We start from the raw sequence: 288358 nt of genomic DNA on the forward strand, positions 1-288358 counted from the left end.
ATGATGTCCTCCTTTAGTGACTGATCCTGCGTGATGACGTACCCAAAGCAAGCACATTGGACAATGTTCTGTTGTAATCCATAAGGTTTTCATTGGCTAATTTTTGGAAGGAGAACTCCAGGCCTTTCTTCCCAGTCTGTCTTAGTCTGGAAACTCTGCTGAAACCTCTCCAGTATGGGTGATCCGGCTGGTATTTGAGATAACGATGGCATAACTTCCAATAACACAGCAACATGAAAGCCACAACAAACGGTATGACAAACTGAAATGTGGGTGGTAGATTTTAGCCTTAGTGATCAGTTACATTGTAAATTTTTCTGGAAGAGGAAACATATTTAGATTTTATAACAAATTTCTCTATTCCTAGGAATGTGTGTGTGTGTGTTTTTTCTTCTTAATTAGTACAAGGTAAAAATGATATAACTATAAAAATATAAAGGATAAAAAGTGATTTTAGTAGACATTAACTGGATAATAGTTTACTTCTGTAAGATATTATCTAAAGATTGCATGTTTCTAAACATCATATTTGTATAATGTACAAAATTGAACCAGTATATATTTTCATTTTTCTATGTGACATAGTTGTGAATAATATCCAAAATGCTATAACAAATTTTAACAGCAAAGATGAGAGACAAGAGACCAGTAAATTATTTTATACTCATTCTTAGTGGACCCTTCCTCTCATCTGATTTTTATTTATGGGATAAAAACCATTTAAACAATAGTTCTCAGATGATTACTTTCTCTGTGATAACTTGGAGAACTTTAACCTACCCCCACCCCAATATTTTTTAAAAGTGCAGAAATAGTGTGTACTTGGTCTCTCCACTGAGACATTTCTTACTACTCTTTGCCAACACCAGTCTTTTTTCACGCAAAGTAGTCTAACCAATTTCAAAATGCTACATTTAATTCCTAGACTTCAGGTTGAAATTTGGAGCCAAGAAACCAACTCATTCAATTCAGTTAACATTATTGGTTGCAGAGTGTTAGGTCCCAGCAGAAGATAGAGATTTCTGACCCAGCCAGAATCCTGCCTCTGAAGTTTCCCAAGCTAGAGGGGAACCAGATTCATACAATCAAAGGTAAAGGCAATCTGTGCCAGAGGTTCAAACAGAGCTGGGGAGACATCAGTTTAAAAAACAAAAAAAGACAATCTTCAATGTTGGAAGAGACTGGCCAAATAGTGGCTCAGCTTAGCCATCATATACCCGATGAATGATTTCTAGATAGAAGACTCAGCAGCTGACCCAACATTACACTTGCTCTTGGCAAATAGTCAGTAAAGAGTTCTATTTTTCTGTACACCTAGTGTCTTGGGTTGCCTTAGTACCAGCACCCCCATCTCCACCACAAGCTGGGTATAGGATAAGGCAAGTGAAGCACTTGGGAGAGCCCAAAAACTCTGCATTCAAGGTAAATATCTTAATGCAATTAAAAAAAAAAAAAAGCATGAAAACATCCACAACAAACAAAACGTCAAAATTTAAATTAAGACAGGATCAATAGTACTGATCTTTTTTTTCCTTTTGCCCCAGACTCCAACATAGCTCCGCATGGCACCACTCCACCCCCTTCCTCTACATGTGGCTTGTGGGTATCAATGACACATCTAATTTTCAGAATATCTGAAATTCTGAGTATCAGAAAAAACTTATATTCAGAGCTCAAATCAATAAAATAATTCTTACAAGATGACTGCAGTGGGCTCTCTGACCCACTCTGGGTCAGTGGCACAGCTAACTAGCCTCTCTCTCCCCCCGCCCCGGGCATCCACTGCGCGCATCATACCGCTCAGGGAAAACACGAGTGTGTCGTAGGTACAGCACAATGGGTGCTTCTGGACCACAGGCACAAACGTCACAGAAGTCAGAGTTTGGCTGCACATCCTCCTTAACTTGGATTGGCTTTTAGTCCATGGGGGAGCGGTAACTGTTAGTAACAGCGAGAACAATGGGCCCTGGGCCAGGCCTGACGGGCTGTTGGTACCTCTGGCCGCCCGCGAGTCTCAGTGATCTGCGACCCCAACGCCCAGACCCGCGCCCTCGGAGACGTAAGCCTGGCCAAGGCGCCCTTGTCAGCGCTGGAGAGCAGCCGTCAGGTAAGCAGGGCCCCCTTTCTCCAGACTGCTAGCCCTTCCTGCCTCCTGCCCTAATGCCAAGCCAGCGGCTGCCTCAGAGGTTCCGGTTGAAGGGAACTGACAAAGGCAGACCCCAGCCAGACACTCCTCCTGGGCCAGGGAGGAAACCAAGGTCGATAATCGCTGGGTTAGTACTTGGGGCTGCTTCTGTGGCACAGTGGTTAAGTGCTTAGCTGCTAACTAAAAGGTTGGCGGTTTGAATCCACCAGCTCCTTGGAAACCTATGGGGCAGTTCTACTCTGTTTTACAGGGTCACTAGGAGTCGGAATGGACTCAATGGCAGTGGGTTTTTTTGGTCTGTTCCACACTAATAGACTTATTGACTTTTTCCCAGTAAACATCTGGTGCGTATGTTATTGTGGTGGTTTAGATGTTAGGTAATAGGCCATAAATTTGGAGTCCTGAATTAGAATTTCCAAAGTGTTTAACAGCATCTCCGGAAGATATATATATTGAAAAGGAAATGTTCTTTGATGAACAATACCAACAAAGAGTTAAGGGCGGTTAAGACAATGGCTAAGGAAAATTGGGTAGGGGGAAAAAGATCTCAAAATTGTGGGACATAGGAACTAGCACAGTGTTCTAGAGTTCTCAGAACTTGTCTGAAAAAGGCTTGGATCATTAGGATTAAACAAGGCAGAGTGTTCTGTGGAATTAAAGCTATACACAGTATGTTCTAACATGTGTGACATGAAGTACAGGAATTTAGCTCTCATTACAGTATGTAAATCATTAGAAAAAATATTTTCTTTCTTCTACAGTTTTTTTATACAGATTTAGCTTATATAGAATTTAGTAATCCCACAATTTTCAGACATCTATTTTATCCAGAGCCTAAGGAACTGGGGAGGGGGCAGGGAGCACGGTGAGACTACTACTACCCTTCTCTGTACTACAACTGCCCATCCAATTCTGTGTCATAGTGTTTTTTATTTACCTGTTATATTAACCTATTAACTTGCATCATGGTATAATGATTTGAAAGCTGACTTTTCCTCCTCATCAGGCAACTAAGATTGCACTCTGAACTCAATACCTTTTCTGAGTAACACCCCCTACTCTGCTGTGGATTCAAATTCTACCTTCTTGAAATTCCTGCTCTTGGCTCCCATAGTCTCCTATTGTTCCCCCTACCCCAACTTTATAACCATCCCTCCTCTGTCTTCTTATCCAACTTGAATCCCTTTTCCTCTCTCTAAATGTAGACACTTCGTAATGATCTTACCTTGGTTCTACTTTCTTCTCTGTACTGACATGTCTCACCAGAACTCCATATCCACCCTAACGTCTCTGGTGAGCTCTGCTTTCACACTTACAGCTTTCTGGTGAGCCTTTTGACCCATAATTTCCATCAGAGCCTCAAATTCAGCATTCCTCACCTAAATTCTTCTTCCCTCCAAGCCTCCATTCTCGTCACCACATCATTACATTATCATCACCTCTGACTTCCTTTGCGTTTGTTCTCTGCCTCCAGTTACTTGCCAGTTCCTATCAATTCTCTCTACACACCCTGTCATATCTGTTCACTGCACGCTCCCACTTGCCACTATCCTGCGTCAGGCTTGTAAGTTCTTGACTTGGTTTTCCAGATATGGTCTTATTCTACAGTGTCTCTCTCCATCCAAAACCCACTGTCATCAAGTTGCATCGAGTAGTGACCCTAAAGAACAGAGTAGAACTGCCCCATGGGGTTTCCAAGGCTTCAAATCTTTTAGAAAGCAGACTGCCATATCTTTCTCCCACTCTCTGTACCCTAAACCCATAAAAACCAAACCCAGTGCCATCGAGTAGATTCCAACTCATAGCGACCGTATAGGATAGAGTAGAACTGCCCTATTTCCGAAACTCTGTACCCTAGGCCATCTAAAATTATCTTCCTGAGGCCCAGCCTTGTTACTCCTTTTTTCTAGTTCAAAACCTTGCGATACCTCCCTGTTGTTGTTGCTAGGTGCCATAGAGTCGATTCTGACTCATAGTGACCCCATGTGACAGAGTAGAACTGTCCCATCGGATTTCCTAGGCTACAGTCTTTACAGGAGCAAATCACTGGACCTTTCTCTGGTGGAGCTGCTAGGTGGATTCGAACCATAAACCTTTCGGTTAACAGCTTAACTATCATGCCACCAGAGCTCCTTATTGCTCCAGGATTGAGTCCAATGCTGAATTACCCGATAGCTAATTAGGCCCATGCTTTTAGGATACCAACAAAGCAGAAAAAGCACCAAAAAAGGAAAAAAAGAGAAAAAATGCTTTTCAAATAACTTTATATTGGATATACTTTAAAAACATTGATGTGGTTGCCATGGGAAAAATCAGAACTTTGTTGAACTTTCTTACACTGGTTTCATCATGTAGTTAGTATATATATTTCATATATATGTTGTTATATATTATATATAAAATTAAATTAGTTTTAAGATACAGAATATATAAAATATGTAATTTTAAATTAGAGTTCTCAGAGCCTTTAAAAGTTTTCCCTGGGCACTAATTAAATGTGTACCTCTGAACCTAAATTTCATGGTTAACATAAATAATGTGGCCATCATCCACCTTTCTTAGGTTATTTCTCACTATGCCTTTCACTGCAGCCAAAGGCTATGCAGCCCTACATGCCTCCCACTTTCTTCCCCCACTTCTCTTTTGAGTATTGACTTTTCTCTGCCTCTAAAGTCCTTCCCTCAGCAGACATCCTGTTTCCATTTCTCTTCAAGGCCCAACTGTCCGTCCTGCCCTGAAATCTTCTCAGATTGCCCAGGCTGACAGACACTTCTTCCTCTGAATTCACCAGAACAAGTTTTTCTTTGCTGGTGGCATTTAACACTTGCAACCCTCTTTATAGCATTGTTTGTCCCCATCTTCCTCTACTAAAAGGTCTGCTCATAGAGGGCAGCACTTACCTAATTCATTGCTACATTGACCAAAACAGATAGTCACAGACCCTTGCCTGTACCAGACACAAAGTAGTTTTTTGATTCAATAAATGGCTGAGTGAATCTGCTTGAACATGCTATTTAAAAAATGTTCATCTTAAAGAATGCTTGTTGTGCTTCTTTAAATGAGAGGAATATGCTGTTGGTGAAGCTGTGTGTTGGTTGGTAACTGGAATGGCTCCTCCAGGGATCTACTGAAACTTTAAACTTCTTGGCACATTTTCGTGTTTCTTGGCACTTTGACATCAATACTTGTTACCAGATTCACATGAAGTTATTGGTTGGAAAGAAACATACCATGGTAAAAAGCTGTGTAAATAAATAATTAATGATGCCAGAAATTTACATATTATACTGATATTTTCCATTTCTCCCTTCTCTTATTTTTCAAAATATGATTTAAATCCTTAAACACTTATCCCATGGCTATAATTCTCAAGACATGTATTACTTTCTGATTACCAAATCAATATATGCCTAAGAAATATTTAAACATTATAAAAATTACATTGCTTAGAAGTAAACATCTGTGATCTCAAGTGGTGACTTTTGTTAACAATTAGGTGTGCATGCATTTTGTATGCAAGTATCAACATATGAATGTTATTTTAACAAAAGAAGTTCCAAAACCCAAACCCACTGCCATCGAGTCGATTCCGACTCATAGCGACCCAAGATAAAATATTTATAAATATTTTAGCTAAAATACGGTAACCTTTCTACACATTACACTGCCATTTGCTTTTTTATTTAAAATGTTTTACATATCTTTATATGTCTAGATACCCTTCTGTCTCTGTATTTTTAAGTACCTTGAAGTACTCCATTGTGAGCTTATATCTTATTTTAACTGCAATTAATGGGGGATATTTTACATGAATGGGAGATACTTCACAACTATAGACAATATAAATGAGATTAGTAATGGTATTCACTTTTTGCGTGTGGTTTTAGTTCCCTAGTGCTGCTGTAACAAAAATACCACAAAGTTGGTGGCTTTAAAGAACGAATTTATTTTCTCTCAGATCTGGAGGCTAAAATTTAGAATTCAGAGCATTGGGAGAGCTATGCTTTCTCTCTCCTAGCTTCTGGTGGCTGCTGGCAATCCTTGGCGTTCATTTGCTGCTTATAGGATACATCTGCCTCCATCGTCACATGGCATTTCTCCCTTTTTATAAGACAAACTCAAAAGAAATTAGGACTACTACCCACCCTGCTTCAATGTGATCTCGACTGACCCAAATGACAGCAAAAGAAAAGCCCTGTTTCTCAAAACAAACTCAAATTCACAGTACAGGGGTTACGATTTCAACATATCTTTTAGGGGGACAATTTTCAGTCCATAACTTGTGTATTTCTGAGTCCCAGAAGTGGAGTGGCTGGGTCAAGTTAAGAGTATATTTGAAATTTTAGTAGATTTAATAGAATCTATTTTGGTTGACCTTAACATCTCAAACACTTTGCAAAGTTTTGATTTGCTGTGGAAAGTAGGTGCTGCCATTTAGATTTTTTTTTTTAATTCTTAGCGAACCTTTATTATTTTATTTTGTTTGTATTGCTGTGGAGCATATACACAGCAGAACATGCACCAATTCAACAGTTTCTACTTGTACAATTCAGTGACACTGATTATATTCTCCTAATTGTGCAACCACTCTTACCCTCTTTTTCTGCATTGTTCCTCCTCCATTAACAAAAATTCATTGTTTCCTAAGTTTCCTAGCTAATCTTTCTAGTTGCTGTTGTCAGTTTGACTCCATATAGATAGATCTTAGAAGAGCACAAGTCTCAAGACAGACATCCTTTTCTAGTTTCGTTTTAAGGAGAACTTGGGTGATATTTTTGGTTTAAGGTTTAAAGATTATCTCTGGCCAGTAGTTTCAAAGGTTTGTCCAGCCTCCATTACTCCAAAAAATCTGGATTCCATGAACATTTGAAATTCTGTTTTGTATTTCCTCCTTTTGATCAATGTTCTTTTGTAGAATCTTTGGTCAAAATGTCCAGCAATTGTAGCCTGGCACCATCCAGTTCTTCCGGTGTCATGGCAAAGGAGGCATTTCGTTCATGGAGAAATCAGCCACACATTCCGTTTCCTCCTCCTATTCCTGACTCTCCTTTTTCCTCTGTTGCTCCAGGCTAATAGACACCAATTGTTGTGCCTCCGATGGCAGTTTGTAAGCTTTTAAGACCCCAGGAACTATGCAGTGTAATAGGAGGTAGAACAGAAGCACCAAGCACAAGATTAGGCAAATTGACTGGGATAGCCCATGAAGCCATGACCCTAAACCCCCAAATCAAGAACCAAATCCCATAAGGTATTTTGTTGTACACATGCAGCCTCATCAACTACCTTTTTTGTTGTTGTAAATATATCTGTTATGGACTGAACTGTGTCCCTAAAAAATATGTGTTGCAAATTCTCACCTCTATGCCTGTGGTTATAATTCCATTCTGGAATGGGTTGTCTTTTTTATGTTAATGAGAGAGGATAAGTGTAGGGTGTGTCTTAAATCAATCTCTCTTGAGATACAAAAGAGATTAAACAAGTGAAAGCAGCAAAGATGGGGAAGAGATATGCTAAGCCACATGAAGATTACCCAGGAGCAGAATCTCAAAGATTCAAGGACTTTCCTCTGGAGCAGAGAGAGAGAAAGCCTTCCGCTAGAACCGACACCCTGAATTCAGACTTCTAGCCTCCTGAACTGTGAGAAAATAAACTTCTGTTTGTTAAATCCACTGATTTGTGGTATTTCTGTTACAGCAGCACTAGATAACTAAGACAATATCTATCACAGAACTTTTACCAGTTCAACTTTTTGCAGATGTACAACTTATTGACAGCAGTTGCATTAATTGGGTGTGCAACCCTACCCTTAGTGTGATTTTTCCATCACTGTAAATCAAAAGTCAGTACTCCATGAGCAATAATCCCCCCTTCCTCCTTCCCTCCCACCCCTGGTAACCATTAATAAACTTTGGTCTCTATATATTTGCCTCTTCTTCCGTTTTATATAACTGAGGTCATACAATATTTATCTTTTTGTGGTTGACTTATTTCACTTGGTATGTCTTTAAGCTCCATCTAAATTGTAGCATATATCAAGACTTCATTTCTCTTTGTCATTGAGATGCTTGAGTTAAAATACTCAGATGCAAATGCCTAAGCTTGATGCAATGGGTTTGCCAAGCCACAGATTTAGTGTGCTTATCAGGGTAACAAAATACCCTAATGGGAGTGCCTAAGCCTGGTCCTATGAGATCCCCAAGTCCCCAGATTCCACTTGCTTAACAGGGTAACAAAGGAAGTTTGGGCTGTAAGTTAGCTAGCTGTAGCTGCTCTCCATCCTTAGGATATCTATCATCCTTACATCTTTAGACGTTTGTTCATCTCTCTAAACTTTATCTCCTCTTAAAGTCCTCTTGGATGGACTTGAACATGCTGGCAGTTGTGAAGATGATGCAGGACCAGGCAACATTTTGTTCTGTTGTACATAAGGTCATTATGAGTTGGAATCAAATCATTGGCAGCTAACAACAAAGCTCTCTTCTAAATAACAAAACCATCATCAAAATTTCACAAATTACTTACCAACTTTGCAACCTCACCACCCACAACATCCCAGCTGAAATTTGGTGATTGTTTTGACTCTGATAATTATAATGTTTATCAAATTCCAGAAGTGCAACAGTTATACTTTTTGCTTTTGTTGCGTCTTGTTAGCTCTACTCTTTTCATAGCAAATTATAGATGGGTTTTAATTTTTCCATACCATCTTAGGCTATGTGGCCTATAAATGCTATTTTGTAATTTAGCAAAGGATCTGAAGAAAAAGCAAAGCACTTAAAAAGCTATTATTGAATCTTTATTTTCAAAACAAAACCTGTGGGAATAAATGTTGCTTCTTCTCCACCAAGAATTCCCACAATGCAAGCATGCTAGTAATCAATGAAAAAAGATGCTATTCCTTGTAAAGCAAGAGGGAAATACATATATTCATTTATTCAGAGAAAAATGACATTTATTCACTCATTCATTCATTTGTTGAGAACCTGTTGGATGCCAGACATGGTGTGCTTGGCACATAAAATAATCTTCCATGATAGCATCTATCATATTCTACTGCCCCTGATACTTAGTGTCTTCTGTAAATATAGGAAACCTACCAAATACTGATTCTTTGTGTTCAAAGTAACATTTAAGAATAATTATTTAAAGGTGAAATTACTGTGACTCACAGGTAATCACAAACTCGTTTTTAGTGTAGACATATACATACACATTTTTTCTGTCCAATTAAAAATTATTTACACATCTGTGTCCAGGATTAAGGATAATGAAATTCAACCACAAAAATGAGTAAATAATATATAATTGTAGGGTTGGAATTTATCGGTTTAGAGTGGTTGTCTTCATATTCGCCTTTCTTTTGATCTTCTTGTAGACATTATTGTTATTGACTGCAAATGCCTCAGTATTTTTGTTCATTGGAATGTGATTTGACAGATTAATTATATGTTACCAGGCAGTTGAAGACCAGCTAAAGATAAGCGGACACAAGAGGGATGTTGATGTCTTGGAGCTGTTCCTTTCTCAAAAGTAAGTTTACCTGATACATGAAATAGAGGAATACCATTTTATGTTTCACGGATTCAAATGCTCTTTTCCATTTTTTTTCCCTCAACAACTGGGTAGGCAGGTACCACATTCTAACTACTTCACACCTCATTGGAGTCAATAATCTCTATTGGAGAGGCAAACTATTGAAATGAATAAAAACAAAGATACAGAGTTAGGCTGAGTTTGAATCCTAATTCTGTCTCTTCCAGCTGGGTGACACTGGGCATGTCATGTAACCTAGTAGGGTTGCCAGATTTAGCAAATAAAAATATAGGCCTCCAGTTAAATTTGAATTTTAGAGAAACAATGAAACATTTTTTTGTAGAAATATATCTCACTTAATACTTGGGACATTTGTTTTTCTCTGAAATTCAGATGTAATTGGGCATCCTGTATTTTATCTGGCAAACAAACTCACTGTGTATAATAACACTACCTTCTTTACAGGGTTGTTGTAAAGATTGGTTGAGTTAGTAAAAATTAGGTGAAGGCCTGATACACTGTAAGAACACAATGAGTGTTATTTGTAGGGAAAAACATCACAAAGTTTAGTAAAGCAAAGAGAAAGTTCTGTTCGGCCTATATTCAAAAAGGCAAAAGTGGGAAATGGACAAGCATGCTGCCACAGCCATGCCTGCCCAAGTCCAAGGAAATACTACAGAACAGAGAAAAGTGGGAAAACGGACAAGCATGCTGCTAGAGCCATATCTACAGAGGCCAAGGAATATTACAGAATAGACAAGAATGGGAAAATGGACAAGCATGTTGCCACAGCCACGTCTGCCTGAGTCTAGAGAATATTACAGAGTAAGCAAAAGTGGGAAAATGAACAAGCATGCTGTTACAGCCATATCTGCCTGAGTCCAAAGAACATTACTGAACCATCACTATATATTAACATTACAAATGGGCAAAACTATTGAAAGATTTGCCATTTTATGGATTGGCTAGAAGCTGTGATCCTACATTTTGAATAATAATATTAGAGAATAATGACTTACTAACTCCCACACTAATTTTATTGGTAAATGAGAAAAGTTCTTAATAACTCCCCTTGGTTTTACTCAAACATCCTAAAGTGGTAGGTGGCAGAGGTCAGTTCTACAGAGCAGTGGTTTTTTCTACATTCTGAGATAGAAGCCAGATGGAGGAACAGGAAGCATCACGGGTAGATTTGGACTCTGACTCCACAGTTGTCACTGGCCAATAAATAATACCATCTGGAGCCATGGTTTGTATTTTAATAACAATGACCCTACCAGGGCTTCAGTCCAGTTCAAGCCGGCTCAGTTATGGTCAGATGAAGCGAAACCGGAACAGACCCGAATTTTTAAAATCTCGGTTATCCAGAACCATAACTGAAGCAGGAGAAATTACAGGTTGGAGCCCTGGAATGGGATACTCGGAAAAGGCATAGTGAGTTCCTTCAGGAGCCTAAGGTGTGAGATTGTGTTATTGCTAGGACTGAGGAGAGCAACACATTCAAAGCAGCGTGATTGGCCACGATCTTTGAGTGGGTCGTCGCTGTTTCCAACTCTGCAAAATCCTATGGTCAAGGGGATTTGGTTTCTATGCAAGGTGTACGCTGCCCATGATTTCTAAGAGGGAGATTAAGTTTCTAGCAGGGCTTCGACCTGTAATTTTTCCCATCCCGGTTATGGTTCCCGTTCACCCAAACCTTAAAAATTTGGGTTTGTTGCAACGTCACTTCCTCTGCCGTGATTGAACCGGGAAGAACCAGTTGGAAGCCCCGCCCTATTCCTACTCTTCTTTCCCTAATTCTTGCTTTTTAATCCCTGTGAATTCTCTGTATTGTTTTAAAATAGGTTGGACAGAAATTTTAATTATATGTGATCTTTGGACATTAGCTATTTTCTAAAGAAAATACTATTTTATTAATTAAACTACTTTATCAGTTAAGTGCATCATTTTTATCTCTAGTTATTTGAAGAAATCCCTTATTAATAAACAAGTCTTTGGTTATGCATAAATATTAACTTTTAATTTATTAGTACAGAGAACAATATTTATGTTTGTAATAACCTTGAATCTCTTGGCTAGTAAGAAAATAAATACCTGGCCAATTTGAGATATTTAAATATTTATATATTTTATAATGGAACAGGTACAATACAGAATTCTGACACATTCTTTGAGTCTTTCTATAGATGGATTAGTTTTACAATAATGACAAATGTTTTATGTGGTTAAAAGCCTGCATCTCTAAGCCTGCCCAATTTTTACAGCCATACACTATTGATTGTGAGGTAAGTAGATACAAGTAAGACTAGCCTTAAAATACTAGGACAAAATTAGAAATATTGATTCTCTAACATTGGGACCTTCTTATGTGGAGGAAAATACATTTTATATCCTAAGGATACTAAACTAGCATTTAATCCAGCTGGTGACAAAAAATGGAAAGCATCTTACCAATGTCTCCTTGAGTAATCACAGAGTGATGACAGAACATATACTGAAACAATAGTGCTGACTGACATATTATGGTCAATATAAGTTCATTGCCATCATTAATAGTAGGATTAGCCTCATCCTAAAATATAACAGCCCATTATTAATTTAGAACAGGTTTATGAGCAGAACAAACCTTCTAACTAGAAAGAATTAAATTACCCTTTAAAAGTGAACTGCTTTATTGCATTATCTACTAGCCAAAAATTCAGCACCAATATTATTAATACAAGAAAATTAATGGCATTAATTTGACACAATTAGTACTTTAAAGTATTTATGTATTTGTATTCACTCCCTGAGGCTCCATTACCACCCTGGTGGCTTAAAACAACAGAAATGTGTTCTTTCAGAGTTCTGGAGAATTTGAAATTCAAAAATTTGAAATCCACAAATTTGAAATCAACTTGTGAGTAGTATTGTTTCCTTTAGGAGGCTCTGAGAAAGAATTCATTCCACGCCTCTCCCCCAGCTTCTGGTGGCTATTGGCAATCCCTGGTACTCCTTGGCTTGTAAATATATCGCCCCAATATCTGCCTCTGGCTTCACATGGCTTTCATCTCTGAGCCTGTATGTCCCAGATCTTCCTCTTCTCTCTCTTATAAGGATACCAGTCATTGGGTTTGGTAATTATCCTAAAGCCAGGAAAATCTCATCTCAAGATCCTTGTAGTGCAGCAAATTGTTTTTATATGGCCTTTCTAACCATAGTCTTCTAACTCTCCCAAAATGATTGACTGGGCCACAATCTTGAAAGAGATTGGTCAGTTTATTATACAAATTGAGTGACTTATGGTCCACCAATGAGACTGATCAGTTTACTATGCAAATTGAGTGATTTGTGGTCTACTGAGGGGATTGGTCATTTCGTGGTCCTGCTGGAAGGACCATGCTTTGAAATTGACAAGAAGTAGGCTTATATAAAGGCCACTCCCACAAAGATTCAAGGGGAACTCACTACCATCAAGAAGAGTCTGAAGCAGAGTATGTCCTTTGGGCCTGAGAACCTCCTAGACCCAGAAGAGAGATTGTAACACTGAAGACAGCTTGAGAAGATGAGAGACAGTGGTGGTGGGCTTGCTGGCCCATGAAGCAAAGTGGCTGTGGTGGGCTTGCTGGCCCACAGAGCAAGAGCTGAGTTGCTTCAGGCAGGAGCTAAAAGAGCTGTAACATTTGCCAGCGCAGGGCAGAGGCCTGAGTTCGCCCTGTGCAAGGGTTACCTCAGAGGATCCTGTGCAAGGGTCTTCTTACAGCAGGGTGGAGCCAAGCACCTCTGGGCACACTTGATTGTGCAGGGCAGGAGAAGCCTGAGTGTGCCCCCCTGCATGCCCCCATCCGCCAGTGGTCCAGGTAGAAAGGCAGCAAGAGAGCCCCACAGGCTTGAGTAGCATGGTGGGAACCAGCAGCAGAGGCCTCAGGAGCTGTGCAGAACCCCCCAAGCAGTGTAATGTGAACATAGTATATGACCTGAACCACAGCATGCCTGCCCAGTGACATAGAATGGACATGGGTAATTTGGTGTTTCCCCTTTGAAACAGTTGTTATTGTTTGCTGTTTGCTTTCTATAAATAATAATGATGGCTTTCAATTTGCCAACTCTGTGTAAGTGTCTTGTTTGTCCAGCTCAATCACAGTTGAATGTAGCACCCATAGAATGGCTGATGCCTGTGGGTGTATGTGTCTCATCCTTAGCAGTCTAATGGTTGCCTGGAAGTTTGAGGCACAGTCTGTCTGCATGTGCAATGTAGATAGACAGACAGGTACATACAGCGAGCAGGGTGTGATCGAAGCTGGAACATGACATTTTGAAAGCATAAAAGCAATACTCTTTTAAGATAGCCTGATTCCAGGAGTTGGTGAGTCATTAGCTGGGCCTAAGGAAGTAGTGGGGTCATCTTGTCTAGAGTTGGAGGAGATTGTGTAGACTCCCTAGCTTGTGGCTGAAGCAGGGGGAGATCATACAGACTCCCTAGCGTGCAACTGGCACCTGCTGACCTAGCCCAGGGTGAGAGAAAGGGCTGTATGTAGCAGCTGAGGTCTGAAGAAATAGGATCCAATGCAACAACCCCTGAAAATCATGGGGTTTTAAGGATAAAAGGGTAAATGGGCAAGAAATTCTGAATGGGTAATAATAACATTTTTCACCTTGTCAACACTGTGTAAATGTCCTGTGTGTCCGGCTCGATCACAGATGAAAGTAACACCCATGGAATGATTGATGTCAGTTAGAATGCTCCTCATTTCTAGCGGTCTTATGCCTGGCTGTAAGTTTGAGGCAATGCAGATAGACTGCAGAGCACACAATCCTTAACTTAATTACATCTGCAAAGACCGTATTTCCAAATAAGGTCACATTCATAGGTCCTGGGGAGTTAGGACTCTAACATATCTTTTAGGGGGATAGAATTTAACCCACTACACTATTAAACTAAGTTTTATGGCCAATCCTTGGGGAAACCCCCAAAATAGGGCCTGAGGTCCTCTGATACTACCATACAATGACAACTTTTCTCATGGGAGTAGCTGAAACTAATAGTCATTATTGCCCATGGAAAGTTAAAATGTACCAAAGGTCCAAGTGCTATTTCCCAGAAATAAGCTACATATCTACAGTGAGAGAGGGGAATAAATTATATGTGGAAATCTCCTGCTAACCATTGCTTTGAGGGATCCTGGAACATTTTGTTGTGCCAGAAAACAGAGAAGTGCTCCAAGACTAATGGGGCATGTCAAAAGGACACAGGAGCCTGCTTGTGAGACTCCTTCCATTTAGATAATTTAAGAATCAGAAGAAATACCAATAAAAGATTAAGCAAAATTTGGGGGACAGTGGTAGAGAGATTGAGAGATATAAGGGGAAGATGTTCTTTATAGAAGAATGCCATTTAATAATTGTAAAAAGAATGAGAGCATTAGAAAACCACTATTTTATAATCCCAAATAAATTACCAAGTTTTATGCAAATAACACACTTCTTCTGCGTTTGTTTGCCGGCCACTCCCTCCCCTCGAAAGGCACCCTCACAAATGCCACCATGACAATCCTCTTCCACATGTTACCATAAAAAATTAGCATAGCGCACTTATGAAAATACATGGCAAGGGTAGGGCACGGTCGGCAAAAACAGAAGGTGCACATAATTTGTGTAAAAATAAGCTAGCTGATTTGTTTAAGTATCATCAATCAGAGCTGAAGATGTTGAGTAAATAGTTGTTGGGAAACACGATATACATGTGGTTTCAGAGTTTTGCCCCACGTATTTTTAATTATGAAATTTGTACTTTTACAATGGAGAGACCTGGCAGATACCACTTTAACCAAATGAATGAAGTTAGCTTTCCCAAGAGTTGGACAAGCCTCCTGATGTGCTGCAATAAGGAGTACACAACACACACTTACGCTCCTTGCTGCATTATTCACTATAGCAAAAAATGAAAACAATGTAAGTGCTCATCAACAGATGAATGGATTAACAAACTGTGGTACATACTATACAACTATGAAGAATAATGAGGAGTCCATGAAACATCTTTTAACATGGATAAATCTGGAGGACATTATGCTGACAGAAATAAGTCAATCACAAAAAAGACAAATATTGTATGGTCTCACTATTCTCAAGAATAGTTGTACACACAGAAAGCAAAGTTCTTTGATGGCTACCAGGAACAGAGATAGTGGACACTTGATACTTTAAGTAGGTGATGTTAAAGATAAGACCAAATATGAGTAAAGTCAGCACAACTTGACCAAGGTAAATAAAAACGCTAAGAAGTACATGAGAAAAAGGACAATTTCAGTAAATGCTATAACATATACAATTTTTCAACAACAATAAAAACAACCAAAAAATATGTGTGTGGTTATGTGGGTAGATATGGATACATATATGTGTATAGAAAGGAATATACAAGTAAATGCATGTGAATGTGTAAGTGTATCTGTAGGCATATGTATATACACATTTGTGTGTGCTGCATATATACCCACGTAAATAACAAATCACATAGTGAGCACAGTTACAGAGGCTTCCCAGACATATTCAAACAACTCTTGACATTGGTGTACTGGGTTAGAAGGCTTGGGACTGTAGTCTCAGGGGACAACTTAGTCAACTGGCATAACATAGTTCACTAAGATAGTGTTCTGCATCCTAGATTGGTGAGTAGCATCTGGGGTCTTAAAAGCTTGCAAGGCGCCATCAAAGATATAACTATTGGTCTCTACTCATATGGAGCAAAAGAGAATGAAGGAAATCAAAGACTCAAAGAAGACACTAGTCCATGGGACTAATAAAAACCAAACTAAACACATTGTTGTTGAGTTGATTTAGACTCATAACAACCCTATAGGACAGAGTAAAACTGCCCCCATAGAGTTTCCAAGGAGTGGGTGGTGGTTTTGAACTACCAACCTTTTGGTTAGCAGGTGAGCTCTTAACCACTGTGCCACAAGGGCCCATGAGACTAATAGCCCACACGAATCACAGCCCTCTTCTGAGACCAGAAGAATTCGATGGTGCCCAGCTACCACTTACGAGGCTACCACTACTGTCCAGGGACACAATAGAAGGTCTCAGACAGGCTGGGAAAGAAATGTAGAACAAAACTCAAATTCCTAAAAAAGGCCAGACCTACTGGACTGACAGAGACTAGATAAACCCCGAGACTCTTGTCCCAAGATAATCTTTGAACTTGGATTTGAAGCTATTTCTGCAGGTCACTTTCAGCCAAATAATAGATTGGCTTATAAAATAAACGATAGCACCTAGGACTAATGTACTCCCTTAAACATTAACTATATAAGACCAAACGGTCAACATTTACCCAAAAGCAAAGATGAGAAGGCAAGGAGGGGAAAGAAAGCTGGATTAATGGAAACAGAATAGAAATAATGAGAATGCTGACGCATTGTAAATATTCTAACCAATGGCATGGAATAACTTGTATAAAAATTGTTAAATGAAAACCTAATTTTCCATGTAAACTTTCACCTAAAACACAACAAAATATTATTATATAAAAAATAGAAGTACACAACACCATCTATGTACTTGAAAACTGGTCTACTTTTACCTTAATCATGAGAAAGCAGCCAGACAAATCAAGAACATGGAAACTTTGATCAGGCAACTGTCCTGGACTCTGAGATGTCAATGTTAAGGGAAAAAAAGATACAGGGTGATTATTCTAAATTCAAAAAGACTAAAGTGTTACAACCCAACTGAAAATGTAATATATAAATTTTGATGGGATTCTGAGTTTTAAAAAAGATACAATAAATTATAAAAGAAATGTAGGGACCACAGAGAACATTTGAATATGAATAGCACATCAGATATTATGGAATTAAATTTAATTTTCTTAGGTGTGATAATGGCATTATAGCTATGCAGGGGAATGTCCTGATGTGGGAAATATGCATGCATAAAAAATCTGCATAAAAATTACTAAAATATTAGTCCTCCTGTACCCCAAGGTTAAAAATAATTGTGAGTGGATATTACCACAAATGAGTGAATATATATAGTATTAATTAACATTAATTAAAATGCTTAGAAAAGTGTGTGGCACACTTGATAAACAGACGCATATATGTATACATGCCTGGGCCTCACGATTTTTGCCCCGAAGAGAGAAATTAGAGACCTGAATGCTCCAGCACACATGGGCCAAATGCCCGCCTGTCCTCAGTGTATATGTACCTGTGTATTTCTGACAGCTACCTGCCCTAACTCACCCTGTGTCTGCCCCTCTGCTGAGTGAACTGCTCCAGCTCAGACCCCCAGGACCACTTGGACACCTAGAGTCCCATACAGTTCAAGAAGGGTGGGTAGTGTTTTGACCTTATAATTAATAAATAATTAAAAGAGAATAAACCCTTTACCTGGACTCTGACGCTTGGTATCCTGCAATTTCTATCCAATTTGACCAAGATGGGGATCAGCCTCAAAATAAGACCCCTGCAGGAAACATTGCAGCAAGTGTTGAGTTTTGCACATTTATTTTCAAAGTCCAGTATTTTCTGTGCTTAACTTTTCTTCTGCCCTGTCCCCGACAAACTCATAATGAGGTATAAATTTCTGCTAATGTTGGTGACATACTCTCTTTTAAATATTGGCTTTAACTTGTCAACAAAATCTTAATCAAAAGAATGGAATTAATGATGGCATCTCAGAAATTAGCAGAGAAGTGGGTCAAAATTTTTTGAAGGACAATGAGAGTGGTCTTTCTAGTCACTGCCAAATCATATCACTAATCTGATTAGTCTGACTTAGCAGTGAATTAATAGTTACTAATGTTCACATTATTCTTTTCTTCCCAGGGAACTCACTGAAGTAATTGATCTTTCTAGATTTAAAAAACTGAAATACTTATGGCTTCATCATAACAAGGTAACATATTTTATCTTTAAATGACTGTTTAATTAAATTAAACCCATTGCCATTAAGTCAATTCTGACTCATAGCAACCCTATAAGACAGAGTCGATTTGCTCCATAGATTTCCAAGGCTGTAAGTTTTTACAGAAGCAGATTGCCACATCTTTCTTCCATGGAGCAGCTGGTGGGTTCGAACCACTGACCTTTCAGTTAGCAACCTGGTGCTTAACCACTTTGTCACCAGGGCTCCTTGTTAATTAAATTGCTATTCTTAATTTCATGTTAGTAATAGACCTAGTCTTTAAAAAGTATATTTTTCTATATTACTAACTTAAATTTAGATAAGAAACTAATAGTATATCTATAAGTGGTGTATTGAATAAGCACCGTTTGTGAGCTGTGACCAGACTACAAATTTTACTTTTGTCTCTAAAGTCCTTTTGAAACTTCTTAGTGGGAGCTATTTCTTCCAAAGCTCCTGGAAGCAAACTTGGGCAATCTCATGGTTTTGCTCATCTCACTTAGGTAATACAAAACCATATGGTCCATTTAAGTCATAATTGTGTCCCAGTTCAAAATTCAGAATGCCCAAAAAGTAGCAGCAATGTGGGATTAAGGAGCACAGTTTGACCAAAGTAAACAATGCCTCTAAGAAGTGCACGAGAGAAAAAGGATGTTTGCGCTAAAGAATATGACATATATAATTTTGTGACAATAACCAATGAACTAGTGTATGGTCACATATATATGTGTATAGGCCTATATGTGTATGGGTAGGTACACATGTATACATATGTGTGCACAAATTGTTGTTTTTAGGTGCCATAGAGTCAGTTTAGACTCGTAATGACCCTGTGTACAACAGAATGAAACACTGCCCAGTCCTGCGTCATTCTTACACAATCATTTCTATGTTTGAGCTCATTTTTGCAGCCACTATGTCAATTCATCTCATTGAGGGGCTTCCTCTTGTTGAGGGTTTTCCTCTTTTTCACTGACCCTCTACTTTACCAAGCATGATGTCCTTCTCCAGGGACTGGTTCCTCCTGATAACGTGTCCAAAGTACATGAGACAAAGTTTTACATTGTCACTTCTAATGAGCATTCTGTCCTTCTTCCAAGACAGATTTGTTCATTCTTGTGGTAGTATCTGCGTGTATGTGTAAGTACAGATATTTGTGTGCACACGTATGTATTCATAGAGGACACAGTTACAGATACTCAGACATAACGAACACCTTTCGAGATTGGTTTTCTGGCTTGGAAGGTTTAGGACCTTAGTCTTATGGGACAACTCAGTCAACTGGCATAATATAGTTCACAAAGTTTGTGCATCTTAGTGAGGTGAGTGGCATCTAGGGTCGTAAAAGCTTACAAGCAGCCATCAAAGATACAACCATTAATCTCTACTATTCAGGAGCAAAAGAGAAAGAAGGAAACCAAAATCTCAGAGAAGAAAATAGTCTACAAGGCTGATAGCCTACACAAGCCATGGCTTCATCTATCTTGAGACCACAAGAACTAGATGGTGCCCAGGTACCACTATCAAACATTCTAACAGGGCCACAATAGATGGACCCTACTAGAACAGGAGAAAAATGCAGAACAGAATGCAAATTCTTAAAACGTCCAGACTTACTGGACCAGTTGAGACCGGAGGGTTCCCTGAGAATATCAGCCAGAGATACTCTTTAAACCCTGAACTGAAACTATCAGGTCACCTTTTAGTGAAATAACAGATTGGTACACAAAATAAAGGATATTACCTGTGAATACGGTGCTCCACTAAAAAACCACCTATATGAGACCAAAAGGTAAACAATTATTCTAAAGCAAAGATGATAAGATAAAGTGTTAGGAAAACTAGAGTACTAGAGTCGGAACAACCAGACGCAATTTAGAGAATGTTGACACATTGTGAACAATTTGTGTAGACATTGTCAAATGGGAACCTAATTTGCTGTATGAACTTTCACCAAATACACAATGAAATATTATTTAAAAACAAAACAAAATAACAACAAAAAAAAGTGAAAAAAACAAGAATGCCCAGGAGAATATATTAATTAACTTCCAATCTTTATTCACAAAAAAGATACAGTACCCCTTATCCAGCTAGGGCTGGCTATAAATGGTTCCATTTAGGTAGGGAAGGTGTGGTTAGCTATTTTGCATCAAAAAAAAAAAAAAAAATTTTTTTTTTTTTTCTTACCTCCACTCCAGCATTCTCAAGGGTTGGTTTGGAACTAGAAGGATGTGGGGAGTAGAGGAAAGGCAAGGAGGAAGCAAAAGTTTTTTCTTGATTTGTAACCTCTGGTACTAACAAGAAGCCCTGGTGGTGCACTGGTTAAGATCTCCGCTATTAGCCAAAAATGGTCAGCAGTTCAAATCTACGAGCCACTCCTTGGAAACCCTGTGGGGCAGCTCTGCTCTGTCCTGTGGGGTCGCTGTAAGTTGGAATCAGCTTGACAGCGACGGGTTTGGTTTTTTAGATTGGGCACTAACAAATGTTCGCAACTGTGCCTTTTGTTTTTATGGGCCATATAGAGGCTCCCTCACTAAGCTCCTCCAACTCTTAAGTCCTCTCACTGGCCACTCTTCACCATTTACCACAGTGGTACTTACAACTGAGGATCCCTGGCCTTGGCAAACTACTCTCTTAGGCAGGATCCCTTGTAAAATGCTCCAGACCAACATTCCTAGAGCAGCCCCACATCCCTTTCCGAGGACTCACATACCTTTGACCTGCTGTAGGGGGCTGAGTGGCTACCTGAGACAATTATCTTTCTCAGAGGGTATTAGGCACCAGATCACAGTGTCCTCAACTACAAGGAACACTCCTGAAGCTCATGAAGTATAAGGCCCTTGAGTTTTCTTTTAGGAAGCTAGGATTCAGGAGGCAGTACCCTCCCACCCTCTCTCCCTTAGTGGGAGCCTGGGTAGGCTCTAGGCTCTCTCCAAATTGAAAAATAAGACTGAACTGAAATTCAAACAAAAATAATCATCACAGTTCACCCATCAGTAGGTGATTCTCAACTTGCAGACATTTGAATTTCCAACAGCTTTGTACTGTGTGCATTATAAATTGAGCCCAATCTTAACATTTCAAATTTAGACTTTCAAACAACAGCTAATAAAAAAAAAAAATTGAGTTTTCATCAGTAGTCTCCCTACCAAGCAGTAGTTCAGCTTTTCAGCCTTGAATCTTTAAATAGCCACATTTATGAAAATATTCAATATTTCATTGCATTTTTATCTTTTTTTTAACCAACTGAGTGGAAAATGAAAGTGCTTCTAGTATTAAGTGTAAGAATAAATCCCATAAGCTTGAAATAACTTCTAGCAGAGCAAACACAAATAGCTTCGAGGCTTAGGCGGCTAACAACTGAAATGGAAAGTTAACGCAGCACTTAAGAGCATTCAAGTTCAAATATCTTTTAAACACCCTGCCAAAAATATCCTTGGTCACAATTTGTGATTAGAAAAAGATGCAAATCACAGGGCATGGCAAAAGTGACCGATCTTTGTTTTTAGTGCGTGCTCCTTGGACTTAAACTGGTTATCTGGCATTCTGCTGTGGAGGAAAGAATATGCACAAATGTTGGAAACATGTCTAAAGGGAGAGGTATAATGAGGATTTTGGCATTCTGGCAATGGACACCTTCCCAGCTCCAACACTAATTGATTTTTCACACAGTTGACTTGCAGAGTGTTATGTACATAGGAAGTGTCTCCGTGGCTGTCAGCTATTTTTCTTTTGCTTTTGGAGGGGTTAGAAGGGAAGACAAGGCTGACTTCTTGTGTTTAGTTATTTATGTTCAGTTAACTAATTATAGTATTTCCAAAAATCTCCATCAATTACTTCGTTCTTTCAGAAACAGACTTAAGCAGCCCTTATAACCGAAAGGACTTAGTTGTACCAGAAATGGGTTTTAAATGGTCATGGGAAAAGTGAATCAGCTAGCATTAGTTTTCCTACTGACTGAGAATTGACTGGGTGTTAAGTTGTCTGAGTGTTCGCACTCCATCAAAAATTAAAGTCATATTCAGGACCCAAAACTCTAGTAGGCGGCGTAAGAGCTGTGATAGCACCTTATGAAAATTCATCTGTAAAAATCTAATTATGAGTTTAGATTACACTAGGTTGGTCACTAAGAAGTTACTGTGCCAGCAAAGAAATATGAATATAAATATTTAGAATGGCAATGTTTTGATAAGAATGATCTGAATTTGTGACCAGGATTGTTCTTAAATTAATGAATATCTTAGGCTACCTACTGTTTAGGAACAAATAAGTCACACACCAATAAAATAAAGTGAGGACATTCTTTTCTTTGTTTATTCTTTTATTCAGTCAACAATATTTATTGTGGCCTATGTACTGGGCAGTATTGGTTGTCCACTCAACATTCAATCTCTTCTTTTGCCTGCCCAGTAGAATCCGCGTTTGGGTTTTAGTACATACCCCTCCTCCATTTTACTCAGGTAGGTGGCTCCATCTCTAGTTTCAGGGGTGAATGCTGAACTATCTAAACCAGGGTAATCCCATCATCCTTGTGAGTGGTTAGTCAAGGAACAGGCATACAATCCAGCTTTGGTCATGGAGGCATAAGGGGACATCTGCTGGGAGGTTTCTGGAAGATTTCCTTACTCCTAAAAAAGAGCACTACAAGAGAGGTCCCTTGTTTCCTCTAGATGTCGTCTTGCCTAAATGTGAAGCTACCAACTTGAGAATGAAATAAATATTCAGAGAAAGGTGGAGTGCAAATAGAGATGTGAAGACTGAGGTTCATTACCTGAAAATTTTCTTGTACTGATTTTTAATAATGAGCTCTGCATTCATAACAGTGCTGCCACAACCTCTGGACTTCCTGTTATGGGAGATGATAATGTTCTTGTTTTATGTGCCAGTTTAAGAAGAGCTTAGAAGCTACTTGGAGCCAAAAGCATCCTATTTGATCTGGCCTATTCTGTACTTTGAAACCCTGGTGGTGTAGTGGTTAAGAGCTACAGCTGTTAACCAAAAGATCAGCAGTTCAAATCCACCAGGCATGCCTTGGAAACCCCCTGGGGAAATTCTACTCTGTCCTGTAGGGTCCTATGGGGTCCTATAGGGTCCCTATGAGTCGGAATCAGCTGGACAGCAACGGGTATTCTGTACTTACATTAGGTTGCTGACAGGATATAACAATAAATGATGGTCCTTGCTCCAGTGATAAAATTAAGAGGGGTAGAGAGAGTGGCAGTGCCCCTGATGAAGGCATTGCATTTGCAAACTACCTGCCTGGCATGAGAGAAGACAATGGCGTTTGAAGGTAATGAATACAGTTCAGTGTGTTTGTAACCTAGTATTCAAGGGTGGGCATTCTTCCAGTAATTATCTAATGGATGATAAAGCTTGAGTTCTAGTCTGATCCTGGACAAGCTAATAATATAGGTATCACTTTGTTTCTAAGGATCTCCAATACCCAGACTTTACTAAATTTGTTTGTGCAACTCTGGTTCTTTCATTATACTGACTGGGGGCTTGTTTCCTCCTTATACTGCATGGATATTCATTAGTTCTGTATCTTCCTCCTTTCTGGGCCATCTTTTTCCAATTATCCCTGATAGAGGCAGCTGCCCATAGATGCATATTAACTGAGGCCTTCTAAAAACTCCTTTCCCTGACTTATCCAGGGCTTTGTTTCTGGGTTCAAATCCCTGCTGAGAATTCGCATTTCTAACAAGTTCCCTGATGAGAATTTGCACTTCCACCCCAAATACACTGAATCAGCATCTATATTTGAACAAGACTCCCTGGTTATTCTTGTGTATACCTTCCTAGGAAGTTAGGAGAAATGCAAATTCTCAGCAGGAGTTCGAACTGGGATAAATTTGTTCAAAACCTTGGTCTAACCCCTAACAAGTCCCACCAAGGGAATTTTAGGTCCATAGGTTGGTTCATCCTTGGACCTTTCCTGATATGTTGAGTCTGACTCAAGCAAATTATTTCAGTGGTTTTCCTTTTATACTGCAATTTAGTATGGCACATACATGTGATCTCTTTGTCCTTGGCTCACTACCTGAAAATTTTCTTTACGGAATTTTAATAATGACCTCTGCATTTATAATATTGCTGCCACAAAATTACTGTCCTCCACTCTCTGGTAGCACTAGTGATACTTTGTTATGTCTTATTTCATCTCAGGTTAGAATAAGCATTTGGTGGAGAAACTGTAAAATGCTTTACTAAGCACCTGTCCAGCATGAAATCTGGGTTTCTGCTGTGCAGCAAAAACAAACAAATTTTGCAAACCGAATTTAATTGAAAAGACCTATTTTGGCAATGTCATTCTTTTAAAAAATAATTGAAATTCTTCTTTATAATAACATTGCCCACAGTAACTGATAATGTTTTCTCATTTCCTGGGAGTGATTCAGAAGATACCACTTGATCCTCCTTAACTGAGAAACAGTTCCTCTTTTGCATTTCAAAAAGTTTTCTTCAAATTTAAACATTTTGTCTTTGGTTGTGCCCTTATATAGAATATTTTATTATGAAGTGTTGATGAAATGAACACTTTCTTTATAAGGAAAAGAAAGTCATAATCTGTACTTAGGAAAAGAGTGCTACCTAGTATAGTCAAATTCACAGTGTTTTATTCACTTTGATTCTAGCATATTGTGAATAATGATTTCCAAAGAATGATCAGCTAAGAATAAACAAAATTGCTTTAAGAAACATGCTAGGCTCATTCTTCTATGCTTTTAAGATGTTATTGTTTCCTATCTCCTGGACAGTCAGCCTATAATAAGAATTTGGTAAACAGCACAAATTTAAATATTTTAGGAAGGAATATTGATGTATAAAATGAGCAAAGTACAATTTGAAGATTGAAATAATTTTTTTTTAATTCACTGATACATATTTGATGAAGGATTATTTAAATGACAGCACTTTTAATCAGGTAGTTTTATAACATGTTTTTCATCATGGAATTTTTGTTGGCATCTTCAATCAGATTTATTTGTGTATTAAGTTTGGGTATATATCCATTTATTATACCATATCTTGTTCCAAAAAACGATTTAGAGCAGCACAGCCCCATGGAAGAGTGTGAGAGCTATTAAAAAATGAAATGAACTAGCCTGCGTTCCATATAATTTGGGCTCTTACGTGCTTCTGTCGCCTCGGCAACATGAATTATATCCCTTATGTCAACTTTGTTGAAAGATTTATATTTTGCCAAATATTTAAGACTGCCTCAAAAAAGTAAACCAACATAAATAACATAAACCAGGCTTTGCTGTATGTCTGTGATTAAACTAAGCTACAAATGAATGCATTGTTTCAATTTATTGAACAGGAGCACCATAATTAACTTGGGAATCCCGGAAATATATTGAAATTTGCTTTTTTTTTTTTTTTTCTTATGTAATTCAGTGTGTATTATTAAAATTCTCCCCAGCTAAAAAAAAATTTTTTTAATGCTTAGAGTTCTATGTAAGTTGTGAAGTATTGTGATTTCAATGTTCAAACATACAATAATATACCCTTTTAAATCATACATAATCACAGAATTTTTCAGAGTTTCACCATGTTTTTTAATCACTGGTCTATGTGTCTTTGCCCCCAGGGTCTCTCTATCTTGGCACCACTGATTTTTTAAACCAGATAATTCTTGGTTCTGGGGGCTGTTCTGTGCAGGATGTTTTGTGGCACCCCTGACCTCTACCCACTGGATGCCAGGAGATCTCCCCCCAGGAGTGACAACAAAAATACTTCCAGACTTGTCAAATGCAAAATCATTTGGGGCAAAATCATCCCTGTTGGGCAAAATCATCCCTGATTAAGAACCATTCAATACAACAGCAAAGCGATCTGTGGAAACCTAAGTCAAAACATGTCACTCCTCTGCTTAAAACCTCCAATGGTTCTCTATTGCTTTCAGCCAAAATCCTTACTAAACCTACACAAGTGGTCCCTGGTTACCTTTCTGACCTCATCACCTACCATCTCTCCCTCCCTCACTCTGATCTAGTCATACCAGACACCATATTGTCTCAGAACCTATACATTGTTTCATCACCGTGAGCTCCTCTTATAGATATCCCAGTGGCTCACTCCTTCCACTTCATCAAGAGTTTGGTCAATTATTACCTCCTCCCCAAGACCTAACCTGACCAATCCATTTAAACTGTAATACCACCTCTCTGTGGTCATGCCATATGTTATTTTTTCCCCACAGCACTTAACTTATACCGTAATATGTAATTTACTACTTATTGTATGCATTTATTTTTTTTTTTTCCTACTTGAAGAAAGACAGGGGTTTTTGTCTTTGTTCACTACTATACTTCCTATGGAACCCTGGTGGTGCAGTGGCTAAGAACTCAGCTGCTAACCAAAAGTTTGGCAGTTGGAATCCACCAGCCACCCCTTGGAAACTCTATGGGGCACTTCTACTCTATAAGTCAGAATCAACTTGATGGCAATGGGTTTTTTTCTTTTTTTTATATAACACTTAGAACAGTGTCTGGTACATAGTAGCTGCTCAGCAAGTATTTGTTGAATGGAAGAATGAGTAAAGACCCTAATATTTTCTTATAAATAAAATATTTCACAAATGACTTATAATAGACCATCAATTTAAAATTTGAGGAAGGTAAATTAAAAATATTTTGCCAACTTTTACCTTTCTGTTTATTTGAAAATGTCAGTTTCTGCACATTTAACATCTTAGCTAAGTCTGCCAAGTTGAACTTTGCTTGGATAATAGTTAAGGTACGAGAAGTTCACTTAAAAGATGTCCACTTTGACTGATTGAAGCAGAAAAATAATTTATTGAAAAGGTACTGGTTAAAAAGAAAAGAACCACATGATCCTATCAATTGACACAGAAAAGGCATTTGACAAAGTCCAAGACACATTCATGATAAAAATTCTCAGCAAAATAGGAATAGAAGGAAAATCCCTCAACATAATAAAGGGCATTTATACAAAGGCAACAGCCAACATCACCCTAAACGGAGAGAGCCTGAAAACATTCCCACTGAGATCGGGAAACAGACAAGGATGCCCTTTATCACCACTCTTATTCAACATTGTGTTGGAGGTCTTAGCCAGAGCAAAAAGGCTAGAAAAAGAAATAAAGGGCATCCACATTGGTAAGGAAGAAGTAAAAGTATCTCTATCTGCAGATGATATGATCTTATACACAGAAAACCCCAAAGAATCCACAAGAAAACTACTGGAACTAATAAAAGATTTCAGCAAAGTATATGGATACCACATAAACATACAAAAATGAGTTGGATTCTTCTACACCAACAAAGAGAACTTCCAAGAAGAAATCACCAAATCAGTACCATTTACAATAACCCCCAAGGAAATAAAATACTTAGGAATAAATCTAACCAGAGACGTAAAAGACCTATACAAAGAAAACTATAAGACACTACTGCAAGAAACCAGAAGAAAACTACCAAAGCGGAAAAGCGTACCTTGCTCATGGATAGGAAGACTTAACATTGTGAAAATTTCTACTTTACCCAAAGCGATCTACAGATACAATGCAATCCCAATCCAAACTCCAAAGACACTTTTTAATGAGATGAAGAAACAAATCACCAACTTCATATAGAAAGAGAAGAGGCCCTGGATAAGTAAAGCATTACTGAAAAAGAAGAACAGTCAGAGACCTCGCACTACCTAATTTTAGAACCTATTATATAGCCACAGTAGTCAAAATAGCCTGGTACTGGTAGAACAACAGATACACAGACAAATGGAATGGAATTGAGAATCCAGACATAAATCCATCCACCTATGAGCAGCTGATATTTGACAAAGGCCCAAAGTCCATTAAATGGGGAAAAGACGCTTTCTTTCACAAATGGTGCTGGTATAACTGGATATCCATCTGCAAAAAAAATGAAACAAGACCCATACCTCGCACCATGCACAAAAACTAACTCAAAATGAATCAAAGACCTAAATATAAAATCTAAAAAGATAAAGATCGTGGGACAACGCTAAGAGCCCTAATACATGGCATAAACAGTATATAAAACATTACTAACAATGCACAAACACCAAAAGAGAAACTATATAACTGGGAGCTCCTAAAAATCAAACATCTATGCTCATTCAAAGACTTCACCAAAAGAGTAAAAAGATTACCTACAGACTGGAAAAATTTTTTTGGCTACGATAAATCCAATCAGTGTCTAATCTCTAAAATCTACAAGATACTGCAAAACCTCAACAACAAAAAGACAAGTAACCCAATTTAAAAATGGGCAAAGGATATGAACAGGCACTTCACCAAAGAAGACATTCAGGTGGCTAACAGATACATGAGGAAATGCTCACGATCATTAGCCATTAGAGAAATGCAAGTCAATACACTGAGATAACATCTCATCCCAACAAGGCTGCCATTAATTCAAAATACACAAAATAAATGTTGGAGAGGTTGTGTGGAGACTAGAACACTTATATAGTTGCTGCTGGGAATGTAAAATGGTACAACCACTTTGGAAACAGATTTGGTGCTTCCTTAGAAAGTTAGAAATAGAATTACCATATGAACTAGCAATCCCATTCCTTGGCATATGTCCTAGAGAAATAAGAGCCTTCATACAAATAGATATACACACACCATGTTCATTGCAGCAATGTTCACAATAGGAAAAAGGTGGAAACAACCAAGGTGCCCATCTTGGATGAATGGATAAACAAATTATGGTATATTCACACAATGGAATGGTATACAACAATAAAGAACAATGATGAATCTGTGAAACATAACATGGAAGAATCTGGAAGGCATTATGCTGAATGAAATCAGTCACAAAGGGATAAATATTGTATAAGACCACTATTATGAGAACTCGAGAAAATGTTTAAACACAGAAGAAGACATTCTTTGATGGTTATGAGGGTGGAAAGGGAGGGAGGGAAAGGGTTATTCACTAATAAGACAGTAGAAAAGAATTATTTTAGGTGAAGGGAAGGACAACACAATGCAGGAGAAGTCACCAAAACTGGACTAATCCAAAATTAGAAGTTTCCAACTTAAGAAGTTTCTTTATTACAACCAAATACTTTGAGGGGCAGAGTAGCAGGGGCAGAGGTCTAGGGACCATGGTTTCAGGGGGCACCTAGGTCAACTGGCCTAACAAAGTGTATTAAGAAAACATTCTGCGTCCCACTTTGGTGAGTGGTGGCTGGCGGCTTAAACTCTAGCGAGCAGCCATCTAAGATACATCAATTTGTCTCAACCCACCTGGACCAAAGGAGAATGAAGAACACCAAACATGCAAGGAAAATAACCAGCCCAAGAGACAGAAATGGCCACATAAACCAGAGGCTCCATCAGCCTGAGACCAGGAGAACTAGATGGTGCCCGGCTACCACCAGTGACTGCCCTGTAGGGACAAAACAGAGAATTCATGATGGGGCAGGAGAACAGTGGGATGTGGATCTCAGATTCTAGTAAAAAGATCAGACTTAATAGTCTGACTGAGACTGGAGGGACCCCAGAGGTCATAGCTCCTGGACTGTCTGTTATCCCAAAACTAAAACAATTCTCAAAGCCAACTCTTCAGACAAAGATTAGACTGGACTATAAGACACAAAATGATCCTGGTGAGAAGTGTGTTTCTTAGCTCAAATAACATATGAGACTATGCGAGCAGTTCCTGTCTGGAAGTGAGATGAGAAGGCAGAGCAGAGGGGGACAGGAGCTGGTTGAATGGACACGGGAAATACAGGGTGGAGAGAAGGAGTGTGCTGTCACATTGTAGGGAAAGTAACTAGGTTTACATAACAATGTGTGTATAAGTTTTTGTGTGAGAAACTGACTTGAATTGTAAACTTTCACTTAAAGCACAAGAAAATAAAAACAAAAGAAAAGCTACTGGTTAGATATTGGGTCGCTTAAGAATTAAGCTCAGAAAATTTTCAGGATCAAAAAGAATCACAATCAAAACCCCATCACAGAACTGGTTTCCACAAACACTGTTGGCTTGCCAATCAGTCATGGAAGCCCTGGCTTGCTCTGTTACTGCCTCTGTCACCAGCACCAGCAGCAGGACACCTCCACTGGCACCACTGTGCAAAATGAGTATTGCCTCCTCCATCTCTGCCACCACCAGAATTAATTCTCAACTGTCCCCCCTTCTCTGCATTACTAGTTCTTGATTCAGAGCTCAGAGTATATGCATCCGATTGGTTTAGCCTAAGTCCTGTGTCCACACTCTAGCTACCAGGAAGTCTGGGAACGCAAATAACATGCCTTCTGAGGAGAAGCTTTGAGACTTATAAGATTGGGAATTCTTTGAATTGTGGAGAGGAGGTTCAGATGCTGGGCAGACACATTTCAACGTTTAGACCAAAAAGCCATTGCTGTTGAGTCGACTCTGACTCGTTGCAACCCCATGTGTTACAGAGTAAAATTGCTTTATAGAGTTTTCTTGGCTGTAATCCTTATGGAAGCAGACCACCAAGCTTTTCTTCCACGGTGCCACTGGGTGAGTTTGAACTCCCAACCTTTAGATTAGCAGCCTAGAGCAAGCTGTTTGCACCACCCGGGAGACCTAGATAATGTTTAAATAAAAAAAAAAAAAAAAATTTTTTTTTTTTTTTTTTTTAAGAAAGATGTAAATCCAATAATAGTTCCAATATCTGCATTAATGATTCCTGGCAGAGGCCCTGGCACGGAGCATATAATAAATGGGTGTCAAACTGAGAGATCAGGGACAGATACGGTCATGTCAGTAACCATCTCATATTTAGCAAACCACATAGCCTCTCTTCTGTAATACGGGGGTATTTATTCTTCATGACAACTACTTCAAGGTTTGTCTTGAAACAAATGAGGTGGCATATGTGAAGCACTGGTCACAGAGACTTGCACGCATTAGACACAGAATAAATGTTAAGGTCCCATCTCCCACTCTTCTTTTTAAGAATTGTTTTTGTTTATGTCAGAGTATATAATAATAGTTTAAAGAATTACCTAGATCTAAAAAAAAAAAGTTAGCCCCAGTCCCTCACACCCCACTCCTGTTTGACATTCCCCAGATGCAACAATTTTACACGACCTTTTGTTATTTATCAGTATATTTCTAAATCACCTGTTGGTATTGCTGCAGCCAGTACTTGATTTTCTCTTTTAGGCAATACGGATTGAGTTTCCGCTAACAGAGAAGATTTGGCTCTTTCTCTTTCCCCCTCCAACATGCATGCCTTCCATTCCCACAATGCATGTTGTGTTGTAATTTTTGTTACATCAATATTCACTGTTTACATGTTATGACAATTTATGCCACTCGTAACTATGCCATGTATTAAATTCTATTTTTCTTTTCTTATACTTCTTCCACTTCCCTGTACTTAATGTCTATTTGATTTTTTAGTTTGCTTTCTATTTGCTATTTTCACTTATTCAAACTGAACTCTTTGCCAGTTGATCATATCTTTTCAAAGCATTTGTTCAATTACTTTCATTTTCTTGAAGAAGTATGCCCACGACCTTATGACTTGCTCCAATCTGGACTGCTTGCCCTGTATATCTGTGCACATCTTCAATCTCCCTTTGCCACCATCCTGTGGATTCCCTTTACCTCTCTTGTTTCCTGTATCAAGTGTTTTTTTTTTTCAAACTATTCCCTTGCTATGTTGAAGTATATTCTCCAGGGGCTTCCCGAGAAAGAGGTGTGGGTCGTAAATATATTAAGACTGTGCATGCCTCCAATTGTGTTCATTCAATTTTCATATTTGGACCAATATTGTGGTTTATTTGGCTGATAGAATTCTAGGTTGGAGATAAGGCAACTCTCCATTTTCTTCTAGTTTTCAGTGGCTAACTGTTGAGAAGTGTAAAGCCATTTTGAGTCCTGATCACCTTTGTATATGGCATGTGTGTGTGTGTGTGTGTGTGTGTGTGTGTGTGTGTGTTCCCTGTTTAGAAGCCTGTAGGCTATTCTTTGTCCTTGGTGTTCAGACATTTCACAATGATATGCCTTGGTCTGAGTCTATTTTCATCTATTTGCTGATCTTGGGGCAATTTCAATCTAGAAACTCAAGGCCTTTCAGTTTGGGGGAATTTTCTTGAAGTATTTTGTTGATTTTTTTCCCTTTTCATGTTCACTATTCTTCCTGGAACTTCAAATGTGCAAATGTTGAACTACTGAACTGGTCTTACAATTTTCCTACATTTTCTGTCTTATTTTCTACTTTTTGAGAGATTTCCTCAACTTTCCCTCCAACCTTCTTATTACGTTTTTAATGTCTGTTTTAGTGATTTTTCAATTCCAAGGCCTCTTTTTTCTTCTCTCAATGTTTATTTTTATGTTACCTTTTTTTGTTTGTTGGTTTTAAGGATAAAACATCTTATCTAATCTTTCCAAACAGTATTGATAGTGGTGGTGGTGTTTTTTGTTGTTGCTGCTGCTGCTGTTGTTTGCATAGTATCTGTTTTCTCTAAATTGATCTTGCTTCCATTTTCTTCTTTGAATCTCTATTTTTCATGTCAGAACTTTTTTTCCTCAGATATCCTTGACTGTCTTCTCATATTTCAGATGGGAGTCTAAAATGTCCATTGGAAGTACTGTGTGGGTGTGGCTTGTCACTCGTGAGCTTCACCGTGGGATTATCTGGCAGGGCAGTTTTGGGAAAAATCCTGACAGCAATATTTTTAGTTGTCTCCTGTTGGGCTGGTCAGATTCCCCAGAAAAGCCTTTTCCAATTTTTTACCCAATGAGTAAAGACCTTGCTACCAACACCCTTGAGTGCCAAGCTGGGAAAAAAGGGTTGGGAGTTCTCAACATTTCATGTGACTGCATTCCATTAATCTTCCTGTTTCAGTATGAACCCTCTATCTGCAACTCTGTCTTGCATCTAGCTGTTCAGGAACTCTGTTATTGTCTCTGGAGAACAAACCTTCAGCTTTTTGATGTGGTAAAAGAGGCTCAGTTTCCTAGCAGGTAGATAGGGGGATGAAGGCATCTTCTAGGAATAGGGTCGCTTCTTAAATAGCTTTCAATAATCCTTTTTTAACCCTCTTCCTTTTACCATCACTTCTTGTTACTGAGTCTTTTAAAAATATAATGCTGTGTATCAGGTTGGTTTCTGGTTTTAGAATTTGGCTTTCTTATTTCTGTTCATTTTATTACCACTTGACCATATGCTTTCCAGGTTCCGTATTTGTATTACTGTTGTCTAATTTCCTGTTCTCTTTGTTCTTGTAGACATACATCTTTTAAAACATTCTACTACTGCCATTTTAGATGACTTTTTGGGTGGAGCAAAAGTAGGTGTGTGTGTATAATCTACATATCCAGAAGCCATTTTTCTCTTCTACACAAGCTCATGTGTATAATTTTTAAGTTCCTTTCCACATATAAAGTTCTGTGGTCTTGTTTTACGATATTAGAAACTTTCCAGAGTCATACTTTGTATTCACGACATCATTTGGGTTTAATGAACATAGTCCCCAAAGTTGATTTTACAAGCTAATATCTTAGGGAGTTGTTATAGGGCATAACTTGGGGGACACTGGGAAATTTTCCCAGAACACAAATGGGCCTGAGAGTCAGCAATCTGAGTCACTGAACAGAATTCTCTAATTTAAAAGAAATACCCCTGGGATGGCTAATATCTATAAGCCTAATCAGCAACAAAAACACCAGCAATATAATAATTTACCTCTATGGTACTATAGAAACAGGACTGTAGGACGTGTTGAAAGAGGATGAAGTGGGAAGAAAAAAGAAATAATGGAATGATCAGGAGCAGGAGGGTGCCAGCAGGAGAGAGAGGAATACTGAAAAGCAAGGTTGAAGGAACCAAGAGCAAGTATACTTGTTTGCATATGATGTAGTTTAGCATTAGTGTCATTTAGCAGGAAGCATCAAAAGAAGATGGAAGGAATACACAGAGTCACTATACTAAAAAGAATTGGTCGACATTCAACCATTTCAGGAGGTAGCGTATGATCAGGAACCGATAGTACTGAAGGAAGAAGTCCAAGTTGCACTGAAGGCACTGGGGAAGAACAAGCCTTCAGGAATTGATGGAATATCAATTGAAGTGTTTCAACAAATGGTTGCAGTGCTGGAAGTGCCCACTCTTCTATGCCAAGAAATTTAGAAGAGAGCTACCTGGCCAACTGACTGGAAGAGATCCATATTTATGCCTATTCCCAAGAAAGGTGATCCAACCGAATGCAGAAATTATCAAACAATATCATTAATATCACACGCAAGCAAAATTTTGCTGAAGATCATTCAAAAGTGGTTGCAGCAGTACATCGACAGAGAACTGTCAGAAATTCAAACCAGATTCAGAAGGGAATGTGGAACCAGGGATATCTTTGCTGATGTCAGACACATCCTGGCTGAAAACAGAGAATACCAGAAAGGTGTTTACCTGTGTTTTATTGACTATGCAAAGGCATTCAACTGTGTGGATCATAACAAATTATGGATAATATTGCAAAGAATGGGAATTCCAGGACACTTAATTGTGCTCATGAGGAAGCTGTACTTAGATAAAGAGGCAGTCATTTGAACTGAACAAGGGGATATTGTGTGGCTTAAAGTCAGGAAAGGTGTGTGTCAGGGTTATATCTTTTCACAGTATTGAATCGGAATCAACTCGACGGCACTGGGTTGTTTTTTTTTTTTTCTTTTTTTTAATAATCTGTATGCTGAGCAAATAATTTGAGAAGCTGTACTCTATGAAGAAGAATGGGGCATCAAGGTTGGAGGAAGACTCAGTAACAGCCTGCGTTTGCAGATGACACAACCTGGCTTGCTGAAAGTGAAGAGGACTTGAAGCATTTACTGATGAAGATCAAAGACCACAGCCTTCAGTGTGGATTCCACCGCAACATAAAGAAAACAAAAATCCTCACAAATGGACCAACAAACAACATCATGATAAATGGAGAAAAGCTTGAAGTTGGCAAGGCCTTTATTTTACCAGGATCCACAATCAATACCCAGCAGTCAAGAAATCAAAAGACACATTACATTGGGCAAATCTGCTACAAAACACCTCTTTCAAGTGTTGAAAAGCAAAGATGTCACCTTGAAGACTAAGGTGTGCCTAACCCAAGCCATGGTGTTTTCAGCTGCCTCATATACATGAAAAAGCTGGATGATGAATAAGGAAGACCAAAGAAGAATTGATGCCTTTGAGTTGTGGTGGTGCCGAAGAATATTGAATATACCATGGACTGCCAAAAGAACGAACAAGACTGCCATGGAAGAAGTACATCGGAATGTTCCTCAGAAGCAAGACTGGCTAGACTACGTCTCGCATACTTTGGACACGTTATCAGAGGGGATCAGTCCCTGGAGAAGGACATCATGCTTGGTAAAGTAGAAGGGTCAGCAGAAAAGAGGAAGACCCTCAACAAGATGGATTGACACAGGGGCTGCAACAATGGGGTCAGGCATAACAGTGATTGAGGATGGCACAGGACCAGGCAATGTTTCGTTCTGTTGTACATAGGATCACTATGAGTTGAAACTGACTCGATGGCACCTAACAACAACAACAAAGCGTTAGAGTGAGGTAGTTCTTTTAGTTTGGATTGATTGGTAACCATATGCATTTGCCGAGGTTCTGCCGATAGGTCTGTGACATACATGAGAACATGTCCTATGGGATATAAGCAGGATAGAATAGCGTCTTGGAACCAAAGCCAGCCTGAGGTAGGGAGCTAGTGGTGAGAAGAATCAATATTACCTGAGAAGTCAAGATTAGATCAGATAGACCGAGCAAGTCAAGCCAGTGGCTCACACTAAGTCTGATAGTTCAGCTTCCTGCTCTGGATGTTAGTAAGTGTCGTGGTTTTCAGGAGGGACCGTGGAGACTGGGCCAAACCTCTGTTCTGCCATATACTCACTGAGTAATCTTGGCAAGTTGTTTAACCTCTCTGTGCTTTGAGCTCCTCATAATAGTACTCCTACCACGTTAGTTGCTTGAAGATTAAATACATTGCCTGGCATGTAGTACATTCTGTTTATTTGTATGTGTCTAAAAAAGTGTTTATTATATTTCTTTTCTATTTATTTTCCATTTCAGATCAAATGTTTTGGGTTCTTTTTACATATGTTTTTGGGATCTTAGGGTTATTGCTTAAATATTAGAAAAAAAATTTATGGAATATTTTCCATTATTAAATCTAATGAAATAATTTATCTCAAGGTGTTTTCCAAATAACGTATTTTGGGTGGCTTATGTGAAAGTCTCTCAAAATTAAAGAGTTCAGTTATGATTTAATATATGCCAGTCATTGGCTTGGGAACCAAACAGACTGGGATTTGAGTCTTTACTCTGCTACTTATGATATCTGGACCTTGAGAAACTTATTTAACTTCTCTGAGCCTTCGTTCCCTATTAAGTAAACTGGAATACTTTGCACTTATAATATACATATTAATATAAAGTGCTATACATAAGATTGCTATGAGTTGGAACCAACTCAATGGCAACTAACGGCAATAACAACAAACTGGAGATAAAATAATTTGCGTCTCTTATACGGATCATGTTAGATAATGTCTGTGAAAACATCTAGCTCAGTGCCTGGCTCAAAAAAAGCACTAAATAAATGTGACTTTCTCTCTTTCCTTGTCTCAGCTGGGGACAATTTTGCCACCAGGGGGCTTTTGCCAAGGTCTGGAGACATTATTGGTTGTCAAGACATGGGGGGAGGGACTTTCTATGAACATCTAGTGAATAGAGACCACAGATGCTGCTAAACATCTTACAATGCACGGGACAGCTCCCTTCCACTCCAACAAGGAATTATCTGCTTCAAAATGTCAGTAGTGCCAAGGTTGGCACACCCTGACATTGAGTTGATTCTGACTATGACAACCTCATGTCATTCAGAATAGCTCTGTGCTCCACAGAGTTTTTCAATTGCTAGTTTTTTCACAAGTAGATTACCAGACCTTTTTTCTGAGGCACCTCTCACTGGACTCTTACCTCCAACCTTTTGGCTAGCTGCTGAGCATGTTAACCATTTGCACACACCTCCTTAATTTTAATCTTGTGCTGGTGTACATTTTCCCCCAGTAGTACCTCAGTGATTGCCTGTAAGTGCTGTATATTAAATGTAAGAGCTCCTAAAAAAAAAAAAAGAGCTCCTAGCAGTATAAAAATAATAATGGTTATAATAATAAATAATAATAGCTACCATTTATTGAGCACTTGCTATGTGACAAGCCTCAAGTTAAGATACGTGATTGCAAAAGGCCACACTAAGTATCAACATTAGGGCAATCCTTATTATCAATAGTATAGGTTTTTTTAAATGCAAAGTATAATAAAATTTTACTTTAATAATGGCTTAAATATCAGGACAATCAGCATGTCTTCCAATTCCTATTGCTAGATCTTTAACAATTTGCTATATTGCAATTTGTCTTTGGAGTCTATGAATTCTACCTTAGAACTGTTTTTCCATTCCCTCTACTTCATTCTTCCCCTATGGTCATTACTCTACTCTGGGCCGTCATCATATTCTCCGGAATCAGGCTAACACCCTCCTTATTCGTCTCTCACCATTACACTTGCTATCTCCTCTAATCTACTTTCTACCATGCCATTTTATTTGTAAAATAAAATTGGGCAATAACATTCTCCGGCACAACATCTTTCAATAGCTCACCAAGGTTCCCATGAGGTAACTGTCTCTTGCCACCCTATCTTCCCACCCTAACAAAAAATGCAATCTTATAATCCCAGTAATTTTGGTCCAAGGATGTTAATGCTCTTAAGAAAACAATGATTTTAAAATCAAGATGAAACTGTTGGATTTGTTAAAATTTCCTTCTTATGCTAATGAGTAATACAAGAGAAATTAAAGCCCCAACTAATCAGTAATGTTCAGTTGATGTGTGGTTAGTTGGCAACTGGAAAAAGAGAGAAGAAAAAGTCACGATTTCGGCTGGTGTTCTTTTCCTATGCTGATGTCAGAAGTGGCTTTATTAGAGTAGGGAGTGGCAAGAAGAAGAATGGAATTCAGCGAGTTGATGCCAAAAGTCATGTAGGGAAAGTGTAAAGGAATGAAAAGCCAACTGTGACCCACCTTCCTGCCTTGAATGGCTTCTCCCACCTGTGGGAAATATGGCTCCTTTCCTGACTTAACAAGAGCTGTGGCAAAATTATTGGTGGTCCTCCTGCATGAGTATCGTGACATAATTTGGTGGAGATGCGTCTGAAAGAATGAGATGAACGGCACAGGTACCTTTTATAGCTTCATAATTTGTGAATATTGCAAAGATTTTAAAAAATTAAAGAAACTTCATAAAGAAACAAGTTTTTCAACTTTGGATACAAATTTCAAACAGCTTTTCTGTGTTGTAGGAGGAATGCTCACTCGGTCAGATGGGTTGGCTGAAATCTATTAATGAAAGGCCAAAAGAGTTCTATTTAACTGGTAACAACAGTTCTTGTGATAAGTTTTAATAAACATATAAGACTAAATTACAATCAAGATTGTATTTTTTTGTATATATAAAATACTAAACAATCAATAACTGTTTCATGAGGATCTCGTCTCTGTTACACCCTGCATTCAGTAGAAAAGTATCGTTCTTACAATAACTACTGCTTTTAAAGCCTTGGGGCCCTGGTGGTGCAGTGGTTAAGCATTTGGCTGCTAATCAAAAGGTCGTCAGTTTGAATCCAACTGCTCCTTGGAAACCCTATGGGGCAGTTCTGCTCTGTCCTATAGGGTTGCTATGAGTCAGAATTGACTTGATGGCAATGGGTTGGGTTTTGTTTCTTGAAACCTATTTGTCCCTCCACTGGGTCTCTCCCATGTTTCATCCTCACAACTCCAACAAACCTTTTAACTTATAATAAGGTTATAGAGTATTTTTTAAAATGAGTGTTTTTATTCAGGGTAGCAGAAACATTTTGACGTACTGTCTATATTTGAATACCCCATATCATGTATACAATACTTAATGCTTCATTTGAGGAATTTTCAAGAGTACTTTTGACTATTTTCAATTTTCATGAGCACTGAATTTAGAATTTAACCTTAATGGTAAGATGCACCTCCACCATATTGTCAGGAAAGTGGGGAGGTGGGAAAGACAAGAGAAAGAGGGTTTCTTTCCTCAAGGAAGATACAAAACTCTAGTAATCAAGTGATTAATGTACAAATCGAACTAAGTGTTGGAGATTCATCAGCCTGGGTCTTGTTCGGAAAGGTCATGTTAAAAAAGATGAGCATGTAAAGTAACAATATTGTGTTGTGCCTTGCCCTCCAGTTGGGTGAGGTGGTGGCTGGTTGTGAACTGTTAGTGCTGGGACTGACCTGGCAGAGTTGCCTCATGAATCCGTTCAGATTACAGAGTCCTCAGCTAAGGTGAAATCTGCTTACCAGAAGAGCATTGAGCCAGGGAAGAAAAGATGGCTTTTAGATTGGGGAGTAAAGTAAAATGGTATAAAATTAGACTATCATTCAAGAGATTGGATTCAAAGAGCTGGAGAAGTGCAAGTTTAAGAAAACAAAAAGTAGGTCAAAATGGAGCAAGAAGACAGTAGTGAGAGACATAAGGAGACCAAAGGATAGTTTCAACAAACTTTTAGAACAGAGAAAACCTACCATAGTGGTATGAGCGTGCATGGTTTGGTATGCCTTGCTTTCCTGGGACTGGTCCTTAAGAATGGTCCGAAATGTACCAAGAAAACAAGACATGCAGGTTAAGGGCAATCATGACTCATGCACAGATGCAAAAACGGTCTCAGCTTTCATTATCTGAGGAGAGAGCCCCTGGCACGTAAGAAATCAAAAAACCAAACCTGTTGCTGTTGAGTCAATTCTGAGTCATAGGGGCCCTCTAGGACAGAGCAGAACTGCCCCATAGGGTTTCCAAGGCTATCATCTTTAAGGAAGCAGACTGCCACATCTTTCTTCTACAGAGCGGCTGATGGGTTCAAACTGACGACCTTTCGGTTAGCAGCTGAGCGTCTACCCACTGTGCCACCAGGTCTGCTTTGGCATAGAATAGGCGCTTAATAATATTTGATGGCAAATTAATATCTGGAACCAGATACCTGGAGAACATATAAAGCAGAATGGGGACAACTATGGTTAGAACAAAAGGGCTAGGCTCGGTTTGAGAATCTTTGGAAAGCTTGTAAGGGAGTTTGGCCTAGATGTGGTTAAGAGTTTAAGGTAGCCAAAAACATCCTTTTCATCACATTGTCTTCAAGAACAGTCCTGATGTATTTTATAGCCCAGGCCAAAAGATGAAAAATGTTTAATTATAGCAGCAAAGGTCAGACTTCTATGGTTTTATTACAAATATATTTTTATATACGCACATATATATGTAAATTATTTTACAAAGCATATTTTTCTCTCTCATTTTCAGCTCCACGGGATAGCATTTCTAACTAGAAACTACTGCTTGACAGAACTATATCTAAACAACAATGCAATATTTGAGATAGCAGGTATGTCTTAAATTTTCTCTCAATTGAATACAGTTGAGAGGAAGTAACTAACAACCTTCGACTATGATATTGCTAATGACATGCAGAAATCTGTTTAAATATTTCTGTTGAAAATATGTGATGGAAGCTTTACTTCGTAATATTATTTGTATTTCATTTTAAGATGTGTGCTGTTACATTACAGTTCCAATTCAATATTTTCATGTGTCCTATTCAAAATGTAAAAGAATCTTTTTTTTTAATATAGGACTTTTGCTATTCCATTGCACAGTTGGAGACAGACTTGATATTGTGGAATCATATCTTAGCAATATTTGACAGCATTAATATAGCAGCTTAATAAATAATTTTTCAAGTTTTTACTGGCTATAATTTTATCAGCTAAATTCCTGTTCCCACTCTGAGTAAATTTTATATGAACAACTATCCCTTAGCTGACAATTTCAAGCCAGTTATAAAAATAGGTAACATACAATGATCATGAAACACAAAGAAGTGTAATACAAAAACTTTCTTTAATATCATACAGCATAGAATCATAGAATCAAAATATAATTTTTAAGGCCCACCATGGTTTTGTGCACTATTAAGAAAGAAAAATCTTTCTTCGACTATAACATGGCTATCACACAAGCACATTCCACTTTTGTTTATGTTAAAAATGTTGGAAATGTGCATTTTAGAATCAACAAAAATGTTATGACCGTTTGAATTCCTATTGTGCAAAGAAGACACTTATTTGAGCAATTTGAACGAAGGCACTCCATTGGGTGAGTAATTATTCTCTCAATTCATGTTACAAATCTAAGTAATGTTGGCTAAAAAAAGAAAAAGAAGAAAATAACCCTCCACAGCCAAACAAACAAATTACTATTTCAGACAAACAAACGTAAAACAATAACAGTGGAAAGAAATGGACTCTATACTCCCATATTGCAATAGGTTATTTGAATTCTTATGCTTTATTGTGTTCTTATAGTTCAAAACATTATAATCATTCCTTCTTTTACCAGCTGTAATGTATTCTTTACTTTTGTTACTTGTTTAGCTAGCATTAAAAATGTTTAAAATCTTATGAAAATGTTTGTTTTGTTTTTTGTAGGCCTGCATAATTTGCGTTCTTTGCATATCCTCATGCTACACCACAATGAACTAACAAACATTGATGCGACAGTGAAGGAATTAAAGGGAATGCTGAATCTGAAGACCCTAAGTATCGATTTGACCTTTTACATGTTCATAAGTTCAAATCACAATAATGCAAGGAATTTTTCAATCTTTCAAACTTAAAAAAAAAAGCTTAAAGTTAGAAGTGCAATATTTGTATCTAAAATACTTAGATATTCCTGAAAATGAGACGAGATCCTATTCTTTTTTAAGACATGCTTTTGAAAGAACAATGGGTAGAAAAAAAATTTGCAAAATGATGCAGGATGTCAAACAAAAATGAAAAAAGTAACAAAAGATGATTTACATGTTAAATCTGTATTTTTGTTTTACCTCAAAAGTAAGTTTTAAACACGTTAGATGAGTCCATTAATATGAAATATTCAGAATAGGCATTTCTGCAAAGTAGCTGTTGGCCCCATCTTTAAATGAATTATTAGTGTTGGCCTGTGACTGGAGGTGACAGCTAATGGGTATGGGGTACAGAGTTTCTTTTTTGGGGTGATGAAGGTGTTCTAAAATTGTGATGCTTTCAGAACTCTGTGAATATACTAAAAACCGCAGAATTGTACACTTTAAATGGGTGAATTGTGTGGTACGTGAATTATATCAGTAAAGCTGATACCAACAAGAACAACAAAAGTGTTTCAAGCCTTCAATTCGCTGAGCAGCAAACTTTATTCACGTATATGTTGAATCATACCCAGCAAGAAACTGGCTGAGCATTGGAAGGAAGTGAGAGAAGCTTCCTTCTCTTCTGTGGAAGTATCGGAATTTACCTGCGTATGTGAATTATCTGGACCTTCTATGCTGAACAAATACTTTTTATGATGTAAATAATATATAGTCCTTACTCTCAGCACTCAGCTGCTCACCAAAGTTCAGCAATTCGAACCCACCAGCTTCTCCACAGGAGAAAGATGTAGCAGCCTGCTTCCATGAAGATTTACAGCCTTGGAAACTCTATGGGGCAGTCCTACTCTGTCCCATAGCGTCGCTATGAGTCATAATCAACTGGACGGCAACATGTTTACTCTCAATAAGCTGCATAAATGTACACACAACCATAATATAAGACAAAGGGTTCTAAGTGTGTCAAAGCAAAAAACCCTCAGAGCAGTGAGTGGGTTTTCAAACCTGCTTTTGGACACTTATGTAATATCTTGAGATAGAGATTGTTTCCCATTAACTTTCTATTCATTTCTCAGATTTGCATGAGATGCTATTTTGTATACACACAAACTGATTTCCATGGAGGGGGCTCTGAGCAGGTCAATATATATAAACAGTAACTAGAGTTTTCATGTATTTTTCATTGCTATCAATTACATCTATTGGACTGAGGAGAATTGACTCATGTACTTATAGATAGATTCTTTAAACCCACATATTAAAACCACATCGTGTATGGCAATTCCGTGCTTAGTTCAGAGACATGATGAGGCCACCTACTACTAGAAATCACTCACAACTTTCTTGTTTTCTGAGAGAGAATCAGCATCGGCCTGCACATTTGAATTTTCTGGCCATTCTGTGCTGAACAAGCACTTTTATGATTAAAGAACTGGCTATGCTAGATCCAGAACTCTCTCTTATCCTCTTTTTTCTAAAATGGGGCTAATAGCTACCTCTTAGGGTTGCTTTGAACATTAATATAGCTCACCAAAACACTTTTTAAAAAAGTGTTTCTCACTGTTCACATTATTTTGAAGCAGCAACAAAAACAGAGATTGTTTTATTGCGGATTATGTAAGTTATATCATGAATTAAGATACATAAAAAAATAAATAAATTCTCCTAAGAAGTGAACAGACTCAAAAAATATAGCTGACATTTTAGATAATAATTGTAATATTGTGTCTTTTTTCTTATATGTTTGAATGCTTGAATGTCTTTCTTGTAGAGAAGACTTCTTGTAGGGAAAATTATATCTAAAATACTTAGATAGTCCTGAAAATGAAACTAGATCTTATTATTTTTTAAGACATACTTTTGAAAGAACCTTACCATATTCTCATTTAAATCTTCACAGCAATTATATTATGAAGCTGGACTTATTCACTCTTTAATGGTAGAAATACAAGGCTTAGAGATTTAGCCAAATTACCAAGTTTGAAACTAAGTTGAAACTTAAACCCATGACTTATCATTTATTGAGTAAGTGGATATTTTATTGACTATACCACTCAACAAGATAATGGGAATACGAAGGTGAACAAGATCCTGTCTGGACCTTTATGGAGCTTGCAGTTTTATAACTCTCAACTTAAATCTGGCTTATAAAAATGGACCAGTTTGCTGAGAAACTACTTTGTACAGTTTGCTAAATGTAAAAACTCAGTAATTTATGCATATTTGTTTTACAAAAGATCATCTTAATAGTAGTATACAGGGTTGTGGCAGTAACAAAGGTGCCCAACCCAGAGTGAGTGAAGTCTGAAATTCAACCCCACTCAGACTTGTTGCCGAGCACAGAATGTCATCCTGAGGTACAGTGGGGAGGGTGCCTTTTTTAGTTCTTTCAGAGGCTTCTGGGCCTGTGGCAGCCTGATAAATATAGTGTCCACATCCTTACCTGTCAACCTTAAATGCTAATCTTACTAAGTAACCTTGGCCTAGAACCAGTGTAAGTTACCTCTACTCAAAATCTTAGTGACGAAACTCAAGTTATATAATTGTTTCAACTTAGAATAGAATGGAAAAAATGCTGTCCCCAATTACAAAAATGAATTTTCTGAATACTCTTTGTAGTAAGTCTTGGTTATCAATATTATACGGAAGAAAATGCATTTGTGCGGTTACGTCCTCAGATTAGGTTTCTATGTGTCTGATGCAATCACAGATTAGATTTAGGTCACTAACTAAAAGGAAAAATCCATGTATTTTCAAATGTCATAATTTGTGTCTTTTCAAGTTGTAAAACCATATAAGAAATTTAAGGCAGTATTATTATTCCACTTCAATTACAAGTTCTTCAAAGGGTGAGAAAATCGCCTGGAGGGTAAACCTCAAATTCATTTCATCATTGCATCCTCTACTGGAGTTTAAGAGGAGAATTGCCAAGCAATTGCCCAGGAGACACATGCTGGGAGTTCAGGCGGGCCTAACACTAGCTGCAGAGTGTGAGGTCCTGGTAACTGGAATTCCTGACTTCCAGGCTGAGTCAGGAGGGCCCCACCTCTTCTCCCCAGGAGGTCTACCTTTCCACGCCCTCCCTCTGTAGCTCTTTTTCCCTTTCCTTCCCCTCTTCTGGAGCCCTGGTAGCACAGTGGTTAAGAGTTTAGCTGCTTTGGTTAGCAGTTTGAATCCACCAACCACTCCTTGGAAACTCTATGTGGCAGTTCCACTCTGTCCCATAGGGTTGCTATGAGTCAAAATCGACTTGACAAAAAAATGACTAGACAGCAATGGGTTTTTCCTCCCTTCATCTTCCTTCTAAATCAGAAGACCCTCTTAGTGGCCAGTGAATTTCACAAACCTTTAGTTTCCTCACCTCTTTCCCACCACTTAGAGAGGAAAAAAAAAACATTACCAACAGCAGCAACAACAAAAAAACACATTCTCTTGTTCTAAATCTTTAGCCTCCTAATTTCTCCCGGGTTTTCTCTGTTTTATTAAGCTACACTGTTGAAAAGTATACCTAGACCCTACCATTCCATATTTTTTAAAACCACCTTCCTAGCAGAACTTGGAAGTAGGAAATCCCACTTTCAAGAGAGGGTCAGATCTTGAGGTACAGCTCTTAAGCACGTTCTACCTTTCCTCATCGGACCTCAGTCCATTGCTGATGGCAAGCACAGCCAGGGACTTAAGAGGGTTACGGGGATACCAGGATGGGATTATGATCTTAAGGGTCTCTTCATTTGAGTCTCTTTACTTGTAATGCTCCTCAAGGTGAGACCATCTCCCTTGAACACAAAATAATCTACCAAACAAATCAACAAACAAAAAGCCAGCTGGGTCTTTCGCTGCTATTTGTCCCAAATAAGAAAATGCTCTGACCCTCCACCCTCCTCATCTCCTGCTTTATCCCATCTTACCTCTTAAAAATCAGAGTTCATTTTCATATTCCATAAAAGCATGTGGTATGTGGCAGCCCACAGATTTTGTTTAGTTAAAATAGGATGGTGATGGCAATGGAGATGCTGACCTTACTAAGTAACTTTGACCGAGATTCTTGAAATCTTGGTGTCCGATCATGGACAGTTGAAGTTCCACAGGCTATTCTGTATAGGCACAGGATGTAACTGCTTTTCCTCTCTCTATATCATTTTCCCTATCTACTAAAAAGGGCATGTTGGTATCTCATTAACTGCATCACCTTTCTTCAAAGGTGACCTTAAAAGCCGTTGGGTTCATTTAAAAGGTGCTTTTTAATTCTGCTTTAAAAGTTTAAAAAAGTTAACTGAAGCCAATAATTTAAATGACTTTATTTTTTATTTTTCTTTTCTGTCTCAATAATAAGTAGCTTCATACATGTAACTCATTTAAATCAAGCTTAGGCAGTAAGGTAGTAGAGACATTTTGATATATTATTGCATAAATGTAAATTGCTTAGACTCAGAATCCTAAATTAAGATAAGCAAGACAGTGCTGGCGCCACTGAGGTGTACTCAATAAGTAGCCTAGAGGGAAGGTGGATTAAATAGTATTAACCTATTGAAAGTGAAAGTGTAAGCAATTTTACTTCATAGTTTCTAAAGGAATGTACCCATACATCATAGGAGGCTTTCAGAACTTTTCAGACACAGGAAACCGATTTCATATCTTAGAAATTTCATTTATGGCAATTTTAGTAGCATCAATCCAAAACTCATAAATCCAAAATGTTACATGTTTAATGGTACAGGGGGAAAAAAAAGTTGAAAATAAGATTACTTCCTATGAAAATCTAAGAGCTAGAAAAAAAGTGAAGAATAAATAAAGATGAAACGCCTTTCAAATTATTTAGTTCTATTTTTTTAAGTTAATTTAGACGGAGGCTGGGCTAACAGCCCAGTTTTCTGACTTGCTGTCACTCAGATTTCATTTTATGATGCGTTGAATGGTGAATTGCCACAAGCACATTGAGTTTTTAATATTGAGACACCTTCTTAATTGGTAATGGAAGAGCAGTGAATCCAAGTTGTGTGTTTTGTTTAGCTGAAATGTGAGTTTTTAAGTTAAAACACGAAAAATTACTTAACTAAGGACTAGGCGAGAAAAAAAGAGAAAATAAATGAATACATTTTTTCAGAGAGAAAGAGAATGTGAATGGTATAACCTAAAAAACTCAAATCCATTGCCATAGAGTCTGATTCATAGTAACCCTATAAGACAGACTATAACTGCCTCATAGTGTTTCCAAGGCTGTATTCTTTATGACCACTACTAGTCTGTTTGTCTTACTGTGGTCGCTTGTGTGTTGCTGTGATGCTGGAAGCTATTCTATTTCAAATACCAGGGGGGTCACCCATGGTGGATGTGATTTAGCAGAGCTTCCAGACTAAGTGTGACTAGAAGGATGACCTGTTGATCTAGTTCTAAAAAACCTGGCCAGTGAAAATCTTATGAATAGCAGCAGAACACTGTCTGATATATCGCTGGAAGATGAACCCCTCAGGTTGGAAGGCACTCAAAATATGACTGGGCAAGAGTTGCCTCCTCAAAGTAGAGTTGACCTTAATGTTGTGGATGGAGTCAGGCTTTCGGGACATTTGCTGGCTGAGGTGTCACGATTCAAAATGAGAAGAAACAGCTGCAAACATCCATTAATAATCGGAAGGTAGAATGTACGAAGCATGAATCTAGAAAATTTGGAAGTCAACAAAAACGAAATGGAATGCTTGAAGATCTATATCGTAGGCATTAGTGAGTTGAAATGGACTGGTATTGGCCATTTTGAACCTGACAATCATATGGTCTACTATGTCGAGAATGACATATTAAAGAGGAACCATGCCCCATTCATGGTCAAAAAGAACATTTCAAGATCTATCCCTACAGTACAACTCTGCCAGTGATAGGATAATATCCATATACCTACAAGGAAGGCATATAGCTATTATTCAAATTTACTTGCTAACCACTAAGGCCAAAGATGAAGATATTGAAGATTTTTACCAACTTCTCCAGTCTGAAATTGATCAGACATGCAATCAAGATGCATTGATAATTATTGGTGATTGGAATGCAAAAGTTGGAAACAAAGGAGAAGGATCAGCAGTTGGAAAATATGCCCTTGGTGATAGAAACAACGCCAGAGATCACACAATAGAATTTTGCAAGACCAAAGACTTCTTCACAGCAAATACTTTTTTTCAATAATATAAACGGCAAATATACATGTGGACCTCACCGTATGGAATACACAGAAATCAGGTTGACTACATCTGTGGGAAGAGACTATGAAGAAGCTCAGTATCATCAGTCTGAACAAGGCCAGGGGCCAAATGCGGAATAGACAATCAATTGTTCACATGCAGTTCAAGTTGAAGCTAAAGAAAATTAAAACAAGTCGAGAGTCGAGAGAGCAAAAATATAACCTCAAGTATATCCCACCTGAATTTAGAGATCATCTTAAGAATAGATTTGATACATTGAACACTACTATATGAAAACCAGACGAGTTGTAGAATGACATCAAGGGCATCATACATGAAGAAAGCAAGTCATTAAAAAGACAGGAAAGAAAGAAGAGACCAAGGGATGTCAGAAGAGACTCTTAAATTTGCTTTTGAACATGAAGTAGCTAAAATAAATGGAAGAAATAATGAAGTAAAAGAACTGAACAGAAGACTTCAAAAGGCGGCTTGAGAAGACAAAGTGTAATGACACATGAAAAGACCTGGAGTTAGAAAACCAAAAGGAAAGAACACCCTAGGCATTTCTCAAGCCGAAAGAACTGAAGAAAAAATTCAAGCCTTGAGTTGCAATATTGAAGGATTCTACAGGGAAAATATTGAATGATGCAGGAAGCATCAAAAGAAGGTGGAAGGAATACACAGAGTCATTGTATCAAAAAGAGTTGGTCGAAGTTTAATCATTTCAGGAGGCAGCATATGATGGATTGACATGGTGGCTGCAACAATGGGTTCAAATATAGCAACAGTTGTGAGGATGGCGCAGCACTGGGCACTGTTTCATTCTGTTGTGCATGGGGTCCCTATGAGTCGGAACCAACTAGACAGCACCTGACAACACCACCATATGATCAAGAACCAATAGTATTGAAAGGAAAAGTCCAAGCTGCACTGAAGGCATTGTTAAAAAACAAGGCTCCAGGAATTGACAAAATACCTGTTGAAATGTTTCAACGAATGGATGCAACACTGAAAGCACTTGCTAGTCTATGCCAAGAAATTTGGAAGACAGCTAGCTGACCAACCACCTGGAAGAGATCCATATTTGTACCCATTCCAAAGAAAGGTGATCCAACAGAATGCAGAAATTATCAAACAATATCATTAGTATCACACACAAGTAACATTTGGGTGAAGATTGTTCAAAAGTGGTTGTGGTACAAAAAAAAGCCCTGGCCCAGACGGCTTCACTGCAGAGTTCTACCAAACTTTCAGAGAAGAGTTAACACCACTACTACTGAAGGTATTTCAAAGCATAGAAAATGATGGAATACTACCCAACTCATTCTATGAAGCCACCATCTCCCTGATACCAAAACCAGGTAAAGACATTACAAAAAAAGAAAATTACAGACCTATATCCCTCATGAACATAGATGCAAAAATCCTCAACAAAATTCTAGCCAATAGAATTCAACAACATATCAAAAAAATAATTCACCACGATGAAGTGGGATTTATATCACGTATGCAAGGCTGGTTTAATATCAGAAAAACCATAAATGTAATCCATCACATAAATAAAACAAAAGACAAAAAACACATGATCTTATCAATTGATGCAGAAAAGGCATTTGACAAAGTCCAACACCCATTTATGATAAAAACTCTCACCAAAATAGGAATTGAAGGAAAATTCCTCAACATAATAAAGGGCATCTATGCAAAGCCAACAGCCACCATCACTCTAAATGGAGAGAACCTGAAAGCATTTCCCTTGAGAACGGGAACCAGACAAGGATGCCCTTTATCACCGCTCTTATTCAACATCGTGCTGGAAGTCCTAGCCAGGGCAATTAGGCTAGACAAAGAAATAAAAGGTATCCGGATTGGCAAGGAGGAAGTAAAATTATCTCTATTTGCAGATGACATGATCTTATGCACAGAAAACCCTAAGGAATCCTCCAGAAAACTACTGAAACTAATAGAAGAGTTTGGCAGAGTCTCAGGTTATAAAATAAACATACAAAAATCACTTGGATTCCTCTACATCAACAAAAAGAACACCGAAGAGGAAATAACCAAATCAATACCATTCACAGTAGCCCCCAAGAAGATAAAATACTTAGGAATAAATCTTACAAAGGATGTAAAAGACCTATGCAAAGAAAACTACAAAGCTCTACTACAAGAAATTCAAAAGGACATACTTAAGTGGAAAAACATACCTTGCTCATGGATAGGAAGACTTAACATAGTAAAAATGTCTATTCTACCAAAAGCCATCTATACATATAACACACTTCCTATCCAAATTCCAATGTCATTTTTTAAGGTGATAGGGAAACAAATTCATATGGAAGGGAAAGAAGCCTTGGATAAGCAAAGCATTACTGAAAAAGAAGAAGAAAGTGGGAGGCCTCACTCTACCTGACTTCAGAAGCTATTATACAGCCACAGTAGTCAAAACAGCCTGGTACTGGTACCACAACAGGCACATAGACCAATGGAACAGAATTGAGAACCCAGATATAAATACATCCACGTATGAGCAGCTGATATTTGACAAAGGACCAATGTCAGTTAATTGGGGAAAAGATAGTCTTTTTAACAAATGGTGCTGGCATAACTGGATATCCATTTGCAAAAAAATGAAACAGGACCCATACCTCACACCATGCACAAAAACTAACTCCAAGTGGATCAAAGACCTAAACATAAAGACTAAAACGATAAAGATCATGGAAGAAAAAATAGGGACAACCCTAGGAGCCCTAATACAAGGCATAAACAGAATACAAAACATTACCAAAAATAACGAAGAGAAACCCGATAACTGGGAGCTCCTAAAAATCAAACACCTATGCTCATCTAAAGACTTCACCAAAAGAGTAAAAAGACCACCTACAGACTGGGAAAGAATTTTCAGCTATGACATCTCCGACCAGGGCCTGATCTCTAAAATCTACATGATTCTGTCAAAACTCAACCACAAAAAGACAAACAACCCAATCAAGAAGTGGGCAAAGGATATGAACACACACTTCACTAAAGAAGACAGTCAGGCAGCTAACAGATACATGAGAAAATGCTCTCAATCATTAGCCATTAGAGAAATGCAAATTAAAACTACGATGAGATTCCATCTCACTCCAACAAGGCTGGCATTAATCCAAAAAACACAAAATAATTAATGTTGGAGAGGCTGCGGAGAGATTGGAACTCTTATACACTGCTGGTGGGAATGTAAAATGGTACAACCACTTTGGAAATCTATCTGGCGTTATCTTAAACAGTTAGAAATAGAACTACCATACAACCCAGAAATCCCACTCCTCGGAATATACCCTAGAGATACAAGAGCCTTCACACAAACATATATGCACACCCATGTTTATTGCAGCTCTGTTTACAATAGCAAAAAGCTGGAAGCAACCAAGGTGTCCATCAACGGATGAATGGGTAAATAAATTGTGGTATATTCACAAAATGGAATACTACGCATCGATAAAGAACAGTGACGAATCTGTGAAACATTTCATAACATGGAGGAACCTGGAAGGCATTATGCTGAGCGAAATTAGTCAGAGGCAAAAGGACAAATATTGTATAAGACCACTATTATAAGATCTTGAGAAATAGTAAAAACTGAGAAGAGCACATACTTTTGTGGTTACGAGGGGGGGAGGGAGGGAGGGAGGGAGAGGGTTTTTTATTGATTAATTAGTAGATAAGAACTGCTTTAGGTGAAGGGAAGGACAACACTCAGTACATGGAAGGTCAGCTCAGTTGGACTGGACCAAAAGCAAAGAAGTTTCTGGGATAAAATGAATGCTTCAAAGGTCTGCAGAGCAAGGGCGGGGGTTTGGGGACCATGGTTTAAGGGGACTTCTAAGTCAATTGGCAAAATAATTCTATTATGAAAACATTCTGCATCCCACTTTGAAATGTGGCGTCTGGGGTCTTAAATGCTAACAAGCAGCCATCTAAGATGCATCAATTGGTCTCAACCCACCTGGAGCAAAGGAGAATGAAGAACACCAAGGTCACACGACAACTAAGAACCCAAGAGACAGAAAGGGCCACATGAACCAGAGACCTACATTATCCTGAGACCAGAAGAACTAGTTGGTGCCCGGCCACAATCGATGACTGCCCTGACAGGGAGCACAACAGAGAACCCCTGAGGGAGCAGGAGATCAGTGGGATGCAGACCCCAAATTCTCATAAAAAGACCATACTTAATGGCCTGACTGAGACTAGAGGAATCCCGGCGGCCATGGTCCCCAGACCTTCTGTTGGCACAGGACAGGAACCATCCCCGAAGACAACTCATCAGACATGAAAGGGACTGGACAGTGGGTGGGAGAGAGATGCTGATGAAGAGTGAGCTAATTATATCAGGTGGACACTTGAGATTGTGTTGGCATCTCCCGTCTGGAGGGGGGATGGGAGGATAGAGAGAGTGGGAAGCTGGCAAAATTGTCATAAAAGGAGAGACTGGAAGAGCTGACTCATTAGGGGGAGAGCAAGTGGGAGTACGGAGTAAGATGTATGTAAACTTATATGTGACAGACTGACTGGATTTGTAAACGTTCACTTGAAGCTCAATAAAAGTTAAAAAAATTAATTAATTAATTAAAAAAAAAAAAAGTGGTTGTGGTAGTACATTGACAGGGAACTGCCAGAAATTCAAGCCAGATTCAGAAGAGGACGTGGAATAAGGAATATCATTGTTGATGTCAGGCGGATATTGGCGGAAAGTAGAGAATACCAGAAAGATGTTTACCTGTGTTTTATTGACTATGCAAAGGCATTTGACTGTGTGGATAGTAGCAAATTATGGATAACATTGCGAAGAATACGAATTTCAGAACACTTAATTGTGCTCATGTGGAACCTGTACATAGACCAAGAGGCAGCCATTTGAAAATCGAGAAACGTGTGCATCAGGGTTGTATTCTTTCATCATAATTATTCAACCTGTATACTGAGCAAATAATCCAAGAAGCTGGACTATATGAAGAAGAACACAGCATCAGGATTGGAGGAGGACTAATTAACAGCCTGCGATATATAGGTGACACAACCCTTCTTGATAAAAGTGAAGAGAACTTGAAGCACTTACTGCTGAAGATCAAAGACTATAGCCTTCAGTATTGACTACACCTAAACATAACGATAACAAAAATCCTCATGACTGGACCAATGAGTGACATCATGATAAATAGAAAATACTGAAGTTGTTAAGAATTTCATTTTACTTGGATCCACAATCAGTACCCATGCAAGCAGCAGTCAAGAAATCAAAATGACATAATGCATTTGGCAAATCTGCTGCAAAATACCTCGTTAAAGTGTGAAAAAGCAAAGTGTCACCTTGAGTACTAAGGTGTGACTGACCCACGCAGTGGCATTTTCAACCACCTCATATGCATGCGGAAGATGGACAATAAATAAGGAAGGCTGAAGAAGAATTGATGAGTTTGAATTATGGTGTTGGCAATGAATATTGAATATACTGTGAACTTCCAGAAGAATGAACAAATCCCTCTTAGAAGAAGTCCAGCCAGAATGCTCCTTGCACCTATTATCATAACTTTGCACATGTTATCAGGAGGGACCAGTCCCTGGAGAAGGACATCCTGCTTGGTAAAGCAGAGGGTCAGCAAAAAAGAGGAAGACCCTCAATAAGATGGATTGACACAGTGGCTACAACAAAGGGCTCAAACATAGCAAAGACTGTGAGAATGGCGCAGGACATTGGGCCGTGTTTTGTTCTGTTGAACACAGATAGCAATGAGTCAGATCTGACTCAACAGCACCTTATAACAGAAACAATCTTTACGGAAGCAGACTGCCACATCTTTTTCCCACGGAGTGACTGGTGGGTTCAAACCGCCAGCCTTTCTGTTAGCAGCCTAGCACTAAACCAGGGCTTCTTTGAAGGGTATACCATCAGGAAATGTCGTTGAAAGATGTCGGTACATTTTCCATTAACATCAGATGCACAGGCAGACTCTACTTCCAGCTGCTACAATGTATTACAGGGTTATAAGGTGTCAGATGTGATCCCCAAGACAGTAACCACAGACTAGACTTCTGCACTAAAGCCTTTGTGAATTTTTCTTCTTCCTAAACTCTCATTAAAAACAATTGTCTTTTGCTTTCATGTTCTTGAAGAGTATTCTTTTCTCTACTTTCTCTAATTCAAACTATAATATGTGATCCCTTTGTTTTTTTAAGTCTGTCCTTATTATTGGTTTAATATATTTTAGTTCTAAATAATTCTCTAGTTATAATTATTTGTGACCATTTTAAATTCCTTCTTTTTCAAGATTAAAATTTAAACCATTTTTTGTCAGTTAAGAAATCCTGAAAAATTCTCATTTGATTCTGCCTCTCATTTCCCCCATACATACATATTTCCTCTTAAGTTTCTTTGTTGATCCTTGCTCTACATTTTCTTTTATGCTTTTCCTCACTCTTAAAATTGCAGTTTATTTTGCACCAGGTGTCTTCCATTGCCTGTTTTAAGTGTCTCTAAAGCTCAGGCTTTCCATGGGGAATAGCTATATATAACGATTTTATTAGCCAGAAGAGTTTGTGTTTATATGACAAATATCAGAATGTTTTATTACCTACAGAGAAAGCATCCAGGTGATTAACTTTTTTCAGTTTTTATTTAAATAGTTTGTCTTCTAAGCACGCACCCTCTCATCCCATGCCCATCTTCCTTATGTTGCAAACTGTTCTTTATAAATACTAATCAGTTATTTTCTGGGCTTTTAATGATTGATATTTTCATCCCTTTACCAAAACTCATTATATTTTATAAATACCCAAATGCTACAGCAGTAGTCTTAAATTTGACATGTACACTAAAGGAGCCTCATTTTTGTGAAAGAGTGATGTTTGTGTAGTAGCTGGAGCTCTTTCTGCTACTGCCATCTAGTGGTTTTTCTCAATATAATTATTTTCCAGAAATTGTATGTAGGCTGAATCCAAATAGCTAAGGATGCCCAACTATAGGACAGAGTAGTACTGCCCCACAGGGTTTCCAAGATACATTTTCCATTAATAAAATAAATTTTATTGCACACAGTATTGAAATAACACCATCAGGGATTCCTGATTAATATTAAAAGATTAATGTTATCTTAAGGATAAATTGGGAAAATGCTTTCTGTTAATAAAAACTTCACTTCTAGTTGAAGAATTTGAAAAACCTATCAACATGATGATTCTTTGAGGGGTGTCACCTCAGAAATGCCAGGAGTTCTTTTCCTGCACCTACTTGCCTCTCATCTCCAGCCACTGTATTAGAATGTATGGTCCATCACTTATCCTAGCGTGAGGACCTTCAAGCAGCACGAGTCTGGCAAAGATAGACAAGATGGGAGGCCCACATCTGCTAAGCTCTGCTCTTGCTGAGATCTGAAGCTGCTGTTGGCATTTACAAATTTTGAACTATGTGCATTACTGTGGAGAGTGAGGAAGAAATTCATAGTAGAACAAGGTACACCACACCTCTGCACCCATCTCCACACGGGGCACCTTTGTGACTTTTGAAACTAGAAAAGAGAACCAAATGTACAAATACTTTAATAAAGAGCAGCATCAAGACTATGATAGAGACATCTCAGTTAATTGGCCTAATGACCTGTTTAGTGCGTCTGTTCTCTGGGATCTTAAAAGCTTGCAAGTGGCCATCCAATGCATGACAATTTATCTTTATTTGCCTACAGCAGCAGAAGAAGGAGAGTCAGGAATAGGAGGATATGGAGTGTGTGACTAATTGCCTGCATGAACAGCTGCCTCCTTTGCCATGAGACCAGAAGAACTGGGTGGTGCCCAGCCACCGTTACTGAATATTTGGATCAAAGAGTCTATAGAAGAATCCTGATCCAAAGGGGAAAAATGCAGAACAGAATTTCAAATATTCATGGACTCCAGACTTTCTGGAGCCAACAGGGCTGGATGATCTCCTGAATCTATTGCCCTGAAGTCTTCTTAAAACTAAATAATTTAGCTTGACTAGTAAAAAATGTCTCCCTTGAGCATTATGCCCTTTTAAGAACTGTCTATATGGAATCAAAGTGACAACAGCAACTGAAAAGATTAGACAGGAACCTTAGGGGGCAGTGAGTTTATGTTAATGGAAGAGGGACAACTCAGGAAAGGAGGGTGAGAATGATTGCACAACTCAAAGAATGTAATCAATGTCACTGAATTATGCATGTAGAAGTGATTGAATTCGTGTATACTTTGCTGTAAATATTCTTTTTTTTTAGCGTGCTTTAGATGAGTGCTTACAGCTGAAGTTAATTTCTCATACAAAAGTTTATACACATATTGTTATGTGACACTAATTGCAATCCCTATAATGTGACAGAACACTCCCCCTTTCCACCCTGGGTTTCCCATGTCCATCCAACCAGCTCCTGTCCCTTCCTATCTTCTCATCTTGTCTCCCAACAGGAGCCACCCATTTTGGTCTCATGTATTTGCCTGAACTAAGAATTACACTCTTCATGAGAATTATTTTATGTTTTATAGTCCAGTCTAAACTTTGTGCTGTGAATATTCTTAACAACAACAACAAAAACAAAAAAGACTCCCATGGAGCTGATGACGTGTTCTTTCTTTACTGTTTTACTTATGGCCAAGTTAATATTTTCCTCATTTGTGGCAGGTTTGGATCAACAATATGTCGTCAGCAAAGAACTCAGTAAATATTTGTAGAATCAGTAAATTCAACAGATAAGAAAATTAAAGGCTGCTCAGAATAAGTGTTGTGAGGTCATTGATTTGTTCTATGAAGGAGAGCTTTGCATGTCCTTATGTTTTATATTAATCCTGCAATTTCCATATTTTATCAAGTGATAAATGAAACTAATTTGCAAATCTGGTGTCTTAATTTGGATTCTTCATTTGCAGGTCTCTACCAAAACCCATTGTGCCAATATAACCTGTATCGTTTATACATAATCTACCACCTTCCAGGAGTGAAATTTCTTGACCGAAATCGTAAGGACACTTCTTTCTTGCAAAGAAATATCTGAGAGCAGTCTTATAACTCAGTGGACTAAAAATGTAGAATGCTTTTGAGAAGAATTGTCCTTGTAAATAAAAAATTTTCCATTATTTATTTTTGAAATTTTTGCCATCTGCAATTTGTCCCAGTTTAGGAATTCATGTCTCTTGACCACTTTATTGAAAAGACCATCTAACAGAGTGAGAAAAGATCTTTTTTTTGTCCTGGTTTTGATATCAACATGTTGGATGTCAATCATTTACTCCTGGCACTTTAGTTTCTTATCTCTAAAATGAGAGAATTAGATTAAATCTTTTAAGGCCTATTTAAGTTCTAAAAGTCATCTTCTGTGAAATTCTGTAAATAGATCTTAAAAGTGGTATCAATAATACTTTCGTTACGAATACATCTTTAGACATCGTGTATGAATTAATACGTCTGATTTACACAAATCACAAAAAAAACTACCTCAATGTATTCCATTGTATATTTTTAGAGAACTATTTTACTTCCCAAGTGCCTTATTACCCTTCTATCTACTTACCTTTCAATCTCACAGATTTGAACATTTTCAGTAATTCCTTACTGAGTACCTATGTCTATGATGATATTAAGACCTTGTATGGCTCTTCTTTGTTATAGCTGTAAGGAAATGAGGGGATATGTCTTACCCACTGTTCCAATCGTTTTGATGATGTGTTACAAAGTACCTGGAATGCATTAGACTGCAGGGTTGATCTGAGCCTTCGTACATGAACATTTGTAAGATTATGAAAATAACTGTGATAGCTCCTTTACAAATTAGTTTTGACAGGATGAACACATATAACCTAGTTCAGAGAAATAAATTTTTCAAAGTGTCCAATACTTTTTTGATTCTCTGCATATTTATCCACAGTGCTATGCAGTAACATTACTTTTTGCATTTCTCAGAAGTTACAGAAAAAGAAAGAAGATCAATGATTACCATTTTTAACCATGAAAAAGCACATATTCTCCAATCAATTGCATTTGGAGGAAAAGTAGATGCCTCATGGAATCCTACATCACCATTTAAACCAAAGCCAAGCAAGAGAGTGCCCTCAGGTATATTGGGGGCGGGGGGAGGGGAATTAAAACTACTCAGACTTCTGGGTGACCTGATCATCATCATGAAAATTGGAATTACAATAAGCTAAGCATATAGTGAAGTGCATCATCTCTAATTAATACATTTGTTAGTCTAATTAGAGTGAATATGCAATTTTAATCTTCATTCAGGTATATTAAATGAATTGAGGTAATATGATAATAATGAGATTACCCAGTGAAACCTTTACCCCAGTACCTAGCACAGTGTAAAGGGCTAAGTAAATAAACAAAAATTGTTATTGTTATCACTCTCACAGGACAATTTCACCAATTAAGAATACAATTTTAGGAAAATATAGAAAAAATATTAGAAGAAATAATGATCATTTGCAATTCTGCCACCCAAGAAATAAGCACTGTTAACATTTTGGTTGTACTCACATACACAGTCTTGATATGCACGTATAACCTGAATATCTTCAGCGATATTTCATCAGTTAGAATTGCATTCTGTTTATGTAACAGGAACCCAACTAAAGTGGCTTAAACAAATAGGGATTTATTTTTCTCACATAACCAAGAGTACAAAAGTAGAGTGTCCCAGTTTAGTGTACAAACTCCATGAATACATCTGTCTTTTTATTCTGTCACTTCTAGTGTGATTTATGGTTATAAAGCGGCTTCAGCACCACCAAGCATCACATTGCCATTCCAGGCAGGAAGAAGGATGGATGAAAACAGTGCAAAGACAAATGTCTTTGTTCCTCATGACATTTTGCCAAAGAGATGACATATGTTTGGGAAAAGAGCGAATTAAATTTTCTATACATTAAGAAAAAATAATTAAATTAGAAAGCAGCTTTGAGGAAATAACCCAGAATGCAACATAGAAAAATAAAAAATAGAAGGTACAAATTAGATGTTGAGACAAGAGGCAGAAAGAGAAGGTCCAAAATAAGTTTAGTAAGAAATCTTGAATGAAAACAAAAGAAAGAAATTGGGGAGAAGGGTGATATTTGAAGTGACAATGGCTGGTAATTTTCCAAATTTGATAAATGATATGAACTCTTAGAGTCATCAGAAAAAAGAATCCAAAGAAATATATGTTACAAAAATTCCACACCGAAGGCAAAAAGAAAATCTTAAAGCAATCAGAAAGAAAATACAGATTACCTCCAAAAGAACAACAAAGATTAACAACAAACTTCTCAACTGTAATCATGGAAGTCACAAGACAATAATCTAATGCCTTAAAAATGTTGAAGGAAAGTAATGGCCAAACAGGAATTCTATAACGGGATAAATTATTATTCCAAATGAAGAGGAAGGAAGAAAAAGAAGAATGAGGAAAAATACTCTTCCCTTGACTTCTTATTGTGAACATCTTCTCACACAGAAAAAGTTGAAAGAATAGTACAATAAATGCCTACAGGAGCCTGTACATATTTATTTATTTATTTTTTTAATATTCCACCACATTTACCCCCCTCCATATATGAGGCTTTGCCTCTTTATTTAGAAAGGACAGGCCTCCCCAGAAACTTTTACTTATATCTCATTGGTTGTCCCTAATTACAAAGTAAGCCAGAAATTCTAATATATTGCTGAACCATTTAAATGTTTCAGTAGCTGTCATCATGACATTTCACTCCCAAATAATTTAGCTGGAAAGGTTAACCAAAAGGGCATATGTCTATATAACCACAATGCTGTCATCACAGCTAGGAAAAACAATAAATTAGTATATATTATCTAAAGTGTAATCCATATTCAAATTTCTCAATTGTCTAAAATGCCTTCAATAGCTGTTTTGTTCAAGCCAAGATAAAAATGAGGGAGATCAACAGTACAACTCAGATATGATTGGTGGGAGTGTAAACTGGTTCAACTTTCTTGGAAGATCATGACAGTATTTATCAACATACAAAAGGTGCAAACAAGTTGACAGCAGCAATTCGATTTGAAATCTCTCTCCTAAAGAAGTACTTGCATACATGGACCAAGATGTGTATAAGGCATCTCATCACAACATTTTTTCTCAGTAGCAAAAATAATGAAAACAATTTAAGTTTTAAATTTAACTTCATATGGGAAATGTTAAATAAATTATGGCACATTCATACAATATGAACTATTCCACTTTAGAACTATCCCATGATGTATTTTGAGTATTAAAAACACATTGCAGAATAATGTCATGCAGAGTAATGGCAAAAATGGAATTTTTGTCAGCAAATCTGTGTGTATGTATGTATGTGAGTACACAGGTGGAAGTGTACACACAAAACTCTTAATATTGGCACGTCTGCTAAGAGGACTTGGAGGTGGAAAGCTGGAAGGGAGATTTCGCTTTTTACTATTTCCTTTATTGTTTATATTCACAATAAGGAAAATGTTTGCTTTTTGTCATTAAAAAATGTAGAAAAGGAAAGAGTCTGGGGTGATCAAGAAGGACATGGGAAGACTTGAGTCAGCATCTGTGAAGGGAATGATGCCAGAGGCTGCGTGTGTGCTTTCTACCCTGGCCTAATGCTCTCCGCTGCTTGTGGATTGGCAGGAGCCCATAGTGTGGGCTTTGGTGGCCCAACAGGTGCTGGTAATTTCCATCTCTAGTCTGGCATGAGGCCTTCTAGAGAGAAATAAACAAAGCAATGACAGTCTCTGGAAGATACCACAAGAAATCCAGGCTTTGAGGACTAGCCTTTGAGCTCTAAAGCTAGGGAAGAGATAGATTCTTGTGATCTAGGATTTATTTATTCCATTTCTTTGAAGTTAATGCCAAGAATTCAAATGGTTTAAAGGGCCCTAAATACTTCTCATTTGGTCTATTAGTCCATTTATAGAGACATGTGCCTATCTGAAAAAAAGGATTAATTTCTGCATGTGGACTTCAATAACTTCATTATAAAATTCCCATTTGGATTCCATTGGTAACTAAACTGATCGAGCATTCTGTTCTTAGGGTTTTGAGATTTGCATTTTATTAAAGAATTCACCCCAATATCTAAGGCAAAAACAACCATAACGAAGAGATTTCATTTTTGGATTCGGTATCAGGGGTAGAATGATCTATGTATCTAAATGATTGATCAAAAACAGAATACCATACTTTTCCTTTATAGCATTGTTGCATTGTGTTTAATTACTGAATAAACATTTGAAAAATACTAATTTAGAAATGCATTTTTTTCAGATTTTGCATTTGCAAATAATGTAGACAAGTAAGTGATATTTTTATTTTCACTTACTATTTCATAACTGTGTTGATCCCTTAAATTATCCCCTTTTCCCAAAATAGATTTTAATGAATTAAAAAATTACCAGCTCTTCCGTAGATGAGAAAAATTGCTATGTCTATCTGTGATAAATGAGTTCAGGCTGCACATTCATGTTGACATTTAGGTTTTAATATTACAACCCAAAATAAATGAAAGGGTGATTTGAATACATTAAATAAAACTTGTTAAGAATTATAAGAGGCTTTACCTTCCCTATTTTATTTCCTTTGACTATGTTTAGTGAGAGCAATTATCATACAGAATAATATTTTACTATCACTGGAATTTACATTTTCAAAAGAAAATACTTCATTAATACTATGAAAGATTTCAAATTCATGAATAACAGTCAACTTAAAATTATCATTCCTTTTTATTTTTCCACTTAGGAATTTTTTTCTTTGGATTGAGTGTTGAAAATAGTATCCCCAAGCACGTTTACTGTATTCTATGCAAATAACTCAACCCTTCTGTTTGTTTGCCAACCATGCCTTCTTCACCCAAGGTATTTTCATAAGTCCACTATACTAATTTTTTTTTTCACATGCTGCTGTCAAAAAAAACCAGCATAGCATAACTACAAAAATACCTTGAAGGGAGAAGGTGCGGTTGACAAACAAATGTAGAAGGCTCCTGTGATTTGCATTAAAATCAGTGTAAAATATAGCATAACGCGTAGGGAAATACTAACTTTATAATATGTACTTAAGATATTAATATGTACATGCTATGTATAAATACTTTAATCATCTCATTTGACACTGGTTTTAAAACACAAATGCTTGAATGTGTGGGGTCTAAAATGTAAGAGCGGGTCCCCAAATATGTCCACATACTCTATTTTTAAAATAATACATAAAAAAAAAAATTTTTTTTTTTTTTGAAAGCCTTTCACAGCCCCAAAATTATTTGTTAGGGGTACCAAACTAAAAATAACAGAAAAATATGGCATTTATTTATTTAAATAAAAGATTCATCTTGGTTGGTCTAATTTATTTCATTTTTTCTGATGTGATTACTTTTCTTCCAGAACTGTGTTTACTGACCTGGAAGACGCTGTTTTTGTAAGATCCATGAAGAGATCAGTGATGGCTATTACCTCTATGAACTGGGACACAGTCCCAACACGAGATGAAAAATATCTTGAAGAGAAAGGCACAGAATCTGCTCAAATGCTCACAATTACGCTGAGATAACTCCTGGTGTTTCTAGAAATCATAATGGTTCTCAGTGGTATATTAAACTTCTCTTGTGATTTAGCATATTGTATTATTTCAAACACTTAAATGGAAATGGAAACACTAATGACAATTCCTACATTTTATTTTTTAATGTAGTTTCTGTTGAAGTAAAACCTGTGTACAAAAATGTACACAAATCATAAGTGTTCAGCTAACAAATTTTAAAAAACTGAACATGCCTATGTAACCAGCAACCCAGATCAAGAAGCAGAGTACCATCAGCCCCCAAGAAGCCCCTCATTCGTGTCAACAGTCATTACCTACTCTTCAAAAGTAATCACTGTCCTGATTTCAAGACCATAAATCCTGTTCATTTTCCAAAGGTATTTAAATGGAATCATAGAAGCTCTTGTGTCTGACTTCTTGCAAATGACATTGTAAGATCCATCCATGTTGTTGCTGGCAGCAATAATTCTGTCATTCTCATTGTTATATATTATTCCATTGTACGAATATACCACAATTTTTTTTTTTTTTTTTTTTTAAAGCCAGTCTACTGTGTTTTTATTCTCGCCTCTACAGGCATTTGCCAATTCTGAGTGTGGGCTAATGATCTGGGCTTGATCCAGCCAAAAGCCTGCTGCTAGGGGAAAGAGAAACCAGAAAAGCTTTTAGCAGTTGCCTGGCGCTGAGTGACAAAATTGGTCATTTAAGGTAACTCAAAGGCCTGGCTGGTTTTCCCAGAAGACATTTGCTGAATTCTGAAGCTGGGTAGGAGGCTAATGAGCTAGATCAAAAGTGTATGAAAGGCAGAGTGACTTTTCCCTCTATATGGTGGTGCTTAGGAAAACAGGCGAGAGATGAAAGCCCTACAGGGAGTAGTGAATTGACACTGAGAACCTGGAGGCACTTACAGACCCAGGGAATATCCACTACAGCCAATAAAACAATGGCTTTCTTTGGAGGCCTGTTATTTTATAGCTGCAAAATTACTACATAAAAATGAACATATTCAATGTTAATACTAACATATTAAGACTGTACTGAGTAGTAGTTAAGACTGCAGTCTATATTGAGTCCTAGCTCTGCCCTTTTGGGCAAGTTAGGCAACCTCTTTAGCTTTCAACTTTATCCTCATCTGTGTTGTTATTGTGTTATTGCTAATTGCTGCCAATTAGACTCTGACTCATGGTGCCCCTGTGTTTGCACCGAACTGCTCTAAAGGGTTTTCAAGGCTGTGACCTTTTGGAAGCAGATCCCCAGGCTTCTCTTCCAAGATATCTCTGGGTGGATTGAATCCACCAACCTTTCGGCTAGTAGTCAAGTGCTTATTATCTGTTTGTACCACCCAGGGACTTCTCATCTGTGTTACTGGGCTAAAAACAAAGACCGATTCATAAGGCTGTTGTGACTATTAATCAAGACAGTGTCAGGGATCTAGTAACTTTCAGTGTTAGCTATTATTACCTATTGAATCAAGAAGCAGCCCTGGTGGCACAATGGTTAAGCACTCAGCTGCTAACTGAAATAGTGGTTTGAACCTACACAGGATTCCGAGAGAGAAAGACCTGGTGATCTGCTTCCATAAATATTAAAGCCAAGATAACCCTATGGGGCAGTTCTACTCTGTCACAGAGTGTCACTATGAGCCAGAATCAATTTGACGGTACCTAACAACTAAATCAAAAAAAGCAAGTCCAATTGCTTATAAAGCCCACTGGCCAACTGAATATTTACTATCAGCTCTATGTACAAGAATTACTATAATTTTAAGAATATTTTAACCTTTAGGTCCTATTTTTTTGTTGTTGAGAATTACACAGCAGAATATACACCAATTCAGCTATTTCTACGTATACAATTCAGTGACATTGATTACATTCTTCAAGTTGTACAGTCATTCTTACCCTCTGAAGTTCCTCCCCTGTTAACCTAAACTCACTACCCCTCAAGTTTTCTATCTAATCCTTTGAGTTACTGTTGTGAGTTTGATCATATATAAAAGATAGTTCTTAAAAGAACACAATGCTCAAGGCAGATATTCTTTACTAATTAAGCTAAACTTGGTTTCAAGAAGACTTCAGGGGATGTTTTTAGTTTAATGTTTAAAGATTATCTCAAGACAGTAGTTTTGGGGGTTCATCTAGTCTCAATGGCTCCAGAAAGCATGGATTCCGTAATAATTTTAAATTTGGTTCTGCATTTCCCACCTTTTGATCAGGATTCTTCCATAGAATGTTTGATCAAAATGTTCAGTAACTGTAGCTGGGCACCATCCAGTTCTTCTGGCTTCATGGCAAAGGAGGCAGTTGTTCATGGAGGCAATTATCCTACATTCCAGTTCCTCCTCCTATTCCTGAGTCTCCTTCTTCCTCTGTTGCTCCAGGCAAATAGAGACCAATTGTTGTACCTTGGATGGCTGCTTTCAGCAGCTGGTTTTTAGTAATATAAAGTTTCCTTCTAAAAATCTATTTTAATTAAAAGTGTGGCTTAATTTGAAGAAAAATAATAATAAAGGTAGCACAAAAAAAACCAAAACAAAATCCACTGCCGACAAGTCGATTCTGACTCATAGCGACCCTATAGGACAGAGTAGAACCACCCCATAGAGTTTCCAAGGAGCGCTTGGTGGATTCGAACTGCCAACCTCTTGGTTAGCAGCCGTGCCACTTAACCAATAAGCCACCAGGGTTTCCAAAGGTAGTGCAAGAATATGTCAAAAACTGTGTGTTTGACTGAGGCTTGGTAAACACAGATAGCTTAACCTGCTTTAATTAGGAGGAATGGGTGGAAAACAGGCTCCAGTTAAGGAAGGGATTTATCCATGGATCATGGGTTCAGTTCAGGTTCCTTGGTTGCAAACAACAGAAACCGACTCTGATAATTTATCCAAAAGAAGTAGTTACCAGTGGATTGCAGAGCTAAGCACCACACTGACCAATCAGGCCTCTGGATGGGCAGTTTCAGGAGCTGGAGTTGGTGGCAGTCTGTTTAGGCCTTATTTTTTGATTAAGTTTCTTGACAGCATATTGAAAATATGTTAACACAGTTTTAAAAAAAAAAAGCACGACCACCTGTTTTAATGGTATTGTAGTAGAAAGAGTCCATTTTAGGTTATCTGAAGAGGGGTTATAATCAGAATCAACCCATTTTCTCTTAAACCCCATTTCCTGATGGTCTCTGAGGACAATTTTTTTTTTTTAATTGTACTTTAGATGGTTTATAGAACAAACTAGTTTCTCATTAAAGAGTATACTTATTGTTTTATGACTTTTTTTTTTTTTGGCTAACAACCCCATGAAATGTCAACACTCTCCGTTCTCAACCTTGGGTTCCCTATTACCAGCTTTCCTGTCCTCTCCTGCCTTCCAGTCCTTGCCCCTGGGCTGGTGTGCCCCTTTAGTCTCATTTTGTTTTATGGGCCTGTCTAATCTTTGGCTGAAGGGTGAACCTTAGGAGTGACTTCATTACTGAGCTAAAAGGGTGTCCAGGGGTCATACACTCAGGGCTTCTCTAGCCTCTGTCAGGCCAGTAAGTCTGGTTTTTTTTTTTTTTTTTTTGAGTTAGAATTTTGTTCTACATTTTTCTCCAGCTCTGTCCAAGGCCCCCTATTGTAATCCCTGTCAGGGCCGACAGTGGTGGTAGCTGGGCACCATCTAGCTACACTGGGTTCAGTCTGGTGGAGGCCATGGTAGATGTGGTCCATTAGTCCTTTGGACTAATCTTTCCCTTGTATGTTTAGTTTTCTTCATTCTGCCTTGCTCCCTAAGGGGTAAGATCAGTGGAGTATCTTAGATGGTCATTCACAGGCTTTTAAAACCCCAGAAGCTAATCACCAAAATAGACAAGGACAATTCTGATATTGACATGGCTAATGCCTGAAGTCCTCTTTGTCCACTTTTAAAGTTTCTATTTATGCCAGCTACCACTGTGTTAGGAAACCTGGTGGTGTGGTGGTTAAGCGCTTGGCTGCTAACTGAAAAGTTGGCAGTTTGAACCCACCCAGCAGCCCCATGGAGAAAAGACCTGGCAATCTGCTTCCGTAAAAACTACAGCCTAGGAAACCCTATGGGGCAGTTCTACTCCATCGCTTTGGGTCCCTAAGAGTTGGGATCAACTCGACAGCACACAGCATCACTGTGTTAGGGTTCCTATCCATATTAGCAATTCATCTCAATGAAGGAAAAAATCACCTCTACATTTACACACATCTTGATTTCTCCTATTTCCTTCTGCTTTTTCACAGTCATCTATGGTATCCAAAACAGGGACCATGCCCTTTTGCCAGAGCCCAGCATAGTATCTAACAGAGTGAGGTGACAAAAAGGCTGAGAATGACAACACAACAAAATAATTAAAAAAAAAAACAAAAACAGGGAACTCTGGTAAAAAGCATGTTTGTGGAAGACGGAAGCTTAGGACTATTTTACTACTTAAAGATGAATGCTAATCCGCGTAAAGATGAGTTACCTTGATGATAAATGACAGAATTTTCCAAGAAAGGCATGTCATGATTGACAAGTTCAGACAAAATTTGCCTGCTAAATTCCTACCCAGTTAATCCTTACCATCTACCCTACTTACATGAAGTCTTCCTGAAACAGTGTGGTTGGTATAGGGCGTGGTGTGTTAGAAGGCGTACGTGTTAGGGCAAGGAAAATCTGGAAGAAGAGTAATTGAGTGCGAGGAAGAGGAAAACTAGCAAGATCAAGCAATTTGATCAGTGAAGTGAGGTAAGAATTCTAGATTTTGATCTATAATTATACGTATTAATTATTAAAATGACTAGGAAATTTGCTAAATTCCCTAATATTTGTCAGTTTCTCTAATATTTGCCCCCTCCCATAGACGGTCATAAACCATGAAACAAAATGTGTTATTTATAATAGGAGGCACAATTTATTTTACAATCAATACAAGAAACTTTGAAACAGCACTATCTTCAGATTACATACACTCTCACTCTGTTTAAATATTACATACACTAAAAACTAATGCCAGGGCTTTCCATAAATGATAGTTGTAAATCACAGTTTCTGGACAGGAAAAACTTATAGGAAGATAATGGTCCGCCTTCCAGGTAAGAGTATGGCACATAAATTAGTTTGACAATAATTTTATGTCTGGCAGGTATTTAATCAAAAATGCGACGAATCTTCTTTCTTAACACACATGCTGAGATATTCTAGCTATGCCTTAGTTCCTTCTGAGGGATTTGACATTTCTGAAGGTATAAATTCTATGGATAAAAAGTCACTACAGGAACTACCTAAAGTTTAGACTGTTCAGGATAATTTCTATAAAAATACTACCATCAGCTGAACTATGGCACATATCTTTTAACAAAGTTTTTCTTTAGTATATTGCATCTTAGTAGAAGTTCACTATTGCAAATGCTATTTGTATGCATTTTATTCACATATGAGTAATGATTGTTTTCATTACCCTTCTCTGTGGCTATAACATTTTTCTTTCTTGAAGATCACCTCTCTCTCACGCCTGTTCTACTTGCTCCTTGGCTCCCCGGAGCCTGTATTTCTTCTTTAAGGGGGTTTATTTTCCATTGAGAGCAATTGCTGAAAAGCAGTCCTCAAAAAGGGAATGGAAATGGTATATCCTATATTTTGAAAACTTTTTTTTTTCCATAGGAATATTCATCCAATTCCAGACCAGAAATCAATAGGAAACTAGGGCGAAGAAGACAGAGCTTTGCTTGGAAGCATCTATTCTAGGAAGTGGGGGACCCTGCCATAGTGGCATGCAGGTGTCGCAAGGCAGTGAGGACATGGTCACGTGAGAAGCATCAGCCGGCATTTGCTGTCTTTTACTCCTCAGACACCTGTGGCCCTGCAGGACCGCCCTGCACGCCTTCCAACTCAGCATCACTCTGGAGAGACTCTTTCTCCCCTTCCACAGAACCTTTAGGGTTAGAACCCTCTTGATTAGAATCCTCTTGGGAGGTACCCGTTTCAGCATCTGGCTGCTCTTCATTAACGCAGTTAGCATTGACATCGAGTTTGCCATCTGATAAAAGGGGGGGAAAAAGTTATTTTGCTCCTAACACGTGCCAGACACTTTTTAAGTGCTTTACACACATTAGTCCATTTAATCCACATTGTATCTGCAGGAGGTAAACACATTATTATTTCCATTTTACATATGAGGAAACTGAGAACAGAGGTTTAAAATGCTTGCTCAAGGTTGTACAGCTGATAAGCAGAAGATGCAGGATTTGAACTCCGGCCTCTGGCTCCAAAGCCAGATCTCTTAATCATGATAGGTGTTTGGGATCTGACAAAATCTGTGTTTGAAACCAGCATTGCCATTAATTAACTTTATGTTTGAGGGTAGGTAATTGCCTCTACGAGGTTCATCCCTTATCTATAAAGTGTGGCTAATAAAGCCTATCCCATATTTGTTAAGAATAACGGTGTCTATAACACTTCAAATGTGTGTGACACACAGCTGATGATTAACAACTGGAAGCTCCCATTCTGACAGTTCTATTCTTTCATGCTGGCCTACTTAGTATATGAACAGTGTTATTCTCTGTCCATAGCACACAGGGTAAAAAGTTTGGTCCAGAAAACAGAAGGCATGGCAGTCAGAAAGCCTGACTTACTCTCTTAATACTATTAAATGATTTAATTTTGTACAAATCATTCAGTTCCACTAGCACAATGTTTCTCAACCAAGTGGTAAAGGGAGCATGGTCCCTTGAGGGATGGAGGTGGAAATGTCTAGTGTCAGATCACCTGAGCAACTTTTTCAAATTACACATATTCCCCCCAGCACATGTGATACTTTCTCTGGGGCTGTGGTCGGGGTGGGAAGGGCTCCTCTTCCTCCTCCTCAACATGAGTCACTGCTGATGCAACTCACTGTCTCCAGTGAAAATGAATCATACAGCTCACGAAGAATGGAGAGGAATATAACATGGAACTAACTTGCTGCTCTGATACTTGCAGAAATCTAATACGCACATCAGATGTGCAATGTAATCTGGAATTTCTAAATTTACTCTGTAATTTCACCTACAGCTCTGAAATTTAAAAAGTTTAAAGGCTTCCAACCTTAAAATCTTTTGGTAGGCATTAGGGGAAATTAAATTTTCTTATCCAAAGGCCTTAAAATCCTTCAGGAGCAGAATATAGGGAAATACTCACTGGAGTCCCATTGTCCCTGGGCAGTCTCATGTGCCAGAAAGGAGAATGTGGAAGAAATTACATTCCTCAGTTTGTCTCCTTGTTTTCCAGTGGGATCCAGGCTGACCACTTCTATGCATTATTCCAAAGACTCAAAACAGGGACACACTGAGTTTCAGTGTGACCCTTATGTTGGTCACGTCCAAGCCTCCTTGGCCCCCAAAGAAGAATCAGTTCCTGTGTGCCCTGCCTTAATACCATCTACCACTCCTCTCCCCACCGAGGCATGGCATGAGCTCAGTTTTTATATACATACCAGTCTCCTCTTGACTCTTTTCTTTGGCAGCTTTCAATTGTTGCTTCTCATAAATGTCCTTCAGATTCTTACAGACTTTTTTATGTGCAAACCAGTGTGTTTTCTGGCAGGTTTGATCACAATATATTACCTGAAAGCAATTGTACATTTATTTTCATTTCAAGAGCTGTGACTGCACGGTTTTCCAAATACACCATTAAACCAAGAAATATGTTGTAAAATGTTGCTTTCTATACTTTATTTTAAAACCATGATGTGTGACTATACATCCTGGTTTAGACTTGTAATTTTTAGCTTACACTTTTAAAAAATCATAGATACATAAGAAAGTCTACAGAACATTCTACCAACAAATGGTTTGCTAAGAACCCATTCTTTGTGAAAACATAATGACAAAGAAAATACAGTTGTCCCAGGGGAATCTACGGTTATAGAGAAACCATAAGACGGGGTAGGATGGAGGGAGGGAGACACCGAAAGGATTATAATAAAGGGTGGGAAGTAAAAGCAATAGGAGCACAGAGGAAGCAGTGACTCACTCTGGCTGCAGGGAGTCAGCATAGACAGACAAATGGGAAAGACGCATTCCTGGTAAAGGGAATACTTGAACAAATATGCAGAAATGGGCAGATGGATTACCTGTTCAAGGACAGCAGGAAATTTTATGTCAATAGAGTTTAGATGTTTGCAAGTGAGACAGTAAAGAGATGGGAATGAACCTCATTGAACATTTACATGCTGAGCACTGTGCTAGGCCCTTGTGTAGAAATGGTGTTGTAAACTACAGTATTGACCCCAATTGTTCATTCTTCCCTGCATCTATGCCCTTTCTTATGTGATTTCAAAGTTCTTTTTACTACAAGGGAAGAGCTTTGATTATAGATTTTTATCATGCAACTTGTTTGGCCAAAACAATGAGACAGCATGGCAATTTAGAGGTTAGGTCCCAAGAGAGCTTGTATGTTTCACTTGTGTCTCTGCCATTGCACAGAATATGCTCAGGTCAGCCTACTGGTGCAAAGAGGTGAGCGACATGTGGAGCTGAGCTGCTGTAGATAAGCCCAGCCAACCACACACAGAAGAAAAACAGTAAATGATTGTTGTTTTAAGTGCTGAGTTTTTTTAAGTGTTTTTTTATTTTTTTTAAATGCAGTAATAGTTAACCAATAAAGATTCAAGTCACAACTCCGGCCCAATTTCACATATAACGAAGCTAAAGTACAGAGAAGTAAGTAAGTAAAGGACATGACACTGGGGAAGTAGGTTATGGTAGACTGTGATGGGTTTTACATAATACACTAAAGAAAAAGAAAACCAACCTTCAAATCAACAGGAAATTAGCATTACCTATTTATTTATTTATTTTTTTATGGAGTCAAGTAGAGCTCTGGTGGCACAGTGATAAAGCATTTGGCAGATAAACAAAAGATCGGCAGTTCGAATCCACCAGCCGCTCTTTGGAAACCCTGTGGGGCAGTTCTACCCTGTCCTACAGGGTCACCATGAGTAGGAATCGACTCAACAGCAATGAGTTTGGTTTGGTTTTATGTAGTCAAATGTGTGTACAGATACATGCATGTCTGTAGTATGTGTGTGTGAGAAAAACATGATCAGATATGCCATTTATAAACATAGCTCTGGCAGAGGTAGGGAGTACAGTCCAAAGGGGGTAAAGATTGGTGACTGTCAAGAAGGAGCTGCAGTTTTACAAGAAAGAGTTAATGAAGATATTGTAGTTAAAGTCAATATCATAAGGATTAACTGTATAAGAATTATCCTGTTGTGGGTTCCCGTATCTATACTAGCCTCAGTACCATTGCTCTACATATAATGTTTTTATGTTTTATTTTCTCATTCACATTTTTTTCTCTCTTGGGGTGTTCAGCTTAGAAGCTAAGGCAGTCTGGGAGTTTGACAAAGGACAGATACGGTACAGAACTACATCTATACTATAGGTCTCCCCCCAAATTACTTAAGTATTAAATATAATACTTAGAGCCTTAAAGCAAAGGTGAAAATGTAAAGGGAAAGGGAAACTAGAGTCCTGGAAATGGTACAAGAACAGAATGAATGGAAATAATTACACATTGTGAAAATTGTAACCAATATTACTGAATAATTTGTGTAGAAATTGTTAAACATGAACCTAATTTGCTGTGTCATCTTTCACCTTAAACACAAGAAAATTAAAAAAAAACAAAAAAATACTTTAAAGCTATATAAAAAAACTAATATACTAGACAAGTCAACGCTTATATTTATAGAACATCAAAATCCAGTATCAGCTTGGAAGGAAATCCAAACCAGGTGTCAATGAACTTGAGAGAACTTCATTCTTACCATTTTACATACTGAACATCTTTTACTTGCTCCTTTTTCTCCACACGTTGTGCAAAATTCAACATCTATAAAACCCACCTGACCAGTGATGGCTTGGTTCAGTACAGAGAATGCAGTGGGATCAGAACCCTAGAGTAGATATAAAAAGAAGAAAAAGAATTCTGAAATAACCATGGAAAGACTACAGAGATACCATTCATAAACAATGGTGTCTAGAAATAGAGACACAAAGAAGAAATCATTAAGGCTAAAGAGTACACAAAAGGAGCCCTGGTGGTACAGTGGTTAAGTGCTCAGTTGCTAATCAAAAGATCCGGGGTTACAACCCACCAGAAAGAAAAGATGTGGCAGTCTGCACAGACTTTATGACAAAATGACACACATCCTACTCTTTAGCACATACCTCTTTCTACACAAAGTACACAATTGAAAGGTAAGTCATGGATCTCAATAATTAAAGAGAATAAAACGGCTCTTCTCAAAAAAAAAAGGTATTTTTCAATTAGGATTATTCAATAAGGCTACACTGATTTCAAACATAGGAAAATAAACTAGCGGGATTTTCTTCTGAGAATTGACATCATGACAATTTATATATCCTGCGGGACTATTCATAAGTTACATCACAAATGTTCAACTATTTTAGTTCTTAAAAAATTGGTGCAATTTAAAGGGCTTTAAAGATTTGATACATTAAAAACTACTTGATGTGGGTTTCAATTCAAATAGTTAAATTATCATCTTTGTCTTCAGAATTTTCCAAACTCTTCAATTAAAGTGGCATACACGCAATTTCATCTGGGTATTTAAAAAAAAAAAGTTTGAATATTTGTACTATAGGGTTATTGAAAAAAGTAGGATGGGTTGCTAAAGAAGATTGGTGAAATTTTTTTTAATGTAGAAAAATTTAAGGGTAAATATCTATCTGGAATGATGTTAATAAGACCTAATCAGAGCAAGAAAAAATAGAGCATCTAGCTATCTTACTTGCTCCTAGCAGTTCATAAAATTCAAAACCAAACCCATTGCTGTAGAATCAATTTCGACTCTTAGCAACATTATGGGACAGAGTAAAACTGCTCCACAGGGTTTCCAAGGCTGTAAATCTTTACGAAAGTAGACTGCCACATCTTTCTCCTGTGAGTGGCTGGTGGGTTCGAACTGCTGACCTTTCAGTTAGTAGCCAAGTGCGTAACTACTGCACCACCAACACTCCTTAGCTGTTCATAGTTCCAAGTTTTTCAGATTTTTCTCCTTTATCTGTACCCAAAATTCTGCCACTTTTCATAATTTGAATTTCCATTTAAGTATATTTGCTGATTACTTTTGAGAATATCTAACTTGATGATATTTTACCAACTCTACATAATAGAATTTTAAAATATCACCTGGGAACAATGTTCTACACTCTCAAGATATTCAAAAAAATTAAGAAGTATTTTAAATGTGGCACTCATTTTGAAGCTGTCATTCTCCTCTGAATACAAATAATAATGATTGGGTTTACTCCCTTGCTAAGTGCTAACAATAAGCTTTTGGAATGAAGATAGTGTAATGGTGGGAAAAAAATTAGGAAAATGAAATCTTAGATATTAGATGCTTAAGTTTATAATGTACTAAGGAAAGAAAGCCTATGACAGTGTGCTTAAATGTTGGTGTGCATCAGAGAACTTGTTAAAATTTCAGATACCTGGCACCATTCTATACCTTCTAAATTAGAATCTCTAAGGGTGTGGTCCAAGTTGTTACCAACATCCCTAGGTAATTCTGAGGCATGTTAAATTCTGAGAATTACTACTATTTAATACTATGCTTAACACTTATAAAGATGTATAACTCTTTTGCCTCAAGAGTAGAGTACTAAACCAGATAGAAGTCTGGTCCACAAACAAACGGAATATGATATATTCAACAAACTTAAAAATTACACTTCTATGTGTAAACATTTTTTTAAAGACGTGCCTGAGATGTCATCAAAATCTCTCCCAATATGGGACTTTTGTGTCAGACCACAAGCTAACAGTCACAGACGTAAGTAAAGTTAAAATTAAAGATTTTGCTAGAAGCCTGACTGTTAATGTGAGCTACTGCTTCTAAAAAATCAATGATGTTACAACTGAAGAGCCACACAGAATCTTTCTTGTGACTCTTATGAAACAAGAACTCTTTCTTGTCATACCAAATCTTGTCATCTACTTTGTTAAATAAGTTTGGGCATCAGAATTTCTTCCACAGAAAGATATTCTGTCTAAAACAAAACGGATGCTTCATTCAATGTATGCTATAAAATCAGAGACATTAGCTAGCTTTCCAGAAGTTAAAACATACACTTGTCAATTGATAAAGTGAAACATCTTCCACAGTATCATCCCTGTTACAATGCTGGAGCAACATTTCTTAAATGTAGTCATGCCTCACACTTCCTGCGGAGCTTTTTAACATGCAGAAACCAGAGTACCACACTGAATCAAAGCTGCAGAGTGAATCAAAACAGCTGCAAGAGGGCCCAGGCATCAGCACCATTAAACGGCACCATAGCTTATTCTCGTGGTAGCCAGGGCTGAGAACCACTGTTATAGGGTAAGGGCAGCATTGCTTCAGGGGCTTACCAACTTGCAGCGTAACAACAGCCAATAAGTAAACACTGACTGTCTAAAACACACAGCCACAGGCATTCTGGATGACTAAGCATTTCCAGAGAGCAGGGTATAAGAACAAAAAATTTTAAAAGAAAGAAATCTTCCTCAAATACATTAATACTATTTTATCTTTATTAATAAACCTTTTCTTGACAGCTCAGATCACCAGCATAAACATTATTACACTCTATAATTGTTGTTCTTGGCTGCTGTCGAGTCCTTTTTGATACACAGCAACCCCATGTGACAGAGCAGAACTGCCCCACAGGTTTTCCAGGCTGTGATCTTTACAGGAACTGATAACCAGGTCTCTCTTCTGCAGAGTCCTTGGGTGAGTTCGAACTTTCAACAGTTTGGTTAGCAGCCGCATGCTTAACCATTGCGCTACTAGGGCTCCTTACTCTATAATTACATTATATTTTTTCTATGATACGAGGCCAAGATGAACTGTTGATCCCTACACTGACCTGCAATGATTTTTTTAAGTGCTCTGAGCTGCTATTTTGGTTTTTCTGTTTTCCCCATTGAAAGTGGAATGTCCACTACCACTTGTTAATGCTGTGAATATTCCACAGCCAGCATTGCCAGTTGCCGCTCTGATATGGATTCCCCCAACTTCCTTACTAACAGAAGCCTAACTCTGTTCAGAGCAGCAGTCTAAACCAGCCCCAAATCCTCATTTCTCCAGATTCCTGTGCAGATAAGAGTGGCCATGTGACATGAGAAAGCATTTCTGGCCAGATTCCTGTGCAGATAAGAGTGGCCATGTGACATGAGAAAGCATTTCTGGGAGAGCTGGGATACAGGCACCTTTCTTCTTCTCGGCTGAGGCAGGAGGAGGAGCTTCAGACAGCTTGTAACCATGAGGTCATAAGCATGAGGATGAGAAGCTGCACAACTAAGGTTGGGTGGAAAGATGGAAAGCGTTTGGGTCCCCAGTCCATTTTTGAGCCTTTGTGCCAAGCCTAGTTTGCCTACCTCTGGGCTTCTGAGTATATATGAAAAAATAAACCCTTATCTATTTAATTCATAGTTGGTTGGCATTTGATATGTGCAAACATCCATAATTGATGAATCACCCTCATAATATGCTAACTTTGATTTTAATTTTAAAGCTTAAATACCAAATGACCAGGTGTATTTAAAAGTAACAGTAAAGAATGTGTGAAAGTATGGACGTTCTCGTGAATAAATGAATGTATGAGCTTTATGAGATTATCTTGCCTGCTCAGGTCTTGTTTATTTCAAGGTTCTGAATAGGTGAGCTCTTAATATATAAAGGAACAAGTGAAATCTGTTTCTAGTCTTGATTTTCCACCCTGAGAATGATATAACCGCCTAGAGAAGGCACAGAGAAAGGGACTGAAACTGCCAGAAGGAAGGGGGAAGCCATGGATGGGACCGGTCTCAGGATCAGTTTCTACACTGATAGACAAAGGCTGATAAGGATTCAACTGAAATGTATGAAAGCATGAATGGTATAGATACAGTGACCAGAAACCTATTCAAGATAAAGAAGACAGGAAGTATCTTTTAAAATACTACTGAAATATATACATAACAAACGGGAAGTAAGTAATTTACAGATCAGGTAATAAAGTTAACAAAACTTATTTCCCATGGCTGGAAAGTATGGAAATTTATCGTCAGAGGCATTAAATAGACTATAAGAAGCTGGGATATACTTCTGAGAGTGTAATCAGGGAATATATGGCCCATCCCTCTGCATCCCACTGACCTGAGACCATCACATTAGAAGATCAATTTCTATGTTCATCTAGTGTGGAGCTTTGTACTGTCATTTCACATGTACATGTGTGCATCTGGGTTACACAGTGGATGTATACCTACTTTTACAGATTTCATAAAGGCATTAAAATGCAACCGCTATAACCAGCTACAAAATGATATAGGGAAATACTACTTATTAAAATACTACCAGTAATAAAAAATATAAGAAGATCATGGGAGGGGAAATGGATAAAAAGAAACAGGTTTGACAGGCAAACTTACCTCCGCCTTTGTTCCCGGAAATTTTCTAAAATAATAAAAGTAAATACTAAAACGGACTTGCCCTTAACTGTTCAAGATGCAGTGATTAGGTTTTACTGACACAGCTAACTGAGCTAAAGAGCAGCCTTACAATTTCAACAGGAGCAATGCTTCGCACCAGTTGCTGGAGGAGTGTAGCTTCACAGTAAGGAAATTTTCTGATACTTTCTCTAATGATCTTTTCTTGGTATGTTGGAAAGCCATCAGTAGCTCGACCTTTTAACAAGCTGAAAGATAATTTTTAAAAAGTCACTGGAGTTCAATCACGAAGCATTCCCTCCCAACTAAACTCAGGAACCTTTGGTAATTTCTTTTTTGCTACCTAAGATTTTCATTATCTCTTCAAGTCATGACCATGGACGCAATTCAAAGTAATTGCTGGTTTACCTGTACTTTAGCTAGGTCTTATCAGGCTTAGAGGCCCTGAGATATATACACAAAGTTGACCCCCGCCATAAAACACATTCAACACTGTTATCTGATTATTTATTACAGTGTCAGTTTTCTGTACAATGAACTAAAATCTCCATCGAGTTACAACCTCCTAACTTAGTTCCCTTTTCTCAGAAAAACTGTGGGAGAATTCAATCCCTGGTGGTCAGAGAACAAGGATAACACACAAGTTTTCAAAGGTACTGTAACAGGCATACACTGTGCACCACTGTGAATCCAAGGCAGCAAACTGCAGCCTAACAAACCTATTCTCAAATGTGGATTTTGGCTGCTTTTTAGCTGTATGATCTTACACACATTATTTAACCTTTCCAAACCTCATCTGTAAATTGGGGTTAACAATTCTTATAGCTTACAGCATTATCATAGAAAGCTTAGAACTGAATAACCACTAAGACTAAAATAAGTATAAAAATCTGAGTATAAAATCTAAGTACAATTTCTCACAGCATAAATATGATTCCCAATAACAAAATAATAACAACATAACACAATAAATAACAACTGCTGTTAAAAGGCTTGATTTTAAGACCCATAGAGGCTTCACATAATACAACTCACTTGAGTGTACTTTGGACATGACATAGTAAAAACAGTACCTTTTGATCAGAGTGTCCAGTTTATTGTCTCCATCTTTTAAGAAGTTAATGCATTTCTGAAAGATACAGCTAATGTAGTGCATTTTCATAGCCAATACTTCATTCATGTCTCTTTGCTTCATACATTTCTCACAAATCAAATCCATCACCTTGTAGCATTTATTCAGGGCTGCTTCTTCCGCCAGGAGAGGATTCTCATTTACAAGCATCACAATCTAGAAGAAATTCCAGTTAGCTTAGAAATACCATGAGAGATTTTCCAGGTACACATTATGTAATCAATTTTTGGTTGATTTCAAAATATATCTACATATATGGTCATCTATTTATTATGTTAACTCAAATTAGAAATTAGAATGCAAATTGCCACTGTTCAAAGCTATTAACTCTAATACAGACTGCCCTGACATCCTGGAATTTCTTGAACTGGCTATGCCAACTTTACAATGTAATCTGCCATCTAGCTGAGCCAGGGTATTAGCATGCTATTCACAGTACACGGTTTTACTACCTCTATTAAAAGCACTTTTCCTAAACATAAACATGGCATATTTGTGCCTGTATCTTTATATCTAGAATCAAATCATTCATAACTACTTCTTTAGTTAATATTACCTAGCCCTAGAATTCATGGCTGGGAGAACTATAATTCTCATTAATTATAGAGAAACAAAACTTTTCCAGAAAGAATCCACAAAATGAAATATGTTTTACTTTCCAATTTGCTACATTTCTCCACGGAAATTTGCCTAAGGATGCTTCAAGTCACCTATGGTAATAAGAGTAGGGCAAAGGGGAAACCATAAGTAGCTTTAAAGGAGGAAGTTTTAGAGTTATCAACTCTTATCCATTAGGAGTTCCACAATTTCTCATATATCACAGATTAAGCTCAAATACAGAGTAATGAGGAGTATTTTTCATTGGCTCTGTTTTAGGGTGTATCACTTAAAGTCGTCTGTACGGGATAGCCACAAAAATTCTCAGTGGTGTAACGGTACTGTAAACACGTGTGTAACATGTGCCTGATAGTATACCTAGATCCAAGAGCCAGTCAGTACTTAACATATAACAGCTAAATACGAGCAGATTTAATGAATTAAATTCTTCTCATTAGGCACGAAGAAAAATCTTTTGTCATTTTAAGTAAAACCCCATATCTAGCCTCTTACTTGGATACCGAACACATATTTACAGTCTCTGTGAAATTAAAAGAAGATTTTCATTTATTTTTCACACTACTATACTTATATATGGAAACCCTGGTAGTGTACTGGTTAGGGCTATGGCTGCTAACCAAATGGGTGGCAGTTCAAATCCACCAAGTGCTCCTTGGAAACTCTATGGGGCAATTCTACTCTGTCCTATAGGGTTGCCATGAGTCAGAATCAACTCGACAGCAACAGGTCTGGTTTTTTTTCTTATATATAATCTAGCATTTTACTTAAAATCTAGCACTTAATGGTAAATTATGAGACTTAATGAAGCAAGTATAAACAGAATCTTTATTGATACATTTTCTGATAACTTCCCGTTTATACTCCTGCTGTAAACTGCAATTATTTGAAGCTGGTTGATCAAGATTTTTATATACAGCATTATAATCAAATTATAAAATCTTAAACTTACAAAGTGGAAACTGTTGTAAAAAAAATCTCAAATAGAACCCAGATTAATGATTTTTTTTCCTGTTTATAGACATTAGATCTTATTTCTTTTTCAAAATACAGCAATATACACAAAGAAAAATGATAAGCACAGTTTTACCACAAGCTTTCTGAATCATTTACTTAGGGGTACACAAAAGAATACTTGAACTAGTTTTCCTTCCTTTAATCTCTGCTGCATTACAAATAGGTTATTAAGGAAATCCTCATTATGAATTAATGAGGAAAAAAACCAGAAAACTAAACCCACTGCCGCAGAGTCGATTCCAACTCACAGCAACCCTAGAGGACAGAGTAGAACTGTCCCATAGGGTTTCCCAGGAGCACCTGGTAGATTCAAACTGCTGACCTTTTGGTTAGCAGCCAAACTCTTAACCACTACGCCATTAATGAAGAGAAGTAAATAAATTCCTGTTGGCATAAAAACCAGGTGTACCTTATCTCCCAAAAGACTGCTACCTAAGAATGAGTTTATACACTGCCATTTTGAATTCTTTTTTTTTTTTAAATCAATTTTTGTGGTTTCTTTTAAATTGGTAAATCAGAAATTCCAGGCCTGGAAATCATGTTAATGATCAAAGGCAACATCACTTTGTGTACCCCTGCCTCCTGTCTGCTTACAGACCCTGCTCATCTCTGTTACCATTTTTTCTCCGATTCTGTTTTTCTCCTTCATAACCTCTGTACTCAGCACAATTCCCCAAGTCCCTTTTGCAAACAAAAACGTCCTTGTTACCATAGCAGCCACTTAGCCTAAATGCAGAAGTGACTGTGTTAGGTGAGCTATAACGAAAAGGCAAGGTGTGTATCTGGGAGGATTTCTGTGTTTATTTAAAATGCTTTTAACTTCATACAAGGTTGCTGTTCATTGCTTTTTTTATAACACTCCACACCAAGAACCATGCTAGTTTGAAAAGGTGTAAAGCAGTGACAATAGGCCACACCACAAGAGGAGCCAGGCAGTTTTTATCTAAAGTATGGATAAAAGAAAGCAGGTTGTCAAGTGAATAGGTCTTTTATACCTACAAAAAAGAAGAGATCTGGTCTGAAGGAAGGTGCCATAGTAATAGAAAAGTCTCTTTTATAAGACTAAGTACTCCCAAAAATTATTACATAGCCTGTTCTAGATTGTTTACATTTCCAATTTGCTGCCTGTAATTTACTCAGAATACATGTCCATAATCTAATTTACTCAAAATAGATACCTTTAAATATAATGGAAGGTACAGTAATTCTTGGACATTTAATCCTGGGAGACTAGAGTTCATGTAAATATCAGAAATTATTCCACAGACCCTTACTGTAACTTGAAAAGGTATAAAATTAGATACAAAAGAATCAGAAAAACAGGGAATTTCTTCAAATCAATTCTGAACCAGAATATCTTGGTAAAACTCTGGCAGAGGGGGAACAACCAGGGGCTTTGTAAAAACCACACATTCTCTACATTGAGAAATACTGTTCCCTAGGAAAGCCTGTCTCCCCACCCATCCCTAAAATGTGCCATGGAGAGGGAGTACCTGTCACTCATGGGAGTGCTCTCTTTCCGAAAAGTGCTAGGAGGGAGACAACCACCGACACAGAAGAAGTGAAATATTTTTTTAAAGGTTAAATTCTAAGTCCCATATATCCTCCACTAGGAACACAATTATGTGATTCATAGCTAAATTCCTTTTTTGCCCACTTAGAGCCACATGTTGCCTCTTGCCAGTCTTTCAGAATGTTAAGAAAAACCCTGAGTTTTTCTTATGCAGAAGGTATCAGCTAGTTTTATTATCTCTCTCAAAGACCCAGAAAATTAATTCGGGTGTAGGGCCACATGATATGATAGGTATCGTTTATTTGTTTCTTTTTTACTTGAGCCTCAAAGACTGCCTGCACAGGGATACATCAATAAAGTAAAAAGAATGCATACATTTTGTAACTCAAATCTTCAAAAGAATGTTAGTCTTTCTTTAAAAAAGTTACTTTATGAGAAGTGGCCACTTATTTTAGTGGAGCTTCATACATTTCAGAGATTCTTTTTTTGTAGTAAACTTCTAAGAAAATCTATTTCATTATAGTATAGTAATTCCTTGTGTTAAGAGAAAACCTCAATTTTTTTATTCAACTCATTAAACTGTCATATGAACTGTCTTTGGGCATGTTATCAGGAGGAACCAGGCCCTGGAGAAAGGCACCATGCTCTGTAAAGTGGAGCATCAGTGAAAAACAGGAAGGCCCTCAGTGAGATGGATTGACACAGTGGCTGCAACAATGGGCTTAAGCATAACGATTATGAGGATGGTGTAGGACAGGGCACTGTTTCGTTCTGTTGTGCATGGTTCACTATGAGTCGGAATGGACTTGACAGCACCTAAGAACAACAACAACATATGAATACATAGACAGGCTCTACATAAAATCTGAAGAAAACTGTAGTGGTAATTCAGAATGGCTCTTCCAGTTTCCCCAGTTAAACCATTTTTGTGCTGGTCTACAAAGTTTGAATATCTGTTCAACTTTGACTAATTATGGGATGAATGTTGTTACTTAAAGGAATCAAATAGCAACTTGCATTAAAAATGTGCTCATGATTGCATTTCAGAACATTTCATGGAAGGTTCATTATTGCAGTAGATACTGTTGGTGTCCCATCCAGATCCTTTTACCAGGCCAGTGCACATCCCCCAGCTGCTGGGAGTATTGGCTGCTAAGGGCCCAGAGTAGCCTCCTTCTTCAGAGAATTGCCCTTGCCAAAGGGAGCCACCTCACTTGGCACTATCTGGGAGGCTATTCTTTCCCTCAGAGACAGCCCCCAGGCAATGAGTCACTGACTGGCCAAAAGCCTTGCCTCTGTGAAGCTATTCACACTCCAGAGTACCCCATGGGATGAGATGGAAGCCAGACTTCTGCTGAACCCACCTCCCTGCCTAGATGTATCTCCTGCTTTCTTCTGTTGCCCTCTATCGCTTCCAGGTTTCGACCAAGAGCACTCCACCGATGCACAAAATGAACAAGACAGTCCATCGCAGGCTCTATGCCCACAAACCCAACCTAAGACAATTAGGATAATATAATAAACTCTGAACCAATACCTTGACAGGATGAAGATTTGTGGTGGTGATAATTTTGTGCAGTGGGCCTGCCAACTTTGGAGGCAGTTTTGGCTCTTTATCCAGTCCCTGGGGTTTAGTGTAATAATCCAGTCTCTCTCGGGGAAAGAAATTGTTGATTATAGTCACACAATCATGTTGCCCTTTTAAAAGAAAAATACAAAGCTTGTTATTTTATTATCAAAAATAAGGCTTTTTTAAGATTTTTATTAGGTTGCTCTGTTTTCTTGTGAGGTAAACATGCATCGCTACCTTTAATTTTCAGAAAAGGAGGTGAGAGGAAAAGGAGAGGTAAAATGTTTTAGAGAACATTTACAAGTTTGCCTTATAAAGAGCTGAAATAATTTTATTTTCAAGATAACAGAATCCACCATACATATGAAGATTGTGTGGATTACAAAAATATAGTGTTCAATTTAAATATTTTACAAAAGTTGCTTGTAATTTAAATGTCTCGTCTTCCACCCCTACACACACAATGGTCATGCTTCCCTAATCATATCTGGCTTTATTTAAACAAAATTTTAATCTAGCCTATATAAAGGTTGATGATTATTATTAAGCTAATTCCTCCTACCCCCCTGAATTTGAGAAAAGTCTGGCCTCTTGTGAAATGAATTAGAGAAAAAGATTTTGCTTCCCAAAGCTTGCAATCCACGTAATGGCTCCTCATAGATCCCTAAGCCACTTCTCTAAGCCACCTCTGGAATTGGAAATGGTTCTATGAGAGCAAAACCTTCCCTGGAGAAAGCTGGTAGCCTGGATGTGCAGTGCTGTTGCCTCCCCCTCCCCAGCTCCTTCTCAACTACCTCTCTGAAGCAAGAAAGTGGACTCTGGGCAAGCAGGCAGAACCAGCAGGGCACAGTGGAGGGCGCAGACTCTTCCAGGATCTCTGGAGGAGAGACTTTTTCCTCTTCTCTGCTAACAAGGGCCAAGGGACTGGTGGCAGAGAGGGCCCAGATGCCATGGCTCCTGCAGAGTGGTCTGCCCTGGGTGACCTGTATATCTCCAGCCCAGTTCTGCATGGGCCTGGGAGTGTCTGCTTGATTCTGCTGACAACAGATGACCTGCAGGGGGACTGCACTGTGGACCGGATGGACGTTGGTACTTGAGGCTGGCACAAAGCTCTGCTTGCCCCTGGAAGTTCTGGGAGAACCTGGGAGGGAAGTAGTTTCCTCCTGGTGCCTCTGCGGAGGACTAAATGTCTGCTGGTTTCCAGACCCCAGGTACACAGGTATAAAGACTGCAGCACCTCCTACCATTGCTAGCTGGACACTGCTCCATGACCCTATCAGCTTTACCTAACTGCCTAGGAGATAAGCAGCAGCCAAGGAGACTCAGCAACTTGGAAGGCTATGCAAGGCCTCCAACAAATGGATTCTTCAGTTAGAAGCCTACAGACAGCATTAACCATGATAACAGCAACAACAAACACAAGCAACACTAAGTGCATTTAAATTAAGTAGATTCAATTAGAGCATGTAAACTGACATTCTAGAACCAAAGAAAGATTCAAATTTTAAAAACTAATTGGCATGCCGAAAGACGTAATCTCTGAAAACTAACAGTAACGTAGAAGATGAAGTAGATGAAATATCTCCAAACAGAAAAATTCAGAGACAAAAATCTTTATGGGAGACATAAAAGAGCTGGAGGAAATATCCAAGCTATCTAATAGTGAAAAATAAGAGGAATTTCAGAAGAAAAAAAAGGAATGGACGGAGAAGTAATCACTACTGCAATCACCAGGTTTCAATCTTCTAGGTTGAAAGAGCGTTCTAACTCCTAGGCAGGATTAATAGGAAAATGCACACACACTCGCACATAAACTGTAAGCGTTTTGAATTCCAAAGATAAATTGAAAAACCAAACAATCTCCAGAATGAAAATGAGAAGTTTACAAAGGAAAAGGAATCAAATTCTCACTTGCCAAGTAGATTTAGAAGACTGTGGGTTTGGAAGTTCTACATGGAACTGAGAAGAAAGAATACTGATTCTGTGATACAAGAATCATGAAGCTAGCCAAGATGTGACTCACCTTTCAGAGAGAAAGATAGTTTTGGTTATGAGGGGTTTTAAAGAATATACCACCGATACAAGCCTTCTGAGAAAGGTCTATAACCAAAACTTAAATGAGAACAGAAATCTCAAGAGGGAAAGTGATTTGAACTTACATTAAAATTAAAAATATAAGTATTCTTTGTCTCAGCAATTTCACTTCTGGGAATTTGTTTTACGGAAGTTAAAAGCACTAATGTGAAAATATAAGCAACAATGATCATTATGTTGTTTACAGTGGAGTGGTTAAAAAGATTACAAAATCCATCAGTAGGGGAGAGCTGAATGAATGGTGCTACAAGTGTATCATGGAATATTATGTAGCAATTAAAACGACTGAATTCATTTATACCTACTGAGATGGGAAGGAACTCCTATGGTGTACTGTTAAGTGACGAAAACAAGTGATAAGGAATTTATATTATTTCTAAAAAAATGACAAAAATCTTGTACATATGTATATATGTGTGTATATACGGATTAGCTTGTGAGGAACAAAAGGGAAGAGCATGTTTGAAAAAGACTATATGCAAAATATATGCCAATTGAAAGGGTGTAAGGTAATTTGTCTATCAAATTATTTTAAATAGATTAAAATGGAATGAAAACATCACTGATTTTAGGATGAGATTTTGGACAATTTCTCCTTTAGATTTTTTTAAAAATATAGTAGTATTAATAAAAAGGAAAGAAAAGAAAAGGATATCTTGTATTGGGTTGAAACAACAGGCTCCTCTATCTCCAGCCATGTGATCTTGGGAAAGCTACTTACTTTCTACAAGCATGTGACCTCTCTTTTGTTATGCCATGGGCAGAAAGAAAAATTTGTAGAGTTAAACAGAAATTCAGAGGTCATTTAATTCCCTTTTTTTATGGTACAGATCAGAAATCTGAAGCCTGTAGAGGTGAAGGGACTTGGCCCAAATCCCATAACTAATTAGCAGGAGACCCAGTGTTCTTTTCTACCTAAACTAACACCCTCAAAATTAGCTTAGAGGTGAACTGAATTGAGGGCAACCACTGGGCCCCAAACTGCCGGAGATAAAACATTTCTCTGAAGCTTGCATAGGAAGGCCATACCTTTCTCAAATCCTCCTGAAATTGAGTTAAAGTAATGTAAGAATATTTGCTCACACAGCTGTCATAAAATGACTCACTGAATGTCTCCCTTAAGAACTGGTAAGCCACTATTAGTAGTTTTAAGATAATTTCATAATAAAATGTAAAACAATATATATAGTTACCATCCCCCATACCTGACTAATTCTCACATGTGTCTTAGTTTAAATTTAATTTCTCTCAAAATACCCTTGTAATGGGATAGAAGAGTCTTCTATGTATCTCTGCGGAACCCTTAAATTCTCTTTTGGAGTATATTTTTCCACTGTCTACTATTGCTATTAGCCTCTAAGTGCCATGAAGGCATGGACAACATCTGTCTTGTTCACCCACTGTAATCAATGCACCTTCAATGACGTGTGGTATATAGGTGGTGACATTCAGTATTTGTTTAATGAATTATTACGCCCCAATAGGACACTTACTGGACTCCCAAAACATACAGCTTTTTTTTTCTCTCTGCCTTTCTACCAATGGACCTTTTTAACTGTCAACTCAGTGGGCCTATAATACCAATGACCAAGTATTCACTCCCACTCTTCTCTAAGCCCTTGCATTAAGTCAAGTACCAAGTTTAGCATGACGAGAATTATTGTACACACAAAATAAATGGTTGTGGGTGATCATGATGATAATGAAAACACCTGTATATTGTATTAATCTTAAGACTCTTTCCTAAGGAAGAATTGCATTGTTTTAGTTATAATTATCAACAGTAGCTGTTACCATTTATTTAGTGCTACATGTAAGTTCTTTAAGTCTATCATTTCATTTAATCCTTGCAATACCACATAACCATTTACAATGAGGAAACTGAAAGTCAGAATCATTAAATAACTTGCTATGAAGTTGCACAGCTAGAATTTCAACCCAGGATTGCAGCTTCCACAGTCAACAACTGTATAGATTCCTAATGACTCTATATTAGGTTAAATTAATTCCCTTACACAGCTAAAATATACTTGTTCAAAGAATCTGACTACAACTGAAATGGCCTCCCAATCTTTGTATCTTACAAAGTGGAAATTCAAAGGAGCTTGTTCATTTTCTCCAAAGAGTCATTAAGTGTTCCATTAAACTAGACAAAGCCTAACATTATGATTTTTTAAAAAATAATAAGATGGTATTTGCATTCTGAAAAGCAAAGTGATATTTTTGCACAATGAAAAACTGGGGCATAAACTAATGTAAAACTGCAGTAAAAACTTACCCACGAAGGCTGCCATTTGAGCTGCTGTTCTTCCTACAGAATTGACAATGTCTGTCTCAGCACCAGCCTCCAAAATTACCCACACGATGTCTTTATTACCTGGAGTTATTAACATGTGTTATCATTACAGAACGCATAAACGAAACACTCTCCCTTCAAAATTATCTGTAGCTTTTTTTTTCCCCATTTAGTTTTATGTTTCCATTGTGGATATTTTCATCTTTTCTAAAATATGAATCATGGTTATAGTAAAGGGTAAAATATTATAGAATTCACATAGAAATGAGCTTTATGTCCTTGAAAATACATTGGGCAATAAAAAATGGTATGAAATTGAATATCTTTTTTTAAACAAAATGAAATACGTTTCTTTTTTCTAATGATAATGCTTAGTATAAAATCAAAACAAAAAAGAAAATAACAAAAACAAAGAAGAGATAAAATGGATAGACGTTGTCCTTTAGTATCTACCAACTCACTCCATCTCTTACACGTACAGATACTGAAATAACTATTCTTAACAGTTGGTTATCTTTGCAGACTTTTTTGTCTATCTAAACACACCTAGTTATTCTATTCACACTCTTTCATTAATGGAATCACTACAAATATTTTGCTGTCATAAACTAGACTTAGTGAACAGCATTTTCCACTTATCCATTTACGTTTACATTCCACATAACCATTTACAATGCAAACTTCAACTATGATTTCCTTAGGAACACTTCTTGGAAAACATTTGCTGACTCAAAGGTTATGCATATCTTAACTTCATTTTGCCAGGCTGCCTTCCAGCAAGCCTGTACTGATGTCACTCCCCAAAACAGCACAAAGAAGTTCCTGATCCAATCCTGACTATTACCACTCTTTTTTAACCTTTGCTAATACAAGTGAAAAATGATTGTATAATGTTCTGGTTTGCATTTCACTGATTATTGGTGAGAATATTTCATATGTTTATCAGCCAGTTGTGTTTCTTTGGTCAACAATTTATGTTCTCTGCTGCCTAATTTTCATTTGTAGTAGTTGTCTTTTTCTAACTGACTTATAAGAAGTCTTCATATATAAAAATATAAAGGCTTTAAGATATGCCATGAATATTTCCCTCAGTTTTTCATTTGTATTTTAACTCTATTTATGGTATATCCCATAGACGAAAATGTTAATATTTTATGTTATCAAATTGGTCAATGTTGTCCTTTTTGAATTCTATGTTTTAGTTCATGTTAAGAAATGCTTTCTCATTCCAGGATTATAGAAATATAGACTATTGCTTTTAAAGATGAGAATATTATGTCTTTATCTTCTTTAAAAAAAAAAAAAAAAAAGACCTGCAACAATTACACACATCCACACTTAATTTTAGATGATGTTACAATTGTCTTTATGCAGCAAATCGTAAGGGACATGAGTTAGAGTAAGTTTCTAAATGGGTTACGCATGATATTTAGCAGATAAATGCTAGTGAAGCAAACAGATAACTCTGTCAGAACAGCTGTTAAGAGAACAACAAAGAAGTTTTTACATTGTTTAAAAATATAACAACACATAGAAAAACAAAGGGGCAAAGTTGAAAGAATAATATATCCAGCTTCTCAACTCTTCATAGAATGTATCGTTAATATAAGGAAGCAACTGATTTAAACAACTAAAGAAACAGATCACCAAACTAACTACATAACATATTTCACATATTATAGGTTTCCAGAAACCAATTCCCATCATTTCTTCCCATAAAACTTGACTTTAAAATTATTAAAATAAAAATGCATTTAATTTATAAATACACACACACACTTTTAACAAAGTCACACAGATAACTAATATGAGTAAGTAGATTAAATACTAAAACATCACCAGAAAGTGCAGCAAACATGAGGGCTGTATATCCATGTTCATGTTGATGACAATTTACATCAGCTCCATGTCGCAAAAGTAATTTACACATATCAAGCTTTCCTTTATATGCAGCATGCATTAGAGGAGTCATTCCATTCTTTAATAGAAAGGAAAAAAAAAAAGTATTAATCTTACTTATTTACCTTTTCCCCTACCTATACTAAAATATAAAAATGAATTAATAAAAGTCTTCATAATCTGTATAATATTGCTATATTCACTTCACCACTTGGATCGTTCATCAACAGTTTTAATACGTGAATTTCTTTACAAACCAACAAACAGATTCAGAAAGACTTGCTAACCTCACATGACTAGTACATGACCAGGACAGGGATCAGAACCTAGATTTTCTAGGATTCTCTTTACCAAGCACACTTAGCTCCTAGGGAAAAAAAATGGATAAGCAAATATAGATACACAAGAGAAAAAAATGCCTCAAAACAAACAGAATGTCTATCAAGGGGAAATTTGAATAAAACATGACATATAATTACATGGACTATTATGAAGCTATTAAGTAAATGAATTCATCTATATCTACTGAATTGGAGGAATTACTACCAATAAGAAAAACAAGGCTTGGGAAATGTATATTACAATGGTCTCATTTTTTAAAAAAACAACGACCTCAAAAAATCACACATGCATGGGGTTGGCAACCAATGTCACAAAACAATGTGTATGAATTATTTAATGAGAAACTAGTTTCATCTAGAGTACAATTTGAAAAAATCACATATGTAGGATACGTATTATATGTGTGTGTGTGCATACACATATTACAAAATTATATATACGTATACATGCACATAAAATTACATAATATGATTGTATAAACATAGAAAAAACTTTTGTAGTATGTACATCAGGCTGCTAACATTGTTTGGTCTCCTTATGCTTTACGCATATTCAACGGAACATCTACTTTTATATGCAATGGGTACCTAATCCTATTTGTTAGATAAAGGAGTGAGCTGTTTCTTGCAAACAAATTTTCTCAGTAACCCAGGTTAAACTCTGTAAGTGCCAGAATGTCAAATTGATTTTGGATGAAAACACCTCTAAAACATGTAATCCCTTACTTAGTAAGTCTTGATGTCTCCAGACAATTATTGTGAACATAAGCCATCAGATTGTGACATAGTGCTGTAACACTCGCAAAGGATTAAACCCAACCCAGTGCTGTCAAGTCGATCCCGACTCATAGCGACCCTATAGGACAGAGTAGAACTGCTCCATAGAGTTTCCAAGGAGCGCCTGGCAGATTTGAACTGCCGACCTTTTATAAAACCAAAAAAAAACCAAACCCACTGCCATCAAGTAGATTCCGACTTAGAGCGACCCTATAGTCAGAGTAGAATTGCCCCATAGGGTTTCCAAGGAGTAGCTGGTAGATTCGAACTGCTGACCTTTTGGTTAGCAGCCGTAGCTCTTAACCACTGTACCACCAGGGGGAGGCTATATTTTAGGCTGTTGTATAAGAGGCAAAAAAAAAAAAAAATTTTTTTTTTTTTTTTTAACTATAAGAGGCAACTTAAGGGAGAAGTCCAAGTTTCTTGTGAATAGTAATGAAAAAAAGATAAGCAGATTGTAACTTCGAGACTACATGGATGGGGTGTTCTTTTTTGGGGGGTGTGGGTGGGTGTGGGTAATCATTTAAGTGTACAGAGGTTGCCAATGAAGTGCTTTAAGAAAGCAGGAATGGACTATGTATCGCCTTTGAGTATCCAGAGTTGGAGAGCAAAAACGTATTCAGAGCACGACCAGTGTGAAAGCTCCTAATCGATAACCTGTAGATAAGAGGCAAGCATGTAGGTTGTGGGGAAAGGACATAGCACCTTCAGAAGGGCTGCCCCAAAGAAGCAAACAACTATTTTCTGTTACAAATTTTTAGGACCTAGACCTCAGCCCAGGAGTTCAGCACTTTCTATTAATCCAGAACAGGTGGGCTGTCAATCAGCCAACAATCCCACCCAACAACTAGAAGTTATCTAGCTCTGTGAGTGAATAATCTGGAGACTGAAAAACTGCCCTCTGGGTAAAAAGCTTTCAGCACAATGACAATATGCTTAAGAACAAAGGAGCTGTGCAAAGCTTCTGGATCTTACATTGCAAACTCTCCTCATTTTCTTACACCTGCTTGTGTTTCAACTGTCACCTGCATTAATCACTTCTGCTCATTTACCTGTCTGGCCACCTCTGCTTCCCGCTACTTCCTTTCCTCTTTTTTTTCCCTTACTTTTTTCCAGACAATTATTGTGAACATAAGCCATCAGATTGTGACATATATAATCTCTATTAATCCAGAACAGGTGGGCTGTCAATCAGCCAACAATCCCACCCAACAACTAGAAGTTATCTAGCTCTGTGAGTGAATAATCTGGAGTGAATAATCTATGTCATAATAGATTGTGACATATATAGACTTTATATATAATTCTCGTATGGAATAAAACACTTTATGAAACTTTTTAAAAATTTTACCTCATCTAAACAGTTAACACGAACATTCTTGTTGGCTAATAGTGTTCCAGCTTCTTGGACGGTACCTTCCAAAAAAAAAAAGATAAAAATTAAGGTCATTTATCATTAGAATAGGTTAAAAAAATATGTCAAAAAATAAACTTTTGTAAGGGAGGGACAATACTCAATACAGGGAAGGTCAGTTCAACTGGACTGGACCAAAGGTAAAGAAGTTTCCAGGATAAACTGAATGCTTCGAAGGTCAGCGGAGCAAGGGCGGGGCTTTGGGGACTATGGCTTAAGGGGACTTCTAAGTCAATTGGCAAAATAATTCTATTATGAAAACATTCTGCATCCCACTTTGAAATGTGGCATCTGGGGTCTTAAGTGCTAACAAGCGGCCATCTAAGATGCATCAACTGGTCTCAACCCACCTGGATCAAAGGAGAATGAAGAACACCAAGGTCACATGATAACTATGAGCCCAAGAAAGAGAAAGGGCCACATGAACCAGAGACTTACATCATCCTGAGACCAGAAGAACTAGTTGGTGCCCGGCCACAACTGATGACTGCCCTGACAGGGAGCACAACAGAGAACCCCTGAAGGAGCAGGAGATCAGTGGGATGCAGACCTCAAATTCTCATAAAAAGACTAGACTTAATGGTCTGACTGAGACTAGAAGAATCCCAGCGGTCATGGTCCCCAAACCTTCTGTTGGCCCAGGACAGGAACCATTCCCGAAGATAACTCATCAGACATGGAAGGGACTGGACAATGGGTAGGAGAGAGATGCTGATGAACAGTGAGCTACTTGTATCAGGTGGACACTTGAAACTGTGTTGGCATCTCCTGTCTGGAGGGGAGATGGGAGGGTAGAGAGGGTTAGAAACTGGCAAAACGGTCACGAAAGGACAGACTGGAGGGAGGGAGCGGGCTGACTCATTAGGGGGAGAGTAAATGGGAGTATGTAGTAAGGTGTATATAGGCTTATGTGTGACAGATTGACTTGATTTGTAAACTTTCACTTAAAGCACAATAAAAATTATTTAAAAAAAAAAAAACTTTATAAAGGTTTATCCTAAGACTACTCAGGTTAGGTCACTGAGAAATAAAGCATCCAATTCCATGCTATTTATTCCACAAATTACCCAAAAGAACAGATTTACAGAAATTAAAATAGCTCCACTTCCACTGACCTTAGTGTTGGAGCCCTGCTGGAATACTGCTTAAGAGCTGACCAAAAGGTCAGCAGTTCAATTCCACCAGCCACTCCTTGGAAACCCTATGGGGCAGTTCTACTCTGTTCTATAGGGTCACTATGAGTCAGAGTCAACTCAATGACGATGGTCTCTGACCTTAGAATATATTAAATTGGCTACATTTTCCTTTTGGCAGTCATGCAATAACCACAAAGCCTAAAGGGCATCTAGTCCATCTAAAGCTTAAATTCTTGGCAGTATAATAATTTGAGTTCAAAATAGTCATTATTTATATAATTTGTCACCATGAGGCCTTGTGAATTGATAGCATGCTTATAATAGAATGCTCAGCCTGGTAATTGCTTAATCTGAAGCATAGCTCTAAAGCCTGGAATATACAAATGTGCCATACACTCAGTATCCAGACTACCACACTCAAATTGCAAACCTGAACGTATGAGTCGGAATCAACTCGACGGCAGTGGGTTTGGTTTTGGTTTGAACGTAAGTTGTCTGTAAATTTAGAAATAAGCTGTAATTGGGCCACAACTGTCAGGTTTTTCCAGTCTTCCGTAAGGAAACAAGTTGTTGCAGGGGAGAATGCTGCCATTATCATCATTCATAAAAGCCAGCCACATGTTCTGCCAAAAATTTTCTGACTCGACAGGCAAAGGAACGATGAAATTGCATGTTCTCATGTAGAAAGGATGAGATAAGCCTCTCTTCTAAAAGGACATAAAAGAACCGAGCATCCCCCAACCAGGAGTTCATTCTTCTCTAAATTTAGAATTACATTTCAAGACTGTACTCAATTCTGCTAGTCTTCTAGAGCTAAAGGTGGGATAGAGAATACAGATCAGTATGTCCCCTCCCTCCCTGACCCCTCTTCTTAGGGAAAGGCAACCCTGGTGGTGTAGTAGTTAACAGTTATGGCTGCTAACCAAAAGGTCGGCAGTTCAAATCCACGAAGCACTCCTTGGAAACCCTATGGGGCAGCTCTACTCTATCCAGCAGCTATGAGTCGGAACTGACTCGACGGCAATGGGTTTGGTTTTTGCTTTTTTATACCAAAAAAGGAGAGAGAAATGTCTCGCAGAGAAACGGCTTTGTCAGGAAAATGTGAAGTGAATGATCCGCAATCCCCTGGATTTTGGCAGCAACTATTTTTTACAAATAATGCATTTTTCTGAAACTGTCTCCACCTAAGGGCGGTGGGTGTCACTAGCTAGATGGCTAAAGAAGGAGAGGGAAATGCTTTCGAACATGTAAGCAAGTTCTAGAAAAAAGCTTATTCATACCTGCGGCTTCTCATCAGTGACTTTCTCAAACACCTTTAGAGACGAATTAAAAGAGGATAAAAACTCCCACACCCCAATTTCACATGAGGAAGATGCTTCAGCTGAATCCCATTATACACTGAGGAATAACTGAAGTTAATTTCTATCTAGCCAGGAGATGTTTGTGCCGTAAAGGGAGAACACTACAGAGATTGTAAGCATGTCAAAGCCCGGTGTGTTAGGGGGGAGGTGGGACTTTAGGATCATAAACATCTGGCTCGCATGGAGAAAAGGGTGTCGATGATTCCATAAAATGTTTAGCCCGATGGTCAACAATTTAAGTTAAATCTATCAGGGAGCAATTAAAAAAAAAGAGAGAGAGGTGTATGCACATGCACGTACATATACCACTCAATAGATTAAGGTTCACCTTTTGAAAAATTACCTGTAGTGGTTTCTGGTTCCAGAAAATGAAAGCAGATTCTGGAAAACAGAGGAGCAAAATGTCCATGGAGGCAAAACTTGTGATGATTTCTAATTTGGAATTCTCAATTTAATGACATCAGTAAGGACCTAGAGGTCAAGGACAGCAGGGAAATGTGAACCACATGGCTCATACAGAAGGATTCTTATGCTTTGTCATTCCTTACTACTCTCAAACAATATTTTGCAGTTAAGTTGGAAAGACTAATGATTTTGGGAAACAAAACTGTTAAATCTGATTTAACAAAGGAGAGGATGTGTAATGAACCTACATTTGTCTTCACTGGAGACAAAAATTAATAGAGCTATACTGACGAAAGAAATAGTTAATGTGTTTCCCTTTTAAGAATGTCTCCAGGCTGCTCATGTCAAAGAAAACACAACAGAACCTACCTTATTAGGGTAAGCTTGAACAACTTAAATGGATAAAGCAGCATTTTAGCAAAGAGGTGATGCTAGAAGAGTGATTGATGGTCTCACTGTAAGACACTCACTCTCTTCTACCACACTACAGCCCCTTCCAAACTAAGAAGCTACACAAAACCTGTAAAAGCCCCATCTATGAAACAAAGGTAAGAGCATCCATCCCATAGAGTTCTGAGAAGGACTAAGGACTTGTCCTCACATGGGGCACATAGCAAGCCCTCAGTGCATATTACGTGGCTCTAGTAACTCTACAGTCAGGGCAGCACAATAAAATTCACTGTGACATTACTGGTATCTACACTGAAATCACGGGTTCCCTATGAAGACAAGCAGATGTGCCAAAATAAACAAAAAAAGAACAAAACAAATGTGTGATCTTTTTTTCCCAGAAATCTATCAGATATCCAGGAGACGTGGATATCCATGGGTTTAAATCATTACTTAGTAGTATCCCCAAAAAGGGATGTTTTAAAGGATCTCTATCAAAGTTAAGTATTAAAAATTTTTTGACTTGTTATTATAATTTTTATGTGCAGTGCAGGAAATTACTTAACATGGCCCCTCTAGCCATAGTCTTTGTGACTCCCACACAACGATTAAGTGGGACTATGCAAATAAGGTGTATGGAACCTGTCCTAGTTAAGGGTATGTGTCAACTTAGATAGGCCATGATTTTCAGTGGTTTGGCAGTTATGTAATGATGTAGTTTGGCAGTTGTATAATGATGCAGTTATCCTCCATTTTGTGATGTGTTGTAAATCTTAGCCTCTATGCCTGTGGTTATGGACCCATTTGGGAGCGAGTTGTCCATTATGTTAATGATATAGGATTAGGGTGGGATATATGTTGAGTTACTGCCTTACTAGAGGGTGTGACTCAAGTCACCACCCTTACCCCAGTCAGAACTGTTACCACCCTTATTTAAGTCATGCCCTTACTTGAGTTGTACCTTTTATCTTATAAGAGATAAAAGGAGAGAGAAGCAAGTTGGCGGGGGGGGGGGGGGGGGGGCGGATCCACTACCACCAAGAAGAGCTAGAAGTAGAATGTGTCCTTTGGATCCAGGATCACTGTGCTGAGAACCTCCTAGACCCAGGAGACAGAGAGCTGTAACACTGGAGACAGTGCATGACAGCAAGAAGGGGTAGCAAGTACAGCAGAGAACTGGCAGCAGCAGAACCAGGAGACCAGTGTGAGATGTTGTAGTGGGCTTCCCGGACCAAGGATTGAGGCAGCTACGGTGGAGGTGGCTACAGGAGCAAGAGAGCTGAATGCCTCCGGGCTGAGACTTACTGGCAGAGTGGGGTGTCCCTGGGCATTTATTGGCAGAGCTAAAGAGATTTGTAACGCTTGCTCGAACAGGGCAGAGGCTGGGCCGAGGGGCCAATAGCTGGAGAGAGAGACCTACCTGTGGGCACAGCAAAAAGAGGTTGTCCTGATCAAAGAACTGTATCCTGAGTCATTTCTGATCCTGAACTGTAACCTGCTACTTCCCTAATAAACCCCATAATTGTATTGTCTTTGAGTTGTACGTTGTCACGGCAACAAATTATTAAACCCAGCAGAGAAGTAGAGAATGCTGTGGGAGGGACAGTTGGTGTTAGCACTGCTAAAAAGGTTGGAGAGAGGAGGTATGTCAGACCCCCACCTCGTAGGAATCACCCTTGGGCTGCTGATGCTGACACTGATTCTCTCTCCGCCTCGTGAAGTTAGACAAGGAGGTCTGACGCTGTTGCCACGCCATAAAATATGTAAAAGGTCTAAATTTTAAAAGAACAATATAGGTATACAGATTTAGCTATAATTATAAATATATTTTTAAAATAGACACTTCTAATAACATTTTGAAATAGTTTGTGTGAAGTTTCTAAAAGCTCTACTACTCTACTTGTATCTATTTTTAGACATTGTAATAAAACGTTCTGAAGCTGTGATTAGGACGCACTATATTAAAATTAAAGTATGTAAAAGAGAAGTTGTTTTATAAATGAAGAAAATAAAGTCCATACCCACTGCTGTCAAGTCGTTCCGACTCATAGTGACCCTACAGGACAGGGTAGAGCTGCCTCATAGGGTTTACAAGGCTGCAAACCTTTATGAAAACAGACTGCCACAACTTTCTCCAACAGAGTGGTGGTGGGTTCGAATCGCTGACCTTTCAGTTAGCAGCCAAGTGCTTTAACCACTGTGCCACCAGAGCTCCTTAATAAAGTCCATAGAGGCTGCATAACCTGCCCAGTCATACAATTAACAGTAACCACATATTTTAAGTTAAAATTTTCTTTGAACTCTGTTCTAAAATTGATTAATTAGCAAACCTGAATCTTTCTAAACCACAAGAACATTAGATGTAAAGTTATTAACTATGTAGAACTTTACGGCAGGATTTTAATAGCCCAAAATTAGAAACAAATGTCCATCGACATGAAAGGATAAGCATATCGTGGTATATCTATACAAAAGAAGCTACTTGTTGCTACACATAACATGGATGAACCTCAAAATCATGCTGCTGGGTAAATGGAGACATGCTGGAAAAAAAAAAAAAGTACATATTGTATGATTCCATTTGTATAAAATTCTGGAATAGAGAAATCCAATTAATAGTGGCAGAAGCCTATCAGTGGTTGCCTGGAGATGGAGGTGAAGTGAAAAACAGATTGCAAAGGGACATGAAGAATCTTTTGGGGTGATGGAACTGTTTATTATGTTGATTGTAGTGATGATTTCATGATGCATCCTCATGTCAAAACTAATAAAATATATATACTTTAAATATGTCATTTTTACTGTACTTGAATTATACCTCAGTTAAGTTGGTGGAAAATATCTTACTGATCAAGCCTGTTTTAAGGTGCCCTTTACACAAATAATTAAAAAAGAGAATATTAGCAAGTATATTACTTTCATATTAAATCAGAAATAATGATCCCAGGAATTTCAGGTACTAAACAAGCTAAGTAATAGGATAATCTCCTGGTTTATACCTTTAAAGAAGGTTTACTGTATTGTAGTATCGTGTTTCCTCAGTGCTTACTGAAAAAGATATCAGCATTTAGAAGAGTGGGTCAATCTACAAGTAATATAGGTCAGTTAGACGTGCTTTAGTATTTTAATTTTCTTTTCTTAATGTTTGAAATGAATGCTGTATTAACTATGACTTAAATGGGCATGTAGGAAACAGCTTAGTTTTATCTGAGACACCTTGGCATTCCAACAAATAAATATACAATCTGTAGAATATGTCACATGCAAACTCACTCAGAACAAGAAATAATGATAAGAGTGTCCAAAAGCAATGTGCAGGGGGTCCCCGATTTACGAATGGGTTCCATTCCTACAACTCCGTCATAAATTGGCTCTGATTAAAGTTGAATACCTCTTTTTTTTTTTAGTTTTCATTATTATTGCCACTTATCATCAGGATCTTTATAAATATGGCAGTGTTTTAAACAGTTAATCATAAAACCGAACATGCGTGAGTGAACATCTGAGAATGATAACATCAGCAAATTACAGGCTGCAACACTATGTAGTACACATTACTGATGATAAGGACGGTTGTAAGTGCACTTCGTTTTAACTCAGATGCATCCCTAAGTCAGGGTCTACTTGTGTAGTATTCTTCTATGAACTATAAACCTCACTTACAGCCTGCTAGTTTCTGGACCCTAGTGCCTGGCAGAGGGGAGGCACTCAAATACTCTATTTGCCAGGTTTACTTCAGACTGGCTAAGACGACAGGTCAGACTTTGCTGAAAATTTACTCTTACAAGTACTAGAACTATCTGTCTATAGCTTCTTAAAGCTGAGAAACGTACCAGAGGGGAAAAAATTAAGGACCCCTCCCTACTCACTAAATAAAAATAATTCTTCTTATGTGCACAAATACAAAATTTTGCTACTTTGCTTATGACCTTTATTTAACTACAAAACAAAAATTAATTTACAAATCAAATACACGAAACTACAAAATCACTAACATTTAAAATTGAAATTACTTTTACTTCACAGGTGATAACATTCTATTGAAATTAAAATGCCTTTCAAAGTGAATATGGTATTTATGCTTTGGTGCTGGTTTTGTTTTTTGTTTAGTTTGTTTTTAAGTCCAACATATTTATATGACCCTGGTCATAAGATACTTGTGCTCTGCCACTTATTACCTGGGTGACATTGGGCAAGTTAACTAACCTCTCAAGCCCTCAGTTTCCTCACCTATAAAGTAGCCATTACCATATTTGCCATAATAATAGATAACAAAAACAAGTATTTTAAATGCTTTATCTATCCTAACTCATTTCACTTTCACAGCAAGGTTATTAAATGGGTACTATTTTTATTATTACTCTCATTTTTCAGTTGGAAAACATCAGAAAAAATAACTTACTCAAGGCCACATCACCAATAAGTATGACTGAGGTAGGATTCCAAGCCAGATCTTCATGGTTAACCACCACCACATGGTGTCTCTCATAATATTATAGCCTAAAAATAAGTCCTAGCTCATCAAGATTAAATACATTGATACATGCCAAGTTCTTAGAATTACGTCTGGCTCATAATAACATTTAACAAATAGTGGCTACAGTTGTTACTTTCTCATATCTCCCCTCACTTTTTGAGAGTGCAGTGATGTCACGTGCGTCTTCACTTGACAAGAATGCATCAGATACCAAGCCTACATCAGTTCTTTTCTCATCAGTCTGGGCCAATGAAGTGGTGAAACAGAGTCTGCATACTCATATACCAGCTTGCTAGAGCAGATGTGGGCCCAGGGATATCCCCAGAATAAATTCATATTAATTCTATTTTATGTAACATTCAAAATTAAAACACTGGTGGACACCTAAGAATACACTGAAAGGTCTTCCCCACACCCTTCAAAGACCCAAATTATAGAGCTGTTCACTTGTTTACACTTTTGAAAGGACATGTGAGACAGCCCAGTGGCTACTTTAAAAACAATTTTTTTTTTTTTTGCCCAGCACAGTACCTGGCACACAGTTGGGACTCACATGTTTGCTGAATTGAATTCCCCAGCCAACAAAGGCAGGGAGAAATTACCCAGAGACAGGCAGAAGGGAAAGACTGCAAAGCCAAATGCGTCAGCGGGAGCCACGCAGTACAAACAATAAAAACACCAGATCAAATTAGGCAAAGGACACTTGTCATGATAACTATAGCTGTGACTGACTTAGCTAGAACTGAGATCAGATGGGGTGGGCCCAGCTCATCAACACCTCTCGAGTTCAAATCCAATTTTTTTTTTCTCCTTTATATTTAGGATTTCTTTGTAGGTATTAAAAATAAATCTGCCTTACTTTCTAAACCAAACCAAACCCAGTGCTGTCGAGTCGATTCCGACTCAAAGCGACCCCATAGGACAGAGCAGAACTGCCCCACAGAGTTTCCAAGGAGCGCCTGGTAGATTTGAACTGCTGACCCTTTGGTTAGCAGCCGTAGCACTTAACCACTACGCCACCAGGGCTTCCTTACCTTCTACGGTCCACAATTGATCCTGGCCGCTTAACTACAACATAAAAACAAGCCTGGGAATCGGGAAGCCTTATGAGGCGGTGACTGGCTTCTGTGCCATTCTAGGGCAGATGTGTCCATCTCTTCGACTTTTAAACAACCAATTAACTATCCCCGCAGTCTCATGCATCCCCATCCCATCGCCGTGATGGTGCAGAAATCACGTAGCCACGCTGATGTCACCTGTCAGGTAACGGGTCTCCAAGGGACTCTTCTGGGATGTCCACTCGGGTGCTGCGGAGAGAACATGGCTTCCGGCTTCTAACTAGCAGGCTGGTCTGAGTTCACTAGTCCCCAGGGCCTGCGACTCCCTCCCTAGGATCTGGAGCCGAGGGATTGGGACATGCGTTGGGAGGATGTAAGGGAAAGCTCAGACGAGCTCAGTTAGAAGATCGCAACGGTGCTACGTGGGCGGAGGAATGAGGAGGCCTAGCTGCCCCTTTTTGCTTCTGCGGCAGCCGGCAGCCGGGATCATCTGGAAAGAAGCCAGGGATGCCCTAGAAGAGGAAGCCTCAATGAGGCCAATTACAGGCCTTGTTCTGTGCCTTATAAAGAAACCCTCTCTAGGCGAGCTCCCTCCACTCCCAAGCGGGAGCGGGGACCCGCAGGGATCGAGATCTTTCTACCACCGGAAGTCTAAATGGCCCCTTACACACCCGCCTAAGAACCTGAAACTACGAGGCTACTGCTGCCAAGAAGGACCTTAGTCAAAATCACCTGAGGAGTTTTGAAAAATGCACACCCTGGGACCCAGACTCTTGGTACGTTCATTATAATCTGAGGTGGAGCCCGAAAATCTGCTGGTTTCCCGAGCCTTGGCAATCCCCGCTTGGCCCCAGCGAAGCTTCTCCCCTTCCACCTCTCCGCCCACGCATCCCCTTCCAGACCGATCCTAGAAACGCTATTTCCTAGGACTAGGCTGTCAACCTCGGAGAACAGCATCCAAGGGTCCACCGGGCCGGGGCGCCTCCTGGGCACCGCCACGCCCCCCGGCCAGGCTGGAGGCGCCCCCGTCGCAGCCTAGCACCCATACCTTGCCTGATCACTTCCAGCAGCTCCTTTTCCTCCTGGGTCAGCTCGCCTTTCTTTATGTGAACCATTGCTTCCGCCAGCTTGAAAGTTATTCTGTTTCTTTGGGAGTATTAAAAAGAAACGATGTGTCTGTGTTAGGAACGTCGGCAGCGAAGGGGCAACCTGAGACCAGGACCCAGGGTAGCAGACCGCGGAAGAGCTGGAATTCCCGCCCTCCTCCTGCAGGCAGCGTTCGGCGGGCGAACTCCGGCGAGCCGGGCGGGCAGTCTCTGCAGGCCCGGGGTGGTCACCGCCCCTCGAGCGCCATTGGCCAGAGCGGGAGGAGGAGCTGCAGGAGGCGGCAGCAAGAGGCTCCCATTGGACCAACCTTGGTAGGAAAAACCAAATAGGAAAATTGGAGGGGGGAGGCTTAAATTCCTTTTACGCGTTCCCTACATGCATCCCAACCGCTTTAGATATTTGCGACAACTAAATATTTAAAGTTCTCTTTCTGTTAGCTTTTTGTTAGGCGATGGCTTCTTGGTTCGGACAGGGGCCCCCCAGGCCTCGCGACAACCCCCCCGATGATCCCCAGGAATGACCTGGCCGGGGCTGGGGGCGGGCTGGGAGGCGGGGGCGGTGCGGGAGGCGGGGCTGCGTCGGGCTCAGTGTGTCGGTGTCAATGTGTCTGTCCTTCACTCCTCCATTGTCTGCCGCCGCCACTGCCGCCTCCTCCGCTGCCGGAATCGTCGCAGCCTCCAGCCTCGCGCGTCGCCGCTACCTCCTCGGACAGGTAAGAGCGACTCAGGTGGGCCAGAGGGAGTGGCAAGGGCTGCTGGAGCCGCGGCTGCCGCCCCTCTGGGGGCTTCCACCGGGGCTGGAGGTGGCCGGGAGGAAGCATGTGCCTACCGTGACGCCTCCTGCGGCTCTCCGCGGGGAAACTTACCCTCGACCGTCGCCACCGCGTATACCGTTCGTCAGTGCCCCAGGGTGGAGACCTTCCACTCGCCACGTTTGGCCGCCCCGGGAGACCCTGGGACCTCGAGCTGACGGGGGCCAGCCATGCGGTGGGAAGTGGCGAGTGTGCTTCGTCTTGTGCATGGCACCGCCAGATGCGGCTCCCGGGGAGGCCGGGAGTGGGGCTCTGGGCTAGGGGTAAGAAGGAGAGCTCCCCGTTAGGAGCGAGGTGAGCGCAGGAGGGTAGACTCGGGAGAGTGTACTTCTCTTTTGGCAAGACTCGCCCTCCGCACTACTTGTCATCTCCTCTCTGGCTTTTCTGGGAGCTGTAGAAGAAAACCTGATCTCGTTGCCCGATAGTGCCTGTTAAGGCTGTTTGGAAGCAATTTACACTTGCACTAATACATCGTTAATGAGAGACAGTCTTGGAGAGGAGGAAGGAAGGGCCTCTTCGCTTTGCCTAGAGTTCCCAGCGTCTTTGTAACTCAGATCTTGAGATTTATGGAAATAGGGGGAGGGGGGAAGGAGGGTGGGGATCAAACTAGTGTTGCTGTCTATATATAGCCTCAGATTAGCCTTTTAATCCAACCTTCATTCAAGTGTGATATGCAGCTTCGAGCTTCAACCATAGGTAAGAAGAATGGGGGTAAATACAAGTGTGTACCCTCCTGTGGCTCAGAAACAAGGTTTGTTTGCTACATTATGAAGTCAGTCATTCCTCCAGAGCGTGCATCAGTTACATATTTACAGCAATAATGAAAGCTTTTTTTAGAAATTAATGTTTACATTTTACTGTTGTTTCTCTACAGACTAGTATTGATGTTTCTCTCAAGACCCATCTGCTTCAATGAGAAATATCTGAATAATTATGTCAATGGGTTTTTGTTAAGCATCCCCAGGACACTCTTTCTCCCCATAGTGCCATATATGAAGTGAAATGAATTTTCCTCTGGCCTTATGCCTTCATTTTGCTTGAAGCATTTACTAACACTTCTGAAAATCTGGGAAGATGCTCATCTTTATTTCCTGCCTTTAATAAAAATCTTTCCTAATCTCCAGCTGTTCTCTAAGACTCATTTTTAGAGGGTGGGGCAGATCTGAGTGGGGACATCACACTTGAAAATTGCCTGATATCATTCATCATCATGTATAACAAAGAAACTTTTGTCCATGTTTAAATGATGTGGCTGTTTAAACAACAACAAGTAGTAAGGCTGTGGAGAGTGGTATTTTATAACACTTAAAATGCTGTTATTGCCACAGTTACAATTGGTTTATGGCATAGTGTCATGTAGGGGAACCCACAAACCTAAGTAAATACTTTAGAGTAACCTCCCCCAGCATGTGACTTGACATTTTACCAGTGGATACATGGGCAAAATTAGGTACTTCATTGCCAGTATTTCCATCTCTTATGCCAAATTTTGGCTTTGATTACTTGAAGGTCACACCTGTTTGTCTCACTAGCATTGCCATTTCCTCGAGGAAAGCAACTTATTTTTTTGGTGCCTCCTGCTACCTAGCTGGAATTTAGTGATCTGTGAATACATGCCCTCAGTAAATTTACATGCAATGCCATTTAAAGAGAAGGAAAAACTAACACCTACCTGCAACTGCAGATACATCGTATGTTCAGTTTAAATTTCTAGAAACAGATATGTAATGGATAGTGCTCATCAGATGGATAACATTAGTCATTTTGTACAATGTAAATATTTAATTAAGACTAAATTTTTTTTTTTTTTTTTTTAGCTAATGAGTGTACATTTGATTAGGCCAAGAAACTTTTCTTGTACCTAGAGTGTATTCACATCAAAGAAATTTTACTGCTAACAAAAGTGGCTACTACATGTTGAGTATTTAGTCTGTGCCAGATATTTGACTAGATGCTTTGCATAGGATTATTTTAGTTGTTGTTATAACAGCCCAGAATTAGCCAATTTTATCCCCATGTCTGCAAATAAGGGGAAAGAAATGAAAGAAAGTTGATTAACTTGCCAACAGCCCCACGGTTAGGAAGTGTCAAAGCCAGAACTGAAACCAAGCTCTGTCTCTAAAAGCTTTTCTCTTTCACTATCTCTGCTTATGTGCTTTGCAGTAAGGTGGGAGTTATGTATTCTTTTGACTAGCTAACAGGTGATACGTTACCATGGTTCAACATACCTGAAGGAGCCCAGTGAGTTAAAGGTTAAGTGCTAGGCTGCTAACCAAAAGGTCAGCAGTTCGAACTCACTAGGTCACTAGCCACTCCTTGGGAGAAAGATGTGGCAGTCTGTGTCTGTACAGATCATAGCCTTGGAAAGCCTGTGGGGCAATTCCAACCCTGTCCAAGTCGAAATCGACTCTACACCAACCGGTTTGGTCTTTGGTAACAGGCCAGAAGTACCAAAGTTAAGTCTCCCTCTCACCTCTTTCGTCGGGCCCCTCTCCGTGCCCCACAACCAATGGTATCTGTTCTCATACCCTTCCAAAGATATTTTATGTGTTCATAGCTTATCTGTATATTTCTACCTATATATTTTTTTAATAGAAATGGGAGCATACTAACACACCATTCCATACTTAGCAATAGAATGTATAGGCTGATTTAGTGGCTCTTCTGTTACTTTCCTCACCTGCTTAAAAATAATGATTTCTGAAATTTTCTTATATGTGTCCCAGCATCTGTTTTTTTCTTCTACCACTGTCCTAGACCTCTCCTAGCTTATTGCAATGGATTCCTAAGTCACCTGCTTCTCTCTCGCTTCTTCCAATCAAGTTAATTCAAGAAACTACCAGGTCAATAAACATTAAGTCCTGTCATCCACGGGGGACGAGACTTATACCCTATAAAGACAGAACTAACTCACTTAAACTGAGACCCAGGTCTGACCTGGAAGGTTCCTACTACTGGCCCCAGCCTGCATTTCCAGTCAGCCAGCCCCTCCCACACACTCTGCTGTAACTTCACCACGCTGCTAGTTCCCTAACATGCCAGTAATTCCAACCCCTTTGTTGCTACTTTTCTCTTCCTGGAATGACTTTCCCTTCCCTCCTCACTGATTCCCCCCTTTCCAGAACTGTTGAACTGGTCAGCTTTTAAGACGCTACTTAAACATAACCTCTTTCTCCAGCTTTCATGATCGCCTCCTTTTTCCCTCCCCACCCCAGTCAATGATGGGAGTATAAACACCAGTAAACCTGTGTATGTCCCTCAGCAAGTAGAAGTAGGTAAAATCTTTACACACGGGTGCTGTTAATCTGTAACAAAGTTGCTGGTGCCAATAATGGTGTCTTCTGTTCTCTCCTAAGACTGCGGTGGTGGTTCAGTTGTAGAAGACCCCATTTCAATTCGCGGCCAGTGCACCTCTAGCGCAGCCATCACTTGACTGCAGTGGAGGCTTATGCGTTGCTGTGATGCTGAACAGGTTTCGGCAGAGCTTCCGAGACTAAAATAAACTAGAAAGAAAGGCCTGACAATCTACCGTAGAAAATCAGCCAATGAAAACTCTGTGGATCACAACAGTTGGATCCCATTGTGCATGGCATTGCTGTCATTCGGGGCCAACTCGATGGCATCTAACAAGAACAATTCTGTCTTCTTATGGCCTCTTACCCTCCTTCTCTCCAATTAACATCATTGCTTATTTATCTGAGCCTTTGTGAAAATACCTAAAGCCCATTTCTCATCATATTCTGTTATGGTTATTATTAGTAGGAGGAGTCGTCACTGTATGGTGCAAATGGTTAAACACTTGACTACTAACTGAAAGGTTGGTGGTTCAGATCCACCCAGAGGTACTTCAGAAGACAGACCTTGTAATCTGCTTCCAAAAGGTCACAGCCTTGAAACCACTATGGAGTGGTTCTACTTTTCACACATAGGGCTCCCATGAGTCAGAATGCACTCGACACCAACTAACAACGACAATAACTGATAGTAGTAATATCGATGTATTTGACCCCTTCTCCTTCTGTACTATAAATTAGATATAATTTACCTTTATTTCTCGAGAATGTAACCCGATGTTTTACACCTAGGGTATGCTGAGAACATGCTGAGTTGAATTCAGTTTTATCTCCAAGTTATTTCAGGTGGATTTGTTTCCCTATTTGACTGATCCTCCCAGGTGATGTGATGTGATGTGATGTGGCACTAATCACAAACAACCATAAGCAAGAGCAGAAGGTCTGAAAAACGTTTTGAGTCTCAGGCATCTTGACATTTCAAAGAATGCAATTAATTAAGAAAAAATGTTTACATGCACACATACAAATTGGACATACCATTCCAGGAGTCTCCCATTAAAGTCATGACCTACAGCTCCCTGCTTTAAGAGCATACTGTTTTTATTGCAGGGGAATAATGCATTGTGAGGATTATATCTTGCAAAGTAGTACTTTCCTTGCCATCTAACTTTCTTTTTTTAGACTTAAGTACATTTCTTGACTATGTATTAAGAACTTTTTTTAGCTTGATGATAATATTGTGGTTATATTTTTAAAAGATCCTTTATGTCTTAGAGACACATACTGCCGTATTTAGGGAGAAAGTTATGTGATGTCTGACATTTGCTTTAATATAATTCTATGGCAGTGGGGAACAGACTGGGTAAGAGTATAAATGAGACAAAGTTGACTATGCTGTAACTGTTGAAGCTGGATAGTGGGGACATTGGCTTCGTTGTACTGTTTTCTCTACTTTTGGATGTGATTGAAAATTTCCATAATAAAGTTTTAAAAGGGAAAATTTGGAAGTATAACAGCCTCTAAAAATTTGTTTTTTTAAGAAAACGTGAGAAAGTAATATGAATATGAATGCTCTTTTTCTTTACTTGGAGTTTAGCTTACACAATTATTTCTTTAAATGTTGTATCATTACACCTAACTCTGTAGAGTACTGTCTTGCAAACAGTGCATTTCCATAAACACCATATCACATTTTAACTTCTCCATAAAACTAAAACCAAACCAAAACACCAAACTCATTGCCATCAAGTGAATTCCAACTCACAACGACCCTATAGGACAGAGTAGGACTTGCGCAGAAGGTTTCCAAGGCTCTAACCTTTATGGAAGCCGACTGCCACATCTTTCTGTCACAGAGCAACTAACTAGCTAACTGCTAACCTTTAGATTAATAGCTGGGCACTTAACCACTGCACCACCAGGTCTCATTTCACAAAACTAAAAGGTAGATGGCATTGCCCAGTGCTTGTATCATGAACTTACGAGTATCTTACTGGCAGGTAATCTTCATCTTTTTTGGAAACTAATTTCCTGGACACGTCTGAACAAGAGGTGAAAATATATTTAGTTATCTGAGAAAATTAAGATATGAGTAGACATACTGACTTTCTTGTATGCCCCATAAACCAGCTCAGAAGGCATTTCTGAAAAAGAAGTACCAAGACTGTCTTAAGCAATGTCACCATTGTTAGATTAGTACACTCATGTAGGAACATCAGAACCAGGCTCAGCACCAGATATACTGGCTACTAAGGGTTGCTTAACTAAATGCTTATTTTGACACCTACTTTCTGTATTCTTGCTACTTTATAACTTAGTGTTTCTTCATGTTTAAGCTTCTTAAGTTTTAGACTTAATAAATTTTAATGTTTGCAAAGGCCGTGTGTAATGAAATCTTTTTTTATATAAAGTCTTTGTATAATTTGTCTTCCGAGACTTTGAAGAATATTTTAAGGATATTTAATTATGCTTCAAAGCCAAGTCCTCACGAAGTCTAAAGGTGATATAGCCAGTCCAATATCATTGTCCAGTATTGGTGAGGGATACGTTAGTATGCGTGTACCTTCAACTCAAAAGATGGAGAAGGTGTCACTGTGGAATTTAAAACACTAGGCTGGAGTGCTGTTATCACTGAGTATAAGACTGTTCCACTAACTAAAAGTATAAAACTATTTCCACTTCAGAAGGAATATGGTGGCATTCATATTCCCGATAAATATATTTTATACTATGAAATTGGTATTTTTATGTCTTGTGATTTGGTTATTTATTGTGGGATTGTAGACAAAGCAGCTCTTAACACATTCAACAGCCTCTGAGTAAAACCTCATCCTGGGTCTGTTGATTGTGGAGTGTAACGGCCCTATTAAGTGGCCTCTTCTGACCTGTTAGGGAGCAATTGTGATGCCCCCTGGGAGACAGCCAAGCTTGGGTACAGGCCTGGGAATTGGAGTGAAGAGACCAAAGCTTAAGTCTTCAGTGACTAGATATATTTTCCAAGGCAATTTTCCTTACTTTCAGCTTCCTCATATGTAAAATAGGAATACTAACCGAACGTACAGGGTGACTGAAGATTCTTGAAGATACTCTTGAACTATAAAATTTTACATAAAAATTGTTATTTTAGGGCCAATTTGTCAGATTTTTACAGTATGGAAATATATAAATAACATAGTTATAGGCCTAGTTGATATATCTTTTCAAAGTAAAATGTGTATAAACATTACCATTTGCCATACCCTATTTTCTTACATTTTCGAAGATGAAAATTATTTTTAAAGAGATTTTTTAGTGAAAGATATAACTTTTTTTATATTGATAAGAAAGACCTTGGTGTACATCTGTTATGTTGTTCACTGGATCACAAAGGATAAGTTATGATTTTTTGTCCTCAGGAGAATTACACTGTGCTCAAAGAGATAAAATCAGCCCCTGAAACAATAGGGACTGAAGTAATCATTCCAAAGCCTTTCGCTGCTCCTGTCAGCCCACAGCTCAGATACCTTTCAGAATTTTCCTTTGCATATTCAATTTGCAGCCTGGCTCCTGCCAGTCTTTCACCTTTAATTCTCACTCCTCTACCTACCCATCACACTTAGAGCACTTAGAGCTCCTGGAATGTCCTACTTGCTCCATTTCTGTTTATCAAATTATACTCAGATCCTCCTCATCTTAAATGATCCTCCTCTACACAGTTTTCTCCCATTCCCAGCCAGTGCAGTACAGACACAAATGTGGAATCCAGAACAAGGGAACTCATTGGGAGGGCTGGTTCAAGGAGAAGGTGAGACTTGAGCTGAGCCTTGAAGGATTGATGGATTTGGGAAGGCAAGCCATAAAAAGGAGAGCATTCCAAGGAAAACTACCCTCAAGGAAACAACCCTATACAGTATTATAGAGCTATAATTTTACTGCTCACCATACTGGAGCTAGAAATGATTTTATTCAAAAGCATGTTTTCCTCAATATGACCACTTTTTAAAATTAAAGCGTTAGGTTATGTATTAGAGCACATTTTGCTCATATGTTCCTGCTCTCAAATAATTAGTAACATTTAATATCAACATATTTAATGTTTCAGACTAAATCGGAAATTACAAACTGACATCTTCAAAATTAATGGTAGCAAGAAAGTTGGTAATGGACATAAAAAGAAATGATGGGGAAGAAAATCATATAGTTATTAGAATATTTTACCCTTGCATACAAAATGATTTGAATTTATGCAAAAAGGCTAGAGAATAAAATGAGTGGGAACTTCGTTGTGAAGTTTATTTTGCAAATAAAACATGTCTGAACTTGTTTGTGTCTCTATCATAAAGGGATTTTAGGACTTGTTTCTCTCAATTTGATTTTTTTTTTCCTGCTATTTTTGCCGATGAGTAACAATGTTGCTGAAACAGTTAAACCCGAGAGATACAACTCAAGGATTTAATAGTCAGATTACTGTGAATTATTTTAAGTGTATGTGGTGGTCATTAGACGTTTCCACAGCATGTTCCTCTGTATTTATTAGGGAAAAGAAAAACATATATGATGATTTAGAATTTCTGGATCTGTTTTTTTTTTTCTTTTTTCTTTTTTTAAAATACAAATCCACCAACGCTAGCAGGGCATAAACAGGAATACTTTTCATTTCATCTTGCTCTGGTGTGTATTGAGGCCATAGGTCTCTTTAGCAAGTAGCTTTTGAGCACTTAAGTGCCAAGTGGAATGGTTTGGCCTGTTCTAATTTGGTATACTTTGAGTAAAGAGTGCCAAAAAATGTTCAGATAGTCATATTTGTAAACTATTTTGAAAATAAAGCTTTAGGTTGCTCATTAAATGAACCATTCTTTTGTTAAACACCAGGGAGACAATGCTTTCATTATTGTCTTGATTTTTAATGTTAGATGTTTCCTTTGTCAAAAAAGAAAGAAAGAAATGATAATATATAAGAAAGGATAATGACCCAGGTTAATATTGAAGAGAGAGAATATAATCCTTTAGATATCTTTAATTTTCATCATTCTGATAATATGTTAATATAAAAAACCGTTAAGTCTGTATAATATGTAAAATTATTTTTTTAATATTTCAACTTATTTTTATACTAGATGAAAAATTAAAAAAAAAAAAATAATTTGGCATAGTGGTTAAGTGCTACAGCTGCTAACCAAAAGGTTGGCAGTTTGATTCCATCAGGTGCTCCTTGGAAACCCCACGGGGTGATTCTTCTCTGTCCTATAAGGCCGCTATGAGTCGGAATCAACTCGACAGAAACAGGTTTTTATTCCTTTTGAGGACTTCTGGCTAAATCTCAAGAAAACCACCAGGTGGGGTGAGTAATAATAAGGAATGATAACACTGTAAAGAATGTATCATTTTATAATATGATACAACTATGTAACATTCTGCCAGCATCCCCTTCTTTTTGTATGTTCACACAAAGGATTTTAATGCTGTTCAAACTAACCTGGACAACTTCCTGGATTTAGGGTCATTTCTAAAGTGGCAGAGGAAGGTAGGGCACAAGCATGACATATGTTTTTCTCAATGTATAAGGGAATAGAATGGGCTCATTATAGACAGGAAAGAGAACCCAAGTTGATGGTACAGAGGACACTACTGGCCAGAGGAAAGGGATGTGCATGTTGGTGTTTGTGAGTGTCAAGATTGTATTTTTCTTGGAATCCATTAAGGAATGCGTAACAACTCACCTGCCGAATCAACTAGCCCTGAAAATGGATGGTGCTGGAACATCAGGGCCCTACTTGGCTGTCCCCAGAAGTCGGGCGGGATGGGAAGGGAAGAATAGAAAGTTTGTGTTGAGTTGAGCCCATGTAGGAAATATTTTGAAAACTGAGTCCTGTAGTGCTAGAAGCCATAGCACCATAAATTTCCTAAAATTTTTATGTCTCTAAGAGGCAGGGTTTATGTTCAATCCTCTCTCTAAAGATGAATGGTTTTTCTTCATTAATAGAACTCTTTGGCTAACAGTTTGATGTTTCAGAGGTAACTTATGCTAATGAAATTTACCCAAATGCTGAACTCGATTCTAAATCAACATTTATGCTATACTGTATCTAACTCTAAACCATAAAGTCTATGAGGCAAATAATGAAAAAGCTGCCTTTGAGAATCATATAAATAACTACCCAAGACATGACAAAAACTCTGCTAGGCTATTTGGAAAGTCCACTGAACCGAGACTGAGTTGATCAGGTGCTGGCCCTACCCTTGCATGTATGTAAGCTCCAGAAGGTCAGGGAGTTTTCTGCTTTGCTCCCTGCTGTATCGCTGATACTAGAATGTTTGACCTCAGTCTGTGGTGTGCCCTCTGAGCTGGAGGAATGTTAGATGAGAGCTTGGATTTAGGTCCATGGTTTTCAAAGTATTTCATGCCTCGTGGATATCAGGTATATCATGAATATCAATTATAACTTACAAAGTAATTGTTGTTGTTAGCTGTCATGGAGTTGGCCCCCAACTCATGGCAACCCCATGCACAGCAGAACAAAAGGCTAGCTGACCCTGTACCATCCTATGATCAGTTGTGGATTTGATTCTCTTTTGACCCACAGGATTTTCAGAAATAGATTGCCAAGTCTTTCTTTCTAGTCCATCTTAGTGTGGAAGCTCCACTGAACCAGTCCGCCACTGGCCGACTGGTGGTGGATGCACTACAGGTAGCTGCACGTAAGAAATCGAACCTGGGTCTCCTGCAGAGAAGGTGAGAATTCCACCACAACCACCAATGCCTCCTCTAAAAAGTAATTTAACATATGTTAAATTATTAAAATATTAACAAACACAACTGCAACCCAAATGCATCACAGGATGTATTATAGCGTACTAGAGACCATCAATGCATTTTGACCTGTACTGCTAGATTTTTGTGCAGTGCGTGAAACAAAGCTCTACCCAGAGCTAGAATGGGAGCATCATGAAACTTGTCTTATTTCGTCCTCCCTGTATATCCATTGACTAGCACCGAACCTGCTGTGTTTGGTAAATGAATAAACGAATGAATGATTCTCTATGTGTTTGAACCTTGGGAAAAAAGCATAATTGAGAATTTGTAGCTCTGCATTGTTAATTTCTAACTTAAATTTGTGTGGTCCGCTCCTATGAAATTGTGTAAGGGAGAACAGGCCCATGGCATCAGTGTGTTGTCCCCTTTAAGCTCTAGGCTGCGCTTTGGCATTTCTGTTCAGTTCATGCTCTCTTTGTGTGTATAAGTAACTTTTTTTGTTGTTCCTGTGCAACCCTTCAAATAAAACTTTACCTGCTGGACAAATTTGAGGAGATCCTCTTCTAGAAGGATGGGGGCCAGAGTAGTTTGGTTGAGAGAAGTGATAAGTGAACGAATGTTTGGATTCTGCCTACCACTGCCTTCTTTGAGCATCCTGAAGGTCCATTACCATGTTTTTAAGCAATTGCTTCAAAACAAAATTCTCTCACCACTTACCAATCTAGGACATTATCCTGTTCCAGAAGATTCTGTTTTCATCTCCTCCCTAAAACCCTCTGATGAGAGAAACTCACTTCAATCCCCTTTACCTTCAAGAGTTATCTTCTCACTTCCTATTGGAACAAATAGTCACAGACACTCCCATCAGTTTTGTGTCTGTCAGGTCTTAATTAACTTACTTTGCTCTCTGATATTCAGTGCTCCACTCCCTGATGATTTCTTTCTCCTTGTCTGCCTAACTTGAGTTAGGGGGCCTGTGGTGGTGGTGTATGCTGTCAACAAGTGCCAAACCTCTAGGTAGAAAGTAAATCTCATGTAAAAATCATCTTTCTCTTCTAGTAAGTAAGGCTGAAAGTCTATTTAGCTATCTTCCTATGAAGTAGCACTTTTCTGGAGGAAAGAATATTTGAAATGAGGAGACTCTTTTTGAAAATTACTTCTTTTTTTTTTCAGTATAGGTAAAAATACCAAAGAAGAATGAAGTCTCCTAGTAGGACTGACTTGACATTCTTAATAGCTTTGTACCATGGGGTTTCAGGGACTCTATGAAAATTGTCACTCTTTGATGCCTAAATTTGAAATGTTCCAACAGAATAAAGTTTAGGCTTTAGTTAACATGCAAATCTGTGCTCTTCAGATAATTATATTTTAAAAATGAATATTAAACCCTTTTCTAAATGTAAGACACTCCTGGAAGAAGTTGACAGCAGCGACTTCTAGCCTAGGATACATTTTAAATTTTCTCCGGTCCTCTCCCCTTGATAAGTTATAATATTAAATCTAACAAATTAGAAAGGAAGTAATTATTGAATGTCTGACATGAGCTAAATATTGATGAAAATACATTTAAAAAGTTAAGGATCTTAATTGTCTTGTTTAAACAAAAAACGTGAAGAATTGACAAACATTAAATACATCTTTATGTGGAAGTGGTTGATTTTAGAGTTCACCATTTTTGATATATCCTGGATGACTGGAATCCCTCACATTTAACACAAAACCAACCTTCACATTTCAAGGGCAAAGTGATGTAAGACTTCTTAACGTGCTTTCTAATTACTTTGAGATTCTTTTACGTGGAACTAAAGCAGTGCATAAACAGTACATGGGAACACAAATTGATGCTTCTTATTTTGACAGCATGTACTTAAAATGAGCATACCTTTCAGACCAGTTATCCTGTTTCCAGGAACTTTTTCTAGACATATTCTTTCACAGGGTATTAGTATGCATAGTAATATTCATTTCATCTTAAAAAAAAAAAAAAAAAAAGGAAACAGCCAAATGCCATGAACATGCTGTTAGTTGCTCTCCAGTTGGCCCCCAACTCATGGCAACCTGGTGTATGACTGAATGAAAGGCTGCCCGATTCTGTGCCATCCACGTTATTGGTTGTGGATTAGACAACTGCTATCCGTAGGGTGATTTTTGGAAGTAGATCAGCAGGCCTTTCTTCCTAGTCCGACTTAGTCTGGAAGCTCTGCCGAAACCTGTTCGACATCATACCAACAGGCAAGCTTCCACTGACAGATGGATGGTGGGTGCCCATGGCCGAGCGTGAACCTGGGTCTCCCACAGTGGGAACTAAGAATTCTACCACTGAACCACCCATACGTTGTGCCGTGACAATAGAACTGGCTTAATAAATAATGGTCTGTCCATACAACAAAATACTGCGGAGTCATTAAAAAGAATAAAGGAGATCCGTAGTACTGAAATGAATGATAGCCAAAATAAGAAAAAAAAATCCAAGATACATAATTATGGGGGAGGAGGAAGCAAGTCACAGAACACTATTGATTTTTGATAGCATATAGCTTGACACATGTTAGGTGTCCAACATAAATGTCCAATATATTCAGATATATGTGTATATTACATATGTGTCATGTATGATCCTTATATATGCATAGGCATGTTCTGAATGGGTTCATAAGATACTGTTAAAACTGTTGCTGTCAAGTCAATTCCAGCTCATTGCAACCCTATAGGACAGGATAAAACTGTCCGATAGGGTTTCTAAGGCTGTAATCTTTAGGGAAGCAGACTGGCACTTCTTTCTCACATGGAGCAGATGGTAGGTTCGAACCTTTAGTTTAGCAGCCACACGCTTAGCCACTGTGCTACCAGGGCTCCTAAAAAAAAAAAAAAAAAAAAAAAAAACGATACTGTTAAAAGGGTTAAAAGATTTATTATTTCTATTGAGTGGGACTAGGACATGAGATCGGGAATGTAAGATTGGGAAGTGGACTTTTTACTTCGTATCCTTCTGTAGTTTGTTAGTTTTAGACATTAGTGTATTATTACTTTGTAGTTTAGTTTAAAGGAGCTAATTAAAATTAAAAAAAAAAAAAAGAGAGGCTACCTTTTCTTTTTTCCCCCCAAGCATAGAACTATAATATGATGAGCAAATTTCAAGAACATTTCCCTCTCCAAAAGATTTCTGCTCCTCCTAACGTGATACATTAGAGCACATTGCTTTTAAAAGATGCTAGAAGATGCCATTGAGCCAAGTCACATAACTCCAAGTTGGAAGGCAAGTAATTTTTTTTTTAAAGCTACACTTTAGTGTAATATTAGAAAAGATGATAAAACTGAATTTTTAATTTTTTCTGTATGTATGCATCAAAATAAGAATGAAGGATTATACATATTACATTAAAATTACACATATTCTATTAAAATTATATATATTATATTAGAATTATACATATTACAGTGTAAACTGATAATTGCTGAAAGTTAGTATATGTATTTTTCCTCGATTTTCCCCTAAATTTTCTATAGTATGATGAACTGATTTTATGATGAGGGATTTTTTCAGTAATTATCTTTTCGACAATAGGTGTTAATTTTTTTACACCTTTGTCAAATAATCAACTGGCATACATTATAATATATATGACCATATATTAATGAGATAAACAAATAGGTGACATAAAACCAAACCATGAGCAGTGCAGACCTTCCTCATATATCTACTTATGTAAATTTATACGTATTTACTGTTGATGCTTCATTCGTTCTAGTGCAATGTCAGACATATAATAGATACCGCCAGAAGCTTGACAAATTAATAAATATATTTAAACCATAGCTGGACATTTAGTCACTGGACATCCCTTTTTATAGGCTGGCATTTACTCTAAATTCTCAGAATTTACTATCTGAAATATTGTAGGTATGTACAACATGTTATCTTGTAGACAAAAGTTCTAAGGGCCTTGACTTATGTTGAGCAGATGTTTTAGGACACTACTATTTAAAATAATCTGAAACATTATATTTGAAGAAAGGACTTTGTAGCAGCCAAAATATGCTACAGGTGTGTCGTGTATGCATGTTTGCATCTTTCAAAGTGCTGAGGAAAATAGGATGACATCTGCAAGATTAGGCCATATGAAAGGTTGGCTGAACTAGGTCAGTTGCTGGGGGAAGGGAAGAATCTGGAGAGATTCCATTCAGGGTAAGGGTATGGGGGCCCCAGAAGGGAATATGCATGCCTGAAGGGACTCCATCCAGACTACATCGAGTAGTGGGCAGGAGTTGATAAGCCGAATTGGAATTATTTGGGCAGTTATTTTACACTTTTGAAAAGTTTGGGAAATATCCTTGAGATGAAATAAGCAAGATTATATAATTGTCTTAATTGGTTTCTATGTATTTTTATAATCCTATTTTTATTTACAGGGAAACAAAAAATCAGTACACAGATATTAGATGGGTATACTAGTAAGTTTAAGAAGTAAAATAATTTTGGAAATGTTTAAATGAAAATTAAATTATGGTGCATTTATGTCTTAAGGAAGATTTTGAATTAAAGTCTTACCACTATTTTTTCACAGCATGGCTCCTATGAGCTTTAATAATTCTTAACTTATGGAGTTAGCTACTCAGCACAGTTTAAGATTCTGCCACTAATGTCCCTTGCTGCAAAATATGTTTGTAAATTTTGGAGGAAGAAACTTATTAAGTTTCATGCTTTTTAAGAAAGACATTCCTGTTCTTTTATTCTGTTAAGTATGTTTTTGTTGTTGTGTCAAGTCAATGGCAACTCATAGCAACTCTATAGGACAGAGCAGAACTGCCCCACAGGGTTTCCTAGGCTGTAAATCTTTATGGAAGTGAATTGCCATGTCTTTTCTCCCACCAAGCTGAACTGCTGACCTTTCAGTTAGCAGCCGAGTGCTTAACCATTGCACCACCAGAATGCCTCGATTAAGTATAACAGCGGTATTTTTTAATGCAGAAGGTAATACTTTATTTTATTTAGAAACATTTTTTTTGTGTCATTAAACTAATATTTTAAATTATTTGTTTTTCACTGATAAATGCTACAAATTGCATTGAATTTGTTAGGGGTTATAGTTTTTTTTTTTTTATAGTTAAGCTTTTAGTTTTTGAGTTTGAGTGTGAAGAAGCTAATAAAAATCATTACATAGATATTAAATAAACAAGGTAATGCTCCTCTGGACAATGAATTATATATCGGCATCTATTTGTTCCTTTACAGAGTTAATAATTTAAACTTTTAGAGCAATTTAATTATTTTTGTTTCTTTTGAGAGAATGGTGCAACAATGTTAGCATCCTCGGAGATCCCTGGATATGACAGTAAATGCAGTCACTTAAACTTAACGTTCTGAGACGGATTTTATGATGCTTGTTCTTACAGTTTTAGCTTTAATGGAAAGGAGAATAGTCTATAATTTGGGCGAGTTTTTCATGGTAGATGACTTTGTTCCTCATTTAGAATATGAAATAAAAGATAATTCTGGGAACTTGCTCTTAACGCAAAATTTTTCATGAGAATATAGCAGTAAAGTAGCTCCATTTTTTTAAAAATGCTGTGTTGCTAGGGGTTATTGTACCTTTATGAAGTACTTTAAATTTTTAGCAGTTTTGTTGCCTTATATGTATATTTTCTTAGAATCAAAACTCCTTTTCTCCGATTGTTATGAAAGTAGTATTGACTGCACACAGGGTTTCACTTTCAAGTTTGGTACTTTTCCTTTTCTTTTTCACTACAGCCACAGCTTTGAAATTTGAATAAAGCATCCCTCAAAGCTTCTTTATTTGAAACTTATAATAAGCAAAAGTAACTGTGCTTTGGATATATAATTTCATCTTTTTATTAAAGTGTTTTGGGGCCATATCAAATATTTTAGTGCCCGGTATGGTCACCACTAGCCATATTGGCTATTAGAATTCAAATTTTAATTAATATGAAAATTAAATATGATTAAACATTCAGTTCCTTAGACACATTAACCACATATCTCAAGGGCTCAAGAGCCACATGTGTCTCTTAGCTACAATATTACACCATGAAGATACAGAACATTTCTGTCACCACAGGCAGTTTTATTGAACACACTGTTTGAAAGCAGGAGTCCAAAAACTACAACCTGGGGACCAAATCTGGCCCACTGCATCCTTTGTAAATAAAGTTTTATTGGAATACAGCATATGGCCATTCATTCACGTATTGTCTATGGCTGCTTTCACGCTGTAACAGTAGAGTTCAATAGTTGCAACAGAGACTGTATGGCCCACAAAGCCTCAATATTTTCTATCTATCCCTTTACAGAAAAAGCTTGTGACTCCTGCTCCAGAGTATACATATTCATACATCTGAGGCTGTTTGAATAGCATGTTTTTTATATGCATATCATGTATTAGTAAGTAGAGTATCATGTAAGGCAGATTATCACAGTTCAGAAATGAGCCAGACCAAACGAACAGTCAGAAATAGTGTCAAAACAAACCTCTAGATTATTGTCATAGCAAGTGACCTCTTGTAGAGACAATTAGAAGGTAAGCCCCTTTCTGGTAGTTCATATTCTTTCCAAAATGAAGAGAATTAAAGGAAGAAGAATCCTAGACAAGACTAAATAACATTCAGGGTGCCAATTCACTCAAGGTGGGCTGAGCAACTGGCAGAATTAGAGTGCAGTTGCCATAAGACCTCTTTGTGCTGCTGGCCATTGTCACACCTGGGCCCAGACCCTGGTTGGGGATTAAGCGATGGAATCTTCAGAGGACACAAGGTCATTTAGAAGATTGATAGAGTGAGGTAGGGTGAAATTTATCTAATATAGACCTAGAAATCTTTAATTAACTCTAGGCTTCAATGAAATTTACTCAAAAAAATTTTTAACTCAATATAGAACCTAGTTTCTATTTTTCTTTTTTTTTTTTTATTAATAGAATCCTTTTAGTATTTTTATGGTCCCCTTTTATCTTGTGAAATACCAAAAAAAAAAAAGTAATTCTATTGGATGATATGCATGAAATCTACTTGTTATACCTTCATTTTCTTTGTTTTTCGAAAATGCTGTTTAAGCTATGGAACTATTCCATTTTGGTCTGACATGAGGGGTGTGTGTGTGTGTGTGTGTGTGTGTGTGTGTTTGGCTTTAAATTTTTTCAGCGGAAGCCAAATTGTCGTGAGGCATGGATTGTACCCCAAATATTATTTGTCTTGAGGATTCTGTGTTGAATTCTGATTTATTTTCCCCTTACATATTTTTAGTTGATTTCAAACAATAAATTGTAATGCAATACAGATACAATAAAAGTTAGCTTTTGACATTAGCCTAATAGAACTGTCTGGGTTTCTTTGTTACTTTCCCAGGTTTAAACTATCACGGTTTCCTATTCAAAGTGCCCTTGATTCTCTTCAGCCAGGGCTTCAGTAAGTGCCTTATAAAGCCTGCCCCTCACTAGAGCAGATTATAGTGTAGCACAGAGAGCTAAATTTAGAGGGAAGCAGAGCCTCTGCTCCAAATAGTAACAGTTAAACGATAGATACTCTTCTTGGTGAACGAAATATCTTCATTTAGTCTTTCACTGCCAGTTGGTAAGTCTTGCTTTTTGTTAGTTTGTTTTAATTTTTTGATGTTATTGTTATTCTCCAGGTAGAATATATTGAGGGTGTGAAAAGTAAATCTACATAATTGGCCTATAAGAAACAAATTTTTGTGTTTAGAACTGAAATAAGCATTAACGAAGCTAAAGGTTTTTAAAATAGGGTAATTCTTTTATAGGCTATGTTTGGTGGTAATTCTCCATTAGCAGAAAAATAGAAGCAAGGCGTAACAGTAGAGTTAATTAGGGAATTTTGTGAGTTTATATTCTGGACCCTAAAATAAAACTTTTATTAGAGAGGTCTCACACTTAAATGATTAATTATAAAATAAAAACATCCATGGAAGAGGGTAATTCCTTCCTTGCAAGCTCGCGGGCTAGAGAAGTTTCAGCCTAGTTTACTCTGTTTTTGCACCTGGGTATGAGACCCAAACTCTTGACAGGTATTTTTCTTTGCGAACATAAGAAAGGAGACAATATGGGAGACGCATTTATATATATAATTATCATTTTGGTCCCAGTGAAATGTAAGGCTGATCCAGAGCAAATCTGTTGAAAATGCCAACAGGGAAATTTCTGAATGAAAGAGCCGAGCAGTGCATATAAATAATGAATTAGAAGCTCTATTTCTAACATCCATCAAATGAAATGGGATTTCATTGATTACGCTTATTGCATTTGAACTATTTTAAAATATAGCTGTTGCCCCATTCACATACTGCAATAAGTCACTTTCTCTGCCTCTGTTCTGGGTCTGTCTGATTGTTTCACCTATCACATCTTATTGTATATATTTGGATTTTATCTCTCCCACTAGGCCCTGTGCTCCTTGAGGGCATGAATTCTACCTTTGTATCTCAAAGCTTAATATACGAAGTTAATTTTACTTTTACAGGATTGGTAAAATTCTCTCTACTCAAGCCATGAAATAAGTTACTTTTTTGTGTTTGTTGCTTTATTCTTAATTGACCTCACTTTTTACATAATGATGTAATTTGAAGTTTTTAATGATAAACAGATTGTTATGTGAAGCTTGAAGTTTCTCTTCATAGCGAGTGAAGAGAATTTTGGTATATAAATTGACTAATAATTTTCTCATGTTCTTCCCTTTTGGTTTTCTAACTCCAGTCTTCGCACATTTCATTATAATGCTTTGTCTTCTTGAATTGCCCTTTGGAATTTGTTCAGCTCTTTTATACGATCATTTCTTCCATTCACTTTAGCTATTCTATGTTCAAGAGCAAGTTTCAGAGTCTCTTCTGACATCCATTTTGGTCCTTTCTTCCCTGTCATTTTAATGACCTTTTTGCTTTTTTCAGGTATGATGTCCATGATGCCATTCCACAACTCGTCTGGTCTTTGGTCATTAGTGTTCAGTGCATCAAATCTATTCCTGAGATAGTCTCTAAATTTAGGTGGGATATACTCAGGGTCTTATGTTGGCTCTTGTGGACTAGTTTTAATTTTCTTCAGCTTCACTTGAACTTGCATATGAGCAATTCATGGCCTATTCTGCAGTCGGCTCCTGGCCTTGTTCTGACTGATGATATTGAGCTTCTCCGTCAGCTCTTTCCACAGATGTAGTCGATTTGATTCCAAGTGTTTTCCATCCTGTGAGGTCCACATGTACAGTCACTGCTTGTGTTGTTGAAAAAAAGGTATCTGCAATGAATAAGTCCTTGGTCTTACAAAATTCTATCATGCGATCTCTGGCATTGCTTCTGTCACCAAGGCCATATTTCCAGCTACCAATCTTTCTTCTTTGTTTACAACTTTCATATTCCAATCACCAGTAATTGTTAATGAATCTTGATTGCATGTTTAGTCAATTTCGGATTGCAGAAATTGGTAAAAATGTTCAATTTCTTCATCTTTTGCATTAGTGTTTGGTGCCTAAATTTGAATAATAGTCACATTAACTGGCCTTCCTTGTAGGGGTATAGATATTATCCTATCACCATCAGCATTCTACTTCAGGACAGATCTTGAAATGATCTTTTTGAAGATGAATGCGACACCATTCCTCTTCAATTTGTCATTCCCTACATAGTTGTGTTTTCGCACATAGTAGACTGTATGATTGTTTGATTCAAAATGGCCAATACCAGGCCTTTTCAGCTCACTAATGCCTAGGATATTGATCTTTATGTGTTCCATTTCACTTTTGACATCTTCTGATTATTAATGGATTTTGCAGCTGTTTCTTTTCATTGCCACATCAGCAAACGGAAGGCCCTGAAAGCTTTACTCCATCCAGTTCATTTCTGTCAACTCCACTTCGCGGAGGCAGCTCTTCCCTAGTTGTATTTTGAGTGCCTTCCAACTTGAGGGGTTCATCTTCCGGCACTATATCAGACAGCGTTCTGCTGCTATTAATAAGGTTTTCACTGGCCAAGTTTTTTAGAAGTATATCGCTCAGGTCCTTCTTCTTAGTCTGTCTTAGTTTGGAAGCTCTTCTGAAACCTGTCCACCATGGATGAACCTGCTGGTATGTGAAATACCAGTGGCATAGCTTCCAGCAACACGTAAGCCACCACAGTACAACAAACTGGCAGACAAGTGGTGGCCATAAAGATTACAGACTAGGAAGCCTAATGGGATAGTTAGGCTCTGTCGCATAGAGTCACAATGAATTGAATATCGACTCTGTAGCACCTAACGATAACAACTATGATATTAACTAATTAATGCTGATTAACATTGCTAAGTGCAGACTAGTGAGGGAGCACTAGCCTCTCCTCTTGCAAAGCTGTGTCCAGTTAAGTAGCAAGTCTAATTTATGTACCGAAGATACAGTATTAAGTAAAACTTATGAAGTCCCTGCCTTCAGGGAGATTACACTCTCACAAGGAAAATAAACCATGGACAAACAGATAATAATAAAATGCTAGGCACTGATAAGGACTGTGAGGAGAAATCAAGCTAGGTAAGGAGAGAGAGAGAGTGATGAGGGCGCATGTTAGTTGGGATTGTCAGAGTAGGCCTCTCTAAAGTGGAAGCATTTGAATGAATGCTGGGAATAAGCCAGGTGAACATCGGAATAAAATCTTTCCCAAAAGCATGACAGGTACAGAGCTCCAGAAACAGACCTGGCTGGGCATATTGAAGAAAAACAGAGGGCAGTGTGGCTGGAGCACAGTGAGTGATGGGAGAGGGAGAGATGTAGGAAATTTAATCATAATCGTAACCAGAACCAGACATGTAGCACATTTTATTCTAATGCATTCCTTTTTTAAGGCTTCTTAATGTTCCATCTGATGACTGTATTAAAACTTATTTACCCAGACTCATATTTATGAACATTTAATGCTCCATTGTTTCATGAATTTAACAATGCTGCAACTGAATTCTTTTACAGACAAATGTGTACACACACACACGCTTATTTGCATACTTGTGTGAGTGTAACTGTAGGATAAATTCCTAGAAAAAGAATTTCTGGGCCACAAGTTATGCGTGTTTAGATTTTTATAAATCTTCCGAAAACATTTTATAGGGTTTATCCTTTACATGATAGTTTGTCATCTGTGGTTGCTTTTCCCATATCTTTTGCCAACACTGGCTATTAATAAACCTTTTGAATTTTTGCTAATCCAATATTTAAGATAGTATTTCATTTTTAAAAATATATTCAGTGCAAATGAAGTTCAACATAGGCTTATTGGGCATATTATTATTTGAAACCCATGATCTTTTTTTTCTTTGTTTTCAGAAATTTTATGAATAAGCATCAGAAGCCAGTGCTAACAGGCCAGCGGTTCAAAACTCGGAAAAGGGGTAGGTCGTGTTGTATATTTGTGGTGCGTGGGTGTGTGTGTGTTCAAAATTCTAATCAAAATATAAGATTGAAGGGGAAGAATTAGAATGATCCCTGTTCCCACTTAACCTCACTAATTCCACACATCTGAACTCTGGATATAGAATCTGAAGTTCTGATAAAAGCTACCTAATTGCCAATTACTGAGGTGTTTGATGTTGGACAAATCATTTAACTTGTCTGAACTTCAGTGTCTTTGTCTAGAAAATGGAGAGAGAGAGATCATTATATCTGTTGTAGTTGCCTTACTCTCTGTGAGACTGACTATGAAGGCAGTTGATAAACTTTGCTTTTTTTTTTTTGTTTGTTTTTTAATAATATTTTATTGTGTTTTCAGGGAAAGTTTACACAACAAATTAGGGTCCCCTTTAAGAAATTTTATACAAATTGTTTTGTGCCACTGGTTACAATTTTTACAAAGTGTCAGTACTCTCATTATTTCCATTCTGTTTGTTCTGTTTACATTGATCTAGCTTTGCTTCCCCTCCTTGCCTTCTCATCTTTGCTTTTGGGTAAATATTGACCATTTGGTCTAATATAGTTAATTGTTTAAGGGAGCACATTACTCACAGTATTGTGATATTGTTTATAAGCCAATCTATTATTTGTCTGAAAGGCGACCTGCAGAAATAGCTTCAATTCCAAAACTTTGCCGTTTTTGACATAAGCATTTTTATTTGGTTTTTGTTTTCTGTTTTTGAGAATGTGTTGATGGCAGAGATGGTAAGACTAACAGAAAAAGGATATTAGGGAGACAGATACTGAAGAGGGTTTTACGTACTCAGAACCTGAGAAGTATGATTAAAGCTGTTGCCTAAATACCCTTATAATTCCTATCATACTTTCAAGTATCTTGTATTGTGGGAAGAGAAGCGGTAGACCCAGTTCAGTGATGACTGGTAAAATTACTGCTTGTATGAGTGACTTCGCTTTGTGATTTAGTGTTCATCTTACTGTCCTTTCTGTGCAAAGAATATTTTATTAGTGCTGAGGTGGCACTAGTCTGTCCTCTTGTGATGTTGTGTCCATTTAAGTAGCAAGCCTAATCACGTAGACAGTAAAGAAGGCCCAATACAATAGATTATTTGGATCAGAAGAGCTTGCAGGAGTCACTAGATACCTATAAGGTTGGATTTAACTGTAAATGCTTCCTGCTGGAAAGCTTTGCACTCACACTAAAAAATGAAAATAAAAAAAAAAAATTAAGTAAAAAAAGAAGTTACTTTTATAGTATTTCTGTCTTGAGTTCTTTTTTTTTTTTTTTTTTTTGATTTTTTTCATCCCTAGCTTATCCTCATAAACTAAGCACAAGTATAGCATGAGAAACCCCCCTCTGTTTAGTCCTCATCCTAGTCTTGCAAACTGTGTTCCTGCTACATTTCCCCCATTGAAATCTGAAAGCAGGTCTCGAACACAAGATGCTAAGCAGCATCCGTTTTGTCATTGTTTAAAGCAATCTTAAAAAAAATAGGCTTAGATGATTTCTAAAGAACTTAATCAGTAAGAACAGTAGAGTTGAGAAACCTAATTACAGTTAAGGTACTGTTGGACCTAGTAACATGGTAATATTTAATATATGCCCAATTGCGAGGTGCAGAAAGGTTTGCCGTTGCCTGTCTGCTGAGAGAATGTGATAATCTCAGACCTGGATCTCCAGCTCAATTGACTTTATTGCTGTGACGCTGATTCACTGCAACTGAGCCAGAGAGCCAAGAGAGGGCCCGGGAATGTGTTGCCCAACAGCAGACGTGATTCATCAGGAAAACCGGCCCTTGGAGACAACCTTCAGTTTGGAACTGGGAGGATTTTCTCTCTGAACTGGTTTGCTCCTGATTCATTTGGTGGTCAAGATTGCTTCTGAGTCTTTTGCTGTTCTTGTATTCAGGAAAAGGTTCCCAGAAATAGATTGTATACTATTTGTCAGTTGATCTGGATTTACATATCTCAGGTCTGCTGGGGATTTACTCTGCACTTGAAGCATTTTGTGACGAACTGCTAACTGGGAGCAAAAAAAAAAAAATGGAGTCAACTTCATAATAGTGAATTACCTCCTAGATGATTTATTGTGTCTTGGTTTTTCTTTGCTGTTTGGCTGAGGCCAGCTTCAGATAAATGGTTAGCAGTTTTGTAGCGCTAAGAAAAAGCTTGTGAGAATATTTCAAGGTCATTTCGATTGCCTGCCTTCTAAAGATTTATCTTTAGTTTGAAACGATTTCCTAGCAAAGCTAATGCTCTTCCATGCCAAGTTAGTACAAAAAAAGTATTTTTTATTGGTTAACATTAAAATATAATAAACATGGTAGGGCACATCATGCAGACCTTCATCCACACCCTTTTTTCTTTTGTGAAATATTCACATCTTATGTTCACCAAAGAAATTATGTTTTCTGGTGTGGTGTGCGGGATTCTGAAGGAAATAAAAATTTCTCCCCTGAGTCAATTATTACATTTTGCTAAATAAAATATTTAATAACTAAGCTGGCTTTCCTGAACATTTTATAAGGAAATTGGGTGAAAATTAGTAAAAATAGGAGAGAAAAAAATGACCAGATTCTAGGTGTCCAGAGTGACCTCACACTGAGGTTTTTCCCTGAAGCATTAGATCTGTGCTGGTTAGATTTACAGTAAGTGGTGTTAGTAACTAATTGAATAAACCTTCAAATGTTGATAAATATGTGCGTGTGTGTGTGTAGTTAGAAAATCATATTTCTAATTAATTGCCTATACCACAGTGATGTTATTTATTACTTCATTAGCACATTAGAAAAATGCTATGTTGAACAGCTATTGTGGTTTTCATAGTAAGCAATGTATTTAAGTAACTTACAGGCATATTTGAGTGTCAGAAATAGGCCCGCTTCTCTATGCCAGTACAAGGGCTACTGTGACTAACCCTTCAGTGTCACATCTGTGATTCACCAACACAGTATAAATTTGAGACCCTAATTACATACTTCCCACTTCAAGTGAGGTTTCATCTGCCACATGGAAACTCATGGAAGCAGTGGCATGTCTCCTTTAAGATTTTGTTAGTATTTCTGCTAGGCTGTTATGAAATATAAACTGCATATATTGTTGTTTCAGATGAAAATGAATTTTTGAATAAAGTGTTATCTTGTTTCCTAAGACTTCCACTGATGTTCTTGAGTTATTCTTGTATTCCTATTGATGGACACTTTATCTTAGCAGACAAGAGCATATCTCAACCTGGAAAAGAATTAATCCTACACCAAAGGTGTAGATAATTTTTGAAGATCCCTAGCCCTTACTGAGGTTAAGCTATAAGTAATCATTTTGACCTAATGCATTATTGCTCACTGTTGAAGTGTACTTGGCCATGATATGCTTTCTTTCTCCTTTTTACTTTTCCTCTTTCTTAGCAATTCTATTGGAAAATTATAAACAGAGAATGAAGGATTTTTAGAAACACAAGTCTTTAAGTTCTCTCAGATTCAAAACCAAGTCCTCTGAATTAATTCTTGGCATAAATACCTTATTTACCAACCTAGATTTCTCAATGCCTCAATTTGTAATTTTAAAATCATCAAAGTCTGTTCCACCACCTGAGTCAACATGCAAGCGTGTTGTCATGCCATTACCGAGACCACCTCAGTTGATTTTGGGAGCTGGTCACAAGACTTAATAAACAGCTTGTGGTCCTTTTACTTCTCATGTTCTCGTGTTGTAGGAAAGAAAACATCTTTTTCCATGGAGAGACCGTGCTTAGGAGGGAAAGTAGCCTTGGCTTGCCAGTGAGTTCCTCCTGCACAGAGTCAGCTCTTCCTTCCTCCAGTTCTGCATAATGTATTCCTCTAGAAAATGAGCTTGGTCTTCTCCCCCACTACACAACAAGACCCTAATTATATTTTTTTCTGCAGTTGACATTTGCATGTTCTTGGCTACATAATGTTTAACTTATGTGGCATCAAAGGAACTTTTATCTCTTATTCATGACGAATATTGTTCCAGTTAATTTATGTATGTCTTTTTTTTTTTATGTTATCTCAATCTGTGTGACTGTGACTGGTACTGGGACTGCTATTCTCTGGTTCTGATGCTGTAGTGTTAACCACTTACAACCCATTCCTTTGGTTAGATCACTTTAAGGGGCCAGCCTGCACAAACCAGACTAGTTGCTAAGTATTTTAAGTATAGTTTTTAATTTTATCAAAGTTACGCATGCACGTGGTTTAAATAGTCAAATAGTTCTGTCAGATTTGTTATAACAACAGCAATCGTCATCTCCCCTGTCTGCCTTCCCCCACCCCCACCAGTGGAACTCTTTCAATTCTTTTAGCTGATTCTTTTGGCTATTTACTTTCATGTAGCCAAGTATTCTTATATGGCTGTCTTAATTATCCAGCGCTGCTATAACAAAAATACCATAAGTGGGGATGGCTTTAACAAACAGTTTAGAGGGCTAGAAGTCTGAATTTAGGACCAGATCCAGGGGAAGGGCTTCTCTGTCTCTGTCAACTCTGGGGGAAGATCCTTGTCATCTGTCTTCTCCTGGCCTAGGAACTTCTCAGTATAGGGACCCAGGTCCAAAGGACACGAACTCCACTCCTGGCTCTTCTTGCTTTGTGGTAATGAGGTCCCTCTCCTCTCTGCTCCCTTCTCTCTTTTATATCTCAAAAGAGATTGACTCAAGACACAACCTAATCCTGTAGATTGTATCCTGCCTCATTAACATAACTGGTCTAATCCTGCCTCATTACCATCATAGAGGTTAGGATTTACAACACAGAGGATAATTACATTAGATCACAAAATGGAGGACAACCACACAGTGCTGAAAATCATGGCCTAGCCAAGTTGATGCACATTCCGGGCAGACACAATTCAATCCACAACAATAGTTATTTCTTAATTTTTCTGTTGGAAGTGTTATATATTGACTTCCTACTTCCTGCTATGGAGGATAAGGATTCAGCCCTTTTTCACTGCTCCCACCTGCCTGAATACCTCCTGTCCTTCTCCTCTAAACTTTCATTATATCATAATTATGGTTAGACCAGTGGTTAGTATGTATATCATCATGACTCGGTACGTGCTCACAGCTTAGGAGCCCTGGTGGTGTAACTGGCTAAGCACTTGGCTGCTAACCAAAAAGCTGGCAGTCCAAACCCACCTGACAGTTCTGTGGGAGAAAGACCTGGTGATTTCAGCCAAGAAAACCCTGTAGGGCAGTTCTGCTCTGTGACATAGGGGCACTGTGAGTTGGAATTGACAACATCTAACAACAACAGCATTCACAGTTTAACTGTGATCTCATTCCTTTTCTTTTTCTGAACCATATTTTGTTATCCCTGATTTAATAAATTACATATTTTTTAGTTTCCCTTGGCTTAAAATGCATTAGCCTTAAACTTTCCTTTGTTATGTAAATTTATTAATTCAAACACTTTAGAAATTCTAGCAATCACTTAATGTTGAAGAATCCTCATATATCAAGTTACATTATTATTATTATATTGAAGAACTCTCTCCCAGTTGAGTTGCTGCCTGAGCCAGCTGTGCAGCTGTCAGCTTCAGGTACCCACCCTTTCACCACAATCCCGGAGAGGGCTGTGACCACTCTTTTATGTGAGTCCTCTTTTCCCAGAATCTCATGTCTTACTCTTTTTTATATATTCTCTTGTTTTGGTGGAGTATACCCTTCAATAGCTTTCCAAGTAAGGCTGTATGAGAAATAATATTTGAGGCCTTACGTGTCTCAAAATATGTTTATTCTCCTCTCACCCTTGATTCTGTTTGGCTAGACACTAGAATTCTATGTTGGAAAATTGTTGTCCCTCAGAACTTTGAAGCAATTTCTTCTAGTTTCTGGTATTTCTATTGAGCAATTCAGTGTCATTCTATTTCTTGATACTTTATATGTGACTTGTTTTTTTTGCCCTAGAAATCTGCAGATAGCTGCTTTGTTCCCAGTATCCTGGAATTTCGTGATAATGAATGCGCCTTGTGGATCCACTTTCATTTGTTGTGCCGGGTGCCAAGACGACCTTTTATCTGGAAACTCATGTCCTTCAGTTCTGTGAAACTTTCTTGATTTAAAAAAAAAAAAATCACCTTTCCTTTGTTTTTTCATTTTATCTTTTGATAATACTTATTACTTAAATATTGGGCTGCTCTTTTTTTCTACCCTTTTCCTTATCTTTTTGTTCCAATTTTCTAGGTCTCTGACTTTTTATTCTGTTTCTGAGAGATTTTCAGCTTTCCTTTTCAACTTTCCAATTGAGTTTTTCACTTTTACCACGTTTTTCATTTCTAGAAGCTATTTTTTGTTTGCAAAATGTTTTTATAGCATTCTGTCTCTCTTTTTAACAGTTGCAACATTTTTTTATCTCTCTGAAGATAATTATTATAGCATTTTTCCTTAGGTTTTGAGATCATACTTTGTTTGCTCACTCCACCTACACCCAGACCCAGTATCCATAGGAAAAAAAGGGTGATGCCCTGTGAATTGAATCTTAGACCCTTTACTTTTAGTCATTTGTTCTGTTTAGCCTGAACTAGTCTAGTTTGTCTTCTGCATATATATGGTCCCTACTTTGTTCAAGATCTGGGTCTAACCTGACCTTCCACAAGAAGTTTCTCTAGAATCTAGACCAAAACTTATCAGACCATACCACTCACATATCCAAGTAGTTCTTTTATGCCTTTGTAATTGTTTGGTAAAAGGAGCCCAGCTGACATAATGGCTAAACACTCAGCTGCTCACTGAAAGGCTGACGATTCAAAAGATTGACAGTTCGAACCTATCAAGCAGCTCCACAGGAGAAAGACCTGGTAATCTGCACCCATAAAGATTACAGCCTAGAAAACTCTATGGGGCAGTTATGCTCTGTCACATGGGGTCACTGTGATTCGAAATCGACTGGATGGCACCTAACAACAACAGCAGTTCTGTAGTTGTTCGTCTGTATTCCCTGAGAATATCTGTATATCCTTCAAACTTCTGCAGCAGAGGTTCTCAATGTGGGGTTCAGACCCCTTCGAACCCTGAAACCTGTTTCAGAAAGCCTGCAAGGCAAAACTTTTCATAATAATACTACGATATTATTTGCTCTTTTCATATATTCTCTCACACGTGTACAGGGGAGTTTTTCAGAGGCTGCACAATGCGTGATATCACAACAGATTAAGTACAGCATAAGTGAGAATTCATCTGTCTCCTATACGGCAGATGTTAAAGAGATTTGTAAAAATATAGAACAGTACCACTCATCTGACTAGTTTTTGTCATTACTGTTTAATACGTAAATATTTTTAAGCTTTCTGTTCTTAATCTTCATAAACAAAAGCTCTTTGGGATCATCAGTACTTTTTAAGAGTGTAAAGGAGTCCTGAGGCCAAAAAGTTAGAGAACCTCTGCTCTGACATTGTATATAATATACACATATAGGCTCATAATATATTTTAAATATTTAAGTGCCCTACAATAGTTTTTCTTGTAAAAGAGATGTCCCACTCCCCCATTCCTTATTTGTTTGGTTATATTTATATATCTTCCCTTATTATTTGGCAGTTCTCACTGAATCATTTTCTTTATTTTAAGAGAAACAAAAATTTTAAGCTTTGATTGTTATACTCTATTTTCTTTCCTGATAATTAGGGTTAATAAATTACATTGGCCTATCCTATGTAGTTGGGAACAGTCACAAATTTTGCTATGTGTTAGATGTAGTAAGAATATTTTTGTGGCCCCTGTAAGCAGAAATAAATTATTTGCTTGAATCAGTGCTTATAAACAAGAACTTTCAGAACACGGAAATATGATAGGAAAAGCTATTGTCCTCTGACTTTTAAATAATCACACTATCAAACAAAGAAAGGTAAACAATGAAAATGTATGGTCAATTCCTTTGGAGAGTATGATGTGTAAAAAAGAAATGATTTTATATATTTTTTTTAGATGAAAAAGAGAAATTCGAACCCACAGTCTTCAGGGATACACTCATCCAGGGGCTTAATGAGGCTGGTGATGACCTTGAAGCTGTAGCCAAGTTTCTGGACTCTACAGGCTCAAGATTAGATTATCGTCGCTATGCAGACACACTCTTCGATATCCTGGTGGCTGGCAGCATGCTTGGTAAACCATGTGTTACAGCATGTTCTTGTACTATACAGATTTTAAATTCTAATGAAATGTTTCCTTCTAATATGTAGGTAGTTTAGAATCTTTACAAATATATTTATTAGAGTTAATTAAAAAAATATAAATAGGAGTCTCTGGTTTTTAGATTTATTACAACTTAGAATGTTGTTAATGTAACTGTGAAATGATATTGCTTAATAAAGGCATGGAATTGAGGATTTTTGTTGATATTATACCACAGTTGGCCACTTTGCTGTAGCTAAAAAAAAAACTTTACCATACGTCCCTAATTCTTAAATGTTTCTGAAGTGGACATAGGAAAGGTATTTTTTGTATAATTTTATGTATGTTATTTAGACCCTCCGGTATATTAAATGAGCCCCCAAATCCCGTAAGCACCTTTTCTTTTTAATCTCACTACCCCCCCTTTTTTTTTTGGAACCATGAAACATAACTATCAACAAATTTAAGAAATGTCTAAGGCCCAGTTAATGCCATTTCCCCATATATAATAAAATATCTAAGAAATATAGTTTGAACCTCATTTAATTGGCACAAATGGTTAAGCGCTTGACTACTGGCTAAAATGTTGGCAGTTCGAACCCACCCAGAAGCATCTCAGGAGACAAACCTGGCGATCTGCTCCCCGAAAGATCACAGCCTTAAAAGCCTTATGGAGTGCAGTTCCACTCTGAACACATGGGTTGCCATGAGTCGAAATCCACTCGATGGCAGCTAATGACATCAACAACATAACCATTTTTTTCTCTCATAGACAGTCATTCTTAGATCTTGTGGTTAGCTGCTGCCGAGTTGGCCCTCAACTCATGGCGATCCTGTGTGTTACAGATGGGGACTTGTGTGTTACAGATGGCAACCCATGTATTACAGAGTAAAACTGCTCCATAGGGTTTTCTTGGCTTTAATCTTTATGAAAACAGTTTACCAGGCCTCTCTCCCATGGATCCTCTGGGTGAGTTCAAACTGCAACCTTTATGTTAACAGCCAATTGCAAACTGCTTGTACCACCCAGACTCCTAATCTTAGTTCTTATAGTTAGTCAATGGTAACTATATGCTGTTAAACCAGTTGCTATTGAGTCAGTTCCCACTCATGTCAGCCCCTTGTTTTGCAGAGTAGAACTGTGCTCTATAGGGTTTTCATGGCTATGACCTTTCAGAAGCAAATCACCAGGCCTTTCTTCTGAGGCATCTCTGGGTGGGTTCAAACCACCAGCCTTTCCATTAGTAGTTAAGCGCTTAACTATTTGCACCGTCTAGGGAATCCTTGTTGTTTTTATTGTTGTTAGGTGCTATTGAGTTGATTACAACTCATAGCGACCCTATAGGACAGGGTAGAACTGCCCCATAGGGTTTCCAAGGAACAACTGGTAGATTCGAACTGCTGACCTTTTGGTTAGCAGCCAAGCCGATAACCACTATGCCACCAGGGTAATTAAATCCCCTAAGCCAGTGATTTTCAGCTGCCTGGGGGTATTTGAAAATGTATAGAAGTCTTTTGGTTGTTACAAAGACTTGGGAATGGGGGCCAGGTATGCTACCTATTCAGCTATTGCAAGGAACATTAAACACAGTGAAGAATTGCCCTGTCCAAAATGCCATAAGTGCCTTTCATTGGGAAAGACTGCTTACGTCAATTTCCCTTGATACTAGGTGTGAGCATTCCTCCATTTTTAGGTGGAGCCACTCTTAAAGTCTTCTTTCATGGTCCCAGTTACTACCAGGCCCTCTGTTCTACATTTCTGGATTTTACCATATACTGAATTAACTTTGTTATTGTTTACAAAGATTGCACATTGTCACTGTTAATAAGTCCAAGTAAAGAAGCTATACATGATGTGCTTGGATTCCAGTACCCAGAGATAACCATTGTTACTGTTTTGGTTAATTCCCTTGTAGAAATATCTTCAGTTACCTAAATTCACAAATTTTAGAGTATGTGGTGATATTAAACAAATATGATACTGCACATGCTATTTTGTAAATGACTTTTTACTCAGAAATATGTTGTTGCTTATCAAAACCCTGCTTGTTAGCCTGGGTGATTTTAAAAAGAATTAAAACCAAATTGATACTGATAAATATTTAAGTTGTTTCCAGTTTCCCCTATTATAAACAACATGATGAGTGTCTATATATACCCATCTTTGTGCTCTTATCTGATTCTATCCTTATATAATTATAGATTCATAATAATGAATTAATCAAATTGTGGTGATAACTATATATCTACCTCCATCTACCTATCTGAGAGCGAGAGAAAAAAAAAGCCCTCAAAAGTAATTTTCTAATTAACTTTTGTCAAAAATCATGAGTTCCTATTTACCTACAACCTTAGCAATGTTAGGTATTGTCAATTTTGTCTGCTTTTTAGATCTTTGTAATTGAGTAAGTGATAGAGATATTTTCCATTTAAAATTTTTTAATTAATAGTGAAGTTGAACATTTTCTAGTGTGATTGTTGGCTTTTTGTATTTCTTCTTTTGTGAAATAATGTGACATACTGTTTACTTGTTTTTTTTTTCTTTTAGAATATTCTTTCTAATTATGATATACTTTTATGATAAACTTCATATAAGAATAGTCTTCAGCAAGTTTTGGTTCTTACTAAAGTCACACATGACTTCATTGGTTAATCATATGAACCTTTTTCAGTCCTTAGTGACTTCCTAGAAACACTGTTGACGCTTTTGTCAGGGAAGCCAGAATTGGAAATTGTTATAGGAAATATTATTTTAATAAACACAATTCGAGAAAATTCTGGACAAGCTTTAAGAAGCATATTCAAAGGCTGTCGGTTTGTAATCTCTGGTTGGGCATATTGTTAAGTACTCAACTGCTTAAAAAAAAACAATATGAATACAGATGGGAATATTAGAGTGTTCTAAAATGGAGAATAAATAGGGATTGAATATGTTGCTGCCCAGGAGATAAATTAGGCTTGAAACCCTCCTTCACTGTTTCTCTTGAGCCATATTATTGCCTTAAATTTACATTGACTCTGCTTCTATTTACTGCTCAGATTCTTCCCCTTCTTAGGTAGTCTCAGATTCTTTTTCTTATGGTTGTGCTTGGAAAAAAAAAAAGAAACATGGACCTTTGAGTAAAAAATAACTCCGTAACACAGATTTTTATAAAAAAACAAAACAGAAAAGAACAGAGCTAGCTTTCCTAGACCGTTTCTATTCCAAACATTGTCACTAATGGTATCATCCACTCTTGGCTTCAGCTACCATGTATACGTTGTTGATTCTCAAATCTCTATCAAAGATATAGTCTTTATCACTCCTGTATTTTAAACTCACATGTCTCATGAGTACCTCAAACACAGTGTGTCCAAAACCCAACTCACTTCCCCTCATACATGCCTTTCCTATTCAGTGTCCCCATCTCAGTGAGTGGCACCGTCAAACCCTCATTTGTCCACTTTGGGCACCATCCTTAACGTCTTGATCTCCCTTCCTACCCATGTCAAATCAACTCCCAGGTCCTATCAATTCTACTTCCTTAATATTTCTTAAATCTGTCTCTTTTTCTCTATTCTTAGTGCTACTTAGCTAAAACTGTTATTCTCTCTCTCCTGAATTATTGCAGAAGCCTCTAAGGTGGCCCTCTTCTTTTGATCTTGCATACCTCTGGAACCCTGGTGGCATAGTGGTTAAGTGCTGCAGCTGCTAACCAAAGGGTCAGCAGTTCGAATCTACCAGGCGCTCCTTGGAAACTATGGGGCAGTTCTACTCTGTCCTATAGGGTCACTATGAGTCGGAATCAACTCGCCGGCACTGGTTTTGGTTTTTTTGTTTTTTGTTAACCATTCTGCACCTTTACAGTTTCCTAAAGGGGCTAGGTTCTCCTTTGACTTTCAAGCTTTATATAAATTGTTCCCTTTAACTGTTGTTGTTTGTCATTGTTACATGCTGTCCAGTTGGTTCCAACTCATAGTGTGACATTATGCACAACAGAACGAAACACTGCCTGGTCCTGAACCGTCCTAGCAGTTTTTGCTATGCTTGAGCCCATTGTTGCAGCCACTGTGTCACTCCATCTCGTTGAGGGTCTTCCTCTTTTTTGCTGACCCTCTCCTTTACCAAGCAGAATATCCTTCTCCAGGGACTGATTCCTCCTGATAACATGTCCAAAGTATGTGAGACATAATCTCACTATCCTTGCTTCTAAGGAGCACTCTGACTGTGCCACTTCCAAGACAGACCTGTTCCTTCTTCTGGCAGTCCATGATAGATTCAATATTCTTCGCCAACACCACAATTCAAAGGCATCAATTCTTCTTCGGTGTTTCTTATTCATTGTGCAGCTCTTACACGCATATGAGGCGATTGAAAACACCATGGCTTGGGTCAGGCACACCTTAGTCCTCAGGGTGACATCTTTGCTTTTCAACACTTTAAAGAGGTCTTTTGCAGCTGATTTGCCCAATGCAATGCATCTTTTGATTTCTTGACTGCTGCTTCCATGGGTCTTGATTGTGGATCCAAGTAAAATGAAATCCTTGACTCCCTTTAACTACTCTGTTTCTCTCCTTTGCCAGGTTAACTCCTGTTAACCCTTTAGGACTCAGCTTAGATGTCGAGCACTGGGGAAAATCTTCCACAAACCCCAAGTTTGACTTACATACCCCTAACATAGAATTCCCAAGTACAGTGTACTTTTCTAACCATAATATTTTGTGTTTGCCTGTTTACTACTCGATATTATCTTTTAGAATAGTGTTCATCGATCCTAACTGCACATTAGGAATACCTGGAGACCTTTTTAAAAATATTAATACCTGATTATCAGATTATCCAGAAGTAGACCCAGGCACTGGTATTTTATTTTTTTTAATTCCCCCTGAAGTTCTCCTGTGCACTCAGAGTTGATAATCCCTGTTGTAGACTCTTACATTTCTTGGGAAAGGGAGCGTGTATTTTTTTAAACAGCCACAGAGCTAGTAACTCATTACGTATACTCTCAATTTAATGAATGAAATTAAGTACTCCTTTCATCTCACCAGTTACAGTTTAGGCATACAGCCATGCTAATTTCCAAGCTCTTATTAAGATCATAACTTTCTGATTACATAATTGGGTTTTAAATTCAATGATGTTTTTACTCCCGACAAAAATGGCTTCCTTTATATAACATATAATTAAAATATTTTTGCATACTCTTAAATCTATCAACATTTAGAGGTAGTGGGATTACGAGGAGACAAAATAAGCGCAGTGATGTAAAATAGGGGCTTTGGAGCCGTGTACTTTTTCGCTACGCTTTGATGTCCTTTTTTTTTTTTTTTTTTTGCAGCCATGGTTGTATAGTGGTTAAGAGCTATGTCTGCTAACCAAAAGGTTGGCAGTTCGAATCCACCAGCCACTCCTTGGAAACCCTATGGGGCAGTTTCACTCTGTCCTATAGGGTTGCTGTGAGTCAGCAACAGGTTTTTATGATGCCTTTAAGTTACAGATTAGTGAGCAGAATAGCAGAGAATGCTGTCCAACTAATCAAGTTTACCATGACTGTTAGCCCAAGGTTTTGTGTTCGATTTCTCTTCCAGATAGAAGTTGATTCATATTACAAATATGACATGCAAATCTTCCCATTTTAAGTGACAGGCTGGCATTTTTGTTTTGTTTTCACTTATTTTTAATCCAGAGTACAAGTCAAGTGAAAATATTTATATTAAAAAAAGATCATTGCATTTCTATCTTAAAATATGCACACAGATACACACGTCCTGTGGAATCTGATAAATGTGGGTTTTAATTTTATGTTCACATTTATTAGCTGTGTGGCTTGGGTGTGTTGTTTAATCTCTAAACATCAGGTTTCTTGTCTGTCAATTACAGTAATGTAAGTACCTATCTTATAGAGTTGTTATTAAGTAACACGCATGATTTACTTAGTCATGAGCATGTAATATTGTTTACTGTGATAATTATTACTTTTTGATCAATTTTGACTTAATTAATAATTATGTTAACTAATATAATATTAAATCACAGTGTATTAACTCTGGATTTGATATCACTCATCCCTGGTGATTCACATTCTAGACATTCTTTTTATGTCTTCTAGTTCTAGATCTTGAGGCTGTGTCCGCTTGAATAGGAAGGCTTTTGAAGCACATTTGCATAATATTTCAGATTTGTCTGCCTTTCACTGATTTTTGTAGTAGTACCTTATTAGTTACATTATAATATTGAATTATTAATAATAATGTACATTTTTAGGATCACATGAAAAGTTGATATCATGATGACCCTTATTAAAAAATAACTTTTTAATCTTAGTTCTTCCTGTTCTTTCATATTTAATTTTACATGTACACTCTTGATTCCTTAAGAAGATACTTGAAATTTTGAAACATATTAAAGAGAGATTTTTTTTTTTTATCCCAATGAATATTGCCTGCCATAACTTAGTATTTGTCTTAAGGTTCTTATAATAGCATATATGGAATTCCCATATGTAGAGTCAGGTCCGTTTCTAAATGAGTTGGTAGTTTAGAGATTTTTAAATAGATATAAAGGACTTTTAAAAACATGCTGTACCAAGATCATTAACACGTACTTGCTAACCAAAAGATTGGCAGTTCGAATCCACCAGGCACTCCTCGGAAACCCTATGGGACAGTTCTACTCTGTCCTTCAGGGTCGCTATGCATTGGAATTGACTTGAAAGCAATGGGTTTGGTTTTTATAACAAGTGCTTTATTTCATAAAAGAATGCAATTTTAAAAACTTATTCTTAAGAGAGAATATAAATTTCAAAATCATACTTTTCAGTTATATTATTTCTACTAGCTAGAGATCCTTAGCCCAGAGTTTTAAGATTATTATCTTAATAAAATTTTGTTCCAGGTGGTTGTATTCATGACAAAGGGCTAATTAAATCCAGTGCATAAATTAATCAAGTGAAAATAGATCCCTGAAGGAGCTGGCTTCTCTAAAAACTAACTTACTATAAATGTATGCTGGAGTCTGAAGCACATACAGGAGAGGATAAGCAAAGGAAAGTATAACTCAACTGAATTTTCATTTATGTGTGTCTACTGAAAATGTTGGCTATGTATAGCCCTTTTCATCCAAACATCTGAAGTCTAAGTTAAATGCAGCCAGTTATACATTCAAAACAAAACAACAAAATACCAGAAGTGGCTGGTGAGTAGATAATATCCACCTTTTTCAACTTTGATCGTTGTTGTGTCCTTGGTGTCAAGGAAAGTATCTGGTAAAAGCATATATTCAACAAGTGTTTGTTGAGTATGTGAAAGGCATTAATCTCATTTGATCTGCTGCAACATTTTACCCTAAATACAATGAGGTAGAATCAGAAAACAAAAATACCTAGTGTTCTCACTCCCCTCTTCTAATCAACCAGGGCTTGCAGTGCCACCATTGAAGCTTATTGGAGGAGCTTCAGGAGTCTTGTGAGTGGGGAAAGCTGAGTCCCAGGCAAAGGCATTCTTTTATTCTAATCCATTTATTCCATGATATTATGTAGGCTATGGGGTAAAAAAAGGATGAGAGAGGATAAAACCCTCTCTTTCCTACCCAGTACAGCTGCTGAGTTGATGAAATAATATGGCAAGGAGTCAGAGTGCATACTGTCAATAGTGAACAGATAACTGGGTTAGTGAAGATGAAAGTAGTTTTATTACCTACCCAAGTAGAAACCGTCAAGATCTACTATATACAGGTGCTTAGAAGAGCCAGGTCTGGTCAATCTAAAAGTTGGTGAAGTCCATTGAAATATTATCAACCCTGAAAAGAGAATCATGCCCTGATATGGGAAGCATCATGAATTGCACTGAGAATATTGGAAATAAATTCACTGGATGAAGGTTATTTTTTAGCTTCCATGGTTAAGGGGATAAGCTTTAGAAACAACCAGATTTAGACGTAAAAAGGAAATTTGGCCCTTAGGCCTCCTTAGCTTGAGGTTTGTTCCTTTCTTTTCGGACTGATTTTGTATATGCCAGCTACTGAACTCTTTTTCAGTCTCAAGGTTGTTTTTTATTATGTTCAACAATATTAATGATGTTTTTATTTCGATATGGATGCAGTATTTTTTAGCTCTCTAAGACAAAAAGAGTTAATATTGAATTGGCCCTCAATTTCTTTTTGTTTTACTGATAGAATCTCATGTATGTGAGGATGTAAAATAATTTTATATAGTATGATAGGAGTATAAAATGAAACAACCATTTTGGAAAATATCAATTTGGTATTATAATGGAAGCCGAAACAAATACATAACGTGTCCATCTACACATATGCATCATTCTGTGAAGTTAGATGGGACTCTTAGATTTTACATCCAGTTTCACTGTTTTCCTTGATGTGCAGGAGTTAATCTGTTCTGCAGATGCTCTGCTCATTTCAGCATTGTCCTTACTGTAGTCACGTTTCTCTTTCCAGCCCCTGGAGGAACACGCATAGATGATGGTGACAAGACTAAGATGACCAACCACTGTGTGTTTTCGGCAAATGAAGATCATGAAACCATCCGAAACTATGCTCAGGTAGTATCTGTAACTGAGAGGTTGCCATTGTTTTAGAAGGGAAGCATTTGAACAGGATTTAAGAAAACATTAAATTGAGAAACTCCATGCTTTAATAGGAATGTTAGCTAGCTCTTAAACAAAAGGAAAGATACTCAGCTGCATTCATAATAAGATAATGGACATTAAAACTACAAGAAGATAAAGTTTTTCACTTCTCAGCAATAAGAGATGTTGTGGACCAGAGCTTACGTAAGTTTGCTGATAGAAGTGTAACTTGGTTCAATCTTTAGGGAGAGCAATTTGACACTACTAAAACTAAAACCCCCATGTGCCTGTCAGTTTTGTCATACTGTGGGGGCTTGTATGTTGCTGTGATGCTAGAAGTTATGCCACCGGTATTCCGATACCAGCAGGGTCACCCATGAAGGATAAGTTTCAGCTGAGCTTCCAGACTAAGACAGACTAGGAAGAAGGACCCGGCAGTCTCCTTCTGAAAAGCATTAGCCAGTGAAATCCTTATGGATAGCAGCAGAACGTTGTCTGATACAGTCCTGGAAGATGAGCCCCCCAGTTCGGAAGGCACTCAAAGGATGACTGGGGAAGAGCTGCCTCCTCAAAGTAGAGTTGACCTTAATGATGTGCATGGAGTAAAACTTTCGGGACCTTCATTTGCTGATGTGGCACGACTCAAAATGAGAAGAAACAGCTGCAAAAATCCATTAATAATCAGAACCTGGAATGTACGAAGTATGAATCTAGGAAAATTGGAAATCGTCAAAAATAAAATGGAACACATAAACATCAATATTCTAGGCGTTAGTGAGCTGAAACGGACTGGTATTGGCCATTTTGAATCAGACAAACATATAGTCTACTATGCTGGGAATGATAACTCGAAGAGGAATGGTGTTGCATTCATCGTCAAAAAGAACATTTCAAGATCTATCCTGAAGTACAACGCTGTCAGTGATGGGATAATATCCATACGCCTACAAGGAAGACCAGTTAATATGACTATTATTCAAATTTATGCACCAACCACTAGGGCCAAAGATGAAGAAATAGATTTTTATCGGCTGCTGCAGTCTGAAATTGATCAAACATTCAATCAAGATGCATTGATAATTACTGGCGATTGGAATGCAAAAGTTGGGAACAAAGAAGGATCAGTAGTTGGAAACTATGGCCTTGGTGATAGAAACAATGCCGGAGATCGAATGATAGAATTTTGCAAGACCAACGACTTCTTCATTGCAAATACCTTCTTTCACCAACATAAATGGCAACTATACACATGGACCTCACCAGACGGAACACACAGAAATCAAATTGACTACACCTGTGGAAAGAGACAATGGAAAAGCTCAATATCATCAGTCAGACCAAGGCCAGGGACCAACTGTGGAACAGACCATCAATTGCTCATATGCAAGTTCAAACTGAAACTGGAGAAAATCAGAGCAAGTCCACAAGAGCCAAAATATGACCTTGAGTATATCCCACCTGAATTTAGACCATCTCAAGAATAGATTTGATGCATTGAACACTAGTGACCACAGACCAGACGAGTTGTGCAAGGACATCATCCATGAAGAAAGCATGAGGTCACTGAAAAGACAGGAAAGGAAGAAAAGACCAAGATGGATGTCGGAGGAGACTCTGAAACTTGGCTCTTGTGTGTGGAGCAGCTAAAGCAAAAGGAAGAATTGATGAAGTAAAAGAACTGAACAGAAGATTTCAAAGGGCCTCTTGAGAAGACAAAGTAAAGTATTATAATGACCTGTGCAAAGAGCTGGAGATGGAAAACCAAAAGGGAAGAACATGCTTGGCGTTTCTCAAGTTGAAAGAACTGAAGAAAAAATTGAAGCCTCAAGTTGCAATAGTGAAGGATTCCATGGGGAAAATATTAAACAACACAGGAAGCATCAAAAGAAGATGGAAGGAATACACAGTCATTATACCAAAAAGAATTAGTCAATATTCAACCATTTCAAGAGGTGGCCTATGATCAGGAAATGATGGTACTGAAGGAAGAAGTCCAAGGTGCTCTGAAGGCATTGGGGAAAAACAAGGCTCCAGGAATTGATGGAATATCAATTGAAGTGTTTCAACAAACAGATGTAACGCTGGAGGTTCTCACTCATCTATGCCAAGAAATATGGAAGACAGCTTCCTGGCCAACTGACTGGAAGAGATCCATATTTATGCCTATTCCCAAGAAAGGTGATCCAATGCAATGTGGAAATTATACAACAATATCATTAATATCACACACAAGCAAAATTTTGCTGAAGATCATTCAAAAACGGCTGCAGCAGTATATCGACAGGGAGCTGCCAGAAATTCAGGCAAGTTTCAGAAGAGTACGTGGAACCAGGGATATCATTGCTGAAGTCAGATGGATCCTGGCTGAAAGCAGAGAATACCAGAAGGGTGTTTACCTGTGTTTTATTGACTATGCAAAGGCATTCGACTGTGTGGATCATAACAAACTATGGATAACACTGGGAGGAATGGGAATTCCAGAGCACTTAATTGTGCTCATGAGGAACCTTTACATATATCAAGAGGCAGTTGTTTGGACAGAACAAGGGGATACTGATTGGTTTACAGTCAGGAAAGGTGTGAGTCAGGGTTGTATTCTTTCACCATACCTATTAGTCTATATGCTGAACAAATAATACGAGAAGTTGGACTATATGAAGAAGAACGGTGCATCAGGATTGGAGGAATACTCATTAACAACCTACATTATGCAGATGACACAACCTTGCTTGCTGAAAGTGAAGAGGACTTGAAGCACCTACTAATGAAGGTCAAAGACCACATCTTTCAGTATGGATTACACCTCAACATAAAGAAAACAAAAATCCTCACAACTGGACCAATGAGCAACATCATGATAAACGGAGAAAAGATTGAAGTTGTCAAGGATTTCATTTTACTTGGATCCACAATCAACGGCCATGGAAAAAGCAGTCAAGAAATCAAAAGACGCATCGCATTGGGCAAATCTGCTGCAAAGGACCTCTTCAAAGTGTTGAAGAGCAAAGATGTCACCCTGAAGACTAAGGTGTGCCTGACCCAAGCCATGGTATTTTCAGTCACATCATATGCATGTGAAAGCTGGACAATGAATAAGGAAGACCGAAGAAGAATTGATGCCTTTGAATTGTGGTGTTGGTGAAGAATATTGAATATACCATGGACTGCCAGAAGAACGAACAAATCTATCTTGGAAGAAGTGCGGCCAGAATGGTCCTTAGAGGCAAGGGTGGCGAGACTGCGTCTTAAATACTTTGGACATGTTGTCAGGAGGGATGAGTCCCTGGAGGAGGACATCATGCTTGGCAGAGTACAGGGTCAGCGGAAAAGAGGAAGCCCCTCAATGGGGTGGATTGACACAGTGGCTGCAACAATGAGCTCAAGCATAACAACGATATTAAGGATGGCACAGGACTGGGCAGTGTTTCATTCTGTTGTGCATAGGGTCGCTATGAGTCGGAACTGACTCAACGGCACCGAACAACAACAACAAAACTAAAACTGCCTATTCCCTTTGACCCAGCAATTCCACTTTTAGGATTTCATCCTACAGATATGCCTTCACATGTGTAAAATGACATATACAGTGATAGTGTAGTATGGCTTGTAATAACATCAAAGGATGGAAGCAATAAAAAGTCCATCAATACCAAAAAACCAAACCTGTTGCTGTCGCATAGATTCTGACTCATAGCAACCCTATGGGACAGAGTAGAACTGCCACATAGGGTTTCCAAGGCTGTAAATCTTTATGGAAGCAGACTGCCAGCCACATCTTTATCCCAAGGAATGGCCTGGTGAGTTCCAAACGCCAACATTTCAATTAGCAGCTGAACAATTAACCAATGTGCAACCAGGTCTCCTCAAGTCATTCAGTAGGGGACTAATTAAATAAATTTCAATAAATTATATTAATAGGCTACTATGTAGCAATTAAAAAGATAGAGGCAAGTCTTAAAAGCATGCAGGACGTCATTCAAGGCATAACAATTGGTCTCTATTCGCCTGGAGCAACAGAGGAAGAAGAAGTGTCAGGAATAGAAAGATGATAGGGAATGTGTAACTAATTGCCTCCATGAACAACTGCCTCCTTTGCCATGACACCAGAAGAAGTGGGTGGTGCCTGGCTACCATTTCTAAACATTTGGGTCTAAGGTTCTGTAGAAGAATGCTAATCAAAACAGGGGGACGTACTAAACAGAATTTCAAATTCTCATGGACTCCAGACTTCCTGGAGCCATGAAGGTTGGATGAACCCCTGAAAATATTGCCCTGAGATAATCTTTAAACTTTATATCAAAGCTATCACCTGAGATCTTCTTATAACAAAACAGTAGTTTAGCTTAACTGATAAAAATGTCTGCCTTGAGCATTAAGCTCTTTTAAAAACTATCTATAATGGGACCAAATTGACAACAGCAACTTGAAAGATTAGATAGGAACCTTAGGAGTTGTTAATGTTAGTGTTGATGGCGGAAGAACAACTCAGAAAAGAAGGGGTGAGAATGGTTGCACCACTTGAAAAATGTAATCAGCATCACTAAATGGTACGTGTAAAAACTGCTGGATTGGTCTATGTTTTGCTGTTTATATTCTCAACAAAAACAAAAAAATAAATAAAATTAAAAATAAAAAAAAACAGAGGCAAGAAGGTATTTGTAATATAAAAGGATTCAAATCCAAATTAAATAAAGAACTGTAAGCCAGTAAGAAAAAGATAAGCAACCTAAGAGGAAAAGACACATAGAGGTACCTCAAAGGAGAGGAAACTCAAATTCCATTGAACATATGCAAATGTGTCCAAACTCATTAATAGAAACAAAGGAAATATGGATTAAAATCATAAACTATCATTTTACATGCATTAGATAAAAGAAGTCTTTAGGCCCTTGCATAAGTCAGGAAGCGATGGGCTTATGTAATGGGACAATCAATTAGATGTTACTTCATAAAGCTGAACGTAAATGCTCCGTGACCAGCCAGCTTAGAGTTAGCTTGTTTCTGTTCCAGTTCTATTATTGATTCTTCTTAGAAGTCAGTTGCTTTTCCCGACTAAACATGTAGGGGAAGTTACATGTCAGCACTTCTTCTTCTTACCCACGTTTCAGTAGATCAGATGAAAAAGGCCATAGGAATTAATTGCAGCTAAGTGATCAAATTTCAGAGGCTAGAAACCTTGCCTTTATTTGGTTATTAAACGTGTAAGGCATGCTGAGCCAACTAACTTGGGACATGTGGCCATTATGAATTTAAACTTTGAAAAAAATTAATTTTAATTATGCCACTTTAGCAAAGATTTTTTTCCTTTTTATATTTAAAAATGTCCAATGAAGAAAATCTTTTTTTTAAAAAAAAAGAAGCAAAAAACTAAAAGGCAGTGATAAGTAGAAGGAACTGAAGCTCTAACCCATCCTCTATAAATCTTTGCTTCTACTGTATGTGTAAATGGCTGCAAGCACCTCAAGAAGGTATGTGCTGAAGTCAATATAAAAAAAACAAATCAAATCCATTGCCATCGAGTCGATCCCGACTCATAACGACTCTATAGGACAGGGTAGAACTGCCTCATAGGGTTTCCAAGGAGTGCCTGGTGGATTCGAACTGCTGACCTTTTTGGTTAGCAGCCGTAGCTCTTAACCACTATGCTACCAGGGTTTCTGAAGTAAATATACTCAGTTCAAAAGAAGGGCTTTGAAAATGTCCCACTCACCTTTTTGTATATTAGATGTAGAAGTGCAGTAAGGTTCAAACGCCTGCATTCTAATTCCTACTCCAGTTCTTATGAGTTGTTTCCAGGTCTGACAAATAATGGTTTTTAATGTCTGCCTTCCAGGGTTTCCTACCTTCCCAAAAGAACTTTTGTCAGGATCAAATTCATGTAAATACAAGATGTATTATTTAGGATCTGAATTCTACTTGGAAAGAAAGATAAGAAGGCTGGGGGGCAGGGGAAGAAATAACACAAAACTGTCCTCATAAACTGTAATAAAAGATGTGCAGTTGTCATGTTCTTTCATATGTAAATAGTTTCTTGTAACAAATTATTTTTTATCAGGAATATGGATATTTGAGGGAAGACCTTTGAATACACTGTTGTTTCTAAGTTTCAAAATTATTGCATACATTTCTTATTCCTACAGATATGCAAAGGCTATATCCCTTATGACTTTGCAAATGGGAAAAGAAGCCCATTAGGTGACATTGAGAAATCATGCATGTGCCTTGAACACACATGTATAATGGCTCCTCTGGATTTCTACTTAGCAATAGTGAACTTTTTTTTTTTTTTTTAAATACTGAACTTTTTCAATATTTGGGTGTCCTAATTTTTTTTTTTTTTTTAAGTATATTGGGGAAACCCTGGTGGCATAAGAACTATGGCTACTAACCAAAAGATTTGAATCTACCAGGCGCTCCTTGGAACCTTCTGTGGGGGCAGTTCTACTTATCCTATAGGGTCGCTATGAGTCCGAATCAACTCAATGGTAACGGGTTTGGTTTTTTTTTTTAAGTATATTGGTTATATTGGGCTTGGTATATGTAAGTTTTCATGGTTTATTCTTCTCCAAACCTTACATTTTGAAGGAAAAATCCAAGTGGCTTTTCTCTGCATGGTTTTTTCACTTTCTCGCTCCGAGTGGCGACTTTAATATCAACTGTCTAAACCCATTTTGACTTTTAAGTCCAGTAGTACAATTTAAAGGCGCTCTGATGGTACAACAGTTAAGCACTCCACTACTAAATAAAAGATTGGCCGTTCGAAACCACTCAGTGGCTCCAAGGGAGAAAGACCTGCTGATCTGCTTTTGCAAAGACTACAGCCTAGGAAACCCTGTGGGGCAGTTGTGCTCTCTCACTTCGGATTGCTGTGAGTCAAAAATTGATTCGATGGCACCTAACAATACCAGTGCAGTTTAAGATAGCTTTTATTAAACTTTAATTTCAGAGAACTGTTTATCCTCTTAAGTTGTGTAAATGGTTATTATTTATCTTTTAAAGAAGAAAACAATTTCCATCTGTGCTTTGTTGAAAAAATACTGAAAGTACATTTTCATAAAAGCCAGCCTTAGGGAGCATTTATTTTTCCATATTTCCTGGCTTAATTTGTAACTCGTGCAAATGGTATATCGATGAGGTTTTTCAGGTCAGACTGTAGGTTATAGACAGAACTTGAACTAGGGTGGGGCAAGCCAGGCAACTAGGGCACAAAATTTAAGGAGGCCCTCATTCTTGGGCTCGTGCATATGCAAGTCCACACCTGACAGTAAGTGAGGCTGCCTAAACTCTTGGACCCTGGGCATCTCACTTGCCTCACCCTAGTCCTGGCCCTAGTGGTAGAGTTCAAGTTGAATCTGATTATATTCCTTATACGAGTCTGGTATATTCTTTGTGATGTGCTCCTTCCCAGAAGTTTTGTTCTTCATAGAACTTAAAATTCAAAAAATATCCTTAGGTGTCATATACCTGGGCTGAATATTAGGAAGAGATTTAAAGAGCTGAAACACTTCCCCACATCAGGCAGGTAACAAATTTCGTTTGGGTTATAGGAAATATAGTTTCTAAAATGCGAAAGTGAATCTTTTCCTGAAGATGTCTGTAAATACTGATAGACATGTCGCTTGCGGGCAACTGGAGATTTAAAAGAGTAATTAAGTTTGCAGAGATACCAAAAGCCTCTACCAACAGAGCTAAGATCTTATATTATCCCACTGAGAATAGGAGATAACTCTCCAAAATGCCTGATGCCTTTTCTGGGAAGAGTTCGGAGCTGTTCTGATCAATTCTGATTCAGAAATAGAGCAGAATCTTGTAGCAGACCACAAAACCACCCTTAATTGAGTGTGCACCACGCAGAACCCAATACACATGCAGATGCAATGCGGCTAGATCCCAGAAATCTTTCCAAAAACTCTGTTGTCCCAGATTCTGTTCTGTTCTCTTCCTCTTTCTCTTCTGTCTTCTCATCTCACCTCGCTTTCTCTTCCTTCCTTTCTACCTTCTTTTCTTCTTTTTTATTACCTGACAAGATACAACCTAGGCTACTTAAGCTTTGATATATTGGCCATTGTTTTTATTTCTTTCTAATTATCCATTTATCTTAGAACGTGCAAGTGATTTTCTGACCTTGCCCTCGTCTGTGATTATAACTTGACCTATAACTGGTATTCCATCATGAGTAAAAAAATAAATATTCTTTATTCATTCCAAGTAGCTAAATAATCTTTAAAACTGTAAAGATTTTAAAGTTTAAACAATCTTTAAATTTTTAATTTTAAAATAAAATTAAAATCCCCATCAGCAGTTTTATGTATTATCTACTATAACTTTTTAATAATTAGCAAATTATAATTTTAAAAGTTTGTGACTCAGATTCCTTTGTTCAGTTCCTCAATTTTGACCTGTCCCTTATGATTCTAAAACAGGTAAGGTCTTTTTTCAACATCAGAAAAGTTTAATAATAATACTTACAAGAAGAATTTACAAAATCATGTTTAATCAGCAAAGTTCTATTGACATATAATACCCATAAGCAGTAGTTTATACATGATATTCTTTATATTGGAAGATAATTTGTGCTTAAAACAAGGCTACTTATAGGGAACCCATTTACAATGGAAAACCCAACTTAAATACAAATAGCTGAAGAAAAATTTTGAAGGAAATTTCATCCTGAGCTAATTCTTATAACAGAGGGAATCAAGTATTGAAATGTTTGCATAATATTTCTAACAAAATTTTAGGATAATACAATGGACACTTTCCATTCACATGTGACTTTTAAAACACAATCATAAAAAGAGTCTTTTCTATCTCAACCAGCTTCCCATTGATCAGTGCCCTTGCCAGTTACTAGAGTAGTTAACGTGATTTGAAATATCGCTTTATATTATATTGTCCTAGGTTTTAAACTTCAGACAGTCGGTGAGAGACTGAACAGAAAAACATGGTCAGTAGGGAGGGTAAGGAGAAAGAGAAAAATTAAATGGAATGGAATATTTGGTTCGTGATTGATTTTATGAACTGTTAGTTCATTGGAGAATACTTTTGTAGTGTGATACCTTTTGCTTTCATATTTAGATATTGACCTATGGGGAGTTGTTAATTATTCTTGGATAAGGAGAATTCTTTTTCCTATTAAAATCAAGTTAAGAAATATGTGAGTACTAATGTAAGTTGGAAATTGAACTTGTAGAATTGTAATAAAATTCTTTTTTTTTTTTTCTTTACTACATGTCAGTTCCCTGCCTGGATCATTATTTTTTGTCCATAAGGGGCAACACTATAATTTTTACACTTAAATAAACTCCATCTTGGGATTGCATTGAGGAACAAACACAGTGAAAGTTGTAGGTGAGAGTATATCATGAGGCTGTAAGAAAAGGAATTAGATGCAGAAATCATATCCACAAGCTATTAAAATGATCAATGTGCACAGAATTCTTATTTAAATAAAAACATCATTCAACTTGCCAAATATTCTAGATTTCCACCAACGCTTTTGCTAACCCTTATTCAGGGTTCTAACAGGACTGGGGGGTAGGGGAGAATATGCCTTTGTTGCCATTAAGTTATAATATTTTTTCAACATCTGCTGAAAACATGTTTGTGTCCACCTAGAGTGTAATCACTCCTAAACTCTGCTCTCCTTCCCACAATGCCATTATCTATGTGATTAAATTTATGATCGCCTTCATTTTAGTCACTTTCAATTTTAGTATCTTACAATTTAAAATTACATTAATTTTATTTTCATTAAGAATATTTTTCTGCTATATTCGTGAATTATTTTGTTTTATTCTACATGTGCATTTTTGACTCTATTTTTCACTAGGTTACAGTAACACCTTTTTGAAATGCTTGTAGCTCCCGTATCACAGTATGAGCACATTTAACTCTGCATTTTTATTGTTGCAGATCCCTAGTTATGGTTTCCATGCTGCCTTCTGTGGGTCTTTTACAATTATTTGTGTATATGTTTGATGGTTCTCTTTTGTGTTTAGGTCTTCAATAAACTCATCAGGAGATATAAATACCTGGAAAAAGCATTTGAGGATGAAATGAAAAAGGTAAAAATTCAGATATAATTTCTTATCTGTTTCAGGTGATGCAATGGAGGGGATAGAAATGTTTCCATATACACTGGTAGCCTAAAAGTGCCATGACTTAATATTCAATAAATATTGTTGAATGAATGAATGAGTATGATAGGTCATTAGCTAATAGCTACAGGAAGAAATATGGGACTATCTTGGACTTTTTTTTAATTCATATTTAGTGTAAGACAGAATGTTTCGTTCAGTAGGAATGGTTTTACAGAATGCGATCTCTGACTTTATGGGGCTTAGAATAAACCCAGAGATATCCAAGAAAGATAAATATATTGAGAAAAGAATCAAGATATGGTGACTGATTACAGCATGTGAAAGCAAAGCATAGCAGCTAATAGCAAAGTTCATTAATTTTAGAAGTTGCAGTTTAGCAAAGTAGATAAAAGCACATTTTTGGAGATAAAGTATCTGGATTTAAATCTCAGTGTGTTTTTTTTTTCCCCCCTGTAAAATAGGCTCAGTAAGAGTACTTACTTGATGGTTGTTGCGGGAATAAATGAGATAATATATAATTGGCCTTTAGTTTTTAGCAGTGATTAAGCGCTTGGCTGCTAATCAAAAGGTCGGCAGTTTGAACCAACCAACCGCTCTATAGGAGAAAGATGTGGCAGTCTGTTTCTAAAATAAAGATTAAACCAAACCCATTGCCATCAAGTCTATTCCAACTCATAGCGACCCTATAGGACAAAGTAGAACTGCCCTATAGGGTTTCTAAGGAGTGGCTGGTGGATTCGAACTGCTGACTTCTTGATTTGCAGCTGTAGCTCTTAACCACTGTGCCACCAGCACTCCCTGTAAAGATTACATCCTTGGAAATAAATGGAGCCCTACTACTCTGTCCTATAGTGTTCCTATGAGTCAGAATCAACTCAATGGCAGTGGGTGTGGTTTGGTTTTGGTTAGTTAAATATTTAAACAGTAGCATCTTATAAAAACCACCCAATTCCATCTAATTTACTGTGACTCATGGAGATCCAATGTGTATCAGAGTAGAACTGTGCTGATTTTCAGTGGTTGATTTTTTGGAAGTAGATCACCAGAGTTTTTACTGAGCTGGCTTTGGGTGGACTTGACCTTCTACCTCTCAGTTAGCTGCCAAGTACCTTCCCTTTTTTCACTAATCCAACATGTTACTTCTTTTAATTTATAACTTCTTTGTATTCACATGTAACACTCACTACATTAGCTTGTTGCAGATTTGTATGTTTTGTCATTGTTTCTAATTTTAGATTTCTGTGCTATTATAAACCTCGGGAGGAAAGAGACCATAACATCTACTTCTTTGCTACTTACTTGCTCTCTTCCCTCTTGTACAAAATGATACTGTGTGTAATATTGAAGAACAATTCAACAGTAAAAATTTTTTTTTAATTCACGTTTTCCATGATCCAACTCTCCCATTTATAAGAATCTATCAGCATGGGTATATAAAGCTTTATGTATAAAGATGTTCATCACAGTATTGAGCAATAACCTAAATGTGCATTGCTGGGAGACTGGTTAAATTATCGTCTATCCATACAGTGGAAGGCTGTACAGTCTCTTAAAGAATGAGGCATAGCTACATGAATCGATTTTGGAAAATGTCCATGATAAATTGTTTAAGTGAAAAGCAAGGTGTAGAGCAACCATTTGGTAGTAGTTTGACCTTGGGCAAGTTACTTAATTTCTTTGTGCTTCTATTTGCTTTTCTGTGAAATGGGGATCTAGGTTGTTATAGATATTAACACGCATAGTATTCAGAAGAGTGCCCGGGCCACTAAACAAAGTATTGTGCAGTTTGATTTTGTTCTATAAGCATGTATCCCTTTTTTAACATGAAAAAAAAATTAAACAGGAAAAAAGAGCCGACTGTACTGCTAAGTACTCTGAAAATAAGTGCTTGATTAAATAAAGGAACAGATATGAGAAAAATGATGCAAAGAGTTTGAAAAAATTATACATCTTGTTATTTTGTCTCATATTATCATTAGCATTTTCACTTTTCTCAGCTCAAGTGAACCTTGAACTTCCTTAACTATTTCATTTTTGTGGTGAATGTGCTTTCGAGAATGATTTATTTTTCACAGTATTTCCTTCTTTTAAGGCAAGCTTTGCTGGAGTACATGCAGCGTCTGATGCCATGTTAGTCAATGCAAATGAGCAATGCAAAGATTAATTTTAAAATAATGATACCACTTTTGTCCCGTTTTGTTATGATTAAGTATGTTTATTAATGAATATTAATAAACATACTTAAAGAAATGGGAATGGAAACCCTGGTGGCGTAGTGGTTAAGTGCTGTGGCTGCGAACCAAAGAGTCGGGAGTTTGAATCCACCAGGCACTCCTTGGAAACTCTATGACGCAGTTCTACTCTGTCCTATAGGGTCACTATGAGTCGGAATCAACTCGATGGCACTAGGTTTTTAGGTATTACTGAATATGTGCTTTAAAAAATAGTGCTAAAAATGTTACTTTGGAGACTTTTGTGTTCACTTGAATCTGTTTTCGTCCTCATAATCGGGGAAGAGGGCCAGATTGATATGAAATGTCTACACTTTTGTTAGTTCATTTACTCTGGTGCTCCTTAGAGCTTTAACCTTTGATGCTCTCATTCCCTCACTCCCTGGGACTTGACAGCAGCTTCAATGTTAATTCATTGAGTCATTAAAAAAAAAAAAGGCATAAATTGGAAGTTAAGTGGACCGATTTAGTTCCAGTTCTACTACTTACTCATAATGTAAATATTTGGAGACTCATATACATGGGTATAACCTCTCTGTAATATAATAATCCTTCGAGTATTGAGAATAGTAAATTAGTATTACCCTACCCACCTAAGAGAGTTAGTGGAAGAATCATGTCATTAGCGTGAAAGCACTTAAGCCTACATTGATGCCAGTAATTTTTCATTAGTACAAAGCAGTGAAAAAGTCTGCAGGCCTCTGATAGTGATAGTGGTCCCCAGGGAATCTCAGAGACATGCCTAAGAACTGGTGAAACAAAGAAAATAGCTGTGGTATATAGTCAAAGCACACAGCTGAGGAGTGTTGGGAAAAAAACAGAACATTCTATAAGTCTGATTACTCTTAGAATTCAAAGTGGGAAGTGGGGTGTTACCCCCTTTGCTTTTAGCTTTCATTCAACCTTTCTGGAGTGAGTTACTTTTTCAGTTCCCCTGCTCTTAGGCTGAGGGGATGCGACCACCAAGGAACCATGCAACATCTGCACCCTTTACGATCCCTCCAAAATTGTTCTTTCCAACTCAAATCAGAAAGCTTTCTGGTCCTGATTCTCCCAGGAAGAAACTTCTTTTACCATATAGCCCCCATTTTCTCATCACCAGAGCTAGTGGTAAAGTGTATGATTCAAGAAATACCAAGTTTGAGTCTCAATAGTTTAAAGAGAACATCAAAAATTTCAAAACCTTTTTTTTTTTTTCTTCCCAATAGTCTTCCTTTGAAGACTATTGTATTCTGTGAACTCAGAAAACTGTATGTTGCATGTCAAAAACTTAACATAGACTCTTTCTTGGTTTTCTTCTTTTTTTTTTTGGCTGTAAAAATTCTGGTCTTCCCAAAAACAAACACGTAGATGTAGCAGGTGCCTCACCCCAAGAAGTACACAGTCAAATGTAAATTAGTATGTAATCTTTGCACACCATTCTCCAGTTGTCTCTTTCCTTTCCTCTGAAGGTGATCTACAGCTGTGTGTAAGTAACATTAGAACTTAGACATGTGAGAACTTAGAAGGAAGGAATGATGCTTGATAAGGTCACTTTCCTTAGCATCCAATTTATAATCGAACATATTTATATGTTTTCAGTGACTAATAAGTATGCTTTGAATGTGACATGCTAGTTGTGTACCATCTGGTAATGGAAGAACATTCTGTGTGTTATTTTCCTGCTTTAGATCTTTGCTTTATAGACATGGTTTCTTTTGTTTGACCCACAGCTTCTCCTCTTCCTTAAAGCCTTTTCTGAAACAGAGCAGACGAAGTTGGCAATGCTATCGGGGATCCTGCTGGGCAATGGCACCCTTCCTGCCACCATCCTCACCAGTCTCTTCACTGACAGCTTAGTCAAAGAAGGTAATTACACTCACATTTTCTTACCTGTCAGATGTAACAAGAAATGTAAAGCCATAGTTAGGAAAATACTGGAAACCCATTTCCACATAAGAGAATATATGTATGTGTGTATAGATGTTCCTTCAAATTATAAATGAGTGTACATTTTTATCAGAAGAAAATAGAAAAAAGAAATATGTACATCTATATGCAGACACATAAAGAGTAATAACATTAAAATATTTGGCAGAAGACTCAATGCCTCAGTCCAGTGCCTTGAACTTGATCTGATCCAAACCAGCACAAATTAGATGCTACTAGAACAGTTTGTAGGAACAATTCTTCATTGTACAGGACTGTTCTGTGCTTTGTGGGGCATTTAACCTTTTTACCCCCAGACACTAAATGCTAGCCTGGAGTACTCCTCATTCATTGTAACAATCAAAAATGCCCCTTCACATTTTCAAATGTCCCCAATGTGGGTGCTTATCCCTGGTTGGGGCACACTCTCTAAATTGGTACCTCTGAGACCTGGGGAAACTTTTACTCAGATGTTCATTTTGATCCTATCCTCTCAGTTTTAGAAAGAAGGCATGGCCACTGTATCAAAAAAAGAGTGTCGCTTTAATTTTAAGGCATGAAGAGTTTGACAGGCATTCATGCAGTGACTTAGCTATAGAATAAAATAAATGTGGGCTGCTTTCTTGTAGGAAGATAATGATATTCAAATTACAATGCAGCACAAAACAGGGAGTTATTTTTCCTTAAAAATAAATTAAAAGGGCTTTTGTGAGAATATCTGGGTTTTTTTTTTTTTTTTTTTCCTGAGAACTTAAAAAATTTTCCTCCTACATGTGTGGAATCCTAGCCTCATTCAGGCCTGTAGTAAAAGGGGCTATAGTTTTCTTGTGGCTGAGAAAAAAAAGAAAAAGTAAATCTAGAGTCAAAGGATGTTATTTAGAGTCTCCATAGTTTGGGGCTTAAAATAGCTCAGATTTGTGGCATTTCAGACACTTCGTTATTAGTTTGTTGTGAATATTATAACATTTTAATGTGTTTCCCTGAAGGAAATTCATGTGACTTCACACGTCTTATTTACGTCATTAGCCATTTTAACACTCAGGAAAACAATGTAGAATATAAACTGTAAACAAAAATTAGATAATCCTGGTCATAATGGAGAATAATTGCCTTTCTAGTTATGTTAAAAGCTCAAGTGATGTCTGTAACTTCCTTTGAAATGTTTCGAAAATTGAATGACCAGTTGGATAGATACGTGATAAAACAAATGTAGCAAAATGTTAACAGTTGTAGGATCTAGTTGGTTAGCATATGAGTGTTCACTGCTCAATTTAGTCAACTTTTCTGTGTGTTTGGTAATTTTCATAATTCAATGTTATGGGAAAAGGAAGGAGAAAGATATGCTTTGCTGTGGAAATAGCCTGCGGAAGGTTTTTTTCTTATCCTCCACCATCTTTAGAAACTACAGGCTTAAACTCCTGTTTCCTAAATAGGAGAGGATTAAGAAACTACGCTTTTCCCCCAAACCACGGATTCAGCAAATGCTCAAGGAGGATGGAATTTTCCCACTCAGTAGACGAGTAACTACAAAGAAATTTCCCAAACCCCCCACCAAAAACCAGTTTTCATTAAAGGTGATAGTTTCAAGTCTAGATTTTGGCTTCCTAGGGGAATCAGAATCGACTTGATGGCAACAAGTTTTGTTTTTTAGTTTCAAGCGTATTTTATTTCTCTTTTTTTGCTTACAACACAGAATCCAGCCTACTGTTACTTTAATTTTAATTACTTAAGTTAGCTACTCTCTGCTTTCCTGATAGCAATAATTTTGATCCCAAATCACTTTTAAATTAGGTTCACTATAATTTCAGGTCTAATTACATTTGGTTTGTTTTCATTGATATGCCACATTTGATTATACAGATGAATCTAAATTTACATTGATTTTCTGAACTAATGATATTTTTTTAAATCCATGTTAAAAAGTTGATAACATGAAATTCTCCTGCTCATAACGTATGTTTGTTGTTGTAGCCGTATTATTATTATTATTTACTCAATTTCTCTGCTATTCAAGAGAAGAAAACTAGGCAGAGTTGATGTCTGGGTAAGTTATGTATCAGCTAAATGTTTTTACCTGCCAGTACCTGGAAGACCTGACTCAAATTGGCTTACATAACAATAAATAAAAAAAAGAGGTCAGTTTTCAGGGTATCTTAGTTATCTAGCGGTGCCAGCTCTAAGGGAAGGCTTTCTCTCTCTGTCAGCTCTGAAGGAAGGTCCTTGTCTCTTCTGAGCTTCTGCTCCTGGCTGATCTTCATGTGAATTGGCATGTGTCTTCCCCCATCTCTGCTTGCTAGCTTGTATTTAAAATAGTCTGTCTTATATCTCAAAATATAAAATTATATACCCAAAACTAATCCTGTCTCATTAGTATAAGAAAGACAATCGATTACCAAATGGAATTATAACTACAGGCATACAAACCAAAACGAAATCCACTGCTGTCCAGTCGGTTCTCACTCATAACAACCCTATAGAACAGAGTAGAACTATCACATAGGGTTTCCTAGGCTGTAAATCTTTACAGAAGCACACTGTTACATCTTTCTCCTGTGGAGCAGCTGGTGGATTCGAACTGCTGACCTTTTAATTAACATCCTAGTGCTTTAACCACTGCACCACTGTGACTCACTAACCACCGGCATAGACCAAAAAACCAAACCTGTTGCCCTCCAGTCGATTCCAAATCATAGCAGCCCCATAATAAGAGTTGACCTGCCCACCATAGGGTTTCCAAGGAGCAGCTGATGGATTCAAACTGCTGACCTTTGGTTAGCAGCTGCACTCTTAACCACTGCACCACCAGGACTCTAACCACAGGCATAGAGGTTAGGATTTACAACACATATTTTGGGGGGACACAGTTCAATCTATACACATGTAAGCAACAATATCATTTAAGACTCATGTTTTCCCCATTACCATTCATTGCATCAATTTCATTCCAAGGATGGTTCCCCTAGTCATTATAAGATGTCTGCTGGTACAGTTATGGCATATACTTACCTGTCTAAGTTCAATGGGAGAGCACTTCTTCTCAACATTAGATTTTTATCTTTCCTTCAGCTGATTGGCTGACATAGGCCACATGACCAACTCTGGCCCAGTACCAGTTGCCAGGGGAATGCCATGGGCAGATGCGCCTAATCTGAGGTCACTGAGAAGGAAGGGATACCAGAATTTACTTAGACTAATCAGTTACCTAGCTAAACAAAACAAGAATCCTCTTACCCATTGCCATCAAGTCTATTCTGACTTACAGCAACCTTATAGGACAGAACAGAACTGTCCAGTAGGGTTACCAAGGATCGGCTGGTATATTCAAACTGCTGACCTTTTGGTTAGCAGCCATAGCTCTTAACCACTGTGCCACCAGGGTGGAAGAAAGGGAAATAGAGGGTAAATAATAAAGCATTCTGCTACTAATTGAAAGGTTAGTCCTGGCAATCTGCTTCCAAAATGTCACAGCCTTGAAAACCCTATGGAGCACAGTTCTACTTTGCACACATGGGGTTGACATGAGTTGGAATTGACTCGGCAATAACTGGTTTGGCTTTTTGGTAGGCCACCAATAACAGTGAAGCCGTCTATTCAGAAAAATTAGTTTAATATTTCAGGTACACCTTAACTTTCATTAAATAAATGCAACATTAATTTAGAAATGTGAAGTATTTACAGAAGAACCATCTACTAGTTTTCTGATTATTTGCTTTTGGAAATAACTCATAATGTAAATATGGCTATATGATCGAATAATTTCTTGACTAACATAGATTCCTTAATAACCTCTTTAAAAATATCCAGAAAAGAGTTAAACTTGAAATAGCCTTGGTGTTTTTATAGCTTAACTCAAGAATTTTTTTTTTTTTTTTTTTTTTACAAAGGGTGAAACTGTAAAGTAAATGGTGCATATTCATTTGTAACTATACTTTTATCTGCCACTATTATTGTTCTCTTACCAGGATCATTTATCAGCAAATTCGTGGACATACATTGACATTTCAGTTTTGTAGGGCCTTCGGGTCTGTATTATAAACGTGAACCATTGGTATACTACAAGGTGAAGCACTGGAAAAGACTGGGCTTTGAACCTGTTTTTTGACTAAAGTAAAAAGAAAAAAAACAAACGTTTATAATTATGCCAAGTTTGAATAATCAGGAAGTCCAACTTTGAAAAAATATTTTAATTTTTAATGAAAATTCCTCTTTTGAATAATGAAAATAATTGAACTCTGTCTAGAGGACTAGCCATTCTTTCTTTGTACTAAGTCAGATCTTTTACCTATTTACCTGTTTCAGGAAACCTAGTAGAAAATGTTCTTAGGCATCATCACATATGTTTTTGCTTCTCAAAGGAATGAAACTCTCTTTTTTTATTTCAAACAGGCATTGCGGCCTCCTTTGCTGTCAAGCTTTTTAAAGCATGGATGGCAGAAAAAGATGCCAACTCTGTTACCTCTTCTTTGAGAAAAGCCAACATAGACAAAAGGCTGCTTGTAAGTATTGCCTGCCCAAAGGGTTGTGTGTTTGCTTGGTGCTTCTGTCGTGGCTTTGGCAATACCTGCTCTGTAACACGTGACCAAAATACTGAGGTCTGTGTCAAATTAGATGAACGTACCTTTTATTTCTACGTAATCTTTTTTCTATTTTAATCTTTGGTGTGTAAATTAATGGCAGTGATAAAGTTAAAGAATCTTAGGAAATGTGAGACTATGTCTACTGCAGGGGAACAAGCAATAAACTAAATAAGCAAATAAAATAAATCTTATAATAAAAGGGGGGAAGTGCCGTGGAGAAAAAGTGAAGTGGGGAAGAGCTAAGGAGTGTCAGTGTGGGATGCAAATTTCAGTGGTCAGGGAGGGCCTCTCTGATAAGTTGATATTTGTATAGACTTGACGTGAGCCATGTAAATATCTAGGGGAAGTGTGTTCCAGGCGCAGGAGCAACAAATGCACAGGCCTTGAGGTAGGAGCATGCATGGCAGTGTGGGCACAGTAAGAGGAGAGTGGATAAGAGGAAAAGTGTAGATCAGTTCAGTGAGGTAGCAGAACCATATCATTAAGGGACTATGACTTTTACTCTGGGTGATACGGGAAGCTTTTGAAGGACTCTCTGCAGAGTGTGCGTAATGTGACACTGGGTTTTAACAAGATTGGCTGTTGCATTGGGAATAGACAATGGAGCAATGGCAGAAAGGGGAGATATAATCTAGGGGAGAAATGATGGAGGCTTATAGCAGGGTAGGGCTTTTCTAACAAATGTAAACCAAGTCAGAGAAAGGCATGATGATTTAGACTGACTCTGCCTTGGTTTAACTGAATAATAATTTTTGCTATATTCAATACACCATCCTTAAGAACTTTGAATATAGTTCACTAATAAACCACGAGTAATATGTTGGTTAAGGAGCCTTGATAGCACAATGGTTAAGCACTCGGCTGCTAACTGAAAGTTGGGTGGTTTGAACCCACCAGCGGCTCTGCGAAAGAAAAGACCTGGTGATCTGTTCCTGTAAAGATGAAAGCCTAGGGCACACTATGGGGACAGTTCTGCTCTGTCCTATAGGGTCTCTATGAGTCAGAATTGACTCAACGGCACACAACAACAACATGTTGGATGACATATTGCTCTAAATATAACTTTAGATCAAAATCTGCAGTCAAAATCTTATTAAATAAAATCCTGAGTACCAGCGTGGAGTAGTGGAATAACCATTGGCTTTGGAGTCTTAAATATTTCTGACTGCATAATTTGGGTCAAGGTGCTTAACCTTGTTGAAACTTAGTTTATCATTTAAAAAAAATTTCTACTTTACATGGTTATTAGGAGGGAAGTGCTCAGTAGATCTTGATTCATAGAAGAAACTCCATGAAATTAGTTCTCTGCCTCCCAAATTGGAAGGTCCCTTGAGTAATAGCACAAATATCAGTGGCAAAATTTCTGTCTGATATAAAGTATTTGCTTTAACATGAAAGTATATTTGATAGCTGCTCCCAGCAACTCTGTTCTGACATTTTGAAATTCATGTCTTAACCAGGAAAATTATGAGATGAGATATGTAGAATATTCAAATCTGGGTCATGATGTAGAAGCCCTCAAGCTGTGCCCCTACACATGATGACAAACCCATTACAGGTCATTCTACCAAGATTTTTATTGGAGCCACCCACCCATTGGCCATATATATGTAAACATAACAATGTGAAAGTATGGATCTATTTTTTAGACTGCAGCAGTCTGAAAAATGTGAGAGCTATGAAAATTCCTTAATTTCTTAGTTGAGTGTTGAACTCACTCAGGATTAGGACATGACTAAGTGTTACTGAGACTTTGCCAAGCTGGGTAGGGCAACTTGAGAAGACAAAGTAAAGTGTTATAATGAAATGTGCAAAAACCTGCAGTTAGAAAACCAAAAGAGAAGAACACATTCAGCACTTCTCAAGCTAAAAGAACTGAAGAAAAAATTCAAGCCTCAAGTTGCAATACTGAAGAATTCTATGGGCAAAAAATTGCGTAATGCAGGAAGTATGAAAAGAAGATGGAACAAATACACATAGTCCCTGTACCAAAAAGAATTGGTCAACATTCAACCATTTCAGGAGGTAGCATATGATCAAGATCCAAAGATACTGAAGGAAGAAGTCCAAGCTGCACTGAAGGCATTGGCAAAAAACAAGGCTCCGGGAATTGACATAATACCAATTGAGATGTTTCAACAAATGGATATAGCACTGGAGGTGCTCACTCATCCATGCCAAGAAATTTGGAAAACAGCTACCTGACCAACTGACTGGAAGAGATCCATATATATGCCTATTACAAAGAAAGGTGATCCAAAAGAGTGCAGAAATTATCAAACAATACCATTAGTATCACATGCATGTAAAATTTTGCTGAAGATAATTAAAAAATGGTTGCAGCAGTACAACAACCAGGAACTTCCAGAAATTCAAACTGGATTCAGAAAGAGGACATGGGACGAGGGATATCATTGCTGATATCAGACGGATCTTGCCTGAAAGCAGAGAGTACCAGAAAGATGTTTACCTATGTTTTACTGACAACTGTGTAGATCATAACAAATTATGGATAACATTGTAAAGAGTGGGAATTCCAGAACACTTAATTGTGCTCATGTGGAACCTATGCACAGACCTAGAGGCAGTTGTTCAGAAAGAACAAGAGGATACTGCATGGTTTAAAATCAGGAGAGGTATGTGTCAGTGTTGTATCCTTTCACCATACTTATTTAGTCTGTGTGCTGAGCAAATAATTTGAGAAGCTGGACTATATGAAGAACACAGCATCAGCATTGGAGGAAAACTCATTAAGAAACTACGATATGCAGGTGACACAACCGTGTTTGCTGAAAGCAAAGAAGACTTGAAGCACTTACTGATAAAGATCAAAGACTACAGCCTTCAATATGGATTACACCTTAACATAAAGAAAGCAAAAATCCTCACCACTGGACCAGTAAGCAACATCATGATAGTTGGAGAAAATATTGAAGTTGTCAGGGTTTTCATTTTACTTTAATCCACAATCAACACCCATGGAAGCAGCAGTCAAGAAATCATTTGAGGTATTGGCCAAACCTGTTGCAAAAGTCCTCTTCAAATTGTTAAAAAACAAAGATGTCACCTTGAGGACTAAGGTGCACCTGAACCAAGCCATGGTGTTTTCAATCACCCCATATGCATGTGAAAGCTGGAAAATGAATAAGGAAGGCTGAGGTATAATTGATGACTTCGAATAATGGTGTTGGTGAAGAATATTGAATATACCGTGGGCTGCCAGAAGAACGAACACATCTGTCTTGGAAGAAGTACAGCCAGAATGCTCCTTAAAAGGGAGGATGGCAAGACTTCGTCTCATGTACTTTGGACATGTTATCAGGAGGGACCAGACCCCGGAGAAGGATATCGTACTTAGTAGAGGGCAGGGAAAAAGAGGAAGACCCTCAACAAGATGGATTGACACAGTGGCTGCAACAATGGATTCGAACATAGCAATGATTGTGAGGATGGCACAGGACCAGGCAGTGTTTCGTTCTGTTGTACATAGGGTCGCTATGAGTCCGAACTGACTGGACAGCACCTAACAATAAAAAAAGAAAATTCCTTAATTTTTAGCTGAGTATTGAACTCACTCAAGATTAGAACATGACTAAGTGTTACTGAGACTCTGCCAAGCTGTGCAGGGTGAGATGGAAATGAGGTAAAAATATGAGAACAGTCAGTGTCTATTGCTCTTTTTTTTCCTTCCATGAGAGTTATGTAATAAATGAAAGGGTTGGCAGGATGAGTTTAGATTAGACATCTGCTGTAAACTTAATTGAGAGCCACCATTATTAACATATATAACAAAATTCTCTTTAGCTCCTATGCTGCTATTTTAGAATAATAGAATTTTCTCCGAATGTGAATAAAGGTCCTTGAGATGATGATAGTCAGTTGTTTTTTCTAATATTATCTCAAATCATTTCAGCATTACTTAAACCAATTTTTGTCTGTTAACTCATAATTAAGGAAAAACAGTGTGATTATCTAATTATTTCATTTTGTTCTTGTCATTTACAAGAAAACAATTCAGACATTATTCAAAGCTATTTTCTTGTCATTTGCATTTGATTTAGCAAATTTAGTTCTGTATTTACTTAGGCTATACTTGATTAAAACAAAAGAACAAGGAAATAATGGTTCAAAGATGAGCAAAGTCTGGTTTATCTAAGTTGCTTAGCTTTTTTTCCCCCCCTTTCTTTGTTGAACTACCTAATTTTAGAGGATACTTAACAAATGCTGAATTAAAAAGCACAAGAGATTTATCCTTTTCATAATAAGGCCTTGTTCTTTCTTCTAAATATGAAATATTCTAAGTGCTATTTTAATATGAAAGTGCCTTCCTTTATGCTTGCTGATATTTTAATATGAAAATGCCTTCCTTTATGCTTGCTGAAATTTGTATAGTCTAGTTTGTCTAATGACTGTCTTTTTTTTTTTTCTCTTTCAGGAACTCTTTCCAGTTAACAGACAGAGTGTGGATCATTTTGCCAAATACTTCACTGATGCAGGTCTGAAGGAGCTTTCCGACTTCCTCCGAGTCCAGCAGTCCCTGGGCACCAGGAAGGAACTCCAGAAGGAGCTCCAGGAGCGACTTTCTCAGGAATGCCCGATCAAGGAGGTGGGCAGACATCACTGCAATACACTAGGATGGGAAAAATCATATAGGTTGTGTACCACAAGTTTTCTCTCCCTTCAGGAGATTTCCTTTATATTGATTGCTATGAACTTTATCTGCATTTTCCTACCGTTTAAATTAGCTCAGTGGCAAAGTATTGATTCAAAATCTTCCATTTTATTATATTCTAGAGTGTTCCAGAAATTAACGATTATTTTCAAACAAATGACTTATTTTACCAGGCTCCTGTGATTATCAAAATATTTCATCTGTTAAATAGATTTGACCATCCACTATCAGAATACTTTATTATATACTTCTACTTTGTTGCAGAGTATATAACATGGTTAAGCATTTGACTAGTGTTTGAAATCAACACTGAGTATTTTGTACATCACTGGGTATACATTTAAAAAAATAAAATAAGCCTGTTGCCATTGAGTTGATTCCAACTCATAGTGACCCTATAGGACAGAGTAGAACTGCCCCAAAGGATTTCCAAGGAGCACCTAGTGGATTTGAACTGCCGGGCTTTTGGTTAGCAGCCCAACTGGGTATGCATGTGCAAGTGTTTTTGTTTTCTTTTTTTTAATTTGAAGAAGCAAAATTTGATGATTTTGAATTCATTCATGAGAAAGGACCAATTAGACCAGTAGCTTATTTGCTCCCATCCCCAATAGTTGTATATCCCCATCATGTAAACACTGCATCAGTTTGTAGAGTTATGATAGTATTCTATTTTATTTTGTTTTGATTTAGCACACATGCCTGGAGAAAACTTCCTATCCAAACTTAAAAAAGCTTTTACATGGCAGTCTAAAAATGGACTTGTAGAATCCTCTCCTTTTGCCACTCACTCCTAAGCCTGTGACCCTCTCCCCCGTCCGTGTGCTCTGAGCCCTTGGGGCACATCATGTGGTTTAAAGCTGGAGAACACCAGACTGATAGTGTCTAGCAGATGGAGGTGTTAAAGGAACAACTGTCCCACAGTCTCATGGCATTAAGGTCAGCAAGAAGGATAAATTCCTACAAGCAAGAACGTGAACATTTTCTGGGTGGTGGAAACCATTTTGTTGTTTTTGGATACAGAGAAGTCGCCTTTATCTGCAGGTTTTCCCAGCCAGCAACCCAAGCCTAAAGTAAAGGAAACAATATGTTTTCACTAAGAAAAGGGAAAAAAAGGTAGTATTTACAACGTGGTGTAATTGAGATAAATTATGATTTTTAATCACTTATGAATATCCAACATCTATATGTAATCTTATTTCAAAGGGAAAAAGCATTCCAAACAAATTTACTATAAGAGATGTAGCTTGAGCAGACAAATATTCCATGCTGTCAGATTTTAGGATGAATTTGCATATTTAAATTCTAAGGGGAAAATAGCCTTCTGAGTTTTGCTGAATTGATATGTATCAAATGAAAAATTTCCGTTTGCACTTTGCTGTTTATTTATAAATTAACTTTTTACTGAGATGGGGCTTGAGGATCATCCAAAGTGATAAAGCATGAATTATGGAGAATGGGCTTATATAAACCTAAGACTTTAAAATTGAAGGAGGGAGGTAAAAATTATATGGCTCTATTGCCTTTTTCAAACCTCAAGGAAGTGAAACTTGTTCAAATATCCCTACTCTGCTGGACTCAAAGGGGTTTCTGCATGTAGAAGAATAACGCCTAGGAAACAAAGATTCTTTCTCCCTCCATGTTATCCAGCAGTTCCTGAGCGGAACTAAGCCTATTAATTTTTGGACTAAAAATAAATCTGCTTTGAGAACAAATCATTGTGTTTTTCCTCCTTCTTGCAATCTGAGAATTCATACTTGGAAGGGAGGAACTGAGCAGATATTTATCTCCTCCAAATCCTTTACTGGCCATGCAGTGACTGGGGAACTCTCCATCTGCTTGTTACTCTCTGACCCCTTTTTTGATGACTATTAGGTGGTGCTCTATATTAAAGAAGAAATGAAGAGGAATGATCTTCCAGAAACAGCAGTGATTGGACTTCTGTGGACCTGTATCATGAATGCTGTTGAATGGAACAAGAAGGAGGAACTTGTTGCAGAGCAAGCCCTCAAGCACCTGAAGGTAACAAGGACCTGTCTCAGCAGTCAGGCCAACCCCAGCTCTGAAGAGTATGACAAATGGCTTCCTGCTGCAATTCCCCCAAGACTCAGGCCAAACATATATTTCCTAATTTTGTTTTAATTTCAAAATTGCTCCTACTCAAAATGTTTCAGATATGAGAGCCTCTGAAATATGTAGAGATAAGTTCTTATTTTTAAAAAATTTTTAGTAAACCCACAGAGTATCATATTTTTTTATGCAGGTAACGCACACCTTCTGCTTTTGTTTGCCAGCCACACTCTCCCCCCACGAGGCACCCTCACAAGCACTGCCATGCCAATCCTCTTCTACGTGTTGCTATAAAAAACTATTCACATAGCATGCTTACAAAAATACCTCACGGGGCAAGGGGGCGCAGCCAACAAACAGACACAGAAAGCACGGGTTATTTGGGTAAAATATGGTAGTCATGTAGAGTCTTTTTTATTGCCTTTCTTTCTGTTCTATATGAGAAAAATTCCTAGTGAACATTTTTTTTTTTTTTTAAGTAAACCAAAAACTGACATGAGAATTTGAAAAGTATCTAAGTGGTAGAAGAAATCAAATGATTGTGTAAATTGTGTGTTTTTTTTCTGCATGGTAGTATATGTTTTTGCTTTTATTAATTGCCTTCTGCCTGTACAACTATATTAAGATAAGTGAGAGACTTAGATCATTCCTTCCTTCAGAATTTACTCTTGAATTGGAAAGTTAAGACTAGGTAGAATATAAGTTAAACAACTCAGTGTTTATGAGAACAGAGTAGTGACTGAACTGTGCAGGTTAAATTGATCAGGGAAGGCTCCTAGGGAGAGAGAAGTGTTGAACTGAGTAAGTCTTAAAACAATGGATATATGTCAGTGCCTGGAAGGGAACAACTTTTGCGGCAAAGGGAACAAAAGAACAAAGACATAAGGATCAAATGGCACAGTCACATTCCATAGATACTGAAGGCCTCATAGCAACCTCAGATAACCTCACTCTACCTCATTTTCACAATATCCATTAGCCTAGGCACAGCAACTATCATCTTTGATAGTCAGAATCTCGTATTTGGTCTCTTCCTTTAGTGAATACAATAGAAATCTGTTAAGATCCTAGGATAAAAAGAATTTATTTTGATTGGACATAATAACAGTGAATGTTTTATAAGCAAATGTCTAGATTAATGTTATGATTCCTCCCATGCACGTAATGGTTTTTATACCCCCCCTCACTTCTTTTCTAGCAATATGCTCCCCTACTGGCTGTGTTCAGCTCCCAAGGTCAGTCAGAGCTGATTCTCCTCCAGAAGGTTCAGGAATATTGTTATGACAACATCCATTTCATGAAAGCCTTTCAGAAGATTGTGGTTCTCTTTTATAAAGGTATTTGTCCATGTTGTTCCCCCACTATGTTTCTATGTTTCGTTGAAGCATTTTGACAGGTAAAGCAGGGGTGAGGTAGAGGGTAATATGGGGTACCATTCATGGGGGACTCCAAAGATGCTAATCTTCCCAAATTTTAGGGAGGCAGCCATATCACATAGACAGGGGCAGAAAGTACTATAAATACATGTCGTCAGGCACCATCCTGATTAGACCCCTCAGCGTTTCTCATTGGTGGGAGTGGCCAGAGGACTGTGGTGATGAACTGGTTACTATTTCTTAGGGATGGTGAAAGAATATCATTATGTAAAATAGTCAAGCCTGTTTTTGAATTGTAGAGATTATGTCTTATAATGATGGTTATCAACATCCTATAGAGAGTATGCGCAGACCCTTCCAGGTACCATGAAATTGACTTAAACTGAAATAATTGGCTTTTTTACTTTGCATTTAGATGTTTGTTCCAGCCATTCCCCTATTTTTCCAAGGAAATGGCTATTTTTGGGTTTTCACATTTACCGTCTTTTCATTGTATTTGTAAGGATTGTGTTGCCATGACAACTGGCACTGCCTTCAATAAACGAATGCTATTATGGTTTTAACTGATCTCAGTCTCTATACCTACAGCATATAAAAATGATCCTGAACTATTTTCTGGCCTGGGTTTATGTTTATGTAGTTTTATGAAGGGGAAAAGGAGCACTTAGAGAATGATACATTTTGAACATCTGTGAAGTGCTTCCTAGAAGCTATTGCATAAAAGGCATAATATCAGGCGAACCGACGTGTACATGAACATTAGTCATACTCACGAAAATGCTGAAACATTCCAAATGTTCCTTGTCCCTTGAATGTGTTTTTGAATTTATATACTTTGGATGAAAATTTGGGCATTTGGATTATAAAATTTTACATTATTAATAGCTAATTAAAAAATGTTTAATAACATTTCTCAAAGAATTTTAATTGGCCACCTAGATTCTTCAAATACTCTTGTAATTCCCACAAGTTTTGGTGCAGTATTTTGCTTTTTCAGGGCATGAAGGTACTCAGGAACAATTTTTATATTAGTGGGAGGATCTGATAGCTGCCGAACCCCATTTGAATGTCTGTAGTCAGTGCTTTTCTCTGGCCAAATCTGGTCTTCTTGGAAGTGGTCATGATATAGCAATATGTCCTAAAACTGGACTCACCAAGTGATACCTAAAATGAGCAATCAGAACCAAACCTAAAGGTATGTTGCCAACCCTCAGATGGTACCCAGGAGCCAAGAATAAGAATAATATGGAAAGCCAATGGCCACTCCTCCCACATTAGCCACAGCTGGCTCCCTTTATAAGACTGGTAGAGACCTATGGGACAAGTTCCACATTTGCTTGGCAATTGTGGGTGGTCAGTTTTTTCCACAATGAGCTAGTAGCCAAAACTCACATTTTACCTTATTGACATTTAGTATATAACCCAACCAAACAGTGTTTTTTTAACAAAGCTTTTTTTTTGAGACACAGTTGTTCGAACTTCATCTGTGGTAGCACCCAATTTCATTATTGTACTTAATTTACAAAAGAATAAACAGATCACTTCTTGTCGGTAATGGCATCTAGGTGGCATATGAACTATGATAATCTTCAAATTTCTCATTTTAACCATTAATTCCAGCCTCCCTCCCCATTATACTTTTTATAACACCTGACAGGTAGTAAAACTGGCTGCTGTGAGTTTTTATTTCCTATTTGTCAGCCCAGATGCTAAGGAACACTGATCTGAAATAATAAAATAGCCAAGAAGTAGGCAGCACAAAGTAAAAAGAAGAGGCATTAGCTCTTCTCAGGTCATCGATTAACTAGGTAATCAGTTTTAAATAATGCAGAGTTAGCAAGGCCTGTGTCAAGTATGAGCAGGCCTGAGGAAACATGGGAAGAGGAAGTATGGACATCAGTTTTTTTCTGGCTTAGTAAATATTGGAAATGAAATCAAAAAAAACCTTTTTTAAAAATGGAAGCCTAAAATATATCACTGAAGCTTTAAAACTAAATATCAGTTTGTAGGAAATTTCATAATTTTCAACAATGTTATAAGTATGGCCTGTTTTTCTTAAAGAAATAATTACATATTTTCTCTTGAGAACATGGAATCCCCAAAGAACAGTTGTTCCGTGCCACTATTAAGAGCATTACTGTGTTTCCTTTTTCTTTATACTGGTTTTTACCTTGACCTTATTTTGTCCTACAAACACTTGTGCGCTAAGAGATGTGTTTCATTTGTTTTTACAGGAATTTGGATGTTCTCATTCTGTATTTTATATGCCTAGGAAGGCTTAATGAGCAGTGTGTTTTAATATATTCCTTTTCCAACTTTAGTGTGCAGAGGTCACTTGGAGAGGTTGTTAAAACACAAATTGCTCAGAGATTCTGATTCAGCAGGCCTAGGAAAAGGTCTGAGAATTTGTATTTCTAACAAGCTTCCAGGGGACGCTGTGACTGTTGGTCCCAAACCACTGGTCTAAAGGATATTGAATGTCAGCAGCAACAAATTCTATGAACTACAGTAACATGTAAAATAAAGTTTACAGTAACATGTCCAAGATTATACTAATCATTAATTTCATGCGTATATAAAAATTTTACAAATATCAAATGATACCTTGTTTTTTTTTAATCTAATGATGTAGATTCTTTTTGGTTATTGTCAGGAAAATTTTGCTCCTTGAAGCAGATTTTTAAAAATGGACACATTTTTTATGATCTCACCTATATGAAATATCTATAATAGGCAAGTGCATAAAGACGAAAGTTTATTAGTGGTTACCAGGGGCTAGGGAAAGGGAGGAATGGGGAGTTACTGCTTTTGAAATAGATAGTGGTGATAGTTGTACAACACTGTGAATGTCATTAAACTGAACTGTACATTAAAAATGGTTAAAATGACAAATTTTATATTATACAGGTAGTCCCCGACTTACGACGGGGTTCCATTCTGAGGACCCCCTCGTAAGTTGGCTCTGACGTAAGTCGAATACCTCTTTTTTTTTTTTTAGTTTTCATTATTATTGTCTTTTATTATCAGAGTCTTTATAAATCCAATATTTGAACATCTGCAAGTGAATATCTGAGAATGATAACATCGGCAAATTATGTGCTGCAGCATTCGTCAGTTGTTGTTAAGTGCTGTTCAGTTGGTTCTGACTCATAGCAAGCCTATGTACAACAGAACAAAACATGGACTAGTCCTACTCCATCCTCACTTCACAATTTTTGCTATGTGTGAGCCCATTGTTGCAGCCACTGTGTCAGTCCATCTCATTGAGAGTCTTCCTCCTTTTTACTGACCCTCCACTAAGCATGATGTCCTTCTCCAGGACTGGTCCCTCCTAAAAACACGTCCAAAGTACGTGAGATGAAGTCTTGCTATCCTCCCTTCTGTGGAGCATTCTGGCTGTACTTTTTCCAAGACAGATTTGTTCATTCTTCTGACAGTCCATGGTATATTCAGTATTCTTCACCAACACCGTAATTAAAATGGGTCAATTGTTTTTCCATCTTCCTTATTCTTTGTCCGGCTTTCTCATGCATAGGAGGCTATTGAAAATACCATGGCTTGGGCTAGGTGCACCTTAGTCCTCAAGGTGACATCTTTGCTTTTTAACATTTGAAAGAGGTGTTTTGCAACAGATTTGCCCAATGCAATGTGTCATTTGATTTCTTGACTGCTGCTTCCATGGGCATTGATTGTGTATCCAAGTAAAAGGAAATCTTTGACAACTTCCATCTTTTCTCTCTTTATCGTGATGTTGCTTATTGATCCAGTTGTAAGGATTTTGGTTTTCTTTATGTTGAAGTGTAATCCATACCAAAGGCTGTGGTCTTTGGTCCTCATCAGTAAGTGCTTCAAGCCCTCTTTTTTTTCAGCAAGCAAGATTGTGTCATCTGCGTATTATAAGTTCTTAATGAGTCTTCCTCCAATCCCGATGCCGAGTTCTTCTTCATATAGTCCAGCTTCTCAGATTATTTGCTCAGCATACAGATTGGATAAATATGGTGAAAGAATACAACCCTGATGCATACCTTTCCTGACTTTAATCCACATTGTATCCCGATGTTCTGTTCAAATGACTGCCCCCTGGTCTCTGTACAGGTTCCATTTGAGCACAATTAAGTGTTCTGGAATTCCAGTTGTTTGCAGTGTTACCCATAATTTATATTTTTTTTTTTGTTTGCAACATTATAATAGTAAAATGTACTCCCCCCAAAAAAGATAGTTGTAAGTGCAGTTCGTCTTAACTCAAATATGTTGTAAACCAGGGATTACTTGTATATATTTTACCATGATAAGATTGTAAGATAAAAACAAAACAAATGTGATGGAAACCATTGCCCCTTTACCGTTTTAATCTCTTTCACATGTGTGGGTGAGCACGCACACGCATATACCTTCCTCCTATTTCCAGAGTTTAGGGATAACAGAAATTTGAGGATATTGTTACATATGTCCCTTCAACAAACCCAATTACTTAACTGAATACTATTATTGAAAGAATTTTTGCATCTTTTATATAAATGACAATGCAATAAAAATGAATATAGATAATATTTTTTAGTAACAGGAAAAAACTTGATTAATCACAATGAAGATTCACTTTCTGTGATAGAATCTAAATTTATGGTATAATATATGTATATATTTCTACGGCAGTAAGGAAATATAGAAAATTCATCAGTAACTTTCAAACATTACATATTTTTTCTTTCTGAAGATAAATGCTATAGTCTCAGGATATAGGTCTGAAAGATATAAACTACCTTTTGTTATTGGTATCTTTATCATGGGTTTTCTTATAAGCAGAAATTTATTAGGTTAAATTCTGTCCCTCATTCAAAATTTTCTAAAAGGAGTTTCTTATTCGTCTTCTAAAAAGAGATGAATTGCCCTTCTCAACTTATTTTACCAGCATAATTAGGGTAAATTATTTTTGTCTTCTGTCTTTATGTGACATTTCTAATAAAAAAATACTGAATTCCCTAAATTCCAAGTGGCATAATTTTACACTTAAATATACAAATTATATAAAGCTTTGCAATTTCAAACCACTTTTACAATCTTGTCTCTTTGATCCTCTTGTCAACTGAAATTTTAAATTAGAACTTTACACATGGCAAATATATTCTCTATTCCCATTAGTTGTTTCTGGAAGATCTGAACAAAAATTTAGTGCTCTCCCAATTTTAATTAATTCTTCCTTAGTGGGGGGAATTTAAAAAATCCCTGTTCTTCATTCCTCAAGAAGGAGTTTCTTTTTAGATAAGATTTTTCACTAAACAGATGTTGAGTTTCTTCTTAACTCTTTTGATGTTAATGATTTGCCCCATAAATTGCTTTGTGTAGTTGTTTCTGTCTCCTCTGTATTAGAATATAAATACAGTAAGTCCCCAGGTTCAGAACATCCAACTTATGGACAGCTTGTACTTAAAAGCGAACTTGAGTTAAATACAGTGGTTTGTAATAATGAACTCAAAAATGCAGTGCTTTGTGACATTTGTGAAAACATTGAGCAGCTTCAGTAGTTCATTGTCTGGAGGAAGGAGCACACCTTCTGCCATTTTAAGGTAGATCTCATTGCTGTTAACGCTGTGTCGAGTGTGTAAGTTTGTTTTTGGCTTAGATTTTTCTCTTATTTACCTTTGTAACCATGCCTCCAAAGCGTAAGTCCAATGCAAGTGCTGGTGATGCATCAAAGAAAAGGAAAATGATCACAATTGAAAGTAAAGTGGAAATGATAAAGCAATCGGAAAGAGGTGAAATGGCACTGGTCATTGGAAAAGCGTTAGGCTACAATTAGTCAATGATCAGAACCATTTTAAAGGATAAAGTAAGAATAATGGAGCATGTGAAAGGCTGCAATTATTGCTAAGCAACACAGTGCTTTATTTGTTGAAATGGAAATGCTATTGATAATTTGACTAGACAATCAATATCAGTATAATATGCCTATTAGCCCTACTTTAGTGCAAGAAAAGGCTCAAAGCCTTTTCAGTAATTTAACAGCTGCACATGCAGCAAGTGAAGGTGATTGTGGTGAAGAATTTGTTGTAAGTTGATTCAGTTATTTCAAAGTGAGGGCAAATATACATCACATTAAAGTGCAAGGTGAAGCAGTGAGCACCAGTGTAACTGCGGCAAGTGATTTCCCTGATGCGTTGAAAAAAATTATTGCGGAAGGAGGTTATTTGCCAGACCAAATACTTAATGTCGATGAGACTGGCTTATTTTGGGGAAAAAAATGCCTGAAAGAACCTATGTTTCTAAAGAGGAAAAAACTGCATCAGGGCGTAAGGCATCAAAGGATAGCCCAATGTTCTTGCTTGGGGCTAATGCATCTGGGAATTTCAAGCTCAAGCCTTTGCTTGTGTATCGCTCCCTAAATCCGAGGGCACTTCGCTGTAACTTTAAGGCATCTCTTCCCATTATTTGGAAGACAAATGCAAAGGCTTGGGTTACAATTACCATTTTGGAAGATTGGTTCTTGAATCATTTTGTCCCTGCTGTTGAACATTATTGCTTGGCCTAAAAATTCCTTTCAAGATTCTCCTTGTGCTTGTCAGCGCACCCGGACATCCAAACACTTTAGATCACCTTAACCTTAAAATAAAGGTCATATTTTTACCCCCCAACAGTACAGTGTTACGTCAACCAGTGGGATCAGGGAGTCATAGCCTTCTTTAAGGCCTATTATTTACGGCAGACCTTCTCACAAGCAGTCAGGGCTACCCAAGATGATGTGATGAGCTTAAGGGAGTTCTGTAGGAATTATAACATCTATGATGCCATCAAAAATAATGCAGATTCTTGGGATAAAGTGAATCAGTCAAATATGAAAGGATTGTGGAACAAATTGTGCCCCCAATTCACACATGCTTTTGAAGGGTCCACAGCTGATGACATCCCTGAAGCCAGGCAAGCTGTGGTTGATACTGGCAATCAACTGCAGTTAGACATCAGTGAAAATAATGTCGTAGAGTTTCCCGACTCCCATGCCGAAGAACTGACCAGTGAAGACCTTATAGAACCAGAGCAGCAGATGATAGCATTTAAGAAAAAAGGCTGGGACCTAAAAACTCTGAAAAAGTTTTTGATGAAAGAGTTAGCTGAAGCCTTTCACCTCACTGAAGCAGGGATGGCATAAAGGAGCAAGATTCTAACACAGAGAGATTCACCAAAGTTTACTGTACAGTTACCAAGGGCCTCAGCTGCTGCAAGGCCATTTATGTTGAGAAAAAGAAAAGCTCTGTGCAAACCTCCCTTGGTGCCTACTTCAAGAAATTGACTCCAGTAGTAAACCCCCCACTCCAGCAGCAGAATCAAACCCTGACTCTCCAGCTCCAGGTCCATCTTCTCCAACACCAGGTCCATCATCTTCAGCTCTTATTATTACTGTATTATTATTATTATTATGTTTAAGATGTTTTAATGTATTTGGAAGTGTTTAAGTGTTTTATACGGATAGAAAGGTAAAATATATACTATATACTAAGATAAACGTTTGACTGACACTAAATAAGAATTGTATGTATTTGTTCCAACTTACCTACAAATTTGACTTAAAGACAGACGTAGGAACGGATCTCATTCATAACCCGGGGACTGCCTGTGTTTATTTCCTAGTGTCAGAAATGTGGTCTTCTCATTAAGGCAGCGAGTAGTTATTACTGAATTGTGTTCTTAGCTATGAAGAACTCAGCTTTGCAAGTACCTGACAGTTCGTGTAATTTTCAGTGGGCAATGCATTTGATAGGCTTTGCCTGTCATTTAGTGTCCTTTTCCCAAGCAGTCATTGACAGGCATTTTAGTAGTTGCATGGCCTCTTTCCACCTCTGTGGGGCGATAAAACTCAGAAGAGAGCTCGACTTTCAGAAGGACAATCTCAGACAAATAGTATAGCTAAACTGCAGTCTTAAGCAGCTTTCTAAAGTGTCATTTGTATCATCCCTAATTTATTAAGGTATGGAAAAAAAACAGAATTTTCCTTTACATTTTTGTTAACGCTTGTTCGAATTCTTTCTGATTTGTAGCAATAATAATAGCTCAGTAGTGCGTGCATATAATTTATAAACTAAAATAATAACAATAATAATGTTGAGCACAGGTGCTCAGAACTGCCTTACTGATAGGGGTGCATGATCAAAGCAATTTGGAAATTATTGATCCGAATCACAACTTTTTCTAACCCGGAAACTCAGAAAAATTTGAGATTTTTTTTAAAAGATAATTTGGAAATTAAACTCAACAGCCTTTTAACAACCAAGTTTCAGCTAATTCCTGTTCTTGAAAAACCCCTGAGATGCAGTCTTCCACAACAACAGGTTGTTCCAGTGTCAGAGCTGCCGCAGGCTATAAACTACCTGCTCCCACCTCCTGTGTGAAAGGTGGGCAGGGATAGCAAGTGTGTGGTAAGTTCTCTCATCACTAGGAGTGCAGAGTAAGGAACTGAAAAGAGAAGAAGCTGAAAGACTGGAAGTTAAGAGTAACCCTAAAGGAGTCCTGATTACAACTTTACTGTCCAGTCCTTATAAACAAACCCAGGTCTCTTCCTTCCTTTGCAAAATGCAATGTACTTAATGAGAAAAATTAAACAAACATAAAAACTTCTCTTATATTTTCTAAAATCAATCATATCCATTTTTTGGCAATTCGGTCTGTTCAGTTTAGTACAGGAGCTTTTTCCAACAACCGATGATTAATTTTTACAAAAGAAAGAAAAGAAAACTTAAGCTTTTTGTTATGAAAATGTCAGTGGTTATTTTTATATGAAGGTAGTACTTAATTATGTATTTCTCTTATTTTCATAAGTCAGAATTATATTTTAACTGCAAATACGTCATTAGAGTGATTTATCAGCATCCCATGGATTTACCAGCATTTGTAATGGATTGGGCAGGCACTGGGGACAATAATAAATTATTTTTATCAGTTTGCCATCTCATTTCCTGCTCCCAAATCCCAAAAGACAACCCATTAGAACACTGGCAGAGTATGTCAACTGTTGTTTTCATATTTCCCTTCCTATTCATAACAATAAAAATTCTAAATAGTAACTTGAAGTTATCTAGAAACATTTGTGGAATTTAGACCTTGAGGTATTAGTTAATACTTTTTTGTTCAAAACCTGTAGAAAATACAATACATCTAAGTTTTTCTCTTAATATAGTACAAGGAAAACATTTCACTTTTGATTTAGGATATTATGCTGTGGTGTATCCAGTAGAAAGGCACGTAGAACTTTTGGTTGTATGTGTATTGATCCCACAGCACACCCAGGAAGCTATCTTTTTATCTAATTATCAATATCATTATTGCATCCTAACTATCAGCTTTTTTTTATATGCTTTTTCTCCTTAAAAAAAAAAAAAAGTCCCCTTAAAAGGCCAGTCATTTGAGGATTCTGTTTAATCAAGATGTGGTTGAACTTGGCAAGACACAGAGTGTTCTGAAATGCTGTGATCGCTGACTCATTTGCAAAATTACAAAATAATTCTATTTCTTATCAGCAAACTAGCAGTGTAAGAGATTTCCAAGTCCCAGTTGTGACTTCAAGGCTTGCATGATATGGTGCTTGATGAGATTTATATCATCATCATCACCAAAAGCATGTACTAAGCTAGTCATTAAAATATTGCACTGTGCTACATGGAAATGACAATTGTTCCTGTTTTCTGATATTTCAGATATGCATTTCTTTTGTATTAGCACTTTTCATGTTAAAAGAGAATGTTTTCTTATAAACTAGGAGACATGAAGCTGTCTTAAAATATAGCAACTATGTATTAACTTTGAAATCTTTTATCTGATGCAGCTGATGTCCTGAGTGAAGAAGCGATATTAAAATGGTACAAAGAAGCACATGTTGCCAAAGGCAAAAGTGTTTTTCTTGACCAGATGAAGAAATTCGTTGAATGGTTACAAAACGCAGAGGAAGGTATGATTCCATATAACAATTTTGATAGTCATTTAGCAAAAAATTTCTTATTATGCTACTGTTTCAGATAAGAATTTTGAGGGGTCTTCTCTGTCAGCACAGCTTGTCTGTTGGCTTGTCGTCGTGTGGTGGCTTGCGTGTTGCTGTGATGCTGGAAGCTATGCTATCAGTATTTCAATACCAGCAGGGTCACCCATGGTGGACAGGTTTCAGCAGAGCTTCCAGGCTAAGGAAGACTAGGAAGAAGGATCTCGTGGTCTAATTCTGAAAAAAATTGGTCAGTGAAAACTTTACAAATAGCGGCAGAACATTGTCTGATAATAGTGCCAGAAGATGAGCCCCTTAAGTTGGAAGTCACTCAAAATACAACTGAGTAAGAGCTGCCTCCTCAAAGAAGAGTCAACCTTCATGACCTAGATGGAGTCAAGCAAGCTTTTAGGACCTTCATTTCCTGATGTGGCATGACTCAAACTGACAAGAAATGGCTACAAACATCCATTAATAATGGGGATTTGTAATGTATGAAATATGAATCTAGAAAATCAGAAGCTGTCAAAAATGAAATGGATAAAGATCAATATCCTAGGCACTAATGAGCTAAAATGGAAAGGAATGGTGTAACATTCTTTGTCAAAAATAACATTTGAAGATTTATCCTAAAGTACAACACTGTCAGTGATAGGATAATATCCATACGCCTACAAGGAAGACCAGTTAATAGAATTGTTATTCAAATTTATGCACCAAACACTAAAGCCAAAGATGAAGAAATTGAAGATTTTTACCAATTTCTGCAGTCTAAAATTGATCAAACGTGCAATTAGGATGCATTGATAATTATTGGTGATTGGAATGCAAAAGTTGGAAACAACAAAGAAGGATTAGTAGTTGGAAAATATGGACTTAATAGAGACAATGCTGGAGAGCACATGATAGAATTATGCAAGACCAATGACTTCTTCACTGCAAATAACTTTTTTAAACAATAAAAACAGCAGCTATACACGTGCACTTCACCTGATAAATGAAACACACAGGGACCAAATCAACTACATCTGTAGAAAGAGCCAAAGGAGAAGACCAGTATCATCAGACAGAACAAGGCCAGAAGACGACTGCAGAATAGACCATCAATTGCTTATATTCAAGTTCAAGTTGAAGCTGAAGAAAATTATAACAACTCCATGAGAGCCAAAATACAACCTTAAGCATATCCCAGCTGAACTTAGAGACCATCTCAAGAATAGATTTGATGCATTGAACACTAATGACTGAAGACTAGATGAGTTGTGGGATGACATCATACATGAAGAAAGCTAAAGGTCGTTAAAAAGACAGGAAAGAAAGAAAAGACCAAAATGGGTGTCAGAAGAGATTCTAAACTTGCACTTGAACATAGAGCAGCTAAAGCAAATGGAAGACATGATGATGTAAAAGAGCTGAACAGAGATTTCAGAGGGTAGCTTGAGAAGACAAAGTAAAGTATTATAATGAAATATGCAAATACCTGGAGTTAGAAAACCAAAAGAAAAGAACACACTCAGCATTTTTTAATCCCAAAGAACTGAAGAAAAAATTCATGCCTCGAGTTGTTGTATTGAAAGATTCTATGGGCAAAATGTTGAACAGCACAGGAAACATCAAAAGAAGATGAAAGGAATACACAGTCACTGTACCAAAGGAAAACGTTTGATGTTCAGCCATTCCAGGAACTAGCATATGATCAAGAACCAATGATACTGAAGAAAGAAGTCCAAGCTGCACTGAAGACATTGGCAAAAAACAAGGCTTCAAGAATTGACAAAATACCAATTAAGATGTTTCAGCAAACAGATGCAGCACTGGAGGTGCTCACTTGTCTATGCCAAGAAATTTGAAAGACAGCTACCTGGCCAGCTGACTGGATTAGATCTATATTTGTGCCCATTCCAAAGAAAGATGATCAAACAATATGGAAATTATCAAACAATATCATTAATATCATACACAAGTAACATTTTGCTGAAGATCATTCAAAAATAGCTGCAGCAGTACATCAACAGGGAAGCCAGAAATTCAAGCCGGATTCAGAAGAGGACATGGAATGGGGGATATCATCGCTGATGTCAGATGGATCTTGGCTGAAAGCACAGAATACCAGAAAGATTTTTACCTGTGTTTTATTGACTACACAAAGGCATTCAGCTGTGTGGGTCATAACAAATTACGGATAACATTTCAAAGAATCCCAGAACACTTAATTTGCTTATGAGGAACCTGTACAGAGACCAAGAGGCGGTCCTTTGAACAGAACAAGGGGATACTGCACGGTTTAAAGTCAGAAAAGGTGTGTGTCAGGGTTGTATCCTTTCACCGTACTTATTCAATCTGTATGCTGAGCAAAAAATCTGAGAAGGTGAATGAGATGAAGAAGAACAAGGCATCCACATTGGAGGAAGGCTCATTAGCAACCTTCAATATGCAGATGACACAACCTTGCATGCTGAAAGCAAAGAGGACTTGAAGTACTTACGGATGAAGACCAAAGACTATAACCTTCAGTGTGGATTATGCTTCAACATAAAGAAAACAAAAGTCCTCACAACTGGACCAATAGCAACATCGTGATAAACAGAGAAAAGATTGAAGTTGTCAAAGATTTCATTTTACTTGGATACACAATCAACGCCCATGGAAGCAGCAGTCAAGAAATCAAAGGACATGTTGCATTAGACGCATATGCTGTAGAAGACCTCTTTAGAGTGTTAAAATGCAAAGATGTCATTTGAGGACTAAGGTGTGCCTGACCCAAGATATGGTATTTTCAGTCACTTCATATGCATGTGAAAGTTGTACAATGAATAAGGGAGACTGAAGAAGAATTGATACCTTTGAATTATGGTGCTGGCAAAGAATATCGAATATGTCATGCACTGCCGGAAGAATAAACAAGTCTGTCTTGGAAGAAGTACAGCCAGAATGCTTATTAGAAGCGAGGATGGTGAAACTTCGCTTCCTGTGCTTTGACCACGTTATCAGGTGGGACCAGTGTCTAGAGAAGGATATCATGCTTGGTAGAGGGTCTCTGAAAGAGAGGAAGACCCTCAGTGAGATGGACTGACAGAGCAGCTGCTACGAGGGGCTGAACGATGATGACGATTGTGAGGATGGTGCAGGACCAGGCAGCATTTTGTTCTGTGTTTTTACATACTATCACTCTGTGTCAGAATCAACTGGATGGCACCTAATAGCAACTTCTGTGTCAAACATTTTGCCTATAATTTAGCCACCTCCACCCACCACCTTCTGAAATCAAGACAATAAAAATTTCTACGTGGTTAAAAAAATCTTATTTACCCTTATTGAGGACAAAGAGGAAGACAATCAACAAACGTGAAGGGAATGAAAAATGCATTTGACTTATTCGTGTATTATAGGATTATGTAGTCTTTTATAGTACCACCTTACCAGTTGACTGATAATAAAATGGAACCACAAGGTAGAAACATAATAATGGATGAAAATGATTCCAACCAAGAATTAAGAGTTCATTTTAGGTCCTCCAAAAAAATGTTGTGGTTGTTAGGTGCCACTGAGTCAGTCGCAACTCGTAGTGACCCTGTGCACAACAGAACAAAACACTGCCCCGTCCTTCGCAATCCTCACAATTGTTACTGTGCTTGCACCCATTGTTTCAGCCATTGTGTCAGTCCATCTTGTTGAGGGTTTTCCTCTTTTTCACTGACCCTCTATCAAGCATGATGTCCTTCTCCAGGGACTGATCCCTCCTGACAACATGTCCAAAGTATGTGAGACACAGTCTCGCCATCCTTGCTTCCAGGGAGCATTCTGGTTGTACTTCTTCCAAGACAGATTTTTTTGTTGTTTTGGCAGTCCATGGTATATTCGGTATTCTTGTCCTGCACCACAATTCAAAGGTGTAAATTCTTCTTCAGTCTTCCTTATTCATCGTCCACCTTTCAAATGCATATGAGGTGATAGAAAACACCATGGCTTGGGTCAGGCACACCTTAGTATTCACAGTGACATCCTTGCTTTTTAACACTTTAAAGAGAACTCTTGCAGCAGATTTGCCCAATGCAGTGCGTCGTCTGCTTTCTTGGCTGCTGCTTCCATTGGTGCTTCCACTTTGGATCTAAGTAAAATGAAATCCTTGAGAACCTCAGTCTTTTCTCCTTTTATCATGATGTTGCTTATTGGTCCAGTGGTGAGGGTTTTTGTTTTCTTTATGTTGTGGTGGAATCTATACTGAAGGCTGTGGTCTTTGATCTTCATCAGTAAGTGCTTCAAGTCCTCTTCATTTCCAGCAAGCAAAGTTGTGTCATCTGCATAACACAGGTTGTTAATGAATCTTCCTCCAATCCTGATGCACCATTCTTCTTCATATAGTTCACCTTCTTGGATTATTTGCTCAGCATACGGACTGAATAGGTATGGTGAAAGGATACAAGCCTGATGCACACCTTTCCTAACTTTAAACTGTGTAGTATCCCCTTGTTCTGTTTGAACGACTGCTGCTTGATCCATGTACAGGTTCCTCATGAGCACAATTAAGTGTTCCAGAAATACCATTCTCCACAATGGTATCCGTAATTTGTTGTGATCCACACAGTCAAATGCCTTATCATAGTCAATAAAACACAGGTAAACATCTTTCTGGTATTCTCTGCTTTCAGCCAATATCCATCTGACATCAGCAATGATAACCCTGGCTCCATGTCCTCTTTTAAATCCAGCTTGAATTTCTGGCAGTTCCCTGTCGATATATTGCTGAAGCCACTTTTGAATGATCTTTAGCAAAATAGTGCTTTCATGTGATAGTCATGATATTATTCCATAATATCTGCATTCGGTTGGATCACCTTTCTTGAGAATAGGCATAAATATTGTTCTCTTCCAATCAGTTGGCCAGGTAGCTGTCTTCCAAATTTCTTGGCATGGACAAGTGAGCATTTCCAGTGCTGCATCCATTTGTTGAAACATCTCAATTGGTATTCCGTCTATTCCTGGAGCTTTGTTTTTTTGCCCATGCCTTCAGTGGCAGCTTGGACTTCTTCCTTCAGTACCATTGGTTCCTGGTCATATGTTGCCTCCTGAAATGGTCAAACGTCGACCAGTTCTTTTTGGTACAGTGACTCTGTGTAGTCCTTCCATCTTCTTTTGATGCTTCCTGCATTGTTTAATATTTCCCCTTTAGAATCCTTCAGTATTGCAACTCGAGGCTTGAATTTTTTCTTCAGTTCTGTCAGCTTGAGAAATGCTGAGCGTGTTCTTCTCTTTTGGTTTTCTATCTCCAGGTCTTTGCACGTGTCGTCAGAAGACTTTACTTTGTCTTCTTGAGCCACCCTTTGAAATCTTCTGTTCAGCTCTTTAACTTTATCATGTTTTCTTTTTGCTTGAGCTACTGAGGAAACCCTAGTGGCGTAGTGGTTAAGTGCTACGGATGCTAACCAAAGGGTAGGCAGTTCGAATCCACCAGGTGCTCCTTGGAAACTATGGGGCAGTTCTACTCTGCCCTATATGGTTGCTATCAGTCGGGTTCGACCCGACAGCACTGGGTTTCGGTTTTTTGGGTTTTGAGCTACTGAATATTCAAGAGCAAGTTTCAGAGTCTCTTCTGACATCCAGTCAGGTTTTCTCTTTCTCTCCTGTCTTTTCAATGACCTCTTGTTTGCTTCATGTATGATGTTCTTGATGTCATTCCACAACTCACCCAGTCTTCGGTCATTAGTGTTCAACATGTTAAATCTATTCTTGAGATGGTCTCTAAATTCAGGTGGGATATACTCGAGGTTGTACTTTGGCTCTTGTGAACTTGTTTCAATTTTCTTCAGCTTCATCTTGAACTTGCATATGAGTAATTGATGGTCTGTTCCGCAGTCGGCCCCTGGCCTTGTTCTGACTGATGATAGTGAGATTTTCCATTGTCTCTTTCCACAAATGTAGGCGATTTGATTCCTGTGTATGCCATCTCGTGAGGTCCATGTGTATAGTTGCCGTTTATGTTGGTGAAAAAAGGTATTTGCAGTGAAGAAATCATTGGTCTTGCAAGATTCAATCATGCAATCTCCGACATCATTTCTGTCACCAAGATGATATTTTCCAACTACCGATCTTTGTTTCGAACTTCATCGCATTCCAATCACCGGTAATTATCAGTGCATCCTGATTGCATGTTTGATCAATTTCAGACTGCAGAAGTTGGTAAAAATCTTCAATTTCTTCAACTTTGGCGTTAGTGTTGGTGCATAAAGTTGAGTAATAGTCGTATTAACTGGTCTTCCTTGTAGGTGTTATGGATATTATCCTATCACTGACAGTGTTGTACTTCAGGACAGATCTTGAAATGTCCTTTTTGATGATGAATGCAATGCCATTCCTCTTCAAGTTGTCATTCCTGGCATAGTAGACCATATGATTGTCCGATTCAAAATGACCAGTACCAGTCCATTTCAGCTCACCAATGCCTAGGATACCAATGTTCCATTTCGTTTTTGACAATTTCCAATTTTCCTAGATTCATACTTTGTACATTCTAGGTTCCGACTATCGATGGATGTTTGAAGCTGTTTCTTCTCATTTTGAGTTGTGCCACATCAGCAAAAGAACATCCCAAAAGCTTGACTCCATCCACATCATTAAGGTCGACACTACTTTGAGGAGGCAGCTCTTCCCCAGCCGTATTTTGAGTGCCTACCAACCTGGGGGCCTCATCTTCTGGCACTATACCAGACAGTGTTCTGGTGCTATTCATAAGGTTTTCACTGGATAATTCTTTTCAGTAGACTGCCAGGTCCTTCTCCCTAGTCTGTCTGAGTCCGCAAGCTCAGCTGAAACCTGTCTGCCATGGGTGACCCTGCTGGTATTTGTGTACTGGTGGCATAGCTTTCAGCATCACAGCAACACAGAGGGCCCCACAGTACGACAAACTGACAGACACATGGGGATCTAAAAGAATAATTTATATTTTAAATAATACTTATGTACATTTTTAGAAACCAAAACCCAAACCAAACCCAGTGCCGTCGAGTCGATTCCGGCTTATAGCGACCCTATAGAAAGGCAAAGTTTATTTAAAGGCAAAAAAGAACAAAAGTTTACTGTCTGCTCTGATATCTCTGTCTTATCTGGTAAATTGATGCCTAGGGTAAAGGTTTCCTTTGAGGAGGGAGAAGGACGTTCTTTAAATTATTATTAGAAACTCTTTCATGACCTCATTTACAAACCTCCCGGGAATAAATACTTTACTCTTCTCTCCTAGAATCTGAATCGGAAGGCGAAGAGAATTAGATGCTCAGCAAAGCACAATGCCTAAGTTGACACACAACACTTTTTGATTGGGAGTGCTGAACCATTTGGGAAGAGAAACTTGGCTTCTGTGTTAACAAAGAAAAAAAAAAATAGGCTAGGCTTCCCTTGTGCAAAGGGGGAAATTGGTTTTGTTTTTGTTTTGTTTTTAAATGGAGCCCTGAGGCATCAGATACTATACTTGGGACTCTACCTCTCACTCACTATCTGCTAACTTAAAGCCATTCAACAAGGAGTCAAGTAGGAATCGGAGATTAAATACTTAACAGACTCCTTTTTTTAGCTGTATTTTTCAGGTACTGTGTGGTGAACGCCCCACTGGTGTCTGTTACAGGGCCACTTTGGTAGTGTGTATCTGCTCGTATATGTGATTTGAAAAACCAGTTTTTTTTTAATAAATGGCTTTTTAAAAATCTGGGCTTATATTCTTGGAGTTTTTATTTCTTTACGCTGTATGAGTTCTTACATAAACTAAACCAAACCCATTGCCTTTGAGTCATTTCTGACTCAGAGGCCATGTAGGACAAAACAGAGCTGCCCCACAGGGTTTCCAAGGAGCCACTTTGGATTTAAACTGCTGACCTTTTGGTTAGTAGCCAAACACTTAACCACTGCACCACCAGGTCTCCGCTTCTTACATAGCCAACATGAAAGTCGGCCTTTATTCCATCCAAAATATTGAATTTAAAAATGAAAAATACTAATTGAAAAACTAATTTGGCCAACTAATTTGGTAAGTGTTGACTTTGCCAATTAGGATACATAGCGAGCATATTCTATAAATTGAAGAAGTTAAATCTGAATCTCTAATATTTTGACAAATAGATATTTAAAGATAAAATTGAAAATTACATTCAATTCATGATTTTAAAAATGTCTCTCTCAAATTTAGAGTATGTAACAGGACTTTGGCTTTATTTTAGGGAATCATGAGTAAAAAGTTTGAAGAAGCCTGTCCTAGAAGATTTTTTACTTAGCGTCACACTTCTACGGTAATGAAACAGACCTAGAAAAGCAGAGACATGTGCAAGGTCTTAGAGTTGGTGACTGTCTTAGTCATCTGGTGCTGCTATGACAGAAATACTACAAGTGGATGGCTTTAACAAAGAAGTTTATTTCTTCACAGTAAAGAAGGCTGAAAGTCCAAACTCAGGGCATCAGCTCCAGGGGAAGGCTTTCTCTGTCGGCCTTCTCATCAATCTTCCCCTGAATTAGGAGCTTCTCTCTGAGGGACCCCGTGTTCAAAAGAATCACTCTGCTCCCAGCACTGCTTTCTCAGTGGTATGAGTTCCCCCCTCTCTGCTCCTTCCCTTTCCTTTTTATCTCTTGAGAGATAAAAGGTGGTGCAGGCCATACCCCAGGGAAACTCCCTCTACATTGTATCAGGGATGTGACCAGGGTAAGGGTATTACAATCCCATCCTAATCCTCTTTAACATAAAATTACAATCACAAAATGGAGGATAACCACACAATACTGGGAATCATAGCCTAACCAAGTTGACACATATTTTTGGGGGGACACAACTCAATCCATGACAGTGACCAACTTGGAAATAGAAGTACTATCTTCAGAATCTCACACCAATTTTTTTTTCTGTATTTTATCTCAATTCCTTATGAATTATTTATAATCATTTATAATATAGGATGTAAATTTCTGCAGTTCAAGGAGAAGTATTTTTAAAACTAGCACTTCTATTGAATAAATATCTAGAAAATTTATTTTCTACTCTGTAATTGTAGTATTGGGGAGGAAAAAATTAAAACTAATCATCAATGTTGATGTGGAAAAACAGATTCTTACATAGCCTTTTGGAGTTAAAATACGACAATAATTATCAACATTTAAAAGACTCATATCATTGATTCAGCACTTCAATTTCCTGAAATCATTTCACAAGTGTGCCCTAAAATATATGTGCAATGATCAGTGCGTTAGTGATAAAACTAGTGTTAGGGATTGATTTATGCCCCCCAAAATATGTATTGTAAATCCTAACCTTTATGCCAGTGGTTATAATCTCACTTGGGAATGAGTTGTCTTTGTTATGTTAATGAAGCAGGATTACTGTAGGGTGTGTCTTGAGTTAACCTCTTGAGATATAAAAGTTAAACAAGCAAGTGAGAAGCAGAGATGGGGGAAGTTAAAAAGTATTCATTTTTCCATTAAAAAAGCTATGTGTGTATATGCAAATACCTTTATAAATACATAGAAAAGGAATAATATTTGTAGTGGAAGCACCAGGTGTCTGTTTAGGTTTCAAAACCAAGTATTATTATGGCATAGAAAGCACTCTGCGAAACAGGAAGACACGGCTCTGGGAAAAATCCAACAAGGTGTTCTCGGGGGCTGGGGGTGGTTACAGTAATATAAAGACTTGTAAAGAAAAAACTGCAAACAGCAAGATACAGCTGAAATAATTTTGATTTGTTAACATTTACAAAGCTGTCTGTGGCAGCGGGTCAGGTGACTCTCCTGGCAGGCATTGACATCTTTTGCAAGGATGGCTCTAGGTAACAGGATTCTGGCTGACCACTAAAACCAGGTTTTCTGGCATCTAGACATCCGTAGTCCACATTAAATTGAGTTACTTTAGCATTAAGATGGAGGATTCTGTTAAATATAAAACAAAAATATTCTAGGGTGATTATAAGTGGAAATGCTTAAGGAGAGAAAAAGGTTTTGGTACAGAAAAGCCATATCTCTGTAACATTAACCTGAAACCCGTTGCTAGGGACTTGATTTGGACTCATAGCGACCCTAACAGACAGAGTAGAACTGTCCCATAGGATTGCCAAGGAGCAGTTGGTGGACTTGAACTGCCGACCTTTGGGTTAGCAGCTGAGTTCTTAATCACTGCTACATCAGGGCTCCTTTGTACCTTTAGTTTATTCTAATCATAATTTTTAAGGGGCACGGGGGCAAAGGAGCTTTTTCTGAAAACTGGCATAGTAGATAGGCCACATGTTTAACACTTCTAACACCTGCAGAGGTCTTGAATTATCTCTTCTTTTAACATCAGCCATTTCTAACCACAAATGCTTCCTCTAGCAGGAAAACCACAGCTATCTAGGTAGGTCAGGGTACAGTGGAAGGCTTTGCAAAAATGACAAGCTGCATTGTATGACACAGGCTTACATTTAGAAATCCAAGATGGAGTTGCTTAGGACAAGAAAGAATTGGACTCAGACCCCAGCCAGAAGTCCCAATCAGGCCCAGGGTTTTAGCTTTGAAAGTGTTCTTCCTTGACTTCTTTGGCAGAGGTGGGAAAAGGAAAAGGGAAGGAGAATCTTTTTAGTGTTTCTATGCATTTCAATTTCTTTAGAAAAGACATACATTATATTTATAATTAAGATATATATAATGCATATTGGAAAATATTGGAAGAAACTAAACATTACACAATAGTCTGCCACAGAGAGAGGTACCTCTCCAATGTTTTTATATCTTTACAAATATAGTCTTACTTAATTCTTTTAAAAAATTGAATCCACTCTATAGTAGTTTTATTTCCTGCTCTTTATTTAATGCTATCAATAACATTTCCCCATATCAGTAACTTTTCTTTCAAAAACATGATTTTTGGTTTAGTATTTTTGGTATGGATGGAGCATAATATATTTAATTATTCCTCTATTATTGGGCGTAAGGCACTTTATAACTTTTGCTTTTAAAAATAACCATTTAAAACATTTTTTTTTACATAAATCTTTATGTTCATCTGTGGTTATTGAGAAGAAAAATAAGAATGGAATTTGGGTCAAAAAGTTGGAATATTTTCAACACAATGAGATCTATTTTTCTGAGTTTGCATTTATGCGTTTGAATGCATTTTAGTCCTATTTGGGGCATAATTTAAGGAAATATTTCATAGGGAATGAAAAAATCATCTGTTAACCTCTGAAAATGTGAAATTTGGGGACTTCTAGAATTCAGCAGTTCCAATTTGTAAAATGGGATGAGGAGGGACAAAATAAAAAATCTTTCACCTTAAAGTAAAAAAAACAGCAGCGAGGAAACGTATCATGTCCCCACATGGCTATAGAATCATTTAATTTGAACCAATGTGTCACATTTCCAAAATATCTCCTTACCTCAGGTTGGTTCAGTGCCTCTGACCTTACCTTCTACAAGCTAATGGCACCAATTACGTTTCTGCTCTGTGCACGTTGAGAAATGATAGGCTTCAAGTTCCCTTTTGGTAGAGGCCCACGTATTGCCATCACCGTTTGCTTGTGGAAAAGATGGGAGTAATGTGCTTCTAAGAAAAACTCCTTGTTAGAGGTAGTTTTTGCATATTTAGAAATCTCTACACCATGGTTTTGTGTGTGTGTGTGTGTTGACTATTTTTGACGTGTAACGTAAAGAAATATATATGTTTATGGCTTGATGAATAGGAACCGAGCACACCTGTGTAACCAGCAGTCAAATGAAGAAACAAATCATTAGCAGTGTCCCAGAAGCCACCTAATGCCCCCTGCAACCTCAACCTCAAGCAAAATCACTCTTCTGAGTTCTAACAGCATAGTTTTGTTTTGCCCGTGTTTTAAAAATATACGTATGATATTAATTAATTTATGCCTTCTTTTACTCAACTTTTTTTTTTTGTTGTTGTTCTTTGTGTTTAGTTCCTTTCTGGTATGTGCTTAAGTAGACACAATGGATCTACCAACAATATTACCCAGCTCTTTCAGTCAGACCAAAAGAAATATGAGAACATTATTTTTCGATAAGTAAAAATGTTGCACTACTTTCTTTTGGCACAAAGAATAATTTGTAGGCACATATCTATTTTTCAGGATAAATTTTGGAACACATACTTTTCCTCAAGTTGCATTTACAAAACAGAAAACCATCCCTGCCTTCTCTGAGAGAGTAATCACATTTATGTAAGCAGGAGAGATTTTTTCTTTCTTTTACAAGAAACCATAGATAACTGTGGTTTCAAAAGTTTGTACTCCCTCCCGTGTTTCGTATTGCTTTTGCTGCTGTGTAAGCAGGAGTAGAGAGAGATGAAGTTGGAATTGGTTGCTTGAACTTGGAGGTACCACTCTGCATTTACTAGCTATTTAATTGGCAAGTCATTTAACTCTCGGTATATGCTTATTTGTAAAAGAAGGGAATTGAACAAGATTAGTCTTTAAACTAGTATTGTGAACCATGAAGGTTATATGCTAGTTTCTGTTTCCATCAATTCTAAGAGTGTTCTGTGACCTAAGAAAGGTAAAATATAATTGGGCTAGATCACTGATATTCAAAACTCAGTATGCATCAAGATTACTCAAAGGGCTTATTTAAATAAATTAGACATAACCCACCAAATTTTTGACTTTTAGTTCTGGAATGGTGTCTGTTATTGCTGGTTGCCATCAACTTTGACTCACGTCAACCCCACGTATGCAGAGAAGCAAATCGCCAAGCCTGCCTTCTGAGGTGCCTCTGGGTGGGTTTGAACTGCCAACCTTTTGGCTACTAGTTGAGTGCTTACCCATTTGTGCCACCCAGGGAATGGGGAGTCTAAGGACTTGCATTTCTAACAAGCTCCAGGTAATTCTGATCCTTCTGGCCCCAGGGCCGTACTTTGGACCAGAGGGTTACTAAGATCCGTTCCTGTACTTTCTAATTATGGCTTTAGTAACGAAGACTTCCTATATTTTGCTTACCTCCATATCTTTGATGGTCACGTAGCAGAATGCATAGCTTGGCAGGAATTTGGTGTTCAGTAAATATTTGGATGAATAAATGAACAAATACACATTAAGAACTCCTTTTTAGTCCAGCACAACTAGAAGGTGCCCAGCTACTACCACTGACTGCTCTGACAGGGATCACAATATTGGGTCCTGGACAGAGCTCGAGAAAAACATAGAACAAAATTCTAACTCACAAAAAAGACCAGACTTACTGGTCCGTCAGAGACTGGAGAAACCCCAAGAGTATGGCCCCCGGACATACTTTTAACTCAGTACTGAAGTCACTCCTGAGGTTCACCCTTCAGCCAAAGATTAGACAGTCCCATAAAACAAACAATAATATACTTAGCTCAACCATGTATACAAGATTAAATGGGCATACCAGCCCAGGGGCAAGGACATGAAGGCAGGAGGGGACAGGAAAGCTGTATGAATGGTTGAGAAGGGGAGAGTGTTGACATATCATGGGGTTGGCAATCAATGTCACAAAACAATATGTGTATTAATTGCTTAATGAGAAACTAATTTGCCCCAAAAACCTTCACCTAAAACACAATTTAAAAAAATCATTTTTAAAGGGTTGATCATAAATACATTCTAATGTGTTCCTAAACCTTCTCAGAAAAATTTTGCAATGGGACCACAGCCTGACTGCAACTTATTGAGAATCCATGTTAATGCACTGAATAGAAATGCATCGTTATTGTTTAAGTCATTTTCTGAAATACTTAATGAAACGTGTACCCATAGTTTATTTATAAAACGACCCTGACACCATCCCTTATTATTTGTTTCCAAACGACACAGAAATACTTTCCTACGACAACTGTCTAACCTGGCTGTTTAATAATGCAATGTGGGTGTTGGCCACACAATGTTGACCAAGTATAAGCCCCTCAGTCTACACCCTACATCCTAGAGGTCTAAGATAAAATATCACTGGGCTAGATTACTAATTCTCAAACTTAAGTGTGTATCAGCATCACCTGGAGGGCTTGTTGAGTATAGATCTCTGTCAATGGTCCCAGCACTATTGACTGAGTATGTCTGGAGTGGGGCCGAAGGAGTTGCATTTCTAAAACTTCCCAGGCAGTGCTGCTGCTGGTCCAGAACCACACATTGAGACCTACTGGGCCAGGTGGTTACTAAGGCCACTTAATAATAGGCATCTTGAAACAACCCAGACCCCTAGAATGGAATCCTGATTTAGATTAGCTCAAAAGCTTTTGAACTTCTGTAATTTCCTCCCTAGCTCTCCCAAATGTCTATCTCCTCTGAAATCCTAAAGTATTCTTCAGAGGTGCAGAAGGATTAGGAACATCTTGATTCTGACAGCCTTTAACTTCTTTACAGCAGAGTAAATCCTTCGAGTAATTCCTGGAACCTTTCTCATCATTCTTTTCCCCTCAATGGTTTTCTAAGTGTAGTCCCCAGAATAGCAGCATCAGCATTACTTGGGAACTTTCTAGAAATGCAGATTTTCTCCAGGCTCTATGAATCAGAAACTGATGTATGCTGAGGTATTGTTTTGTTTGTTTTGTTTTGTTTTGTTTGCACTTTAGATGAAAGTTTACAGAGCAAATTAGTTTCTCGTTAAACAATTAATACACATATTTTTTTGTGACATTGGTTGTCAACCCCATGATGTGTTGACACCCTCTCCTTCTTGACCTTGGGTTCCCCATTACCAGCTTTCCTGTCCCCTCCTGCCTTCTCATCGTTACCCCTGGACTGGTATACCAATTTAGTCTCATTTTCTTTTATGGGCCTATCTAATCTTTGGCAGAAGGGTGAAGCTCAGGAGTGACTTCCGTACTGAGTTAAAACGGTGTCCAGGGGCCATAATGTCAGGGTTCCTCTAGTCTCTGCCAGACCTGTAATCTGGTCTTTTGTGTGTGTGTGTGAGTTAGACTTTTGCTCTACATTTTTCTCCAGCTCTGTCCAGGGCCCTCTATTGCAATCCCTGTCAGAGCAGTCAGTGGTGGTAGCCAGGTACCATCTGGTTGTGCTGGACTCAATCTGGCGGCAGCTGTGGTAGTTGTGGTCCATTAGTCCTTTAGACTAATCTTTCCCTTATGTCTTTGGTTTTCTCCTTCTCCGTTGCTCCATCCAGATAGGGTGAGACCAGTGGAGTATCTTAGATTTCAGCTCACAAGTTTTAAGACCTGAGACACTACTCACCAAAGTAGGATGTAGAACATTTTCTTTACAAACTATGTTATGCCAATTGAGCTACATGTTCCCCAAGACCATAGTCCCCAGTCCTCAGCCCAGTAATTTGGTCCTTCAGGGAGTGTGGATGCGTCTGTGGAGCTTCCATGTCCTTGCCTTGGTCGAGCTGTGTTGGCTGCCCCATATTGTGTACTGTCTTACTCTTCACCTAAGCTATCACTTATGTATTGTCTAGTTAGGGGTTTTCCCTCCTCACTCCTCCGCTTCCTCGTAATCATCAAAGATTGTTTCTTTTTGTGTGTAAACCTTTTCATGAATATTATAATAATGGTCTCATACAATATTTCTCCTTTTGTGATTGACTTATTTCACTCAGCATAATGCCCTCCAAATTCTTCCATGTTGTGAGATGGTTCACAGATTCATCACTGTTCCTTATCGTTGTGTAGTATTCCATTGTGTGTAGGTACCATAGTTTGTTTATCCATTCATCTGTTGATGGGCACTTAGGTTCTTTCCATCTTTTTGCTCTTGTGAATAATGCTGCAATGAACATGGGTATGCATACATCTACTTGTGTGATGGGTCTTTTTTTCTCTAGGATATATTCCTAGGAGTGGGATTGCTGGATCATATGGTATTTCTATTTCTAGATTTTTAAGGAAGCACCATATTGTTTTCCAACATAGTCGTACCATTTTGCATTCCCACCAGCAGTGCATAAGATTTGCAATCTCCCAGTAGCCTCTCCAACATGTGTTATTTTCTGTTTTTTTGATTCATGCCAGTACTGTCAGGGTGAGATGGTATCTCATTGTGGTTTTGATTTGCATTTCTCTGATGGCTAGTGAGCATTTCCTTATATGTCTGTTAGCCACTTGAATATCTTCTTTGGTGAAATGACTGTTCATATACTTTGCCCATTTTTTAAATGGGTTATTTGTGTGGGGAGGGGTTTGTTGTAGAGGTGTTGAATTTTCCTCCAGATTTTAGAGATTAGACCTTTGTTGGATTTGTCACAGCTAAAAATTTTTTCCTAGTCTGTAAGTTCTCTTTTTACTCTTTTGGTGAAGTCTTTTGATGAGCATGTTTAATTTTTAGAAGATACCAGTAATCTAGCTTATCTTCTGAAGTATGTGTGTTGTTAATTATGCTTTGTATCCTGTTAATGCCATGTATTAGGGTCTCTGTCATTGATCCAATTTTTTCTTCTGTAATCTTCATAGTTTTTGGTTTTATATTTAGCTCTTTGATCCATTTTGAATTAGTTTTTCTGTATGGTGTGAGCTACGGGTCCTGTTTCATTTTTTTTTTTTTTGCAGATGGACATCCAGTTTTACCAGCACCGTTTGTTAAAAATACTGTCTTTTCCCCATTTGATGAACTTTGGGACTTTGTTGAAGATCAGGTGACCATAGGTGAATAGATTTACATCTGGATTCTCAATTATGTCCCATCGGTCAATGTGTCTGTTGTTGTACCAGTACCAGGCTGTTTTGATAGCCCATGGATTATTTAGAAGTGCAAACTTTAATTTCCAAATAGTTAATTTTTCTAGATATCTTCTTGTTATTGCTTTCTAATTTAATTTAGTTGCGGTCAGAGATCATACGCAATATGACTTCAATGCTTTTAAACTTATTAAGACTTGTTTTATCACCCCACATATGTTCTATCTTGGTGAACGTACTATGTGCAATTGCTGGATCGAGTATTCTATGAAAATCAATAGATAGTTGATTGGTAGTTGTTCAGGGATTCCGTGTCTTTAATTTTTTTTTTTTTCTAGTATCAATTGCTGAGAAAGGGGTATTAAAATTTTCAACAATTGATAGTAAATGATTTCTGTTTAATTTGGCCAATTTTTGCTTCACATATTTGGAAGCTCTGTTATTAGATGCATGCACACATTTATGATTGTTGTGTCTTTTCACAAACTGACCTTTTTATCATTATGAGGTAGTCCTCTTTACCCCTGGTAATAATCTTTGCCTTGAAGTCAACTTTGTCTGATATTAGTATCGCCATTCTAGCCTTCTTAAGCATACAATTTGCATGGTATAACTTATTTGATGCATTTACTTTCAACCTATCTGTGTCTTTATATTAAAGTATGACTTTTGTACATAGCATATAATTGGGTCTTGCTTTTAAAAAAGTCATTGTGATAATCTCTGCCTTTTAAATGAGCATTTTGGTCCATTACTGATATGATTGAATTTAGGTGTATAATTTAATTTTTTTTGCCTGCTTGTCCTTTCTGTTTTTTATTCTTCTCTTCCTCCTTTCCTGCCTTCTTTTTGGTTTAACTGAATAATTTTTAGAACTCCATTTTTGAATTTATCTATTCCCTTTAAATTGTATGTCTTTATATTATCTTTTTAGTGGTTCCTCTGGAGATTAAAATATGCAAACTTAGCATATCATAGTCTAGTTACAGTTAACATTATAACACTGCAGAAAATATAAATACCTTACAACTGTACAGATCTGTTTACCCTTTCCCCATCCTTTATGTTATATATATGTATGTATAGGGTCACTATGAGTCGGAACCGACTTGATGACTCCTAACAACAACATACATACATGTATATTATAAACTCCATAATGTGATATTATAATTTATTTTAAAAATTCCAGGCCTTTTATACTTAAGAAAAAACATTTTATATGTATCCATTTATTTACCATTTCCAGTGTTCTTCTTCCTTCTTGAAGATCTGAGTTTCCTCCTGGTATCATTTCTTTTCATTATAAAAAATAGTAACATCGAAACCCCCTTTTTAGAATTTCTTGTAGTGTAAATCTGCTGGCAACAAATTATCTTAGTTTTCTCTTATTTCTTTATAATTATTTTGCTCATATAAGTAAAGAATATTTTATTTACCCAGCATGGTTTACAGTTTTTATCTCTCAGCACTTTAAACATATTGTTCTACTCTATTTTGGCCTCCTTTTTTTCTGATTAGAAGTCAGTGGCCATTTGAAGCACTGGTCTGGGCTTCTCCCCAGGCTAAAATCTTTATATATATATATATTTTTTTTTTTTTTTTAAGTAGAGAGGAAATGACTTACCCAATATTTTCCCCTTATTCAAGTGTCAATCCCCTCCCCCCTGTAGCTGGGTCACTCTCTATGCCTTCAAGTAATTGTTTTTCATATTTTGTTCAGAGTTTATAATTGTTATCTATGAGAATTACCAGAAGAATTTTGGGCTATGAATTCTCTTAGGTAATTTACTGTCCAGCCCACCATCCCAGTTTGCAGCTGTGGCCGTACAATCCCCACATTTATCTTTCTTCATTTACTCTCCTAATTTTGTCTAATCAACCCATGAAGAAAAAAATCTGTAGCTCCCATATCTATAAAGCTAGCTTTAAGAACAATTTATAACGTTATTGTTAATGGCTTAATGTAGGATTCAATTTGCCCCTTACAATCCAGAAAGATCTAGGTGATAACAAAGGACAGCCTATGCCTGCTATGAATATAGCATTTGACTCGACCACACCTAGAAGATAATTCACATCCTGCACCATGCCAAGATCCTAGTCAAAGATATGTGTGAAAGTCAATTAGCTCATGTTCAACTTGATTGCTTGCAGGCCCCAAAGAAGACTACTGTTCTAGAAATCCTCTTTCATCTTTGGATTATTATCTCAATCAGGTATTAGTTACCTTAGCAAAAGCAAGGAAAACCTGATGTTTTGTTAAAATCATTGTAGGTCCCATTGGGCAAAAATCTAATTAAAACTTAGTTAAGGACTGGGAATTTATACTGTTGTAAAATTAGACCAGAGTTTATCATATCACAAAATTGATATAGTAAATGAATGTTAACATCACACATTATCAGCAGGAGTGGGGAGGTGTCAGATCCCTGATTGTTCTGTGTCGTTATATAGGCACTTCTAAAACCAATGATACTTTTTAATGTTCAAGTTGATAGGAAAAGTTAAAAAAAAAAAAAAATTGGCATATTTTTCAGCACTTTCAGTATCATCTCTACCAGCAGCTAGTTCAAAGCACTTAAAAACGATGATGATAAACTACTGTATAGCTTCAATACTGAGATATTCACCTTCTTATACACAGTGAGCTTGCTGTTATCATCATCAATTTTCTCCTCATCCACGTCTTTAAACACCCTTGGTGAGATCAGCAGCTCCTCTTCCCTGGAAGTACGGAGGTGTAGGTAAAAGGTGGAGAGAGGCTGGACCTACAAAGGCAGAAGGGGTTCAAAGTTCCCTTCCTCCCATTTATCCTTAGTAAAAAAATTAAACAAACTGAATATCCTTAGGAAGAAATCAAAGAAACTTATGAAAAGACTTTCTTGCAATTAAATTCCTATTTAATAGTTGATTTTCTGCATATCATTTGTGAAAATTTCCATTTCTAACAATCTCATGAAAACGTTAATAAATTTTTTTTTTTTTTTAGTGCATAACTAGATTTGGCCAAACCAGTGTGCATTTTCACATTTCTCTAGGTTATGATGAAGTGTATTTTCACAGCTTAGAGATTAGGATGTGGACACCTTGGGGTGCTGTTTTTCATTCAGACTACCACAATTGTCAAATACCATTCGGAATATAAAGGAGGTTGGTCATAATGCTCATTCACAGCTAGCTATTATGAAAGGATAAAAGAAATTGTAAATCTCAAATATTTTAATTCAGCTTTGATTAAATTAAAGGAAAAAGAAGCCACTAGGTAAGCATTTCTAAAAGGAAGCCTGAAAGGAAGGATATAAAAATGCTGAAATAATTGACTGTGAGGATATAAGTACTAGGTTAGTGATTACTGTGTACTTAGAGAGATAAGGTAGAAAGATTAAAAACATTTAGCCTTTATTTACCATTAAATCTACTTTTACTCAGTTCCTTGTCTTCCAACAGTGGAATATCTTAATCTGTTTGCGGAAAGGTAAAGGGAGCTTTCCCCTAATATTTAGAGTTTGCTTTATTAGTTATGCCGTAATGATTGTTGACCTTAGAACCATGTTGTTTAGTAGAAAACTGTGTTAAAATATTTGTTTTAAAGAACTATGTTTGCTTACTGAAAGCTGTAAACAATGTTTGTCTTAGGTGGTTGAATTTACTCACCAGCTTCATGATAATTACGATGACCTTGTTGGCACCCTGGTGGTGCAGTGGTTAAGAACTCAGCTGCTAACCAAAAGGTTGGCAGTTTGAATCTACCAGCTGCTCCTTAAAAACCGTATGGGGCAGTTCTACTCTGACCGATAGGGTTGCTATGAGTCAGAATCGGCTTGACAGCAGTGGGTATGACCTCACTGATCCTGTTGTAATCAACCCAGCTAATGTAAGGTTGAAGTTTAGTCATTCAAGTTAGAAGAGCGTATTTGTTTTGGAAGCAAGTACTTTGTTGATTTTTAAAACAGTCATTTTAAAAATACAACATTAAAGACTTTCTTCCTCAATAGCACACTATTTTTATGAGTCTTGTGGTCCTTCAATCAACTCCTTTCAGTAGTGTGCATGACAGAGGCCAGGGCCATCTAGACACACAAGGAAGTTAAGGAAGTCATCGAAAACTACAGGGGTCATGCCAAAAGGACTCAGGAGATAATCTGAAGAGGCTTCCATTGTCCAAAGATGATACATTCTGAGCATGATTAAGAATAACTGCTTGCAAATCATATATTTGATAAGGGTCTAGAACCCAAAATATATAAGAATGCTTACAGCTCAACAACAGTAAGACAAATAACCCAGTCATAAAATGGGCAGAGGACTTGAATAGATATTTCTCTAAAGAAGATATACAAATGGCCAATAAGTACATGAGAAGAAGCTCAACATCATTAATTATTAGGGAAATGCAAAACAAAACAAAAATGGATACCACTTCACACCCACTAGGATGGCTATTGTCCAAAAAAAGAGAGAAAATAACAAGTGTTAAAGCGTTAGCAAGAATGTGGAAAATTTGGAATACCTGTATATTGCTGGTGGGAATGCAAAATGGTTTACCCACTGTGGAAATAGTTCGGTCATTCCTCAAAAAGTTAAACACAGAATTGCCACATGATCGAGCAATCCCACTCCTAGATATATAAAAAAAAAAAAATACCAAAAAGAATTGTGAAAAGTACATATACATGAATGTTCATAACAGCATTATTCACAATAGCCAAAAGGTAGATGCAGCCTAAGTGTCTATCAGTGGGCAAATGGATAAACAAATTATGATATACACAAATATTGTTGTTATTGCTAGGTGCTGTCAATTAGGTTCCTACTCACAGCGACTCTATGTACAACAGAACAAAACATCCTGCGCCATCATCACAATTGTTGCTGTGCTTGAGCTCATGATTGCAGCCGCTGTGTCAGTCCTTCGTGTTGAGGGTCTTCCTCTTTTTTACTGACCTTCTACTTTACCAAGCAAGATGTCCTTCTCCAGGGACTGGTTCCTCCTGATAACAGGTCCAAAGTGAGATGAAGTCTTGCCATCCTCACTTCTAAGGAGCAATCCAGCTATACTTCTTCCAAGACAGGTCTGTTCATTCTTCTGGCAGTCCATGATACATTCAATATCCTTTTCCAACACCATAACTCAAATGTATCAATTCTTCTTCAGTCTTCCTTACTCACTGTCCAGTTTCTGCATGCATATAAAATGACAGAAAATACCATGGCTTGGGTCTTGTGCAGCCTACTCCCCAAAGTCATGTCTCAGCTTTTCAAACCTTTAAAGAGGTCTTTTGCAGTATATTTCCCCAATGAAACACATCATTTGGCTTCTTTACTACAAACGGATGTTATTCAATCATAAAAAGGAATGAAATACTGATATATGCTCTAATGTGGATGAATCTCCAAAACATTGTGCTAAGTGAGAGAGGCTAGATCCAAAAGGTAACATATGATTCAATCTATATAAAATATTCAATATAGATAAATCCATAAAGATAGAACACAGATTAGTGGTTGTCAGGGGCTGGAGTTAAGGGGAAATGGGAAGAAACTGCCTAATGGGTAAGAGGTTTTACTTTGGAGTGATAGAAATATTGTGGAACTAGACAAAGGTGGTGAAGTGGTGATCGTACAACATTTGGAATGTACAATGTACATTTTAAAACAATTGGTTTTGTGTTATGTGACTTTTACTTCAACAAATTATTTAAAAAAAAATAACTGCAATTGATTAAACCACATCAAATATATTAAAATTTGTGAATTCTTAGTAACACTAAAAAACTTCACTGGTCACCTTTAGACGATACTAGAAAACCAACTCAATGTTTTGAAAATGGCAAATGTAGGAAAAGTATTTGTACTTCTGTAATGCTGCAGTAGTGCCTGAAGTCTTCTAACTTCAGAAGGAGGCAACAGAATCACCATCAGCACAAAGCGGATTCCTATGAGGTGGAGGGCAGACATACCTCCACTCAACTTTTCTACCAATTCTGACACCAGCCATCCTTCCCATTGCACTCTCTACTTCTCTGCTGGGTTTTGATAATTTGTTGTAATGGCCACACGGAACTCACAGATCATACTTACAGTTAAGTGGTTTATTAAGAAAGTAACAGGGTACAATTCCGGATTAGGATCAACAGGCTACAACTCAGGATCAGAACCAGGAAGCATGTAGGCAAAGTCTGGAAGGCTCCCACAAAGGGAAGAACACATCCCTCCTTTCTTCAGTGCAAGACAGCTCTCTCAGCAACTCTCAGCGGTGCAAGCAATCAGGTCCTTCTCTCTGTCGTACACATTCCCTGTTGGCCGTGCAGTCCTCCTCTCAGCCCCTTCAGGACAGGCTTCCCCCGGGCTGTGCATGGCCTCTCTCTGCCTTCAGCCTCCCTGCCATTAGCCTCTCCACTGCTAACTGACTCAGCTCATAGCCAGTGTAGCAGCCTTGTTTAGCTCTGTTAGCTGCATTCGCAGCAGCAGGTTTCCTCTGTCACCACCAACTCTGCTACAGGGTCTCTCTCAGGCCTGTTGCGACCAATTCTACCACAGGGCCCCTTCTGTGCCTGTCACTGCTGACTCTGTCACAGGCCCCCTTCGAGGCCTGTCGTGAGGGGGCTGAAAGAAGGCCTGCACGGCCAAGACAGGGTGTGCATGGCAGAGAGAAGGGCTCGCTTGTTTGCATAGCTGAAAGGACCTGAGAGAGCCGTCCTGCACTGAAGAAGGGCTCCAACATCTCCTGAGCCTGGGTGGTCACCAAAGAGCTGCAGATGTCTTGTACTATTATTACTTAGCTCTTTTAAAAAAAAAAAAAAATCTATTTTTATTATCAGCCTAATTTTTCTCCTGTCAAATTTCTCTGGACTCTCAAGTGAGTATTCGGAACACTTCCAGCGTCTCCTTGGCTTTTGACCTCATCAAAGTCATAATAGCATTTGAATCTACCCTGCATTATTGTGTGCCACTGGGTCCAAATCTTAAAATGTTAGACACTAGTTCTTTCTAGATCATTTGAATACTGTGAGTGGTATGTAAATAATTAAGTAGTGAGTTAATTAAGACTCTGTAGTGAAAGCTGCTTTGTGCAAAATTAAGTGCTTTTTAATAGTTAATTTAAAAGCCGCTTTTAACACTGGAAGCATCATACCAGGAAACTGAGCAAACAGCTAATTTGGTTTGGCAAAGTGTTCTCAGATCCAGACACTTGGCATTCAGTTACTTTTTGTAAATGAATGTCCCTTTTTGTTCACAAAGCTTAAAGTCTTACTTCAATATTACTAATACTCCTCACAGAAAAATTAGACCATGTATTAAATTTCACAATAATATGAAAAAACAGTATAGCTGCCTTAGTTTCTTAGTGCTGCTGTAACAGAAATACTATAAGTGGTGGCTCTAAGGAACAGGAATTTATTTTCACACTGTTTAGATGCTGAAAGTCCAGATTAGGATCTCAGCTGTGTAGATTCCTTTCTTGTAGGTAGTCCAGGGCGTTCCTTGATTCCTTGGTGTCTATCCCCCCAGCCCCAGTCCCTGTGCATGCTTACCTCTGTGTCTAATCTGCTTCTGTTATAATGCAGAAGTAATTAGATTGAAACTCACCCTACTCGAATATGACGTAATGATTACAACAAAGAAAACCCTGTTTGGAAATAGAATTACATCACAGGTTACAGGGATTGGAATTCCATATATTAGGATTCCAACACATATTTTGGGGGAACACAATTTAATCCATAATCCTTATGGATTATGGGCACTACTTGGGAGCTAAATAACATTTCATATCATATTCTACAGAAACCCTGGTGGCGTAGTGGTTCAGTGTTACAGCTGCTAACCAAAAGGTCGGCAGTTCAAATACTCCAGGCGCTGTTTGGAAACTCTGTGGGGCAGTTCTAATCTGTCCTATAGGGTCGCTATGAGTCGGAATCAACTTGATGGCAATGGGGTTTTGGGTGTCATATTCTTAACTATCATTTCTTACTGAAGTTTTATAGATATTAAAGGTAGCTAGGTAACCTACATGGGAAGCCAAGTTGAATATGAAGCCCAAACAGTTCTGCTGGTTGTTTGAAGTCAAGTTTATCTGAAAATTTCTGTTGGAATATTCGATAGAATTATTATAAAATGTCAAATCATAAGCATCTTAAAAATTGATGAGTGATTACTTTTAGAAACAGATGAATATAAAAAATATTATTAAATATACAGTGCAATTCTGTATACTAAAATCCAGGGAATCTTGCTGCTTAGACCTAATTTTAAAATTTGCCAAATTAAAATCTATAGTAATCAAATAAATACACAGGTGTCTGTACGTGTGGCTAGACAAATATAATTGTCATTTCAGTAATGATACTTAATATCCGACAGCCAAATAATCAATTCTATTTTTATCTTCAAAATAACCCTGTGGGGTAGAACTATTATTAATTTGACTTTACAACCGTTATACAGATGACAAGTCATGGAAACCTAACTTCCAGGTCTGGGCACTTAAATATGTGTTTTACCGCCATTAAAGAAAAAGCACAACTTTTAAAATATAAGTTCTAATAAGTTTGTTTTGCAAGTCTGTCACTATTTTAATTTAAAAAAAGCTCTAAAATGGAAAACAAAAACCCCAGTGCCATCGAGTGGAATTTATCATCTCTGACAGTAAAGGCTGGCTTTTTGAAGTATGTAATTATATTAAAAAACCCATTGCTGTCGAGTCAATTCTGACTCAGTGATCCTAAAGGACAGAGTAGAACTGCCCCATAGGGAAGCAGACTGCCACATCTTTCTCCTGCAGAGCAGCTAGTGGGTTCGAACTGCACACCTTTCAGTTAGTAGCTGAGTGCCAAACCAGTGTACCACCAGGGTTCCTTAATTATATTAAAGTATATTTAAATGTAATAAGAGTTTTTTTTTTTTTCTTTTAATCTTAAGTAAACTACTAAAGGAAACGTTTAAACTCATTGGTGGGATTCTGATTTCTTGTGGATTGTTAGGCTCTGCTACTTCAGATCTATTCCATAATTTTTCTGTCTAGTATTTTGAAAAAATATAAAAATGAACTAACGTGTTTTGCAAGTATAAATTGATATTTATTATGACTGATACAATAAAATATCAGTATCATCTTAATATACAAGTATCTAATTTTATTTTCTGCTTAAGGTGTTATCTTTCCCATACCAACTCCCATGGAAATGAATTCTGCTACCCATATTTAAGACTTTACTACAATTATAACTTTTTCACAAATGTCCCACAAGCCTCCTTTTGTTAATATTATTATAATTATTACAGGTAGTCCCCAACTTATTTATTTATTTTTGTACATCTTACCATTAGTGTCCCTGGAGCCCTGGTGGTGCAATGGTTAAGAGCTCAACTGCTAACCAAAAGGTCAGTAGTTTGAATCCACCAGCTGCTCCTTGGAACCCTATGGAGCAGTTCCACTCTGTCCTATGGGGTTGCTATTGGTTGGAATCTACTCGATGGCAGTGGGTTTTATCATTAGTAACATACACTGCATATGATGTGGCAGCCCATAATTTGCTGATGTTATCTTTCTCAGATATAATGTTTCTAACCCCAAAGACAAATAAAGATTGGATTTATAAAGATACTGATAACAAAAAGCAATAATAATGAAAACTAAAAAAATGGGGTATTCAACTTATGTCTGAACCGACTTATGACAGAGTAGTCAATGGAACACAGCCCTGTCCTAAGTTGATAAAAAAAAAAAAAGGGGGGGGGTTATTAATTGGCACAATTGAATGAGATGATGTAAATTATTTCATAATACAAGTTATCTCACATTATGCAAATTAATTATCTATAGTCACAATAGATAAGATAATGTATATAATATACTTAACACATTATCAGCCACATAGTAAGCACATACATAGCTGTTAAAAGTAATAGCAGAAAACAAGAGATTCTTTTAATAGTCAATAAAGAGATTTATGTTATAATAATAAGCCATTTATCATGTACACACTGAAAATCATTAATAAAAGAATAAAATATTGTATATAAATCTTTCTCCTATGCTCAATAAATTAAAACAAAAGATAAAAGAAGTAAATGAGTTCTTCTTTTTCTTTCTAAAGAAATGACTTGTTATCTTACCTGTTCATTAATGGGGATTACCAGAAAATTAAACCAAGAGGCCCAGATTGGTCATGGAGATATTGAGAGAAAAGCAGTGACTGGAATGCCATTCAACCTGGTGCCTGCAGGCATTTCATGACATGAATCTGGTTCTCCCTGGCTTCAATGGAACAGAAAATTGGACTCGAAGCTGTGTATGACTCTGTTGGCTGGCTGCCGTGGGAGCTCTTCCTGTGCAGTATTTGCTAATGGAAGGTGATAAATTACCTGAAACGTGCAGCTGCTTATGCAGAAGGCTGAGCTCGTGACATAGGGTGCTGGAAGGATGAGGGTTATGCGTACTTCTGCTGGGTGATTCCTTCAGAAGTTTCCAGCCATTTCTTTGATAGTTCCAGAACCTAGCTAATTAGTGTCAATGCCAAATGGCTGAAGCCTGGGATATTGGAAATTATGCCTGTGCTATCTTCCTTCACAGTTCTAGGAATTATGATCTCATCATTTTTTTTTCCTTTACTGATTGCTGTAAGAAAGTAGATTGCTCTTGGATTATAACTAGATGATTAGATGATTCTTCCCCCTCACCCCCAGAAAATAAGAGAAGATTGTTCTTTAGTGAGTTTAATATTTGCCATATATCTTTGGACCAGAACAAGGTACGTCTTTGGGGAAGAAGTATTTTCTATTCTTATGAACAGCCTCTGAAATAGAGGTGATTGAACTAGTCAAATTAAGTAGAAACTTGCTGATATGATAGTGGTGGAACTTTAGAAACATTCATGTGGGAAACTGTAAAGATGATTTTGGACTATACAGCAACCCAAGAAGAGAAATTCATTGATGTTGCTGGACCAGGGGGTAGAATGCCATGATATATTAGTGTTTGGAAATCTACAGATCAAGTGGAATTAGTGGGTGACTCAGGTGGTATTCTAAGCTGCCATGCCTCCCCCATTCCTCATGCCCCATTATCTACATCATACCCTACATGCCAAATCTCTGCTTTAGAAAAACACTGTCCCTGCAATCAACCACACCCCTTGGAAAAGCAAGTATCTTCTTTCATAAAGACCATCTTGAAATATAGAAACCATTTCTATCAAACGTGTTGTTTCTGTTAGTTGCCCTCCAGTCAGCTCTGATTCATGGTGACCTTATATGTAACAGAAGGAAACGTTGCCCAGTCCTGAGACATCTTCACGATCATTGGTATGTCTGAGTCCATTGTTTTGGCTATTGTGTAGTGCCTTCCAACCTAGCAAAGTCAACTTACAGCACTATGTTGGATAATATTATATTGTAGTCCATAAGATTTTCATTGGCTAATTTTCAGAAGCAGAATGCCAGACCTTTGTTCCTAGTTGCTCTTAGTCTGGAAGCTCCACCGAAATTTGTCCACAATGTATGACCCTGCTGGTATTTGAAATACCAGTGACACAGCTTCCATCATCATAGCAACAACCAAGGCACCACAATACAACAAACAAACTGGAAGCTATCAAATATAGACTGGCAAAAGTGGGCAAAAGTCATTAGGAAACCTTAGTACCACACATTCCTTGTTAGTATCTGTCTTGGTCATCTAGTGCTGCTATAATAGAAATACCACAAGTGGATGGCTTTAAAAAGAGAGGTTTATTCTCTCACAGTGCAGTAGCCTAGAAGCTCAAATTCAGATGTCAGCTCTGGAGAAAGGTCTTTCTCATCAACTTTCCCTGGACTAGGAGCTTCTCCATGCAGGAACCCTCAGTCCAAAGGATGTGCTCTGCTCCCGGCACTGCTTTCTTAGTGGTATGAGGTCCTTCTACTCTCTGCTTGCTTCCATTTCCCTTTATCTCTTGTAAGAAAAAAGGTAGTGCAGGCGATGCCCCAGGGAAACTCCCTTTACGTTGGATCAGGGATGTGATCTTAGTAAGGGTGTTACATCTCACCCTAATTCTCTTTAACAGAATCTAATCTTGCCTCATTAACCACAGGCAGAGATTAGGATTTACAATGTATAGGAAAATTATATCAATCACAAAATGGAGGACAATCACACAACACTGGGAATCATGGCCTAACCAAGTTGATATATATTTTTGGGGGACACAATTCAACCCATAACACTCCACCCTTTGGTTCTCAAAAATTCATGTCCTTGCCACATGTAAAACATATTCACCACCTGGTATCATAGCAAAAGTCTTAAATCAACTCCAAGTCCCAAATCCAAAAATTCCTCTTCATCTGTGAAATCTAGAATGCAAATTATTTGCTTCCAAAGGTACAATGGTCCAACAGGCAGGCACAAGCTAGATATTTCCATTACAAACAGGAGAGATTGGAGGGAAAGAAGGCATAAAAGGCACCCAGCAAATCAACAGAACACATTACAGTTAGCACTCAAGGCTTGAAAATAATCCTCAGTTCTCTGAGACAGTTTACATAATGGCCCTGCCCTCCAGCCTCTAGGTATTGACCACTCTCCAGATTCTGAGTGGAGGTCCCTCAGCCCTGGGCTTTAGCTCCGCCTTCCAGGCCCACTGGGACAGTAATTCTGCTCCCTCAGCTTTAGGCACACCATTCTCTTTGTCCATCTGTCCAATGGCAGCTCCACCCTTAGAAACACCAGAGGCCATGGTTCCACCTTTTGAGACCTCAGAGGTCTTGGCCATATCCTTTGAGACTGAAGCAGCTCTATTTCCTGTGTTCCTTGTCTCTTCAGTTTCTGCTTCCTGATACCTTGGCCTCTTGGCCCTTGGGCCTCATCACCCGCATCTGTCCTGCTGGAGCAAGTGTTCCAAAGCTCTGTAGCTCCATCTATAAGTGCCTGGAGGCACCCCACTCCACTAGGAAGCCTCTTGTGCAGCGGCACTCAGCTCTCTCACTCCATGGGTCAGCTCCAGTGCTGTCTGGTGCTGGTTTCCTGGTTCTGCTGCTGCTGCCAGTCCTCTGCTGCTGCCAATTCTCTGCGGCTACTTCTCACCATCTGCATGCCCAGCTCCGAGGGAAGGCTTTCTCTCTCTCTCTGCTCTGGAGGAAGGTTGTTGTCATCAATCTTCTCCTGATCAAGTTGCTTCTCAGGCACAGAGACCCCAGGTCCTTGCTCCTGGTGCTGCTGTCTTGGTGGTATGAGGTCCCCCTGTCTCTCTGCTTACTTCTATCTTTTATATCTCAAAAGAGACTGACTTAAAACACAATCTAATCTTACAGATCTCATCAGTATAACTGCTGCTAATCCATCTTATTAACATCGTAGCAATAGGATTTACAACACATAGGAACATCACATCAGATGACAAAATGGTGGACATCAGTCAGTACTGGGAATCACAGCCCAGTCAGATTGATGCATATTTTGGGGGGGCACAATTCAATCCACGGCAGTATCCTATCTAAAGTTCCCTGTAATCTTGATTTCCTCATCCTCACCTCCTCCCTGTGAGAGCAAAGCTGTGAATCGTGAGTGCACATCAACCTTGGAGAATCAAGCAAACTCCGTGAATACTGATACTTTGAAAAGAGGAAGCTCCCATTTACATCATTTGTTTCACAAATATTTACCATTTGGCTACTCCAAGACTCACAGGATGCCCAGGACCAATTCTAAACCAATTGATTCAAAATTTGTGGAGATGAGGCCAAGAAATCAGTATTTTATAAAACTAACCCAGGTGATTCTAATGGTAACAAAGGTTAGAACCACTGGCTAAAATGAGAAAAAAGATAAAATTAAATTGTTATTTTCACTCTATCTTCAAGCTTTGTCTTGTTTTCATGAATCTTGGTGCAACTTTACTTAATTAATTGTTACCTGCACTTCTTCACAGACCATTGTTTTTGTGTACTTTAGCCTCAGGTTTTTGCTATTCTCTGTTGCCTGGATAAAATCTCCTGGGATGGAACAACAACAAAAATTTACAATGAAAAAAATCAAAAGAGGAGACATCAACATTCATATTCAGAAGCTTCTTCAATGATAAATGAGTGTGGCTGACTTTACTAAACAAAGAGAATCACATAAAAAAAGAACGATGTTATTGCAATGCTATATAACATTCTTTTCAAATGCAAATGTATCAGATGCTGGGGTATCTTTTACTCTTGCTAAAGAAAGTGTGGGTCAGGAGCACCTTAGTCTTCAGGGTGACATCTTTGCTCTTCAACACTTTGAAGAGGTCCTTTGCAGCAGATTTGCCCAATGCAATGTGTCTTTTGATTTCTTAACTGCTGCTTCCATGGCTGTTGATTGTGGATCCGAGTAAAATGAAATCCTTGACAACTTCAATCTTTTCCCCATTTACCATGATGTTGCTCATTGGTCCAGTTGTGAGGATTTTTGTTTTCTTTATGTTGAGGTGTAATCCATACTGAAGGCCGTGGTCTTTGATCATCGTTAGGAAGTGCTTCAAGTCGTCTTCACTTTCAGCAAGCAAGGTTAGGTCATCTGCATAACGCAGGTTGTTAACAAGTCTTCCTCCAATCCTGATGCCCCGTTCTTCTTCGTATAGTCCAGCTTCTTGTATTATTTGTTCAGCGTGCACCTGACCCAAGCCATGGTATTTTCAATCGCATCATATGCATGCGAAAGCTGGACAATGAATAAGAAAGACTGAAGAAAAGTTGACGCCTTTGAATTGTGGTATTGGCGAAGAATATTGAATATGCCATGGACTGCCAAAACAATGAACAAATCTGTCTTAGAAGAAGTACAGCCAGAGTGCTCCTTAGAAGCAAGGATGGCAAGACTGTGTCTTACATACTTTGGACATATTGTCAGGAGCGACCAGTCCCTGGAGAAGGACATCATGCTTGGCAGAGTACAGGGTCAGCGGAAGAGAGGAAGACCCTCAACGAGGTGGATTGACACAGTGGCTGCAACAATGAGCTCAAGCATAACAATGATTGTAAGGATGGCACAGGACTGGGCAGTGTTTCGTTCTGTTGTGCATAGGGTCATTATGAGTTGGAACCGACTCGATGGCACCTAACAACAAAGAAAGCGTAGATAGCCTGAGAGCTGGCAAGGCTTCACCTCCTCACCTCATTTCTTCAGTCACTGTCAGTGCAGTCAGAAGAATAATTTCTTTCCTGGTGAATTGCTGTGGTCAGGCCTTTCAGAGCCTGCCCTAAAAATTTAAGTATAAATAGGAGTTGTGAAGTCTTTAATCAGTGAATTAGCATTTCAAGGACCAAAGATAACAGACTCTGATTGTCTGTTATCTAGAGCTGTCACCAGGCTAATAGTTCAGACCCTCCTTGGCCCCTTTCATTTGCTTTCCTCTCTCCCTTCCTTTCTATCCATCCTGTTGCTTAGCTTGCTCTCTTGCACTCTGTCTCCAGTTCTAGAAATACGCTATTTTTTTCTTTTCCCTTCGTGGTTTACCCTATGATTGTCTGTCTTTTTCTATTTTCTGTGCCTGTCCAGCTGTCCTTCCTCCTGAACCTCTCATTAGACAAACATATATTGAGCATCTACTTTGTATTATGCTCTCTGCTAAATTCTAGATATTTAACAGAAAATGAAACAAATATGATCCCTGCCCTGATATGTATATAATGTGCCTGCATTTTCCCTTTCCTTCAGTCTGTCTCTTTTTTCTTTCTGCTTCTTCCTTTACATGGAATTAATTTTTTTAATGCCACTTTTATATGTTGAATCTTTTCCCCCATGTCATGGATTGAATTGTGTCCCTCCAAAATGTGTGTCAACTTGGTTAGGCCATGATTCCCGGTGTTGTGCGGTTGTCCTCCATTTTATGATTGATATAATTTTCCTGCACGTTGTAAATCCTAATCTCTGCCTGTGGTTAATGAGGCAAGATTAGATTCTGTAAAAGAGAATTAGGGTAAGGTGTAACACCCTTACCCGGGTCACATCCCTGATCCAATGTAAAGGGAGTTTCCGTGGGGTGGGATCTGCACTACCTTTTTTCTTACAAGAGATAAAGGGAAATGGAAGCAAGCAGAGAGTGGAAGGACCACAAACCACCAAGAAAGCAGTGCCGGGAGCAGAGCACATCCTTTGGACTGGGGGTTCCTGCATGGAGAAGCTCCTAGTCCAGGAAAAGTTGATGAGAAGGACCTTCCTCCAGAGCTGACAGAGAGAGAAAGCCTTCCCATGGAGCTGACATCCTGAATTTGGACTTTTAGCCTACTGGACTGTGAGAGAATACACCTCTCTTTGTTAAAGCCATCCACTTGTGGTATTTCTGTAATAGCTGCACTAGATAACCAAGACAGAATTTGGTACTGGGAGTAGGGTGCTGTTCTAACCAAAAACCCACTGCCGTCGAGTCGATTCCGACTGAGTGCTGCTCTAACGGATACCTAAAATGTGGAAGTGGTTTTGAACCATGAATGGATAGAGGACTGGCAGTAGCAGAGAAGCGGCAGCAGCAGAACCAGAAAGCCAGTACCACACGGTGCTGGAGCCGACCCATGGAGAGAGAGAGCTGAATGCCTGTGCTCAGGAGGCTTCCTGACGAAGTGGGGTGCCTCTGGGCATTTCTCAGTGGAGCTAGGCTTGCTAACTCATGGAGTGAGAGAGTTGAGTTTACTGAAGTTTACTAGTAAAGTTTACTGGTGGACTGGGGTGTCTCCAGGCACTTATAGATGGAGCTACAGAGCTGTGGAACACTTGCCCCAGCAGGGCAGATGTGGGCATGAGGCCTGAGGAGCTGAGAAGGCAAGAAACCAGGAAGCAGAAGCTAAAGAGACAAGAAACACAAGAAACCAAGCTGCCTCAGTCTCAAAAGTTATGGCCAGGACCTCTGCGGTTTCAAAGGGTGGAGCCATGGCCTCAGATGTTTCTAAGGGTGGAAATGACACTCAGATGGACTAGTAGAATGGTGTGGCCAAAGCCTAGGGAGCTGGGTTGCCGCCCGAGTGAGCCTGGAAGGCGGAGCTAAAGCTCAGGGCCAAGGGGCCTCCACTCAGAATCTGGAGAGTGTGTGATGTAACACCCTTTCTAGGGACACATCCCTGACCCAATGTAAAGGGAGCTTCCCTGGGGTGTGGCCTGCACCACCTTTTATGGGAAGCGAGCAAAATAGGGGACCTATACCACCAAGAAAGCAATGCCGGGAGCGGAGCACGTCCATTGGACCTGAGGTTCATGCGCTGAGATGCTCCCAGACCAAGGGAAGGCTGATGGGAAGGACCTTCCTCCAGAGCTGACAGGGACAGAAAGCCTTTCCCTGGAGCCAGCACCCTGAATTTGGGCTTCTAGCCCCCTGGACAGTGACAGAATAAACTTCTCTTTGTTAAAGCCATCCACTTGTGGTATTTCTGTTATAGCAGTGCTAGACAATCAAGACACCCCATTTTAATCGTTCAAAAATCAAAGTAAAGCAGGGCATTATCTAGTGATCAAGCCCATTAAAAATCCTCAGGAAGATTTATTAGTATTATTCATATCGACTGGAATGACTAGAAATTATACTTCGTCTCATGTAATTTCAGGTCAAATCTTGCTACCGAAAGAGTCTCAGACCAGGCTCAAAACATTTGTACAATATTCAGAGCTTTTGATTTTAGAATTGAGGATAAGGGATTTTGGATTGCCTGGTATATGCCAGCTGAGAAACCATTTTAATTATCCTGGAATCCAGATTTCTGGGTCCCTGGATTTGGGGTGACCCACACAGGCCATTTTGTCTTTAGGTGTCCTTTTGAACCTTGAGCCTTGAAGAAACTGGTATTCTAAAAGTCACCTTTGAGTCAAACAATGGTCTAGTAAGATAAACCAGTTAAAGCCATTTTGCCTTGGACATTAAGCTCTTTTGAGGAACTCAGTCAGGTTCAGGAAATAGACTCCAAAAGTCAGACTAGAAGCTATGTTTTAGCATAAATCAGTAATTGTTTTAATTGTTCTTCAAGACAACGCTGTATGAAATTCGTCCTGATCACAAATTGTTTATCAGTACTGTTCCAGTCCTGTTCCATGGCAATGCCAATAAGATTTGGTATAAGAGTCTTTAGAGGTTTTCTCATCTTTGGAATATTTTTGACTTTCTAGTTGAAATGTTACCCCGATTTGCAAATCATATATTAAATAAACTTCAATCAATTTCTATTATTGGCTTAATATGACTTTTGTTTTAACACAGGCAGTATTATATATATACATATATATTGAATTAAATTCCACCTATTTTATTGTCTTGGACATGTTGAATTAAATCCAAATATACATGTCAGCTCCATGATATTGTAGCAAAATTTTTAGGAAAACATTTAGCAAATTATAACTTCTTTCTAGTATAATTTTCATTTGCTAATGATAATTTTCACTTACTGTAACTCCTTGTATAATTTCATTTGTGTTAATGATATCATGCTAATGTTTACATTTATCATTTATCAATTTATATTCCATGGACTAAAAGTAAAGTGTTGAATATACTGGCCCAAATTTATCACTGGGTTCAAACCTGCATGTTGTTGAGGGATATTTGTGTCGTATCCTCCCCTTAAATCTGGGGGGCTCTGTTACTCAGTTTTGACCAATAAAATGTAGTAGAATGACATATGTGACTTCTAGGGCTAAGTCCTAAGATGTCTTGTAGCTTCTGCTTGAATATCTTGGAACATATACTCTAGGGAAAGCCAGTCATTGTATAAGAAGTCCAACTACCCTGAGATCACCATGCTGTGAGGAAGCTCAAGCTAGTCATGTGAAGAGGGCCAAGAGGCCCCAGCTGTTTTAGCCATCCCAGCTGAGGCTTCAGACATTTGATAAGGAAGCCATTTTGTATGTCCAGCTTAGTCAAGCCTTCAGATGACTCTAATCCCATCACCCATCTTACTGGAACAGAATGAGAAAACTCAAGTGCAAAATCCTGAGCTGAGTCCAGGCAACACACAGAATCATGAGAGATGATCATAAATTATTGTTTTAAGCCTCTATGTTTTGGGGTGGTTTATTAGGTAGCAATAAAAAAAAAAAAAAAAAAAAGAGAGAGAACTGCAAAAGAATTATAAAGACAGACCCAAACTCTTTGCCACAATTTCCATCAAAGGTCCAGGTCTATTTATTCTTCTCTTGAATCTGGGCTGTCCTGTGACTACTCTGAGTAATAGAGTACAGCACAAGTGATAATGTGGGATAAATCGTGTCTTCAAGAGAACTAGCAACTTTCACCTTGTCTCTTGGAGCTCTGAGCCTCCATATACAAAGTCCAACAACCTTGTGGGAGAGATGACATGGAGAGGCCCTGAGACTACGTGGAAAATGAAAAGGGCTTAACTGAACCCCAGCTTGTGAGGTTCAACTGAATAACAGCGAGTTACCCTGTTGACACCACATGGAGCAGAAGGCTTGGCCAGCCAATCTCTGCTTAAATCCCTTACCTACAAAATTGGGAGGTATAATAAAACAATTATTGTTTTAAGCTACTAAATTCTGGGATATTGTGTTATGCAGAAATGGATAATGGGGACAAGGGATTTCCCCAAATTTACACAATATTACCAATAATGGATTGTAAATATAAATTGTAAAACAGAAAAAGTCAGGTTATTGATAATAAAAAATAAGTTTTGACCAACTTTGCCAGAGGAAAGACTGAATTACCTTTCGGCACAACAATGTGAATGTATTGAACACCACTGAATTGTACACTTAAAATGGTTGATTTTATGTTATGTGAAATCCACATGAATATATATATATACATATTTAACCAGTGTATGTTTTTGTGTGCCTATATATACATTTTTTAACCAGTGTATGTTGTTGTGTGCCACCAAGTGATTCTGACTCATAGCGACCCTGCAGGACAGAGTAGAATTGCCCCGTATGGTTTCCTAGGCTGTAATCTTTTCTCCTGCATAGTGGTTGGTGGGTTCGAACCACTAACATTTTGGTTAGCAACCGTTGTGCCACCAGGGCTCCTTAACCAGTGGATAAGCTCTCTAAAAATTCACAGTGCACAATATCTCAGGAAGCTAATAAAGAATATGTCTCAGTATATTTGAATTTATGTAAACATGGCATGACTAAATTCTGACACACCTCTATTTCTGAAAACTATGTTTCTTTACCTTAAGTTGTACCTGGTAGGCTATGCCACGAAATACGAGGAAGACACAATTGCTACTTTACAGCAGTAATAACTGGTATACAAAGCCCTCTGATGTGAAATGTCAAAGATCACTTTATCAGTTCTATTCCCTAATGAACAGTTGCCGTTCTAAAGAAAAAAATTGTGCAAGAAACTAAGTTTAAAAAATACATAGATGGTTTTACTATTTTTTCCGTAATAACATTGTTTATATAATTTAAAACTCAGATAACTATTTCTCTCCCCTCCCTTCTCTTTTACAGCTTAATCATAGACACCCATGTACACAACCAGGAAGTTCCCTCTTGCCCTTTGCCAGTCACAATTTCTGCCCCATACCCCAATGCATGACTATCCAGACCTTTATTGCTCTCAATCTCTGACTTTCAGTTACAATTTTACCCCTAACATGCAACCCTGAAAACTTCCGTTGAAATTTATTTGTTTTTGAATTTCGTGTAAATGGAATCATATACCTTCTTTTATTTCTGGCTTCTTTTACTCAACTCCATGTTTCTAACACCATCCATATTGTTGCAGTAATGGTTATTTTGTTTATTTTTGCACGGGATAGAGTTCCACCACGTGACTGTACCATGATTTAGTTATTCATTTCTTCTGTTGATGGATATTTGAGTTGTTTCTAGCTTGAGGCATTACCAGTGCACCAGGGGCTGCAATACACTGTGCCCATCTCACTTTGAGAAGTCTCAGATTGTTTATGGATAAGAGGCAGAAAGATGTATTTTTTAAAAACTTCAAGAACTTTTTAGTCAACCTTATGAATGCCTCGTTTCCTTCCACATTCTCAACCTTAATGACAATTTATCTAACTGAACTCACTACTTTTTTTCTAATTGGTAGAAATATATATATCAAAACATTTCCAATTCCACCTGACCACTAATTACGCCTTTCCCTGTTCACTCTTATCTGTTGTTCTCTAATATGTGTGTACTAACTTTGAGAAACAAAAAAATAACGTCTTTGCTGAAATAGCTGTAGGACAAATAAATACAACACATATTGATTCACGATGTTCAAAATGGAAACAGATTCAGGTCTTAGAATCCAAATAGGGTTGATTTCCAGGAAGTTTTTTGGATGGGGTAGAATATTAAAAATATCACTGAGTGACTCCAAATTGTAATCTTACTGGTACATTGTTAATGCAGTGGGAGCAGAGAAAAATTGGAAGAGAGGATATGGAGGGAGAACAAGACAAAGAGTAATCTCGAAGTATGCCATCACTAAAGCTGATTGTCTCCTTTCATTAAAGGCAGCTGATAGGAGCCTTGGTGGTCCAGTGGTTAAGCACTGGTTTGAACCCACCAGATGCTCTGAGGGAGAAAGATGTGGCAGACTGTTCCTGTAAAGATTACAGCCTTGGGAACCCTATGGTGCAATTATACTCTGTCCTATAGGGTCACTAGGAGTTGGAATCAACTCCTCAGCAATGGGTTTTGGATCAGTGGTCAGGCTGAATTTGTCTGACCATCAAGTCGTATTGCCCATTAACCAACCAGTTGACATGGAATTGATTCTGACTCATGGCAACCCCATGTGTGTCAGAGTAGAACTGTGCTCCACAGGGTTTTCAATGGCTGATTTTTCAGAAATAGATCACCAGGTCCTTCTGATGTGCCTCTGGGTGGACTCAAGTCTCCAACCTTTCGGTTAGCAGCCAAGAGCATTAACTGTTTGCACCAGTCAGGGACTTCATTTGCCCATTAGGCCCTGAAATTGCACATAATGTTAAATATGCCACTAATATAGTTACTTGAAGAAACTCAGAATTTGCATTTTAGTGTATCATATGACAAGATAGTCCTATATGTATTAGTCTTGCCGGCATCATATGGAGAAAAAAAAGAGAGAGAAAGGAGAAAGAAGAAGCATTTACATACAACAACTGGCTGGTAAAAGCTAGAACAATTTTCAAGTTTAGTTTATGGTTGGAAGAAAAACATTTCCTTAAATTAAATTATGATTTAAAGTCCTCTGGCATGAATAGTAAGACATTCTGCATAGCAAAAGAGAGACTGAACATATTATTGGAGGAGGAGACGAATATATTGCACTTAATTGCTGAAGTTTGGCAAAACCTCAAAAAGAATAGGATAACACAGAGAAAACAGAGCAAGAGATAGACTTGGAAAGAGAGAGGCTGCTTTTGATCAGCTTCTTGGTCTCATTATTAGCCAAGAAACTCCCTGCTCATGCCTCATTTAATCCAGAAGGTTGCAAATCATTACAAAGTTTTCACAGTTGTTTCCTTTATTTGCCTTGGAAACAGAATACTATCAGAAAATAATAGAAAAAAAATTGCAATAAAAAAATCTATTTGTCATTAGAAATAATACAGAGAGGATCAGTTTCATTTTAACGTAAAAACCATTAACAGACATTTTAAAAATTGGCATTTAACTTATTAAACAATAATATTTTATTGGCTAGGAAATATTGTAATGGGGCTAGCTATAGTAAGGTACACTGTTACTTGAAGTGATTTAAAATTTACTATGTTGCTGATATTGGTACCCTGGTGGCCCAGTGGTTAAGAGCTCAGCTGCTAACCAAAAGGTGAGCAGCTTGACTCCACCAGCCAGTCACTCCTTGGAAACCCCACGGAGCAGTTCTACTCTGTCCTATAGGGTCGCTATGAGTCGGCATTGATTTGATGTGAATGGGTTTTTTATGTTGCTGATATTTCATGTGATGATAAATTTTACATGAACAATTTTATGTTTATATAATTTTATCTATATATTTCTGAGCAGACCAGAACAGTGCTGTACAATAGCTTAGGAGTAATTTTTCTTAGGATTTATTGAGTACCCGCTAAGTACATTAATATCACATGTGAGTAAAATTTGGCTGAAGATCATTCAAAAGAGGCTGCAGGAGTACATTGAGGTAACTGCAAGAAATTCAGGCCAGATTTGGAAAAGGATGTGGAACCAGGGATATCATTGCTGATGTCAGATGGATCCTGGCTGAAAGCTGAGAATATCAGAAAGATGTTTACCTGTGTTTATTGACTATGCAAAGGCATTCGACTGTGTCGATTGTAACAAATTACAGATAACATTGAGAAGAATGAGAAATCCAGAACACTTAATTGTGCTCATGAGGCAGCTGTACATGGATCAAGAGGCAGTCATTCAAACAGAACAAGGGGATGCTGACTGGCTTAAAGTTAGGAAAGGTATGCTTCAGGGTTGTATTCTTCCACCATACTTAAAACAAAAATCCTCACAAGTGGACCAATAAGCCACAACATGATAAATGGAGGAAAGATTGAAGTTGTCAAGGATTTCATTTTACCTGGATCCACAATCAACATCCATGGAAGCAGCAGTCAAGAAATCAAACAACTCATTGCATTGGGCAAATCTGCTTGAAGAGATCTCTTTAAAGAGCAAAGATGTCACCTTGAAGACTAACGTGCGCCTGACCCAAGTCATGGTGTTTTCAATTTCCTTATATGCATGCAAGAGCTGGGCAATGAATAAGGAAGACTGAAGAAGAATCGATGCCTTTGAATTGTGGTGTCGGAGAAGAACATTTAATATACCGTAGACTGCCAGAAGAATGAATAAATGTCTTGGCAGAAATACATGAATGTTCCTTAGAAGCAAGGATGACGAGACTTCATCTCACATACTTTGAACATGTTATCAGGAGGGATCAGTATCTGGAGAAGGACATAGTGCTTGGTAAAGTAGAGGGTCAGCAAAAAGGAGGAAGACCCTCAACGAGATGGATTGACACAGTGGCTACAACAATGGGCTCAAGCATAACAACAATTGTGAGGATGGTGCAGGACTGGGTGGCGTTTCTTTCTGTTGTACATAGGGTTGCTATGAGTCACAACCAACTCAACAGCACCTAACAACGACAACATTATGTACTGCTATTCAATTATTTAAAAAAAAAAAAAAGAACTTGACCTTAAGCTTAATAATAGAACAAGAAATAAAAGAAAAAAAACAAAAGTTAACATAAATTTTAAGTTAAACCTAAACCATGAAGGAAGAGTTTTAAAATAGAATTGTTAAAACCTGAAATGGGTTATAGAGATGAAATTAGAGAATTTCCTTTACTGGTAAAATGATGAGGATTGCAAAGTCTAAAGATGGTTTGAAATGTGACTAGAAATGGTTTCAGGATATGAAGGAAAATTGTAAAATCAGAAGTATTTTTCAAGGAAATGCATCTCTCATCTTCTATTGTGGGGAGCATAATCGAAGCAGCCCCAATGTTACGCTCTGAAGTCCATCACAGCATTTGTGCTGAGGCCAAACTCCTCATGACTGCTCTCCGTTCGTGTCAGAGTGTGGCATGCTCATTCCAGGGTGGTGTGAGGGGTGCCTTTGACAACTGGCTTTGGCTCGAGGACTGTTGGTCTTGCCAAATATTTTTTAGAACGGCACTGCGGTCTAAGACCTGTCTCCCTTCTTTCCTTCCTCCCCTTTCTTCTTCACAGAGGTCAGACCTGCATTATTATCCTTTGGCTTTCCTAGGCTCCCATGGCTCTCTCTCTTTCTCTTTTCCCTCACAGACATTTCTCCCCATCAGTTTCTGGCACATCTAGTTCAGTGTAGATGTCTGCTTTTTGGAGAATCTGGACTAACACAAAAGAATTTTCTGGTTGTCCCGGCTCAAATAAATATTAGAAGAAGAAAGAGAAGGCTAAGGAGAAGGGAGAGGTGGGAAATGTGTAGCAGTCTCCTAAGTTGTTAGAAATTCATCTTATTTTAAAGATTTATTCAGGAACAAAGAAGTGATAGATAAAACTAATTAGATTTAGATCATCTTTATTATTTCTATTTTAAAACTGTTAAAAAAAATTGCTTAGGAGCAGGGGGAGGGATTAACCAGTAAGCAAGGCATGCAGTGGCTCAAAGATGCGGTCAAATCCATGTGAAATTGCACACCAGAGATTAGCAAGGGAACACGGTTAAGCCCGTTCATACCTTGAGCATTGGGTAATCTGTCCCCACATTAAGGAGATACAATTTAGAAAAAATAATTTGCAGCTACCCATTCTATAGATTTTGTGGACAGAGACAAATTTATTGTATAAAAATAAAATTTCCTCTTCCACTTTAATAAAATAGAGTTTCTTAACCTTGTCTCCAACATAACCCTCTCCGAGAAAAACTTCCGTCCAATGTCCCATTCTTTTTCTCACTTAAAAAAGGCAATTTGCCATGAAAGGGGTAAAATGGAGGCATAATGTTGAAAATAGACACTACCTGTGGCAGATTTTATTTTCCAAAGATGGCTACTACAATAGCTCACACTGAAATGCTCTTACAGAATGTGGTCTTGCAACTCTCTCATTGAGAGGGTGGGCTCTATATTCCCTTACTCTTGAATCTGGGCAGGTTTGTGATTGCTCTGACCTGTAGAGTCTGGTGGAGGTGATTCTTCTTGGATCTATGTTTTGATATCTATCACCAGCTTTGGAAAATTCTCGACCATTATGTCTATACATATTTCTTCTGCTTGATTTTCTTTCTCTTCTCTTTCTGGAACTTCATCACACATGCTACTTGATTTTGTCCCACCAATGCTAGATGTTTTGATCAATTTTTTTCATCCTTTTTTTCTTTGTGTTTCAGTTGGCATAATTTCATTTGACCTATCTCCAAGTTCACTTTTTTCTACTATGGTGTCCATTCTGCTGATATCACATATTTTCCCATCTCTGGTTTTTTTCGTTTGTCATTTTCATTTTTTTTTAATTGTTTTGGTATTTCTGCTTTAATTCCCCATATGTTTTTGTGTGTTTTCCACTACATCCTTTAACACATTTATCATATTTATTTTTCAGTACCTGTCTGATAATTCTATCCTCTGGATTATCTCTGGGTCTGCTTCTATCGATCATTTTTAATTTTGGCCATAAATCACATTTTTTGATCCTTCAGTTCTTTCATAATTGAAGATAGTTTTATTAAGGAAAAATTGAGACTCGAGTAAATAATATTTACCCACAGAAAATGGCACACCCCTTATTCTCTTAGGTTGCTAGTGTGTTGTCTAAGTCGATCTGAACTGTAGTTGAGTTTGATCAGAATTTGTTACTGGTTTAGTTATATTCAGTTCATTACTCCCTTCAAATATTTTGAGGGGCATGATCAATACTTTTCTTCCATAAAAAGGTGTGCATAGAGACCTCTTTGTGCATTATAGCTGTCTTAGTTATCTACTGTTATGTCACGGATTGAATTGTGTCCCCCAAAGATAATGTGTCAACTTGGCTAGACCATGATTCCCAGTATTGTGTGATTGTCTACCATTTTGTCACCTGATGTGATTTTCCTATGTGTAGTAAATCCTACCTCTGTGATGTTAATGAGGCAGCACTAGAGGCAGTTATGTTAATGAGGGAGGACTCAATTTATAAGATTTGGTTGTGTCTTAAGTCAATCTCTTTTGAAATATAAAAGAGAGAATTGAGCAGAGAGACAGGGGTACCTCATACCACCAAGAAAGCATCACCGGAAGCAGGATGTTTCCTTTGCACCTGGGGTCCCTGTGCCTAAGAAACTCTTAGACCAGGGGAAGATTGATATCAAGTACCTTCCCCCAGAGCCTACAGAGAGAGAAAGCTTCCCCTGGAGCTGGCACCCTGAATTTGGAATTCTAGCCTCGTAGACTGTGAGAGAATAAATTTCTTTTTATAAGGCATCCACTTGTGGTATTTCTGTTATCGCAGTGAGACAGAGCCCTACTGTGCTCTATTCTTTACCTGGCTTCCCCCACTACAGTGTTGTATTGAAAAATCGTTTCCTTTGCTGGGCTCCCCCACCCTGAGCTTTGCATTTGGATCCTACTTTTGCTTGGAGGTTATATGTAAACCCCATTGCACCTGTGTAGTATGATTAAGAATGTTGCTGATGTAACTTATACGAATTCCCTACTTGTAAACCCCTTCAAAAGTAACTTGCCTGCCTGCCCTTAGCAAGCAGTCTTGGGAACAGCAGCTCCAACTGACTCCTTTTCCTTGTACAATGAAATAAAAGTGGCTTTCCAGTTCTCCCACCTCGTTATTTCATTTATTGGCCAAAACGAATCATGACGAGCAAGAAGCTGGGATTTCTACCCCGTAACATTTCTGGCGAGCCAGCCAGCAGCCATCTGCTTGGCTTCTGAGCTGGATTAGAAAACAGACTGGCCCCAAAGTCAGGTGCCACCAGATTTCTCCTGGAGACTTTGGAGAAGCTCTGAAAGCCGATCCCCTCTGGGACCCAAACGATGAATGTGTGAGAAACATGAAATGCACCTGGGTTGTTTATAAGTGCCTGGGTAAGGCCTTAGAAGAGTCCCAAGAAGCAGGAAAAATTGGCAATTGAGGGCCTTAGAAATCTGAGGTTATTTGGTAAATAACACGGTAATACCTAGGTAAGGCCTTAGAAAAGTCCCAAGAGGTGGGAAGAATTGACTGCTGTGAGCATAAAAGGCTCAGGTACCTGTTAAGCTGGTACACCAGATTAGGTTGTGTAAGTGTGTGTATCCAGAGAATGGGGAACATTCAAGGAGTCCCAGAATGCAGCCTGCTAAGATGCATCCTTAAGAACTGGGAACAGAGATGCAGACAGACATGGCTCTGGCAGCATGCTTGTCCCTTTCCTCCTTTCCTTCTTTAAATGTATGCCAAATAAAACTTTTCTTCTGGCTTTACTAAACTCTGTGATGTTTTCACCCTACAAGAGTTAAAGGTGTAGTTGTTGCAGGGATTCTAAAACGAGGAATCCAGTCAACCTGGAGGAGACCTAGACTGCAGAGCAGAAGCTGGCAAAAAGAGAGGTCTTATCTTCTGGACTCAAGCATTCACACTCCATGTCCCTTCGACACTGACAGATTTTGTCATCTGCAGGTACGTTTTTACTTTGCTGATTTGCTTCAAGTGTTTTCCCAAAATATCTCCACAAAAAGATGGACTATATCGGATTTGAGAAAAGGACTGTGACTAGACTGAAAGAAATTTTCAGAATTCCTCTAAAGAGGCTGACAGGTTCACAGGCTGTGGCTGATCCAAATCACGTGGAACAGAAATTAGCTACATAAGACTGAGGAAATGAAAACAAACAAACAAAAAACATGGGTTTTATGTGGGAGTATTGCTGATGTTTTAAAGTCTTGCTTTCTGGATATAAGAAACCATTTTCTTTCTCCTAAATTATCTAACTAATGAGTCTAGATATTGTAACTCTTAAATTAGAAGTTCTTGTTGGTAAACTTAGCAAAGTTGTAACTATCATAACAGGGTAAGTGTGTAAAGTTCAAGCTATGATTTTATAAAAAAAGAATGTTTGATTTACTTTTAGTTCTCTCGAGGAAGAGTTTGTGCCTTAATAGATAAATGTTGCTGTGTTTATTTTAATACTCAGTCTGAGGTTTTGCAAAATGTAGTTGCTGCTGAGACACATGAAAAGCCAATAAACAATTACCTCATGAGATTTCTTCCCTTGGTTCAAGCAGGCTTGGCAGCAGCAGCTCTGACAGACCCTTTTTCCTTATAGAATGAAATAAAGGTGCCTTCCTGTTTTCCCACCTCGGTCTCTCATTTATTGGCCAATATGAGTCACACCGAGCAAGAACCTGGGGTTTTCACCTGGTAACAGCAGCACTAGATAACTAAGACATGCTGCTATAACAGAAATACCACAAGTGGATGGCTTTAAGGAACACAAATGTGTTTTCTCACAGTTTAGTAGGCTAGAAGTCCGAATTCTATGTGCCAACTCTAGGGGAAGTTTCTCTCTCTCTCCACTCCGGGGGAACATTCTTGAGGATCATGTGGCATGTGTCTTCCCCTCTGTGCTTCCTTCCTTGATTTGCTCCTTTTTTTTTTTTTTTTTGCTGATTTAAGACACACCCTACACCAATATTGACTCACAAACATAACAAAGAAAACCCTATTCCTAAATGGGACAACATCCACAAGTATAACCAAACCAAACCCATTGCCCTCTAGTAGATTCTAACTCATAGTGACCCTGCAGAACAGAGTAGAACCACCCCATAGGGTACCAAGGCTGTAAATCTCTACAGAAGCACACTGCCACTTCTGTCTCCCACAGAGCATCCGGTAGCTTCAAACTGCCGACCTTTTGGTTAGCAGCCATAGTGGCCAAGTGCTTAACACTGTGCCACCGGGGCTCCTTGATCCACAAATATGGAGGCTGGGATTTACAACACATATTTTGGGGGGACACAATTCAATCCGTCACTATAGCCCGGACACCAGCTTTCTGAACCTTAGAAGATCTCTGTGCTTTACAACTTGGATATTACCTTTTTGTTTACTGGGAAGTATTCCTTCCTCGCCAGTCATGTCCTTGGCTTTGTATACATTATGAGGTCTCTCTCTACTCTGCTCTTATATCTTACCCTTTGGAGGGCTCTTACAGTATATCTTAGAGAGACTTCTCTCTTCTACTTCTTTAGTCTTTGATAGTCACTGCCTTGGTTTAGATGAAGATACAAATTGCTTTGTAGGTATTTTTCTCAGGTTCCTTAACCTGCCCCCAGCTTTTAGCCATTTGTACTTGGCCAGAGAACCTTGTGATGGTGAGAAGAGGAACATGTCTCTCAACACTCCAGCCTGCCCACAGCCCTTAGCCTATAACGCCTGTTCTAAGTGAAGACTCATGGGATAGAGCAGACAAGTGGGTGCAGACTCACTCCGAGAGAGTGACTCCTTGGATCCTAAACTGTCACATTAGTCTGTCCACCAAACCCACTGCTGTCAAGTCGATTCCAACTCATAGCAACACTGTAAGAGAGTAGAACTGCCTTATAGAGTTTCCAAGGCTATAAATATTTACAGAAACATACTGCCACATCTTTTCCCTGAAGAGTGGCCGGTGGGTTCAAACCACAGACCTTTTGGTTAGCAGCCAAGTGCTTAACTACTGTGCCACCAAGGCTCCCACATTGGTCTACATGTGGACATTAAAAGGTGATTAAATGTTCAGCTATGTTAAAAGTAATCAAGATTCACTGAAATTTAAACATAAATTTTATACAGGGCAGTTATTCTATATGCACATAGGGAGAAAACTTTGATTCCAGTAAAAGTAAATGGCTGGAAGAAGCTAGGTACAACGGGGCTTATAAAGCAAAGAGGAGAGCGAACTATAGAAGAGCAACCATTGGCCAATCTTAACATGACTGATTGAACCCTGCCTTCCCCCTTTACTGAAATCAACTGATATTTGGTTATTTCTGCCTGGAGTCCTGGTGGTCCAGTGGCTAAGAGTTCAGGCTGCTAAGCAAAAGGTCAACAGTTTGAATCCACCAGCTGCTCCTTGGCAAACCCTATGGGGCAGTTCTACTCTGTCCTATAAGGTCACTTTGAGTTGGAATCGACATGAAGGCAGCGAGTGTGTTTTTTCTTCCTGGTTGCTAATAATTAATTTGTCCATCTACCCACCTGCAGCCTTGAGACTTTTTGAGATTTAAACTAGGAGGTAATGGAATGATGACTATCCTTTTCTAGCATGATGAGACAAATTTACATTGCTGTACAGCAGTTTCAGGTAGGTTTTTGCAGTTGGGTTAGGGTTTTTATGGTTTATATTTGGTTTCTTAGATTAAAAAAAAACCTTAAAATCAAAGTAAGATATCTGTTATTCATTTTCCTTTTCAACAGCTACTTTCTCCTTACGCCTCTCTATGAGAGTTTTCTTCCTACAGCTGCTCCACAAGGGATAGTTTTTGTTTTGTTTTTCTCTAAGACAATCTCATCAGTTTCTGGACTTTAGTTCTTTCACATATTTTTAGCTGCTCAGCTCTCTGATAGATTTTCTTTTTTTTTTACTTTTATTTTGTAGCTTACCTACCTTGTTATTGTTAATGTGGGAGCAAATGTGTGTTTTTGCAAATTTTTACATCCAAATCAGCAGATATCCCATATTCACTTGTATGCTTATTGTTTTCTTTTGCAATTTGCAGTATAGTCATGGGTTGCTTAATGTCCATGATAGGTTCTGTAAAATAGGACATCATGGGATTTGGATGTTGTGCCAACACCATATTATGTACTTAACGAAGCTGTATGAGATACTGTAGCATACTGTACCGTTATACGCCCTGGCAGCACAACTGCTTTGTATACAAGAGACAGGAGATACACATGTTGCACGCTGGAAGCTGTTGCATTCACTATGTCCATTTATGCCTGGTAGGTCCCGTTCTCCAAGTGGAATTTCTGAACCCATTCTCCAAGGGGAATTTCTGAACTATTTAACTTACAACCTTATGGGACCACTGACCTATATTCAGTCTGATGTTGCCCGAAAGGACGTTTTGCAGCCCATGACTGTAGTTCTTCTGTTTCCTCTATCAAAGACCATAGCTCCTATCAGGTGGTCCTCCTACAACTAAAGTTCTTGCCCGGCTCTTCCAACTCCTCCCTCAAATTGCCCCTTTAGACTTAGGGGTAATTATAATTTCCTGTTCTGCTAGTTCTGAGCTGCATCACCATCCTTCGCTGGTGTCCTTTAAACTTGTCCACACTTTTGAAAATAGTTCCTTCATAAACTCTTCTCAAGCATACTGTTTGAGTTAGCTATCTTCTTCTTGCTAAGACCCTGATTGATAGGTGGTACTTCTCTAAGAAAAAGAGGGGGATTAAACCCACAGAGAAATAGAGGAGAATATTATGAAGAAAGTGAAGAGAGAGTTGCTGTAGTTGGTTGAATAATGATTGAAATGGTGGCAATGTTGGTGACATCCAGGAATGGAAATAGGATTGATATATCTCCCTGTTAATATCTTTTGTTTAATAAACTCTCTTGGTTTTAAAATGGAAAGCTGAACACGAAAGTATTGTTTGGATTTGAGGGTCATTTTCCAGATTAATTTTTTGAACACTTCTGGTTATATATATAAGGTTCATGTGGTATACAAAAGCTAAAGAATCAATAGGGCCTTGTTGGTGTAGTTGGGTTGGGGGAGATAAGAACAGGGAGGAAAAGGCAGCAATGAATTCCAAAAAGACAAATTATTTTAATCAGCTGCAATGCTTTATTTAACACATAGTTAACATCTAAAAAAAATTTTTTTTTTTTTTTAACATCTGTGATCAACATTTATTCAATACGAACCCCTAGGGTTCGTATAAGTATTGTAACATGTTTTGTTTTTTAATATGAGGTGCTATGAAATAACCAAATGTTTGTTGGCTTAGCTTAGTGCCTGGCTCGCAGTAGGTACTCAAAAAACATCAGATCTGCCAAAACTAACTGACACTTATCGAGCCCTTATCTTGTGTCAGCCCCCATGTGTCAACAAACAGAAGCAGTGCTGGAGGTGCTCACTCGTCTATACCAAGAAATATGGGAGACAGCTTCCTGGCCAACCGACTGGAAGAGATCTATATTTATGCCTATTCCCAAGAAAGGTGATCCAGCCGAATGCGGAAATTATAGAACAATATTATTAATGTCACACGCAAGCAAAATTTTGCTGAAGATCATTCAAAAATGGCTGCAGCTGTACATCGACAGGGAACTGCCAGAAATTCAGGCTGGTTTCTGAAGAAGACGTGGAACCAGGGATATCATTGCTGATGTCAGATGGATCCTGGCTGAAAGCAGAGAATACCAGAAGGATGTTTACCTGTGTTTTATTGACTATTCAAAGGCATTCGACTGTGTGGATCATAACAAACTATGGATAACACTGGGAGGAATGGGAATTCCAGAACACATAATTGTGCTCATGAGGAAACTTTACATACATCAAGAGGTGTTATTTGGACAGAACAAGGGGATACTGATTGGTTTAAAATCAGGAAAGGTGTGCGTCAGGGGTATTCAATCTGTATGCTGAGCAAATAATCCGAGAAGCTGGACTGTACAAAGAAGAATGGGGCATCAGGACTGGAGGAAGACTCATTAACAACGTGTGTTATGCAGATGACACAACCTTGCTTGCTGAAAGTGAAAAGGACTTGAAGCACTGACTACTGAAGATCAAAGACCACAGCCTTCAGTACGGATTCCACCTCAACATAAAGAAAACAAAAATCATCACAAATGGACCAATGAGCAACATCATGATAAACGGAGAAAAGATGGAAATTGTCAAGGATTTCATTTTACTGGGATCCACAGTCAACAGTCATGGAAGCAGCAGTCAAGAAATTAAAAGACTCATTGTATTGGGTAAACCTGCTGCAAAGGACCTCTTTAAAGTGCTGAAAAGCAAAGACGTCACCCTGAAGACTAAGGCGCGCCTGACCCAAGCCCTGGTGTTTTCAATCGCATCATATGCATGGAAAGCTGGACAGTAAATAAGAAAACTGAAGAAGAACTGACACCTTTGAATTGTGGTGTTGGCAAAGAATATTGAATATTCCATGGACTGCCAAAAGAGTGAGCAAATCTGTCTCGGAAGAAGTACAGCCAGAATGCTCCTTAGAAGCAAGAATGGTGAGACTGCCTGTTATGTACTTTGGGCATGTTGTCAGGAGGGATCAGTCCCTGGAGAAGGACATCATCCTTGGCAAAGTACAGGGTCAGTGGAAAAGAGGAAGACCCTCAATGAGGTGGATTGACACAGTGGCTGCAGCAATGAGCTCAAGGACAACAATTGTGAGGATGGCGCAGGACCAGGCAGTGTTTCGTTCTGTTGTATGTGGGGTCACTATGAGTCAGATATGACTTGATGGCACCTAACAACAACATCCCGTGCCAGGCACCATGCAAAGTGCTCAATATATTATTATTATCCCAACTTATAGGTGAGGAATCTGAGTATACAATATGCATTTCTTTTTAAGATTTTATTGTGATTTTAGAGAAAATTTACATAGCAAATTAGGTTCTCATCTAACAATTTCTATACATATTATTCAGTAACATCAGTTACACTTTTTACAATGTGTCAGCATCCTCATTATTTCCATTCTGGTTGCTCTGTTTCCATTAATCTAGCTTTCTTGTTCTCTTTACCTTCTCATCTTTGTTCTAGGATAAATGTTGACCATTAGGTTTCATTTAGATGATTGTTCAGAGTAGCACAGTACTCATGGTGATATTATACATTTTATAAGCCACTCTATTTTTTGGCGGTAAGTGACTTCCGCCAGTGGTTTGAGTTCCAAGCTTAAAGGGTATCCCAGAATGATAGTCTTGGGGGTTCCTCTAGTGTCTACCAGTCCAGTAAGTCTGGCCTTTTTTTGGAATTTGAGTTTTGTTCTACATTTTTTTTTTTTCCTTTCTATCCGAGACCACCTGTTGTGCCCCAGGTCTGAACAGTCCTGAACAGTAGTGTTAGCCAGGCACGATCTAGTTCTTCTGGTCTCAAGGTAGGTGAGGCTGTGGTTCCTGTAAACTATTAGTCCTATAGAACTAATTTCTCCCTTGAGTCTTTGGTTTCCTTTTTTCTCTTTGTTCCAGACTTGCAGAGACCAATAGTTGTATCTTAGACAGCCACGCAAGGTTTTAAGACTCCAGTAGCTACTCACCAAACTAGAATGTAGGGCATTATTTTTATGAGCTATGTTATGCCAACTGACATGATGTATTTCTATCGTAGATACTCAATAAAATGATCATGACTTAACAAAGGTGATGGCAGTGTCATTTAAAGATTTTCACAGTTCTTACTTGTGGAAAAAAAAATAAGCTTACTGAAATTCAGGACTGGAAGACCCCCCCCCAAAAAAAAACCCTGGATTTTCTTTTGCATGCACGTATTTATAAAGTTTATTAGTATTTGCAGATTACTGTAGAAGAAGTCTTTCTAAGCTGACAAAACTCTCATAGTACCTATTTTTTGAGACGAGCAGATTTTATTCTCTCCCTTTATTCTTTCCTTTCCTTCTCTTTTAAATCTTTCTTCTTTCCTTCCTTCACTCATTCATTCATTCAAACAAGGTCAGGTGCTTAATTTTAAAACGTCATTCAGAATGGTGCCACGTCATCTGCTGGGGCCAAGATCCGCGAGGTGTGGTCACTTTTCTCCCTGCCAGCGTGGATCTGCAAGGAACCCGCCCTTTCCTCCTCACCTGCTCCCTGGGAGACGGCGCCGAGGGCGCTGTCACAAGCTCAGACCTCCGGTCCCCTCCCCCTAGCCCGGGGGCCGCCCCGCCCCTCCCGGATCCCGGCTAGCAGAGCGCAATTATTTGCATATTCCTACCTTTGTTCCCTTCCGACCGCCAATCAGCGCACGGGACGAGGCAGGGGTGGCTGGGAGGGGCTCCGGCTGGAGCTCCAGCTCCGGATCCAGCTGCGGCGGCCGCAGGTTCCAGAGCGGGTCCGAGCTGCCGCGGGCGTGCCGCGCACTGCAGCTCCGGCCACCGCGGCTAGTACGGCGCGCGCACTGCTGCCTCGCCTGGGCCAGGCCCCCCAAACAAAGACAAAGCGGCTGCCTGGGAGGCTCTACGGGAATTGAATTTACCTGCAGCTTCCGGGAACCCCAGGCTCCAAGATGGTTTGCGGGGGCTTCGCGTGTTCCAAGAACTGCCTGTGCGCCCTCAACCTGGTCTACACCGTGAGTATCCGGAACCCGCCGCCTCCCTGCCTAGAGGCTTTGCACCTGCTCGGAAGCTCCTGGCCTTGCTTGCGTGGCCAGCGACTCACTCGCTTCACCCGGCGCCCCTCTCGCGTATCCCCACGCTCTGCGCGCCCTGGGCCTCTCCATCCGTCCCCTCTGGGACCCGGAGCCGGCGCTTGTCGCAATCTCTTCCTTTCCATCATTGTGAAGCAGCGGGCCTTCTGGCTCGCTAGTGGCGTCTGTGCCACATTGCTCCGCCCCGCCCCCTCACCCACCGCCTTGTTTTTCAGTCTTTTGACCAGACCTTCTCCCTCTTCCATCCCGGCCCCTCTGCAGCTCGTTCCTCGCTTCCAAACCCATCTGGGGCTGGTTTGGCGGAAGATCTGCCTCTGGCTGGAGGGCAGTTTTGTGGAATAGCGTGATCTGAAACCGACAAGGCGGTATATGATCGTGCACGTCTAGGTTAGCTCTGCGTGCTCTCGGGATTTTAATTTGTGCCACCGAGTAGGTTCACAGGATATCCGCGGCTTCCTTTGGTTTTGTGCTTACATAAACGGATATTATATTTTTTGTTTTGCCAGTTCTCTTCATACTTGATGCCTTCTCCGTGTGTCTTCCCACTAATCAATATCTTAACTCTTTGAAACTAAGTCCAGTAAATAAGCGAGGCTCCACCCAAGTCGTTTCTTCCCCTCCCAGCCAGCTTGCCCCTCTTAATTTTAACGCCGCAGGCTCTTTGTGATTTTTAAGGCGCAGGTCTGGGTGAATAGGAGGATGGGGAGGGCTGTTTGACGTTTGTTGATTGTCTTTCACGTCCCAGGTTTTACATACGTGATTTGAGTTTGCCATTCAGACAACGTTCTCAGGAAAGGAGCATGGTCTAAATTTTATATATAAAAAAAAATTTATATGTAAGGTAACAAATCAAAAATGGTTTTAATAACTTTACATAGCTGGTAGCTAGCGAATCAGGAGTGGAACCCAGGCTTTGAAATCCAGATCTTTCCACAGACTGCTTCTACAGGGAGAAAGAAACTTCCTCTCCTGTCATCATCCCTCCATGGCTTTCTCCCTTCTATAAATACACCTGGCCCTTTGCAGCACCCACCCTGAAAACAAACCCAGCTCCCCTGCATTAGCAGAGAGCTAGGCCATCTGTTCAAGCTTAGATTACATCCCTTGGAATGGAGAGGCGGCTTGTGGTCAACAGGAGAGAGAGGCTGGGTCATTTTACCATCACTGTTCCTTTGTATGTGAACCTGCTTGCAAAGCTTTGAAGGCAAGGCAGGCAGTATGCTTTCCTAGCCAGTTAGTGGGAATATAAGCAACAATGGTCACTAATGGTAGACTTGGGGAAAAAAAAAAATTTAGAACACCTGGTGAGTAGAGATCTCCATCAAGTTTCATGTTAAAATCCACCTTTGTCGCACTTGAGCCCTGCTTATCACATTTATGAAAGTGGATGCTGAGCAGTTCTCCAGGTATTTTATTAGCATGAATGGCCTGAATAGAATTTCACATTACCCATTTTTGTGCCCTGACCACTGGTTTTTCCCTGTCAATGATTTAGTCATCCCTTCACCAGACACTTCATCTTACAGTGTCCATTTACGCACAGTAGAATGCTCTGCTTTGTATCCTTACTTGACTAAAATGTCTTCGTAGATTAATGTGTGATATATATTTTTTAAAGGCAAGCTGCTTTTAAACTTAGTTCTGTTGCTTTGAAGACATATCATTTCTTGTTGTATTTATTGTGTTTTAGGAAAGCAAGGAGAAAGGTGATTCTAATGGGACATATTAGGACTATTTAGTAATATATTCTAAATTATGACCTTCAGAGTGTGTTTGTTCTATTGATTTTAATAGCTATGCAGTAAAAATTAATTAGAGATTCATGGGACTATAAAAATGGTAGCCCTTTTAAACCCTAGACTTTTTAGACACTATCCTAAAATGAATTAGTGGCTACTTGCTTCTTATTCATTGTGAATATGCTTAAATAGGAATAGGCTGAGCAGTTTAAGTTGGAGGCAAATGGCAGATAAAAGTTGGATCAGGTCTTAAATAGATGCTGAAAATGTATCATGGTTATTGTTTAGATTCTGTATCTTCCCTGGTCACTCCTGCATTTTAAGGTGGGAATTGTGAGGAGGTGGTTAAAAGCAGAGTGGAGGTTCAGGCTTAGGTGACAATTCTTTTTACAGTGTGAACAGGAGTCTCCTCTGTAGATATGAGTCCTACCCTGGTCACTGCCTCTAAAATATGCTCCAAGCTGTAGGATTAGGCCTGAGGTCATTTCTGAAAGTTTAAGCAAAACCAGGATTGCATATGGAAGCAGCAGGTATAAAGGCCAGGACTTGCCTTAAAGATTACTACTGTGTTAAATTATTTTCCTGAGAGATTTAAGCTTTTACCAGTTCAGGTGTTGACAGTCAAGTGTCTTGCTAATGAGCCTGAGATTAGCACGGGATTCCTGATTTGTCCAGAAAGCATGCCCTGAAAGCACGTTTGGAAGGAACATTACCAAACTTGTCATGGGTGTTAATCACTAGGCCAGAGGTTAACAGTTGATTTATTTGTTGTTGTTGTTTTATGGTTTGATTGTTTTAATTACTAGGAACTCTGGAACTTTTAGTGTACTGTATACAAACAATTGTAAATATGGGAAGGAAGAGGGAAGCGACAGACACTTTGTTCATCTTCATGGTGCTGTAAAGGAGAGAATGACTTGCCCAAGAACTTCCTACATTTTAAGACACTATTTATTGAGTGCCCTCCTATGTGCAAGGCACTATTATGGTGCTGAGAATACAGCAGTGAACCAAACAGGGCTTTAAAATCAGCATGCCTTTATGAAGCCTTTAAATTTTTTAAAACTTACTACCTTTTGTACATATCTCACAAGTTTCATTTAGCCAATAAGCATTTGCTTACTCCGCTGAGAACTGTGGGAAATAATAAACACATGCAAAGCCAAATACATACCCCGTGAAGAAGACAGCATCTACTTGGGAGATGAGGTGGGAAAGTTAAATGCTGTATAAGGAAAGGACTGACTGCAAGTGCTGTAAAAGTTGAGGACTGGGGGAGCTATTTGTGGGTTACACAAGTTGAGGGGATGAAGGAGGGAGTGAACTGGGAAAGTGTAGAAATAACATGTGGGTCTTTTTAATACCAGTTAGGATGTAAATACAAGTTAAAGCTATTTTGAGAAAATGGTGTAGGTTATTTTGAGTAGTTTATTTTACAAGAATATTTTGAAAATATATTGACAAATAGTGAAAAGCTTAAAAAATTTACTTAGTGATTTGCAAGGAATTTTAGGAAATACAAAATAAATGTTAAAATGTGTAACATTCTTGAAGCTCTATAATACGTCTCCTTGTGCCTCTTTACTAGAGAAGAAAGGTCTATAAAAGAAAAAAAAAATTGGCTTTGTTAAACAGAACCAAACTGGGGAAAAAAAATCGAAAACTTATTTACCAGAACTTTTATGAGTTATGCTGGTTTACATCATATTTGTAAATATATGTATGATACGTATAACAAATAAATATACATGAATATTCATATATATGAATGGTTTTAATGAAGAAGAAAAAGAAACCGAACCCAGTGCCGTCGAGTCGATTTTGACTCATAGCAACCCTAGAGGACAGAGTAGAACTACCCCATAGAGTTTCTGAGGAGCGCCTGGCGGATTCAAACTGCCGACCATTTGGTTGGCAGCTGTAGCACTTAACCACTACACCACCAGGGTTTCCAATGAAGAATATAAGAAGCAGAAAATAAATTGTAGTCTTAAAATTTGGAGGAAATTTGAGAAGTTGCAGTTTTGTTTCTTTTTCCATGTGCACTCTTATTTTTAAAATCTAAGTTTTTTTTTTTTTTGCAATTTTTTTCTTACACCTTTGGTTGTTTTGAGAGAATTCCTATGCAACATCAAAAATCAAAAATTACACTGATTTGCATTGATTCATTGATTTGCATTTTAATGTCTCTGAAATTGAGATGTATCTTTTAATAGGAAGATATGACACGACGGCACTGGGTGGTTTTTATCACATTAAAGGAGCCCTGGTGGTTGAGTGTTTGGCTGCTAACCAAAAGGTTGTCAGTTCAAATCCACCAGCCGCTCTTTGGAAAACCTATGGGGCAGTTCTGCCCTGTCCTATACGGTCAGTGTGAGTTGGAATCCACTCAATGGCAATGGGTTTGGTTTTTGGTTTGGATCAGATTAAAACAAAAAATTTGTCCATATAATTTATGGAGGAAAAAAACACTGAATTCAGGAAGAAAACAACTTGGAGTGCCAACTCTGCTTTGTCGTTGGTTACCATTAAGTCAGTTCTGATTCATGGCGACCCCATGAGTAGAACTACTCCAAGAGGTTTTCAAGGCTGTGACCTTTTGGAAGCAGATCGCCAGGTCTGTCTTCCCAAGCACCCCTGGATGGGTTTGAACTGCCAACATTTTAGTTAATAGTTCAGTGCTTAAGTGTTTGTGCTACCCAGGTACTTGAAATTTAACTTTGGGCAAACTCCTTACATTATTTGAGCTTCAGTGTCTTCATTTATAGATCGGTGATAATATTTTCCATTTTTCCTCATGGGCATGTAGTGAGGATGAAATGAGAAATGTGTGTAAATACTTTATATGTCATAGTCTCAAGTGGAAAAAGTTAAAATTTAAACTTCTGAATTACAAAATTACATGTCATAATGATAAAAGTTTTCAACCTACTGCATTTCTTTTTTTTTTTTTTTGAGGGTTTTAAAAAGTTTATTCATACGTTATGGCTATTTTCTTTTTTCTTTTTATATTTTTATTGTGCTTTAAGTGAAAGTTTACAATCAAGTCAGTCTCTCATACAAAAACTTATATACACCTTCCTGTATACTCATAGTTGCTCTCCCCGTAATGAGGCAGCACATTGCTTCTCTCCACCCTGTTTCCATGTCCATTCGGCCAGCTTCTACCCACCTCGGCCTTCACATCTCCCCTCCAGACAGGAGCCGCACACATAGTCTCATGTGTCTACTTGATCCAAGAATCCCACCCCTCACCAGTGTTGTTTTCTTACAGTGCAGTCTAATCCCTGTGTACAGAGCTGGCTTTGGGATTGGTTCCTATCTTGGGCTAACAGAAGGTCTAGGCACCATGACCTCTGGGGTCCGTGTAGTCTCAATCAGACCATTAAGTTTGGCCTTTTTACGAGAATTTGGAGTCTGCATCCTACTGCTGTCCTGCTCCTTCAGGGATTCTCTATTGTGCTCTCTGTCATGGTAGCCATCTGTTGTAGCTGGGCACCATCTAGTTCTTCTGGTCTCGGGCTGATGTAGTCAACCTACTGCATTTCTAACACGGGCTGATAGAGTCAAGCAGGCCCTAGGAGTCCACACCTTCCAAAAAGAAACTCTAATTGTTAAGTGGTAGGAGAAAATGAGATGCAATCACTATAAACTTGGAATTATTTGTATTTTTTTAGTCCTAACCTGGTCATTAAAGTGCTAGTAAACTGTAAATTTTTTTCAGTCTCAACTCCAAAATAAATGAAAAACTCTAGTACTTCAGCAAAAGAAAAATCTACTTAACTGTAATTTCTTTCAAATTATTCCATTTGCCTTTTTTCAAAATTCTGATCATGATTTTTCAGGTTCTTCTGATTTAACATTTTAATGTGTGATTAGGTTTGTGGCATCTCTGTGACCTTGTTTAGACTACTTAGTCAATTTAAAATATTTAAGTGGTTGCTGAATATTGAATTACGAAAAGGATTCACTATTTACAGAACTTGGAATTTTCTTATGATGCTGTTATGTAGATATTTAAAATCTCCCTTTGTGACATATGAGGTAGTTCTGCTCTGTCCTGTAGGGTCACTATGAGTCGGGATTGACTCGACGGCAGTGGATTTGTAACAAATATGTTCTTAAAATTTCTCAACTTTTGGTTAAAAAATAGGGTAACAAAAATGTGTCATTTGTGCCCTTTCTCACCTGAAATTAGCTTACTGACTTTCACAAAGTTTAACAAAATAATTAATAAAAAGCATTTCCAAAGAAAGAAACAGATAATTTGGGGGAAAGTTTTTCCTAATGCCTTTCATCCCATATTTTAAAAGTGTGATTACAACACCTCAGTGACTTAATTTATGTACAAGTTTAGGTGTCGTGGCTTCAAACAATTTCAGTTAGTGGCGGAGGTAGGATCTGCCTTCTTATCATATTTCACCTGAATTCATCTCTAAGCCTTTTCACCAGTGTAAAAAGAATAATCCAAAACCACTTGCAGTAATGGGTGAGAAAAACTCTGGAGAATAAACCCAAATTCTTTAGCGTTCCATTCAAGACGTCTCACCATCTGCTAACCTCTTATTTACGTCACTTTGTGTATTTCAGCCACGTGGAATTCCCCACACTTTTTGCCCTTCTTGCCTGTCTTTGCTGATCCCCTGCCTTATAATACCCTTATGTGTCATTGGAAAGTTACTCAATAAAGCCTCCTGTTTCTTCAGTCAGAATGAAATCTTTCCTTTTAAATTTTCACTTGGGAATCTTAATACTGGAATGTCACCCTGATTTATTCACAGTCAGAATTCGGCGGGAGAAGGAAGGCTTGGCCTATGATTGTTTTTTTTAAAGCTACCTAGCTGATTCTAAATGACAGTGAATGCTCAGAGCCAGTGTTGTAAAGTTTTGTGTTAAGTTTATCTTTACCATTGGCATATCAAGGCTACGTATTCTAAATGGTTGTGTGCCTGTTTTTTCCACTGCTGAACTCTTAACTCCTGTTGGCAGAGATAATAGTTTTCTCATTGTTGCATGCTTCAGTGGATAGCATTTTTTTTTTTAAACACAGAGCCTGTGTTTTAATATTGTTGAATTCAGTTTGCGGAATTGGCTGCCCCCCTTTCCACATGTTCTTCAGAGGTACAACTAACATAAGGAAAACTTTTATAAAAGTGATACTTGGCTTCGCCTGTTTTTTTTTTTTTTTAAGCCCACAATGATCAAAGTTAAATCCAGAAGGACAAGCAAGTATTTTAAAGGATGAAACTTAGCATTAGATTAAAAAAATAATAATATTAAGAAAGAATTACTTTTATCTATCCACTGTAAAATCTGATGTTTCTTGAAATACTCTTTTTTCTTGGCCAACTTTTACATTTCTCTGAGGGTTTCCTTCAGCTTTTCTCACGAACCAATCCTCTCCCTGTAAAATTATACAAGATTCCTAGTTGACTGGTGTTCTTAGTGATATTATTGGTCTAATAAAAATATATATGAGAAGAACCCAAATCATTTTCTTTCTTTTATTAATTCAGTAATACTAATTGAACACCAACAGCAGTGAACAAAGTAAAAACCAAAACACTGCCTTCATGGAGCTGACATTTATGGAAGAAGACAGATGATAAGCAAATAAGTACAGCACATTAGAAGTTAAAAGGTACTAAGGAGAAAAATAAAGCAGGGTCAGGAGACTGAAGAGTGGCGAGGCAGTGGGGTAGGTTGGGGTGGAGGAAAGATGAGTGTACAGTTTTCTATATGGTGTCAGGACTGGCCTTAGAAAGATAGTGTTTGCACAAACACTTTATGAAGGTGAAGATGTTTCAGGTAGAGAGAATGGCCTATGAAAAGACTCTGACACATAGGAACATTCCAGGTTTATGTACAGTGTGACTAAAACAGAGTGAACAAGGGGAAGAGTGGGAGGAAATGAGGGCAAAGAAGTTATGGGATCTAGATTATGAAGGCCCTTGAAAGCACTGTAAGTACTTTAACTTTTGCACTGAGTTTATTTGGGCCTGAGGAGTGATATGATTTTATTCTCAATTAAGTCTGGCTGTTGAATTGAGAGGAAACCCTGGTGGCACAGTAGTTAAGAGCCATGGCTGCTAACCAAAAGGTCAGGAGTTCGAATCCACCAGATGCTCCTTGGAAACCCTATGGGACAGTTCTGCTCTGTCCTATAGGGTCACTATGAGTCAGAATCAACTCGATGGCAACGTGTTTTTTGGTTGAATTGAGAATGGATTATGGATGGCAAAGGTAGAATAAGTGAGACCAGTTACGAGACTATTGCATAATTTAGGCACGAGACAATGGAGGTTTGGATTAATATGATAGCAGTGGAAATAAGAGAAATAGATTCTGATTGTGTTTTGAAGGTGAGGCCAACATAATTTTATGATGGGGTTTGAGAGAAATAGACAAGTCACAGATTAATTGTGATTTATGGCCCAAGCATCTGGCAAGATAAGAGTTTCCATTAACCTGGATGGGAAAGGCTGAGGGTGGAGCAGGCTTGGGAGGAAAATAAGGGGGTCACTATTACATGTTATGCCAATCAGCTATCCAAGTGGAGATGTTAATAGTAATTAACAACACTGGAGTTCAGGGGAGAGGACTAGCTGGGGATTTAAATTCAGGGAGCCATTAGCTTAGAGAATGGATCTTAAAGAGTAGACTGGATGAAATCACCAGGTAAATGAGGGCAGAGAAGGGCAGTGGTCCATGGATTGAGCCAGGGACACTCTTATTAAAAGGTTCAGCAGATGAGTAAGAGCCAGCAGAGGCACCTGAGAAGGAATGACTTCTCAGGTAGGAGGACTGATAACAGGTGAGTGTCCTAGAAGTCAAGTACAGACTTTTCAAGGAGAAGGGATTAACATCTATGTAAAGTACTGCTAATAAGTAAGATGAGGACCAAGAGTTGGTCCTCAAATTTAGCAATGGAGGCGTCACCCTTTTATTTTTCTTATGGCAGAGCCTCTTAAGAGACTGTTAATCCTCTCAACAGTAAGGACTGTGTCTCAATTATTCCTGTTTCCCTCAGTATCGAGTACAGCCCTGGCTCCTAGTCGACATTGCATATAGTTAATTGACTGGTGGAATCACTGCAAGGGCTTCTCTGCTCACTGCCAGTGGCCTGGCTTTGCCTCCAGCTCCACTTCTTGTCTCCCAAAACTGCACCGAAGAAGGAAGGGGTGTGAGAGTGTTGGAACTTTGTTGGCAACTGTGTGTACTACTTCAAACTAGTTAGCCTTGGAAAATGACAGGTCAGTTCCCTTACTTTGAATTCCTTTTATATAATTTTTTGCGAGGAGATATTATATACTACCAATTTTGTGCCTAGTGAATATAAAAGTAATCTGCTTGGCACCATGGAAGAAGATAAAGAAGAAGAAAAGTATTTGGCAACAGCGCTTGAGGCTTTCTTGTATTATTTGATGAGTGAAAATAAAACAACTGAGGTTTTGGCTTCAACACCAAATGTCTGCATATTTAGCGATATGTAGACTATTTATAGAATTTTAAAATTTCTATCCAGATGTTTGGCATCGTAGAAACACAGTCGATCATCTCTGAATTTCTCTTTAGTTTTCTACATTAAGTAGGAGTTCAGAAGAGAATTGAGTGTTCAAGTGTAGGTTCCTCATTACAAATGTTAAAGCATATTTAAAAAAAAACAAAAAAACAAATCCACTGCCATGGAGTTGATTCTGACTCATAGCGACCCTATAGGCCAGAGTAGAACTGTCCAGTAGGATTTCCAAAGAGAGGCTGATGAATTCGAACTGCCGACCTTTTGGTTAGCAGCCAGGGCCTTAACCACTGTACCACCAGGGCTCCGGTAAAGCATATAAAAAAAAAAGCATATAGAGGAAGATAATTTGGCATCTTTGTTTTTTTTTTTTTAACATGTGTATAGGTACTCTATTAAATTTTGGTGGCATAGCCCCCCTATATCTTATTTAAAAAAAATTTTGCTTGCCCTCCACCACCATTATAACTTTCTTGTTTTAGTGCTGGAAAAAAAAAATTTTTTTTTTGAATCATTTAACTACAAATCTCACCTAGCGTTTTCAGATATCCTAGATTCTTCCTTCATTCTTCAAATGTTCTAAAGTCTACTTACCCTCGTAGAATATTGGTGCTTAAAAAATGTAGTTTTGTTAAAAATACTGAGGTCTTTCTTTTTTCATTTCATTTGTGAAATGAGGTGGATATTTGCCGAAAGAATGAAAATTTTTTTTTTTTAATAATTTTTATTGTTCTTTAAGTGAAAGCTTACAAATCAAGTCAGCCTCTCACATATAAACTTATATAAACCTTACTACATACTCCCACTTACTCTCCCCCTAATGAGTCAGCCCGCTCCCTCCTTCCAGTCTTTCCTTTCATGACTGTTTTGCCAGTTTCTAACCCCCTCTACCCTCCCATCTCCCCTCCAGGCAGGAGATTCCAACATAGTCTCAAGTGTCCACCTGATACAAGTAGCTCACTCCTCATCAGCATCTCTCTCCAACCCATTGTCCAGTCCAATCCATGTCTGATGAGTTGGCTTCGACCATCGGGATTCTTCTAGTCTTAGTCAGACCATTAAGTCTGGCCTTTTTATGAGAATTTGGGGTCTGCATCTCACTGTTCTCCTGCTCCCTCAGGGGTTCTCTCTTGTGCACCCTGTCAGGGCAGTCATCGGTTGTGGCCGGGCACCATCTAGTTCTTCTCGTCTCAGGATGATGTAAGTCTCTAGTTCATACTGTAGCCCTTTCTGTCTCTTGGGCTCATAATTACCTTGTGACCTTGCTGTTCTTCATTCTCCTTTGATCCAGGTGGGTTGAGACTCATTGACGCATCTTAGATGGCCGCTTGCTAGCATTTAAGGCCCCAGATGCCACAGTTCAAAGTGGGATGCAGAATGTTTTCTTAATAAAATTTATTTTGCCAATTGACTTAGATGTCCCCTGAAGCCATAGTCCCCAAGCCCCCACCCCTGCTCCTCTGACCTTTGAAGCATTAAGTTTATTCAGGAAACTTCTTTGCTTTTGGTCCAGTCCAGTTGTCCTGACCTCCCCTGTATTGAGTGTTGTCCTTCCCTTCACCTAAAGTGGTTCTTATCTACTATCTAGTCAGTAAATAACTCTCCCACCCTCCCTCCCTCCCCCCTCTCATAACCACAAAAGAATGTGTTCTTCTCAGTTTAAACTATTAAGAATGAAAATCTTTTGTAGATTATATAGAGAAAGGAGAAAAGAGAAAGGATTATCTGAAACATCAACATGTGGGATTTCTTTCCACCAAATATTGTATAAGTTGGAGAATAAACCTTTACCTTTGGTTTTTAAAGCATAGTGAGTTCTTCATTCACCATGTATTTTGAGCACCTCTTAGGTGCCAGGCACTTAGCCAGGTACTAGGATACTACAGTGAACAAGATCAACTTGTGTTTCGATTGTATGGAGGCTAAGGTCTAGAGAGCATAGAAGAATTCAGAGTATGGCAGGAGGTGGGGAATAGTGGCTAATGACTCACCTGCAGAGGTAATCAAGGCCCCCAGCCCTTCACTTTCTGGGATTTGTCCGCCCAGCAGTTTGGACTTTATCCTAAAATTAGAAACAAGATAGCTAGCATGGGAATGACCTGATCTTATTGGGTTTTTAAGAAGACCATCAAATTAGCTAGTAATAGAGTTCAACACAGGAGGCCCTGGGTGGCCCAAAAGGTTAAGCTTTTGGACTGCTAACCAAAAAGCGGTAGCTTCAAACTCACCCAGAGGCATCTTGGAAGACAAGACAGGCAATGTGCTCCCGAAAGGTCACAGCTTTAGAAAACCCTATGGAGCAGTTCTACTCTGTACACGTGGGGTTGCCATGAGGTGGAATCCACTTAGTGACAGCTAACAACAACACAGGTAATAGAAATCCACCTACCACTACTTAAAACAGTAAGGCTTATTATTTTCATGTAACAAGAAGTCAGGCATGTTACCAAAGACCCAGACTCCATTTATTTTCCTGCTCTGCCATCCTTGGCATGTGACTTCCTTCCTTAGAGTCATCAGATTATACCTGCAACTCCAGGCATCACAATTTGTTCTGTGCCAGAAGAGGATGATACTATAAAATGCTTCTTCTTGCAAAGCTTTTTCCTTTTTTGGAATAGTTATATTGAGGCATTATTAACATACAGTGAGCTGTACATAATTGAAGTATAAAATTTGATACATTTTGGTATAGATATAAACCTGTGAACCCATCACCATGTTCTAGATATTGAATGAACATAATATCCATCACCTCAAAAGCATCCTCATCCCTTTCTCCCTCCCACTCCTTAACCCCCACCCCCAATCAGCACACAACCACTGACCTGCTCAGCAGTAAAACCTAGGCTGGAGTTAAATTTAGTTTAGGGAGGGTGTTTGCAGAAAGAAGATGCCCTAGGACATTTCTCGGGCTCACTAATTGCCTCCTTGTATTTTTTTTTATTGGTCTTAGAGTAAGAAGTTCAGCTGAAAGAAGTTCAGCAGTAAGGTTCTAGGTAGGGTAGGTGGTCACAGTGGTGAAGGTGGATATGTTCGATGCAAGTTTGCAGGTATTAAAAGATTTATAATAAACACCTGCAAAATCGAGTTTGTATTAGTCAAGATTCTTTGTGGGTTATAGATGAGCTTAAAAGAATGTGTTGTCTGTAAGCCAGGGACATCCAATAGTTGGATAATCAGAGATAGCTGGCTAAAAGGGCTCAGAAAAGGCCAGAGGTCTCTCTCTCTCTCCTTCTGTCCACTTCTCAACTCACTTGCCTCTGCTTAGAGTCTTTTTGAGACCAGATCCCTCCATGTGCAAGATGGGCACTGGCAGAATCAACTTAGATTGTCCTTACAGCTTGCTGTGCCAAAGGAATCTTTTTTTTTCTCTTCTCCCAATGTCCCTGTATCGAATTTAGAGACATACTGATTGCCCCTGTTGGTTTATGGCCCAATCCCTTGGACCAATTGCCATGAACAGAAGGATGGGCAACCATCATTAATAGAGTTGAGTCTTGTGTCTCTGCTGCTGGTAATGGTTGGAGGGGGCAGTGGACACCGTGATTAAGGGTCTCACAAGAAAAACATGTGCTGGGTTGCAAAAGCAGCACGTATCTGCTACAGAGATCATTCATCCTCAGGGGAGCAATTTGCCTGGCTCTTCAGTTCTTAATTTTACAATAGTCTAGCATTTCCTTCATCATTTGAAAGGCTTAGTATATGGGTTTAATATTTCAACACTCACTTATGCTAGACTGTAAGGAACGTTATACACAGCATCTTTTTTCTCCGTTCTTGAGTAACATTGCATGTATCCATCCAAAGGTGCACAAACATACATTGATTAATTTTTAAGGAATTTTGTTTGCTAGAGTAATGTCCAAGATAAAGATTCCTCATCCCAAGTAGAATTTCTTGCTGCCCAACTCAAGGCAATGCACTGTGTGCTTATGTGTGAAGGTAGGTGTGCATGACAGCATTTCTGGGTTGAATTAAAGAAAAATAAAAAGCACAAAATTAATAAGCTAGCATTTGATGCTTAATGAACGGAACGGTCATATGAGCAAAGGGCTTTTTTTCTCCCCCTTTACATATCGCTGTGCATGAGCATCTCATGGTAAAGACGTTAGAGAGATGTGATTCAAATGTGTATTGATCTGACTGTAAAGCCAGAACTACTTTTTTATGCATTATAATGTTGTTCTTAGTATTCCATCTAAATTCTAAAAATTATTTAAATATGTTGTTAGACACTATGATAAGTCCCTTAAAGGGAGGAAAAAAAAAAGCTCCAGAAAGAATACCGAGTTCCTGTTACAGCACTGACATGGTGTTGCCAGGTGTCACTTTCCTGTTCTGATGTCTTCAGCTACAAATGAAGGGAATAGACTAAAATCACTGGCCAGGTACCTTTGTGCCGTGGTCTTCTGTGGGTTTGTGCCATCTCCAGAGCCTTAGCTGAGAATCCCTATGGCCTCTACCCCAGCACCCTCCTGTTTCTTCATTTTCATCAGAATCTACTCCTGTGTGAACCAGTAGCTGTGCCGCTGCCTCCTTCTCTTGGGACTTGCTTGAGGAAGCCACGCCAGTTTTAGACACTTTTATAATCTTCCTTTGGTGGGCCTTTTCCATCACAGCTCTTGTAATCTCGAGGCTTATATGATTCGCCTTTGTTTTAAAGAGAAAACAGGAAAGGTTGGAGCTTCCTGCCTCATAAAAACATTGCTATCAATGAATTCACAGATCCATAATCTGTTTTTATCAGCCCTCTGTCTCCTAAAGGAAGAAACTATTTGTCATAGGTCTAAATTTACTTTCTGTTACAATTAGTTTCATATGGAAACTGTTGCTGTTATAATTGAACAAATGACTCTTGCAGTTCCTTTGTCTGCTAGTGTTGGCTTTTTAATTATGCATTTAGAATTAATTTTATTCAAATCAATAATTTTTAGATGACTCGTTTGGAAAACCTGATCTAATCCCATTCTCTTCAAAATTACAAATGAACTAACCATAGTGCACAGTTACCACTCCTTAGAAATAAATTGTATTCATTATCACCTTTAAAAGGCTCCTTTTTGATAAAAAGTTAAAGAAACATTGATCATGAAATTTAATCAGAGGCATATTTATTACACATCTTCAGGTGCTGTTTCTAATTTAAAAAGTTAATTATGAATATTTGGGGGACTTTTGTTATAATGTGTTCGAAATACCTGTCCTATAAAGAAATCATTTCTGTGCATTGTTTTCAATTTTTATTTAATTAAAAAAAAATAATAAAATAAAAACATAAGTTATATTTTTGGAGATTTATCATAATATTGATTCACTCCAATAAATTTATATTTGGACAGTTTCACTGTCTTAGTAAGGGAAAATTTGTTTCGGATTGGACAATTAAATTATTACCTAGTGCTTTCAGGTGTATACCAATTTCATTTGATAGCCCCTTCATTTTCCCAAATGGGAGCATATTATACAGAAGGGAACGTGGCCAGCACTTGAAGATGCACAGATGGGAATTAATGGAAACATTTGAGAGATGGACGAGGAGGCAATCTTGATTTTAGTAGTTTCTTGGGTCATAGTAGGAACTAAGGCTGGCTGAGGAAATTCAGACCAAATTACAGAGGAAAGTAAAGCACAAGATTTTAGAACTAAAAACAAAACAAAAAAAAAAACCAAACCCGTTGCCATCAATTCTATTGTGATTCATAGCGACCCTATAGGACAGAGTAGAAATGGCCCATAGGGTTTCCGAGGAGCACCTGGTGGATTCAAAATGCTGACCCTCTGGTTAGCAGCCGTAGCTCTTAACCACGATGCCACCAGGTTTGAATTTAGATTTAGTGTTCTAGTAAAAAAGGGGCTGTTAAAATTTTCAAGGCAGGTATTAAATAGGAAATATTTTATATGCACAGAAAATACTGTGGTAGACTCCTGTGAACCCCCCCAGCCAGATTTAACAAATGCCAGTGTTTTGCGGTCTCTCTCTTTTTAAGAAGTTAGATGTTACAATACAGCCCCCTTTCCATTTTCCTCTCTCAAAAGTAGTCACTATCTTGAAGTCAACATGTCATTTCCATGCATTTTTATAAATTTATGACAATTTCATATATTAATCATCTCCAAAGAGTATACAGTATTGTTTTTGTGTTTTAAAAATCTCTGCTATACAACTCTTCAGACAGGGATTGGAATGGACTATGGGATAGGAAATGATACTGGTGAAGAGTAAGCTTCTTGGATCAAGTAGACACATGAGGCTATGTGGGCAGCCCCTGTTTGGAGGGGAGATGAGAGGGCAGAGGGGGTCAGAAGCTGGCCTAATGGACATGAAAACAGAGAGTGGAGGGGAAGCAGTGTGCTGTCTCATTAGAGGGAGAAAAACTAGGAGTATATAGCAAGGTATATATAAATTTTAGCATGAGGGGACTGACTTGATTTGTAAGCTTCCACTTAAAGCACAATAAAAATTAAAAAAAAAAAAATCTCTGCTGTTGCAATTATTGGTTGTATTGTAATTTTTTATTCTCTCCTGCACTGACTTCTAGAGAAGGGGTCAGCAAACTATAGCCCATGGGCTAAATCCATCTCACTGCCTGTTTTTGCATGGCCCAGGAGCTACGAATGGCTTTATGTTTTTAAATGGTTTAAAAAAAAATCAGGAAGAATAATATTTTGTGATATGTGAAAATTATATGAAATTGAAGTTTCAGTGTCTAAAAATAAGTGTTACTGGAACACAGCCATGCTTATTCATTTATGTTTTGTCCATCACTGCTTTCACGCTACAACAGTAGAGTAGACTAGTTGTGGCAGAGGCCTTGTGGCCTGCAAAGCCAAAAATATTTACTGTCTGGCCCTGTCTTAGTCATCTAGTGCTGCTATAACAGAAATACCACAAGTGGATGGCTTTAACAAAGAGAAGTTTATTCTCTCACCGTCTAGTTAGTAGGCTGAAAGTCCAAATTCAGGGCATCAGCCCCAGGGCAATGCTTTCTCTCTCTGTTGGCTCTGGAGATAGGTTCTTGCAATGCATCAGTCTTCACTTGGTCTGGGAGCATCTCAGCACAGGAACCTCAAAGGACATGCTGTGCTCCTGGCACTGCTCTCTTGATGGTATGAGGTCCCCAACTCTCTGCTTGCTTCTCTTTCCTTTTATCTCTTGTAAGATAAAAGGTGGTACAGTCCATATCCCAGGGAAACTCCCTTTACATTGGATCAGGGAAGTAGCCTGAGCAAGGGTGTTTCATCCCACCCTAATCCTCTTTAACCACAGGCAGAGATTATGATTTATAACACGTAGGTAGATCACAAAATGGAGGACAACCACACAGGGCCTAACCAAGCTGACACATATATTTGGGGGACACAATTCAATCCATGATAGGCCCTTTAAGGATAAACTTTGCCCACCCCTGTTTTAGTAGGGATGTCTTTATCTCTGGCTTTTAGGACATAAATACATATTTACCTTATGGTAAGAATTATATTCACGTAATAAAGATTTATTTTAGCATGCTTTCCAAAATAATTCTTTAAAACTATTTTAAAATTAGACGAATTTTATTTATCAGATTATGCACACTTCTTTTTGTTTCCAAGACTCAAAGAAACATAAAGTCTGCCCTTGAATTTAATTGAATTAGGAAACAGGCATCACACTTAGGACTTGATGTTGGCAGATTGCTCTGATATGTTGCAAATGTGGACCTTCTTCAGCATTTGGTCCCAAGATGTAGTCCGCGTGCTAAGCATAGCCCTCTCACTTTGGGAAGGTGAGACCTGTCTGGGCATCATCCAGCCCGTCTTCCTTCACACCTCTTCAGGCTGCTGCCTTTTTCAGCTTGTGAAAGGAAATGTGTTATATTTGGGTACCACAAAGTCAGAAATAAGCTAAGTTGTGAAGGGGCAGAGAACTTTTTCTCAGTTGACGTAGTTTGAAGTTGTTAGGAGATTGTGAGTGAAGATATTAAAAATGAGACTGATGCAAATAGACCTGCTGATAAGGAGCAATTGAGAAAATGAGAGACTAGGTGAATTTCTCGGCAGCAAAATTTGCGAGAATTTTTTCCTTCTGAAAACAAAAGCTTTCTGTGTGCACTAACTGCAGTGGAGAACAACATGTACAGATAACGCCATAGATAGGTAGATGGATAGATAGTGACCTTCAAGTTGACTCAAACTCATGCCGGCTGCGTGTACAACAGAACTTAGGTGTTGCCCAGTCTTGCGTCATTCTCAAGATCGCTAGCACATTTCAGTCCTTCATTGTGGCCGTTGTGCCAATTCCTCTCACCAAGGGTCTCCCTCACCCTCACTGGGCCTCTATTTCCCCGAATATGGTGTCCTCTCCTAGTGATTGATCCCTCATGTTGACATGTCCAAAGCAAGTGAGTTGGACAGTGTTTAGTTGTGACCCGTAAAGTTTTCATTGGCTAATTTTCAGAAGTAGATTGCCAAGCCTTTCTTCCTAGTGCCTCTTAGTCTGGATGCTCCACTGAAACCTCTCCACCATGGATAACTCTGCTGGTATTTGAAATACCAATGGCATAACTCTCAGTGTCACAGCAACACACAAGCTACCACATTACAACAAACTGACAGATGGCTGATGGAGATAACACCATAGCTGGGTTCTGTTTTGCTACCGGTGGCTTCTTTTAATGTTAAGTTTTGCTTCTTTATAATAAGTGGACAAAAATACTAATAGATGCTGTACTTGTCAATATTTAGCAGTTTTGCTTATATTTCTCTATATGTAAGAACTTTCAGATACCGGTAAATTTAAAATTTGTGTCTAATAAATTATGGCTACCCGTATCAAAAATTATATATTTTAGTAGAAAAAGATCCCTTTTATAGTTATAAAGATCCATTTTATATTTATGAAAAAAGTTATCAGGCCTTTAAATGGTGCTAGAAAGGATGTTTTATATATTTTGATTCCTCCGAATTGGGTATTATACTGTCAAATTGCTCCCAAAAATGGTTGGACCTCAATTGAAGATACTGTCTCCTTTCTATTTCATAACTCCCTTCCCTTAACTCTTCCCCTAAAACCAGTTAAAAAAAAAATTTTGCCATGGAGTCGATTCTGACTGAGACCTGTTTAAGCTACATCTTGTATTAGTTAATTACTATCTTAATCATGGCATGCTATTTATTTAAGTGTTGTTTTAAAGACGTACTTGTAGCTGAATTTTATAGGTAATGGCTTTTTTTGAGGCATTTGTTCTCTCTCTTCACTTGGTTTTGTTTTATATATATAAGAATTCATATATATACATATATACCTACATATATAGGTATGCACACACACTCGGAATGCCATTTCGCTCGAAATAGCTAAAAGCTCTTGTATTCTTTTTATCTTGCTCAAAGTTTTAATGTATATCTCTATCTATATCTGTATATATTATTCTCATTCATTCTAATAGAAATATGTATTTTCTGTTAGAATAATAGAAACCCTGATGGTGTGTTGGTTAAGAGCTACAGCTACTAACCAAAGGGTTGGCAGTTCACATCCACCAGGTGCTTGTTGGAAACCATATGGGGCAGTTCAGCTCTGTCCTATAGGGTTGCTATGAGCTGGAAATGACTTGACAGCAATGGGTTTTTTTTTTTTTTTTAATTATTAGAACGTTAATGACATCTGAATGTCATTAATATTAATATAATTTACATTCATATTTATGTCTAAATGAATAAATAGAATAAATAATGACATCTAAAGCAGTTCATTTCAGCAACAATTCAGTGAGCAATTTTTGAGTGTTCCCCAGGTACCAAGTCCTGTGATAGGTTCTGGGAACACTGAAAAGATGTGGGTCCTTGCCCTGAAGTTGTTCAGCCTCCTAGAAGAGCCAAGCTGGAAAACAGAATGTGAGCATGCTGAGGGGAGCAATGGAACCATATTCAAGGCGCAGAAGTTGCCCAGAGAAGAGAAGGAGTAATTCAGTCTGTTGGGGAGGAGGCAGGCATTGCCAGAGTAGGTTGCAATCCAGCTGAGCTTTGAAGGAAAGGTAAGTGATTAAATAGTGAAGAGACCAATGTATCGGACTGAATTGTACTGGCGTCTAGAAGCTTTACATATGCTGTTACTTCAGAAGCTTTAAGTAGCATGACCTCTGAAGCTCCCTATTTTATAGATGATTGGTAGTTAAAAAAAAAAAAAGCATGTCTCATGATTAATATAATTTGTTAAAATAATACTACATACTGAGATCTTGTGTTTATTCTAGTATTTAATATTAACCATCCCTTTTTTTTTTTTTATCCTTTGTAAGATACTAAGTAGGTACTTGCAAAAAGTCCTTGAAATTATATAAATTGACACTGCCTCCTCCCTTTTCCCTCCCCTCCCACTTCTGATTGTTCGTGCAGTTGGTCAGTCTGCTGCTAATTGGAATTGCTGCCTGGGGGATTGGCTTCGGGCTGATTTCCAGTCTCCGGGTGGTCGGTGTGGTCATTGCAGTGGGCATCTTCTTGTTCCTGATTGCATTAGTGGGGCTGATTGGAGCTGTAAAACACCATCAGGTGTTGCTGTTTTTTGTATCCTTTTTAGTATGTGGTATTTACCCCATAAGGCTTGAGTCCTTATTTGCTATTGATTACTATTTGATCGCCACTTAGACACATCTCTTAGGGTAAAGTTATCGTATGTATACATATTCCTCTTTTTTCTCGTCACGTCATGGAGGATATCTTCTTTAAGTTCAATATAGTCCGATTTATGTATTGCAAATTCAGAATCAATCACATTGAATGGCTTCTCGGACCTTTACAGCGTATTAATATTTGAGAATTTCACAGTGTTTTTTTAGATTTAACCTCAAGAAAGCTTACATACACTTATCTGTACTTACTTCCTATTTTATAAATGCAAGAATTTGTATTCTAAAAAAAATTCTAATCTGCTTTTAGTTAAGTAACTATCATTAGTATTTTTCTGTAAGAAATTTTATCTACAGCCCATTATCAAAATAATAATTATGTATATTCCTTTCAGAAGTTATCAATACCTCTGTTCTGTGTTATTTTAAAAGTACTTAGAATATCCTTAACTTTTAACTCTCAGTACATGATTATCCTCTTACTTGTATTTATTTTCCAGTTTTCTGTGTCTTGTGCTTGTTTAGCCCTGAACCAGGATCAGCAGGTAAGCAGAGACTTCTTCCTTCTAATTTATTATACCACATAGTATGAGTCTAGGAAAAGGAAGAGAAATGATTGGAAAATGAAACAATTTCCTCTTGCTTGAAATACCATTTTTTACTCTAAATATCATGTTCTCTTTTCATTCTGCTAAAAAATGTCCACCCAGTCTTTTCCCACCATTATGCAGTGAAATATTTGCTCCAGAATGTTTGTAGTTCCGTTTTAGCAGTTAACTCTTTTCACAGTCTAATTTGTAGAGGAATGTGGGCCTCTATCTTGGGACAATAGAATTTGTCTTGACACACTCTGAGAATTATGCCTTTGAACCAAGTACCTCTTTCAAGTTGCATTTAAAAATTAAGACTTTTTCATTCTTGAGATAGAAATAGCGCCTTCGGTTTTTTTTTTTGCAGATTAAAGGATAAGCCTTTGAAAAGAATGGTCTTATAAAGGATATTTATTTTAGGTACACTCAATACTAAAGGTTACAAGCTCTAGTTTTATACAATTCACATAGGATTATACTTTTTCACTTCAATATTACATGCATTATTTAGGGTCAGCTTCTGGAAGTTGGTTGGAATAATACAGCAAGTGCTCGAAATGACATCCAGAGAAATTTAAACTGCTGTGGGTTCCGAAGTGTTAACCCAAATGAGACCTGTTTGGCTGTAAGTACAAAGGATAAAATGTTTATTGAAGATGCATTGTGTGTAATGATTGACCTGGAAGAAATGGAGTTTCTGATGCTGAATTGTATTTAAAAAATGCTTTATATATACCTACATTATATTTTCATGCACACACTCCTCTTGTATCATTTGCCGACTCCCAGGTATCCACTCCCAAGAGTGTTGAATATTTCCATCCTGATGTGCACAGATGCTTCTAGTCATTACCCCTAATTTCTTCCCATTCTACTGCTCCTAGATGGTGGCATCACTAGGGGGGTGTGGAGGGTGCCGACTGCACCAGGTGACATGAAAATGACTGTCTATAAATTTTTTGTGCAGTGTTTCAGCAGAAGTTTATTGTTTTTTATAAAAATAACCCTGTAGTTAGTTATAACAACAGAAACATTTTTCGTAAGCTCAGCTTAGACGTATCAATATACCTACAAGGCTAAAACTCTATGCTGATTTACTTTTGAACCTTATAATGTACTCTGGTCAGGGCCGTCATTTTCACCCAATTGCAATGACGTGGTTTTGTCTGCACGTGCCACACGTTGTTTTTGTTGCTGCTATTTTTTTTTAATAATTTTATTTTTGTTGTTAAAAACGTACCGAGCAGAACATACACCAATTCAACAATTTCTGCATGTATAAATCACTGACAGTGGTAATGTTCTTCAAGTCGTGCAACCATTTTCACCCTCTTTTTCTGTGTCATTCTCCCCCATTAACATAAACTCACTGCGCCCTAAGCTTCCTATCTAATGTTTCGTATTGTCAGTTTGATCTCATGTAGATAGTTCTTTTTTTCCCTGAATCTTACTTATTTTATTGTTATTAAGACTATACACAGCAAGACATATACCAATTCAACAGTTTCTACAAGTATAATTTAGTGACATGGATTACATTCTTTGAGTTGTGCAACCATTCTCACCTTCCTTTTCTGAGTTGTTCCTCCCTCATTAACATAAACTCACTGCCCCCTAAGGTTCCTTTCTTATCGCTTGAGTTGCTATTGTCAATTTGATCTCCTATGTATAGTTCTTAAGAGAGCATAAGGCTCAAGGCAGATTCTTTTTACTGGTTAAACTAAACTATTGTTTGGTTTTAAGAAGATTTTAGGGCAATAGATTCAGGAGATCATCTAGCCCCCTTGGCTCCAGAAAGTCTGGAGTCCATGCTAATTGAAATTCTGTTCTGTATTTACCCCCTTGTGATCAGCATTCTTCTATAGAATCTTTGATCCAAATGTTCAGTAATGGTTGCTAGTTCTTATCTCAAGGTAAAGGAGGCAGTTGTTCATGAAGGCAATTAGCCACATATTCCATATCCTCCTCTTCCTGACTCTCCTTCTTTCTCTGTTGATCCATACAAATAGAGATAAGTTGTGCATTGGATGGCCACTTGCAAGCTTTTAAGACCCCAGAGAACAGAAGCACTAAACATGTTATTAGGCCAATTAACTGGGATATTAAGCTAAACTATTATTTGGTTTTAAGATGACCTCAGGGGATATTTTTGGTTTAAGGTTTAAAGATTATCTCAGGACAGTTGTTTCTGGGGTTCATCCACTCTCTGTGGCTCCAGAAAGCCTAGAGTCCATGAAAATCTGAAATTCTGTCCTACATTTTTCCCCTTTTGATCAGAATTTTCCTATAGAGTCTTTGATCAAAATGTTCAGTGATGTAGCCAGGCACCATCAAACCTGGTCTCATGGCAGAGGAGGCAGTTAGCCACACATTCCATATCCTTCCTTCTCCCATTCCTGACTCTCCTTTTTCCTTTCTTGCTCCAGGTGAGTACCAAAAACCCATTGCCATTGAGTTGACTGCCACTCATAGCAACCCTATAGGACAAAGTAGAACTGCCTCACAGGGTTTCCAAGGAGCAGCTCAGCTGGTGGATTAAAACCACCTTTTGGTTAACAGCTGGTTAGAGGTGGAGCTCTTAACCACTGCACCACCAGGGCTCCAACAATTATTGTGCCTTGGATGGCTGCTTGCTAGCTTTTAAGATCCCAGGCACAGCACAATGAACTAGGAGATAGAACCACTGAGTATGTTATTAGGCCAAAACTGGGTTGTCCCATGAAGCCATGATCCTAAACCTCCAAACCGAGGAACCAAATCCCAGGAAGTGTTTGGTTGTACGTAAGTGGCCTCAGCAGCTACTCTTTTTTGTTGTTGTTATTATAAATATGTCTATCACACAATTCTGATACCAGCTGTCCCTCCCACGGTACTCCACTTCTCTGCTGGGTTCAATAATTCATTGCAACGGCCATACAGAATTCACAGACAATGCTCACAATTATGAGGTTTATTGGAGAAGGAACAGATTATAATTGAGCATGAGGAATGACTCAGAATACAGCTCTTTGGTCAGGACAGCTTCTTGGCTGTGCCTATAGGCAGGCTTCTCTCTGGCCGTTGGACTCTCAGGCCTCTTGGCTGGCCTGGGCTCTGCCCTGCTTGGGCAAGTGTTACAAAGCTCTTTAGCTCCATCGATAAGTGCCCAGAGACACCCATTCTGCCAGTAAACCTCAGCTGGAAGGCACTTAGCTCTCTAACTCTGTGGCTTGGCAAGCCTTGCTCTGCTGACAGGTGCCTGGAGGCACCCCACTCCATCAGCCCATCAGCAAGCCTCCTGCCCGAAGGCGCTCAGCTTTCTCACTCCATAGGCTAGGAAACTCATCACGCCATCTTCTGCCAACCTGCTGGTCCCGCTGCTACCACTTCTCTGCTCCACTTGTCACTGCTTCTCGCCATTATGTGCTGCCTCTGGCGTTAAGCTCTCAGTTTCCTGGGTCTAGGAGGTTCTCAGGACAGGTCCAAAGGACAGACTCTGCTCCCAGGTCTTTCTTGGTGATGGTGAGGGCCTTCCCACACTCTGGGATTGGCTGTCTTTTTTAAGCCTAGTGGGATGGCAAAACTGACCAATTCCCTCATTAAGGTTCCATATTACCTTATTTGCATGGCCCACCCCCACAGGGGTTCCATGTACCTTATATGCATTCTTAGCAGGCTGTCCAGCCCCCTTGGTGGGCCACAAATGCCATATTTGTATAGTCTCAACTAAGCATTGTGTGGGAGTCACAAAGCCTGTGGTTAGAAGGACCATATTAAGTAATTTACTGTACCGCATATCCCATCACAACTTCATACCCTCTCTTTGGGAGCTAAGCTAAATGATATACCAATTACAGCCACCCTTGTGAGGCCCCTGGCCTCCAAATTCTGACCTGATCTGTGTGAGAATAGGTTCAGGGTTTGGCTCTCTTGAGAAGTTCACATGGGTTTATATTTTGGGGAATCCCTATTAGCACCTCTCTGAGCTCTTATTTGGAAATTCCCTCAATGAGGCCTCTTGTGGCTTTTTTTTTTTTTTTTGGTTATAGGGGCCTGTATTAGTTTTCTCTTGTTTTGTAACATATTGTCAAAAACTTAGTGGCTTAAAACAACACCCATTTATTTTCTCATGGTTTCCATGGGTCAGGAGTCCGGGTACAGGTTAGTTGGGTTCTCTGTTCAGGGTCTCACCAGGCTGAAATCAAGGCATTGGCTAGGACTCCTGTCTCATTTGAAATAGAAGATCTCCTTCCACACTCACTGGTTGTTGGTAGAATTCACTTCCTTGTGGTTGTAGGACCGAAGTCCCTGTTTTCTAATTGGGTGCCTACTGGGGTGTCTCTCTCAGCTCCTAGAGGCTGCTCTCAGGTCCTAATACAGGGCGCTCTTAAATCCTGGCAGTATCAAAGACAGTATGAGACTCTGTCTCTCCATTCTGCTGAGATGGAGTCTTAGAGAGTACAGTGTAATCAGGGGAGGGATGATCCCATCATATTCACAAGACGTGCTTCCCACTCAAGCAAGGGATTACTGTATTTTTACACAAATACTTTGTGTGTTTTATGTTTTTTTTTTTGCCAATCGCACAACTCCCTCGCACGTTATTTTCCTAGGCGTGTTGTGCACATTATATGTGTGTGGGGGAGGCGCATTATTTGTGAAAAAAATGCGGTATACAGGATTTGTACTGGAGGTGGGGGTTGTGGAGAGGATCTTGGGGGCCATCTTAGAGTTCTGCTCACCACAGGGTCCTAGGTCCTGGTGAAAGAACCAAAGCCTCAAATCAGAAATAGTACTCCCAGACACTAAATTGTTTTTTTGTAGATTCTATATGTTCTTCGTAAATGTATATTGAAATAGAAGTTATTTTTCTTTAATTGAAACAGAGCTGTGTTAAAAGCGGTCACCAGTGCTCACCATGTGCTCCGATAATAGAAGAATATGCTGGAGAGGTTTTGAGATTTGTTGGCGGCATTGGTCTCTTCTTTAGTTTTACAGAGGTATGTGAAAATAACTCAATATTTGCTTGCCTGTTTATATAGCGACAGGGGGCATGGCGTTTCACTTTATCATGGCATTCAACTTTTGGAATGCATCAGTGGATATTTTCATTGAGAACTAACATTGTAGCAGGACTGGGAATCACAAGACCTGGGTTCTACTCCTAAATCTAGTATTACCTTTGTGACAGAGGATTAAATGCTTTATCTGTTCCCTCTTATGTAAAATATAATGAATAAATAAAATGAGGAGATTAGACTAGGATTATCTTTAGGATCTCTTATAGCTCTATGGTAAATTATAGTTTAGTTTATGCTAAATTGGAGCCCTGTGGTACAGTGGTTAAGTGCTTGGCTGCTAACTGAAAGTTTGGTGGTTCAAAACCACCAGCTGCTCCGTGGGAGAAAGACGTGGCAGTCTGCTTCCATAAAGATTAGAGCCTTGGAGACACTCTGGGGCAGCTCTCTTCTGTCTTGTAGGGTTGCTATGAGCCGGAATCGACTCGACGGCAGTGGGGTTAGTTTTTTTTCTTTTTGGTTTTTATGCTAAATTAAATTTTTTAATTTAATTTTGGAATAAGTGGGACATTCACGTTGTTTAATATATATGTGTGAATACATATATATTAGTATATAGTACACATACACATATAAAAAGTATGCTTTGAACAATTGCTTTCAATTCTGTCTCCCACTCTCCTGTTCCCAGACTTCCAAAGCCTATAGGTAACCAGCGTTAATTTCTTATGTATATAGTATATATTTATATACTTACTAATTAATATAGTTTTACATTAATAAGTGTATAATATTTATATGTCTGTAAGGAAAAACACATTTGATAATTTTAAGAAATGATGAATTCCTTCATCAGTGTTTTTACCAAACTAAAATGTATGTGTCATATTTATTCTAACTACTTTTCTCTTTTCCTGATCCCTTCCTACTCTGACATTTTTTCATTTCACCATTTCTTAGAAAAGAGCTGTCTGACTTGTGGGTTGTGACTGATTTTTATTTCAATAGAACTCTTGAAAAGAATGCTATGCTTTCTTTTTCTCCTTAAAAAAATCCCCAAAACTTAGGGTTAAAATATAAAAATATAGATGGAAAGAGAGAAACTGGAAAGGGAACTCCTGTATACCCACCAGCCAGATTCAACAGTTCATGGCATTTTGCCACATGATTTCTTTTTTACATTTGGAACTTATTTTGAGAATTTAGTTGTTCTTTTGAGCAACCCCATTTTCTTCCTTTCAGACCACGTTGCCTTCACTTTCTGCCTACCTTGTAAGTTGCCTTTCTTTAAAATATAAATTCATTAAACTTGGATTTCTAAAGTGTTCTTTTATAGAGCTCTCTATGCTTTAAGTATCAAAAATCCCCTTTGAAACCTAGCTGGATATTTTAATAATAATTTACACAACCTGATATTTCCGGATAGTAAATATTTAGTAGTCAAATATTTATTCTCTCACTTTTAAATTTTTTATTTTATTCAGTATTTCACAGAATCACAAATTACCAGAGTTTGCAGGGACATGGTTAACTACCAATGGTTCCTTATGTCAGATAAAATAGGAAAGATTTGCTTTAAACTAGTTATAGTAATCTTAAAATAAACTGAAATCATCAGAGAAACATTCATTTATAATCTGAAAAAAATGTTATGATAATTTGTCCTTTGAAGAAAATTCAAAATTTAGAAAATTATGAAGATAAAAAGTTGAAAGTATTTGTTTATGTTCTAAGAAAAAGTCATGATTTCTATTTTGGCATATTTCCTTCTGTCTTTTCCGTACGTAAGTTAATATAGATTTATTATTTCATACTACACACACATTTCTATGTTATGGACTATACTCTTATGACCTGCTACATACCAGGCTTAGCTTCTAGAATCAGCAGAGAGTTGCTGATCAGGTCTAGTTAGAGTTACCCTTGAAAAAAATCCCTTAAATCAAGAGTATTTTTGAAATCTTAAAATCCAATAATTATCTAATTTTGACTGTTTTGCATTTGGTTTCTGAGGGAGGAGTTAGTGGCTAGGCAACAGAGAAAAGGAAAACACTTTTTCCTTTTTGTCACTGAATTTGAGAAATTCAGTACTGGTAAAAACGTGATGCTAGATTATGAGTATTTAATTTACCCAAGTGCTTTGCTTCCCTGTGATTCACATATTGGCATGTATTACAGGAATGATAATAAAAATATTTAACAACCTTAAAAATCCTAACTAGAAGCTTCCTGTGTGGCAGTTTCTGAGGGGAGAGTCAGGGACATGATGCTTGGGCAGGTGGTGTGGGTTGGGGGTGGGAGGAGGTGGCTCAGAGAAGTATGTGTTTAACAGCAGATGTATAAGTAATTTATTATTGTATCAATCATCGTGGCTGAACTAGTGAGTGAAAGGTCAGCTTGACACCAGCCAGTGACACATCGGATTGTCATATATGGGAGCATGGGAAAAAGTGGTTAAGAGCATGGACTCCAGGTTTTAACCCTGGCTCTGCTACTCATGAACTGTGTAACTATTAGTCACTTATTTAACCTCTCCATGCCTCAGTTTCCTCATCTGTAAAATGGGAATGCTGATAATATCTATCTTGTAGGATTGAATGAATTCGTACTTATAAAGTATATTGAACAGAGCCTGTCACGTAGTATAGTGTGTTAGATAAGCATTTGTTAAATAAATTCATTTTCTTTCCCTGCGGACAGGCTCCAGCAGAGAGTTTCTGTTCCTTCAAGTTAGGCTTATCTGTCCTTGGTTCAACTCACAAACCACAGTTTCATCAGCCTATATATGTTGTGGCTATAAACATTGTCCGTCATTATTGTGGTCAATTGAGAAATTTTGGGATTTGCTGTAATTCTCTAGAAGTAATTAAAGGGCTAATGGGTGACTAAGAAGTCAAATGAACAAAATTCAGATTAACACTTAGCACAGATCTAAAGTAGAAATATAATTTGAAATTCATTTTGCTCCATTAAAATTTTGTACCTTTTTTCTAAGAAGTTAGATTTATTTATTTATTTATTTATTTATTTAAAACAAAGCAACTTTGAAGTAGAAACAGAAAGAACACAATATCTTCAAACTTAGGCTATATCAGTTAACTTTTTTTTCATAAACCTGGTATGGAAAATGTTATAATAACAACTAGTCATTTTTCTTTTTTTTTTATAGGATTATACCCTTTTCAAGAGGCATGGAACTATACCATTTTTTTAATTGTCTGTGTTGGCAAATTAATTTCTTGTAAGATCTTTGCTATCACATAATTTATAATGACCCCAGTTTGTTTCTGAATTTTCAAAACACATGATAGTTTAACTATTCAGACTATTCAGTATTTGTATTAGTTTCCTATTGCTACTATAGACTTAGTGACTTAAAGCAACACAAATTTATTGTTTACAGTTCTGGAAATCAGAAGCCTAAATAGTCTTGCAAAGCCTTGTCCCTTCCAGAAGCTCTAGGAGGAACCTGCATCCTTGCCTTTTCTAGCTTCTGGAGGCCACCTGCATTCTTCGCCTCAGACCTTTCCCCATCTTCAAGGCCAGCAGCATAGCATCTTCTCTCTTGGACTCTGCGTGCCTTACACCATCACTGACATTGACCCTCCTTCCTCCCTCTTAGGAGGACCTTTATGATTATATCATTGGGCCCACCTAGATAATCCAGGATGCTCTCCCCATCATAAGCTCCTTAATCGTGTCTGTAAAGTCCCTTTTTTCTATATAACATTTGTAGGTCCCAGGGATTAGGACAGTGAAATTTTGGGGGAGTCATAATTTAGCCTAACACATTATTCATATTTTTTTCCTTAGGGCCCCTCATTTGGTTTACTTAGTACATTTCAAAGAGAAAAACAAATCTTTCTCCCTGGAACAAATAATGCAAAGTGCTTCAGAGATTACAGAGTTATGCCATTATCTTACTGATAAATGAAATCTTACTGAATAAATAACACAATTGCTCCTTTCTCTTTATTCTTCATTTTTTTTTTTTTTTCCATTTCAGATCTTGGGCGTTTGGCTGACCTACAGATACAGGAACCAGAAAGATCCTCGTGCTAATCCTAGTGCATTCCTTTGATGGCAAAACAAGGAAAATCATTCATTTTCTGATCTTGTTCACCTTCTGTAACTTTTAAGTTAAGCTGATTTGCCCGTTTAATTGAGGAAACAATATCTGAAAAATTACATTATTGACAGTGGAATTAGATATTTTTACCCTTAGGTTTCACTAAATGTTTTTCTTTTTTCATTGTTGAAAAAAAATTGAAACTTGCGGTCTCCTCCGACCCTCAGTGGTACCTGTAACCTACTGTATTCACAGTGTCTGGCGCTGTCCACTGTGGCCTTTCTTAGCATTTGTACCTGCAGAAAAACTTTGTATGACACTATCGTGTTGGTCATATTGTGAATCTAAATACACATTTCACTGGAATAATTTTATGTAGCACTGTGCTGTGTAGATAGTTCCTACTGGAAAAAAGAGTTGAAGTTTATTAAAGCCAGGAAGTATGAGATTCTGTTATGTTAAATTCAATAAGGGAAATCCAAATTCCCAATGTTTTTTGTCTTTTTAAGGAAAGATGTGTTGTGGTGAAATCATTAATATGAAAGTGATACTTTAGTTCTAGTAGTCTTTTATGATTCCTCTAGTGTATTCTGGAAATAACTATGTCTTTAGTAAAGTGTTGGTTTAGTTTTGGGGCTTTTCCAGGTAAGTGCAATGGAGAAGTAGCCTCAAGAAGCATTCTAATATGTAGCATTTACCTTCAGCCTTCAAAATGGAACAAGCTTGCATAATTCAGAAAGTATATATAACCTTGATTGTTCTTTTATAGTAATTTGAAGTCCAAAAGACTGCTGTTTTAAACATGTTATTGTTAATATGTTCGCCCATGTAGCAAAAAGATATTTGATTATCTTACGAATGGTTAAATACTTTTTTCATGAAATTTCTCAGTATTGTCACAGCAACTTGTCAAATCCAAGCATATTTGAATGTGATTGCTCATAATTTGAAATAGTATTGTATATTATGTTAAAAAATTAAAGAGTGGCAACGTTTATGTACAAATGTTTGACTTAAGGTGGTAATGAGAGTTAAGAAATGAATTAAGTGCAATGGATTTTTGTTTCTTTCTGTTTTGGGTTTGTGTTGACTGATGTAGAGCTGGATATTGTTATTTTAATGTATAATTGATCATGGAAATGAACTTCTAGCACCGAGGTCAATTGGTAGTCATCCACATATCCTTTCTTGAAATCATCCAATTTTTAATTTCATTACCATGCCAAGAAAGGTTCTTTGAACGAGAAATCACTTATATTTATGTGTGAAAAATATATAAGTTCTTTCCTGCCACCAAAAATTACTAGTTTATTGTCTTGCGTTGTATGCAGTACACGGTATTTATTGGCAATAGTCTTGATAGGTTTTAGACAAAGTAAGTGGTTGATCTATAGAATTTTGGAACATTTTGTGCATACATCATTTCTATGACTCTACAAAACCAGCTAAGTGTTATGCTTAATCTTCCAAGAAAATTGAATTGTGACAATTCCTGTGATGTCATATTGAGCTCTAGGGTACCCCTAAAAATGTTCCCACTTGTACTGTAAGATGAGATTAGAGGAATCACATGAAGGAAGTCAGATTTTTGAATTCTGTCTTTAAGACATTGTGTATTTTTCTTGTTTGTTATATATATTTTTTAATTGTGGTAAGTATATATAGCAGAACATTTGCCATTTCAACATATTTTACATGTACGGTTAGTTAAGTGACAATAATTGCATTTATCAGGCTGTGCTTTGTTATATTTTGATATTCTCACGAGAGTCTGAAATGTCTTTATATAACACTTTTCTTGGTGCAAGTGAGTAGTAAGAGTAATGGGTTTTATTCCAGAGGGAACCAGCCCATGGCCTTGGCTTATGCTCTGATTGGAATGGCCTTATTTATTTAGGTCAACCAAATTAAAAATCAGAGTCTGAGAAAGATGAATCTTTGGGGCAACTAAACTGTAGGATTACAAGAGTGTGTACTAGCTGATGATTGACCACCGAAGAAGTACATTTTTAAGTCCTAGGGACAGCCCTGTCAAATTTGTCTGGGTTTTCAATGCTCTCAAGGAGGTCTGAAGGGGATAGATTACTCAGGCCATATTGGGAGGTCTCCTGTGATCTTTGTTTGTGTCTGGGGGCAGAGACACAAAGGGCTTCTATTCCACAGTGTGTCATAACACCCTCTGGAAAGGCTCCAAACAGGCTTATCCGGAATCTTGAATGGACCTCCTGGTGAGCCTACGGAGGCCATGCTGATCCCAGGGTTACATAGGGTCCTCCCTGCCTGTTTACACAGGGCACTTGCTATAGACACATGGCATCAGGGGAGGGAGAGTTTTAGATCAGGGCCTGTCCTCAAATTCCAACAGATGGCTGTAAGGCAATCCAAAACCCTAGTGCTTTCTCCTTCTAAACCTAGCATTTCTTTTAAAAAGGAACTTTGCTACTTAAAGAAAAAAAAATTGCTTTCTCTGTTTACATATTCCATTTAGAAGAATGTTTTAGGGCATTTGCTCAATCAGTGGATGCTATAGGTGACATTTTAGCTAAAGATTATAGTGTTGATACAAAGAAAAAAAAATGCTAGGCTCTAATTTCCAAAATTTGAGCTCACATGAATTAAATTCATCGTTGATACTCTGTTATATAAGCCACAATGCATTTGGTGTGAAAACTGGTCCTGCATGTTCAACCTAAGAAATATGCTGTTGAATAGAACCTGTCAGAGAAGTGAAGTGTGGCTTTCAGTTCTTAGTCTCCTTAACAATAAACCTTTCTCAATTCTCAGTATTTGTTTAACCCTATTTAAGTTTATTCATCTTTTTGAAAATACACTGAGTAAACACATGAACCTATTTCACTTTTTAGCTGGTACTAAAAAAAGAATTGCATTTTTATATAGTATTTCACAGGAGATAAGAGATACCAGGCATTGTAATTGTAAAATACAAACATTTCACATGTGAATTTTTTTCTTTTATTAGAGATGACAATAAACTTAACTGTCAGTGTTTCCAGGTTTCTGGATAAGTGAGGGAATCTGTGTAACATTGTTCTGTACTTGGTATACTTGGGGACTAGCAGTTGGTTTTTATACCAGTTTCTCTATACCAAATGCAGTTACAATATACATTGCTGGTAAATGGTTTCTAAACAACTTTCAAGGAAACAACCAACACTGCCCTTCACCCAACACCTCAACTCCACCAATGATAAAAGAGAGAAGGGAAGAGAGGGAAGGGAAGGAGGGAGGGTGGGAGAGAGAACAGACAAAACAGACCTCTTCATGCTGAACTTCTTGAATGTCAGATGACAACTAGACAATTATAGCTGCTGAAATATCTCTTGAGACAGTGAGAAAGGGAAAAGTCAGACTCCCTTACCGTGTGGTGTTCCAGGCCTTTTCTCATCTACTGTCTTGAGGAAAACCAGCTTTGGAATTCATTTTCAAATGAGGGCTTGAGAGGGTCACCCATGAGTTAAAATATACATCAAAGAATGATCTTTGCAGTGGAGTCACTAAAGTGCAGGGGGTGCAGACTGCACTGGGTGACACTCAGAGGAGGCGACCCTAAAATGACCATCTATAAAATTTTTGTGTAATTTCAGCAGAAATTTATTATTATTAATACAGATATCCCTGTGCTTAGTTAAAACAACAAAAAACATTTTTCTTAAGCCCAGCTTGCATGTATCAATATACTTACAAGGCTAAAGCTTTATTCTGATTTACTATTTGAACCTTCTAATACTCTCTGGTCAGAGCTGTCGTTTTTACTCCATTACAGTGATGCTTGGAATCACATGGTTTTGTCTGCTTGCGCTACAAGCATGCGCTCTTGTTTTTGTTGCTGCTAGTGTTTTTATAGTCGCTGACTGTGTCAGGTTTTCTGGTGTTTGACCTACAGTATTGTGGTAAGTAGTATTTGTGAACCTATATCAATAACTTTTGAGAATGAAGTAGTAATTAAAGGAAAAGCAGAAAAATCAAAAAAGGCTTACACTCAGTCACTAATGTAACTCAGTGTAGAAAGAGTTTACAAAATAATATTGTTAGTATTTATATGATCTAAGAAATATTAAGAAATATTACATTTAAGCAATTCGTAGCTATATTTATCACATATTATTCTATGATTAAAATTGTTAGTAAACATTATTAAGGATTCTGTATGGTCTGGTATGGGAGGAGGTCCATGGGGGAGGGGAGTGACACCGTGAGTTACTGCGCTTGGTGACACCAACCTTAGTGATGTCACTGGGGCTTTGACTTCACTTGGAGGGTGAAGCCAGTGTTTGCTTACTTTCAGGATCTTGCTTTTTTATAGGTAGTTAAGGTTACAACTTAAGTGACCTTTTAATAAGTTAGGCTGAATTTATTTGGACTTTGAAGTCTAGCTCCTTGGTTAGGTACTGAAGAAAGTTCTACTCTTGCCTTAGAGCTTTTTCTGTTCTTCCCCTGAACCTTGTTCTCATCAGTGATTGCTGAATATAAGGGGGACTTAGAAGCTATTGAAAATTACTGAATGCGTGAAAAAAAAAAATGGAGACGGTCATAGATGATCATTTGAAGAAGATTACAGGTCTAAAGCAGTTAAAGAATGGTTTAATCAGGCGTGTTCATCATCTCAGTTAATATTCATAGATGATTTATGTTACCAATATTTCTACTCAGCTGTTTGAAATAATTCACTCTAGTCTTATGGTTGGAGTTCCTGGGTGGCACAGATGGTTAAGTGCTTGATGACTAGCCAAAAGGTTGGTGGTTCGAACCTACCCAGAGGTGCCTGGGAACACCGGCCTGTCAATCTGTTTGCAAAAGGTCATGGCCTTGAAAACCCTATGGAGCATTTCTACTCTGCGTACATGGGGTCATCATGAGTTGGAATTGACTCAATGGCAACTAATAAGGAATATTTTCACTTGAAATTTAAAACCAATTAATGAAAGATTGTGTGATGACAAGGGATTTTGTAAAATAGGCATTGCTAATATTCTTAAAACAACCATTTATATGTTTGCATATTTAGCTCTATTTCTAACCTGTGTATTTCCACATTCCTTGCAGTTGCAATCATAGCATGAATTTGTTTCCACTTAGATTTTTTTGTTTCTCCATAGTCACTACTACTATGTTGACAACCTGTTGCAGTTACATAACCATTATATCTGGAGACTGCCAGTTTTTTGTTTTCTTTTTTATAATCGAAATGTTGCCATTGGAATCTTCACAGAACTCTATCTGTTGAATAAATTCTCAGAAATAGAGCAGACTGGGTCAGAGACAATCAATGTCTTCTTTGACTCTTGCTCTGTTTTGCTTTAATGCTTTTTTGAGGGGAAACCCATTTTCCTTGCAGCTTTGACATTTGCTTTCCGCAAAGATTTATTTATACGTGCTGTTGAAATAACCTTTTGTCACACAATACATTTTAAGGACTAGCACTCTTTTCCCATCAATCCTGTGAAAAAAAAAATAAACATTATTTTGCTGTAAGGCAGTCTGTGGGTTATGAATGAGATTCATTCCTAAGTGTGTCTTTAAGTCAAATTTGTAAGTAAGTCAGAACAGGTGCATGAAATTCTTGAAAAGGCTCGAAGTCTTTTCCATGATTTAAGGGCTGCACATGCTGCAGGTGAAGGTGATTGTAATGAAGAGTTGGTTGTGAGTAGGGGTTCGTTCAGTCATTTCAAAGTGAGGGCAAATTTGTATAACATGAAAATCAGACACTTGTAACCCAGGCATTGCCTGCACTTGAATCACTTAGTTGTCATTTAAAATATTTGTGTATAGAAATGAAGCCTCATTTCTCCTCACATAAACCCTCCGAAAGCTTTCTTAGTGCAGTGTTTTACCTTTTTCAGCAGTTGTAGGTTATCTGCTTATGAGAAGGGAGCTGATTCCCTCTGGTGATACTTTTGCTGAGGATTTGCATGTCATCCAGTAAACAGTATATGCTCAGCATCTACTAATGCATAGCTCTTTGACAGTCACTGTGAGAAATAGAAAAGTAAGATATATTGTTTGCCCTGGAAGAATAATGCCAATGGATCTATTCAGAAAAGATCTATCCAGAGAAGTTAAACAAGACAAACAAAAGAAGATCAATATGCAAAGCTTTATGTATAGACACCACAACCATTCAGGGGCCAGAGAATCCACCGCTCCCTGGAATCTCTATGGGGCAGTTCTACTCTCCTGTTGGGTCGCTTTGAGTTGGAATCGACTCAATGGCAACGGGTTTGGGTTTTTGGTTAAGTGAAAGTTTGCAGTTCAAGTTAGTTTCTCATACAAAAATTTATACACACATTGTTATGTGACTCTAGTTGTTCTCCTTATAATGTGACAGCATACTCCTTTCCACCCCAGATTTCCCTTGTCCTTTCAACCACCTCCTGTCCATTTCTTCCTGCTCGTCTTGCCTCAGGACAGGAGCTGCCTATTTAGTCTCATGTACGTACTTGAGCTAAGGAGCACACTCCTCACGAGTATCATTTTGTATCTTATAGTCCAGTCTAATCTTTGTCTGAAGAGTTGGCTTTGGGAATGGTTTTAGTTTTGGGCTGCCAGAGAGTCCAGAAGCCATGTCTTCCAGGGTCCCTCCAGTCTCAGATCATTAAGTCTGGTCTTTTTACTAGAATTTAAGTTCTTCACCCCACTTTTCTCCTGCTCTGTCACGGACTCTGTTCCCTGACAGGGCAGTTATTGATGGTAGCCGGGCACCATCTAGTTCTGATCTCAGGCTGTTGGAATCTCTGGTTTATATGTCCCTTTCTGTCTCTTGGGCTCATGTTTTTCTTGTGTCTTCGGTGTTCATTCTCCTTTGCTCCAGGTGGGTTGGGACCAATTGATGCATCTTAGGTGGCCGCTTACTAGCTGTTAAGACCCCAGACACCACTCAACAGGTCTATTTTTTGTTAGACAGAATATATAGTTAAAAGTAGCTAAAGCTACTCTCCTGCTTTATGTCGTACCCTCACAACTTTTCCAAATGTAAGTAGTAACCGGATTTCTATCCCATGAACATGGTATCACTGCCTTTCTCTCAGCCAGTCATATTCTGGCAAAGAAGTTGGGAAAATTGAGAACCTTGCTGTTTCCAATTCAAGCTAAATTTATTCCATGTTGGTACTGTAGAACCTTGAGAGACCACAAATATTATAAGGCTAATTCTTGGGATTTCTTAAGGGTGCGTTTTTGGGTGCAGATGTACTTCCATGACCTTTCCATTGTTGGTCAGTCTACTGAAATAGGCTGCTAGCCAGAGGCATTCCCTGAAAGCATTAAGTGCTTTGTTGGGCAAAATCTGACTAAAATTGAATTACTAATTAAAGTGTGTATATTGGAGTTCCTGGCCAGGGTGGAGAAGGGTTATCTCCAATGAAAAAACCAAAACCCGTTGCTGTCGAGTTGGTCCTGACTCATAGCGACCCTATAGGACAGAGTAGAACTGCCCCATAGAGTTTCCAAGGAGCGTCTGGTCGGTTCGAACTGCTGACCTTTTGGTTAGCAGCCATAGCACTTAACCACTACGCCACCAGGGTTTCCAAAAATACAAGGGGGCACCCGGATTTGAACTGGGGACCTCTTGATCTGCAGGCAACTGCTCTACCACTGAGCTATACCCCCACATCTCCAAGTAGGTACTTGGTTTTCTTGGAATGCCTTTCTACTATACTCTTGCATACTAAAGCGTATGCCATTTGATATTTCTGTTGATTAAACTAATGTGTTTTTTTTTTTTTTAGCTTGTCTACTTTTGGTGACCCAATGAAAACCTACAGTGTAGTGAGATGTTAACTGTCTTTGACCTTCACTGAACAAGTTTTGTCTTAACCCTTCTTTGAGCATCTTGTATGTCCCCAGTAGTCCTGTTCGGTGAAAAAATGAAAAACCTCAGGGTAAACACCCCCAAAAGGCTTTATTTTTTAAAAAATTTGATTCATTATTGTAGTATATAATATTGTTTTCATACATGTATACTTGAAACCAAATGAAAAAACAACAACAACAACAACAAACTGTCATAACATTAAACTATATAATCAGGTTGTCAACCAGTGCTTCTGCATCTCCAAAGTCTTCTCAAATCTCCTCTGGTTTCCAAATCTTGAGGCCTAATATGGCGGAAAGAGCCTGCAGATTTTTATATTCTTTACAATTCAGTCTTCAGCAACTTGAGAGCTTTCTTCATGTTGTCCAGCACTAATAAGGCAAAATTTTAAGTCAGAATGCCACTAGTGATTATATTGATAGAGTTAGTCAATCCCCAAACTTGGGTACTCTATTCATTGTTTGGTGAGGTGCTTTTTTCCTCATGGATGAACAGTTGATAACTTTATTGTCAAATTTTTCCCTGAAATTATGCAAGACAGCTTTTGTTGCATTCAGGTCTCTTTACCATATTCATTCCTTTCCAAATCTTCTCCACCCCCTCAACTCTAAAATAGTCCCTTTATAAATTCCACTGGCAGAAAATAATTTTGGCTACCTCAGAAGTAAATTGTGAATCATATACGAAATATGTTAGGTGTTTGTATCTATTACAACTTACTTTGGAAGTAGGTGGAACATAAGTTAAACATAATAGCAAACCAAGTCCTTTACACATATGAATTCATGTAACCATCACAAAACTATTAGTATTTTACATTATAGATGATGAAACAAGCACAGAGAAGTTGAGTTGCTCTAGATAACACAGCTAACAAGTGGTGGAGCTACTGCTCCAGAGCCCAAATGCTACTAGATCATTATTCTGTCTGTAGCAAGTCAAGAAAATGATTATTAAAATAAGATGTCCATGTGATAGGAACGGAGCATCTGCTTATTCATTCCTTCTATAAATACTAGTTTATTCTACAAGGTACTGTGATAGTACCTGTGCAAGATACCTGACTTTAAGGAGTCTAAAGTCTTAGATATTTGCTTTCATCTAGAAGAATGGCAAATACTTGAAATGTGGTACCCTCATCCTCCCAGTACCCCTTGTAGACATTGCTAATGGATCATGATAATCTTTTCTGCTGCTCAGATATAACCTCACAATCTTTCCCAACACAATGTTGTAGGTCTGTGCTGCCCAACAAAAATTACTGGGATTATGGAAATGAGTAGTGTCTGTGCTAGCGAGCACTTGAAATGTGGCTATTATGACTGAGGAACTACATTTTTTAACTTTAATTTTAATTAATTTAAGCAGCCATACATAGCTAATGGCTACCATATTAGAAAGCACAGTTCTAGGCAGCCACTACCACTAACTGACCTGAATTGCTTCCTAGGATGAAACCTAATTTTCTTCCTAGGAGTACTCATCAGATGCCACATTTAGGCACTTCATCTGCCTTAAGTCCAACTTTTTTCTCCAGTGGTTAAGCGCTTGGCTACTAACCAAATGGTTGGTGGTTCAAACCCACGAGCCACTCCATGGGAGAAAGATGTGGCAGTCTGCTTCCATAAAGATTTACAGCCTTGGAAACCTATAGGGGGCAGTTTTACTCTGTGCCATAGGGTCTCTGTGAGTCAGAATCGACTCGATGGCAGTGGATTTGGGATGCCTGTGTCAGGGAATGTGAGTGAGCAACTATTTAGATCCCTCTTTCCTATTGATTTTGAAAATTAAACTCAAATTCAACTTCAACAAGCTGGACTAAATTATTTCATTTTTGTTATTTGGGGAAAAAATAGCATATAGATTACTACAACTATTGCACTCAGTGTTTTGGTAGAAGAAATTCTATGTTGGAGCCCTGGTGGTGCGGTGGTTAAGAGCTCAGCTGCTAACCAAAAGGTCAGCAGTTTGAATCCACCAACTGCTCCTTGGAAACATTATGGGGCAGTTCTACTCTGTCCTTTAGGGTTGCTATGAGTCGAAATTGACTTGACGGCAATGGGTTTGGTTTTTGGAGCCTAAAAGAAACTTGAAAAGCAGCTAATGTTTATGTAAGGTCATAGGATTCTCTTAAAGAAGAAGACACATAATTAAATAATTCATCTCCAATTGAGATTAAAAAAAAACAAAACTGAGATGGAGAATGAGTGTGATTTGCCCAAGGACACAGGCTACATAGGGTCAAATTGATTCTCTGGTGTGCCAGAGCCCAGCTTTTTCTCATCTCCCCGTGTGGCCTCTAATTCCATTACTACAGCAATAAGAAAAAGAAAAAACCAAACCCGTTGCCACTGAGTTCCGATTCATAGCGACCCTATAGGGCAAGAGTAGAACTGCCCCATAGGGTTTCCAAAGAACACCTGGTGGATTTGAACTGCCAACCTTTTGGTTAGCAGCTGTAGCACTTAATTCACCATTAAGCCATCAGGGTTTTCCACTCCAGCAACAGGAATGTTGAAATGAGGTAAACTTACATAGTGCTAAATCTGAAGGCTCATAAGCATAGAGACGATTTGAGTATCTTCCAGTGATGTCGGCTCTAACGGTCAGGGATGGGTCTGCAAAGAAAATGCAAAAGCAATGGAGTGCTTTGTTTCCGAGTAGCCCCTTAATGCATGACAAGACTACACACCCTTGTCCTGTGAGAGGAACACTGTGTTCCCCAGTTCCCCTGAAGTTCTACTCCATCCCCTTTGCTTCCCTGCCTCCTCAGCCAGTAGCTCAAGCAGGCCGAGAACATTCAACAGCTGCACAGTGCTATTTGTGGACAATGTTATGAACCCTGCTATCATCTATAGCAACCTGACAACAGAATAATATGTATGGGGGTGGGGGGAGAAAGTTGGTTTTCTGGTGAAAATCTTGACAATCTCTGAACTCTTAAAGTGATTACATTGTAGTTGAAATGGGTTACCACAAACAACCTAGATCATTAGGAGCACACATCCAATGCCAGTTTTCAAAACAAAAGTTTCTTTAATGACTAAAAGAATGCAAGCCCTTAAGAATGGCAAAGGTGAAATAAGAATGTAGTGTCTCTACTTTTTACTTGATTGTTAGCTGCCTGCATTTTAAAAACAGGCTTAAGAGTCTTCTCTTACATTTACAGATATTTCTCTAGTTTTAAATCTATTTTTTCATGTTTAAGTTACCAAATCAATGAGAAAAAAGGTATTTTAAAAATAAGGTGCATTTAAAGGGGAGGTATCAGATTGTGGAGGAGTCTAAAAACTTTGCTTTTGAGAGAGATGATTGAAGGAGCCTGAGACATATGTCCTGAAAATGAGATGAAGAAGACGCGTAAGAACCATCTGCAAGTATGCAAAGTATATTGCTGGGACTTTGGGGTGTTGTTTCAGAAGGCAGGACAAGGAGCAAGAGATTACACATTACAATAAGCAGACATTCATTTGTTCAACAAGTACTTAAGACAGAGGACACGAAGACATGATCTAATCTTTGTAATAAGTCAACATACAAAAAAACAAACCCGTTGCCATCTAGTCGATTCCAACTCATAGCGACCCTATAAGACAGAGGAGAACTGCCAGCATAAAGTTTCCAAGGAGCACCTGGTGAATTCAAACTGCCAAACCTTTTAGGTAGCAGCCATAGCTTTTAACCACTATGCCACCAGGGTTTCCAAATCAAGACAAGACAGGCTTTTTTAACACCTGACCAGTGGTTGACAGCCCTAGCTGTACATTGGAATCACCTGGAGAGGCTTTAAAAAATACTGATGCTTGGCTTCCTTTCCCCTCTTCCTCCAAGATTCTGATTTAATTGGTTTGAGGTGTCCTGGATGGTGATTCTAGTGCAACCAGAATGGAGAACTACTGAGTTAGAGCAAGCTGCCTTGGAGTTGGCTCTTATTACTGAAGGTGTGGAATGTGAGTTACAATGGTCTCTGACAGGGATACTGTAAAAACAATTCTTGCACTGGATGTAACCAGATGATCTCTAAAGTCCCTTTAAGTTTAAGGATTCTAAATGTTCTAAAGGAGTTCCTAGGTGGTGCAAATAAAAATCGTCAACATGCTCAGCTGCTAACCCAAAGGTTGGAGGTTCAGATCCACCCAGAGGCACCTTGGAAGAAAGGTCTGGAGATCTAAATCAGCTACTGAAACCCCTATGGAGCGTAGTTCTACTCTGACACACAGGCAGCTGCCATGAGTCAGAATCAACTCACCTGGCTACTGGTTAAATGTTCTAAATCCTGACAAATATAAATTAGTCTCTAAAATTAGTGCTTTAGTTTAGACTTCTTCCTTTTTTTTGCTTTCACTTGTTTTTCTTTCACATGTTATACATTTAATTTCAACTTTGATGGATTATATAGGTGAACTATTTGACTAGAGTGAGTTCTGCTATGTGATAGATTAAATTATTGATTTTATCAAAGCCAGCCTCAATCCATTCATTCAATCATTCAACAAAAACGTATTGAGAAAAAAAAGAAAAACAAAAAACAAACAAACAAAAAAATGTATTGAGAAGTTACTTACACAGGGCCATGATAGGGATATGATAGTGAGTAGAAAAGATATGGTCCCTGGCCTTATATTCCCATGGAATATAAATAAATTTCAAGTATTTATTAATTTCTCAATAAATACAAAATTATAAGTGAGGGAAGTGCTACCAATGAGAGAACATGGGGCTACAAGAGCATACAGTGGGGATTTGACCAGATCAGTGAATGACAGTGATGACTGAGGACTTAACTACATGACTTGAAGGTGGGGAGAAAAGCAGGAACAGCTTTCCTGTAGAAGGAACAGCATATGGAAAGTACCAGAGAGAGGCAGGAGCATGGCTCCTTTGATTCCCGCCACCCCCCGCCCCCAGCTCATATTCCTAACTTTCCAAAAACGCTTATCAAAATTCTAACACATAAGTTGAAACTTTGATTGATTAAAAATAAATACAGGCCCAATGTGATTAGGAAAATGATCAATACATTTATAGGGTTAAGAGGAGTCTTCCTTCTCAAATGTATTTGTGGCAGAAATTGAAAAATCAGAATTAGCAGATGAGAAAAAATGTCATCCGTGGAAATAGAAGACTGAAAATATGTTGTGAAATTTAGAGAAATGTTATACTCCTTGCTAGAGTTAATTGGCCAAAGTGGGGCAGAGGGCGGGCACAGGGGAGGACAAAGGAAGGGATATGGCTGTGATTGTATAGCTTCAGGGTGTGCTTCATCTCATTGTTACTTCCACTTACCAACAAATATAATCCTGGGGACATATTGACCATCAGGGGAAAGGTGCTTGTCAGTCGTTTCATACTAGATTTAAAAACCAAACAAAATGAAAAAGCAGGTTTTAGTTTGTTTACTCTAGTTGTCAAACTTATTAATCCAAAAAAAAAAAAAAATGCATCTAATATCGGACCAGGCACCATAAGATAGCTTAAGACATATCTCTTCCATAAAGAATTTATAATCTAGATGAGGAGACAAGTTACATGCATGAAATAAGAGTAGAATGTGAAGCAAAATGGGAAGTAAAGAGCTGAATGTATGTGGTAATGAACAAAAGGTTCAAGAAGAAAGAAGATGGAAGAAGCTATAGTGTTTGAATGGAGAGCCCTGGATGCGCAGTGGTTAAGACCTATGGCTACTAACCAAAAGGTTGACAGTTTGAATCCACTAGCTGCTCATTGGAAACCCTATGGGGTAGTTCTACTCTGTTCCATAGGCTGCTGTGAATCAGAATCTCCTCATTGGCTATGGGTTTTATAGTGTTTGGAGGGAACCCTGGCGACACAATGGTTAAGTGCTAGACTGCTAACCAAAAGGTCAGCAGTTCGAACTCATGAGCTGCTCTGTGGGAGAAAGATGTGGCAGTATGCTCCCATAAAGATTACAGCCTTGGAAATCCTGCAGGGGCAGTTCTACTCTGTCCTATGGGATCACTGTGAGTCAGAATTCACAGCAACGGGTTTTGGTTTATAGTATTTGGGGCAGACATCTTGGATGAGGTAGGAATGAGATACCCAAACCCACCACCACTGATTCGATTCCAATTCACAACAACCCTATAGGACAGTGCAGAACTGCCTTATAGTGTTTCCAAGGCTGTAAATCTTTATGGAAGCAGACTGCCAAATCTTTCTCCTGCAGAGCGGCTGGTGGGTTCAAACCACTGACTTTTTCGTTAGCAGTCGAGTGTTTAACCACTGTGCCACCAGAGCTCCTTGGGATGAGATAGATTAATGAAAAAAGGAGAAGTCAGTTTTGGAGAAATAACAATAATAGGATTACCTTGAGCATTCATCCATCCATTTACCAATTCTTTATTTATTAGCACTTTAAAAATCTAGTTAGCAAGATACAGTGCTTATCTTTAATGAACGCACAGTCTATTGTAGGCTATAGGCAGGAAAACTGACGCTGAGGATCCGTGGGTGAAATGTTATATTAGAGGCTATGCAGGTGCAGTGGGCACCCAGAACAGGGCATTTGACAGAGTCTGTAGGTTTTTTAGTAGGGATTTCTGAAGTGGGTAAAGAGGAATCAATAAAAAAAAAATCAATAAGGATCAGTTCCATGAAAGGGAGAAGGCTACTCCAGGAAGGAGAAGAGCATGCCATTAGGCGTAAAGAGGAAAGGCATGGCACTTTCCTGTAGGACTGACCAAGTGCTTGGGAAAGACTGAGGTGCAAGGGATGTATGAGGGCAGTGGTGTGAGAAGATACTAGATAGCTGCTTCAGGGACCAGCTCATGAATGGCCTTGCACACCATGCCACAGAGTTTTCATTTATTCAGAAACAGATGAGTGCCCCCAAAGGGATGTCAGAACAGGTAGAATGATTCCAATTCTACCTCTTCAGTATTTACCCTGACAGCCATGTGAGGTTTATATTTGGTTCATCTTGTAGGCAAGGAGCCATTTACTAATACTGAAGTAAACTAGGCACAAGTGAAAATGTCTTATGGTAAAATAGTGTCCTGAGTTTATAAGGAAGTGACCAATAGCAGGGATATTTAGAAGTTAGAAGCACAGAGCTTCTTGACTGATTGGCTATTGGAGGTGAATAGGAGAGTCTAACTGGAGCCCTGGTGGCACAGTGGTTAAGAGCTTGGCTGCTAACCAAAGGTCAGCAATTCGAATCCACCAGCTGTTCCTTGGAAACCCTACGGGGTGTTCTACTCTGTCCTATAGGGTCGCTATGACTCAGAATAGACTCAAGCAATGGGGTTGGTTTGGTTTTTTTTTGGTTAATCTAGAAGAGGGCCACTTTTGATGAGTTAGGGAATAGAGAAAGAAGAGCCATTTGAAAAGGGCAGGGCAAGATGATACATTTAGTGCTGAACATGTTGAGCTTAAGCTTATTATGGGATATCTGGAACATGGTTGGGCCCACAAATTAAATGTTGTTGAGTGTTTGGGTAAGGTGGGGGAGTTCTCAGTGTGTAGGTATTGATTAACGGTGAGTACACATAACGCTGTCCAGACAGAATATAAATTATAAAAAGAGAAGTACATCAAGGACAGAGTCATCAAGTCAGTAACATTAAAGGGAGGAAAGAGGAAGGGAGCCTGTGGAAGGGAGATGAGGAAGAACTGCCAACCTGTGAAGAGGAAGAGACAGAAACAGAGAAAGGGAGGGAGGGACAGAGGGAAAGAGAAAACATAGGGTTAAGTAGAGCTGTAGTTTGTAGAACCTGTTTTTGTACTGAGTAGAAACAACACTTGCAAAGAAAGAAAACTTAAAAATCAGTTATGGCTATATGTGGACAGCCAGAGAGCTGCCCCTTCTTTGGAGAGAGGAGACAAGGGAAAAGAATGGGTTTGGAGCAGCCAGGACTGTAGGAGGGGCAGAGGACGTTTGTGTGTGTGCAGTAATTTGCAAAATGTAAAACCTTTCGATTATTACAGCAATAGAGAAAATCCTGATTGCCGGGGAATATTTCTCAGGCAACCTAAAATGACTAATTACTAAATAAAAGCATAGACATATAACGTAAATGATCAATAAAATAAAATATCTTTTCTCTTTCCAATCTATGAGATGGGATGTTTGGAATAGATCCCAGTTAATGTAGTATGACTAAGACATACAGGACTGGATGAACTGAATCATCCATTTCTGATAATGAGGCATGGAGAAATGTCAGTGAGGGTGAAAAGTAAACTTACCACTAGGTTGAGGAGGACAAACTGCTCTGCCAATTTCTGGATTTCTTTATTTTCAGCAAACACTTTCTTTAAAGCTATAATGAAATGAGCAGTCATCGAGTACCATATCATTATCGGTGAAAACCACTGTTCTCTGTTACATTCTAAGTTGAACTGTATTTTAATACAGTGCTCTACTTTGCCCTTTTAGCAAATGATCAGTGAAATAATATCTATGTCATTGACTACCTTTGCTTTTTTTTATATTCACTCATTCATTCATTCATTTATTCATTCGCTTACTTTTTTTTAGTCCATATTTACTGAATGGCTACTATGCAGTAGGCACTGTTCTATGCACTGGGGATGGAGTGTAAAACAAAGACCAACAATGTGCTTTCTTCATGGAACTGAAATGCTCGTATGGGAGACAGACCATAAACAAGTAAGTAAATATATAACAATTTCAGGTTGGGGATATGTACTCTGAAGAAAAATAAAGCGAGGGGCTTAGAAACTATGAGGAATTCAGGGAAGACTTCCCTGAGGAGGCGACATTAAGTGAGGGAGAGATCCATTCTAAGATTTACGGAGTAGATCACTCTAGGCAGAGGGAACTGACTGCAAGAGCAGGAGGCCTGAAATGGGCATGAACTTGAATGTTCGAGGAACAGCACTAGGGCCAGGCCAGGTAGTGTGGAGAGAGCAAGGGGAGAGTAGCAGGAATGGAAGGATAGGCAGGAACCAGATTAGATTATGTATTATTATTATTGTAGGCTATGGCCCCAAATTTGGATTTCATTTTACCTGTGATGAGAAGCCACTTGAGCACATGAGTGATAGGACTGGATTTGTGTTTAAAGGCTCATCCATGGAGAATCTGACTATAGAGAGACCATTTAGGTGGCCATTAAAGTATTCTAGGCAAGATGTGATGTTGGCTTGGACCAGGGTAGTAGCAAGAGTCAGCAGTTGAGTGTGGGCCAGACCAGCTATATAATATATAGGGCCTAGTGCAAAATGAAAATGCGAGCTCTTTGTGCAAAAATTATTAAGAGTTTTCAAAGTAGTGACAGCAAACCATTAAACCAAGTGTGGAGCTTTTCTAAGTGTAGGGAACTTAGCCGGTCCTAGATTTAGGATACATTTTGAAGATAAACCCAACAGGGTTTGCTGATGTATTAGATGTGGGATGTAATAAAAACAAAGAAGTTAAGGATAAACCCTAAAACTTGTTTTTCAAAATATGCACAAATGGTTAATAAAAATCATGTGGAAATATCCGAAGTTACTTTAAAACACATTTTTACTACATAAAATATGCCTTTTTATTCAACTGAGCTAGGTGTTAAGGACGCAAAGATGAATGATCTGAACTCTGCCCCTAAATCTAAAAACCTATAAAAGAAAATCATATTGTGAAGAAGAAATTACCTTGACTGTGCGGGCATTCATCCAGGTGATGAATAATCATCAAGGGTTTGTTGCTTTAAGAAACAAAGAGATTGAATAATTTTCGATGAGTAGGATTTCATGTATAGTTAAATATCACTAGGTGGTGCTCTTGAGAGTTTTGCCCAGAGTTCTTGTCTTTACCTTGTCTTGGATTTGTATAAAGCTTCTTCATATGTCTGAATCCAGAAGAGTTGATCACCCCAGCCTAGGACAAAATGAACCAGAATATTTAAAGCTATTATAATCTTAGACCTAAAGCTGTTGAAAAACAATGGTAAAAACTGGGATAGATATACACTCAGTACTAAAGAAGAAAAATCTCTGGAGAAAGTAGAAATAGATATAAACCATGATAAATCTACAAGGATAGATACCAAAATATATTCATCACACAAGTCTCAGTACCAAGAGTTAGGACATCTTTTCCAACAAAGCCGTGACTGGAAACCAACAAGAAGCGGATTCCTACCTCTGGAGAGGGTCTGGGGCAGTTTGAGTTGAGAGTCCTTTTTAGCTCCAGGTTTGACTGTGGTATCTTTGGCCAGAGTATAGGAGAGGGCCACAAGGAGCAAGAATGCTGACACTGATATCTTCTTCATGGCAAATCTGATATGGAAAACAAAAATATAAATGAGAAGTTAATAAAGCAAAAATGCATTAGCCATCTTGAATATCTTCAGATTGCCTTACAACAGTGGGTTACAACAGGAACTGAGGCTCTGCTGAGACTGAGCACATGTGATTGGAGTGAAAAGCTACCTTCCACAGGATTTTTCTAAGAATATGCAGTATGTGTGTCTGTCTGCCTGCCTATCTATCTATCCATCTCTATATAGATATAGAACCATATGATATACGTATAAAGATATAGATTTATATAGAGGTAGATATCTCTAGTCAGAATCGACTCAATGGCACTGGGTTTCTGGGGTTATCTCTATATAGATACAGATTGATATGGAGAAAATATATGTATATTTAATAGATAGATAGGTAGATATGAAGCCCTGATGGCACAGTGGTTAAGAGCTTGGCTGTTAACCCAAAGTTTGGCAGTTCAAATTTACCAGCTGGTCCTTGGAAACCGTATGGGGCAGTTCTACTCTGTCCTGTAGAGTCACTATGAGTTGGAATCAACTCCACGGCACACAAAAACAACATATATGTATATATAAAACCCATTGGTGTCGAGTCGATTCTGACTTATAGAGATCCTATAAGACAGAGTAGAACTGGCCGATACGGTTTTCTAGGCTGAAATCTTTACAGGAGCAGATTGCCAGGTCTTTTCTCCCACGGAGCAGCTGGTAGGTTCAAACTGCCAAAGTTTTTGGTTAGCAGTGGAGCTTTTAACCATTGCACCAACAGGATACATATATATGTATATATAAAAGCCAAACCTGTTGCCGTCGAGTCCATTCTGACTCATAGCAACCCTATAGGACTGCCCCATAGGGTTTCCAAAGAGTGGCTGGTGGATTTGAACTGCCAACCTTTTGGTTAGCACCCATAGCTCTTAAACACTTCGCCATCAAGGATCACTCTCTCTAGTAAAACCTGTGAGAGCAGGAACCTGTGTAAGGCAGCAACCTGTCAGAGAAGGAACACTCAAATATTTTCCACTAAAACAAGTGATACAAAAGTGGTAAGATAGCACCCTATTAAATGCAGAAAAGTTGGAAGACCTGGAAAAACAAGGCAGTCCACTCTCACAGCTTTCACTGTATATGAATGTACACTCGTAGTAAAGGGAATTTATATTTAAATACTATGTTTAAAAATTATAGTTCTTGAAGGCACCATAAGGGTTACCTCCTCTTTCCCCCCTACCTACTGCCTCATTTTATAAATGAAGAATCTGAACCTCAGAGAAAGAGAAAAAAGACTTATGAGATGGGCCCAGAACTAAGGCTTCTGGGTCTTGCCGTTTTGCAGTGCTGGTTGCCATCTTCTCACCCTGAGACAATAACCCTAAACATACATAGCTAAGATGGGGACATTGCAATTAAAGAATGAGAATTGAGTAAAATGATTGCCTGTTTTATTTAGAACCTGCCAGCTTTGTCACTTAAATGGTGACTTGCACCACAAAATTCTGTCCTTAGTGTGACATGGATGCAAACTCTACGTTAGCTCTGAGTTGAGTAGAGTACATCAATGCTAATTCCTTCCAGTGATGTAATTCTTTGGCTCTCTATCCTGGTCTGCACGGATAGGTGGCTGTGGCATGCACCTTAATGTACAAAACATTCTATGTGACTCATAACACAGAAAAACAAACCCCATGGTGTCTCTTTGTCAAATTCTTTTTTCCTTTCCAGTACTCCACAATCAATTCTTAGGAAAAGTTACACTCCTGCTGGAGCAGAGGCCTGTGGACAGGAAAGTGAATGGCAAGAGAAGATCTATGATGAGTGAAGGAGTGAGCTAGCTAGCAAAGCGAGTTAGTTGCATTAACAAGTCAGTAAGATTATCCAGGGGCCATAAAATGTAAGGCTGGTGACAGAATTCTAGTAAAGCTGGATACGGAAATTACTTAAACAGAAATATGAAACTATAGCACCTAACTCTAATATTGGTGTAGGTTTTGAATGAAATCAAATAAATTCTGCAAAGGAAGCCCAATAGGCTATCATTTTTTAGTGTCTGTAAGGGGGAAAGTTTCTCATGATCTGATAGCCTAAATGGAAATCTTTGCTAAATATTAGCAAATTAAAAAAAAAAAAAAGGCCCTTGCTAAGTTACCAAATCCAGATGGTACCCAGTATTAAACTCACTAATTATTTTCCAATCATAGTATATTGCCACAAACTGTCTTAAAAAATACAAAAGCAAAAAGCTGGGAGATACTTTCTTCATTTACTATACCCATAAAGATGCAGAAATGCCAATAAAACTTTTGTTTCCTAGCATTCTACACAGAGCCCTGGGGGTGCAATGGTTAAGTGCGCTTGGCTGCTAACTGAAACGCTGAGTGTTTGAACTTACCAAGCAGCAAAAAGACCTGGTGATCTGCTCTCAGAAAGGTAACAGCCTAGAAAACCCTATGAGGCAGCTCTACTCTGTCACGTGGAGTTGCCCTGAGTTAAAATCGACTGAATGGCACCTAACAGCAACATTCTGCAGAAACAGTTCAAACGTACTAAACCCACTGCCCTCGAGTTGATTCCGACTCATAGCGACCCTACAGGACAGAGTAATACAGGTCAATAATACCCAGCCTTCTGATTATGCAGATTTCTATTTAATGTAATAATAATAATAAAAAATTCTCTGTGAGAATAACTGTACTTTTGAAATATTAATTGAGTCAGAAATACATCATGGCAAATAACTGCTTTGAATTTATTAATTAGTATTTATCAACATTTGACTATGTATTTTATTCATAACAGCATCTGTACACATTTGAAAAAATAGTAGTAAATTGGTTGTGAAGCATTTTACTTACTTAGTCCACTGACAGTTCTCCCTGGGCAAGTGGCTATTAGAACCCTTAAAATAACTCCGGTTTTCAGGTTGGAACTACTGATATAATACACGTGTTTTATGGCAGGATAACTCAAGGAAGCCTAACATAAATCCTGCTGTGCAAACATCCTGCTCTGGGGTACTTTCTGAGATTCTGTCTGCACGTTTTCCTAATCTGAATAGACCCTGCTCTGCAAACTTCCTGCATAAACCCCCTCAAAACAGGATGCTAACTGTGGAAGATATTGATAATTTGGAGACACACACACAACACCCTACAAAACCAGCATTTTTGCTGGTCACTTTATCCCTGGTCTTCTTGTATTTAACAAGGAGTGAACTTACATGAGGTTTTGGTGTTCTTATTCATAAATGCTTCCGGAAAGCAAGATGGGAGAAGCAACAAGAATATCTTTACACCAGATAAAGAACACTGTTTTCTAATTAGCAATAATACATTTCAAGTGGGCAATCTGAGCTGCGTTTCACAGTTGAGGAGCCTGTGGGCCTGGGTTTTAGCCAGCAGAAGAGAAGCAGAGTGGTGACTAAGGAAATCCCTGGGTGAGCTGGCACTTTCCCAGGCTTGCAAACTCCTAGAGTTCACCCAACCTTAAACCTCTTGTTTCCTAAAGGAGAAATCATTACTTTGAACCAGCTTGGGAAAGTAACACCTTGTCAGCTCAAACCTCCCCACCCCACAGTGGCCCAAGAAAGCAGTAGGTGGAAATTCCATTTTGCCCTCTCTACATTCCACCTCATTGCCCTTAGAGCTACCTCACTCTTCTCTGCTTGCTGATTACTGGCAACTTTCCACAACAGCCAGAGGCCAAAGCTCATTCTAGCAGGTGCCCTTCTGAAGCTATTGCGAGGAGTCTTACCTGTATTTCCCCACCCACCTGCCTTGTGCGAGCAGCCAGGATGCGGTCCCAAAGTCAGACTGTGCCACTGCAGCCTGAGCCTCTATTTATGCTCCAGAGCACACCTCAATCCCACCCACTAATCCTGTATTTACATGTCGCTAACTCAACTCGGAAACTAACCTTCCTTTTTGCCCCAAATGGTTGTCTTCCCTGGACTAAAGAGTTCTTTGTTTTTAATACTACGTTGCAAAAGGTATACTGTTCAGTACGCATGCTTTTAACTGTTTGTGAAAGTATATTGTAAAGATACTTGAAAAAGCTGGGCAGAATGCCAAATCCAGGTAAGCTTTAAATGAAGACGTTTGATTTGCCTGAAGGCTGATCTGTCTTTACCTGATTGGATGGGGTTTGTGGTTTGTAGATTTTTTTTCTCCCCCTTGGGCAGATTGCCTTTATTTAGTTGAAAACCCACAAGAAGTGATTCACAATTGTAACCCCCCCAGTGATATTATGTGCTATAATGCTCCATTAGGATAGAAATGATTTTCCATGATATACTTCCCTCTTTCTGGCAAACGAAATGTATGCTCACTATAGGTATTAAAAAAAAAAAATCTAGCACCATATAATATTTCAAAACTGAGAAAGTTATTGAAAAAAGGCATCCGAACACTGTGAGCTCATAATAATTACCACTGAATACGTGCGGCAACTTCCTTCCAAAGAGTTCAAACACATTTCACATATTTTCTCATTTGATGGCAAACTTTACTGTTAGGTTTGCAGGGAGCCATCTACCTATTTTTCAGACCTAGAAACTAAGGTCTGCAACTGTTTTTTCTTTTTTTTTTTTACTCAAGAGCATGCAATTAATTACTAAGGACTTTAAGACCGGACTTGTATTTTCTCTGAGACTCCTGCAATTCTGTTTTATTCATGAAGCTGTACGAAATCCTTAACAGTTCGGAATGAGGAAATCTTTAACAACAGAAAATTAACTAATGAGATACAAGCCTTATAAAAGTAACTTTTTAAAATGAGCTACTATAGTATTTCAAAAAGGTTTCGAAGTATCTTTTTTTTTTTTTTAATAAAGCCTTAAAATCTGTGGACAAAATAGTGATTCCCCAGATGCTGAATTTTCATTCCACTCTACGTAAGTCTGCAGAGATAATTTCTTTAGGAGTTTGACTGAAAACAATGATTTGACCTAAACTCTTAAAGCTGGAAAGGTCTGTATATAGAACCTTTGTCTATTCAGCCCTTAGATTACTGGGCTCAACCCCTCCATTTTGTAGATGAAAAAATGAAAATGTCAAAAATTAAATGACCTGCCGAAGGTCCCCAGGACTAGTTTGGGGCAGAGTGGGGACCAAAGCCTGCATCTCTTCCCATCTTTACCTGCCAAGAGTGGAACATGGATGAAATTTGAGACCAAAAGATTCCAATCAGAGTCCTGCTACCAGGTGCTCACTCACCGATGATCTCAGAACATCATTGAATATCTCTGAAACTTCAGTGTCCTTATCCATAAAACGGAACATCACACATGGCTGTTGTATTAAATGAGTTAAGGAAAGAGAAGATTCTGGATAATTACAAATATCTCTGGTCATTGTAATTAAATATAATGATGTAATGATTTCCTAACTGTTCTGTCTGTGCCTAATCCCTTGTCCATAAAACCCAGAATGGATCATGATGGCCAACACATAGCAAGAAGGCAGTAATTACAGAACAGATTGGCCATAGACCATGGCTGCTCTGACCTTCGTGTGAGGCAACTAGGGTTTTGTAGATGGTATGAGAATGCCTGGAGATAGGTGGATAAAGGTTTTTCCTTACATATTATCAAACTTTATTGCTTCCAACAATGATGCTATGTGATCAGTCTTTGGAATTTGTCTGATTTTGTAAGAATCTGTTGCTATTAGGTAGATAATTTTGATTTCCTATTTCTGAGTAGAACTTGATAATGTGACCTGTGAAATAATGTTTGATGAGTAAAACAAACTTGTTACTATTGACATTAACAATGGTTGCACTTGATTAAATGGGTTTCACACTATTGTCTTTTAGACATTTGTGTCATTTATAGTGTTGGAATCTTTTATTCAAGCAGATTTTTAAGTATGTTATTTTCTATTTTTGAGTAAAATTTGGAGACATAATAACAATAACTAGCATTTATTGAGCAACAGCTATGCACTAGGTACTTGCCTAGATACTCAAATAAATAAAATTATTTTTTTCACCAAATATTTATGACACCTATTTTTGTAGCAAGTATACCATGATTGAAGGTAATGGTTAAAGTGTGTTTGACTGCTAACTGAAAGGTCAGCAGTTCGAACCCTCCAGCTGCTCCACGAGAGAAAGTTGTGGCAGTTTGCTTCTGTAAAAATTTACAGCTTTGGAAACCCTATGGGGCAGTTCTACTCTGTTCCATGGGGTCTCTATGAGTCGAAATTGACTCAGTGGCAATGGGTTTTGTTTTTAAAGATATAAAGATGAAAAAAGATATGGTCAGTTAATGAGGTAGCCAGACAAATAAATAGATAATTGCAGTGTGGGAAAAACAATAAAGTTTAAGACATTGTCCTTGCCATAAGGTTACTTACAATCTGATTGAAGAATTAAGATAGAACCCTATTAAAAATTAACCATCTACTTGAGCATAGAATGCCACAAGGGACAGGCAAGTGGTATAGACAACAGATGTTATTATTTTTCAGTGAAGGTAGAGATTACTATCCTTTAGAAGGCGTTGAGTGGGAATCGACTTGATGGCAACTGGTTAGAATGCTCAAGTCAGTTGTAGAAAGCAAGATTTCCAGATAGATCCAGTGATATAACCAAAAAACCAAACCCAGTGCCGTCAAGTCAATTCCGACTCACAGCGACCCTATAGGACAGAGTAGAACTGCTCCACAGAGTTTCCAAGGAGCGCCTGGTGGATTTGAACTGCCGACCCTTTGGTTAGCAGCTGTAGCACTTAACCACTACGCCACCAAGGTTACCCAGTGATATAGAATTTGCAAAATATGTTTGTGGGATATTGTACTGGAATCATCTAGCTGGAGTATGACTCATCTGGATAGCTCATAGACAATAGGGTTGAAAGGTGTTTTGGGCTATTTGTCTGGGGCCTTGAATATAGTTTTAATGAGTTTAAAATTCATCCTCAAGAGGGAGTGCTGTGTGGTGATTAAGAGGGCAAGCTGTAGATTCAGATTGCTCTGAGTTCAAATCTGGCTTCATTACAATTATATACTACCCCAGGCAGGTTACTTAACCTCTCATGCTTGTCTCACTTATCAACAGGGATAGTAAGACTGACTTTTTTGGGTCTGTAGAATGATTATGTACGATAATACAGGTTAAGTGCTTACAAGGGTACATAGCACATAATAAGCACTCAAAAATATTATTTATCATTATAGAATATATCACTTGCTTCTTTGTATTACAATCATTTAGGTCTCAGTTGATTAGCTCCATGATAGCTGAATCTTAATTGATTTCTCTTTGATCTAAAGCTTATCACCAGGCTTAAACTTTCAATGCATATTTGCAAAAAATAACAACCTCAGCAGGTTTATTATTTTCTTTTAAAAATAAGCTCAGATGAGTGTACATAATTAACCCAAAGTTGAAAAGCTAATAAGAGAGAGAGAGGACCTAAAAATTGCCCATAACTGCTGATCATTACTCCAGTATTCCTTTCAGTCCACCAAGTCACCTTCTGATGTCAGGAATTGATGTGCTAAACCTGTAAGTGAATGTTAATCTCACAGAGCTGAAAGTATGAATAAGTTTTTGTACTTAGAAAGTTTCCCTCTAAAGGAAACTTTTCAAAATGGCAAATCAAGTTGTTGAGCAAGAAAGCTCTCCCCAAACTCTGGCTCAGAGAAGCAGACGCATAAAGAAACAGTCACACATAAGTGTTTTGACATACAGGAAGAGCTGATTTCCATTTGAGTTTCTGCTTTATGTCTTAGAAGGGTTTTTGTGCATAGAAATAATTGTTTCCAGCTTCCTGGGGTTTAGTTGATAATCAGAGCATTAAAGTTGAAACTTTAAAACTTAGTTCTTCCTAAATCTACTAGTTTTAAGTTTAAAATAGGGAGTTATAGGGACAGAGGAATAAAAAGTAAGTTGAAATATATAAAAAATTCAAAGTAATTTCCCCATGACTCCTTATCTTTTTGAAGATGGGCATTTTTAAAGGAAGCATTAATGTCATTATTTTGGAATTTAAAGTGAACAATCTCAGTAAATACTTAAAACTTCCCATTGAAGTGATATGTTACTAATGAATTTGGACAGACTGAAGATGGGTCATTTTTTTAAAAAAAAGATCTTGGTCTACTAACTACTATAGCCACATACGAAAGTAGGATTTTATATGCATACATTAAGGAGACGTGTCCTTAGCAGCTGGAATCTGACCCTAGAGTCAATATTGTTAGATGACAAATCCACTCCTTAGGGTGTGGCATTGAACAAGCAGACTTGCTGTCAGAGCCGTCATGGCTCTTTAAGTGTGGAAATGACTCTTTTTTAAAGCTTAATTCTACCTTCTGAGATAGCTTTACTTTGACTTAAATTCTATGAAATTTCTTCTGTTATTTTCACCTTTAAAAACTGTATCATTGTTTCCTATCAAATGTAAACAGAAGCCAGTGTGGTCATGACTAGAGTTTTCTATCTTATTATCTAGCTGTCTGTATACTGAAATGGTAGGTGTTTTCTAAAAGAGAAAGTGGTACATGAATACCAATGTAATATGGAAATAAATACATATCAATATTATCGTGGTAAAAAAATATATATATAACACATGTTATACTATATCATATAATATAATACTTCAAATTTTGTGGCTTTTTCTCTAAAAAGCCAAAACCTATAAATTTTAATCTTTTGGAAAAGCAAGTCAAAACTACAACAGGATACCATCTCACCATGATGTTACTGGCATGAATCAAAAAAAACCCTAGAAAATAACAAATGTTGGAGAGACTGTGGGGAGATTGGAACTCTTATGCACTGCTGGTGGGAATGTAAAATGGTACAACCACTGTGGAAAACTGTATGGTGCCTCCTTAAAAAGCTAGAAATAGCAATACCGTATGATCCAGCAATCCCACTCCTAGAAATATCCTCTAGAGAAATAAGAGCTGTTACATGTATAGACATATGTACAACCATGTTCACTGCAACATTATTCACAACAGCAAAAATTTGGAAACAACCGAAGTGCGCATTAGCAGATGAATAGATAAACAGCTTACGGTCATACACACAAGGGAATACTATGCAATGATAAAGAACAATGATGAATCCCTGAAACATTTTACAGCATGGATGAATCTGGAGGGCATTAAGCTGAGTGAAATAAGTCACAAAAGGACAAATATTGTATAAGACCGCTATTATAAAAGCTTAAGAAAAAGTTTACACACAGAAAAAAAGTCTTTGGTGGTTATGAGGTGGGGAAGGAAAATCACTAACTAGATAGTACACAAGTGTTAACTTTGGTGAAGGGAAAGACAATACACAATATAGAGGAAGTCAGCGCGGCTTGACCAAGGCAAAGTCATAGAAGCTTCCCAGACACATTCAAACACCTCTAGGGACCGAATTGCTGGGGATCATAGCCTTGGAAGACATCTAGATCAATTGGGATAACATAGTTCAGAAAGAAAATATTCTACATCCTACTTTGGTGAGTAGCATCTGGGGTCTTAAAAGCTTGCAAGTGTTCATCTAAGACATAACTATTGGTCCCATCTCATCTGGAGCAAAAAGGGAATGAAGAAAATCAAAGACACACACAAAAATATGAGTCCAAAGGACTAATGGACCACGTACAGACACACAGCCTTCACCAGTCTGAGCCCAGAAGAATTAGTGCCTGGCTACCACTACTGACTGCTCTGACAGGAGTCACTCTAAAGAGTCCCGAACAGAGCAGGAGAAAAATGTAGAACAAAATTCAAATTCACAAGAAAGATCAGACTAAATGGTCTGACAGAGACTGGAGGAACCCCCGAGACTATGAACCCCTGGACACCCTGCTAACTCAGAACTGAAGCCACTCCTGAAGTCTACCTTTCAGCCAACGATTAGATAGGCCTACATAACAAACAATGACACACAAAAGGAATATGCTTCTTAGTTCAGTCAAGTTTAGGAAACCAAATAGGCAACACCTGCCCAAAGCAGAGATGAGAAAGCAGGAAGGGACAGGAAAACTGGATGAATGGACGTGGAGAACTCAGGGTGGAAGGGAGGAGAGTGCTGACATATTGTGGGGATTGCAACGAATGTCACCAAATAATTTGTGTATAAATTTTTAAATGAGAAATGAATTTGCACTGTAAAATTTCCCCTCAAGCACAATAAAATAAAATAATTTTAATCTTTTGAACTCACAGCAGAAAACACATTTTACTATTAAACAAATGGGCTCAAAAGGAAAGTCGTTAAAGAGTAATAAGAAACTTTCCAAGATACCAACTTTTCGTGTATATAATTGAATAAATTTCTTGGGAGATCAAAATGTCCTTTCTGTAATCTATGATTCCAAATTTGCCTTTAGCGACTGTGTTTGCGTGTCTTTTATACCAATTGAATGCATCTTTTATTCCAATTGATTCTGTGATATTGTTTCTCTGATTTCAAAAATTAGAGCTTGGGTTTAAAAAAAAAAAAAAAAAGAAAGAAACAACCAATATCTGGGTTTTCAAA

General features: G+C 38.2%; 5 protein-coding genes and 1 non-coding gene across 10 annotated transcripts; 3 read left to right on the forward strand and 3 right to left on the reverse strand.

Annotated features, from left to right (window-relative positions):
• Window positions 1–1700: 1700 nt before the first annotated feature.
• Window positions 1701–63062, forward strand: LRRC72 (leucine rich repeat containing 72). Its single transcript, XM_049893555.1, has 10 exons — window positions 1701–1815; window positions 2019–2107; window positions 9603–9676; window positions 18493–18562; window positions 40951–41032; window positions 42135–42245; window positions 57421–57510; window positions 58451–58603; window positions 61782–61809; window positions 62897–63062. The coding sequence occupies exons 1-10, from the start codon at window positions 1701–1703 to the stop codon at window positions 63060–63062; spliced, it is 978 nt and encodes a 325-aa protein (XP_049749512.1).
• A 5394-nt stretch (window positions 63063–68456) lies between these two features.
• ANKMY2 (ankyrin repeat and MYND domain containing 2) lies at window positions 68457–102318 on the reverse strand. The gene is made up of 10 exons (XM_049893271.1): window positions 102062–102318; window positions 92124–92188; window positions 89595–89733; window positions 87738–87836; window positions 83333–83493; window positions 78592–78806; window positions 77631–77766; window positions 72849–72977; window positions 70509–70638; window positions 68457–69071 (listed from the first exon to the last, which is right to left on the reverse strand). Exons 1-10 carry the CDS (start codon window positions 102126–102128, stop codon window positions 68872–68874), a joined length of 1341 nt encoding a protein of 446 aa, XP_049749228.1. The 5' UTR covers window positions 102129–102318; the 3' UTR covers window positions 68457–68871.
• Window positions 102319–102708: 390 nt separating this feature from the next.
• BZW2 (basic leucine zipper and W2 domains 2) lies at window positions 102709–194941 on the forward strand. Of its 2 annotated transcripts, none has more exons than XM_049893274.1 (12): window positions 102709–102832; window positions 124259–124323; window positions 132282–132458; window positions 140902–141005; window positions 151034–151099; window positions 155079–155214; window positions 159661–159770; window positions 164287–164457; window positions 166396–166542; window positions 167789–167927; window positions 177775–177897; window positions 194396–194941. In XM_049893274.1, the coding sequence occupies exons 2-12, from the start codon at window positions 124266–124268 to the stop codon at window positions 194497–194499; spliced, it is 1335 nt and encodes a 444-aa protein (XP_049749231.1). In that variant the 5' UTR covers window positions 102709–102832; window positions 124259–124265; the 3' UTR covers window positions 194500–194941. The 2 variants fall into 2 exon arrangements, with proteins under 2 accessions (XP_049749231.1, XP_049749232.1); XM_049893275.1 differs by lacking the exon at window positions 194396–194941 and adding an exon at window positions 185159–185933.
• Window positions 194942–229895: 34954 nt separating this feature from the next.
• TSPAN13 (tetraspanin 13) lies at window positions 229896–262524 on the forward strand. Its single transcript, XM_049893276.1, has 6 exons — window positions 229896–230196; window positions 249913–250080; window positions 250607–250687; window positions 251244–251357; window positions 255598–255711; window positions 259736–262524. The coding sequence occupies exons 1-6, from the start codon at window positions 230134–230136 to the stop codon at window positions 259808–259810; spliced, it is 615 nt and encodes a 204-aa protein (XP_049749233.1). The 5' UTR covers window positions 229896–230133; the 3' UTR covers window positions 259811–262524.
• A 4828-nt stretch (window positions 262525–267352) lies between these two features.
• On the reverse strand, window positions 267353–267424 carry TRNAC-GCA (transfer RNA cysteine (anticodon GCA)). The gene has a single exon. It is a non-coding gene; the product is annotated as a tRNA-Cys (tRNA).
• A 162-nt stretch (window positions 267425–267586) lies between these two features.
• On the reverse strand, window positions 267587–281824 carry AGR2 (anterior gradient 2, protein disulphide isomerase family member). 4 transcript variants are annotated; one of them, XM_049893281.1, is made up of 8 exons: window positions 281783–281824; window positions 277741–277877; window positions 277413–277476; window positions 277251–277303; window positions 275838–275911; window positions 272916–272979; window positions 270164–270247; window positions 267587–268000 (listed from the first exon to the last, which is right to left on the reverse strand). In XM_049893281.1, exons 2-8 carry the CDS (start codon window positions 277868–277870, stop codon window positions 267951–267953), a joined length of 519 nt encoding a protein of 172 aa, XP_049749238.1. In that variant the 5' UTR covers window positions 277871–277877; window positions 281783–281824; the 3' UTR covers window positions 267587–267950. The 4 variants fall into 4 exon arrangements, with proteins under 4 accessions (XP_049749238.1, XP_049749236.1, XP_049749234.1 ...); XM_049893279.1 differs by lacking the exon at window positions 281783–281824 and adding an exon at window positions 281639–281761; XM_049893277.1 differs by lacking the exon at window positions 281783–281824 and adding an exon at window positions 281621–281761.
• Window positions 281825–288358: the final 6534 nt, after the last annotated feature.

The sequence above is a fragment of the Elephas maximus genome, chromosome 8, assembly GCF_024166365.1.
Source record: "Elephas maximus indicus isolate mEleMax1 chromosome 8, mEleMax1 primary haplotype, whole genome shotgun sequence".
Lineage (NCBI taxonomy): Eukaryota > Metazoa > Chordata > Mammalia > Proboscidea > Elephantidae > Elephas > Elephas maximus.

Bases quoted from the DNA above. Each gene is read 5' to 3' on its own strand.
- TSPAN13 (XM_049893276.1), top strand. From the start codon at position 230,134: ATGGTTTGCGGGGGCTTCGCGTGTTCCAAGAACTGCCTGTGCGCCCTC. The intron at 230,197-249,912 runs GTGAGTATCCGG...TTGTTCGTGCAG, and splicing joins CCCTCAACCTGGTCTACACC to TTGGTCAGTCTGCTGCTAAT. The intron at 255,712-259,735 runs GTATGTGAAAAT...TTTCCATTTCAG, and splicing joins TCTTCTTTAGTTTTACAGAG to ATCTTGGGCGTTTGGCTGAC.
- LRRC72 (XM_049893555.1), top strand. From the start codon at position 1,701: ATGACTGCAGTGGGCTCTCTGACCCACTCTGGGTCAGTGGCACAGCTA. The intron at 2,108-9,602 runs GTAAGCAGGGCC...ATATGTTACCAG, and splicing joins CGCTGGAGAGCAGCCGTCAG to GCAGTTGAAGACCAGCTAAA. The intron at 42,246-57,420 runs GTATCGATTTGA...CTTCATTTGCAG, and splicing joins GCTGAATCTGAAGACCCTAA to GTCTCTACCAAAACCCATTG.
- ANKMY2 (XM_049893271.1), bottom strand. From the start codon at position 102,128: ATGGTTCACATAAAGAAAGGCGAGCTGACCCAGGAGGAAAAGGAGCTG. The intron at 92,189-102,061 runs GTATGGGTGCTA...TTTTTTTGGAAG, and splicing joins GCTGGAAGTGATCAGGCAAG to GTACCGTCCAAGAAGCTGGA. The intron at 77,767-78,591 runs GTACTGTTTTTA...ATTATCTTTCAG, and splicing joins CTGGACACTCTGATCAAAAG to CTTGTTAAAAGGTCGAGCTA.
- AGR2 (XM_049893281.1), bottom strand. From the start codon at position 277,870: ATGAAGAAGATATCAGTGTCAGCATTCTTGCTCCTTGTGGCCCTCTCC. The intron at 277,477-277,740 runs GTAGGAATCCGC...ATTTTGTCCTAG, and splicing joins GCCCCAGACCCTCTCCAGAG to GCTGGGGTGATCAACTCTTC. The intron at 277,304-277,412 runs GTAAAGACAAGA...TGTTTCTTAAAG, and splicing joins TTATACAAATCCAAGACAAG to CAACAAACCCTTGATGATTA.
- BZW2 (XM_049893274.1), top strand. From the start codon at position 124,266: ATGAATAAGCATCAGAAGCCAGTGCTAACAGGCCAGCGGTTCAAAACT. The intron at 124,324-132,281 runs GTAGGTCGTGTT...TATTTTTTTTAG, and splicing joins GTTCAAAACTCGGAAAAGGG to ATGAAAAAGAGAAATTCGAA. The intron at 132,459-140,901 runs GTAAACCATGTG...TTCTCTTTCCAG, and splicing joins GGTGGCTGGCAGCATGCTTG to CCCCTGGAGGAACACGCATA.